This window comes from Lagenorhynchus albirostris, chromosome 20 (assembly GCF_949774975.1).
Source record: "Lagenorhynchus albirostris chromosome 20, mLagAlb1.1, whole genome shotgun sequence".
NCBI lineage: Eukaryota > Metazoa > Chordata > Mammalia > Artiodactyla > Delphinidae > Lagenorhynchus > Lagenorhynchus albirostris.
The window spans coordinates 58098011-58379697 of record NC_083114.1 but is presented as its reverse complement, the minus strand read 5'-3'; the positions used below and the strand labels follow the sequence as shown (position 1 = coordinate 58379697).

Genomic DNA, 281687 nt, shown 5'->3' with positions numbered 1-281687 from the left:
TGTGTGTGTGTGTATATATATATATATATATATATATATATATATACACACACACACACATATATATAACTTGAGCTTACTTATGTAAAAACGTGGGTGTACCTGTGTTTCAAGTTGTTTGCCAAAAAAGAAGCAAACTCACAGGTCTAGAGAACAAACTAGTGGTTTCCAGTGGGCTCTGGGAGGAGGGGCCATATAAGGGTGCGGGAGTGAGAGATGCAGCCTATTGGGTGTAAGACAGGCTCAAGGATGTATGTACAACACGGGGAGTATAACCAATATTTTGTAATAACTGTAAATGGAAAGACCTTTCAAAATTGTATTAAAAAATTTGAAAATTGTCCTAAAAACATGTTGGCCAGAATGTTAATAATGGTTAGTAACCATGGGAAGCAGCCACGGGTTTAAGTCCCAGCTGTACCCCTTGTGAGGGGTTACGAAACCTCTCTATTTCTTTGTCTCTGAAGCTGGATAGAGTTAGTGTGACGATTACGGGGCATGAAGGAGGCACTCCGTCAATGCTGCCCTTGGACCTTGAAGAAACGGATGCTGCCCTCGGCTGTAGCAGAGACCCAGAAAACAGAGGGCACTAGTTGAAGTAAAACACGACTTACTGACATTGGATGTCCCATGGGGGTGACCCGGCGCGTGGAGAATGGGTCAGAGTCAAGTTCACAGAGAGAATGGGGCGGAAAAAAAACCAATGTCATTTAGCTGCCTCCCTCAGAGGTCATAGTTCCCAGGTCAGCACATTCACTCCCCACGAGGCACAAGAAGCCAAATTCTAACAATTCTTCCTGGGAAACCCGGGGAATCGGTTGGACGACCCCAGTGGCCCCTGCCACCCAGAGACATGAGGGATCAGAGCCTCCCCGGACCTCAAAGTTGATTCTCCTGGACAAACTTGGAGACAGTGACCAAAGCTTGTCTCTTTGACCCTCCACTTTCTGACTGGCCCATTCCTAAGCTATGTTACAAGAGAAGGTTTAAAGTGCTTTTGTCAATATGCTTTTCTTGTATTCTCCAATTACATCGTCTTGCTGAAGGACCCAACGCTGACTTCTTAAGGTGACGACTTTGCTCGAATCTGCGCGTGTTAGTTTCATACGTGAACTCTCCAGGTAGGGTTGCCAGATACGAGACAGGGTTCCCAGTTACATTTGAGTTTCAGATCAACAGTGAATAATTTTTCATGTATGAGTATGTCCCAAATATTGGATGGGACGTACTCAGACTAAAAGATTATTTGTTGCTGCTCTGAAATTCTAATGAACTGGGCATCCTGTCTTTTTCTTTGCTGTATATATCTGGCAACTCCCTGTCCATGGGAGATCTTATTTCCTTCCACCCAAGTACTAGCCAGGCCCGACCCTGCTTAGCTTCTGAGATCAGAAGAGCTTGGGCTGGACATATGCAGGGTGGTATGGCTGTAGGCAATCCTACTCCTGGGCATATACCTGGAGAAAACCATAATTCAAAAAGATACATGCACCCCAGTGTTCAATGTAGCCCTATTTACCATAGCCAAGACATGGAAGCAACCTAATGTCCATCGACACATGAAAAATAAAGAAGATATGGTAATATATACAATGGAATACTACTCAGCCATGAAAAAGAATGAAATAATGGCATTTGCGGCAACGTGGATGGACCTAGAGATTGTCATACTAAGTGAAGTAAGTCAGACAGAGAAAGACAAATATCGCATGATATCACTTATATGTGGAATCTAAAAAAAAGATATAAAAGAACTTATTTACAAAACAGAAGCAGACTCACAGACATAGAAAACAAACACATGGTTATGGAAGGGGAAGTGGGGGGATAAATCAGAAGCTTGGGATTAACAGATACGCAGATAATAATAGATTGTTATTATCTATATATAAAATAGATAATCAACAAGGACCTACTGTATAGCACAGAGAACTCTGCTCAATATTATGTAATAACCTGTATGGAAAAAGACTCTGAAAAAGAATGGATACATGTATATTTATAACTGATTCACTTTGCTGTACACCTGAAACTAGCACAACATTGTCAATCAACTATACCCCAATATAAAATAAAAATTAAAAATAAAACAAACAAATAAAAATCTTATTTCCCTGTTTCCAAATTCTTGGAGGGGGTGACCTGGGGGATGCTTCTATAACATATACACAGTCCTGGAAAGGTAAGCATGGTCATTCTTTATGCACAAAGACACATTTCCACACAAACAGCAAGTATCTCCCCATGCGAGGCACGGCTTTGCTGGGTGGCTCCAGGAAAGAAGAGGCTGGTAGATCACAGTCTTTGCCGTCAGGGAGCTCGCAGAGTAGACCATAGTGCAGTTAACCGCAAAAACCAGAGCAGAGCACAAGAGCCCTGCGGAGGTCTCCACGCCTTCCCAGTTCAGGGGAGAGGACATGGCATTGGCTTGATGGGGCCATATGGAGAAAGACTCCTTGTTGGGGTGGCATTTAGATGCTCCTCGATGTCACTGAGTGGAAGGAGTGACTTAAATGCATGCAAAGTCGAGGGAGAACTTCATGCATACTTGGTGGCTTCTTTGGGCAGAATGTAGATGACATCAAGAGACAAAGAAGGGGAAGTAAGTCTGGAAGGAGGAGGTGAGGTTCAAGAACCACAGAAAAGAAGCCAAGGAAAGAACCCAGAGTCACCCCAACTTTTTGCGTATACTTTTCAAATAAGGAAGTATTCCCAAATGTTCTCTTGGGAGAGGAGGAGGTGGGGGCTTACCTAGTCCTTCGAGGAGAAGGTTTCATCCCATTGAGAGTGAGTTCCTTTCACAAAAGGTTGCTTCTGTGGGTGAACTCATTCCTGGGGTCCATCGAAAGGTATGAGAGAGAATCAGGTCTGGCCAAGTGACGTCTAAGCAAAGGTGGCCGTGGAAGACCACATGGATATCGCTTGCTTGACAGATTAGATACAGTCCAGAGAAGCTGTCCAGGAAATGAATTTCTGAAAAGTAAATTTATTTCCCAATTTTTCAATTAAAAAACGAGCATCCTGGGCTCTCAAACCTAATTTGCTCATTTCTTATGTGACCTTTAATTTAGCAAGTGTGTGAGCTAAAAACCCTGGTGAGACTCAGTTTTCTCATCTGTAAAATGGGAGTGTGGCCCAAATCACTATGTTTTCCTCCAATTGACCCAAAAGAAAGCTCTTGGTGAGGGAGGGGTTGGCAGGATAACAGTCCCGCTCAGAGGGCCCCAGGGCACCTGCAGTTCCCTTAGTCCCTTCTTGATAAGACAGTGTGGATGAAGCAAGTCCTAGGAGCAAGCCAGCCCACAGGAAGTGTACTGAGGGGGAGCACAGCCCCCCATCGCAGAAGAATTAGGCTGCACCTGGAAAGATAAGGCACGTAGAGTGCTTGTGACAGTGAACACTACAGGCCTGCAGTGGACCACACCTCCTGGTATTCATGGCCTCTTGATGTGCAAGGTACCCATCCTTGAATCTGGGCTGCTTCAAGCAATAGAACGGGACAGGGGTGACTCTGTACTGGCTCTAGGCCAACATCTTAAGGAAGCTCGGGGGATTCTGCTCTTGCTCTCTCGGGAGACCTGAGCTACCACATAGCCTGCACCCTGTATCCTGTTGGAGAGGCCACGTGGAGAGGGAGAGGCCCTGGGCTCCGTGGAGAACCGAGGACCCAGCCGGACCCAGTTTGTCCCTGTTACAGGCCACCCTGCCACCCCTCCCATGTCCCCACCCACCTCCACTTCTGGGTCACCTGACACGGGAGCGGAGACAACACCTCAGACGTTCCACCCAGACAGAGACCAGCCACCCAGTGCCCTTGTTTAAATTCTCGACCCACAGATTTGTGAGCAAATAGCATCGCCGCTATTTTCAGCTCTGATGTTTTGGGTACAGCACTGGGTCATGAAATCCCACACTCACAGGAAAGGTACACCATCCCCCCCAAAAAATATGTCAGGAATCTGTGCTGTCCAGCTGGTCGGGTTTCTCAGGGTCAAAAGAAAGGATGTGCGCAGTTGAAACCACAGGCAGGAGCACTTCCTATTGGGGACCAAACAGGAGTTCCCTGAGGACCGCAGGTTCCTGGGCTCTGGGCTGGGAATGGGTGACAGCCCCTGGGGGGGTTCTCAGCTCTCGCTCAGCAGCCCTGGGCTGAGGGACCCGCCCCGGCTTTGTTCAGCCCTCGCTGTGCTCCCCCAGAGAGGCAAGGACACGGGGAGCTGTGTTCTGGGGAGGTTTGGTAGGGACCAAGTCGGGGGGCCCTCACCTCCTGGGAAGCAGCAAGAATGGAAAGAGATGGGAGGCGGGGAGGGGGAGGGGGAGCGGGGAACCACCCTATTCAGCAGCAGAGGCAGCTCTGGGGGCTCCTTCAGTCACCCCAGGACAGGAAGCAGGACGGAGAGTGGCAGGAGAGGACCCACCCGGATGGGGCCTACATTCAGGGCCTGGACTGGGGGCCAGGGCTTCCCGGGCAGGGGCAAGCCTGGGGCTCTGAAAGCAGCTTACACTTCCACGGGGTCAGGAAGGGGCAGGGTGCTCTGCACCCAGGGACACCCCCGAAGGTGCAGAAACAGGAGCATGCTGCCTGGGACAGGGAGGACAGGTGACAAACAAGCAGGCCAGGCCAAGGTGGCATAGGGACCAGACTGCGATGGAAGGCTGGGCCTGGGTCTGGCCCATCACTGACTGTCCAGCAGCTAGCACACAAGAGATGCTCAACAGATGTTTGCTGAATAGAGGCACAGAGAAAGGATGGGGGATCGTCCTCGGGAAGAACCTGACCAGGATGAGCAGCTGTGGTAGGAGGGCATCTCCCGGGCCACGGGCTCTGGTCCAGCCTGGGCATCACATCGCCAGGTGACGTGGGCAAGTTGCCGCCTCTCTGCAGGGCTCAGCTCTGTGTCCGTGAATCAAAGGTGTTAGGGGAGAAGTTTCCCCTGTGCTCAGGGACTTGGTGTCTCTGAGATCTGGTGACTAATGTCGAGTGTGGATAGGGTGGTGTCAGGAAGGGAAGGAGATGGGAGGATCAAAGACAGTCCTGAGGAGGGGCATGGAGAAAATAAGGCAGCTGTCAGTAGAAACCGGAAGTCAGAAGGGAGAGCTGGGCTGGGGGGGAAAGATGACATGTTTGCCGTTAGGGAAGTTTAAAGGGGACAAGGGCACATCTTCAAATGGGCAGTGGAGGCAAAAAAATCACAGCCAACTAGAACATTCTCTCCATGGCCCCCCAAAAGACAGCCAAGGGCTTCCCTGGTGGCGCAGTGGTTGAGAGTCCTCCTGCCGATGCAGGGGACACGGGTTCGTGCCCCGGTCCGGGAGGATCCCACATGCCGCGGAGCGGCTGGGCCCGTGAGCCATGGCCGCTGAGCCTGCGCGTCCGGAGCCTGTGCTCCGCAACGGTAGAGGCCACAACAGTGAGAGGCCCGCGTACCGCAAAACAACAACAAAAAAAACAACCAAAAAAAACCAACAAAAAAAAGACAGCCAAGTCCTAATCCCCCCAAACTGTGAAGGTTACCTTACGTGGAAGAAAGGTCTTTGCAGATGTGATTAAGTAAAGGTCTTGAGATGGGAGATATGCTGGATTATCAGGTAGGTCCTGAATGCCCTCATGTGTGTTCTCTCTCTCTCTCTTTTTTTTTTTTGGCTGTGCTGGGTCTTTGCGGCCAGCAGGGGCTACTCTTCGTTGCGGTGTGCGGGCTTCTCATTGCTGTGGCTTCTCTTGTTGTGGAGCACGGGCGCTAGGTGCATGGGCTTCAGTAGTTGTGGCTCGTGGGCTCAGTAGTTGTGGCGCACGGGCTTAGTTGCTCCACGGCATGTAGGACCTCCCCTGACCAGGGCTCGAACCCGTGTACCCTGCATTGGCAGGCGGATTCTTAACCACTGCGCCATCAGGGAAGTCCCATGTGTGTTCTTATAACAGGGAGGCGGAGGGAGATTTGACACCCAGAGGAGAAGGTGATGTGAAGACGGAGCAGAGAGAGATTTGAAGATGCTGGCCTTGAAGATTGAGGGATGCAGGCCACAAGCCGAGGAACGACGGCCACCCCCAGGAGCTGGAAGAGGCAAAGAGCAGCTGCCAGAGGGGGTGTAGCCGAGAGACAGTGTTTTCAGACACCCAGCCTCCAGGGCTCTGAGACGGAAGACTTCTGTTCCTTTAAGCCACCAAGACTTTGCGGTAATTTCTACCAGCAGCCACAGGAAGTGAATACACTGGGCGTCCCCTCAATCACAGACTCTTAACTCACCACCAGGTCCCTCACCTGGGCCCCAGGTTAAGTGCTTTGGGTATGTTATCTCTCACCCCTCTGAAGAGCCTGTGAGGCAGGGACTGTTAGAATCCCCACTTCCCAAAGGAGGAAGATGAGGCACAGAGGTCGGACAACCCTTCAGAGGTCGCAGAGCTGGCGAGTGACAGAGCTATACAGAGGTGGGTGACTCCAGGGGTGACCCTCTTAACCACTGCGCCGGCCTCTGTCCCAGCTGAACACATGCTCCTAAACATGACACCCACACAAGCTTGCAGGTCCTGGTGATGGAAGTGGTACCTTCTTCTTTCAGTGCCCTAAGTTATAAAGCTACTACGTATCACAACTGCACGTAGAGCTTGTTAGTCCCGTAATGGGGCTTTGAGCATCTATGTCCTGAGACATGTCACAGGGCAACAAACTGGGACCCTAAGAGGCGGTGGCTTGTTCACCGCCTTAAAGCTGGTCCCTGAAGTTAGAGCCAGAATCAGAAGCTAATTCAGAATGTTCCCACCCTATATTTTAGGAGCAAATTAAGCAGCTGAAATGTGAAAAGAAATGCTGGCTTGGTTACACGACCCTCGCTATCTAAGGCAGACCCAGGACCATGCTCCAGAACAAAGATCTGAAGTCAAACACACTCTCCTGACACACGTGTTCTGGGCACGTGAGGTGTGATGCTTGCCGCCCCCCAGAAGGTGCAAGGGAAGTGGGACTGGGCACTTCCCGGATGACTCATTGCACGGGGTGGGGGGCACCTGCCAAAAATGGGCCCATCCACTGGCTGACTGATGGCCCATCAGGGTGCCCTCCTACTGGGCGAGCAATTGGATTAACCAGAGCAACTCCCTGGAGTGAATTGGAGAATGTGGAGAGGATTGACGAGAGACAGACAGACAGACGAGACAGAGCAACCAATCTCCAGAGCTACACTGCATCCGGAAACTTTCCCGGAAGAGGCGTGCATACCCTCCCTCCCCACCCCTAAGGCAGCCTCAGCGACTCTCCATTCTTCTGGGTGGATCGAGCCTCCTGGGTAGCTCACAGGGCACAAAACAGAGGCAAACGGACACAATTAGCAGCATTCGCCCCAGTTTTTGTTTTGCGTGTTTGCATTCAGATGTGTACGTCTTTCTTCTTTTTTTGGCCATGCCACGTAGCTTGCGGGAGTTCCCTGACCAGGGATTGAACCCAGGCCCTCAGCGGTGAAAGCTCGGAGTCCTAACCACCAGACTGCCAGACAATTCCTAGATGGCTACATCTTTAATTCCTTTTTGAGGTGATATTCTTTTTTTTTAATTTATTTTATTGAAGTTTAGTTGATTTACAATGTGGTGTTAATTTCTGCTGTACAGCAAAGTGATTCAGTTATACATATATGTTAGATATTTTTTCATATTTTTTTCCATGATGGTTTATCACAGGATATTGAATATAGTTCCCTGGGCTCTACAGTCAGACCTTGTTGTTTATCCATCCTCTAGATAATAGTTTGCATCCAGTAATCCCAAACTCCCAGTCCGTCCCTCCTCCACCCTCCTCCCCCTTGGAGGGGATAGTCTTATAAAATGCCTTCCTGAATTAATTTTGCTGCCCGTCACCCTAGCGAACCCACCTGGGCAAGTCAGATTTGCAAGGGCGACCTCTCTACTGAGACAGGTCCCAGGAGGGCCCTTAACGGAACCAGCTTCAGGCAGAGACCACACTGTGTTCCTCTTTTTTCACGCTCTAGGGGCCAAAATGAGATGGGGCAACCTGGGACCCCGTTTTTTCTATACACTCTTGTCTGAATTAAAAATGTTCGAAAAATGAATGCTAAACCCTTCACCCGTGGAGGAATGTTTAGTATATTCCTGAACACAATGCTAACTTGAAAAAATACCTATTTTGTGCTTGCCCATAGTAAAAATAGAGCTGAACTCTATAGGTCATTGGTCACTGATGTAGTACGGGTTTATACCTGTGTGCTCAGCTGATCGCAAGATCGGGGTGCGCGTGTACTGTGCTCATGGGTCCCATTCATATAAGGCTGAACTTCACGAACGGCACCCTCCTCCCCCCCACCCGCCAGTATCGACAGGACTCCTCTCTCAGGGGACCTTGAGCTCAGGTGTCACCTTTTGGTGACAAAAATGGCATCACAGACCGAGAATTTTTTTTTTTTTTTTTGCGGTACGCGGGCCTCTCACTGCTGTGGCCTCTCCCGTTGCGGAGCACAGGCTTCGGACGCACAGGCTCAGCGGCCGTGGCTCACGGGCCCAGCCGCTCCGCAGCATGTGGGATCTTCCCGCACCGGGGCACGAACCCGTGTCCCCTGCTTCGGCAGGCGGACTCTCAACCACTGCGCCACCAGGGAAGCCCACAATTCTTTTTTTTTAAAGAATCAATTTTATTTAATTTTGGTTGTGTTGGTTCTTCGTTGCTGCGCACGGGCTTTCTCTAGTTGCGGTGAGCAGGGTCTACTCTTCATTGCAATGCGTGGGCTTCTCATTGCGGTGGCTTCTCTTGTTGTGGAGCATGGGCTCTAGGCGTGTGGGCTTCAGTAGTTGTGGCACGTGGGCTCAGTAGTTGTGGCGCACAGGCTGTTGCTCTCCGGCATGTGGGATCTTCCCGGACCAGGGCTCGAACCCGTGTCCCCTGCATTAGAAGGTGGATTCTTAACCACTGCGCCACCAGGGAAGTCCCAAGCTTGCAATTCTTTCAAAATATAGTTGACCCTTGAACAACATGGGCCATTAGAAGCACCGACCCCTTGCAGTCAGAAAATCTGCATATAACTTTTCAGTCACCCCTCTGTATCCTCAGCTTCACATCCATGGATTCAACCAACCGAGGATCTTGTAGCACTGCCGTTATGTATTTAGTGAAAAAAGGCTGTGCAGAGGTGGATCTCTGCAGTTCAAACCCCTGTTGTTCAAGGGTCAACTGTAAACAGTTTTGTCACTTGATCGATAAGAAAAAAGTATTGGAATGGTTTTCATTTTATTTTGAGTAAAGTTGAACCCTTTTATGTTAATGGATCATTCAAAGTACCCGTTCTTTGTTCGTTTTCATGTCATGATGTCCATCTCCTTAAAGTCATTTAAAAATCCTTCATCTGCCATATACTTGGCATTTCTTTACCCCGTTCTGCAGTCTTCTAATCTTGTTACAAATTTTCTTTTTTTTAATTTTCTTTTTTATTATTATTTTTAAAATTTATTTATTTATTTTTGGCTGTGTTGGGTCTTCGTGTCTGTGCGAGGGCTTTCTCTAGTTGCGGCAAGTGGGGGCCACTCTTCATCACGGTGCGCGGGCGTCTCACTATCGCAGCCTCTCTCGTTGCGGAGCATAGGCTCCAGACGCGCCGGCTCAGTAGCTGTGGCTCATGGGCCTAGTTGCTCCGCGGCATGTGGGATCTTCCCAGACCAGGGCTTGAACCCGTGTCCCCTGCATTGGCAGGCAGATTCTCAACCACTGCACCACCAGGGAAGCCCACAAATTTTCTTTTTGGACAACTTGGATGATTCTAAACATGAGAACCTCTTCCAGAGGTTGCTTTGCAGCAGTAGGACAGGGGCTTAGAATGAAAAACAGGACTTAGGAGTATCTTTGAGTTAACGCTGGGAGGGCAGGAGTCATGTCTGGGGCTGGCTCAGGGGGAGCTGGGCATCCCTTTTGGTGAGGTCGTGAATAAGGGTTTGAGGAAACAGGATTACAAAGGGCCAGGTGTTCCCCAGGTTCCTTCCTAGGAAGCCGTCAGGACAGAGGGGCTGGTGAGCGCGGTGCGAACTTGGGGAAGAATGACGGGAGCTGGACAGAAAGGAGCGAGTGGGAGGCGGGGGCTTGTTCAGAGGCCGCCAGTGGGCGCATACCCGCGCCGGGCCGTGAGTCCACCTGCGGCCGCCGCGGACTCGCTTCCGCGCCGGTGGACTCTGTCACGCCGAGGGCTCTGCTCACACCCACGGCCAGCCGAGCACATGCACGAGCAGCTGACCCCGCGGCGCGGGCGCGGCCGGGGAGCGGCGCCCCGGAGAGCGGCGCCCCGGGAGGTCAGGGCGGAAAGGCCGAGCGCGGGGCTGATCTCAGCGCCTCGTGGCCCCTCGTGACCGCGCTTCGCCGAGAACCAGGGGCCACGGCGGCCACTAGGACTCGGGCCCCAAGCCCTCGAGACTGCCTCGCGCAGCCGGGCGGGGCGTGGAGCGCGGAGCGCGGAGCGCAGCGTGGGGCGCGTGGGCGGGGCGTAGTGCGCGGCGTGGGCGGGGCCGTGACAGGGCGTCAAGGGGCGTGGGCGGGGTGCGTGGGCGAGGCGTGGGGCGCGACGGCCAGACGTGGAGCGCGACGGCGGGGCGTGGAGCGCAGCGGGGGCGGGGCATGGTGCGCGGGGCCTTGACAGGGCGTCAGGGGCGGGGCACAACGGTGCGTGCCTGCTACGGTGGGGCGTGGCGTCGCGCGAAGAGGCGGGGCACGGCGTCGGGCACAGGGCACAGGGCACGGCGCAGGGCACGGGGCGGGCGGCGTCGACGCCAGGCGGGATGACGGTGATGGGGTGAGGGTGACGGGGTGAGGGTGGCGGGGCCGGGCTGGAGCCTCCGGGCTGGGGCCTCCTGGCCGGGCGGCCGGCTGGTAGAGGATAAGGACGGTCGCGGTCGGTGGGGAGGGAGGAAGATGTGGGAGGAGCAGCCGTGGCGGAAGCGGGGAGGACGGCGGGGGCGGGAGTATCTCGGGAGAGCCAGGTCAGGCTTCCTTGGGTGGAAAAGACGAAGCGACAGTACCCGGGGATCCCCCAGGCCGCCCCCTACCGGGCCGGCTCGCGCTGGCGCGGGGCAGAGCCCAAGGAGCGAGTTGCTATGGACACCCGGCCAGGGTGGCCGTCCGCTTCCGGTCCCGGCGCGCCGGCAGCTCTCGGGCCCCCATCCCCCGAAGTGACCCCCATCCCCCGAAGTGACCCCCACGTGGGAGGCCTCCTGACCTTTGACACCGCCTTTTTACCGTTAGGGTGAAGGCACCACGCGCTCCCGCCCAGGCCCAGACATGCCGGTCCTTGTGAGGCAGAAACTTGAGAGGGAGCCGTCCTCTCCCTGAAGGTGGGTAGAACGACAGGACGTTGTCCTGGGGGAGAAGTCGCATTTTGGCCCATTGTGGAGCAGTGAGGACGAGCCTCTGCTCATAGGAGAGCTTTGACAAGACAGAGCTTCGTTTGGGGGATTTCTTCCACACTCTGGAACGTCAGAGTTCAGATGTCCAGCCAGGACAGCCATTCGCTTAAACTTGCCCATCAATTGCCTGTCATTAAACTGGAGGAAATGTAGATAATTAGAAAATATGCTAGTTCCAGACAGTGACGTCCAGTTTCTTCCTTTCCTCCCTCACAAAGCCTCGCGGTGGAACAGCTGGCTGACCCGTTCAAAGGGAAGGATGAAATCTCTGCCCAGGCACGCGATGTGAATGGAAGAGGCGTGTCACTGTGAGTCTGGCTTTTAGTCACCTGGTGTCTTCCTCAGGGTGACACGACCCGGAGACGATGAACTTCAGTGGCTGAGATATATTATTAGCCTGCAGTTAAGTTACAGAAATGGCAAGATTTACATTAGTTCTCTTTCCATTCGGTCGTGAACATCTTTGGGTCACACTGGAAAGGATGAATATTTTTCATGTGGCCCTAATGAGTCAGTTCACAATATTATTACCTAAATGGCAGAAGGAAATGGGAAATCAGGTCACGACTTATGGTTACCACTAGTTTTTATAATAGGAGGAGGTTCCCTAAGAGATGGAGGAATGAATATCATGGTTGTCTTTTCACTCTTTCAGAGACCCTCCCCAAGAAATTGATTAGAAATGGGCAAAGCAAACAGTAATTTGGAGTGATCCCTCCAAGGCATTAGCAATCAATCAGTCATTCCGTGCCAGGGAGAAATAAAAGATGTCTGTGGAGGATGTACATAGATTAGAGTCACCAGTATGGGTGTGCATTTTATATTTGACTACTTGTGTCTTTCTGGTAGATGCAAACAGTACGGCACTCTGAGCGCACACTAAAGACAGCTCTCATCTCAAAGAACCCAGCGCTTGTGTCACAGTATGAGAAGTTAGATGCTGGGGAAAAGCGTCTGATGGACGAAGCCTTCCGGCCAGACAGTGATCTCTTTGGACCCATTACTTTGCATTCGCAGTCAGACTGGATAACCTCCCATCCTGAGGCTCCCCAAGACTTTGAAGAGTTTTTCAGTGATCCTTACAGAAAGACACCTTCTCCACAGAAGCACAGAATTTATATACAGTGCATTGGTATATATTGTATTTGTTTGGTTTTGCAATGGTGCTGTGGCCAGGGATAGTTTGGGGTGTCGATCTCATTTAAGCGGGCAGTTTTTATAATCATTTTTGACATTCATTCCCAAGGTGGAAGTTTTGTAGCCAAACTGCCTTAAAAGAGGATGTTTTGTTTCTTTCTAATTCGTATTCACCTCAGTGAACGATAAAGGTGTATTGAAAATTTACAGTTGGTTTGTGTCTAATCCCAAATTTCTAATTGTAGACTGAGGTAAAGGCTATTTTAATCATCTCATAGTCTGTCTTTAAATTTTCTTCCATGCTATAGGATTGCTAGGAAACACCAGAAGTATCAGTGAAGAATATGTGAAATGGCTCAAGGGCTACTGTGAAGCATTTTTCTATGGCTTGACAGTAAAACTCCTAGAACCAGTTCCTGTCTCTGCAACGAGGTGCTCCTTTAGAATCAATGATAACACGCAGAACCTACAGATTCATGCAGGTGAATTAAACAGCTTTACACTTTGAATTGAGCTATATGTGTGTGTGTGTGTGTGTGTGTGTGTATATATATATATCACACGCGTGTTTCTTTTTAAATAGGGCAGATCCTGAAGTTCTTAAAAAAGAAGAAACCTGAAGATGCTTTTTGTGTTGTGGGAATAACGATGATCGATCTTTACCCAAGAGACTCCTGGAATTTTGTCTTTGGACAGGCCTCTTTGACAGATGGTATTCCTTTTTGACATTGTTGCTACCTAAGACTGTATAGTATCTCTGGCGCGGCACCTGCCGTAAAGGGAAGGGTGCTGCTGATAGACCCCTTTGATCTGGGTTTCTCCACAGGTTGGCCATTCAGCGCCTGTGTGACCTGGAAGCTAATAATACCTATTTCACAGTGCCATTTTGAGATAATTTACATAAGAGTGCTGATCTGTAAAAAGTGTGTACATATGCCTGGCACATATATAGGCATTCAGCACAACAGGTGGTGAATGTAGGTAATTCCGTGGCAAGGTGACTTAAATAAGGATATTTGAGTTGTCATTAATGTCAGTGAAAATCTTGCTGATTGTTTTTCAGCTCTTCTAGTAGTCTTCTTGCACAGATGAGGCAGCTGTAGACTGATTTACGAGTGTGCTTCATATCCAGCGTCTCAGGACATTTTGTTATTTTATTTATGGTCAGTTTCAGTCTTTGACTTGAAGTAAAATAAACTTTGACTCATTGCGAGCCCTGCTTGATAACCCTGGGGGTGGGGAAGGACCCAGAAGCAGATCGTACTTTTGCCTATTTTGGTTTTCTTTTTGCCTTCTCCCCACCCTCTGCTTTTGCTTTTATTTTTCTCCCCTTTTCCCCCAGGATCTAAAACAGGTTTCAAGGGGAAAAGTCCAGTAAACTGAGGGGCATGATAGTGCATTAGCATTCTAGGTATGGGGAGCAAGTACCAGGGCCCGTACGAGTACAGAGATTATAGACTGGCTGTCACATCAGCCCCGGGGTTTGTTGGGGTGGGAGCTCTCGCTAACAAACGTTTCTTCCTATTAGAGACACACCTCTTCTCCCAGTTCATTGGGGTGGGGGCCTAGGGTACTGTGGGGCCTCCTCTTCCCACCCACACCTTCATCCTCTCCCACCCCTTCATCCTCACTCTCCATTTACATTCTTACAGCGCCAGCCCCCCCGCCCCCATGACCTCACTAACTAACCCACTCTCTCAGAGACCTGGGTCACTGCTGTCCCCCTGAGCTTTTGTACAAGCTTTCTATCAGAAATAAATTTGTATGAGCTAAATCTTTATTTCCCCTTTTATTATTAACCTGATAGAGATAGAACCATTAAAAAAATTTTAAACAATGTATTTATCTAGATATTGTTAACTAATCTATCTTATGCATTTGAGGAGGTCAGGAAGCACTCCCCCCAAATGTTTCTATTTCTTTTTTTTTTCTCAGTAAGTTTCTTAAATATTGTGTGATGTAAGAGAAGATGTAGTAGGAGAGCAGGGTTGATCTGCTGTGCAGTGAGACAGTATCCTACTACAAGTGACTTCATTCTCTCCAAGTTTATAAAGATTGGTATTTTAAAATTGAGAAATTTTTAATTACTAAAGGAAGTAATCTGTTGGTAGGATTATTAGAAGAAAAAAATGTTCTTGCTGAAGGTATTATAGTGAAATATACCCACACTTGTTTGGTCAGAGGAGGTCACTTGTGATGTGAGTAGGTTTAGTTTTTTCTTAATTTCCAGAATGCTCTCTTCCCCTAAATCTCAAATACCAAGGTGGAGTGAGGTGCAGTCTTCTTGAATCAAATTAGGTTGGACAAACTTACTACGAATTCACTTCCTTAACACAAATGTTCCTACTACTTCCGAAGAGCAGCTGAAAGAGGCATACGTGCAAGCAACACCGTAAACAAGTGGAATCGCAGAGCAGTCAGTCCCCTTTAGAACGAGTGGCGCGTCAGTCTGTTCTCTGTGCAGAGATGGTTGAAACTAGCCTAGATGTCACAGGAAGTCAGTTACAGGGGTTTGCTCTGCTCACCGGCACAGCTGCAGAGAGAGTTGTGCTGGGTTTATAGGGGGGAGGACAGGAGAGGTTCTTCTCTCTGAAGGCAGGGTCCAAACATGGTCACCAAGGCAGTGGGGCAGGGGCCGGATGTCTTCCTGTATAGCAGGGCACGAGGGCAGGACGGGACCCTCAGTGACATGCACGGCACCGAGACCTGTTTACCGGGATCTTCCAGAGTGAGGTCATGAGCCTGCGGTTCATTCACTCTGTCGCTCCTTTTGGAGTACTTTATTTGGGCTATTTAAGAAAATGACTTCTTTTTTTATTCTTATTTTGCCACTTGGCTTGTGGGATCTTAGTTCCCCAACTAGGAATTGAACCCGGGCCCAAGGCAGTGAAAGCGCAGAGTCCTAACCACTGTACCGCCAGGGAATTCCCCCCAAAATGACTTCTTTTGTGGGGAAAAAAACTTTGTGGAACTTAAAATTTCTCAAGAATTTGACGTCAAGATCATTAAGTTTTACAGAGCAGAGCAGGTTGGTTAGCAGAAGATTCTGATCGGGAAATCGGGGCAGAAGTCTCCTTTGTCCGGGCGAACCTTAGCCAAGCTTGCTGGGGCTGCGGGCACTCCCCAGCCAGGTGCCCAGGCGGGCTCTTTTTCAGTCTTTTCTTCAGGAATCTTCCTCTTACTCCGTCGTTGCTTGTCTTCTTTTCCTAGGTGTGGGGATATTCAGCTTTGCCAGGTACGGCAGTGATTTTTACAGCTCCCACTACGAAGGCAAACTGAAGAAGCTGCAGAAGAAGTCTTCAAGTGACTACTCGGTTTTTGATAATTATTACGTTCCTGAAGTGACTAGTGTTTTGCTGCTTCGGTCCTGTAAGGTGAGCTGTTCGGACGATCCACCAGGAGTGTTTTTTTAAGAGATCTTGATCCCCTGCCTTTGTATGTCGACAGTCCTTAAGGTAGTTTTATAAATGACTTTGTGTCATCTGTATACTTTTGGTGGATACTGCTTGACTGAAGTTAGCAATAAAACCAGAATGTAAATGGTACCTTCGTACTGAAATGTACAGTACCTGTGACGGTTTTTTGTCCTGTTAGTGACACGCGGCCTTGGCTGTACCCGTCTCCTGACCATTAGCTTAATTCCAGAATTCTGGGCAGGTAGGGACGCCGTGCTCGTCAAGTCGGGCTAACTCCCGGGGGCCTGCGGGACCCCTGCGCTCTAGCTCCTGGCGGGGAATGGGCCTTCCCCTTGGGCTCCGGGCTGTCTACTGCAGCTGCTGGTTCTGCTGCTGGTTCCTCGTGTCTCCCCCTGCCCTGCTCTGTGGAAAGCCTGTCTCCTCGTTTCCCCCTTTCTTCATAGCCAGACGGGCTTTTCTGCTTTCACCACTGCTGTGTGTCGGGGGTAGAGAATGACACCTGATGGAATGACGGGTTCAGAGTACAGCCGACCGTTAAGCGACATGGCTTTAAACTGCAAGGGTCCCCTTACGTGCGGTGTTCCTCACTGGTGCCATAGGTACTGCCCTACCGCAAGGGCCCGCGGAACTGCGGATGCAGAGGGCTGACTGTAAAGCCAGAGCAGGTTCTTGACTGCAGGGGGGTCGGTGCCCCACCCCCCCTCGTTCAAGGGTCAGCTGTACATTCCCTGCATTAATCTGCTTGTTAACATGCAGTTCAAGCTGCTCCCCTGCTACCTACCAGCTCGGCATCTCTGGGGGAAGGGCCTCAGAATCTACGTGTTAGCAAGCATCCCACTGGTCCAGAGCAGTGGTCTCAACCAGGGGTGGTTTTGCCACCCAGGGAATATTTGGCCGTGTCTGGAGACATTCTGGTTGTCACAGCGGGGGAGGAGATGCTACTGGCGTCTGGTGGGTGGAGGCCCGGGCTGCTCAACACCCTGCAGTGCACAAGACACCCCACCCCGACCCCGTCAAGGAATGATCCTGTCCAACATGTGAGTGGTGTCGAGGTGGAGAAACCCTGGGCAGGGGAGTACTGAAGCCCAGAGAGGAAGGCAGTAAGACATTCAGGGAAATGAGGGACTAAGTCTTGGGGCAGATTGAGGTTTTGGTGGTGATGGTAAGGGAGCTCATTCCTGTGAATTGGTTTCTTGGAAGAGCATGCAAAGAAGGGGGTGTACCTTGTTGCTGATGACCGTGCTGCTGTAAGCCTCCACGTGAATGTCTTGCAGACTTTAACCCATGAGATTGGACATATCTTTGGACTTCGGCACTGCCAGTGGCTCGCATGCCTGATGCAAGGCTCCAACCACTTGGAAGAAGCTGACCAGCGTCCCCTCGACCTTTGCCCCATCTGTTTACGCAAGTTGCAGAGTGCTGTCGGCTTCCACCTTAAAGACAGATACAAAGTAAGTGGGGGAAGCCATAAAGGGGGAAGTGGTTATTTAAGTAGCAAATTACCATTTTCTATTAGGCCCTTCTCTGGAGGTGATTTATCAGAGGAAATTAGTGCAAAGGTAAGCAGGAAGCTGTGGTTTTAAAAAAAGTGCAAAGAAATATCTTCCTTAAAAACTTTGACTTGCCTTACACTTAGAATTCAATGAGAAATGGTGGAAGAGGTTTCTGTGTCTCCCGTTCATTTAGGGCCAGAGAGCTTGACTTTGCAGAGCAGAATAAATATTGATAAGTGAGGGAAAGTTCATGTTTAAAAACTCTATGAAGGGACTTGCCTGGTAGTGCAGTGGTTAAGAATCCGCCTGCCAGTGCAGGGGACACGGGTTCCAGCCCCGGCCCGGGAAGATCCCACATGCCACGGAGCAGCTAAGCCTGTGCGCCACAACTACTGAGCCTGCGCTCTAGAGCCCGCGAGCCACAACTACTGAAGCCCGCGCACCTAGAGCCCATGCTCCACAACAAGGGAAGCCACCGTGATGAGAAGCCCATGCACCACAATGAAGAGTAGCCCCGCTCGCAGCAACTAGAGAAAGCCTGCGCACAGCAATGAAGACCCAACACAGCCAAAAATAAATAAATAATAATAAATTTACATTAAAACCCCCCCAAAACTATGAATATGTGGAAGCGATTTATCTTTCCACACATGGGACAAGGGTATGATATTCATTAGGAGGAAGGCATGATTTTAAGAAGGAGGGAAAGTATCTAATCTCGATGTGCAAGTGAATGTCTGTGTGTCCACAAACATAGCGACTGCAATCCCTGTCTACACGTGTGTCTTCACATATGTATATCTGGCATGCCTATGTGTACACTTAACAGGTGTATACGTATCCCCGTGAAATTGCAACCACGATATAATAATGCCTGTGGAACACCTAGCAAGTTGAGGAAAGAAAGTAATTATCCTCCCACCTTCAAAAAACTGTGAGGACTCTGTAATTCTTCTCTTCTGTGCATCCTCATGACTGTCCTGTGTGCTCACAGCTGGCGTGTTTCTGCTGCATGCCCTTTGACAAGCATGGTCTCACCTTCGTGACCATCTTTATCAAATGGAACAGCTCCGTGGGGTAGCATAAGTCACCGATGTTGATAACTTGATTTGGAAGCTAATGTTTTTCTCTTGCCTAAGTCTGTTTTGCTGGGATTTGTTAAAAGGTGAATCTGTTTTTCAAGGCGCTGGTGAGGTGGGTTGATGCTGAGTCCACTGACACACCTACAGTCACTCCAAAACATAGTCGTGAGGATCCTCTGAGTTTGCCAAAACCTGTGGAAGCCTTTAAAGAATGGAAAGAGTGGATAACAAAATGCCTTGCTGTTCTCCAGAAATAAGAACCTTCAAATAGGAGTAATTAAAATAAACACTTGCACATCATGCTTTCATTTGGGTGGAGTACTGTACTGTGTTGGAATAAACTGTTACACTGATTCTGCGCTGTGTCAAAGTAACAGTGGAATTTTTTTTCAAAGCACTGGAACTTGGAACTTCGAACTGGGGCTCATTTACAATGATAACAATTCGAAACGCTTTCTCTTCTGTCTTAGTAGCCTGGGGTGTGGCAGCAAGCACGACATTTCCATTCTTCAGATACGTTTATGTCTCCTGAGAGAGCCAGGGCCAGCCGTAACTAGTAACTAACAAGTCCTGTAAACATAGCTCTCCCTGTCCTGAGAAAGGGTTTCCAAGGAACATAATTTCCAAAGGATGATTTCTGGTTCAGTTTTTAGAAAGAGGTGCTCCCCGTCTGCTGACCGGGCCAAGTCACTTTCTCCATTCACACCCCTTCTGCTTTTCTGCAAACTTTTCCACCCTTGGGGGCTGCCTTACCTCTTTTTTTCCTTTGCTGATTGTTAGCTCATCCCTGAAAGAAGCAACAGCTCACTTCAGCTTTTAGCAGCTTAAAACATGTCCTCTTCTCAAGAGTATTTTCCAGTGAAAACGCCAGTGGCGCTTGCAGTGCGCCGTATGCTTGTGGGGACTGCAGTTCTCAGCTCTCAGAGAGCCCTTTGTGAAGGGTCTTGCGATGATTTGTTGTAGTTGTTGCGGAGTGCAAGCTTGTCCCGCTGGCCGGCACGGCAGGCCGGTAAGTCAAGAGGCGAGTTTTGGGGGCAAGGAATAGTGACCTTATTCAGAAAGCCAGCAGACCAAGAAGATGGTAGACTAGTGTCCCAAAGGAGTTAGAATTCAGGCTTTTATACTAAAAGGGGCGGGGCCGTGGTCGGTTGTTGCAGACTTCTTGGTGTCAGAATCCTTTGTTCTTGCAGCTGCCCCCTTAGGTCAGGTCACCATGTTCTGTGAACCTCCAACAAGATAAATGTTATTCTCTTCTGCAGCTTTTCCTCTGTATATGAATGGAAAAGTGTTACACCCTTCAAGGTCAGAGCCTTGAGAATGGGCTCTTCTGTATATTTCAGGCTCTAGGCAACATTCTTAAATTGTAGCAAAAGTGGCAGAACAGGAAGGTTAAAGTGAAAGACACAGATCCAGTATGGAGTCTGGTTGGTTCTTCCCTCTTACATACTGGTCCTTACGGTTGTGAGTGTTGCACTTTTTCTGTTGCATTGTTTCTTTGAGTGAGAGCGCCGGGTGGGGTTCCCCGTGGGTGTGCCAGGAATGCCCATGACGGCCTGTCCGGCTGGGAACATGGGCTGGATTCCCACCATGGGGAACAGGGCGAAGACAGACCTGAGAGCCGGAGAGCCTGCCTCAGCTGGATCCAGTCTCCCGGAAATCTGGAAATTAGAGCAAATCACATGACTGCATGCCCAGCAGATTCCCACTTCTCCTTTAATCTTGAGGGTGAAACTAAAGGTAATTTTTTAACTTTGATGCCTAAATCCTTTCAGTTATTATTTATTGCAGTATGATTTAAAGCACATTTTAGAACCGAACCAACGGTTTCTCTTCCATTCACTCTCCTACTCGATTAAACCTCCCTGAGTCATTTAGAAAATGGTGGTTTGCCGTTAAAACTAACTGGAGGGCAGACGCTTGGTCATTCTAATACTGCAGAGAGAACCCAGTGCAGCGTGGACTTTTGTGGATTGTATTACGGGTTGTGTATCTTCCTGGAGTCATGCGCGTTTAACTCTTCTCCATTCCGTCCAGTTTTCTTTCCTTTTCCTACAGGGTAAGCACAGCTTTAGTCGTGTAGGTCAGCGTTAGTTACAAGCCTAAAAGAACTCAGATTTGGCTGTGTGTGTCAGTGGGGGTCACAGTTATTTGGTCAAGATAGAAGCCTGTTTGCACCGCCTTTGCACTGTGAGACCAGGAAAAAGGTCGATTGAAACAAATCATTCACTCTTGTCACAAGCTGGATGAGCAGAAGTTTTAGGTCATGGGCACTTATTCAGAAATCATCACTGAAGTGTGTATAACCAATTATTGCATTGCATTTACTTTTGGAACATTTCTTAGGGTTAAGTTAGATAATTTGTTTCCTGCAACTAAATTTATACACTGTAGGTAAATCTTTGTAGTTTTTAAGAATGATTTTCACTTAGTGACAAACAGAAGCCTATGCAGCTTTTGCTCTGCAAGTGCTGAAGGAACAAGGTATTTGGGAGTAAAGAGAGTAGTTTTCCACGGGTGAACACCATTCTAGAAAACAGTGAATCTGGAGCGTTCACAGTGGCGCCCAGGGACTCAGCAGTGTCTCTTGGGGCAAGGGAAGGGTTACGTTTTCAGTTCAGGCCGCAGAGACTAAAGCGGGAGGCCGAGCGCGGCCCCGGCTCCGCAGCAGAGATGCCCACGCCGCGAACGAGCGCGCTCCCATCCTGGTCCCCCGACCTCCCTCCTCCCCCTCTCCCTTCTCCTCCCTCTCCCCCGCAGGAAGCGCCCGGCAGCTTCCGCCCGGGGCTCCCCCGTCCGGACCGACCGGACCGCGGGGCGCAGCGGGCCTCCCTTCCGCGGGACCGGACGACCGAGCGCAGCGCAGCCACGTGGGCCGCAGGCGGGGCTGGAGGCCGGCGGGCGAGGGGCGCGGGCGCAGAGCCGTGAGTGCATCCGCGCGGACCCAGCGGTGCCGAGGCCTGTGGAGCCTTAACCTCATTCCTTGCTTCGGCTCCGATGGGTGATCAGAGCGGCTCCGGCCGGTGTAACACGAGCCACTGTGGCAGGGCATGTTTCTAGGAGCCCCGTGAGCGCGTGCAGAGAGAAGCAGGTGAAATTAATGTAATCGTGTAGTCTGCGTGCTCCAGTACGTCCAGAATATTACCAACGGGAGATGGGTATAAGACTTACATATTTTACGTTCCTTGCGTGTGTGTATATGTGTGTGTCTGGGAATAACTAAGACCTAGTCTCCCGGCAGGTTGGATGTTTATAATACGGTACTGTTGTCTGTGTCGTCCCAGTACTGTGCACTCATCTCCAGGATTTATTTATCTACTGGTTGAGAATTTGGATCCTTAAACCTTCGCTCCTGTTCGCCCTCCCCCAACCCCTGATAACTACCATTCTCTCCCTGTTTGTATCAGTTCTGCTCTGGTAAAGCCCACGTGTATGTGATGGCATACAGCATCAGTCTTCCTCTGCTTATCTCACTTCACATTATTTTCACCTACTAAGTCTTCAAATTCCGCGTGTATTTTACTGGGGCAGCGCCTCTCAGTTCCCATTGGCCGCATTTCAAGTGGCCAGCAGGTCCCACGGGTCCTGGCTGCTGTATTGGACGGGGCGGAGCTCAGTTCGGACCGATTTCTAGTCCGCATGCAAAGATGTCCCTGTGAAGCTGAAGTAACAAGGGAGTGAGGCTTTGAAAGGGAAAGGTCACGGGGTCTCCGGACAGTGTGTACAGAGAGGGTTCACATTCAGGCTGAAAGTGGGGAGCACTGGAAGGGTCTCTGGGTTCCCTGTAGATTTGCCTTGGGACTTGCGGGTTTTCCCGGTGGCGGATGGAGTTTTACTGTCTCCTCCCATTGCGAAGGGCCTGGTGCGTCCTTTCCACTTTTGGAAAGCAGAGTTGGGAAGTGTTAATGTGCAAACAAGCCCGCAGTAGCGAAGTAAACTCTTGTGTAGTTCGTTACACCAATGGCAAAGGTGGGACCAGATCTCCCCAATTTCAGGTTCTGCTTTGTTGTCACTGTGCTGTATGACCTCATAAGGAGTAAAATACCACAAGCCAGACACCTAACCAGTTTTTTTTCACATTGTTTAGAGAAGAGCTTATAAGATTAAACTTTCTTTCAACCTCTTTTCTATTCAAGTTGGGCCATCTGGGGTTGCTCAAAGTCAGAGAAGTCACAGTGCTTTGCTTGAGCACCAAAAAAAAAAAGAAGCTCAATATATAGAAAAGCACTTGCTACCAGTTGAGCCACTGGGGAGAAAAAAAAAAAGCATTGTGAGGGAATTCCCTGGCGGTCCAGTGGTTAGGACTGTGCTTTTGCCGCCAAGGGCCTGGGGTCAGGGAACTAAGATCCCACAAGCTGTGTGCGGTCCGTTGCGGGTGACGGGGGAGGCATCATGAAAAAAAAGTCTGCTGGAAAATAGGTTAAGTCAAAACAAATTCTGCACCAGCAGTGTGTGTTCAAACTCACAGCATTCCGTTCGCATTCAGGCTCCCTGTATCTGCAGGAGGATTGGTTCCAGGACCTGCCCCCTGCCCCCAGTACCAAAATCTGTGGATGCTCAAGTCGCTGATATAAAATGGTGTAGTATTTGTATATTACCTATGCACATCCTCCAGTATACCTTAAAGCATCCCTAGTTCACTTATAATACCTGATACAATATAAAGAGTTGTAAATACAATGTAAATGCTATTTAAATAGTTGCCAGGCATGTGGGAAATTCAAGTTTTGCTTTTTGGAACTTTCTGGAAGCCTTTTTTCCCAAATGTTTTCAATCCTCAGTTGGGTGGCTCCTCAGATGTGGAACCAGCAGATACTGAAGACTGACGTACCTACCCTAGTGGTGATTTCTTCCCACTGTTTGTTTAGTCTCCAATGGATTTATGTTTTCTTCCTCAGAGCTGACCTGCCCATATAGGACCTTACTGCCCTTTGACACCCATCTCAGATGTTGGACCAGCAGGGTTTTTTTGGAACAAATTTATTTATTTAGTTTAATTTATTTTTGGCTGCGTTGGGTCTTCATTGCTGTGCGGGGCTTTCTCCACTTGTGGTGAGAGGGGGCTACTCTTTGTTGTGGTGCGCCGGCTTCTCATTGCGGTGGCTTCTCTTGTTATGGAGCACGGGCTCTAGGTGCGCGGGCTTCAGTAGCTGTGGCACGTGGGCTCAGTAGTTGTGGCACACAGGCTTAGTTGCTCTGTGGCACGTGGGATCTTCCCGGACCAGGGCTCGAACCTGTGTCCCCTGCATTGGCAGGCGGATCCTTAACCACTGAGCCACCAGGGAAGTCCCTGGACCAGCAGGGCTTTTTTTAAATTTTTTTAACATTTTTATTGGAGTATAATTGCTTTACAGTGGTGTGTGTCTGCTATATAACAAAATGAATCAGCTATACATATACATATATCCCCGTATCTCCTCCCTGTTGTGTCTCCCTCCCACCCTCCCTATCCCACCCTTCTAGGTGGTCACAAAGCACTGAGCTGATCTCCCTGTGCTATGCGGCTGCTTCCCACTAGCTATCTGTTTTACATTTGGTAGTGTATATATGTCTGTGCCACTCTCTCACTTCGTCCCAGCTTACCCTTCCCCCTCCCTGTGTCCTCAGGTCCATTCTCTACATCTGCGTCATTATTCCTGTCCTGCTCCTAGGTTCTTCATAACCTTTTTTTTTTTTTTAGATTCCATATATATGTGTTAGCATGTGGTATTTGTTTTTCTCTTTCTGACTTAATTCACTCTGTATGACAGACTCCATGTCTATCCACCTCGCTACAAATAACTAAATTTCATTTCTTTTTATGGCTGAGTAATATTCCATTGTATATACGTGCCACATCTTCTTTATCCATTCATCTGTCGGTGGACATTTAGGTTGCTTCCATGACCTGGCTATTGTTAATAGTGCTGCAGTGAACACTGGGGTGCATGTGTCTTTTTGAATTATGGTTTTCTCAGGGTATACGCCCAGTAGTGGGATTGCTGGGTCATATGGTAGTTCTATTTTTAGTTTTTAAAGGAACCTCCGTACTGTTCTCCATAGTGGCTGTATCAATTACATTCCTACCAACAGTGCAAGAGGGTTCCCTTTTCTCCACACCCTCTCCAGCATTTGTTGTTTGTAGATTTTCTGATGATGCCCATTCTAACTGGTGTGAGGTGATACCTCATTGTAGTTTTGATTTGCATTTCTCTAATAATTAATGATGTTGAGCAGCTCTTCATGTGTTTGTTGGCAATCTGTATGTCTTCTTTGGAGAAATGTCTATTTAGGTCTTCTGCCCATTTTTGCACTGGGTTGTTTGTTTTTTTAATATTGAGCTGCATGAGCTATTTATATATTTTGGAGATTAATCCTTTGTCCGATGATTCATTTGTAAATATTTTCTCCCATTCTGAGAGTTGTCTTTCCGTCTTGTTTATGGTTTCCTTTGATGTGCAAAAGCTTTTAAGTTTCATTAGGTCCCATTTGTTTATTTTTGGTTTTATTTCCATTACTCTAGGAGGTGGATCAAAAAAGATCTTGCTGTGATTTATGTCAGAGAGTGTTCTTCCTATGTTTTCCTCTAAGAGTTTTATAGTGTCCAGTCTTACATTTAGGTCTCTAATCCATTTTTAGTTTATTTTTGTGTATGGTGTTAGGGAGTGTTCTAATTTCATTCTTTTACATGTAGCTGTCCAGTTTTCCCATCATCACTTATTGAAGAGACTGTCTTTTCTCCATTGTGTATCCTTGCCTCCTTTGTCATAGATTAGTTGAGTATAGGTGTGTAGGTTTATCTCTGGGCTTTCTATCCTGTTCCATTGATCTATATTTCTGGTTTTGTGCCAGTACCATACTGTCTTGATTACTGTAGCTTTGCAGTATAGTCTGAAGTCAGGGAGTCTGATTCCTCCAGCTCCGTTTTTTTCCCTCAAGACTGCTTTGGCTATTCGGGGTCTTTTGTGTCTCCATACAAATTTCAAGATATTTTGTTCTAGTTCTGTAAAAAATGCCATTGGTAATTTGATTGGGATTGGGATAGGTAATTTGATTGGGATAGGGATTGCATTGAATCTGTAGATTGCTTTGTGTAGTAGAGTCATTTTCACAGTATTGATTCTTCCAATCCAAGAACATGATATATCTCTCCATCTGTTTGTATCATCTTTACTTTCCTTCATCAGTGTCTTATAGTTTTCTGCATACAGGTGTTTTGTCTCCCTAGGTAGGTTTATTCCTAGGTATTTTATTCTTTTTGTTGCAATGGTAAGTGGGAGTGTTTCCTTAATTTTTCTTTCAGATTTTTCATCATTAGTGTATAGGAATGCAAGAGATTTCTGTGCATTAATTTTGTATCCTGCAACTTTAGCAAATTCATTGATTAGCTCTAGTAGTTTTCTGGTGGCATCTTCAGGATTCTCTATGTATAGTATCATGTCATCTGCAAACAGTGACAGTTTTACTTCTTCTTTTCCAATTTGGATTCCTTTTATTTCTTTTTTTTCTCTGATTGCCGTGGCTAGGACTTCCAAAACTATGTTGAATAATAGTGGTGAGAGTGGACATCCTTGTCTTGTTTCTGATCTTAGAGGAAATGCTTTCAGTTTTTCACCATTGAGAATGATGTTTGCTCTGGGTTTGTCGTATATGGCCTTTATCATGTTGAAGTAGGTTCCCTCTATGCACACTTTCTGGAGAGTTTTTATCATAAATGGGTGTTGAATTTTGTCAGAAGCTTTTTTTTTTTTTTTTTGCGGTACGCAGGCCTCTCACTGTTGTGGCCTCTCACAGGCTCTGGACATGCAGGCTCAGCGGCCATGACTCACGGGCCCAGCTGCTCCGTGGCATGTGGGATCTTCCTGGACCGGGGCACGAACCCATGTCCCCTGCATCGGCAGGCGGACTCTCAACGACTGCGCCACCAGGGAAGCCCCAGAAGCTTTTTCTGCATCTCTTGAGATGATCATATGGTTTTTATTCTTCAATTTGTTAATATGATGTATCACATTGATTGATTTGCCTATATTGAAGAATCCTTGCATCTCTGGGATAAATCCCACTTGATCATGGTGTATGATCCTTTTAATGTGTTGTTGGATTCTGTTTGGTAGTGTTTTGTTGAGGATTTTTGCATCTATGTTCACCAGTGATATTGGTCTGTAATTTTCTTTTTTTGTAGTATCTTTGTCTGGTTTTGGTATCAGGGTGATGGTGGCCTCATAGAATGAGTTTGGGAGTTTTCCTTCCTCTGCAATTTTTTGGAAGAGTTTGAGGAGGTTGGGTGTTAGCTCTTCTCTAAATGTTTGATAGAATTCACCTGTGAAGCCATCTGGGCCTGGACTTTTGTTTGTTGGAAGATATTTAATCACAGTTTCAATTTCATTACTTGTGATTGGTCTGTTCATATTTTCTGTTTCTTCCTGGTTCAGTCTTGGAAGGTTATACCTTTCTAAGAACTTGTCCATTTCTTCCAGGTTGTCCATTTTATAGGCATAGAGTCGCTTGTAGTATTCTCTTAGGATGCTTTGTATTTCTGCGGTGTCTGTTGTAACTTCTTTTTCATTTCTAATTTTACTGAGTTGAGTCCTCTCTTTCTTTTTCTTGATGAATTTAGCTAATGGTTTATCAATTTTGTTTATCTTCTCAAAGAACCAGCTTTTAGTTTTATTGATCTTTGCTATTGTTTTCTTTGTTTCTATTTCATTTATTTCTGTTCTGATCTTATGATTTCTTTCCTTCTGCTAACTTTGGGTTTTGTTTGTTCTTCTTTCTCTAGTTCCTTTAGGTGTAAGGTTAGATTGTTTATTTGAGATTTTTCTTGTTTCTTGAGGTAGGCTTGTATAGCTATAAACTTCCCTCTTAGAACTGCTTTTGCTGCATCCCACAGGTTTTGGATTGTCGTGTTTTCATTGTCATTTGTCTGTAGGTATTGTTTGATTTCCTCTTTGATTTCTTTAGTGATCTCTTGGTTATTCAGTAACGTATTGTTTAGCCTCCATGTGTTTGTGTTTTTTTATGTTTTTTCCCCTATAATTCATTTCTAATCTCATAGTGTTGTGGTCAGAAAAGATGCTTGATATGATTTCAATTTTCTTACATTTACTGAGGCTTGATTTGTGACCCAAGATGTGATCTATCCTGGAGAATGTTCTGTGCACACTTGAGAAGAAAATGTAGTCTGTTGTTTTTGGATGGAATGTCCTATAAATATCAATTAAATCTATCTGGTCTATTGTACCATTTAAAGCTTGTCTTTCCTTATTAATTTTCTGTTTGGATGATCTGTCCATTGGTGTAAGTGACGTGTTAAAGCCCCCCACTACTATTGTGTAACTGTTGATTTCCTCTTTTAGAGCTGTTAGCAGTTGCCTTATCTATTGAGGTGCTCCTATGTTGGGTGCATATATATTTATAATTGTTATATCTTCTTCTTGAATTGATCCCTTGATCATTATGTAGTGTCCTTCCTTGTCTCTTGTAACATTCTTTATTTTAAAATCTATTTTATCTGATACGAGTATTGCTACTCCAGCTTTCTTTTGATTTCCATTTGCATGGAATATCTTTTTCCATCCCCTCACTTTCAGTCTGTTTGTGTCCCTAGGTCTGAAGTGGGTCTCTTGTAGACAGCATATATATGGGTCTTGTTTTTGTATCCATTCAGCGAGCCTGTGTCTTTTGGTTGGAACATTTAATCCATTCACGTTTAAGGTAATTATTTATATGTATATCAATTTTCTTAATTATTTTGGGTTTGTTTTTGTAGGTACTTTTCTTCTCTTGTATTTCCCACTTAGAGAAGTTCCTTTCGCATTTCTTGTAGAGCTGGTTTGGTGGTGCTGAATTCTCTTAGCTTTTGTCTGTAAAGCTTTTGATTTCTCCATCGAATCTGAATGAGATCCTTGCCCGGTAGAGTAATCTTGGTTGTAGGTTCTTCCCTTTCATCATTTTAAGTATATCATGCCACTCCCTTCTGGCTTGTAGAGTTTCTGCTGAGAAATCAGCTGTTAACCTCATGGGAGTTCCCTTTTATGTTATTTGTTGTTTTTCCCTTGCTGCTTTCAATAATCTTTCTTTGTCTTTAATTTTTGCCAATTTGATTACTATGTGTCTCGGCGTGTTTCTCCTTGGGTTTATCCTGTATGGGACTCCCTGCTCTTCCTGGACTTGGGTGGCTATTTCCTTTCCCATGTTAGGGAAGTTTTCAACTATAATCTCTTCACATATTTTCTTGGGTCCTTTCTCTCTCTCTTCTCCTTCTGGGACCCCTATAATGCGAATGTTGGTGCGTTTAATGTTGTCCCAGAGGTGTCTCAGATTGTCCTCAATTCTTTTTTCTTTATTCTGCTCTGCAGTAGTTATTTCCACTATTTTATCTTCCACGTCACTTATCTGTTCTTCTGCCTCAGTTATTCTGCTATTGATTCCTTGTAGAGAATTTTAATTTCACTTATTGTGTTGTTCATCATTGTTTGTTTGCTCCTTAGTTCTTCTAGGTCCTTGTCAAACATTTCTTGTATTTTCTTCATTCTATTTCCAAGATTTTGGATCATCTTTACTGTCACTACTCTGAATTCTTTTTCAGGTAGACTGCCTATTTCCTCTTCATTTGTTTGGTCTGGTGGGTTTTTACCTTGCTTCTTCATCTGCTATGTGTTTTTCTGTCTTCTCATTTTTCTTAACTTACTGTGTTTGGGGTCTCCTTTTTGCAAGCTGCAGGTTCGTAGTTTCTGTTGTTTTTGGTGTCTGTCCCCAGTGGGTAAGGTTGGTTCAGTGGGTTGTGTAGGCTTCCTGGTGGAGGGGACTGGTGCCTGTGTTCTGGTGGATGAGGCTGGATCTTGTCTTTCTGGTGGGCAGGACCACATCTGGTGGTGTGTTTTGGGGTGTCTGTGACCTTATTATGATTTTAGGCAGCCTCTCTGCTGATGGGTGGGGTTGTGTTCCTATCTTGCTAGTTGTTTGGCATGGGGCGTCCAGCCCTGTAGCTTGCTGGTCGTTGAGTGGAGCTGGGTCTTAGCGTTGAGATGGAGATCTCTGGGAGAGCTTTCGCTGTTTGATATTACATGGCACCAGGACGTCTCTGGTGGACCAATGTCCTGAACTCTGCTTTCCTGCCTCAGAGGCACAGGCTGCCACCGGGCCGGAGCACTAAGACCCTGTCAGCCACATGGCTCAGAAGAAAAGGGAGAAAGAAAGAAAGAAAAAAATAAATAAAATAAAATAAAGTTATTAAATTAAAAAGTAATAAAAGAAAGAAGAGAGCAACCAAACTGAAAAACAAATCCACCAATGATAACAAGCACTAAAAACTATACTAAAAAAAAAACAAACAAAAAATGGACAGACAGAACCCTAGGACAAATGGTAAAAGCAAAGCTATACAGACAAAATCACACAAAGAAGCGTACATATACACACTCACAAAAAGAGAAAAATAAAAAATATATATAAATATTAAAAAAAAGAAAGAGCGTAACCAAATCAATAAATCTACCAATGATAATAAACTCTAAATACTAAACTAAGATAAACATAAATCCAGAAACAAATTATATGCAGAAAGCAAACCCCAAGTCTACTGTTGCTCCCAAAGTCCACCGCCTCAATGTTGGGATGATTTGTTGTCTATTCAGGTATTCCCCAGATGCAGGGCACATCAGGTTGATTGTGGAGATTTAATCCACTGCTCCCGAGGCTGCTGGGAGAGATTTCCCTTTCTCTTCTTTGTTTGCACAGCTCCTAGGGTTCAGCTTTGGATTTGGCCTCTCCTGTGCCTGTAGGTCGCCTGAGGGCATCTGTTCTTCGCTCAGACAGGACGGGGTTAAAGGAGCAGCTGATTAAGGGGCTCTGACTCACTCAAGCAGGGGAGAGGGAGGGGTACGGAATGCAGGACGAGCCTGGGACCAGCAGCTTTTGAGCACCGTGCTTTCAGGCTGTCGAGCTGATTTGTAGAAGCACCAGACTCTTGAGTGTAATCGTAAATAGGTACCATTTTTTTTCCTCTGGAAAATGTCAGTGAAAAATGAGGCACTCACTAACTCATCCATTTGTTTTGGAGCGTCACCTACAATGTGCCAGGCCCTGCTCAAAGCTTTGGGGATATAGCAGTGAACAAAAACTGCTATGCCTTAATGATAATAAGTGAGTAAACAATACTTGTATAACCTCAGAGTAAAGGAGTAGAAACAAGTGCTGTTTTGGATAGGATATTCACGCATGCCTCCTCAGGGGGGTGACTTTTGCGGGGGGGACCAAATTGAAGGCTCATGTCATGTGCACATCTCAGGGAAGCGGGACCAGGCAAAGGGAACCACAGATGCCAAGGCCTGAGGCGTGTGATTCCAAGGAACAATAATAAAGCCGGTGCAGTAAGAGCCGGGCAGAAAGTACTAGACTTGGGCATGTGGTCGTGTACAACTCATGCTTTAAAAGGATTGTTACAAGGCTTCTGTCTGGAAAACGAAGGCCAGGGTGGGCTGGGGTACATGTGTGGCGAGAGCAGAAGTGGGCAAACTTGCTGTAAGACGATTGCAGTGATGGAGCGAAGATGACATTGACTCGGATCAGGGCTGCTGGCGGAGTTGGCAAAGGCAGTCAGGTTCTGGATATATTTAGCAAGCAGAGCCAGTAGGATGTGGGGAGAGGATCAGGCTTCTGCTGAGGACAGGTTAGCGTGGCCCTGCTGCCCTCACACAGTCGGGAGACCCGCAGTGAAGTGGGGACTTAGCAAGAGAGTCCCCAGTGTAGAGAAGGTAGAGTTTGGGTCGAATTCTAGGGGAGTAAGTTGCTAGGATGGTTAGTGTGCTTGTTCTCTTCTTGAGTTGCCGGAAAGGTAGATACATAATATAAATTCATGGCCACAACAGTTTGTATTTTTTTCCCATAACCTTGGGTGAGCTATATTTTAAAAGCCTTTATAGATAAAGTGTTCTGGGGTATCAGTTTTGCTGTCCCATTTCCCCACTAGGAGATCTATAGTCACTGTGGTCATTGTGATTTGGCCGTGAGAGTTTTTCGTACGTGAAAAACGAAATTTTGCAAGTTCCTGACCTTGGCACTTTTCTTGTTCAGCACCCTCAGGCGGTCATGACAGACACTGAACACCAGGGGGAGCTAGTTTCCTTACTTATGCAACAGAGTCTGGCCCACCTGTTGGAGACTGTAGGCCTCCCCTGTATTAACCATAAACCTGAAACCCAGGACAGCTTCTCGTTTTGCAGTGCGATGTATACTTATAGGAGTGATCTTTTAGCGTGTACCATGTCTGGATTGTCTTTAAATTGGTCGTTTTAATGAATGCTTATAACCATTTAAAATTTTAAGGGCAGTGGCTTCTAAATTCTAGGCGTATTAGTGAACCCCATATCTGGGAGCTTTTAAAAATAAGGATTCATGGGACTTCTTTGGTGGCCTAGTGGTTAGGATGCGGTGCTATGACTGCCGTGGGGTGGGCTCAATCCTGGTCGGGGAACTGGATCCCGCAAGCTGTGCAGTGCGTTGCGGCCAAGAAGAGAGAAAAAAAAAAGAAGGGATTCATGATCATTTCTGATTTATAATATTTGAGAAGTAAAGAAATCTAAATGTAATAAATACCTCAAGTGACGTGAATGGATGACTCGGCCACGGAACTCTGAGTTAGAATCTATATTTTATCACCAGGTATTGAGTGAAAGGAAAGGCAAATAAATGTACAAAAGCTACCCTACACGTTATTGGAGTCGAAAATTGATAACCTGGTTCAAAAGCTTGGAAACATTGTATCTGTTAAGGATGCATTTGTCTTAAAAGAACACATGATCTTATCTCATTTTTACAACTGGAATGATTTTATTTTGGGAAGGGAAGTGGTCTACATTTGTAGTGAAATTATTTCGTCAGTAACGTGGAAGCCAAATCTCTTTAATCACAGGCAATGAAACCTGATAATGTGCTAGCAGCTGTTTGATCTTTCCTATCTTTGGCACCTGTGATCTAAGGGTCACTCTGGCCACGATGATCCTTTCCCATCAGTCAGGACAGCTAGTTTACAGTTTTGCTACTGGTGGTACCTGTCTGATCAGTGGGGCCCACAGGCCAAATCCAGTTCACTGCCGACTTTTCTTGACTGCCTGCAAACTAATAATGATTTTTACGTTTTTGTGTGGCTGAAAAAAATCAACAGTATTTCATAGTGTGTGAAAATTTTATGGAATTCAAATTTCAGTATCCAAAAATAAACTTTTATTGAGATGGCCATGCTCATTCATTTACATTTTGTCTATGGCTGTTTGCACCCTACAGAGGCAGAGCTGAATAGTTGTGACCAAGCCTGTGTGGCCTGCAAAGGCTTAAATAGTTACTATCTGGACCTTTACAGAAAAAGATTTTGCAGACCGCTGGCATGGAAAGTCCGTGCTGTTTACTTACAGGTTAGAGCAGTTCTTAGGCCTGTTCTGTAACTACGTATGGTTAGTCTTAACTATTTTCACTTATTACTTTTGATAGGCTGAGCTATCTCTCTGTGGCCACCAGGATATCATTTCATTCATTTATTTATTTTTTAATTTTTTGCCATGCTGTGTGGCATGTGGGATCTTAGTTCCCCAAACAGAGATCGAACCCGTGCCCCACTGCATTGGGAGTGTGGAGTCTTAACCATTGGACCACCAGGGAAGTCCCCATTCATTTATTTTTCATTTATGAAATAATGATGTTCAACTAACACGTCTTGGAAACGTTTATGTGTCTCTAGTGCAGTTAAAAGATTTTGCACAAAAGCTTTTAAAAACGTTATTTGACATGAATCTTCCTTGAGTTTTTATAACTTTAACTGGATCCAACAATGAACGCCAAGGAGTCAATAAAAAACCGAATCACTTTCTTTAAATAAAAAAGCCATACATTTATTGCAAATCTAGAAGTACCAGAATGTCACAGAATACAGAACAAATCAGCAATCCTGTTTTCATTTTCTGCCAAATATTTAAAACCTTGATTACTGACATACTGAAACTGGCATACATTTTATTTTCCATGCAATTAACAGAATGGACGTCTTAAGCAGATCGCTCTGAAACCAGATATAAATATTAAGTTGTATTGAACATTCATAGTAAAAAAGGCTGTAAAGTGCTGAAGTCATGAAGTCTGCAGAAGTGCCACAAGCTCCACGTCCTTCTCTGGTAGTGACAGAGATTTGCTACATCCAGCTTGTTCTAGGTGTGTCTGTTTTTGACAGACACGTTGTCATTTCCTCCCCAGCCCCTCCCCAAAGTTTTACAGATTGTCCTATTTCTATGGCTGATCAAACACTGTACAGAAACGTAGCAGGTGGTGATGAACTATGCCACTTTCATTTCAGTGCAGAGAAATATTCAAGCTTGTGTGTACCTGTAACCAAACTAGGCTTGTTATATTTTTTTTCCCCCTGAGTTGTCATAAATTAACAGTAAATGAATAAAGATGGAGCAGCGGTACTGACCATCACCTGTAGAGTGAGATTCAGGACATTATGAGTACGCAGCCAACCTGTTACCCTCATACTTGCCCTTTTACAGAAAAATGTGCACATGAGAAATACTATACATGTAATGTAACTCCAAAAAAAACCCAGTGACCAGTTAACCCGATAACTCTGGTAACGTAGAGCAATCAGGGTATATGATATAACTCATGATGTTAAAATAAATGTCTCTGCTATCCCACGTGAAATACAGAAATGCCTCAACGGTGAGATTAAAAAAAAAATCAGAAATGCTTCAACAATTCAATGAAATATAATTCTGATCAAAGAAGATCCTCAAGTATTCTTAGGTGATAAAACAAATCATTTAAAAAAGCTAAGGCGATTTGCTACTCATCATCATCCCCCCCCCCTTGAAATGACGCACGTTGTCGTTAATCAAACTGAAGAATCCTTAAACTTGGCCTTTTACGAGAGTCACTTTACAAGTTAAGAAGTATTCTTTGAGGCATGTAAAGGATTGCAGAAAGGGGGTAGAAATTCTGCTTATGTCTCAGATTTTCTTTCTTTTGATTACTTTATTCATTCTAGAATAACTTAATAATAAATAGCGGTTTAAATTAAAGACACTACAATCACATATTTCTGAATAATTAAAAGCAATAGGAAACACATTTTTGAATGCTGTGCTGTGTGTTCTGTATCGAAATGCTTCTGGTAGTGACTGGCCATAAAAAAGTGGTCATCTTCACATTTATGAAGTTCAAGTTACATATATTTTTAAAATTTCCGTTTACTAGCCAAATGTTTGGTCTCAAACTGTACTTCATTTCCATGAACTATGTGGAAAATTCAGAGGCCCTAATTTGTTAATGGAAACCTCAGTATTTTTCAAAGGGTTTTAAACAATTTGTTCATATTTCTGAAAATTAGAAATGTTTTAAATGATGTAAGCTTTTTTTTTTTTTTTTTTTGTAATGGCCAATTTCATTGCAGTGGCCTCGGCCAGATGTCCTTTTCCAAGATAGTAGTTTATCACATGTGAGAGCTCTTAAAACCACTTTGCCAATTCATGTCACTCTTAAAACCGGAATGCGACCCCGAGAGTCCTGTGCATCTTCGTATTGCTACTGAATACAGCCAGGTTGATGTACAGAAAGGGTGTTCGGTGGTTTTTGTTTTGGCTTAAAAAACAAGCGAAAAGGAAAACTTACAAGAAAAAAAAGAAGGATGTTGGTAGTGGTGTTCACGCATACATTCCCTTTAGAGTGTAGTCTGGAAAGCGGGTGGGTGGTCCACATCTCTGCTGCCCTGGGTCCCCTGTCCCCCACCCTCTCCAGCCCCCAGGGAGGCTGGTGTGAATGACAGGCGTATCACACGGGCTCCGTTTTCATAGGAGCTCTGTGCTCAGTCTTCCCCAGGTCCATTTCAAGAAAGTCTTCTGGGATGTCTTGTAAAGCTTTCCCACGGTGACTCTCGGCCTTCCCTTCCCCGGCTCGGGGACGGCGGCACAGCCCCCTTTTACAGGGTCTCACGAGGGCGAGGCACACAGCGGCCACAAGCATCCCAGCCGCGCAGGAGTAGAAGGCTCTGCTGTAGATCTTGCTCTGGTCCACCAGAAGCCCTGCGGGAGCGTCAGCACATTAGCCACAAAGACCCCCCCGCCAGGCTCCCCCAAACTCAGCCACTTCTCAGGCTCTTTGCCTTCCTTGTTTTGTCTGTTTTTTTTTTGTTTTGTTTTTAAGAAAAAAGCATGTGGAAGGTAGGAGTCTTTTCTAGACGGGAGAGAAGATGTAGACAAACGTACAACCTACTTAGCACCTGAGAAAATTCTGTCACTCAGATGTTCTTTGTGGGCTGATCTAAAACTTGGGAACGGTGAGATGCCCACTCCTTTGGAAAGCTGACATCCTCTCCTAAGAGGAAAGAGCTCTTTTATTTTCACTCGAGTTCACTTCAGGTATCTTTTCACATGGGGTAAGATTTCTAATCACAATAACCTCAAGGACTTATTTCAGGGCTAACATGTAAAACAAAGCCATGTCCTTCCTACAGGGAAATATTCTGTAGTGATTAGTGAAGCGCTCTGCAGAGTGCTGTTCTAGGTTCAGTTCCCTAAAACCCCTCCCTAGAAGGGAAGCTGGCTTACAGAAGACCCTTAGTTCTGTTATCCCAAAAGTCAGAGGGTAATGAGGTCAGAAATCCAAGCGTTCCCCGCCCCCGCTGCGAGCATTTTTCAAGGTAGAAAAAGGTAGAAAAAGCCCGGGCAGCTTGGGCTGCAGACCCAGGTTCTAATCCTGACTTGGTCACTGATTTACCATTGGGCGGTACGCTGACATTCTCTGGCTTTCACTTTCCTCATATTTAAGTCAAGAGAGGTGGCTCGGGTAACCTCTATCCCGACACCTCTAAAATTCTCTGCAAGTATAAAAATCAATAGTTTTATTTTCCATTCGCCTTGAATAGGAAGCTGGCACTATTAGTAAAAGGACAGTACACTACAGGTGGAATCTAAACTGTGACACAGATGAACTCATCTACGAAACAGACTCAGACTTGTGGTTGCCAAGGGGGAGGGGGATGAGGGAGGGATGGAGTGGGAGTTTGGGGTTAGCAGGTGCAAACTGTTAGATACAGGGTGAATAACAACAAGCTGCTACTGTAGAGCACAGGGAACTGTATTCAATATCCTGGGATAGACCGTCGTGGAAAAGTAAAATATTGTAAAAGGATAGCAGACAAGGGTTTTACTTTGTGTATTTAACTTACCTGCAAGTGGCGGTCCAGCCAGTCCCGCGATGCTCTGGAAGAAGACATAGACGCCAGCCGCTGAAGACATCTTCTCGATTCCCACGACGTCGTCCTCAGCGAGCAGCGGGATGTGGGTCCCCGCCACCGTCCCAACCATAATCCCGGAAAATACACTACAGGACATGAGACCCCAGAATTCAGTGGCAAAAGTAAAGGCAAACAGGGACACGGTCAGTAAGACGACACAGATGAGCTCGATGTAGATCTTGCGGATGGGCTCTCTGTTCAGGACCAGACCAGCCCCGATCCTCCCGAACACTTCTGCGATCGCCATCGCTGATAATAAGAAAGCAGCGCGGTCCCGGTCCAGGCCCAGACTGAGGCCCAAGGGAATGATGTACAAGGACGGGGCGAAGAACCCCAGGGTGACGAAGAGACCAAAAAACGCGTAGCAGATAAAACTTTTCTCTTTCAAAACGGAGAAGTCCAGCAGCGGGGCCTTCTGGCAGCCGGGCTTGGAGCCGGGCTGGCCCAGGATCTGCTGCAGGTCGGCCTTGGGCTCGAGCTCTACGGTCGTGTGACCAGGCACGTTTTTAGGTGAGGTAGTTAGTTCTACTCCTGAGTCAATGGAATCTATCGAGGTGCGGGTTTTCTCGTTCTCAAGCATGTATTGCACTTCTTTCCGATTTTCGTGGGCGGTGGTTTTGGGGGTCCCGGGTCCTTTGATGATGATAGGTCTGAGCAGCGCCCCGCAGACCACGAGGTTGAGCTGCAGGAGACCCACGAAGAGGAGGCTGTACCTCCAGCCGATGGTCTCCTTCAGGGCCGTGATGGCTTGGGTGGGCAGGAGCAAAGGAGAAAGAAAAGCCAAGGTCAGAAACGGACTCAAGACCGGGGGCGGGGGTGGGGGGAAGCGAGAAGAAACGCAGGCCGGGAAACGGGTAAACAAAAGTTACTTAGCCGTGGGAATGCAGTCGACACGCACTACCCTTTCTTCTAGGCTTTGGGGGCTTTTAGGACTCGAGAAGGAGGAAGGTGCGTAAGGATGAGCAGAGATACACATTTTCAGCCCAGGCCTCTGAGAGAGCTCTGGTGGGTGCCTTCCGCCAGGCAGAGACTCGAGATGAACCAAGTCCGTGACCCACATCAAGGTTCGGCAGACAGCCGTCTGCGGGCCAAATCCAGCCTGTTACTGGATGATAAACCTTGACTAGAACACAGCCGAGATCATTCTTTAATGTCGTCTATGGCTGCTTCTGTGCTGTCACCACAGAGAGGAGTGGATCCCACAAGGACTTGCCGGTGACGCCTGAAATATTTCCCCTCTGGCCTCTTCAAGACAGAATTTCCACCCTCTGAGCTAGATGGTTCTCCATCCACTCCTTCAACCCTCAGTAGTAACAGATGAAGGAGAGGATAAACGAAGAATCTAAAAGCTCAGAGGCTTATCCTGGACACTTACTGTGACACTTACTGTGTCACAAGGACACTTACTGTGTGGATACAGTACGGTCCTGTGCAGTATTGCTGCAGTTCTCCGCTTGCTTTGTGGAACGTTCTACCTTCCTGCCGGCCCAGAGGCAGCCTGGAGGGGGGACTGGGCCCTGGCTGGGGTCCTCTGGGTGTTGGGCGGTGTCAGGCCAAAGGGGGCTTCAGGACCCATAGTGAGAAGAGGATAATGCGGGCCCCACGAGACCTTCAGGAATTTTCATCATCATCCCACAAAGGTGAAATGATGTTCATTAGAATTTCATTTCACTAGGTTCTCATTCTCTGAGAGCTGACAGTCAGGTATAAGAGACATGGTAAGTTGGTTCCTGAGAAAGAAGATCAGCTTAGCAAGACAGCCCCGAATTCCGGGGCACGGGGTCTCCATTTACTGTCGTAGCATGCTTTGCTCACACCTCTTCTCCCCCTGTTAATATGGGAAACTCAGAACTGCAAAATCTTTCAGGCTTGGGTATTTCAAAGTGCTTTACCCTCCTCTGGCAATGATCGGTCTGCTCTTCTTTGCTCCAACTCACATTCCTTGAGTGCCTGCCTACCAGGTGCCAGGGATGTGCTAGGGAACAAAGCCAACCAAGATGCAGTTTCTACCTTCAGGGCGTTCACAGGCCACTGATTCTCCCCTCAGTGTTTTGTTCTGAAAAATTCCAAACGGACAGAAAAGTGCGAAGAATGATACCTATCTGCCTGCCCGCACTTCAGCGAATTTCAACAGTTAACATCCTTCTCTGTCTGCCTATTTATAGGCAAGCATACATTAATTTTTCTGAGCTATCTGAAAAGCTTCAGACATGACACGTCACCCCTAGATACTACTACGTGTATCTCCTTTGGACAAATCCGCCGCGATCCACGGACACATTGACCAAGAAATGGCAGAGGGAGAGGTTAATCCAAGTCTCTAAGGTGATTTGTCTGCCACTGGCTAGTGAAATTCACAGGGTCTCGTTAAGACAGGGAAATAAACCAGGGATAAAAATCTCCCTGTGAGGGCTTCCCTGGTGGCGCAGTGGTTGGGGGTCCACCTGCCGATGCAGGGGACGCGGGTTCGTGCCCCGGTCCAAGAAGATCCCACGTGCCACGGGGCGGCTGGGCCCGTGAGCCATGGCCGCTGAGCCTGTGCTCCGCAACGGGAGAGGCCACAACAGTGAGAGGCCTGCATACCGCAAAAAAAAAAAAAAAACCTCCCTGTGAGATTATCCACACACCATTCACGAAAGGGACTTTACTAGCACAGTTTAAATCCGCATTGAATATGGCTCTTTTGACCAAGGAGAGAAATAGAATAATAGGAACAATCTGAAATCATCAAATCATCTATTTTGGAATGGCTGTTTCAAGCCTTACCACTGAATATGTGCCATTGTATATTCCTATTTATGTAAACTTGGACCAGTATGAAAATGTTTGAATTCCTAAAATCGGGGTTAGGGAAGACAGATCCTGAAACTGTGCTGGAGAAGAGAAGACAATTAACCTTTCCTTCTGCACGCAGTCGAAGCTGTCAGTCTATTAACTGACGGTTGGCAAGAGTCAGTGTAGCAAGAAGAGCTAGTTCACGTGAACACGTAGACTGTAGTCGTCCACTTACCTGGTGCAAAAGCAAACATAGCGAAACATTCTCCTGTAGAAGCAACAGCCGTGACCACAGAGCGTCTTCTGTCAAAGTACTGTGACAGAATGGTGACAGTTGGGAGAAAGCTAAAGCAGTATCCCAGACCTGTGATGGAAAGTCAAAAACGATAGAAAGGAGCACATCCTCATTGATGCCAGAAGAATGCATTCAAAGATCTGGGGTTTTTGTGTTCATATTTAAAATGATAAGTTCTGGGAGCCCAGAAATTCATTCTGGAAAATAGTGCTGTAGCAAAAAAAAAAAACAAAACAGGTTTCGTCACAGGTCTGGAGAAACTGCAAGAGCTGTTTTGGAAAGCTAGGAGTTAAAAAAACAAACCTGTTCTCTGGTTTTTTTCCGTACTTTTCTGCAATGTTTTTCCCCCCAATTTATATAATCCACAGTGGACAGAACTCTTATCGAATATAGTTTTTATTTAAGACTTCTATTTGGAAATAAATGAGTTTTGGTATGTGTAGAAACATATGAAAAGATTTAAAGTGTTTTGAAAGGGAAAAATTTTTCTCAGACCCCGAAGAATGAGTCCGGCACAGACCCTCCCCTACAGCTCAGGGTCCTCACAGCCTGACTTGGGAAATCTCAGCTAAAGAAACGCAAACCTTGCTTTGTGAAAATGATGTCTTTGGGCTGCAAACTATCACAAAAGAGAAGTTCTCTTTCTCATTGGTAAATATTAAAAAAAAAAAAAAATCAGGCAAAAAGTCTTGGGCATTGATTGAGGAGAGGTTCCCAGGGGAACACCCTGGAGCCCATACAGACCAGTTCAAAACCACTGATCTGGGACATTATTAATTTTAAAGAAAAGAGAGAAAGGGAGAAAGAAACACACTTTGGATTTGATTCCCTACCCGCCCCCCCCCCCCCCGGCCCCCGCATTGTTCTAGAAGCTAAGTCTCTGGAGAATGAGCGAGCCCAGGAGAAGCACTTACCAGAGATGATGCCGATGGCAATGTACATGTGGTAGACCTTCTGTGAGAAGGAGGCGATCACCATGCCCACGCTGACCAGCAGACCCCCGACCATCACCACCAGACGGTGTCCAAACCCAATGCTCAGGACGGTGGACACAGGAGCTGCAGCAAGAGCAAAACAGGGTCTCAGCTCCCAGAGGCGAAAAAGCCTTAGCCTCCCTAGGACTCCTTCTTTTAAAAATGTGTTTAGCATCTTTATGGGAGTTTAACTGCTTTACAATGGCGCGTTAGTTTCTGCTGTATAACAGAGTGAATCAGCTCTGCATATACCCTAAGATTCCGTCTTGTTTAATTTTACGTTTTCTAACGTTTAGTGAAGTGTAGTTCGTTTACCACGTTGTGTTAGTTTCAGGTGTACGGCCGAGTGGTTCAGTGATACGTACATGTATATACACTCGTGTTTTAAAACTATTATTTTCCCGGATGGTTTATCCCAGGATGTAGAATGCAGTTCCCTGTGCTACACAGTGGGGCCTTGGTGTTTCTCCATCCCGTATACACTCACTGGCACCTGCTCGCCCCATCCACCCACCCCATCCCTCTCCCTCCCCCTCCCCCTCGGGAACCGCACATCTGTTCTCTGTGTCCGTGAGTCTGTGGTAAGATTCCATCTTTTAAGCCTTTAACATGGAGGTGATGATGTAAGATACAGTATACATTTTGTGCAGTGGTTCCTTAAGTCAGTTCAGGACTTATTTTACTATTTGCACAAGATGGACAATATATTTTGGGGGCTCCTTGAAGAGAAATCAAGAGTCATAGTATAAAACATATCTTTTGTCTCCGATGAAAGATTTTGACTCACCAGGAGCCCCTATAAGATTGGATACGCATTAAATTTGTTATTCTGTCATAAAAATGGGCTTTTCCTGTGATTGGACGAGGCACCTTTTTTTTTTTTTTTTTCCTATACTCACTGCTTTGGATTCTTTTTTAAAAGGCTCCGGTTAGGGTCAAATTCCAGCTCAGTTCCATTTGACTTTTTTGCAAATGATATGAAAGTATGGTGAATTCTGTTATGCATACCAAAAGGAGGCTAGCTATGGGATAGACAGTTCAGAGTGGCTGATGAATTACAGTTGGCGTAGCTTCTGTGCTCTGTATCCTCCGGGACATTTAAATCTGGAAGATGAGCTTCCTAGTCAGATGCTACTTAGGCTCCCACTGATACCGCCTTGAGTACAATGAGATAAGGGAACCCTCCAGAGTTGGGGGGAGGAAGAACAACATCGTACATGCTGGATAGAAAGAGCTAAAAAAGGAGTAAGTTTTGTTGGGGTTGGTGCATACCTATCTCTTATGTGAGTTGAATGTAAACTAATATATTAATATAGCAAATAATGAAATCACTAGGATCATTTTTAGGCAGTGTGTAGACTCAAGGCATTAATGACTGGAATAACAGCATGAAGAACAATTATCTTCTGGTATAATAGTATTAGCTGGAAATTTCTTGTTGACTATATTATCTTTGGTTAGAAAACGGCTAAAAGTTCAGCTTTGGGATTTTCGTTTTATTTTGGTTACCAAATGTAAAATTTTGGTTCTAATTCATGTAAGTTATCTTTCCAAGAAAGTAAACATCCTGCCAATTAAGAAATTAAGTATCTTAATACTCAGACCGGAACTAGAAGTACTTCCGTGAACCGTGTAGGAGAGGGTATCAGGGCTAACGGGAGAGATTCTGACTTTACTCGGTAGCGAAGAACAGTGGAGCTACCTTTGTGAGACAGTATAGGGCTGAAAACTAAGTGCCTTTAACGACAGGCTTAGAAAACTTCAGAGGCAATGGTTCCGTGACAGGATATTAGGGTAAAGTTAGGGAAGCTGAAGTTCAGCCCCGTTAACTGTCCGCGGTAAGTTCAACGGCCTTGCTTTCTCAGACGACCCTGGCGCGGCCCCTGACAGATGGATGAACAGTCATGAGACCTCAGAGATGTGCTGAATTAGGTCTGAATGGGACCAAGTGAAAATCAGTATGTTAAGAATTTTACTACAGTCCCATTCATCTGATGCTGTTGGATCTGGGAGCTGGGCAGACCGATTAGCCAGTGAAGTCCTTTAGGGAAACAGGTGTTTGGAATTCAGAATATCCTCTCTGGGCAATATGGGTAGTTTTCCCATACACCCTTTTACACCTTCCATCTTTCTCCTTCATGTAGTCGCATTTTCATGTTCCCAACCTGTTTCCTCAGCATGTTTTTACGAGACCAGGACCCAGGATGCCAAGAACTTTTAATGCTTCTTTAGGAAATGACCACATTCCCATTGAACCGGGGTTTGCTATTGTCCTCAAAATAATCTGCAGTATCCTAAGAGAGTGCATACAGTAGGCGTTTAATACGTGTGCATTAAATGAAGGCAGTCAAGTCTGGCAAGTAGACTTTTTCCTTCAGTGCCTCTTAAATAATTAGGCAGGCTGAAAGAGGCATATGCTTATATAGCGCTTAAGCTGGAAGATGTACTAACCTGTAAATGTTAAGACAAACACACAAATGGATATTATCCATGAGATCCTGCTATTGGATTCATCAAAACTGTCCATTAAGTCATTGAAGAAGACACCAAATGACTTGATGATGCCATAGGTGAAGACTTCAACGAAGAAAAAAGAAACAGCTACCGCCCAGCCCCATCCTCCATCAGGCACTTGAGTATAAACATTGGCTCTGGAACAAAGCTGTGATTTCTTCTGGGTCATTCTTAATCTAAAAGAAAAAGTTAAAAAAAAAAAATTAGACCAGCAATGGCATGAGGGTGGATGATTCTAACGCTCGACAGATAAGAACTACTCACTACATTTCTTAGGTTGATGAATATTTAAATCATGTGCAGTTAGTGTGAAGTCTTTGAATAATAGTATCTATCTATCTATACATCTCTGTCATCTTTTATCTGTCATCTTATCACATTTATATCTATCGTTATCTGTCTCTGTCATCTATCATCTATCCGTCTTATCTATCTAATGAACCAACTATGTTTGTATTGTATATGGAGCCGCGAAAGATTTTGGGAAGGCAGACTTCCAAGCTATGGCAGTTAAATGAAAAAACTAACCAAAAAAAAACATAAAGAGCCTGGGCAGAATATTTAGAGGCACTTTGGAGGACAAAGAATGGCCACCAGACCAAGGATCAGTGCAGACCTTGAACCTGAAGACAAGTTAGGTAAAGGAAGACTGAATTGACTGTAAGGAATGTGGATCAGAAATGAAGCCTCGGCAAAGAGAGGCTCAGAGGCCACCTTGCAGGGGCAGCTAAGTGCTGGAGAAATCCTGCATCTCTGCTTGGTGCCCCTGGTCATTCAGACCATCCTACCTCCTACTCAGCAACATTCTGATTATGGTCTGGGGTCCCATATGGCTGTACCTATGTGAACGGAATGTGACTGCAAATTAAAATTTGGGGATTCTGTCTTCTTGGTGTTGGTTTAGCATGAATGAGTTCCTCAAAGTCGGTCGCCACGTGGTGTATGAGAAATGGAATTTTTCCACACAGGACCAGTACTCTAGGATACAGTGACCAAATAAGGCACTACCAATTTGTGGGGTCTGGACAGCCAGGGAACTTAAACCAAGTTACTCCTGACCTTGCTATGCTTTTCCATTCAGGTTGCAACCAACATCAGAACATGAGATCCCTGTGCCGTATCACCACTAAGGGGAAACTATATTTAATACTGGAGGCAGGGTCGTTTAAGTCTTCCGCGGCAGGCTCGAGCACATAAAACGCAGACATTTTCAAAACCTCTGCAATTACATACACTTTGAAACAGTCATGTGTGTTTTTAACCCAACTAAAAATTAATACCTATAAATAACAAATGAGTCTGTGGTCTCTGCGCTCTTAATGGCAACGCACCTTGAGTTTAAGAATTCTCTATAACTATGCAGTTGTAGCCAGGTGAATTTTCAGGATGCGTGGATGGCCTAGCCGCGAGTTGTCACGTTCACATACGAAGGCAGGTTTTATTGAAAATGGAGAGCAATTGAGAAATAACAGGACAAAACCTCATCTAGACAGTAGACTTCCCAGTTTCTGCTACGGGAATCCAGTATTCGGAATTTGCTCTGAGCACCTTACAAAGCAGCAAATCTGACCTAATTTCATATTGTTCAGCCTATTGATAGCATGGTAGCCTAGTACTCTGAAAGGACTATATACTCACTTATTACTCTCTTACTGTTGGCTATTTGGTTGCATAAATAGGGCATAAGATGCTTTAAGACGCTGTGCTCCCTGCAGCAAAGGCCTCTGCATTTTGGTGTGTGTCAGTGTGGCATGCCTGAGAGCTGAGGGCAAAGGTGGGAAGAGCACTTAAGTGGCTCTGGGTGTAGGGTAACAATTACAGACCAGTTTGCCATTCATGTTCCCAACACGGAAAGCAGCTGATTTAACATGGGAACCCCGAGCCCTCCAGCAGCTGAGGTTTTCCCAAGTCCCCTCCTCCGTTAAGACTTTCAAAGTCTGCTCCCAAGATGAGGCACCTGGGGCAGAGGAGCTGACAACGGTAGTGGGCTTAAGATTGAGAAGGAAAAAAAAAAAAGTACATGCCAGTGTTGGCTTTGGAACCGTGTTCAGCCCTAGGGAGCGGGGTAGGAGGGAAGGAGGGGCAGTGCGGGGGGGGAGTCCACAGCTCAGGTCCCCCTCCCATCTCGCCCCCCCTACTGGGCCACTCCTTTGAGCTTCGCCTTGGAAGCCCAAGACTCCTTTACTGGTCTCTCAACTGTCTGGTACGATTAATCTTTCTGAAATGCCTCATCGTCATGACATTTTTCTGCTCGGACTTTTTCAGTGGCTTTCCTCTTTCTGAAGGACAAAATCCACGAGATCTGCTTGACTTTCAAAGTCCTTCCTAATTGGAAGCCCCTGCCCCCCACGGATCTCAGCAGCCTTAGTTCTTCCTGTTCTGTTGCTTGACTCGCCAGCCACCTTGCCTGTGGCGCGCCCCTTCCCCAGGCTGGAGGCCCCCCACCGCTGGCGACGCAAGGGCCCGCTTCATCACATCCTCCTGCTGCATAAGGCTTCCTCTGATCCACTCGACCTAAGGAGCTCTCTTCACGGGACAGGCACCCTTTAATAATGGGCTGCTGTCTACTTGTACGCATTTATCTTATTTGCTCAGTTAAACTGTAAGCTCACGGAAAACAAATCTGGGCCTATTTCTCTTTGCATCCCTTCCCCACCCCCACCCCCCCAGGTACCTTGCACACAGCTTTAATTAATTCTTTCCAACAAAGTAACTGCTGGGTGCCAGGGCCTATGCTAGGGGCGACAGTGACAATACAGAGATGGCCTCTGCCTCCCTGGATGAAATTGTTTGTTGATGATAATGATAAGGAACCTTAAGACTGAAATCCCATCACATTTTAAAACCATTCAGCCATGTCCTCCCGGAGCTCAGAACATTTCTGACAAGCAGTGGCGACTAAGTCCAAGGCCAGGTCGGCACGAAGGGTGCCCATAAGACCTTAGCATTTTAAGAGAGGGCTCGGGGCCAACTTGAATAAAAACACATTGGGTAAAATTGATAAAGGCCCCAGAGAGACAGACAGAAGCCCTCTCTAGCCTAAAAGCACTGCAGGACCAAGGCGCAGAACCTTTTGGTTGGGTTGCATTTCAGAGGGTCAAGACTAGACTGCAGTTTTTGTAGGAAGACGAGGTTACCTACTATGGGAAGGCTCTGGGCGAGGCCAGCGCTTCAGTTCTGGTGATGGGTGCCCATCTCTCTCTTTCTTTGCCTGTTGCCGTCGGTGGTTTAAATGTGCAAGATGGGTGGGGCTGGAGGCCCCGGGGTGGGTGGAGTTAGAATTACAGAATGTTACAACCAAAATGGGATTTGGAGCCCATCTGGGTCCATCTCCTCTTTGTAAAATCCCACTCATTTTGCAAAATGGGGAAGCCGACCCCCAGAGAGGGGAAGGGACTGGACCGAAATGGTCCAGCATCTGATCTCCTGTCTCCCCGGGGCCCCGCTGTATCAGGATGCAGAACAGCATTCTGAAGGCCAGGGAGGGGGCGTTTCCTATAGAGGTTGTGAGGACTCTTTCACCGCGTCACTGTGTGACCTGGAGAAAGTCACTGCACCTCTCTGGGCCAGAGTGCCTCACTCGTCAAATGAAGAGGCTGGCTTTGGGAACCCTTAAAGCTCCCCCAGCTTTGGCAGCTGACACTTCTGTTATTCAGCACTGAGTTCTCAACCACCTGATTGCTCAGGTGAAACCTAGTGGCCCAAGGAGACCTGGGAGCTGGGAGGAAAGTGCAGGTGCCAGACGGTTCTTACAGACGCGGGTGTAACGGAGCCGGACGCTGGCTGGAGCTGATCTAGGACAGCCGGCTCGAAGGTGGCAGCTGTCTGACTGCTTTCCTTCTGTTCACTCTCTGAGCTCCTTCTGGGTGTTCAACTCCTTTGTTTCTTTAAACTTAACATCTGGGCTACTCCCCTGAAGCTAGATCCAAATATAACTCTCACCTGCATTCTTAGGTTTGGGGAGGACAGCTTTTTTATTGTTTTCCTGGGATCATCATAAAAGAAAGATGACACCCCAGAACCCACTGATACTCCCAAGTTTACGCCTTCATCATCCTAAAGCATCCTATGCCCTGGTATATTGAGCTTTGAAGATCACAGTACAGAATGATAATAGAATAACCTGGTTTCTGTAACATACGGTTGAGGACGCCTTGCACACAGGGCAGTCGGCAGCTCTTTCCAGACCCAGTGCCTGGCCGTGTGCCTGGCACACAGTATGTGCTCAGTAAAAGTTTACTAAACAAAGCATGCGTCTTGGGGCACTCCTGAAGCAATGCACGGCTCTAGCCTCCTGAAGCCCAGTCATCAAGTGAGGAAGTCCCTGCTTGCATAATCAGTCTTTCCCCTGGACTCTTTCCTTCCTACCATCCCCTCAGCAGGACGACTGGCTTAACAAACGGGTTGGCCTCTACAAACGAAAGAGAGAAAGGCCTGTGGCTTCAAAGGCTCTAAGAATTCCAGAACATGGAAATAATGTTTTCGTTTTACGGGCATGTGAATTTCTCTGACGGGATGGGATGGGATATTCGTTTACTGTGTGGGGGATAGAACCGAGCAAGGAGCGACCCCACGGCCTTGGGAGAATCACCTTGCTGCTTGATTTTCACTGTCAAGAGGTGAGCAAGGGAGTTGAACTAGACGGAGGTGATCTCAGGTCTCTTCCTGCCCTAAAAATCTACGTTTCTCTGATAGCCTTTGACCCCCACTTGCTCCAAGTTACCCTTTCATCTTTCTCAGTTCATTTTTGAGTCCTTTGACGCAAGGTCCACAGGTCTGTCTCTGTGAGGCCCTTGTGCATTATTTGTTGAATTTCTGTTTACCATTAACTGGCCTCACGCTCATGGGGAAATGACTTTGTTCCTAAGTTTCATCCTCTAAAAGCAGGGGTGAGACACAGAGGTCTGGAGGGTAAAATGCTACGATTCTGAACAGGGGCTCCTGGCAGCCATGTCGCCTTCCTCCAAATGTTCTCCCAAAGGAAGCAGAACGGACAAAATGCACTGGGTGGTTTGGAGTAATTTCCTATGAGCATTTGGTTGTCTAATCTTAAATAAACGAGAATTCTGCCAAGGCTTGGAAATCTGCTATAGCTGGGACTCTCAACTGCGATTTGATTTCTTGAGAAAAGCTGTCCCCTGGAGGCATGAAGAATGCAAACTACTGGACTATGACAGACCGTCAGGGTGCCAGTCCAGGGTCAGATCGGAGCAAAGTTCAAAATGCAGCCTCTGGATGGGCAGCGTAGCAGCTGCTGGTGTGGCTGGTGTGAGCAGAGCCTCAGCGAGCCACTGCCAATCTCCATTCTTCTTAAAGGCGCCGCCTGGAGAACAGCTTTTGACAAGTTGTTTCCAGCCCTAGTTGTCAAAACCAGTCTGTATTTAGGTGAAGCTCACTTCAATTCTCTATTTAAAAAAAAAACAACAAAACCCCCAAACCTAACCTGGACGGCAGCCTCAGCTGCTCTGAATCCCTGGAGAGCACCGATTCACCCCCTTTTACAAGATCGTGATGTAGAAACCTATCCCCTAATTTAAGTGTCGTCCTCAGGAGTTCCACCGAGGAAAGTCGTTTTTGGGAAACCACAGAAGGAAAACTCAGGGTTGGTGGTTCTCATAGAGAAGGAGCTTTTCCACTTGGCTGCACTGTTTATTTACATACTGGAACTATCTTGGACACTTAATGATGAGAAGAGGTATTTCTGTATCCACCAGGCAGGCAGGACGTATTATTGATCGCCCCCCCCCCCATGACAGGGACTGGTGCTTGGACATGGGGAGATGCATCACTTAGAGATCTCTGCATAGCACTTGGGGCTGTTTTTGCAAACAAGACCCTCCACCCAATCCACTTAGTATGATTTGCAAAATAGTAAGATTACCGAGAAATCCCATTCCCAGGGTAGAAACCGTCTCCTTTGAGAAAGAGCTGACACGGTGTGTCTATAACTGCAAACAAAACCAGCTTCCAGGATGACAAGGTGTCATTGCTTGCTCTTCCCCGGTTGGCTCCGGGGAGCTTTTCTCTAAGACTGACGCCCCCCGTGTTTGGTGACATGTTACATGCCACCTAACAAACTTCTATCATCTGTCTGTGGGAGAGTGTGGCGGTCTGGTTTAAAAAAGAAAAAAAAAAAAGAAGCAGAAGGAAATAACCCATTTCCTCTGCAAAACCATCCTCCCTGGCTACAGCGCCGCTCAGCTACCCGGGCGCTTTCCCGTGGTTGGCAGCCCTGGGAACCTTGGAAGTTGAGCGGGACCAGCCGTCAGCCGCCGACAGCCCTGACGGTCAAGGTGGACGAGCTGCTCTCGGCGGGGACATGCCTGCCTCCCCGTCGGCCGCCCCGGGTGCGTGTGTCAGGCGGGGGGAGGCCGGGAACCCCGCTTTCCCTGGCGCTGTCTGCGGGGCCGCCCTGCGCGCGCGCGCGAGCCTGGGGACGGTACCTCTGACATTTCGCTCCTGTGACGCGCGGGCAACTTCATGCGGAAAATCCGTGCAGGGAGCTCAGCGCGGCGCCCCCCTCGCCCGACAGCCTGGGGGCCCTCGCCTGGGCCGGGGGGCACCCAAAGGCCAAACCTGCCTTTAGGTGTTTTCCGGACACCGACTGTACCCGGGCCACCGACAGGCAACTCTCGGCTGCCCGCAATGGTGAGAGCGCGCCATCCCGGGGGCCCCGGGCATTCCCAACTGTCAGAGAAGATTTGGGGGAATAACCTCTCCAAAATGTTAAGCAGTTAAGTGGTTTCCTCTTCCTCCCTCCAGCCTCCCCCACCACCAGCCCCCCAAAGCTCCCAACATAGCTTAAGAAAAAACCCACCCACACCCCACCATCAAACTTTTAAACATGTAAAATGATAAAACCAACTCACCAAGTTAGAAGGGAAGAGAATAAACCCCAAAAGGCTCCCAATAAGGCGGAGGCCAGGCCGCCCCCTCCTTATAAGCCGCTCGGGAACACGAGAGAGGATTAACCCCTTAGGGCGTGGGCCCGAGCCTAGGGCAAGTTGGCTCCGGCGGGCGAGCCCCGGGCGCCCGCCCCGCCGCGCCCGGCTCCGGCCCCCCGCCCGCTCCCGCGCCTCGGGCCCCCGCGCCGCGCCCCCCGCCCCCCTCCCCGCCGCCCGCGCCGCGCCGCGCCGAGCCGTGCGTGCCGCCGCCCGCGCCCCGGCCCCGCGTCGCTGCCTATCGCTTATCCTATACCGGCTGCAGCCGGTCTCCGCCGGCCTCGGGGGCGCGCCGCCGACCATGTGCTGCGAGCGCGGAGCGCCGCCAAGGAGGGGGCCGGCCCGGCGTGCGCGCGCCGGCCCACGTGGACGAGGCCGTGCCGGGCCCGCGCCCGCCCAGGGCCGGGGCCGTGGGTCACGGAAGGTAACGGCCTCGCCGTGCCAGACCCCAGACCGGCCGTGGGGTCCCGCGGGGCCGCCCCCCACCCGCCCCGGCCTCGCGCATCCTGGCGCGCCTGGCCCGACCGGACCCCGGCGCTCGGCCGCACTGTAAGCGGGGCGCGCCGGCACCCACTCTGCGGACACGTCCGGCCGGACGTGCGGGGTCCCCGGGCCGCCTCCCTTCCCGCCGGCCCCGCCCGCGCCCGGAGGGCTTGGGCTCCGGGCTGCGGCGGCTCAGCGCCCGCCCCGGGCAGAACAGGTTCCTTCCAGTTCGGGTGTGAGCTGCGCGCGCGGCGCCGCGGACCCCGAGTTCCTCCTCTCATGCCCGCTTCCCCCGATTTCGTCAACTCGCGCACCCCAGCGGTTCCCCTGGGGGGGGGTGTGCGGGCCCCAGGAAGCTCGCGGCCGGCTGTCACGGGCGCTTTGCTTTCCCCCCTTTGCTGCAGAAGCGACAGCATCGCGTTGCGCGCGAGGGATGTGGGCGAGCAGCCGGGCTGAGTCAGCATCCCCGGCCCGGGGCGCGCGCGCATCCTCCCCGCCAAGCGGGAGGCGACGTCCACACAGGTGCCAGGCCGCAGAACTCGCGGGGAGCTCCGGTGGGCGAGGGACCCGGACGTCGAGGGGCTGCGTGCCCCTCATCCCTGAGTCCCGGACCCCAGGGTCACAGGGGGCTCAGCAGATGATGCTCGGGAACCTCAGTAAGGAGCTCGTCACGGGGACAAAGCCGTGTGTTGGGTGCCAGCCGTTTCGGAGCCCGCGGGGGCACAGACTCGGCCGCCCGGTGTCCACCTCACGTCCCCAGGGCCTCTTTGAGAACTGCTCGGAAGCAGAATGCCTTATTTTCCGCGTCCCCCTGCCGACTCGCACCAGCCGCTCCCTGCATTGGGTTCGGAGAATGTGCTTCTGGTGTGAGAAACTCGGGAGAGCCTACTTTGGGGGTGCGTGTACCTAGGGTCGCCACCGGGAGGAGTCGGCGGTCTGAATCGTAATAAAAAGCCCATTGCGGTCGCTGCCTGATTTCTCCCGTGATTTTGGCATCGGGTCTGCTGGGTTAAGTGCCATTTTGTGCTGTTAACAAGCTCTGGCGTGGGTTCGGGGAGCAGGTGTGTTGGCGCAGAGTGCCTGCTTACGACCGGGACGGTACAGCCGGGGGCCACTGATGAGCTTTGCAACCTTGCCCGAGTAACCTAGCTTCCTGGGGACAATCATGATATTCCCAGAATCAAAGGATCTAATTGATGATGCCGGTGAAGGACGGATCACAGCGACTGGCGTTATGTATGGTACGCCCTCACTAGCCAGTAGCTCTTACTGTTACTGCCGTTTGTGGCTTTCCAAGTCCAACAGCTGACTGCAGCACACATCCTGCACGCGGTCCTTTTTCGAGCTGTTCTTCCAGGACTCCACACGTTATGAAATTTAGAATGTGACTTTAACCACCGGCATGAAAGCACTTGATGCTAAAATAGGAATGCCTGTAAATATAGTTTAGGATCTTACAGTGCCTTGGGACCTGTCCCTGCTGAGTGTGGAAATGTCATATTTAACATGACACAGCACATACTGTATTGAGACCTGCTTAGGAACCTAGGGCTGCAGCCCATTAGCTATAGCTGAGTGACAAGCAAGTCACCAAAGATCTTGGTGCTTCAGCTTCTTGGTTTTAAACATTAGGCAAATAATGCAGAAAGCCCTAGGGGTGAATGGACGTTTGGGAAGGTCACATCTGAGCGTATGACCAGGTGAGATGGCTAGCTGTTGGAGGAGCATATGACTGTAATGATGATAACAATAATAATGTAATGCTCTTTTGTTAATATTAATTATACCTATTAGTATTTTTTTTGCACTTTCGCTTTGTTCCCTGTATTAGGTGTGGTTCATGTGATCTAATTTTAAGCCCATCAGCAACCTTCTACAGTTGACACTCATCTCCATTTTACAGATGAGAAAAGTTGAGGCACAGAGCATGGAAGGGATTTTCCCCAAGGTTTAGACACACTGGCTCTTTTTGCAACTGAGAGCGCTTCCAAGTATGACATTTGCCACCTGCGCTTGGATAACAGCAAAGGTGTCTGGAAACCCAACCCCTGTCCAGTCTTGCCAGCCACAAACTGGTGACATTTGCCCACCATGATTAGAGGCTGGCTTCACCTTGTTCCCTGAATCCTAGTGAGACCAAGTGTGAAAACCCCTGTTTTTCTCTCTCTTCCAGGGAAAGCAAAGGAGGGAAAGCACTGCATTACCATGCTAATCAATTACCTCCCCCCCCCAAAAAAAGAAAAACAAAACTAACTCTGTTTAGTTCTAAATACGAACAAAAGGATCTTTAGAACCTGGAGTACAGAACCAGAAAAATCAGGAAATTAAGTTCAGGGTTCAGCGCCCCTCTTAGCCTCTTCTGTTGTGTCTGTCGCAACCCAAGTGGCGGCAGAGCCCCTAGGTCCCTTCGTTTACAGGGGGCAAGGCCATAATGATGCCTTTAGAAAGTCCCACAACATCTCTGGAAATGCATTGGCTGCCGAGAGCTGTCCCCACTGCTGTCTCTTTTCTAGCCCTCCTGTTTTGGCTCATTTGCATGAGAACAGATTCCTTTGTGCAGACTTGGCCTGCCGGGTCTCTGTCGACGTTCCGAGTCCTTCTAGTCTGCATGTTGGGTTGCTAGGCAGATATGACCCTGGCTTGCAAATAAGCTGCCTGCATTTACCAGCCCGTGAGAACTTCAACTTGGGCTAAGTAGACTGAAAGGAATCTTGTCTGGAGCTCAGGGAAGTATAAGCCCGCTTTTAAGGGCTGGGTCTTGAGAGCAGCCAGAGAAGAGGGGGAGCCCTGGAGGGGCTCGTAGGGAGGCCTGGACAGCCTGCCCACCGCCCGCTCTCCTCCTCCCTGTGTCGGCACCACCTACCTGTCTTACCATGGGTATTCGATGAACTCAAACTCTCGCTTTAAAACGTTAATATCTGCTTCTCCGGACAGCACGGAACTTCACAGACTTTTCCCTCTAGGAATCCTGACTCTCGAGGTGGAGGTTCTGGGTTTATCTTGAGGTTTACAGGATTTCCCCAACCCTGACATTTGATGGTTTGAGGGAAACAGAAATGCATGTTTTGGGGAGAATTTGAAGATTTCCCAATGGGAAGATCTGTTCTGAGGCACAGTTTTGGGGGAATCACTTTTCAGAGCATCAGCTCTTTCCTGAAGCTGATTTGTCTGAGAATTCAGCATGGGGCAGGCCCGCTGTTCCTTTATTCCTGCCTGGTGGGCCTTCTCTTGCTTAGTCAGAGCCAAGATCTCACTAGGGTGCCCTGCTCTAGCTGTAAACACCTCTGGGGGGAAGGTCAAAATATTATGTCAGGGAAAGCTCCTTTCTTCAAGTCAATATGTCCCATCTCCCAAGTGCATCTTGTTAAAGATGCATTTCCAAGAAAGTTACCTTGTGCTTAATAATAATTTATCAGAATTGATAATATATGTTGTTTGATTCTAAACAATTACTTACAGTAGTAATGATAGTGGCGCGACCCAGGAGAGATTTTTTATTTTTTTTTAACACTTGGAGCAAAGCATAAGCAATTAAATTTCAATTTCTACACAAAGTCTGTGTTCCAGAAAAGTAGGATAAGGTAATTCACTACTTCTGAACATAAAGGTCTAGTATATTGAGATAGAATGGAAATACAGTTTTGAAAAAAAGAGAGAGAAATGATAGAAAATTTCCAACCTAATGAGAACTCTTCTCAAGTAATTTTTGAATGAATGATGGTGGGAATTCCCTGACGGTCCAGTGGTTAGGACTCGGCGCTTTCGCTGCTGGGGCCTGGATTCAACCCCTGGTCAGGGAACTAAGATCCTGCAATTGCTCTGGTGTTTATATGACATGGGATACATTGAAAAGCGTGGTTTAATAGTTTTGTTATAAAAGTCAACATTTATGGATACAATTGAAGTGATAACTTTTGCAGCTATTTAGAATTGTGATGAAGCAATGAAGGTAACTTAACCCTGTGTGAGGGTTTTAGGGGCTGAATGTTTGTGCCCCTCACCATTCAGATGTTGAAGCCCCTCCCCCTCCCCCCTCCCCCCTGCAATGTGACAGTATCTGGAGATGGGGCCTTTGGGAGGAATTAGGGTTAGATAGGTCATGAGGGTGGGGCCCATATGATGGAATTCGTGCCCTTATAAGAAGAGGAAGCGAGAGAAATCTCTCTGTCTCTCCGTGTCTCTCTCTGTGAGCACACACTGAGGAAAGGCCATGTGAGGGTGCAGTGAGAAGACAGCCATCTACAAGCCAGGAAGGGAGCTCTCACTAGCACCTGACCTTGCCGGCACCCTGATCTCAGACTTCTGGCCACCAGAACCAGGAGAAAATACATTCCTATTTTTTAAGCCACCCAGTCTATGGTACTTTGCTATGGCAGCTTGAGTTAATACGGAAGGGGTGTTTTGTTTTTCCAGATTCTTTTAGTGGAGAACCCAAGCAGAAACATTTGCAGGCCAATGAGGAGGATCCGTATTAGTATGAGGACAAGCAAGATGAGGTTCCCTGTTCTCCCTGGAGAGAGAAAACAAACCCAAGAGTCACCACACTGGACTGTGAGAGGCAGGGGAGGGGGCTGTGTAATTGAGAGGTTTGGTGGAAGATGCTATAAATGTTAAGATGCACGTGAACATGGACTCTAAGGCCCGACTTGGAACCCCAGGTCTGCCCTGGTAGCTGTGTCACCTTGGGCGAATTAACCTCTCTCCACCTCAGGCTGCTCATCCACGAAAGGGGGATGATAATAATAATAATAATACCTCCCTCAGAGGGTAGTTGTGTGGGGAGCTTAGTGCTGTGTTGCTAGGTTAACTGAATTAACCTGTGTAAGAGGCTGGGGGCGTTGAGGAAGATGGAGCTCGGTGGGCCTAGAATGGGTAGGAAAGTTCTTGCAAGCACTGGCAAGGCGGAGGGGTGAAGGATGAAGAGAATGAGAGGAAGGTGGTGGTCGGGGGAGAGTATGCTGGATTTGGGGACAGGGAGATCACCTCCCCACCCAGGGTACCAGGGGCCTCTGGTGATCTGAATTCTCTCACGCCTGGTTACCATTCTGGGCAGTGTTGATGTATCACTGTGTGCATTGCGTTCACTCTGGAGTAACTTTTACTTGGATGTTAACACTGACATTTGTCCTTTTTTGTCTCCATTGTTTACTGCTCCTGTAGTTTTGTCATTTTCTCACTGCTTATAAAGAAAAAAATAGAACAATGGCCTTGAGGAGGCCTCTATAAATGATCTCAAGCCTGTTGCAAGAGTCCTAAAAACAGAACAAAACAAAAATTAAAATTCTCGGAACCAAGTAATTTTAATCACATTGCTTTCAGGAACAAATACATGTCATATTAGACTCATGGCACGGTCGTGAGTCATGAAGTTTTGGAAAGTGCTGGGTGTGGGACCACTGGGTTTTGTCCCCACCAAACCAGACTTCCTTTGGATAATTGTTGACGTCCCACCCATCATGTTCCTCAAAGTCCAAGGAATGAAAACCTGCTCTCCTGCTATGTTTCTTGCCTAAAGGGAGATGCTAGCTTTCCCCATCTTGTCTAAACACGCACAGCCTGTCCGGCTGCTCCCTGGAACAACACACACTGTCAAGCTTCTATTTTAACCCTGTCAGAGCAGTGCATCCATGCATTTCCAGGTGGCTAGCGGGATGAGGCAAGGAAGCTAGAAGGATGCTCCCGGACTGCGTTAGGCGTTTGAGGCAAGGAGGGACCCTGCCCTGCTGTGGTCGGTGGAGGGCTCTGGCCTCTGTGTTGAGCTCAGATGCTTAGTAGGGATCTGGGGCGGGGCTGGGTACAGGCAACATCCATCCATCCTTCCATCCCACGTCCATCGCTCCTCCGTCCGGACAGCCTCTGCTCATACAGCCCGCTCATGCGCACTGGCGAATGCAGTAGTTTCCCAGGCCACAAAACCACACCTCGGAGGATGTGGTCCGTACTCTCAAAGTGTTTACTCTAGTTTTAAGAGAGGACACATATGTGATTGTCACCTAAAGCAGCACGTCAGCAAGGGCGCTTTTGCAAGTGAGAATCTCAGAGGGCGCTTTTGCAAGTGAGAATCTCAGAGGCAGGGGAACTGAGAAAGGTCATCTGAATTTAGGGAAGTGATGAGATGAAGCTGAGTTTTCAGGGTGGAATGGAGGCTCGGCCGTAGTGGTTCAGGTCAGATGCACTCATTTGGCAAATATGGGTTGAACGCTTCCTGGATTGGGTAACCGGATTATGCAGTGTGTGAAGCAGATAGACATCCCTTCCCTCATGGAATTCACATCTTAGAGTTGTGGTGTTTTCTTGTTGGAGCAGTTAGCTCAGTGTCGTGGACAGGTAATCCTTCTGGCTGTTTCTGATATTAAAATGTAATTCCCACTTTCTTTTTAAAAAAAATTTTTATGGGAGTATAGTTGATTTACAATGTTGTGTTAGTTTCAGATGTACAGCAAAGTGAATCTGTTATACATATACATATATCTGTGCTTTTTCGGATTCTTTTCCCATATAGGCCGTTACAGAGTATTGAGTAGAGTTCCCTGTGCTGTATGGTAGGTCCTTGTTAGTTATCTGTTTTATATATAGTAGTGTGTATATGTCAATCCCAATCTCCCAATTTATCCCTTCCCCTGTTACCCTGGTAACCATAAGTTTGTTTTCTACACGTGTGACTCTATTTCTGTGTTATGGGTAAGTTCATTTGTACCCTTTTTTTTTTTTTTAGATTTCACATATAAGCGATATCATGTGGTATTTTGTCTTTCTCTGTCTGGCTTACTTCACACAGGATGACAATCTCTAGGTCCATCCATGTGGCTGCAAATGGTATTACGTAATTCCCACTTTCAATTGGCATCATCAGCAAAGGACGGTTTCCCTCACAGCCCCTCTACATCTTGACCTCGTACTGCTACGTTGTCCAAAACCAGATTTGCTTGTAGGCAGTGTACTCCAAGGACCATGCTAGGTGTCACCAGAGTCTGCCCGGGACAGAAGGACCCAGCTCAGGCTTTCCCAAAACAGCACCGACAACCATGGGATTGTGTGACCAGGAACTATAGTTTGGAGCTTTGAAAATGCAAATCAGGATGACTCTTCACTTTCCCTTTGGCCTTGTTGTAACCATAGTGTTTGTATCTTTTACCTTTTCTGGGTTCAGAATCCAACAGCCAAGAATGCTGACAGTTACGACCAAGAGTCAGCCAATAGCTGGAGGGCGTCTGGTCTCACCATCTAACTCGAACAGTTTTGCTTAATATTAATTGTAGTAACGCTTTGACTTTGCATATGGTACTTTTTCAGAGCATTCGCATGTTTGTTATCTCCTTATCCTCAAGCCAGTTGAGAGAGGGGAGAATAAGAGTCCACATCTCTGAGCACTTACTGGGAGCAGGCACTCGTGTTGGGTTATTTCATCCTCATGTTGGGTTTGGGGTGGAGGAACTTTTCTATGGCTCTGTTTTTCAGGTAAGTGGGGAAACTGAGGCCCAGAGAAATTCCATAACCTATCCAAAGTCACAGAGCTAGGAAATGACTCTTCTGAATCCTGGACACATATTCTTCTGCAGACAGGCCATCACATCCCCAAAGCCAATTCTCCAAAAAGCAGATTTGCCAAGTAACTACTTCACTGAATTGAGCTTTTTTTTTTTTTTTTTTTGGCAAGACCGCATGGCTTGCGGGATCTTAGTTCCCCAACTGGGGATCGAACCCCGGCCCATGGCAGTGAGAGCACAGAGTCCTAACCACTGGACTGCCAGGGAATTCCCTGAATTAAGCTTTTTTTTCCCCCAAGTTTTGGTCTTATCCTTACTTCTGCCCCTGCTTCAGCCACAGAGGTTCTCAGATAAAACTTAGCTCGAGGACTTCCCTGGTGGCGCAGTGGTTAAGAATCCGCCCACCAGTACAAGGGACACAGGTTCGAGCCCTGGTCCCGGAAGATCCCACATGCAGTGGAGCAACTAAGCCCGTGTGCCACAACTGCTGAGCCCGTGTGCCACAACTACTGAAGCCCGCACACCTAGGGCCTGTGCTCCGCAACAAGAGAAGCCACCACAATGAGAAGCCCGCGCACCGCAACGAAGAATAGCCCCCTCTCGCCGCAACTAGAGAAAGCCTGTGCGCAGCAACAAAGACCCAACGCAGCCAAACATAAACAAACAAATAAATTTATTTTAAAAAAACCAAACTTAGCTCGAATCTCTCTTAGCAGGCTTGGGCTGCCATAGCAAAATACCACAGACTGGGGGCTTACACACAGAACTTTGTTTCTCACAGTTCTGGAGGCTGGGAAGTCTAAGATCAAGATGCCAGCTGATTTGGTTCTTGGGGAGGAGAGAGAGAGAGAGAAAAAAAGCTCTCCCCTGTCTCTTCAAATAAGGGCACTAATCCCATCAGGAGGGCTTCCCCCTCGATGACCTCCTCTAACCCTGATTGTCTCCCAAAGGCCCATCTCCAAATACTATCCTATTGAGGGGTAAGGCTCCAACACAGGAATTTGGAAAGGACACCAGCATTCAGTCCATAATGGAATCTAACATATTTCATTGTAGAGGTGCAACAGATCTGGGGAAAGGATAAATCTGCAAAAACAGAAGAGACAGTAGGTAGCGTTTAAGAGAAAGTTTTCCCTCTTCTCATGCAAAAATGACTCAGGAAGAAAATGAAGCTTTGACACATGAACCCCGATCAGTCTTCTTTTTCTTTCTTCACAAATTTATTTATTTATTTATTTTTGGCTGCGTTGGGTCTTCGTTGCTGTGCGCGGGCTTTCTCTAGTCGCGGTGAGCAGGGGCTACTCTTCATTGTGGTGCGCGGGCTTCTCCTTGTGGTGGCTTCTCTTGCTGTGGAGCACGGGCTCTAGGCACGTGGGCTTCAGTAGTTGTGGCTCCCGGGCTCTAGAGTGCAGGCTCAGTAGTTGTGGCGCACGGGCTTAGTTGCTCCGCAGCATGTGGAATCTTCCCAGACCAGGGCTCGAACCTGTGTCCCCTGCATTGACAGGCAGATTCTTAAACCACTGTGCCACCAGAGAAGCCCCAATCGGATTTTTGATGATACTAACAAATGATTGTTTATGTAAAAAAGGGGGCTTTACTAGAATTGCAATTATACTTTATTTTAATTTTTGAATTTTTTTTAAAGCCTTTATTGAATTTGTTACAATATTGCTTCTGCTTTATGTCTTGGTTTTTTGGTCGCGAGGCATATGGGATCTTAGCTCCCTGACCAGGGATCGAACCTGCACCCCCTGCACTGGAAGGCGAAGTCTTACCCACTGGACCGCCAGGGAAGTCCCTGTGATTATATTTTAAAATAATTCTTATAATTTAGAGAGCTACATAGAAATGTTTGTTGATGAAGTTGCATGATATCTGAGATTTGTTTCCAAATAATCCAGTATAAGTGGAGGATGAGGGAAAGACAAGTAGGAGGGGAGACGGGTAAAACCAGGCTGGCCCTGTGTTGATAATTGTTGAACCTAGATGTTGGGTAGGTATGTGTGAGTTTCTCAACTTCTGTATTTTGACAACTTTCATGACAAAAAGTTTAATAAGTAATAATAAACACCGCTTTGTAAAAAGTCCTTAGACATTTGGCAAACAGGCTTTAAGGGAGTGGATTTCAGGTAATTGACTGTAAGCCCTTTTCACTGGATCCCACCCCTCATGATTTTTCTTCTCAAGTGGAGGATGGAGTTTTATAGGAAGGATGTTATTCAGAGACCCATCTGCTCTCTCTTTTTTTCTGACCTGTGTTCAAGGACCCAGATATAATTTCTGCAGGGCTGCTGAGTTTTAGATGCGTGGTGTGATGTGACCTCTGATTTCCCAAGTTGGCTCTTGCCATGTGGCTTCCTTCTGGGACAGTCCCAGCAAGTGGTTCCAGCCTAAAGCCAGGCAGGATGTCATCTGTTCCTGTGGATGAGTTTCCTGGCATCCCTGGGGTCACAGAGGTTGATATTCCCAACAGGGTGTGGCTATAGGTCTTCAAGCTTAACATTTTTTAAAAAATTATCTAAGTGGAATTGCTCTCCCAGTTTGGATGGAGGTATTCAGAGATTTCTTTTGCTCCAGTTAGAAGATAAATGAGTCGGGGGATGTAACGTACAACAGGATGACTAGAATGAACCTGCCGTGTGGAATATTTGCAAGTTGTTAGGAGAGTAGATTCTCAAAGTTCTCACTACAGGAAGAAAGCATTTGTTTTTCTTCTCTGTCTCTCTCTCTGTCTCTCATTTTCTTGCGTCTCTACGAGATGATGGCAGGTCACTAAATTTACTGTGGTCATCGTTTCACAATATATGTGTGTCAAGTCATTACGCTGCGTGCGTTAGACTTACACAGGTGCTGTACGTCAAAGATATCTCAATAAAATGAAAAGAAAAAAAGATGACAGAAAAAAGATTTCCTGTGCATCCTCTGTTGAGCTAAGACTGCGGCCCCGCACATATGCTCTAAGAAATCTTTCCGAGTTGGGCCAGCCCCAAACTGACATGTTGGGGTCTAGAGGCAAAGGGAAGGGGCCTTGAGGATGTTTATTACACACAGATGTTAAACGACCGTCTGATATTGGCCACCACGGTAACCGGATTTTCCTCTGCCCTTGGGCTTGGATGAGGGCGAGGCAGAATTTAAGGAGGTGCTCACCGGCAGGGCTGCGCTGACGGTCAGGGCACCTGAGCTGCAGCGCCGCCTCCTTAAGTTTTGCGCCCTGGGCGCTTGGCTTGCCTCACTCCAGCACTGTCTCTCACCTGGACTCACCTGGGCTCACCTGGACTCACCTGGACTGTGACAATGGACTCTTAATCTCTCAGTAGAGCAGCCAGAGGGATTCTGTCACGTTGAAAGTCAGAGCTCGGTGCTCTTGCCTGAATCCTCTGGCTCAGGAGAGGCTGTCTTCCTCCCGATTCCAGCTAATCCTCGTCCTTCCTCACTCCGAGGCTTCTCCTGCGGCTTCGCGGCTGCCCTCACGTGCCCCAGCCCTGCGCCCTGCTGGGTTCTCTGCCCGCGGCATCCCTTCCCGACTGAACCTCCCAGAGCTGCAGAGCTTCCTCCCCTTCTCTCCTGGATCCACCTAGAAAGATCACCTTGTCAGTGAGGTGGTCCCCGCCCTTCTCCTTTAACTCGCACCTGCTCACTGGCTCGCTCTCCCCAGTCCCCTTCCTGTGGTGATTTTCTCCCTGATGCGTTTCCTGGGTCCACGTCTTCCCCTCCTCCCCCCAGCAGGTAAGTGGCAGGAAGGCAGTGGGCTCTGTGTGTCATTCACTGCTGAACGCACAGCGCCCAGATCGAGACCTGTGCCTCGGTCCCCGTTCGCCGGATGGATGACTGAAGGCACGGGGTTTGCGGCGGGGGGGGGGGGGGGGGTCATTTCCGACAGACGTGGGCAGCTGGTGCCCCGGGACCCCCGCGTGACTCCTGGCTGCAGCCAGCGCCCCCAGTGACCGTGGTCCGACTGGGCGGGTGAAACCACAGAACTCTGCAACCAGAGATCACACTCCCTCTGCGCCTTTGTCTTTCTTGGCCTTCGCTCATCCGAAGCTTTGTCTTTGGAAAACCAACAGAGCCCTCTGCCAGAAAGGTCTGCTCCACTGTCTTGTTGCTTCAGCTGTTTGCAAGGCGCTCTTGCGGGCTGCTTGGCCACGGGGGGCCCGCGGGGAGCCAGGGTCAGGTATTGGGCAGCCGGCCCGGGTGTGCAGCCTGCAGAGCACATCTTCAGGGCAGCTCCTCCTTTCCAAGGCCCACAGCCCGCCTGTGAGTCGTTTCCGTGATGAGTACCCTTCCCCATCAGCAAGCCCGGAACCCAAAGGGAGGCCAGACGTTAGCAGGCCCAGCGGCCTTGCTTTACGGCGGGGTCGTGGAAAAGAGCACAGACCATCGCAGAGCTGATTGGCAGCCGGAGCTCCTGAGGACACGGGCGGGGTTGGTGCTGTGCTCAGCAAAACCTATCCCAGTGAGCTCAGATGGCCCTTCCTTGGGCGTGTTTGTTGAGTAGGTGGTTGGTTACCTTCCAGCCCAGTGGAAGGAGCGGCGAAGGCTTTGTCAAATGCTCCCCCTTCTTCCTAAGCCCCCAGGAGTGCTCCTTGCCTGTGTCCACTCTCCCTTCTTTTATTTATTTGGCTGTGTCGGGTCTTAGTTGCAGCGCGCGGGCTCTCTAGTTGTGGCACATGGGCCTAGTCGCCCCGCGGCTTGTGGGATCTTAGTTCCCCGACCAGGGATCGAACCCGTGTCCCCTGCATTGGAAGGCAGATTCTTAACCACTGGACCCCCAGGGAAGTCCCCACTCTCCCTTCTGAGATGGGGAGTGTGACGTGTAAAGAAAGTTTGGGAAAGTAACCTCAGATAAGACACTGAGCCGGTAGTCTTTGAAAAAAGAGCTTTAAAAAAGATCTTGGATCTTTAAAAAAAAAAAAAAAAAGCACAACGACCCAGCCTTATTGAAGTAGGATCGACAAATAAAAATTATATACAACGTGATGTTTTGATATACATACACATTATAAAATGACCACAACCAAGCTAATTTAACACACCCGTCACCGTACATAGTTACCTTATAAATTTTTTGGTGGTGGAAACATTGAAGATCTACTTTCTTTGCAAAATTTCAACTACGTAATACAGTTTTACGAACTCTGGTCACCATGCTATACATTAGATCCTGTCACTGTGCTATACGTTAGATCCTCAGAAGTAATTGATTCTTTTTTTTAAAAAAATATTTATTTACTTATTTGGCTGTGCCGGGTCTTAGTTGCGGCACGTGGGATCTTTGTTGCCCCGCGTGAGATATTCGTTGCGGCACGCGGGATCTTTAGTTGTGGCATGCGAACTCTTAGCTGTGGCAGGCATGTGGTATCTAGTTCCCTGACCGGGGATCGAACCTGGGCCCCTTGCATTGGAAGTGGCGTCTTAGCCACTGGACCGCCAGGGAAGTCCCAGAAGCGATTGATTCTACGTAACTGGTTGTTTGTACGTTGACAAACTCCCTTCCATCTCCCCCCCCCCAGCCCCTGGCACCCATCGTTCTCCTCTCTGCTCTTGTGAGCTCTACTTTTTTAGATTCCACATGTGAGTGAGATCATGTGGTATTTGTCTTTCTGTGCCTGGCTTGTTTCACCTCACGCAGTATCCGCCAGGTTCATCCAGGTTGTTACGAATGGAGAAGAATTTCCTTCTTTTTAAAGGCCCAATAATTCCATCATGTGTGTACAATGCACACAGCACATTTTCTTTACCTATTCACCCATTACTGGGTACTTGGGCTCTTGTGAATGACGCTACAATAAACATGGGGGTGCCAGTAGCTCGTCCAGATGTTCATTTCATTTCCTTCGGACACATACCCAGAAGTGGGATTGCTGGATCATATGTTTGGTCTAGTTTTAACTTGAGGAACCTCCATACTGTTTTCCATAATGTCAGCTTGGATCTTAATCAAGGTCCGTGGCTTGAAGTCCATTCTTTGAATGTCTGACTTGCTTTTTCCCTTTAGTTAAAAACAATAAGTGGGGAAAGGATTAAATGTCTCCCTGGAGGTGTGGGCGTGAAGGCTAGGGCAATGGTGTACTGGCTAAATTAGCTTATTTCCATGCCATAAAAATTTTAAGTATTAATGATTCTCTTTGAAAACCTCAGAGGAATGTTTTATCCACAGAATTCTTAAGAAAAACAATCTGTTTACTTATGTTCCCACCTTAATTTTAACTTCCTTCTTAAGTGGGTTTTTCTCCCCCCCTGGGGCGTTTTGTGTTGGGTCATTCTGAAGTGGATTATGGGTGAAGAATGAGGCCGCTCTAGTGTTCCAAGCTAAGTAGCTTTAGGAAGAAAAGCTTCCTGCAACTGTTGCTCATGGTCAGAAGCCAGTAGAATAAGGCAGGTCAACAAGTGTTTGTTAGGCACCCTGCTTGTGCAAAGCCTCTTTCTTCTAGAAAGGGAGAAGTCTTTGGGGCCTCAAGATCAACAAATACCAGTTGAATCTAATTGAGTTTGAAATAATAACTTTCCTTTTGGAAAACAGAAGAATTCGCGTTGCTGAACAATTGATTCATTGCCCTCCAGATGACCATGACTGTTGACTCGGAATTCCTTTTATTTTGATTAAGTGCATAGCTGCCTATCCTTCCGAGTTTATCTGGATCTTCCAGAACTTACATACCTCCAACCACTCCCGTCCATCTGGGTTGGCTGGCCGGCTTGGTCGGCTGTGCATTCATTCCTCAAGGGCAGGGATACACAACTGGAAATGGCATCTGTCACAACCCCAGCCCTACTAGCACCTTTATATATTAGTATTACTGTTATTTTTTGAAGAATGCGACTGTTCATTTATTTATTTATTTGGTTGTGCTGTGTCTTAGTTGCGGCAGGCGGGCTCCTTAGTTGCGGCTGGCGGGCTCCTTAGTTGTGGCATGCGAACTCTTAGTTGCAGCATGCATGTGGGATCTAGATCCCTGACTGGGGATTGCACCTGGGCCCCCTGCATTGGGAGTGCGGAGTCTTAACCACTGCACCACCAGGGAAGTCCCGCATCTTTGTATATTATAATAACTTGGTTCTCCTTTAATGGGTTGGGTGTTCCACGGAGGTTTTTAAAATCTGATCCAGAATTTCAAGTCTCTGTCTCCTTACTAGCCTAGTCAGTTTAGGGCTTTTAGGTGAACTAGGGATAAAATACGGTTTTATTTATTCTGTGTTTCCATTTGCAACCTGCAGTTGAAAGCATGACCTTCCATTTCTGTCTTTCAGAACTCAACCTGATTTATTGTTTTGTGTTTTTCCACTGAAGCTGAATCATCTCTAGTTAGGTCTCTAGTTAGGTTAAGTATCAGTTAGGTTAATCACCTCCAGTTACGTTAGTTTTCTTCTCGGACCAGAATCTGGATATTTTTAACTAAGCATCTTGCTACTCAAAATGTAATCTAACGGCTACGTTAGAAATACAGACCCCAGGTCCCAGCCTCACCTACTGAATCTACATTTTAATAAAATCTCCAGCTGATTTGTATGTACATCTAAATGTGAGAAGCACCGGTTGAGCATGTCTTAAGATTTTCTTATTAAAAATTACATTGTCAAGATGTAAAGGGACACATTTCCGTTAAACATTTTGTGGACATTTTTCCCTAACATTTTATTATGAAACATTTCAAACATACAGCAAAATGGAAAGAGTTCTACAGTGAGCTCCCTAGACTGTCCACCTAGATTCTACCATTAACTGATTTTTTTTCCTTTCCTTTTCTTCCCAATTAATTTCTATCAGGAATTTTATATAGAGGGACTTCCCTGGCGGTCCAGTGTTTAAGACTCCGAGCTCCCACTGCGGGGGGCCTGTGTTCAATCCCTGGTACAGGTACTAAGATCCCTCATGCCACACGGTGTGGCAAAAAAGCAAAAACAAAAACAGACTGCTCCTTTATTGACGAATTCCCTGGCGGTCCAGTGGTTAGGACTCAGCACTCTCACTACCGAGGGCCCAGGTTCAATCCCTGGCCAGGGAACTAAGGTGCGGCCAAAAAGAAAGAAAAAGAATTTTATATAGAAATGCTAGTTTACAGCATGACTGTTAGAAAGAATCGTGTCTTGGTAATAAGGTAATAAGGGTCTCACCCTTTCTTCTAGAATCCCTGTGGGTTTTGACAAGGTCGCGCTTAGTTTGGGAATTTCTTGTGAATCAGAGAAGCACAGTGAGGTAGGAGGTGGGGTGCGCTGGGATTTCACAGAGTGCTGCGGTGCTGGTCCCTTTACCCCTCCATCCGGAACACGGGGCCTCGGTATATGCTCCTCTATACGGTGAGCGGGTTATGAGAGATCATCTCTACTGTTGCTTCCAACCCTGTAATTGTAGGTCTATTGCAAATATTAGCATCACTCTTTCTCCGGTGGAGAAAGCGATGAACCCGTTCAGTAGTCGAATAAGAAGGAGAACATCTGTCGGCATGGAAAAGTGATTATTTCCTAAGCTACTGAGTAAAACACAGCTGCACCGGCAGTTTCAACTCTGTTTTCTTGTCAATTTCTGTTCTTTCAGGAAACCTTACAGACACATGAAGCCTTCAACCATCTGGAACTCAGAAACCCGACTGGGACTGACTGTGGCTTCTAGACCGTCCAGGTGTTCTGCAGATGTGGAAACTTATCCCACACTTGCCGGCTGGAGCCCCGAATAGATGCAAGGCTCGAGCTCCGGCTCTCACATCTCTGAGCACAGAGGGGTCATCTCCTAAGTGGCCAGGGAGCAGTTGTTGACACTGAGGTCTGATTGCTGCACACGGCCCCTCACCTTACGGGGCTGCGCTGGAGAAAGTCAAGTTCAGGGTCGTGAGTTTCCCAACTCTCGTGAATCAGGATTCCAGACGCGGGCCTCATTTCTGTAGCGCCCACCATCCCTGTAGGCATCACCACCACCACCATCACCACGAGCATCTTCTTGGAAACTCCACCACTGCATCACTGCACACAGTTGGAAACCTCCCCTGATCGCCATGGCCTGCCCTTTCGTAAAGGTTTTGTTGGTGGGGGTGAGTTTCCTGGGATGTCTTTATCCTCTCGTGGATTTTAGCTTCAGTGGGGAAACAAGAGAACAGAAACCGAATTTCGTGATCATTTTGGCAGATGACATGGGGTGGGGTGACCTGGGAGCAAACTGGGCAGAAACGAAGGACACTGCCAACCTTGATAAGATGGCTGCAGAAGGAATGAGGTGAGTCTGAGATGTCAAGCCGGCATCTCTTTGGATATTTCATCCTGACTCTTTTGGGGGGAGGGGGCCGCATAGAGCCCTTAAAGAGCAATTGATGGGTCCATGTTGATTTAATTAATTGATTGATGAATTTGGTTCGAAGCCAGTACAGCGTCATGCAGGAGTCCATCCATCCGTGCATCCGTCCCTCTGTCCATACGATAACTGTTCTTTTTCTGGCCATGCTGCGCGGCTTGTTGGGATCTTAGTTCCCTGGTCAGGGATCGAACCTGGGGCCCCGGCAATGAGAGCGCTGAGTCCTAACTGCTGGACTGCCGGGGAATTCTGATAACGCTTATTGTGTGAGTGTGTGTGTGTGTGTGTGTGTGTGTGTGTGTGTGTGTGTGTGTGTGTGTGTGTGTGTGTGTATTAGGAGCTGGGAACACAAAGGTGAACAAATAACAATCCTTGCCCTCAAGCTCTCGTAGTGGAGACAGGTTGAAAGGAAAGTACAGATTACAGTCGAGTCCGAGAGGCTGCATCAGGAATTTTTGGAGTCTGTGGGGAGGGTGTGGACCCCAGCCTGGGGGTTGAAGGGAGAAGGTGCCCTTGAAGAGTGACTGAAAGTCAGTGGGGCACATGAAGGCCAAAGGACTTACTTATCTGTGAGCGGACAGGACTTACTGGTCCATTTAAGGCGCACTTAACGCTAAGGGACCACAAAAGGGGAGGAGGTGTATATCTGAACTGGCCGAAGTTTTATGAATATTTTAGATCGGTTTTCTTCTTGGGCTGACGTTGATCTGACTGGCCCGCTCAGATCCCACCTGCCTGGGTTAAACCCCTCCTGTTGGCTCCGTGGGAATCATCCCAACCGGCTGTTAGGACAACACATGGGGTGTCTCTGGAGTTTCAGCCACTTGCATCCTTAAGCCGGGAGCTTTCCCCTGAGATAGGGACCCTTGGTGTCCCTGCGTCCGGTGTCACCCTCTCCAATCCATCCTCCTCACCTCAGCCAAGGTGAACTTTCTAGAAGCACTCCTCTGCTTCCAGTCCTTCAAAGGCATTTGGTGACCCTAAGAACAAAATCCAGACTCCGAAGAGCAGTGTTCAAGCCCGGCCCACCCTCCGCACCGTCCTCTGCACGGCCCCGCCTGTCTGAACGCTTCTTCAGCTCTTGCCTCCCTCTGGGCCTCACCTATGTGATTAGTTCTTCTTCTTCTTTAAATTTAATTTTTATTTTATATTAGACTATAGTTGATTTACAATGTGGTGTTAATTTCAGGTGTGCAGCAAACTGATTCAGTTATATGTATACCCATTCTTTTTCAGATTCTTTTCCTGCACAGGTTCTTACAGAATGTTGAGCAGAGTTCCCTGTGCTGTACAGTAGGTCCTTGGTGGTTATCTATCGCGTTGATACGTATAGTGATTAGTTCTTCTTGATGCACTTTCCGCTACTCCTGTTTTAGTTTCTACTCACCATCTGGTTCCTAATTCCACAGGAGGTCCTCAGGAACCCTTTCCTGGATGCCTCAGGTATACCTTTGCTGCTCTCCATGGTGACTGCTTAACCACCTGTGTTGGGTTCAATAGCGTCACCCCCAAATTCATGTCTACGCAGAGCCTCAGAACATGACCTTATTTAGAAATAGGGTCCTTGCAAATGTCATTAGTTAAAGACCTCTGTGATATCCTACTTGGTTTAGAGTGGTCCTAAATCCAACGACCGGTGTCCTTGTAAAAAGAGGAGGGGACACAGAGGGACATGCAGCAGAGAAGGTGATGTGCCTGCAAGCCAAAGACACCACCAGGAGCTGGAGGGAGGCCTGGAACGGACTCTTCCTCTGAGCCTCCGGAAGGAACCAACCCTGCTGCCATCTTGGTTTCAGACTTCTCGCCTCCTGAATTGTGAGAGAATACATTTCTATCCTTGTAAGCCACCCAGCTTCTGGTAGTTTGTTATGGCAGCCACAGGAAAGTATACACTGCCCTTCTAGCTCTGGGCTTCAGGAAGAAAAATGCCTTGTCTCTTCTTCCACCCTTGTATTCCTAACACGGTGCCCGGCACCTAGTGGGCCATTCAGAAGTATTTGTTCATCAGTAAATGGGCTTCAGGAGTTCAGGGTGCTTTGAAATGTCACCCCAAATTTTGCATGTCAGATTTTTTTTTTTCTCCCTCGGGTTGAGAGTCAATGCAGAGCATTTAACAGATCCTCAAAGGGAACTGGGTTGCCAAGTGCTCAAGAACTTCTGCTTTTCGTGTCGAGGGTTTGTGGGGAAATATCTGGCCCATTATTTAAACCGAGATTTGTGAGCCTTGGGGTTCTTCTTATGAGCTCTCCCCACCGGCACGCTGTCCGCCTGAGCGGAAGGGGCATCTCGGGGACCAGAGGCAAATACAGCTGGGTGGGCTCTGCTCATCCTTCCTTGGATGAAAATATTCTCTCCATCGGAGCCTTGTGACAGTGGCCAGGCAGACAGCCCTCTGGCCCAAGGTTGACGGCTTTTCACTCTGTGCTTTGTTGACAGGAAAGCAAGCTTCCTGTGAGGCCAGGGATTGATTCATCACGGGCTTTTCCCTGCCTACTCACCGCCAGTGGGGAACCATGACTTTCAGAAAGAACGCTTATTGCCAAACAGGGGCTAAGGGTGACTTGAGAAACTATCTTTTCTATTGTCTCCCTTTTATTAGTGTGCTCGGCTGCCGCAGCAAATTACTACAGATTAGGTGGCCTGTGTGAAAAAGAATGAAATATTGGGACTTCCCTAGCGGTCCAGTGGTTAAGATTCCGCGCTCCCACTGCAGGGGGTGCGGGTCCGATCCCTTGTCGGGGAACTAAGATCCCACATGCTGCACATGTGGGATCTTAGTTCCCACGTGTGGGGGAAAAAAAAAAGAATGAAATAGTGCCATTTGCAGCAACATGGGTGGACCTAGAGATGATCGTACTAAGTGAAGTAAGCCAGACAGAGAAAGACAAATACCATATGCTGTCACTTATATGTGGGATCGAAAATATGACACAAATGAACTTATGAACAGATTCACAGACGTAGAGAACAGACTTGTGGTTGCCAAGGGGGAGGGGAGGTGGGGGAGGGATGGATTTGGAGTTGGGATGAGCAGATGCAAACTATTATATATAGGATGGATAAACAGCAAGGTCCTACTGTAGCGCACAGGGAACTGTATTCAATATCCTGGGATAAACCCTGATGGAAAAGAATATGAAAAAGAATATATATATGTATAACTGAATCATTTTGCTGTACACCTGAAACTAGCACAACGTAGTCAATCAACTAGACTTATAAGAAAAATTAGTGGCCTCAAATAGGCCACTAGTCATATTTATCCTCTCAGAGTTGAGAGGCGGGAAGTGCTAAATCGAGGCACGGGCGGGGCTGGTCCTGCTGGAGGCTCCGGAGGGGAGGCGTTCCAGGCGTCTCTCCTGTTTCTGGTGACTCTGCCAGCAGCCCTTGGTTTGCAGCCTCAGCCCTGCACCGTCCATCTCCACAGTTCACATACCTCCCTGCGTGTGTGTCTAAACCTCCCTCTTCTTGTAAGGACACCAGTCATTGGCGTTAAGGCCCATCTTAATCCAGTATGACCTCATCTCAACTTGATTATGTCTGAAAAGACCCTATTTCCAAATAAAGTCACGTTCACAGGTTCTGGAATGACATGAAATCTGGGGGGACACGATTCAACCCAGAGACATTACTGCTACACATATAATTTGTACTACACCCATAGTACTATAATTAGCCATTCTACTACACATATCTGTGCCTCTGCTCCTAACGTAGTCTGAAACGCAGCACCTACCCATGAGACGCTTGTTGCCTTGAAGATTAAGCATCCTGCCTAAGAGGGCAGGCTCTGGTGCCGCATGGCTTGGGTTCAAATCCCAGCTCTACTATTTCCACCTGTATGGCCCGGGACGGGCCACCTCATTCCTCGGAGGTTTGCTTTCATCTTCTGCAGGGGGGCAATGGCAGCACCCACCTCATAGGATGTTGTGAGGGTTAAATGAAGAATTAGCTATGTAAGCATTAGCACAGAGCCTGGCACGCCATAGACGCAGATAAATGTTAGCTATGGTTATTTTTGTTATTGTTATGAGAAAGCAATATCCATCTGAATTGTCAGTGTGAATTCGCTACTCTGCCTACAGAAAGGTCTAAGTGATGTAACTCATGGAAGGAGGAACGGGGTCCAGGGACAAACCCCAGTAAACCTCTACGTGGCCCGTGCACGCGGGGCCAACAGCTGTATTTGAATCAACCCAACAGCTGTGACAGTAACTAAGCCTTACCAGTGCTTGCAAGGCACCAGGCTCTGGGCATCGCCCCGTTCAATTCGTGCTACCACCTGATGCTTCTCTTCTTTCACAGATGAGGAAATCAAGGTAGTGACTCGCCCAGAGTTAGCGAGTGGCTGAATCAACGTGCTCTCACTCTAGGGCCTTATCGTTAAGGGCTGGGAAGTAGAGGTGAATTTGCCAAGAGTGTCCTTCAAGGCCTGGGCTGGCTTTGCCACGAAGAGGGAAGGAGGTGGTCGAAGGAGGTGCAGATTAGAGTCTCGATAGTTCTCGTCCCTCTGGAGCTGACAAAGGACCTCTGTGCCGTGAAGGTGGAAGAGGCAACCGAGAGATGTGGTTGGGGTGTCAGTCATCGATGCAGCTGTTGGACACGAGGCTCCACCGGCCGAGAATGTGTGGTTGCCAAGGCTGCAGACGCCTGCAATCTCCCCCGTGCTGGCTCTGACTGCATCTCCAAGCTCCTCCCCACGTTCCGTCTGCCTCATGGCCTTTGCACTGGCTGTTTCTTCCCTCTTCCTGGCAAGCTCTCCCCTCAGGCTCTGAGTGGCTGGTCAGTCTCGGCTCCAATGTCACATCCTGGAGGAGGCCTCTCTGACCTCCCTAACCCTTCACCAAGCGTGTCTCTCACTTCTTCTCCTGATTTGTTTCCATGACCCGTATCACCGCCGACATGATCTTTGTTTACTTCTTTATTGCCTTCTCTCATCCTGGAATGTCAGCTCCCTAGAGGAGCTGTCTAATCTATCTTGTTCATGGCTCCAGTGCTTAAAACGATGCCTGGAGCATGGTAGCTGCTCAACAAAATCTGTGTGCCTGGGTTCGGGCTTCTGGACAGGCAGAGGCGAGTTAACCGCAGCGGGACTTGGAACCAGGCTGCCCGACTCTGTCACTTACTAGCTCTGGGACACCAGGCTCATGAGTAAACTTTGCCGGGCCTCAGTCTGACCATCTCTAAGATGGGACAGTAGTGGCATCATCGTGGGTCATTTTGAGGAGGAAATGGGTTAAGTCATGTAAGACAGCAGCAGGTCCCTGGTAGGTGTGAGCTCTTGTGTTTCCCCTGAACCTCTGGCTCTGCTGCCCTGCTCTCCTCCCATCCCCCTCCCTTGGCTGGAGGGTCAAGCATGTTGGCTCAGCTTTTGTTCCAGAAGCTCCTCCCTCTGTCTGTGCTGGACCCTCATCCTTCCCCAAGCTGGGCCGTGAGACTCAGCTGTCCTCTCGGAATCTGCTCGATTCTGCTCATTCCTCCACCAAGTCCCCAAGTCACTTTTCTTCCTTTCTCCCTTCTTCCCTTCCTTCCTTCCTGCCACGTGGCATGTGGGATCTTAGTTCCCGGACCAGGGATTGAACCCGGGGTCCCAGCAGTGAGAGCGCCGAGTCCTAACCACTGGACCACCAGGGAAGTCCCCATTCGTGTTTTTTTCCATCTGACTATGGTCGATGCAATTTGCCAATTTTGTGGTCAGAAGAGGCACCATTCACAACATAATTATGATGTCATCGTGGTTGCAAGAAAAAGGAATCCTTGGGGAAAGAAAAGCAAAATTTGGGACTTCCTGGGCGGTCCTGTGGTTAGGACTCTGAGCTCTCACTGCTGGGGCCCCGGGTTCAATCCCTGGTCCGGGAACTAAGATCCCACAAGGTGCATGGTGCGGCCAGGGGAAAAAGAAGCAGCAACATTTTCAGAGCCTTGATTTTGGTGTCCCTTTTCAGACTTCCTAAACTCCAGTTCCATGGAGATAAAATAGGGATTGCGGCCTAAGACCCCATGGCCTTGAACTCATTTCCAGCAGCTCAGATCAAAGAGCGTCCACATCACATATCACGTGGGGGAAACTGGGGCCCAGAGAGAAATGAAGCGTTTTCACTATTACAGTCAGCTCTCTGACATGCAGGTGCGGGTTATCCAGCTTGCAGTTTATGATGATGATAAACAACTGTTTTCTTGACCAGCATTTTTCGGGATCTACTTTAATGAGGTCTAGTTTACATATGATCAAATGCCCCCATTTTATTTTTTTTTTTAGAAAAAATTTTTATTTATTTATTTTATTTTTGGCTGCGTTGGGTCTTAGTTGTGGCACATGGGATCTTTGTTGCGACATGCGGGATCTTTCATTGTGGTGCTCGGGCTCTTCACTGCGGCGTTCGGGCTTCTCTGTAGTCGAGGCGGGCGGGCTCAGTAGTTGTGGCACGGGCTTCATTGCCCCACAGCATGTGGGATCTTAGTTCCCCGACCAGGGATTGAACCCGCGTCCCCTGCATTGCAAGGCAGATTCTTAACCACCGGACCACTGGGGAAGTCCCAAATGGCCCCATTTTAAAAGTACATTTTGGTGATTTTTTTTTTTCTTTTTAATTTATTTTTTATTGAAGTATAGTTGATTTACAATGTTGTGTTAGTTTCTGCTGTACAGCAAAGTGATTCACTTATACATATACATACATTCTTTTTCATATTCTTTTCCATTATGGCTTATCACAGGATACTGAATATAGTTCCCCGTGCTCTACAGAAGGACCTTTTTGTTTATCCGTCCTGTATATAATAGTTTGCACCAGCTAATCCCAAACTCCCAATCCATCCCTCCCCCATCACCCCCCAGCCCCCCGCCTTGGCAACCACCAGCCTGTTCTCTATGTCCCTGATTCTGTTTCTGTTTCATAGATATGTTCATTTGTGTCATATTTTAGGTTCCATGTGTAAGTGATATCATATGGTATTTGTCTTTCTCTTTCTGACTTAACTTCACTTAGTATGATAATCTCTAGTTGCACCCATGTTGCTGCAAATGGCATTATGTCGTTCCTTTTTATGGCTGAGTAGTATTCCATTGTATACATGGACCACATCTTCTTCATCCATTCATCTGTCGATGGACGTTTAGGTTGTTTCCATGTCTTGGCTATTGTAAATAGTGCTGCAGTGAACACTGGGGTACATGTGTCTTTTTGAATTATGGTTTTCTCTGGATATATGCCCAGGCAGGAGTGGGATTGCTGGATCATATGGTAGTTCTATTTTTAGTTTTCTGAGGAACCTCCATACTGTTTTCCATAGTGGCTGCACCAACTTACATTCCCACCAAGAGAACGGTAAACAATTCATTTGTGAAAAGCATGAAAGCTGCCGCGTTTCTTTCTCGGGGGCATCACTGTTTGGGGCTCCCTGTGTCCAGAGATGGCCCACCTGTGCCCTGCGGGGCAGCAAGGCCTCCTGCCCTTGTCAGTAGGTTCAACAGCCAGCGTGTCTTGCCTTTGACATTGTGGGCTCCCGTTTTGCCAGTGTCCTGTGCAGGTCTGAGCTGGGCAGTGCTGTTGAACATTTGCAAGTTTAAAAATGATATGATAGGGCTTCCCTGGTGGCGCAGTGGTTGGGAGTCCGCCTGCCGATGCAGGGGGCACGGGATCGTGCCCGGGTCTGGGAGGATCCCGCGTGCCGCGGAGCGGCTGGGCCCGTGGGCCATGGCCGCTGGGCCTGCGCGTCCGGAGCCTGTGCTCCGCGGCGGGAGGGGCCACGGCAGTGAGAGGCCCGCGTACCGCAAAAAAAAAAAAAAAAGATATGATAACCAGAAGAAAATCGAAATGTTGGAATTTCAGTGAAAATGCCAGGGACTTTGTAATCCACTAAAACCTAAACTTTTCAAGAACTTAGAAAACTTGCATCACAATAGGGGTTAGAGGAGTGAATTGCTCATACTTTAAAATTGAGAAAAGGACAAATACCTTTCACGGGCATCTCAGCCAGCATTTCAAGTGGTCTGAACAATGTTTAAATCTCTACGAGAACCCAGTGGATGAGCTTGATAATGCAGCACTAGTTTGGGTCTTGCCCACAGAGCATCCAGGGAAAGGCTCGTGCTAGTTTTGAAATAGGAGGGAAGTGGGTAGGGCAAAACCTTTGAAAGAATGACATCGTCCGAGGACAGGACATAAACTGATTAGAACCAAATGGGTCCAAGATGGCAGACAAGTCGACTTCCACTAGACCTTGAGCCTCAGTATACACTCACTGTAACACATCAGCACGCTAAATGACACACCCCCAGGCGCCATGACAGTTCCAAGGCCGACCATAAAGGTCAAAAAGTGGGCAGTGGCCCAATTCCTGGAAATCCCCACCCCTTCCCCAAAACAGCTGGAATTCTCCTCCCTCTCCTTAGCCTATGAAATTACCCAACCCTATAAAACCTGACAACCCCATACCCTGGGGCCACTCTTGCCTTCTGAGATGGCCCACACTCTGTCTTTGGAGTGTGTTCTCTCTAAATAAACCCACTTCTTACTTCTTACCTTGTCTCTCACTGAATTCGTTCTGCGATGAGACATCCAGAGCCTGAGCTTCATTAAGTCCAGAGACCAGGTGTGTGATCTCAGTTAAAAGAACGTGGGTCCAAGCCCCAATGTAAGTTGCCTGGTTTCAGTTTCACCTGTGATGAGCAAGCAACGTATTTCTTGAAAATTCTTGGGTTGAGAAGTAACTTGAATAAGTCTCCTGGCTGGGTGACTGGATTCAAGCAATGACTTAGGCTGTCCAGACCGGGGTTTGAGGACCTGAGTGGTTATGAGCCATAGGTGTCTTGGAGGGAAGAGGATGACCAGTGACAGTGAGACAGCAGTGACCCCACCAGCTAAGCCCAGATACTGTCCACTCACATAAACTGTCTGCCAGCCTGGCTCAGGAATGACGTTGGCAGTGTATCGTTTCTTTTTTAATTTTCTTTTTCTTTTTCCTTCCAGTATCATTGAGATACAGCACTGTATACGTCTAAGGCATACAGCATAATGATTTGACTTACACACATCATGAAATGACCACAGTAAGTTTAGTGAACATCCAGCATCTCACAGAGATACAACATTAAAAAAATAGAAAAACATTTGTTTCTTTGTGACGAGAACTCAGGGTTTTACTCTCTCAAAATACATAACATATATGACGCACAGCAGTGTTAATTACATTGGTCACGTTGTACATTGTATTCCTGGCACTTATTTATCTTGTAGCTGGAATTTTGTGCCTTTTGAGCCCCTCATTCAATCTTTGGCACACACGCCCTCCACCCTGTAGCCACAAATCTGATCTCTTTTCTCTGAGTTTGTCTTTGAAGTGCAATCGTTACCGAATGCAAGTTTGTGTGCCCGATGCCCAGTGAGGCCAAACCAACCAAAAAGTTCATCTGCCCGAAACACAGAGAGGACAGACCAACGGAAGAGTCAGAGTTGGGAGCAGAAGAAGGTTTGGTGCAGGGCCAAGCAGGGAGAACGGGTGGCTCGTGCTCAAAAAACCCGAATTCCCTGATGGTTCTGGGGGAGAAGTTTTCATAGGCAAAATTCGGGATGAGGGCTGCAGGGTGTGTGCCTTTCTTCTGATTGGTTGGTGTTGAGGTAACAGGGCAGGGCTCCAGGGATCTGGTGCTCAGCCTGAAGTTGGCTGGGTGGGGGAGTTCCTACAGAAGAGCTCAAAGATATATTGTTATGTGTATCCTTTGAGGGGGAACCAGGACCTGCCCCAAGGCTGCACTACACTTTCTTGACTGCCCCTCCCTTGCTTCTGCATCCCCTCCCTTTCCTGATTAACAACTATTTGAATCTGACCTTTGGAAGGTCAAGGAGGCTGGATGAAGCCTATTTCCTACAAACAAGAAATGGGGGACATGGAAAGGCTTTTGTGCCCGGGAGTGCCCCACAGGTTCCTGCTTGTTTTCGTAATCCACCTACAAGGCTATGTTATTTCCTGGTGCACAGCACAGCGATTTGCTCTTTCTATACATATCAGAATGATCATCATGATAAAGTCTATTTGTCATCTGTCAGCACACAAAGGTGTCACCTAGTTAGTGATTATTCCTCACACTGTATTTTCATACCTGTGACTCATTTATTTTGTAACTGGAAGTTTGTCCCTCTTCATTTTCCTCACCCATTTCACTCATCCCCTCTCCCCTTGGGCAACAACCTGTTTGTTCTCTGTGTCTATGACTCCATTTCCATTTTGTTTGCTTGTTCATTTGTTTTCCTTTTTACATTCCACATGTAAGTAAAACCACACAGTAATTGTCTTTTTCTGTCTGACTTACTTCACTGAGTGTAATATTGTCTCGGTCCATCCGTGTTGCTGCAAATGGCGTTATTTCATTCTTTCTTATGGCTGAGTAATATTCCACGGTGTGTATATACCACATCTTCTTTATCCATTCACCTGTCGATGGACACTCAGATCGCTTCCATATCTTGGCTATTGTAAATAGTGCTGCAATGAACATGGGGTGAAGGTGACAGTATATTGTACATACGTTTCCTTCTGTAAATTGATGTGTAATCTGTTAACTGTGTACCTTGATTTCTCTTCCTCCCCGCTTCACGCCTTCTCTGCCCTCATTTTAATTTTGAGTCAAGTCCCTGCAGCACTGAGAGTTCTAGGCAGTGGCTGAGCTTGGAATCAGAGGTCAGTGTCCACCCTGGTAGGTCAGAGGCTCCAGGCGCTCGAGGCGGTTTCTCTAAAGGACCCCGGTGAGGAAGGAAGCGAGCTGTCAACGCACTCAAAAGCCGGGTGTGACTTCTTTTTTCAGAATTGACTTTTTGCAGAAATTCATGTACTCTGTTACCTCTCAGGACTTTCTCAGCCGTTCTGCCGCCTTTGGGATTTTGCAGGAGCCGGGCTGGCGCTGGAAACTGCAGGGTAGTGAGGTCTGGTAGATGCCCCGAGGGCGAGGGCAGAAAGAACTTTCTGAACGAGACTTATATCAGCAAGAGACCCTCCCCCCCACCATGTCATCCCCTTACAGCTTTCTCCACCCCACCCCCTGACCCCGTACAGTAATTCAGGTTTGGGGTGCAGGGCCCTCACTGGGGAGGAATCCTCTTGTCTGTGATCCTCACCTCTGAGCTGTTTGCTCTGGGACGTCCCATCCTGTCTTCCCCTTGTAAACGCTCAGCATCACGGGACAGGCAGTTTTGCCTCTTGGTTCTTGGGTGAGTAGGTCAAATAGCCATAAAAGTCACGTGATGCCCACCTATCCACTGGGGCAAGGTGGAGACCGTGGGCTTTATCCTCGTGTAGCAGACGGGGACGTGCAGGAATGTGATGATCTAGGTCACAGCCGATCTCAGAGAAGAGGAGCTGAGATATTCGCCAGTGAGACCTTGGCGCCAGCCTGCTTCGCAAGTGTCGGTGCAGAATGGCCTGTCCAGTGGCTACCATTTGTTCTGTCTTTAAGCCTCCTAACTACAGTCATTCAACAACAGATCTCTACTAAGGGCAGGTCATGAGTCACACTGGGAGACCTCAGCCAGCTCTGCCCTTAAGAGGGTTACACCCTGGTGGCAGATAAAAAGACAGGAAAGCCATCCTTTAGAAGGCAGAGCAGGAACTCCTGATGTCTCTCCCACCCCTGGGGCTTTTATAAGCTGAGTTGGACGTAATTGAATTGACATTCGGGGGGACAGAATTAGCACATTACGAACACATTGGTCACAGGTGCAAATGAGAAAGGTCCGTGCTGGGCTTCTCACCTTTTGGGCGATAAAGCTGGCAGCAAGAAGCATGTGAAAGATGGTGCTGTGGGACCATAGGAAAGAAAGGCTACTTCTCCAGAGGGAAGCCAGGAGGGACTTCATAAAGCTTATTGGTTAGGACCTGAACGCTGAGCCCTTAAGGGTGAGTAGGCATTAGCCAGAAGGGGGACGAGAGAGTCTTGTAGGCAGAGGGAAAAGAAAGGGCGAAGACCCAGCATTGAAAGGTGCCCATTCACCCCACAAATATTCCTAGAGGGACTCCACCCCACAGGCACTGTCCTAGGTGCTGCAGATGCGTCCGAACAATAAACAAGCCCCACTCTGCGGGGTCTGGCTGGCGTTCCAGTGGGAGAGGACGGCTGGGACAGGGCATTCTAAGGCTGGGCCCGTGCACTGAGCAGCTGGCGAAGGGCCTCCTGTGTGTCCTCAGACGTTCGGGGGCCCTGAGCGCTGAATTCATCGACTGCATTTGGGATGGACTGCGCCACTCGCTAGGCGAGGCCCATGCTGGTGGCTGGAAGGGCTCAGCTCAGGGTTGTGGCAGTGGGCAGAAGTGTCCCATCAGGAGGCCCTGAGATGCCTGTGCGTCCATCTCGTTGTCACATATCTTGTTGGAGTCCTTCCTTGAGAGTGAATGCACACATGTCCACTGCAAGAGTGTGGAAAGGAAAGGGGAGACTTGCCAAGGATTATACCAAGCTTGGCTGGCAGGAACCCTTTTATTGAAAAGAACAAGAGTGGGAGTGGATGGATGGATGGATGGATAAATGAGTGAATGAGTCAGCAAAACACACCAAGTTGGCTATTTGCTGCCACATTTTCTTTCAGTTCTTTTTGTGTGTGTGTGTGTGTGTGTGTGTGTGTGTGTGTGTGTGTGTGTTTTTGTTTTTTTTTGCGGTACGCAGGTCTCTCACTGTTGTGGCCTCTCCCGTAGCGGAGCACAGGCTCCGGACGCGCAGGCTCAGCGGCCATGGCTCATGGGCCCAGCCGCTCCGCGGCATGTGGGATCTTCCCGGACTGGGGCACGAACCCGTGTCCCCTGCATCGGCAGGCGGACTCTCAACCACTGCGCCACCAGGGAAGCCTGTTTATGGTGTTTTTTTTTTTTTTTTTTTTTGGCCGTGCAGCCTGTGGGATCCTAGTTCCCCAACCAGGAATCGAACCCGGGCCCCCTGCAGTGGAAGCGTGGAGTTCCAACCACTGGACCACCAGGGAGGTCCCTGCTTGCAGTTTCAAAGGGCCTTCCTATTGGTTGTCTCAATGGTCTCACTTAACATCCTTCCCATTTAACATAAGGCAATGTGGAGGCTGAGCTGAGCTGGTCCATCTAAGTCCTACTCCAGCCTTTTCCAGGTCTCACTACCCACCTGTGTCCCTCTGCACGCAAAGGCCTCAGCAGATGATCTTAAAAACCCATTTCCACCTCCAAGCCTTTAAATTATGAATGGAGCACAGACAGCTTTTATTCCAGTCACATAGCAATTTAGAGAGTGACCACAGCAGGCCTCATCCTTTGTTTTAAATTCCTTATAAATGAAGGCTGGACACGCTTCACTCCGCGACGTTGTATCTCTCTGGGGCTTTCGGGGCGGCGTTTCCTGCGCTTACGTTCCCGGATTCTAATATGCGTAATTGATGCAATGGCGAGTTGCTTTGGCTTCTGTCTGGCTGTGTCTTAATTTGCGTTGATTTTCCTGTTCACGGGCTGCTGTAATGTCTGGCTCTGTATTTCTAGCTTCGCTTTACAATGTCGTTTCAGACTTTAATTAGGACCCCTGTTGGTGAACTGGTCTGAACCTACCCAGATAGATTTGGGGGAAAACAAAGGAAGATTTCCAAAGAGCAAGACCATTTTATTGCTTATTAATTGGTCCCTGCCCAATGCAGGGAGGGGCTGGGAAGGGGGGAGGGTGACACGGAGGTCAGTGCATCGAGCTGTGGGGGGTGTCGGTCGGTATTTTGGAGAAGGAGGTATAGCCAGGGCTCTCTAAAGACTTGGAAACAAAGGACATAAGATTGTTCCTGAGAGTTAAGCTATAAAGTTTAACACACAGTGGGGAAGGAACTGAGCCCTAAAAGCATCAGCTTAAGCGATTATGTGGAAAATGGACTAATGTGTTTTTTCCAACCAAATGACGGGGGCCTCTCGCTTCACGTTTTGTTGGTTCATTCACCAGATTTTGCTGGGGCGGCCCTGTCCCACCAAAGCATTCTGTTTGGGGCTGGAGTTGCCCCTCGAAGCCCCATCCTTGTAGAGCCTACAGTCTAGGGAGGAACTCAGAGTTACATCTTGCCATAGAAATATGCTATAGCTGTTCCAAAAGGATGGCATTAACATGTTCAAGGAGAGACCATGCTTAGCACAGGTGGTAAAAACAGGCAAGCATGATGGTACCCAAGAATGGTATTTTTGGCACTGCCCAGGTGTATCAGTCAGCTCGGGCTGCTGTAACAAATACAGCAGTCTGGGTGACTTACACAACAGACATTTATTTCTCACATTTCTGGAAGCTGGGAGGTCCAAGATCAGGACGCCAGCTGGGTCAGGCTCTGCTGAGGGCCCTCTTCCTGGCTGGCAGAGGGCCATCGTCTCCCTCCGTCCTCACGTGGCAAATAGAAAGCTCGGGTCTCTCTTCCTTTTCTTATAAGGACACTAATCTCATCATGGGGGCTCCACGCTCAGGACTTCATATAAAGGGAATCACCTCCCCAAGGCCCCACCTCCAGATACCCTGATACCGGGCAGAAGGGCTCCCACATATGTATTTTTTGGAGGACACAAGCGTTCAGTCAGTAGCACCAGGCAAGAAGAAGTGGTGGTCACAGCCTTTGAGCATCCCAGACCCACTGGCAAAGGTCAGTCCACTGTGAACACAAGTCCCCTAGCTTAGCAAACAAAGACTTTTCCTATGACCCATTTGAACTCCCTTTGTGTTCATTAACTCCACACTCCCCAAGGCAGACTTTGGATTCTGATTTCGTGTGCAGGAAGAAGACACACTGACCTTGCTGATGCTCTGGTTCCTCTGTCTGCCCTTGGACGTCATCTGGGAAGCAGGCATTCCGGTGTCCCTCACGAGCTCACGTGGTTTGCGTGGATGTGAGTCAGGCTGTCAGGGTTAGCACCAGCAAGAATGAGTCTCAGAACTGTCCCAGCCCAAGGCCAGTGACTAGTTTTAAGGTACTTCCTTCTGTGGACCAGCCCGGCTGCAGTCAGCCTTCTCCCAGATGGAAAGGGACCTGGGAAGAACATGGTATGTGGGGCGGGCTGGCCTGGGCTCAAGTTCTAGCGCTGTCATTTCCTACGCGTAGGGGTCCACGGTCTTTGATACTGAACAGGGATCAGACAGAGTAAGATGCGTGTTCATGCCGGCTGCGTGGTCTCGGGAAAGCTACCTCCATTCTCTGCGTTACCTTCCTGATCTGTAAGACGGAATTCTGATGATTTGAAACGATATCTGTAATATGATTAGGGTGGTAGCCACGTGATAAGTGGTAGCTATTTTTAGTATCCTAAGACAAACACACATAAAGTTAAGGGATATTTATACTGTATTTATTTATTTTTTTATTGAAGTATAGATGATTTACAGTCACTTCTATGTGGAATCTAAAATATGGTTCACAAATGAACCTCTCTACAAAACAGAAACAGACTCACAGACGTAGAGAACAGACTGGATCTTTATACTTCGTATATATCTATAGGTCTCAGCTTACACGTGACTTGTTTGAGGAGCACGTGATTCCCAGAGGCCTCTCACATGCTGGGGTCGCCCACCTCTGACTCTGAACCATGTGCAGCTTGAGGGCAGAGACTGACCTTGTCCTGTTACCTGTTGCGCTCCAGGCCCCTATCCTGTTTCAGCTCCAGTGAGGTAGCCAGGAGGCTGGTTGTAAACAAGAGAAGCGCAGCTCTACCAGCCGAAGCGCAAACGGGGCACAGCTTTGGCTCACGGACTAAGCTCTGGAGAGACTCGGTCTTCTGTCTGGCCTTCTGAGCCCGTTGACCCATTCTTTCAGGCTCCTGGTTAGGGTGAGAGGTGAGGCCCTTGCCCTTCTGGGATTATATCATTTTAGCTTGAGATTCGAGGTGGGGGAGAAAAAGCTATTCCTCTCTGCCTGGTTCAGAAAATGCCAGTTTTGGATTCTGAATAGCCCTGCTCAGGTCGTGGGCCCGATCGTTGAGGAGAGGGCTGTGCTGCTCCGATGGGCCCACGTCGGGGTGCGTGGATGTGAGGGCAGGGGCTGCATCAGCAGCCCCACGGAAACCCCTTTAGTCAGCGCCCGGATACTGTCAGATGAGTGTCTACATTCAGGCTGCCAGGAGGGTTCAGGAGCTCCGGAGGTCAGAGTCAAGAGCCATCCTTCTGGGGAATAAGGGAAGACTTTGTGACAATGGGAGGCTTTGAAGGTTAGGTAGGGATTGGGAGGGGCGGGGAGAGAGGCCGGGCCTGCAGGCTGAGATACAGCCAAGTCGGGGCATCGGGCTGGCGAGCTGCACGTGGGGTGCGGGACGGCAGGGAGGGGATGGGAGGCGTTCCAGGAAGAAGAGTCCTGTCGGGCTGAACTTCGGGGATTTGTAGGCTGGTGTGTTCGTTTCCAGGAGCTGCCGTGACCGAGCGCCACAAACGGAGGGGCTTAAAACAACAGAAATGTGTTCTGTCACACGGTTCTGGAGGCTGGCAGTTAAAGGTCAAGGTGCTGGCTGAGTCACGCTCCCTCTGAGACGCTAGAAGAAGCTCCTTCCCTCTCCACCGCCTGGCAGCCCCAGGCGTTCCGTCGCGTGTGCATCCAACGCTAGTCTTCGTCTCCTCAGTCACTTGGCCATCTGCCCTCCGAGAGACCTGCAGGTCTCCTCGCTGTGTCTCTCTCCTCTTTTCTTTTCTTTTTTTTTTTAATTTTATTGAAATATAGTATAGTGATTCAGTTCTACATATATATATAATATTCTTTTTCATATTCTTTTCCATTATGGTTTTCTAAATTATTTTATTTTGTTTATTTATTTTTTAAATTTATTTTTGACCACGTTGGGTCTTCGTTGCTGCGCGCGGGCTTTCTCTAGTTGCGGCGAGCGGGAGCTACTCTTCATTGCTGTGCGTGGGCTTCTCACTGCAGTGGCTTCTCTTGTTGCGGAGCACGGGCTCTAGGCATGCGGGCTCAGTAGCTGTGGCTCGTGGGCTCACTAGTTGTGGCTCGCGGGCTCTAGAGCGCAGGCTCAGTAGTTGTGGCGCATGGACTTAGTTGCTCCGCGGCATGTGGGATCTTCCTGGACCAGGGATCGAACCTGTGTCCCCTGCATTGGCAGGCGGATTCTTAACCACTGCGCCACCAGGGAAGTCCCCTCCATTACGGTTTGTCGCAGGATATTGAATATAGTTCCCTGTGCTCTACAGTAGGACCTTGTTTCTCTCCTCTTGTTTTAAGGACACCAGTTACATTGGGTTAAGGACTCACCCTACTCCAGTGTAACCTTATCTTAGCTAATTACACCAGCAATGACCCTGTTTCTAAATAGGTCGCCTTCTGAGGTATGGGGGTTAGGATTTGAGCTTATCTTTTGGGGAGGACACAGTTCAACCCATAGCAGGCAGGCAGGCAGGCAGGCAGCAGTGGCTCAGGGGCCGGAGAGGGAGGTTGGACCTGTGCGTGGTGAGTTACCGTGGCCAAGCAGAAGGAATCACTGAAGACCGGAAGTCACTGAAGACCGGGGGCCGGGGCCCGGCATGACCCACCCGCGGGCAAACCCGGGCTGGAGAGAGCGTACCTGGCTTCTTGTAAGGTCGCTGAAGTGATTCAGGTGGGGGGACAGCAGAGGGACTCAGAGGTGATGCCAGGTTGACCGGAGCGGGTGGACGCGGGCTCTCGCAGGGAGGATGCACGTTGGGGCCGGGGTGACCTGTGATGTATGGATTTGCGGAGCAAATAGGATGCCCGAGTGGTCCCGACAGGAGCCAAGTGCCACCGCCCCTAGGATCCCGTCCGTTTATGCCTTGCACACTGCTCCCCTCTCACACCTGAAATGCGCTCTTTCTCCCCATTTAGCTATGATAACCGTCACGCAGACTACGATGAATTAAAAAATCTACTCTGACCCCGGAGCGCTGCTAAAGGGCTTGACGCATATCGTGCCATCAGATCCCTCAGATGACCTGGTGAGGCTGCTACGGTTGTGCCCACTTTGCAGATGAGGATACTGAGACCTGGCTGGAGTTACCTGTCTTGTCTCACACTGGAGGGAGCCGGGGCCGGTGATGAACCCACACCTGTTTGCCCGCACTTCTATCCCTCCTGCCGCTCCACCACCCATACCTCACTCACTGTGTCTCTCTGGCCGGGCTCATCTTATTTTGTCTGGTTACCCACATAGGTCTTGACCCTCTGCTGAAGTGTAAGCCTCTGACGGAGAGGGCTGTGGTCCCCTCCCTGCCGTCCTTCCGCCAGGTATGGCTGGTGGAACTAAGACCAGCAGCTCAGAGTGAAGGGTTTGGGCTGAGCGGTGATGCGCGTCTGTACCTGTCGAGAGGCACAGATGGGTGAGGGCAGGAGTGAATGTCCACTGGGAGCGTCTCAAAGTCTGGTTCCCGCAGGGAACCCGGCCGAGGAAGCCCCAGTCCCCCCAGATGGGAAGAGCCATCTCGCTGGTGGAGTGCAGGACTCCAGCTGCCCAAATCAGAGAACCCTCCTTCCTGGGGTCGGGAACCAGCCCCCCGGGGCGGGGGCGGCGGTGGCAGCGGGCAGACACACCCAGGCTCTCGGGGACCCCGTTCTAGAGGGGCAGCCGGGCAGCAAGCAGGGAGACCAGTCCGTGAGCAAGGTGAGGTCCGAGTGGATAAAGGCTCAAGACAGGATAGAACAGTGATGCAGTGGAGAGTGGTCAGGTCAGGAAAGCCCTCCCTGAGTAGGTGAAATGAGAGCTGAGACCCGGATGAAAAGAAGGGGCCCGTCACGCGGAGACCAGAACACAGCCTTCCAGACGGAGGGGACATGAGAAGGGCCTGAGGCAGGGGCAAGCTCGGGGTGATCTCGGTAGAGCCGCTCTGGGTGGTGTGGCTGCTGGGGGGAACCGGGGTGGGAATAGGGATGACGACGCCTGGGTCCAGATCCCCTGGGCGTGGGGTTCCACGCTGTCAGGATCCTTGCACCCCGTTCCAAGGAGCTCCACCCAGGCTGCTGGTGGTTGGAGGTGGCCAGCGTGGGACTCCAACAAGGATGCCTGGCGCCGCACCTGCAGGGCTCCCTCCGTTCTCTGCTCTAACGGGATTACTTCCCTGGGACTGTGCAGGGCATGGATGCCCAGGAACCTCCAGTTGCCCGGGGTCCCGCCTGGCTGCCCCTGGGGCTGGGAGGAGCTGGATCTCAGAAAACCTACTAGCTATCAGTGTTTGGCTGTATCTGTGTGCTCCAGCTCGCCGCTTGAGAAGCTCACGACCGTGACTTTGGGTTTACCTAAATTGCAGTGAGGACTTATTTGTGGGTTTCCAGCCAGGAATAATGTTAGCTGATAAACAGTTTTCAAGATCACTTTGGCCGCCCCATGGAAAACTGGGAGAGGAGGAACTGGGGGCAGCAAATGTAAATGGGGGGCAGGGCTGCCGCGTTCAGCTGGGCGGGTTGAGTGCTGTTCAGCTCCGCACCGTGGTGTGGATGGTGGGTTAATGCTCTGCGGCCGCCATCTTGAAATGCTTGGTAGGTTCTGAGTAAAAGGGCCTTTGCTCCGGGCCCTGCCGATCGTGCAGCTGCTCCCACTGCTGTGGGTAAGGAGGTGACCCATACGGAGCTACACCTGCAGAGCAGAATGAGTCCAGTGACAGTGGGTGCTCGCGGCTTAGAGAAGTGCCCGGATTCTAGAAGCCTGAGCATTAGCTGTGAGAGTAATGAAAGCCGCCGAGTGTGTGGTACCGTAGTAGTAATCTAGTCGTAGTAAGAGTCATTGTCATTATCTTAATTAACTTACTTTTGGCTGCGTTGGGTCTTTGTTGCTGCACGCTGGCCTTCTCTAGTCGCGGCGAGCGGGGACCACTCTTCACTGCAGTGCACAGGCTTCTCATTGAGGTGGCTTCTATTGCTGTGGAGCACGGGCTCTACGGCGCGTGGGCTTCAGTAGTTGTGGCGCACGGGCTTAGTTGCCCGGCGGCGCATAGGATCTTCCCGGACCAGGGCTCGAACCTGTGTCCCCTGCATTAGCAGGCGGATTCTTAACCACTGCGCCACCAGGGAAGTCCCAGTAGTCGTCATTTTAAGGAACATTTAGGAGTGTGATCTAGGAGGATGTTTGTGCTTTAATCTTGGGAGGAAAAGAACAGAAGAGGCTGGGTACAAATGAACGTTTTCTTGGGAGAAAAGTACGCACATTGAAGTGGAGCTCAGTTTGGGATTCCAAGGGCAGCGGTTGCCAGCCGCATGCAACGTCCAGGATCCTGGATTTTGCCCCAGGAATCGAACTCCCTGAGGCCGCAGTATGTGGGCAGCTGGGGTGCTGTGAGAGAAGCCGGTGCCTGGGAAATTACCCAGGGGACCAGCAACCGATGGACAGAAGGGAGGCTGCACGTGCTACTTCCAGCCCCAGGGGACGGAGGGACAGGAAGGAAGTGCTGGCAGGGGTGTGAAGCCAGAGTCGGGGGCCCTGGAGCTCCCCGAGGCTGGAGGGAGGCCTCGCCCAGCACCTGCGGACCCAGCATGAGCGTTGGAGCACCTCGCTCCCCTGCCCTCATTCTGTCAGATGGAGGCATCGCACGTCTGCTTGAAGAGCACGGCTTCAGGGCTGGGCCGGCGCTTTCAGATGGGCATTGCTGGGACCTCTCGGTGCGTGTCACCGCTCTGTGAATTCACCCATCCTCAGGGACTGAGGCCCAGGCCTCTTTAGCAGAGACTCACCGTGTTGTACAAAAGCAAAGAGTATGGTGGCATCACCCTCTCCACATGCGCTGGGTGGTGCCCACCTCGTGCGGGGCTGAGGACTGAATGGTCGGGAGAGGATGGTCCGGTGGGAGACAGATGCTGCTCTGGTGGCGAACTGCTGAGTAACAAACCATCCCCGAAGTCAGCAGCTCAAAACAACAACCATTTCATCACGTCTCATGATGCCGAGGGTCAGGAATTCAGGCATCTCTCGGTTGGGTGATTCTTTACCTTGTTGTGTTGACCAAGGCGGCTCTGGTGAAATTCAGCAGGCAGATGGCTGCGCTGGGAGGTCCAGGGTGGCCTCACGCACACCTGTGACATTTAGACGCAGTGGCCTCCGCTGGGGTCATTGGCCGGAGCACCTACAGATGGCCTGTCCAGCTGGGCCGTGTTGGGGGAGTCGATTTCTCACCCAGCGGCTCACAGAGTGTTTTCAGGGAGGAGGTGGAAGCTACCAGTCTCGTGAGGGCTGAGCCCAGAAACTGGTGCAGTGTCCCCTTCACATCCTCTGGGGCTCAAAGCACTCACAGCGTCAAGGGCGGGGGGACCTCAGGCCCCGCCTGTCACGGGGAGGCCTATCCACGGATTCGTGGCCATCTGGAAGCTGCCCCAAAAGGGAAAACAAAGAATTAGAGTTCAGTGTTGTAAAGGAGATGCCAAAGGCTATATGATCACGTAGAGAAGAGGGGGCCTTGACTCCACGTGGGGTGGGGAGGTGCAGATTGGGGGGTTGGGGGAGAGGCAGGGAGAGGCAGGGAGGGTGACCTGGGGGGGTAACATCTGAGTCTTTGAGCGGGGTCTTGAAGACGACTGGGACTGGTCAGTCAAGATAAGGTGGGACACTAGGGGAAGGGTTTGGGGAGTGGGGGAAGAGCATGGGCAAAGGCACAGCGGACAGGGTAAGTGGGGGCTTGGGAGGATGTGAGGAAGCAGCTCAGGGCAGGAGCGGGGCAGCGGCTGAGCTCCGAGAAGCAGGCAGAGAGAGATTGTGTTTTCCAGTAAGAGACTGGTGTGATCCGACTCCCACTGTGGAAGGACATTTGCATCAGTGTGGAGGATGGTTTCGGAGGTGGGGAAGAATGGGTGAAGGTGGTGACGACTTCTGGGTGTAAGTCATGAGACGTAATGCACAGCATGGGGACGAGCGTCACCAATGCTGTCTTGTGTATTTGAAAGTCGCTGAGAGAGGAGATCTTAAAAGTTCTCATCACAGGAAAAAAGTTTGTGACTGTGGGAGGTGACAGATGTTAACTAAACTTTACTGTGATGATCATTTCATAATATGCACTTATATCAAATTATGATGTTGTACCCCTGAAACTAGTACAAGGTTATGTGTCAATTATATCTCACTAAAACCAGAAGGAAAAGAATAGAAACATTCTCCCACATGGCCGTAATCCTGAAAATGAGCGATAATCCCCTAATATCATTTTATATCCAGTTCATATTAAATCTCCCTCCCTAATTAGCCCTCAGGTGTGTTGCCAGCTCTTCTGAACTGGGATCCAGTAAGATTCATGTATTGCACTTGGTTCTATCTCTTTAGTCTTTCCTTATGCACAGTATCGCCCCGTCCGTCCCGTCGTTCCCTCAGATGTTGACTGTTTGAAGAGATGGGACTGGTTGTCTTATCGAACGTCTAGAGGATGGTTTGGTAAAGTCTCTTCTTGTGGGGTCATTTAATTTGGTCTTGCATTAGCTTTTTTTTTTCCCTGTAATGTGGAAATTAGGTCCAGGGGTCTGACTAGATTCAGGTTAAACGTTTTCAGTAAGAATCCTTGGCGTTATGAATTCATATTGCATCCCCTCAGGAGACACATGAAGTCAGGTTGCCCCTTCGTTAGTGACATTCAATTTACTCACGTTCCTTGAGGGGAAGAAAATGGCTAGACTTCTCGGTTTCTCCATAGTGTCTGAAAAAGGGCTGGGCTTACAGTAAGGAGTAATAGATAGTCAGCTCTTGTGTCAGCAGTGGTGATGTTCTATAACGTCCCTGTGAACACTGAATCTGTGAGAGCCCAAACAAGAAGGTCACCTTGTACAACCTCAGCTGGAAATGTGCAGATTTTCACAGGTCTGCGTATATCCGTGAACTATCCCTTCAGAGCCACGAGTGTTCATTTCTGGGGTTACAGATGCATTAAGTGAGTAGGTGAATATAAAATGTGGAATCTGCAAATAAAGGGGATCCGTTCAATATGTGGGATTAAATCCCTTCGAATGAGCTGTGTGACCCTGGGTTAGTCACATAACGCGTCTCTCGGCTTCATTTTCTTTACCTGTCCCACGGCTGGCGGGTCCTGGAGCGTTTTCCCAGCGCTGGGACCCCAGGGATTGAATCCCTCTTGGCCCGGCTTTCTGTGGCCAGGCCGACCCCCATCGCTCTCCTCTCCGCGCAGGTTTGTGGACTTCCACGCGGCTGCGTCCACCTGCTCGCCCTCCCGGGCCGCCCTGCTCACCGGCCGGCTTGGCCTCCGCAATGGAGTCCCTCACAACTTTGCGGTCACCTCTGTGGGGGGCCTTCCACTCAACGAGACCACCTTGGCCGAAGTGCTGCAGCGGGCTGGCTACGTCACCGGGCTGATTGGTAACGTGGCCTCCACCGCCCAGACCCCCGTCCCCCCTGCATTTTCTGTGCTGACTGCTTTGTGTCTGCAGAGCTGCCGCCGCTCCTGCTCGTGTCCGCTTTTCTGCTCATTTCTTGCTGTAGAAGTTGGGGATGCTTTCAGCTCTAAGTGACTGAAACGACCTGCCAGGGGACTAAACCATGGATGGAACTAGTTTCCCCGGTGCCCCCTACAGAGGCCAAGACAACCCAGCGTCCCGACGGCATCCTCAGGCTGCCTGTGCTTAGGATCCTGGCTCTCCAAGAGCTGGGGCCGGCGGGGTTCCCGCCTCCCTCCACCACGTGAAGGGGCAACGAGGGTCCCTGTGGGGATGTCCTCGGGGCCCCGGGCTCCCCGTTAACCTGCAGGAAGCTGGCATTCCTGGTGTGTCGGCCTGGCTCCTCCCCTGGGTCAAGGAGCCTGACATAACTTTGCAGAAGATCAGACTGCAGTGTGGCCTTCATTGTCCTGGGAGGACGAGACCATTAAGGTCCCAACCGGCTCTCCTTTTCACCCCTTTCTCTCCATACCCGGAGGTACGAACTATTCTGAGGCTCTCACTATGGGCTGAGCGTCCTCACCCGCCCTGTCCCTGCATCCGTGTAAGACTCCCAGCCCGGGGGGCGGAAGGGCTTTGGTCCCCGGGCTCTCTGGCCCTAACACTTCATGCCGCATCAGGGGCACTGGATTCTTCTCGAGCTGGGTTCGATCTCGCTTGCCCCTCCTTCTTCAGGCCTTTAAATCCCAAGAAGGCAACTGATTACAGGTCGACTGTTCACCTCTCATGACACCTTTTGCTTTTCTGGGAGAGGGTACTGAAGCGTAGCTCCTTGTTGAGATCGTGAACTTCCTAGCAGCGCGCTTACAGGGCAAGTGAGAAGCCTGCTGAGGGAACACCGAGTCCACTGACACCACTCACTGTTTGCTTCTCATCTTGCTCTGTGCTAATGTGTTTGTCCCCAGCTGCACATGTTATCACTCGGCCCTACTTTTCTCCCCCTCCTATTATTTTCTATGTCCTGGTGATATAATTTTACACGCTTATTATAATCTTAGAAGCAATTTTAAAATTGTACTATAATTTTATATTTCCACGTCATGCTGAATCTAAGCATTCCACTTAGCTTAACCCACTTGCCTCAACTTTTTATGACATTCGTTTTCAAACCTACAGACCAGTTGCAAGAAGGGACTCCTAGACCTCCATATACCCTTCACCTCGATTCACCGTTGCTCGTTTTGGCCACAGGCGTGTGTCTTGAAAAGATGGTTTGGAAGCACTGTACTGAGGCCACGTGAGATAACTTACTGAGTCAGACTCCTGTGGTTGCCTGTTTCTTTCCGTCCTTGGCGTTGTTTCACGCTGCCGCCGTACTGGTCTTTGCCCCGCGTTTTGGATTCTTCCCCTCGCCTCGTGGGTGACTTCCCTGTGGGATCTTTACCCGGAGAGCAGAGAATGAGCAGGTCAGAGGGTCCCAGCCTCGCCTCATGCCCCCCAGTGAACGCGTTTACAGCGCCAGGAGCAGCCCTGCGGCAGAGCTTCCTCCTTGCTGGCCTGGCTCGGGCGGCGCAGGGAGGCGGCGCCCCGCTCAGCTTCTGCAGAGGATGATGATGAAAGCAGGCGGGAGCGGCATCTCTGGGACTGTCTGGGCCGTGCACTTGCTCCTTGGGTCCTTTGCAGGGCCCCAGGCAGGAGGGCCGAGCGGAAGGTGTGGTGAGCCCTGGCGGGGTGTGGGGGGGGGGCGTTGCCGTGGGCGCTGCACCCTCTTTGGGGGGCAGGAGCTCAGCCTGCTAACTTCTCTGGGCTCCCGGTAATGGCTCGTCTTCCCCCACCCCCCACCCCCCGCACGCTTTCCTGCCTGGGTCATGAGTCATCCTTGCTTGCTTTCTGTCTCCCTGGGGACTCCCTCTCGGTCCCAGAGAACGAGGCTTGGCTGTCACACAGCACGTGAGCCTCTCTTTGCTTGTGCTCAGGAAAGGGCAAAGCTGGTGGAGACCTGAGTGTGTGATCAGCTCCACCAAGGGGCTAGGAGCCCCCATGGGGATTCCTCTCAAAGTGTCTCTCTCTCTCGTTTTCTTCCAGGCAAGTGGCATCTTGGACACCATGGCTCTTATCACCCCAACTTCCGTGGTAAGAATTCTTTGGAGGATTGGTTACCTGGGAAACAGAAAATAAAGGTCTCTGTGTAAAAGGACTCTATAAATGTTTCAGCCATCCTGCCCCTGAGGGGCCTCTCTCCTGAGTCAGGACACCTTCGTTCACAGGCTCACCTGGGTGGGTTTGAGGTGCCTCTGTTTGCACATCCCTCTTGCCCGGCACCTTTCCCGGCCCCCCTCTTTGGTGCCTGTCTACCCTTCGGGCTACCCCGTCGTGAGGCCATCAGTGTTCTCCTCGACCCAGTCCTTCACGTGTCCGGGAACACTTGGCCCCCGTGAGGCCCCGCGTGGTAAGAAGTAAAGATCGTTTGATGGGTTCACTGAAGCAGGGGCTCGGCGGGGAGTAGGGAATTCTGTGGGAAACTTCACACGGAAGCTTGTGCTGGAGAAGAGCTGGGATATGGGAGGGTCTCAGAAAAAAGTCAACACAGGGTTTTCAGGTCTCAGTTTGACCCTCACATCCTCCCTCCAATACCCCTCCACCCTCTCAAGTCCAATCCTGCCAGCCCTCTGCGTCCAGCTGAAATGGCAACTCTTCTGAGAAGCATTTTGAGATTCCTGTCTCAACCACATCCCACCCGCAGCATCCAGGGGTAACTTCACCCTCTGATCCCTCTTGTGGGCTTGCTGACAATCCATCTCTTAGAGCTGAATCTCTGCTTCTTATCCTCCCGCTCTTGAGGGCAGAGTATACTCTTTTACCCCCCAGAGTGTCACGCAGGTAGTAGATTTTCACCAGATATTTCCCAGCGGTGTCCATCATCGCACTGGGAACGGGAGGTGTTCAAGACGTTCTCCCCACTTCCTTCCACGCAGGGTTAATGCTAATCACAAGAAGTTTTGCGAATCTAGTCTTGCAGCCAGAACCCAGCAAAGTGTTTTCTTTGCACACTACGAAGGGCTATTAATCAAATCCTCTTTTAATTACATACGCCATAACACTGCAGAATTAAATCATGGAAAATTAAATTTCTGTCCTGGGTGTAAGAATGCAGGCTCATAGCCTAACCCGTTCCTTCTCTTCCAGGGTTTGATTACTACTTTGGAATCCCGTACAGCCATGACATGGGCTGCACTGATACCCCCGGCTACAACCACCCCCCTTGCCCGGCATGTCCACGGGGCGGTAGACCGTCAAGGTAATCCTAGCCAAGGCATCGGCTCTGGGCTCCAGAGCCAGGTGAAGTCCTGGGGGTGTGGTCCATCAGAAGGAAATGAGAGAGGCCCACGGGGAACAGTTACAATAGCAAAACGGGATCAAGTACCTGGCACTTCTCTGGTGGCGCAGTGGTTAAGAATCCGCCTGCCAATGCAGGGGACACGGGTTCGAGCCCTGGTCCGGAAAGATCCCACATGCCGTGGAGCAACTAAGCCCATGGGCCACAACTACTGAAGCCCCTGTGCTCTAGGGCCCTCGTGTCACATCTACTGAGCCCGCATGCCGCAACTACTGAAGCCTGTGCACCTAGAGCCCGTGCTCCACAACAAGAGAAGCCACCGCAATGAGAAGCCCACGCACCACAGCAAAGACTAGCCCCCGCTCGCCGCAACTAGAGAAAGCCCGTGCGCAGCAACGAAGACCCAAATGCAGCCAAAAAAAAAAAAAAGATCGAGTACCTTTAGTGCAAAACATTTAAGTGCATTATTTGCATGGAGTGCAAGAACACTTTTCATGAAGATGAGGTGAACAACATTTTTTTAATTGGCATTTTCCGGGTTCCTTGGACTGTTTAGCTCAGCTGGGGAGAGGCTGGTGCGACCCAGGGTCTCACGCAGGTGGCCTCCCTCCTCTGCCTGCTGGCTTTGCTCCTGGACCACTCACCTGGCCCTGACACTGGACATAAGGAGGGAGCTAGACTGAGAAAAAGTCCGCCGGGCTCCCTGTAAGCCGTACCCCCGCGCTGAAATAAGCCAGCGTTTCGACATCGGAATGCCGTGCAGGGACTCAACAGGATGTTTGAAAAACGTATTCGGTGAAGTGGGAAAACGCTCACGATAGGATAGTAAGTGAAAAAGCGGGAAACAAATCATCAACACTGTGACCTGAGCTGCCTCTGTATTTATGCCTCTAATAGCCCTAAAGGAAATACGCCAAAATGGTAACCATGGTTCATTCACTCTGGTTGTGGCATTAAGGAGTTTTCAGTTTTTTCCTCTCTCTCGTATTTTCCAAATGTTCTGTAATGAGCACGCAGTACGTTTATTATCAGAAAAAGGTAATAAACCTTATTCAGGTAATAAAGCAGCCCAGACCAGGTGCTCTGCTGTTCGGACGGTGTACTGGGATCGTTTATAACGCTGCAGGTGTCTGGGCCGCCCGGGGAAAGCGTGTCTCAGGGGGCTTAGTAATAATAGTTAGTATCATAATGGCCATTTGTTGAGAAATTGTTACATCCTCAGCACTCTGCATGCTTACACGTGACCCACTGGACCTCTGAGTGAGGCAAGCGTTTCTCCTGACTGTCCTGGGAAGGAAGCTTACCTGGTGGCCCAGGTCACAGTGGAGTCATGAGAGGGAAGGATGGAGAGTCCCGTCTGGGTCTCTGAGTCTAGAGCCCAGGTCTCCTCTCTCCTGACTACTCAGAGGGTGGTCGCTCGGCCAGCAGCGCAGGCATCCTCTGGACGCTTGCTAGAAATGCAGGTGTTCAGACCCCCCCCAGAGGTCTGCCTTTTCACGAGATGCCCAGGAGATGCAAGAGCCTGTTGGCAGTGGGAGGAGTGACGTCACCACGTGAGAACCTGCCACTGCTCTCTCATCACCGCCGGGCGCCTGGGGCTCACACCTGTGGCACCCCTGCCGTCTCGTGCGATGACCACAGCCTGGTCCCTTTTCCGTCTGTGTTAAATCAAATAGAAGAAAAGTGTTGGCTGAAGGAGGAAAAGGGGGAGAAGGTTAGGGACGATAGAGCAGCCACAAGATCATGCAAAGCTGGAAGACTGGACACGAAGATGAGGTTGGCGTTGTGACACCCGGGACCGTGCTCTTTTTCTCTTTTTAAAACATTGTGGTCCTTGGTGATTACTCCAGTCTGACCTTGCCTCTTAAGCTTCCGGCACAAGTCTATGTGCACATAGATGTGTGACGGGGGCTCTCCTTTCTTCCCAGATTCTTCCCTGCAGCAGGAGGACAGTTTCCCTACCCAAGAGGCCCCCCGTGACCACCCTTTTCTCTCCATTGTCCTCAGCTCCTCTTCCAGTTCTCTGTGTCCCCCAGGACAGAGGGCTTGAGTTTTGATTGCATTCCTAGTGTGCCGAGCAGTGTGAATGCTAACCGTTCCTTATCCCTGGAAGGGGCCCGGGCAGCCCCACACTTCCCACAAGGAAAGTCAAGCTCTGAGAGCTTAGGTAACTCACGCGAGATCACAGCCGGGGTCAGGATTCAGCTGCTCTGCTGGGTCATTCGTATGTCAGATTCATCTCCATCTGTAAGACCAAGGGCTGGGTTTGTTTTTTTCCAGGAGATACAATAGGTTTGACCCCCACTTTTTCCAATTGCTGAAGTTTCCCCAAATTCTCCAAACACGGTTTGAAATTCCAAAGTTTTTCCTAGCCATCTGTCCTCTCGTCAGACGTCTTGTCACACAAAGTCCTGATTGTTGACTTGGGAAAATACCAAGCGTTGTACCCCATGGACGCAAGTCATGACTTAAGGGGGCCGGAGGAAAAAACCAGGGCTACTGATTGTCTCTGGGACTCTGCTGTGTAATGTACTTTGTTTAACCTCAGTTTCTCTGCCAGCAAAATGGGTATAATCTTACCCCTAGCTCAAAAAAGTCGTGCGCTTTACAGAGGGGCCAGGCTTGTCCAAGGAGCATACACGTCTATTCAAGGGGAATAGAAGAAGGTGTTACATTGGTTTTGCACTTGGAGGAAATGGCAGACTGGAAGAATCACTTGAGGCCAGGCTGTTAAGTGTTCTGTATTTATGGGCATCACTGCATCAAAGCGTTTTGTTTGACTCGGTGACTACTTAGGTCGTGGGAATGAACGCCCCACCGTCTGTGATTTCCACCCAGGAACCCTGAGAAGGACTGTCACTCGGACCTGGCCCTTCCTCTCTATGAGAACCTCAGCATCGTGGAGCAGCCCGTGAACTTGAGCGGCCTCGCACAGAAGTATGCCGAGAAGGCCACCCAGTTCATCCAGCGGGCGAGGTGAGCCCCCCCGTGTCCCCTGGCCCCAGCACGGCTCAGACCGCGGCAGAGCTCCATTGCCTGATAAAGATGCGCGCGTGCATGTCTCCTGGAAATAAAGCTAGAAAACTGTCTGTCCTGGGGTCTCCAGGCCTCGGTTACAAGTGCCTCGGGTACGTTCCCAGGGTCCCTGCTCAGACCACACTCTCCCGTCATTGTCAGGTGTCCTCTCCTGCTAGCGTATCACCTCCCTGAGGGCAGGGTCCATCCACTGTCTTCTGGGCATTCAAGGTGTTTGTCGAGTTCATTCATTGACAGGCTATGTTCGTTTCCTATTGCTGCTGTTACAAACTGACCAACTTATTGGCTAAAACAATAGCAATTTATTCTCCTACAGATCTGGAGGCTGGACGTCTGAAATGCATCTTGTGGGGCTAAAATCAAGGTTATCAGAAGGGCTGTCTCCTTCTCGAGGCTCCAGGGAGGATCGTTTCTTGCCTCCTGCAGCTTCTGGTGGCTGCCGGCGTTCCTTGGCCGTGGCCGCATCATATTCCTTTTTTTTTTTTTTTGGCGGCACCACTGGGCTTGCGGGATCTTAGTTCCCCGACCAGGGATGGAACCCGGACCCTGGGCAGTGGAAGCATGGAGTCCCCACCACTGGGCCGCCAGGGAACTCCTGGCCACATCGTTTGAGTCTCCACTTCTGTGGTTCGCTTGCCTTGTCCTCTTCTGCAGTCATATCTCCCCCCGCCTCCTTCTTATAAGGACATTTGTGATTACGTTTAGGGTCTACTGGGAACGATCCAAGATAATCCCCCATCTCAAGATCCTCAACTTAATTGCATCTACAACGTCCGCTGTGGGGACACTCAGAGATTCCAGGGATTAGACCCTGAGTATCCTTGGGGGCCAGTATTCAGTATAACACACAGGGGTCCAGCATCTACAGGGCCCAGGTAACCTGAAGCGGGAAGCAGGCTGACGGTGAGGCAGTAGGGAGTGGTGGGGCCTGCGGTGAATTTCGAGCACCTGTCCCATCTAAGGCCGCCTGCTGCTGCTTTGTGGGAACGGGGGCCTGGCTTGTCAGGCCTTTCCATTTCTCAAGAAAGACAGGCCACCTGGCCCTTGGCGGATCTCCTGATCTCTAACTGTTAGCAACCACTAACTGAAAATAACAAAAAGCAGAAACCCCAGAGCCATACCACAGCGGGTCTCTAGCAAGCTGTCTCTGTGGGAGAGCTGCTCGCTTCCAGCCTCTGTCAGATCAGAGATCAGCACAGAGAGTAGATTGTGCGCGACCACAGTCAGCTACTACTACTGACCTTGGGGTGCATGTACATAGGTGGCGGGGTGCAAGCCCAGACACACACATGTGCACACACACGGTCACCCCACCCGCTGCCTCTCTCATGTGCACTGGTGCATCTTTCTCCTAAGACTGCAAACTCTCTCTCTCTCTCTCTCTCTCTTTTTTAGGCCGCGCCATGCGGCACGCGGGGATCTTAGTTCCCCAACCAGGGATTGAACCCGTGTGTTGGGAGCGTGGAGTCTTAACCACTGGACTGCCAGGGAAGTCCCAAGACTGCAAACTCTTCAAGGGCCGGGGAACAATTTCCAACAGGTCCTTTGGTATTTTCCGCAGCCTTTGCCTAAGTGGGCAGGAAAACGTGTGCTGCACACCCGTCTACTTGCCCAGAATTAAGAATAGACTCCACCTTGGGATAACTGATCTCATCATTTCCTTGAATGTGCAAGAATTCCCCCAGCCCCTCGCTCCACCATGCTGGACTTTTCTAGACAGAAGGGCAGCTGGGAGGGTGGAGGTATAGCCATGGTGAGGAAGGTCTACCCCTGCTTTTGCAATGAAAGCACAGTGTTCTCAGGGGACGGTAGCGGGTGGCAGCCGGCTGGGGACTGATTAACTCTGAAGAGGACATGGTGCTGTTCATCTACCACTTGATTAACCAGTTGAAAGACTAACAAATCAGTGAACAAACTCTTTATCATAGGAAAGAGGGGAAGAGTTTGCTAATTTATTAATTAGTTATTAAGTGAAAAGTCACATGAATCCTGTTGGCTTTTTGCTTGACAGAAAATAACCCTCAGGCATGCTGATTTCTTTAGGATTGGACTTGCCAATTCATCCATGATTTTTGACGTGTCAGCAGAAAAGCCCCCAGATCTGTGCTGTTTTCTCCGCCATGACCCCTTACGCCACCTTGACTTGTTTGTCAAAACTACCGGGGGTCCCTGGAGTGTGGTTTCCTGCCCCTGCTCGGCAAGGGGGTCTTCTTTGAACGTTTTTCCTTGGGGCTTCACTTGATTTTAGACCCCTAACCTAGCAGTGATGCTGAAGGCTAATTCTTAAAAAAAAATTTTTTTTTTAATTGAAGTATAGTTGATTTACAATGTTGTGTTAATTTCTGCTGTACAGCACAGGGATTCAGTTATACACATATATACATTCTTTTTCATGTTCTTTTCCATTATGACTTATCCCAGGATATTGAATATAGTTCCCTGTGCTCTACAGTAGGACCTTGCTGTTTCTCCATCCTGTATATACTAGTTTGCATCTGCTAATCCCAAACTCCCACTCCATCCCTCCCCCACCTCCCCTCCCCCTTGGCAACCACAAGTCTGTTCTCTATGTCTGTGAGTCTGTTTCTGTTTCATAGACGGGTTCACTTGTACCATATTTTAGATTCCATATACAAGTGGTATCATGTGTTATTTGTCTTTCTCCTGAAAGCTAATTCCTGATTCGAGTTTTTTAAACAGCAGGCAAAGCTCTGAATTGGCAAAAAAAAAAAGAAAAAGAAAGGAGGTAGCGGATGGCCCGGGCGTCTGGGCTTCTAGGTCATGGAGCTGGCTGGTCCTCTGCTCCCCACAGGGTCTAGGACGGCGCATTGAACCTGAGTTGGGAATACAGGGCTTGATGGGCTGAGCGTATTGGGGTAGGTGTGAGGTGTAGTTGAGGATGTTTGAAATCAGAGTGTATGGTCCATATTCCATGGAATTGCACACTTAGAACTAGGTCCTAGAGAGGCACAGAGGACAAAGAAGCCCCAGCCTTCCTGGGCTGGAGCCTGGGACCCACATCAAGGGCTTGATTCCTTCTTCTCCTTGACTCAACCCCTCCGCCTGCATCGTTCTCCCCCTGCTGGTCTAAGCCTCCTTCCCCTTCTCATCTCCGTCCTCACCCGGCTCCCACCTAAAGCGCACCACCTGCCACCCACATCAGGGCTCCGGGTTCAGCCTGAAGATCATTCTGTCCTCCTGACCCCTCCTCTCTTCTTTCTCCTGTTTGGGTGTTCCGATGAATAACGGGTGAGGACGTGAGTGATTGCACGCACCGCTGGGCAGTGGGACGGCCGTCCTCCTCCTGCAGCCTCTCCCTCTGCTGTTCTGTCCGCCTTGAAGGGCGACCATGCACTGTCCCCCTGGAGCCCCCCCCGTCCTTCGGGCCACACTGTCTCAGAGATGTCTCCCCTCTCCGCCTCCCCCCCGCCCAGCTTGGGTCCCCTGTTATGCTCTTCCACAGCACCCTGTATTTCTCCTCCATCATCCCTACTACTATACATTTGTAATAATGATCTGATTCATTTCTTTTTTCTTTTTTTGCGGTACGTGGGCCTCCCACTGTTGTGGCCTCTCCCGTTGCGGAGCACAGGCTCCGGACGCGCAGGCTCAGCGGCCATGGCTCACGGGCCCAGCCGCTCCGCGGCACGTGGGATCTTCCCGGACCGGGGCACGAACCCGCGTCCCCTGCATCGGCAGGCGGACTCCCAACCACTGCGCCACCAGGGAAGCCCTGATTCATTTCTTAGTTGCATCTTTCCCTCTGCTGTTTCCAATTGGATGTGAAGCTCCAAGAAGGTGGAAGTCCTGCTTCTGTGTTTGTAGCTGTCTCCGCAGTGCCTGGGGCTTGGTTAGCGCTTAATAAGCATTCACTGAATGAGTGAATAAAGAGTGAGTTGCTTGATCTGGCCCCAAGCGTGTACCAGTGTTGTGCTGGGAATACACACGTGGCTTAGGTCTGTTTCGGCGTTCGAGCGCCTCCCAGGCTAGTGGGGAAACAGATAATGTTCAAAAGCCGGCTTTCGCATAGGCTGCGTTGTCAATCCTGATCAGTTCTCTAAGGGAGGGGAAGAAGGGGCCAGGGAGGAGGAAGCCACCTGTGAGCTGGGAGCAGAGAGGGACCTTGATGGCTTTGGAGTGGGATCTCAGTGGATTAATGGATTACGTGTTTGCAGGCAAGAGACCAGGCAGGGTGCTGCCAGGAGAGGAGTGGACAGGCGCAGGAGGACGTGAGGTGGCCCCGGCGTGGGAAGGACGGCAAGGCTGGGAAGGCCGCGGATGCCGGGCTAGGGCTTTGCACTGCCCGCAGGCTCATGGAGCCCTGGTGGGCTTCTGAACTGAGAACTGTCAGGTCCAGTCTGGATTCCAGAAGGTTCTTTGGAACGCTGAGGCCCAGAGGGTGACTGTGAGATTTGGGACGGGGCGGGGGCGAGTGGCTATTGCAGCGATGCCTCCTGGACCGGTCAGCCCCAGGGGCTGCTGCAGGGGCAGCCGAGGGAGCCCGGCTCGAGGGCAGCCCTGCCGCCACCTCCAGGCCTGGCTCTCCTGCCAGGAGCCCACTGGGGACATTTCCTGAGAGATGGGCATCCCTCACTTGCCATTTTCTATTTCAGATCAGGAGATTTTCTCCAGACTTGGCTTCTCCAGGTCTCAATCTTTGTGCATCTCCACACCACGCCCCACCCTCCCTCTGCTGGAATGTCCCCTCCAGCGTCTTAATTCCTCTGATATCTTAACCCCTTTTGTTAAATCTGAACATGTTCTTCTAGCCTCCTTCTGTGCTGGTGAATAAACACACACACACACACACACACACACACACACGCACACGCACACACACACACACACGCATGTATCTATATTTAAATAAAAATGAAATCATACTGCCTTATAACTGGCCTGTTTTTTTTTTTTTTTTTTTTTTTTTTGCGGTACGCGGGCCTCTCACTGTTGTGGCCTCTCCCGTCGTGGAGCACAGGCTCCGGACGCGCAGGCTCAGCGGCCATGGCTCACGGGCCCAGCCGCTCTGCAGCATGTGGGATCTTCCCAGACCGGGGCACGAACCCGCGTCCCCTGCATCGGCAGGCGGACTCCCAACCACTGCGCAACCAGGGAAGCCTTTTTTTTTAAAGCACCAAGTCTCCTCCACTTTTTTTTTTTTTTCTGGCTGGGCCGCATGGCTTGTGGGATCTCAGTTCCCCAACCAGGGATTGAACCCGGGCCACGAAAGTGAAAGCCCAGAACCCTAACCACCAGGCCACCAGAGAACTGCCCATCCTCCACTCTGTATTTGCCATTCAGCGCAGGGGTGGTTCAGGGGATAGATGCCCCCAGGGAGCTAGTTTGTGCGGTTCCTACAACATGCCGTCTTTACGAGTTCTAGCGTGGTGTCAGGATGCAGGGAGAGAGGTGCTCCCCTGGGTACCAGGGATGCTTACTACTGCAGGCTCGTATTATTCATACTTATTAAGAAAAGGGTGCCACTTATGAAAACCTTACTATGGCATTAAATACTCACAGCTGTATCAGGGAGGCATAGCTGTCCCCATTGTGGAGACGACAGACGTTAAGTGAATTGCCCAGGGTCACACGACCATGAAATAAAATTCCAGGGATTCGGATGTGGGTCTCCAATGCCCGTCTTCCCTCCTCTTCACAGGCCAGGGTGCTAACAGGATTTTGATAATGGGTGGGAGTTTGCAGGATAATGATGAGGGTGGGAAGAGGGTGGGTGATGGGACCACGCCCCCAGCCCATAGGTAGCTATTAGCTGATAAATGTTTAACAACCAGCACTCAGAGAAAAAGCTCTGATTTGCCCGTTTCTGTGGTGTAAATAAGAAAAAAAGCTCTGATTTGCCCGTTTCTGTGGCGTAAATACTCTCACTGTGGCTGAATTCAAGATACCAAGGAGATGTCGCTGGCCATAGGGTTGGAGAGATGTGCAGTGTAGCACCTCATCATATGGTGTTCCCACCGCACAGATTCAACGGCCGCAAAATAAACGCCAGGGCACAGATAATGGTAAAGTGTGGTAGAATAATTAGGATGTGATAAATCGTGCAAGTTTATTACCTTTGGTTTTTTTTTTTCAGTTGATTTACAATGTTGTGTTAGTTTCTGTTGTACAGTAAAGTGAATCAGTTATACACATACATACATCCACTCTTTTTTAGATTCTTTTCCCATATAGATTCTTTTACAGAGTATTGGGCAGAGTTCCCTGTGCTGTACAGTAGGTCCTTACTAGTTATCTATTTTATATATAGTAGTGTGTATATGTCAACCCCGGTCTCCCAATTTATGCCCCCCGCCTTTGTTTTTAATATCATTTATTTAATGGTAAGTTGATTTCAGTTAATTTTTAATGGCAGCCATGTTTAACAACTGGCTCGCAGAATTCCCGAGACCTGAGCCAGCGCCACCCAGCGTGCTGCTGCCATGTGGTATCCACCTGCAGATTATGGCAAGGCGTCCCCGCTGAGTGTGTGCCGACCGGTGCCAGAGCTCCCAGCTCGGCCGCTGGATTGTGGGCTGGCATCACACTCCCATCCGCTCTCTCAGCAGGATGTGCGCATGCCGGAATTGTGCGCAACCTACACAACTGTACATGATCATCTTTGTGAGATCAGGCAACAGACGCCCTACATCAGCACCATGCAGTAGCGCTCCCTGCAAGGAAGAACATGTTCTCTCTGTGCTGTCCAGGATGGTAGCCACTGGCCTGAGCATTGGAAATGTGGCTCAGGCAACTGAGACACCAGATGGACGGATAGAGAAAGAGATAGACATAGAGAGATAGATAGATAGACAGATAGATAATAGATAGATGATAGATAGATGATAGATAGATGTAAACTGTACATAGCATAAATTTTTCTTTTTCAATATATATATGTATAACTGAATCATTTTTCTGTACACCTGAAACTAACACAGCTTTGTAAATCAACTCTACTTCAATTAAAAAAAATTTTTTTAACATCTTTATTGGAGTACCATTGCTTTACAATGGTGTGTTAGTTTCTGATGTATAACAAAGTGAATCAGTTATGCATATACCTATGTCCCCATATCTCTTCCCTCTTGCGTCTCCCTCCCTGCCCACCCTCCCTATTTTTTTAATTTACCTTTGCAAGTGTACAGTTCTGTGGTTTTAAGTACATTCATACTGTTCTGCAGCCATCCCCACTATCCATCTCTAGAACTTTTTCATCTTCCCAAATGGAAGCTCTGTACCTGTTAAACACCAGCTCCCCATTTTCCCTTCCCTGCAGCCCCTGGCCTCCACAGCACTACTTTCTGTCTGTATGAAGCAGACACTCCAAGTACGTCCTGTAAGGGGAATCGCACCATATTTGTCCTTTGGTGACTGGCTTATTTCACTGAGCATCGTGTCTTCAAGCCTCATGCATGGTATAGCATGTGAGACGCTGAACTCTTAGCTTTATTTCATGTTCGTGAATTGAAATCAGAATAGCCACTCATGACTTGTGGACATGGACGATACAGCTCGTGAAATGTTGCAGAGAAGTTGTGGACTAGAATGGGGAAGGAGAGGCCCCCGTCTGGGACGTGCATCTTCTGTCCTTCAAAGAGAACCGAGTGCAGTACAGTCCCACCCAATCAGGGGACTTTGGGAGTTGGGATGCAGGGGCGTCTCCAGGGCGAGGTTTGGTGCAGAGCTGAGGCTGGGGGACTCAGAGAGCTTGATGTGGGGTGGTGTGAATCGGGGGCAGCCAAGAGCGCTCAGGCCAGTTTGAAAGTCGGGTGTCCAGGTGGCCTGGTGTGAAAGAGCCGCTTCTGTCGCCAGCCTACGGACTCGCCTGAAGTTCCCCCCTTGCCCTCCCTGTGTCCTCTGAAAGGCCCCCCACAGGGGTGGGCTGTGGGAAGGGGCTCCCCGAGGGTCCCTGCCGCTGCCCTTGACCCTGCCCCTGGCCTGGGAATGCAGGTGGGGGCAGGCAGGGAGCACAGGCCTCCCAGGGGAACCTGCAGGATCAGAGTAGGGGCAGCCGGGAGCCTGGCCTCCACCAGGACCTTGATCGAGATGTTCCCAGCTATGGCCTTGGAATTTCCCGTGGTCCGTTTCAGTCATCCGTTCATCTCCTAGAAAGAGCCAAGGCTGGGAGTGGAAACAATGGCCTGGATGCTGCGAGAGAGCAGCTGGAACTTAAAAATACGTTTGCGCTGGACGTTAGCATGAAGCTGCTAAGAGGCAGGGCTCTGCTCTCAGCCAGACCTTAGCTTAAACCCAGACTTGGTCGCGTCCTAACCCTGGGTAAGTCTCTCAGTTTCCCTGAGCCTCTGGCGCTTCATCCGGAAAAGGGAACTTGGGGGTTTTATGAGGCTGAACTCAGGCAACGTGAGTCATGTTCAATAAGCTCCCGGTAAACGTTACAAGGGCAGAAGCGAGTATTACAGTTACGCTCAGTGTTCAACTAGCTTTATCCCCCCATTGCCTCTGCAGGCTGTAGACGGATGTGTACTTCCTGAGCACACCGGGTGGAGGGGTTCTGGGCTCTTCTCTGAGGCCACGGGAGCCTTCTGGAGAGTCACCTCCGGCTCTCTCGTTTCAGTGCCAGTGGAAGACCCTTCCTGCTCTACGTGGGCCTGGCCCACATGCACGTGCCCCTGTCCAGGACCCTGCTGTCAGCAGAACCCGGGGGTCGAAGGCCGTACAGCGCGGCTCTCCGGGAGATGGACAGCCTCGTGGGCCACATCAAGGACAAAGTTGACCTCACAGCTAAAAACAACACATTCCTTTGGTTTACAGGTGAAGTAGTAAAACCCAGCCAACCTCGCTGGGATCTAATGGATAACCCCGCACACGCCCCACGCAAGAGCAGAGTCTGGGCGAGTGGCCCTCTTCAGCTGGGCAGGGGGCTCGCCTCGAACTGGGGGCCCTGCTCGCGTCCGTCGGCCTGCGTGCCAAGCACCTGTCCATTGGGGCCTCCAGGGCTGTGCCCCTGGAAAGCCTTCGCACAGAGAGAGCGGGTCCCCTGCCGGCCCCTTGGGTGTTGATCAGGGCCATCTGGGTGTTGCTGTTAATTGTTAATGAGTGACTTTGACATTGTGGACCTCTGTAATCCTCGGGCAATTCCAAGAGTGCTTCTTTACCGTCTTCCCCCATCCCAAAGGTTGCCAGCGGTCAGCAGGTCACATCTTCTGGCTGAGTGGTGCTGGACCAGTGAGCTGTTTAAAGGGCCCACACAGGCATCACTGGTCTCGGGTCCCTGTCTGGAGCGAGAGTGGTGGACACTTGGGTTTGAATCTCTACTCTTGGGAAAGTTACTTTATTTTTTATAAATTTATTTATTTATTTTTGGCTGCGTTGGGTCTTCGTTTCTACCCGCAGACTTTCTCTAGTTGCGGCGAGCGGGGGCTACTCTTCGTTGCATGGGCTTCTCATCGCGGTGGCTTCTTTTGTTGCGGAGCACGGGCTCTAGGCACGCGGGCTTCAGTAGTTGTGGCTCATGGGCTCGGTAGTTGTGGCTGGCAGGCTTTAGAGCACAGGCTCAGGAGTTGTGGCGCACGGGCTTAGTTGCTCCGCGGCATGTGGGATCTTCCCAGATCAAGGCTCGAACCCGTGTCCCCTGCATTGGCAGGCGGATTCTTAACCACTGCGCCACCTGGGAAGTGCCGGGAAGGTTACTTTAAGCTCTGTAAGCCTCTCCTTCCTCATTGGCAGAATCAAGCTAACAGTGAAATCTATTCCATAGCACATTGGGGGATCAGGAGATAACGTATGTGTGCATCATAGGGGCTCAAGAAAGAGTTGCTGGGCACTTCCCTGGTGGTGCAGAGGTTAGGTCTCCGTGCTTCCACTGCACGGGGCACGGGTTCTATGCCTGGTTGGGGAACTAAGATTCCACATGCCGTGCGGCCAAAAGAAACCCACAAAAAACAAAAGGAAAGAAAAGAAAAAGTTGCTGGGCTGAAGATAGTGGCGATAGAATTGCTGAGCCCAGATCCAAAGGCAGAAGCCTCAGCGTGGGGCGCGCTCGGGGCAGGACACCCCACCTCTCCGGAAAGCCCATCGGAGGCAGCCCCCTCTAAAACGTCCTTCAAGGGTGGGGTTGCATTTGTTTTCACAGGTCCTTTTTCTCTCCAGTCCCCTGCTGTGCACAGGGATGTGGGACCCGAGAGAGAGAGAGAGAGAGAGAGAGAGAGAGAGAGAGAGAGAGAGAGAGAGAGAAAGAGAGAGAGAGAGAGAGAAAGAGAGAGAGAGAGAGAGAAAGAGAGAGAGAGAGAGAGAGAGAGAACCGGGCAGAAGCATCCTCCAGTAACTGCTGCCTGTTGCTTGTTTTGGTTTCTAGGAGACAATGGCCCGTGGGCTCAGAAGTGTGAGCTGGCAGGGAGCATGGGGCCCTTCACTGGATCATGGCAAACTCGTCAAGGTAGAGGCTCACAGCTGGGGTTGGGGCATCTCCCCGCGGGTGCTGAGTCCGGGCTGGGGCATGAGATCTGGCCTCTGGGAGGACCAGTTTATAGCTGGGTCTTGGGACATCATTGTGAAATAGGGACAGATTACTCACAGCCACTAGCTCCCAGAAGAGAAACAATTTGGAGCAGAGAAAGTGCGTGTTCACCCCGGGGGGTTCCCTTTCCTTCCCTCCCAGGGCGTCGGCCCGCTGACAGGCAGCCCAGCAAGTATGCTTTGCCTCTACCCTCACCCTCATGTCCTCAATCTTCCTCCTTGCTTTCTTTTCTTTCCTTTTTGAAAAGTCATCCCTCCACCCATCCAAACACTAATTCATTTCATTCATTCAAGAAATATTTTGTGCACAACTATGCAAGGTTTCTATAAGCATTAGCTCTAAACCTTAGTGAAAGGCAGGTAGTAATCCCTCCACTTACAGCTGAAGAATGAGAGAGGCTAAGGAACTTGCCTAGAGTCACACAGTTTGGGAGGACGGGGCCAGGCTTGCTACCAAGTTAAAGCTGGTGATCTTCCCACTACACCGTACTGCCTCTCTTTATGTAAACACCCTTCAGCCCTCAGCTCAGCGCCCATCTGCTGGGAAGGTTTCCCCAAAAGGACCTCACTCTCTGAAAGAGCAGTCCTGCTGGGGACAGTTCGGCAGTATGGACCGAAGTCTTGAAAATTGTGCATGCTGGGCGATGCATTAATTCCTCTTTTAAAGAATTTGTCTTCAAGAAATAATAAGCCAAGTGCACAATGTTGTGTGTAAAAGAATGCTCGTTGCAGTGGGTTTTTCTTGAGAAACATAGTTAGACATAACCCAAGTGTACAGCAAGAGAGGAGTGCTCAAAGAAATTATGATACATGCATTTAAAGAAACACTTAGGAACCACTGAAAATGGTGCATATGACTGACCTGGAAACAGTTACATTAAATACTTTTCAGTGAGTAAAGCAGGTCACAAATCCATATGTAAAGTACGATTTTATTGTATAAAGCTAAGTGCATGTATTCTCGGAAAAATCTTGAGAGAGGCAACAAAAGGTATTGATAACAAAAGATTAGCAGTGATTACCTCTGGGTAGGGGAGGAAGGGTTTAAGTGTAGTTATTCCCACTTTTTTTTTTTTTTTTTTACCAATTAAAAAATTTTTTTAATTACTTTTTTAAATGAAAAAATTAAAATAAAAATTTCAGAAGGTGCTTGTATCCGAGGGGTGCAGAGGTGGACTTGGCAAGATTGCGCCCTGGGGCTGGGTTTGCCCTGCTGTCTGGCTGGCTTCTGACCTGCGGCCCCAGCTGTGTCCAAGTCGGAGGACGTGAACTCCCCTTCAGATGGGCCTGGCGGAATAGTCGTAGTTACCTAGAAGCTAGAATTTCCGTGTGTCCCACGGCTAGCTGTGAGAAGGAAGTGCTTTACCCTGGCGTCCCTGGGGTCAGATCCCTTGAGAACTTTACAGGTGAGTGGATGCTGAGCTGTGGCCGCATCTCGTGTGTGGACATACGTGGTGGGGGTCAGGGAAACCGGGTGCTGCCCAGTGGCCAGACCACTCCACCCCTCTGGGTGGTGGCGTTCCTCTGTGCCTGGATCTCTTTGGCCCATCCAGTTCGTTCGAGAGCACTGGTTCCTGGGGAGCTGGACCCGAAGCGGTGGAAATGTGTCCGGTAGCTGCTGCCACGGCCTAGAGAAATATGGTGCCAACTGGGAGTGGTTCTTCCGCATTCGCTGAAGATAATTCCTCCTCTCTGCACCTGGGGTACCCTCGGGCCAGGCTGCCGTCTTCAATGCTCAGTTAGAAGAGCCTGGAATCATTTTTACTCTCAAGAGTAAAGGCCCTAAAGGCACAGAGACCAAGGTTGAGGGGATAAAAATCTGTCCGTAAGTGGCCCCTCTGTGGGGAGCTTTCTGTTTCCTAAGAAGACGACCTCTGATCTCCTATCTGAGGACCTGCCTTATCTTTTCTCTTCTCCCCCTTAGGAGGCAGTTTTAAAATAGTGAACCAGTTTACGGGTGTGGACTGTAGCCCATTCTTTGAGGGAAGAACGTTATGAGAAACACATGTATCAGCAGGGCGTATCCTCCTTTCCTTCTATTTCCTTCTACTTGTTGAGCACCTACTATGTGCCAGGAACTGTGCTCAGTGCCGGGGACACAAAGATCAACAAAGCCCCGGCTTTAAAGAATGACGGTCTAGAGCAGTGTTTCTCAGACTTTAACGTGTAGGTGGTGCCCCGGGGATCCTGCACCCAGTCGGTCTGGGTTGGTGATGGAGATGTTGCATTTCTAACCAGCTCCCAGGTGATGCTGATGCAGCAGGTCCAGGGACCGCTGTGAGAGCCAGCAGTTTGGGATATCCACATCTAGCGCCCTTCGAGTCTAGAACTGTCAGATCTAGACCAGTGGGTAATCAGGTGAGGTCCCAGGACCAGCAGCATCAGTACCACCTGAGAACTTGGTAGCAATGCAGATTCTAGGTCCTCACCCCAGACCTACTGAATCCGAAGCAAAGTTGGGGAAGGTGTGGACAAAAAGGAGTGCAAGTTGATGCAGCCACTGGGGGAAACAGTACGCACGGTCCTCCAAAAATTAAAAGTAGTGCTACCAGGCAATCCAGCAATCCCGCTGTTTATCTGAAGAAAATGAAAATACGAATTCCAGAAGATATACGCACCCCATGTTCATTGCAGCATTATTCACAATTGCCTAAATGTGGAAGTGACCTAAGTGTCCATCTATAGATGAATGGATAAAGAACACGTGGTACGTGTATATATAGACATTTCCATTGAGTCAAAGATGATAAATAAAGGGGAGTGAGTGACAGGAATCTCCCCGCATTCAGACAGTGCCAGGGAGGCCTCAGCGAGCTCTACTCCAACTATCTTGTTGGCCAAAGAGGGATCTGAGGCTGAGCGGGTCAGAGGGCTTCCCTGGGGCCAGCCATCGACTGAGGGGCCACACGCTCTGACCACCACCCGGCTCATTCCTCAACCCACGTTTTCACTATCCTCATGCCCTGTTATACCCGACTGACTGCCCAGCTGTCTGCAACGTCCTGTCTTACTTCTCTGCCCCCTCCATGGTTGTCAGGGAGAACCTCGTTAGCCCCTGTGACAGTCTGAGTCTTTCTAAATCTATGGGAGGCAGAGTGGAGAGATGGAGAGAGGGCTTTGGAGGCGTGATTCTCGACTCAGCTCAGGACCTGGTGCCCGGCGGCCCCTTCCAGCCCTGCGTCCTCCTCAGTAAGGGCAGTGGAGACCCGCCTCGCGGGACGGTGCAGGGCCAACTGGGACGCTGGCCGGGAGGTGCCTGGCCTTTCCTACCCCCGTACAACTCCATCTCTTCAGTCCCAGCCGAAACAAACTCGGGGTGAGGGGAGGGTTCTACCAAGAGAATAATTGGAAGAAATGACCTGAGAAGGATTTTCCTGCTGAAGCACACAGGCACCTTAAGCAACATGAGGGTCACTTCCCAGGAGTTCTGGGCCTGTGGTTTGGAAAACTGCTCTGAGGCTGGACTTCCTTCATGTCGAGGCAACACCCTCTGTGGGGGGCAGGGCCTTGCACAAACGTTGGTCTGGATGTGGTATCTGTGGGACACAGCACCTGAATCCGTGGTGGGACTGGACCTGGTTACCTTGTTCCTTTCCCAGGAGATCCTGGAGACGCACTTTGCGGGGAGTAAACGCTTCCCCTTCCTCAGTCTCCAAACTGGCTTCCCGTCAACCTCTCCTCACTGCCCAGGCCACTGCGGGGGGCTCTGGGAAGGCGGGCAGAGCCCTGGGTGGAAGGGCCATGGCCAGGGGACCCGGGTCACGGGGGGAGGGGCTGGGGGGTCCCTCTGGACCGCCTGCTCTTCTTCGAGCAGGTTCCTTGTCAGCGGGAGGCCTGTGTATCCTGCTGTAAACGAGGCCAGTCTCGGGAGCTGGTGAAAGAGAGAAGACAGTCAGTGTTTTCGCAATGGAGCAGGACAAACAGTGCCCAGAGCCCTGCTGCTTTCTCCCCGCAGCCGGCCCAGCGCATCAGGCCACACGCTGCCTCCCCTGTTCCCAGGGCCCCCGGGCCGCCCCCCACCCCCTCTCCTGGCTGAGCCGCTCTGCTCAGCTGATGTGATGAGGCAGCGTCTCCTGCAGTCATCCCTTCATCCCGTGCTGGAGTGAGGGTGCTCCACCGGGCTTGGCCTGCGTCCTGTAGGGGTGAGGAGAGACCGAACCGGGGGCCAGGGGGCACAGCAGGGCCGCTGCCGACCCGGAGCCCGCGGCCCCCCTGGTTCCCAGCCGCCGGCCTCCCTTCCCTGCTCCAGACCTATTTCCTCTCCGGGACAGAACCAACACCTTGTTTGTGCCCTAACTGACGGCTCCTCTGTCTGGAAAATCTTTCCTTGTTTTATTTGAAGAGCAGAACTGTTCCTTCCTCCCCCCTGGTGATGAGGAAACATGCTGTTGAATTTGGCATCCTTGGCTTCTAGGAGACCTTGGTTGTAACTTGATGCTATCAGGCGGTTACATAACCTTTCCCACTGGGAAGCGTGCTCTACATCCTGGGCCTTCTGTCCATTTGGGGCAGGGGGTGGGACGGAGAGGGGTCGGGGCAGGGGGGGACTGGGGGAGGGAGTGAGGGGCAAGGGAGGGGCTCTTGGCCCCGGCTGGGGTCAGGGACAGCTACTGGGGACCCAGTGGAAGTCAAATGACGTCCCGTGCTGGGCTTGGAAGTCCCCATGCCCACACTCACGGCCGCCCCAGGGCAGCCAGGGTCCTTCGCCCCAACAGAGGCCTGGCTGCCCTGTGTTTCTAGAACACTAGTGTGTGCGCTCTGGGCAGCCTTGGGAGAGGCATGTATATATATTTAGAAATGAAGCCTGCTTCTTTAGAAGGTTATAGGACGTGTGCTCCTCAGAACACGCGTGTCCCATCCGAGTCACAAACATAAATGCCTTGAGGGGCCAGGCAGGTAGTATAAACGAACAACTGTTTGTTTGTGTCCACTGTGGCCAGCATTAGGGACTCGGGAAATCAGATCGAGGGCTCTGACTAACGACATTCAGATTTAGTTTAAAGAGAAATACGATTTGTGCCAAACCAAACTGTCAGGGGCTGAGTTCAGTGTGCGCTTTGCCAGGTTGCAGCCTGCTGTCTTCTATCTGTAGGTGATTCTGTTTTGTCTCTGCTTTGCTAGGGGTTTCTTTGGATGGCTGTTAGTGGGCGCTTCCGTGGCAGGCACTACGCCGGAGGACCTGGCTTGGAACTTTATGTACATTATCTTGCGTAACTTTTCCACCATCCCGTGAGATCAGTACAGTCATTTCCCCCTTCACGGCTGAGGAGATGGACGTGCAGTGACGTTGAGAATTGGGAAGGCGTCCTCCCATTTACCTTACTAACACTTCGCAACTTCTGGTCCTCAGAGCCTGGTGTCAGGATGACTTGGAGTCAGACCCCACCCCAGACTTCCTAAATCAGCATCTCTGGGTGTCCTTCTGGCGGCTCCGTGTACTGAGAAGTTTGCCAACCTCTGTATTAGCCACACTGCCTTTCTGACTCAGGCAGGCATCGCATTTGGGTCCTTTCTGGGAAGGACCCTGTTCCAAGCGTAGGTCGTGGTGAGCCTTCCTCGGCTGCCCTTTTCTCCCTGCATCGTGCAGTGGCATTTTCTTCCGTAGCCAGGGGAGAACGAGCAAAAGCATTTCCATGAATCATCGTTCTGTTTATATTTTGGTTGCTGAGGCTAAATATTTATTGCTTTAAGTAAGAGGTTCTGCCTTAATGAGAGTCATAACTAACCGCAAGTGCGCTGAAATGCGTTTTCATGACCATCAGACTTGCGTTTCTCAACAGAAAGCCAAACGCAATGGACCCTTTTGATGTGCCAGGGCCTCTGATCAAAGTATGAAGGTTGCTCTCAACTAACGAGTAGCTTTTGAAATTAAAAAGTGCCTGTTTGACTTTGTGGACTTAGCTATTGTTCTCACTCACTATAACACGTAGGGTCACATTCACGCTCCGGTGGCGTAAAGTTATAAAGCTGTGGGCCGTATAAAACCTGTCATTAAAAAGCACATAAGCTACAATTAGTTTCAAAACGCACTGTGTCCACCTTCTGACTCTGTTCCTTGCTCTCTTCACCCTCGGCCTGGAACGGCCCGCTCTACATTAACTCACCAGGAGAATTTACAAGATACTGGTATCCAGGCCCCACCCCCGGCCAATTTAAATCACAATTCTCTGGGAAAGGGACCTTGGCCTGGGTACTTCTTAAAAGCTAGTGATTCGAGTATGCATTCGGGGATGGGAACCACTGTCCTAAAAAGTCCTAGAAGGTTTAATGGCTGAGGGTACTGGCTGTGTGGTTAGACTTGGATTCAAATCCTGACTCTAGTGTTTCTTTGCTGTGTGACCTTGGGCAAATTACTTAACGTCTCTGAGCTTCAACCTCCTCATCTGAAGAATGAGGATAACAGGGCTTAGCTCACAGAGTTGTCCTGAGGATTAAGGGAGATGACGCCGGGAAGCACTTAGCATTATAGGTGGGTGCACTTAGCTTGGTGCTTAGAAAGGGCTCAGTCAATAGGAGACATTATTGTTACTGTTACTGTTGTGGTTAACGGAGGATGAGTTTCCATCAGTAGGAGCAGGTATCACTGGAGAACATCAGGGGACCAGGGCCAGCTGCTGTGGGTTTCAGTGTTTGCTGGTGCAGATGAACCACAACAAACACGGTTAGATGTTTCTGATAATCAGATGCCTGGTTATCAGGCATCAACCCTGGGGACCCACAGAGAATGCTGGTCGGATCTTTTAAAGTTGGCCCACCCCTAGCAGTGCCAATGAGATACTGGAATTTGGAGTGGGAAGGTGTCCACGCTCTGGGGGATATATTTTTTATAGTTGTTTACCTACACTCTGGACTCTTTTGAGTACAAGCCTTGTGGGCATGGCTGGAATATATAATTGTGTCTTTCTGGTAAAGCCAGAACCCAAGGTACAGCCAGGGGCCAGCTGGCCAGTGTTGACAGCATAGAGGAGGGGTTGCTCTCCGCACCCCAAGTGTCCACACCGAGCCGCTTCTCTCAGCCAACATTTTCCTCTCTTTGTCCCAGTTCCTGATTCTCTGCAGGGCACTGTCCACTCTGTTGACGTATACATGTTTTATAACTGGCCGAATTCCTTCTAACCTCCCCAGCTTTCAACTCTCTGCTGAAATAAGGCAAACGCATTGACATATTTTTCTCTGAAAACGAATTAGGAAAGTTAATCGTCTGAAAAAGAACGGTACAAAAAGATCATGGCAAATGAGCAGAACCCCTAGTGGTGAAGCCCACTTAGCAGATTTATTAATTAGGGGCTAGTGTACCCTTCTGGAAACACCCTGGAGGCGGAAGCGCAATCCTGGCGCCGACCCCGTACGCCGGCGCCTATAGCCCTAACACAGTGCAAGCCCCCAGCTTGGGCCTTCTGGTCGACCCTCAGAACCATTGGCTTGTTTCTTCGAATTGAACCCTTTGCTTTTCCTTAGCATCTGGCCTCAAAGGCTAAGCAAGTTCGTCTGAATTTTGTGCTCCGTGGACTTGCAAATAAATGGACTCCATGTTTTCACCCACCTATTCCCCGAGCTTCCATAGAAACGCCCCTCGTGGGGGGTGGTGGGGACTATCTGCAGAGCTCCCGCACGTGCAGCGTTAGTGCTCCCTCCCCGCTCCTTGGCCTTCAGCTGAAGCGTAAGTCGTGCATTCCAAGGCCACGGGGGAGTGCGATTTATGCTGGCTGTAGCTCTGGAGTCTCTGTTCCATATGCGTGAATAATTGGGAGTGGGCTCTAGGTGTTTATGGCCGGCGTGGCTCTGGACTGGAAGAAGGTATGTGAGACATCTTGGGCCAAGTCAAAGAGTTTCCCGTTCGGCCCCCCACACAACTCCGCTTGGTTCCGAGAGCCCCACCCCTAAACATAAACGGTCCATAGACACGAGTTGTTTAGTGTATCGTTTCTGACTTCAACCCTTGGGGGGACTCCAAAGCTGGTTATGAGAAAATTCCAAGAATGCCGAGCATTTCTGGTGTCATGTGCTGGGCCAGGGACATCAAAGGTTCCGTTTGCTGCAGGGTGAGTGCAAAGTGACGGCAGCCTCGGTCTTCTCGCCCCCTCCCTCCCCATCGTTGTTTCCGCCAGCCAAACATAAGGATGTTGCATGACCATGGTATGTGTGAGACACATACACAGCGTTTGCCTTGGAAAGGCTCTCTACACGCTAACCGTGCGGAATTCCTGGCTCAGCTGGGATGAGGTCGGGGTGTGTGTGGGAGGGGCGGGCATGGTCATGGTTAATTCAACGCAACACGTACTCAGGATGTTTCCATAAAGCATGACCTCATCCCTTCCAGCCTGCTGGTCATCGTTACACTGGTGGTCACTTTTGACTTGGTGGTTACAAAAATAATTCCTTTAATTACCCAGTGGAAATTCATAGATTGCAGTAGATTGTTCTTACCGCCCCCTGAGAGGCAAGAGGTCGGAGCTACCACAACATCGGAAGAGCTCATTCATTCAAAAAAAAAAAAAAAAAAAACAAAAAAAAAGGAAAACAAAAAAGTAAAGCAGAGTGAACAAAATACAACAACAAAACCTATGCCAGATCGGTTGTTGGGCGGATCAAATAACTGTGGGAATTTCCGCCTTTATCTCATTTCAAATAGTTTTATGTTTCCATCCTAAACATGATCTGTAGGAAGACACATTCATTCATTCAACAGATAGTTGTTGAGCGCCTACTACGTCTCGGGTGCACAGGACTGATGCCAGTCCGTAAACAAGCCAGACAGTCTGAAGTGGCCAAAGCGGCATGAAGAAATTAAGTGACGTGATTCCCTAGAGAGGGACGGACACAGCTAGTTGCGCGCGTTGAATCCGGTAAAATAAAAGAACATATTGAAAGAGATTCACTACATGAATCAGAATAGCTCGTTGCTAAAGGAAGTCATTCCTCTGTTGGAATTATCAGAAGCTCTTAGAGAGTCCCCGTGGAGAAGGACTGTTTTCCCAGAGAACCAACTGTCTCCCCTCTTCTCACAGGGGGAAGTCCAGCCAAGCAGACCACCTGGGAAGGAGGACACCGTGTCCCAGCTCTGGCTTACTGGCCCGGCAGGGTCCCCGTCAACGTCACCAGCACTGCTTTGCTAAGGTACGAGACCCAGATTACCTTCAGATGTAGGAAACAGTCATGGATGCTTGCGTGGCTAGAGACCTCACACGTCACCTGCCCTGGCCAGGTGTCCCCAGATACGTCCCGAACTCAGACTGTAGCAGCGTAGAGCCGCCCGGAGCAACAGTGCGGTGGGACACTTTTCAGGCCGTCCTCTGGGGGGGCTGTCTCTGGGAAGAGGGCACTGGGTGGCCGTCAGTGCTGGGTCGTGCTGCTGTGCACTGAGGAGACAGTGGCTGCAGAAAGGCCAGGGGCATCCTCACCACTTGTGGCCTGGGCCAAGCTGACGGGGGTGCGGGAACGGGTCTATTGGGCCCGAAGGATCCCTCCTCTGGGGGTAGGGCAGGTGTCCTGGGGATGGCTCCGTCAAGCATGTCACTGGTCATCAGATGGCACAAGAAAGGGATCTAGATGTTGACGTGCCCCCGAGGGGAGGGAGAAGGAAGCTGGACCCACCGGGCTGGGAAGGAAGGGATGAATCCTTGGGTGAGGGTCTTCTTCCTACCTCTGGCAAAGAAGCTTCTAGAAGGAAGGACGATCGTACACGTGAGCACATCTCGCTATTACTCTGACCTCCTTGTGCAGGCAGGCCCAGGAGGCCCTCTCCTTGGCACAGAACTTGGCTGTGCTGTGCCACCCGGAAAGCAACACCACGCAGCTCTGCAACCGTGACTTATAACGAGGGCTTCTCGCTCACCCGGAGGGCCCGTCCTCTGCGTGGTTCTGCCCTGAATCCATGGACGAGGGGGCCCCTCCGTAGACACAGCTGCTTGCTCACAGGCTCAGAGGTCTTATTCTGGTTAAAGACTAATTTCCTATTTCCAAAGGTCCTTCACCGTTAACCAAGTGGGTTCTGGCCTAGAGAGCACAGCCCAGTAGAGGAAAGCAGGCTTCACTGGTTTCCTCTAGCATCCCAGAGGGGAGGTGATGGAGAGAAGGCGGGGAGACTGAACCCCGGGGGGAAAGGAAGGGTGAACAGCGGTGACAGCCGAAGTCGGGGGTGAGTAGGCACTGTCCCTGGCAGCCTCTGGGCCCCCGGGAACTCCCGGTCAGCCCCGTACAATCGCGGGTGGGGATGGGGGCGGGGTGCTGCCGGCAGGCGTGACAACAACAGCTCCGGCCGGAGCCTGTGATGTCAGGCTGGCCGGGAAGAGGGCCAGGCGGGCTGCTTTTTATGGGTCCAACTTGCTGCAGTCAGGCCAGGGGTTCACGGGCTGGGCTGGACGTGCCGTCTCTCAAGTGACATCACCGGAAACCAAGCTCGTGCTTCTCAGTTGAGAATGGCGTTCTCACCTTCAGTCAACTACGGCTCCGTGATAAATTGCATCATTTTGTTGATAATTGCGGGCTTCAGAGGTGGCAACTGACTTAGGGGATATTTTGGTGAGTGTGCAAAGGAAGCCAGCCTTGGTACGAGGTAACATTTGCTGGGAGTTTTACCAGGACACTCTACCGAAGCACCAGGCCAGCCCCTCTTAGGGTATTTTTGGTGTTAAATTAGTCCTGATGGCAGCAGGACGGTCTGTCTCCGTACAGTTCATCCTCTTGCTGTTTTCTCACGTGAATCCATGGAGAGCAAACTTGGGTGGAGCGCCCTGACTGCCAGGACCCCCTCCGGGTCGGCTCTCGGGAGAAGGGTGGTACGACGCGTATTCAAGAAACTGAGGGGAAGAGTGGTACGACGCGTATGCAAGAAGCTGAGGCTCTTATGCTTCATGTTCTTGGAAGCCCAGCCAGGCGCTCCCACGTATTAGGTACTTAATCACCTCTTCTATCACTTAGTCTCCTACTTTCTTCCCCAGAGGATATACATCTCCTTCCAGACCAGAGATAACTCCCTTCAGCCACTCTGAGCTGAGGCCAGGATCTCTTAACCCAATACCCCAGTGCCTAAGGAATTACGGACACCAGAGAGTAGACAAGCTGATACACTCACGTGAATACGGGAAAAGTAGAAAAAGGTGTGTTAGGGGCTCGGGGAGAAGGGTCCACGCTAAGCCTATTGGTTACCTTTAGACGTAACTGGTGTGTTAATCGCCAGGTGTGCACCGAGGTGACGTGATAAGATCAAAAGAAAGGTCTTACAGATGCCCTGGCCCCAAAGCCCAGTGACACAACTGCAGCATGGGGGAAATTCATTTATTCAACGGAGGTGAATTGTTGGGTCCAGTTATGGGTCAAGCATGGCTCCAGGGACTGTAAGAACGGGCACATCGGACAGGAGGCTTCTGTTGTTGAGGAGCTGACATCCCTTCGGGAGGGCAGCACGTCTGAAAAGGGCCTGGTGATTTGATCCTAAAACTCTAAAGCGGGGTATCTCAACCTTGGCACTGCTGACATTTTGGGCTGGACCGTTCTTTGGGGTGGAGGGTGTCCTGGGCGTTTAAGGATGTTTACTAGCACCCCTGGCCTCCACCCACTGGATGCCCATGGCTTCCCCAGCCCCAGTTGTGACGACCAGAATGTCCCCGGGCAGCTCCAAGTGTCCCCTGGGGAGGACAGACTCATGTCGGTTGAGAATCACAGCTCTCAAGTGATTTCTCTTGGTCATGTACAAAAAGGGGGGGGGGGTCTGCTCTGCATCTGAGCTGGGAGGCCCCCATCTCTGTTCAGAACGGAGGAACGTTCTCTTGGAGATTCTTGGGGCAAGCCTACGGTGGCTAGAAGGGGAGGGGAGGGCTTGCAATAATCTCATCTGAAAAACAGCTAAAGGTCTGTTTCACCCGGAGAGCGGATGACCCGCTGGGGGACCCCGAGGCTGTCTTCCCATATCCCAAAGGCAGGCAGTTATGTGCAGGGGGATTCGGCTGGTTCTGGGCTGTCTTTAGGCACAGACCTGAGTCCCGGAAGTAGGATCTGCAAAGAGGTGATGCTCATGTCGGTGTCCTGTGGGTTGGGTGTCACCGCCCCCCCCGGGCGAGGCCCAGCCGCGCATCTCCTTTCAAGGCCCGCCGCCCACTGCTTTCCCGTATCTGGCAGTGGGTTATGGGGGGAGATGGGCAGCGGACCCTCCCTCACCCGCACTGCTGCGGCACTCTGCTGTGTAACGGACGTGCGCGCTTCGGTGTTGGGTCTTCCTGGTGCTGTGGGCCCCCCGTGCTCCCTGCAAAGTTGCTGCCGGGCCCTGCTGGTCTCCAAGGGGGACCTGCAGCCTCTCCAGTCTCCACCGAGGGACTTAGGCCAGGAAGGGGTGGGCACCTAGCTTTCCCCAGCGATAACGCGAGCGAGTTTCCCGCAGGAAGGAACTTACAGCCAGGGGCCAGAGAGCTCGCTCGCCACATCCAGGAGCGTTCCCACTCTTCCACGGTCTGGAGGGGTTCTGCTCTGCCCTCGCTCACTCTAGGCCCAGAGTCCGGGCCCACGCACCCCAGCCTACACTCCAGCAGCCCTGGCCCTTCTCACTTCCCGTCTTCAGATCACACTGGCCACTTCCCGGATGTAATGTCCGCGCTTCTAGGAAGCAGCCTCCCTTCCGCCCCCGGCACCCCAGCAAGCGCCCCAGTGCCATTGACACGTGCCCTGAGATCCAGGCCAGCCCCCCGCAGCCCTGCAGCTCCCCGCATCCTCCTCGCGATTGCCCAGTCCCCACACGCAGGTTCTGTTGGCAATTCCTCGGACAAAAACACAGATATGCACGCTTCCTCTGAACAGTCTTCAGCGCCTTGGGCTGGCTGAAGCCGCATGAAGAAAATCTTCTCACGTGGGCAACAGAACCTGCAGTGTGTGCCCCCTGGAGCCGACCCACTCAGGGGGCTCTCTTCTGGGTCGCCGTGCCTGCCCGTCCGCGAGCAGGCTCTCGACGGCCCGTCTCGTAACCAAGGCCTCCAGAACCCAAGGCCGATTTGCCCATCGGGGCTGGAGGCGCGGTGCTAGGGGCACACGACCTTTTCATTTTCTTTGAAACCAGAAGAAAAACCAAAAACTTTTAGGTTGAAGAAAAATGGCTTCATGTCTCCTCTTTATATATTTATATAACCTTTATGTCAACAGAATTGTAAAATATAATTTTGAGTATTTTATATGGAATAAGGAACCACAAAGGCAAACGGACTGAGTGAGGTTCCATGAAAGTCAGAATGCGCCTTCCCAGGTATTAGAATGAACTGTGGAAATTTGAAAATTAGGTTTGGGGTTTTTTGGTCTCTTTCCCCAAGGTTTCCAAGACTCCCGGGACCAATTCCTTAGGGAGGGTTTGGAGTAGCGGGGTCCCTTTGGTAGCCTTTGCAGGACTGATGCTTTCTCCAAGTTCACGCGGGGGCCCAGGGTCTGGGGCTCTGTGTCCCAGGAGGATCTCCCTCCTCCAGGGCTCCCCTCGGGGGCTTGTTTTCCTCCTTTACGTAAGGAAGGACTCTTTGGTAGCCTGAGCTTGGACTGGCAAGTCCTGGAGATGCAGAAGCTTTTGTCGCGGACCCGAGCTTTCCTCTGTGCTCTGGAGGTTCCTGCCCGATTCTGAGACACTGGGACTCCATGAACGTTAGACTCTGCTGTATAATGAGGGTGCTAAGCCTCACGATGACGGAGGGGGGAATGAGACGGGAAAAGAAAATGTGCCGCACACCCGCAAATCTAAGGCAGACCCTGTTCTTCTGCCACTGACCTGACTCCTCTGGGGGGCACGCCTCTCTTAGGGGTGCAACGGAGAGAAAACCCCAAACAGCAGTGCCGGCCACCCCGGCCTCTTCAGCCTGCACTGCAGTCCGCCGGGCTGCCTGATTTCTGGCAGGGGCCTTGGACTCTGGACAGGTTTCTGGACCGTTCTGTACTCCGCAAGGGCTTACTGTGCACTTCCTGCACTTGCACGCGCGTGGGGTGCCAGCCCCTGGAGGGCACATCGCTAGAGACAAGCCTCCGGCTCTGTGAACCGTGGAAGCCAGAGGCAGACCAGAGACGCTCTGTACCGTAGCCGAGGGAGAGATCCTGCTCGGGGCTGTAGACAGAGCCCTGGAGCAGAGGAGGAGGGGAGGCGGGCACGTGGCAGTTCCCTTCCGCGGCCCATCTTGGGGGGCGAGCCTCCGCTCCCGGGACTCTGGGCTGGGGAAGCAGCAGGTGGGGCCTGGAGGCCTCCCCATGAGCCCAGCCTCAGGTGGACCCTCTTTCCCGAGATGTCCAGCCTCGTGCGGGCCTGGCCCTCCGGTTCTGTCGAGTCCCACCGACTCTCCGTTAGCCTGGCCCTCAGATAAACAGCTCTGTTCTTGCCGAAGAGTTTTTGTCTGACCTGAGCACAGCAGGCTGGAGGGAGATGTGCCCTAGAGCAGAGGGAAATGGTACCACGTGACTTCAAAGAAAATCAAATTCACAAAATCCACCAACGTGTTCACAGTGGCTGCCTTCGGGCGGGGGGCTGTGTGTGTGCTGCGGCCTCGTATTTCTGGATGTCATCCTATTCGCCCGCCCTGAACACTGACTATTTTGTAACAGGAATAACAGAGCTAAATGAAAGCGGATGGAATGTGTCACACATGACGGCATTCTAGACAAAGACTAGCTATTTGCGACACGGAGACCCAGGGTGGGAAAAATGAAGTAAATGTTCTCTTGCAGACACCTGTCACACACTGTTCCCTCTCAGCGGGTGGTGGTGGCCTAGGTGGTGACAGGTAGAGCCCCTTGGTTCTTCTTTTTTTTTTTAACTTTTATTTTTAAATTAATTTTATATTGGAGTAGAGTTGATTTACAATGTTGTGTTAGTTTCAGGTGTACAGCAAAGCGAATCAATTATACATATACATATATCCACTCCTTTTTAGATTTTTTTCGCATTTAGGTCACCACAGAGCATGGAGTAGAGTTCCCTGTGCTCTACAGTAGGTTCTCATTAGTTATCTGTTTTATACATAGTGGTGTGTATATGTCAATCCCAATCTCCCATTTCATCCCACCACCCCCCTTTCCCCCCTCGGTAACCATAAGTTTGTTCTCTACATCTGTGACTTTATTTCTGCTTTGCCGATAAGTTCATCTGTACCATTTTTCTAGATTTTCTAGATGTAAGCAATATTATACGATATTTGTTTTTCTCTTTCTGACTTACTTCACTCTGTATGACAGTCTCTAGGTCCATCCATGTCTCTGCAAATGGCACTATTTCATTCCTTTTTATTACAGCCCCCTAGTTCTTAGGTAGGTCTGCAGGGGTGTCCCTGTGAGTGACTATAACACAGACATCCAGTGAGCTCTCTGAGTGCCAGGCCCTCTACGCGTATGACCTGCGTCTTTCATCCACACTGCCGCCCAGCGAGGCAGGTACTGTTGTTATTGCCCTTTTTATTTTTATTTTTTTGGCCACACTGCGAGGCTTGCTGGATCTTAGCTCCCTGGCCAGGGGTTGAACCCGTGCCCCCTGCAGTGGAAGTGCGGAGTCCTAACCACTGGACCGCCAGGGAAGTCCCCTATCATGCCCATTTTAGAGAGCAGAAAACTGAGGGCTAGACAGATAGATGGCCGAGCTGAGATCTGAGCCCAGGCAACACCTGGCTGCAGAGCCTGGGTGCTGCTCCTGCAGGAAATCCAGGTGGGGCTTGAAGGCAGGACAGGAGGCAGAGGGGGCGGGCTGTATGGGAGGTTGCCGGGGCTCGGGCTGGGCCGGGCTGGGCGGCTCTTGACCCCAGCACGGCCGGGGAGAGAGCCTGGGGACAGCTGGGGCCAACACTGTCTTGATCTTCCTGCAGCGTGCTGGACATCTTCCCCACCGTGGTGGCCCTGGCTGGGGCCAGCCTGCCCCAAGGCCGACACTTTGACGGTCTGGATGCCTCGGAGGTGCTGTTCGGCAGGGCGCAGGCGGGGCACAGGGTAAGTGGAGGTGGTGCGTGTCCCACCTGGGCTCCTCCAGAGGTGGGGCCCCTGCCCCCTATCGGGGTCTGGCTGCCTCTGCCCAAACAGAACCACCGTCAGAAGGTGCCTGCAGTGGCCCCTGGAGATCCAGTTTGTCGGCCGCCGAGGGGCGATTCCTCTGAGATGAACCTGTCCTTCCTCCCGCTCTCCTTCCTGAGTCAGCCCAGTTCCTCAGTCCAGATTTCTGTGCAGCAGTTTTGGTGTAGGGTGGGCGTCCATTGGGGCTTATTCCCTATACCGAATGACTTTTTTCCCCTCACCATCATTTAATTTTCTGACATGCCCTAGGCACGTGGCACAGTTTTGTTGGATGGGGTGCATGACCTGTGTCTGTGAGTTGTGTATCGTGGGGTTCCCCGGCCAGAACGGAAGCTTCCCAAGGTCAGGGAGCTCACCATGGAATTCTCAGAACACCTAACACAGGGTCTGGCGTCCGGCCAGCGTGCAATAAACGAGGACTGGATGAATAAACAAATGAAGGAAAGATGCCCTGGGTGGCAGGGCCGGTCCTCGAGGGTTCAGCACACACACGGCTCTCCAGCCCCCAGGGTCCCCTCTTCGGGGTGCTCTGAAGCGCTCGGTGGCAGCGACAGCCAGGAAATGTCGGGCCGGATGGCCTTTCCCCGCCTTTCTGTGTGTTTTACTTTTGCCAAAAGGAAGAGGAAGGGGGAGGAGGAAGGAGGCCGGCGGAACCCGGAGCTCTTTCTGGAAGGCCCCGTGAGCCCAGCTCCTCAGTTAGGGACCCACACATCAAAGGGTTTATTTCTGGCTTTACTGCGGGTCACATGGAAGTGGGTCAAATGTCCTGGGGCAGTTCCTGAAGCTGCCCTTCCCCACGGCCGGCACACTGGTCCTGAGCGGGCACCAGGGCTTCTTGACCATGCTCGGAGTGGCCTCTAGACCAGGACGGCTGCTCCCGGCCTATCCGACCCCCTGGAGCTGCAGACCCTTCCAGGCCGAGCCCTGCTCCCGCAGGACAGCCAAGCAGGAAGGTGGCTTCCGCCTCTGGCTGGGAGTTCGCAGTATGTGACCCTGGGGGGTTATCGACGACGTCAGCGGAGAGATGCTCCCGCGTGTTTATGACCACGGCCGCGCACAGAATGATCGGGGTCACCAGGAAGCGCTTCAAGGACTGGGGGCGCCTTGACGCTGTCCGTCCACAGGGGGAGGCCAGCTCCCGGGCGCGGAACTTCCGTTTCCAGACGGCGGAGGGCTCGCCGCCTTTCTCAAGCTGCCGCTTTCCGCGCACCCACGGAGGCCCCGCTTCAGGGCTTCGCGGTTGCTGGTCTGGGCCCCCAGGGGGCTGGGCCCAGGGACCGGCAGGAGAGGCAGATGCGAGCCGCAACACAGGCTGGGGTTTTCGTGGGGACGTGTGATGTGTGTGGGCTGCCCCGTGTCCCGGGAGGGGCAGCTGCCACTCGCTGCTCGCCCAGAGCTCTGGTGGCGCCTTCCGGGGTAGAGGCACGTGGGCGCTGGCATCTGTGGGCCCGGCCCAGCGCCCCAGAGGACTGGGCTCCTGCAGCGTAAGTCCAGACACCTTAGGGCTCAACGTAGGCCGCCGCTGGCCCCAGCTTCAGCCGCTGCGGAGACCGGAGTACATTGTCTCGAGTCTGCTGATGGAGGGCCGGGAGTGAAAAATATATGAGTGACTGTAGAAATATACATACCTATGCACACATATACACGTGGGTACACACGCACGTGCACGTATCCGCGTGCTTTTTGCTTTGGGGTTTTGGTTTTTGGTGCAGCGTACAGGACCTTAGTCCCCGACCAGGGATCAAACCTGGCGCCCCCAGAGTTGAAGCGTGGAGTCTTAACCACTGGACCGCCAGGGAAGTCCCTTGTTTTGGTTTTGGTCTTCAGTAATCATTTATTGAGTAACTATCACGTGCAAGGCACCGTATCATTCTGGGGCATCCAACTGTGTATAACAGCCTTAAAGGTTAGATCTAAACATTGCCACCTGTTTGGAACATTCCTTAATACTCCAATTAGAATATATTGATTAGTTCCCACAGCATACACATATATATGTTAATAAACACAGCTGTGTTCACCCTTAGGTATATGCTGGGCTTACAAGATTCGAGTATGGGTTGGTTTAGAAAACCATTCCAGTTTCAAGAGGCTCAAAGTAACTCCTAGACCGTCATCTCAAAACAATATGCAAAAAGTCTCAGCGGTTGGGTTCTTCCCTATTTTGCAAACGAGTAACGGAAAGTCGAAGAGCTGAAGCAACCTAGGGCCACGTAAGCCCTGGCACCCTCCCCAGGTCCTGCGTTGAGAGGTTTACAGGCAAATGCTGCGCTATAGGTCTTCCTGCTGTGAGCGGTCTCACCACCCACTTCATGGACAGCTAGGGTCGCTGATGCCATGTCGTGTATTCCTGCACCTGCAGACCCTTCTGCTTCTGATCTAGAGGGGTCTGTGTCCAGGCAACGAGGGCAACCACAAAGGGGGAGAGGGGAGCGGGCAGGAGAGGGTGCACAGCCTGGGGGCAGGCATCCCACTCTAGGCTCGCCTGCTTCCTGGATGGAATTTGGAGGTTGCAGCATCACTGCTGGTCAAGTCCTACCTCAGCCCCAGGTTGCCATGACCAAGTCCAGAAGTTGTCAGCCGAGGGAAGGCTTCTTAATGGCTCTGCATCTGTCCTGTCACGACCAGTCTGGGGCTGTGTAGTCATACAATGCTTGGTCCATCCCTGGAGACCATACATTGTAGAAACGGAAGTCGGGTCGTGGTCTCTGCACCGCTGATCACTTCTCTTAGGGATAAGGGAGGCCCCCTAGTGGCAAAAGATGCTGTCTGGAGCGGCTGGCGCGAGGCTGACGGCTTTTGGAGACCTGGGTCTGTGCACCCAGACCTGAAGGGGTGGGAGACCCCTCCTTCTGGGGAGGCTACCCAGGCACCAGCCTCCAGAGAGGTAAGGAGCCGCTCCCTGGTTGAAAAAGCAAAACAAAAGAAAACAAAGCAAACAGGTAAGAAAGGCAACCAAGAAGATGCAACGTGTTTGCAGAAGATAAAGTTATCTTTGCAATTCGGGACCGGGTGTCCTCTGGAGAGGAAATGTCTTCAGCTGTGATTCATGTGTAAATTTGCCAACCTCCTTCCTATGTTGATATAAACAAGAACGCCACCATCAGTCTGCTCAGAGGGGAAAAGCGGGGCACATACGAGTTCTCCAAGATCCATCCGCCCTCCCGAGAGCAAGCCATTTTGCTTGCTCTTGGATTCTGGAAGTGGCGGCTGGTGACACCAAATGAATGTCCTGCACACGGCAGCCGCCGCCGCTTACGGAATTTCTGTTTCTGTTACTGAGCCATAATGTCAGTGGCTCGAACCCGCGGGCCTGGGCTCCCATCTCCTGGATGTCTGAGTACATCCTAGATCTGTTGACAATAGATTTCCCAAGTCCCCCACTTCCTGCCCTCTCCAGAAGGAAACAAAACAGCCTCCTGTGGTGAGAGGCTTGGCTTCCTTCAGGGTTGGAAGAAGTGAGGGTTTTGAGTTACGACTTCTCTTCCTGTTTGGAAGGAGCCTGCTGTCATCACGCCGGCTGGGGACCTGGCAGGCCCTGTCACGAGAGCACGGAAGCAGCAGGTGTGGGAGGAGCCCCACCCTCGCTGGCATCCTTTCAGAGCCGGGAAACTTGGGGGGACAGCTGTTTACCGCTCCAACAGATGTTTCTCATTTTTTTTTTTTTTTAGCTCCATGGAAACTTTGAATCACGTAAGCGCCTTTCCAGTGATACATATCGGTCATGATTCACACCAAGGCGGTCTCACGTTTCCAGCCCAAAGCCACCAATTGCCAAGGATGCTGGTCTTTTATTTTCTATCAAACCTTGTCCTTGGGAACCCTGAACTAGGTGTTTCCATTCTGAAGGGTGATTCTTTTTATTTTTGGGGGGGGGGGGGCACGCCACTTGGCTTGCAGGACCTTAGTTCCCCGACCAGGGATCGAACCCGTGCCCCCTGCAGTGGAAGCGCGGAGTTGGAGGGTGATTCTGTCATTGATGCCTTGCTCGGTCTGAGTGTGGTAGGACGGAGTCAAAGGTGATCTGTGTTTGGAGGGAAGGCCGTGCACGGTTCTGGAGAAGTCACACGGAGACGCCCTCACGTGAGAGTTGGAGTCGACTGGATGCTGAAGAAGCTGTTTTCCAAAGAGATCCAAGGCTCACCTCCGATCTGTGTCAGGCTCCCTGGGAATATTTCTAAAACATGCAGATCCCAGGCCCCGTCTTGACCCTGAGGGGTGGGGCTCAGGCAGGGGCCAGCCTCCTGGGTGGGTGACCCCTGCTGTCACAGAGGGGCCCGCACTTAGAAGGACCCTGTGCTTGCTTTAAAGCACACGTGCTGTGGCCACCTTGAAATTCTTAATTTTGTGTGTGTGTGTGGGGTGGGTAGTAATTAAAAGAAAACAGCTTTTTAAGAAATTTATTTTGGGACTTCCCTGGTGGCACAGTGGTTAAGAATCCTCCTGCCAGTGCAGGGGACGTGGGTTCGAGCCCTGGTCCGGGAAGATGTCACATGCCGCGGAGTAACCAAGCCCGTGCGCTGCAACTATTGAGCCTGCGCTCTAGAGCCTGCGAGCCGTAACTACTGAGCCCGCGAGCTATAACTACTGAGCCCATGTGCCACAACTACTGAAACCCATGCACCTAGAGCCTGTGCTCCACAACAAGAGAAGCCACCGCAATGAGAAGCCCGCACACCGCAATGATGAGTAGCCCCCGCTCACCGCAACTAGAGAAAGCCTGCGTGCAGCAACGAAGACCCAACGCAGCCAAAAATAAATGAAGAAATGAAGAAAATTTTTTTTAAAAAAGGAAATTTATTTTGCTGAAGTATAGTTGATGTACAATGTTGGGTTAATTTCTGCTGCACAGCAAAGTGATTCGGCTATACACATATATACATTCTTTTTCATATTCTTTTCCATTATGGTTTGTTACAGGATATTTATTATAATTCCTTGTGCTATACAGTTGAAATTCTTAATTTTTGGACAAGGTTTCTCTCATTCTCGTCTTGCACTGGACTCTGCAGATGACATGGCTAGTACTGGGCCTAGGAATCCAAGCAGAGCTGTAACCCACTCCGATTAATTGACTAGCAAAAGAGCTCTTTCACACAGGCTCCCGGGAGTTGGATGGTGTGGACCACAGGCCTGTGTCTGTGTTTGGGGCTGGGCTGGGTGTCAGAGGGTGGGTTTGGCGGGTGATGGGGAACAGGGACCACGACAAAGAAAGTAATGCTGAGACTTCCCTGGCGGTCCAGTGGTTAAGACTCTGCGCTTCCAATGGAACTAAGATCCCGCATGCCGCGCACAGCACAGCCAAAAGAAAAGCAAAAAGAAAGTAATGCTTTCCAGGGAGCCTCTAGCATGGTTTTCTTGTCTGTAAGCCCTGCCCCCCTTTCCCAGGTGCTGTTTCACCCCAACAGTGGGGCGGCCGGAGAGGATGGAGCCCTTCAGACTGTCCGCGTGGAGCGGTACAAGGCCTTCTTCGTCACTGGTGAGTTACTGAGGGGCCCTGTCCCACCCGGACTCTCGCTCAAGCCTCCAGGATGATGTGGGCTGCCCCCTTTCAGGGTGCTCTCAGCATCTCCGATGGTGCCGCCCCAAACCCGGGCCCAGGAGGAGGGCTCAACACGCAAGGGCCCTGCCCAGGCCCTCTGCACCTACAGGTACACTAAGAAGGCCTTTCTGCCGTTCGCCTAGATCTCCAGCGGCTCAGAGCTGGTCCAGCACATCCACACTGTCCACTTTTTCACGTGAAAAACATTTCATCCCACGGTTATGCTTTCAATGCCAGTCTGGCTGAACATTCAGTGGGAGCTTAGAGATGTTTTGAAGCAAGAGACTGTTTCAGAAAATAGATGTTAGAGGTCTATTTAGCAAAGCCAAGCCTCTCTCCTACTTGGCTCACCCTGTGACCATCTTAAACGTATATTTTAGAAGGGTGATAGCATGGTTCTCAAAGTCTTGCCGTGGCTTTTTGCTTCCAAGTGAATTCGGACTCCCTCCACCCTGGGTCCCTGTACTTTCCTAGTCTTAGTTCTCCAAGAGCGACGGTCCTTCTCCTTGGCCTCCAGGTTAAACTCCCTCTCGGCTTTTAAGGCCACCTGGATTGAGAACTGCTTCTCGTCCTCCCAGCTGGGTAGGACATGGAGAACTCCGGTACTTACCACATTCTGCCGTATACGCCAGTTATTTAAGTGCATCTTTTCTTTCTTCTAGTAGCTTTAAGCTCTCTAAACTCAGCCTCTGTAAGCTCTTTAATCGTTGTTGTCTTGACATGCTCGGCACAGAATCTTGCATCTGGTAGGAACCCTAACACTTTTTTTTAATGAATGAAAAACAAGCTCCCCCCCCCCACGCACCCCCCCCCCCAAAAAAAAAAAACCCTAACCCAAATCTGGGATCTGGTGTGGGTTCCAATTTGATTCGCTTATTTTTTTTTTAACTCAATTTCTTTTTTAAAAAATGAGTTTATTTATTTATTTTATTTATTTATTTTTGGCTGCGTTGGGTCTTCATTGCTACGCGCGGGCTTTCTCTAGTTGCAGCAAGCAGGCGTTACTCTTCGTTGCGGTGCGCGGGCTTCTCAAAGGGGTGGCTTCTCTTGTTGCGGAGCACGGGCTCTAAGCGCATGGGCTTCAGTAGTTGTGGCTCTCGGTCTCTAGAGCTCAGGCTCAGTAGTTGCGGCACCCGGGCTTGGTTGCTCCGCAGCATGTGGGATCTTCCCGGACCAGGGCTCGAACCTGTGTCCCCTGCGTTGGCAGGCGGATTCTTAACCACTGCACCACCAGGGAAGTCCTGATTCAGTTATTTAAAGTTAGAGCTTTCCAAAGAATTATATAATAAAGAACAAAAATTTATTTGCCCGGAGGGTGAATAAGTGACCCCAAAGAAAATGTGGCGTAAAAACAAAACAAGTTCTTTGAGTTCATCACTTGAAAGATATTAAAAACGCCACAAGAATCTTCGACTTTCCAAGACCTAAAATGCAAACCAGTGAGATGTTTGTTATTCTTTCAGATGGAAAGTGTCCAGATGCCAGCCCTTACATTACCCTATCTCAGAGGTATGGTTTCTCCAGGCTGAGTTAATTTCAGAAGTCATAACCCAGCCAGAAAGCCCTTGTCATCGTGACGCTGGGATCATAAAAGCTACTATGAAGTGATAGGACTGTTTGAAGGGATCACAGCCAGACAGGAATTATGATACCCAGGGGAGGTCTGTTCTTCTGAGGCATCACCAAACTCCCAGGAAAGTTAGCAAGGGAAGAATGGACATCTCAACAGATGGGATGAAATAGGATGAAACATGATGAAGCCCGGATGTGCTCTGATTCCTCCTTTTCCCCACCCCCGTCGCTGAAGATCTGCGTGCTAATTACATAAAACTGCTTTGGGATAAGTGAGGTGAACTGACATCTACTGCATTAGATTAGAGAACGAGGTGTGTGTCCCTCTATGATGAGGCTGTGATTTCTGAGGTCGTGTCCTAGGAGGAGCTTTAAGGGGCAGCGAGTCTGCTTCGCTGTGTGGCCTAGAATGAAGCGATCTTATTGCTTTTTCCTTTTTCAAAAGAGTAATTGAGGGAAACTTTACACACAGTGAAAGCCACAGACCTAAACGGCACGATTTGATGAGTTCCTATAAATGTATATACTTGCATAAGGACCCTCTTAATGCTGTGAATTACATCGATTGGTTTTCAAATGTTAGGTCAACTTTACATTCCTGGATAAACTCGGTTGTGATGTATTCTTCTTTTTATATATTGATGGATTTGATCTGCCAAGATTTTGTCTATAATTTTCCTTTCCTGCAATGTCTGTGTCGGGGTTGGGTATCAGGGTTTTGCTAACCTTGGGAAATGAGTTGGGAAGTGTTCCTTTCTCTGTTTTCTGGAAGGGGCTATGGGAGATTGGTATTATTTCTTTCGCGTCTGATTGAATTCATCTGTGAAACTCTTTGGACCTGGAGGTTTCTTGAAGGAAAAGTTCTTGGTTATCAATTTAGTTTCTTTAACAGGTACAGGGCTATTCAGATTTTTAATTTCTTCTTGTATCAGCGTTGGTAAGTTGTTAAAATAATTTGTCCGTTTCATCTGAGTTGTCAAATTTACTGGCCTAAATTTGTTCATAATATTTCCTCATTATCCTTTTAATTAATCTTTAATGAAGCAACTTTTAGCTCTGTTAATTTCCTTTAGCGTTTTCTATGTCATGATTCCTGCTTTTATTTCCATCCCTTCTTTACTTACTTTACTCTCCTTATTCTAGTTTACTAAAGAGGACATTTATATAATTAATTTTAAACCTTTCTCATGTCCAAATATAAGCGTTTATAGCTACAGTTTTCCTTTAAGCATTGCTTTATCTGTATCTCCCAGATTCTATGTTTTACTTTCATTATCTAGTTGGAAATATTTTCTAGTACCTTGTATAGGTCACTTAGAAAGCTGTTGCTTAATTTCCAAATTTTGGGGCCTTTTTTAGCTCTTGTCTTGGTCATTTCTAATTTAATTTTATTGTGATCAGAAAACACACTCTGGAAGTTTTCAGTCTTTTGAAACTTATTGAGACTTATTTTATGGCCTTGCAGATGATCTGTCTTGGTGAACACACCATGTGGAAGTGAAGCAAATGTGTATTCTGCAGTTCTTGTGTATAATGTTCCATAAATCTCAATCAGGTAGAGGTGTTGATAGTTGTCTAGATCACCTGTATCCCTCCGGCTTTTTGTCTAGTTGTTCTATCAATTGTTGAGAGAAGCGTTTTAAAAATCTCCGTTTAGGATGTAGATTGCCTGTATTTCCCTTTAGTTTTGTCTTCCTTAAAAACGGACTCTCGATCCTTGTGAAATATCCCTCGTCATCTTGGTACTCCACGGCGTGAAGTATGTTTTGTCTAATGTAACGTAGCCACTCGTTTCCTGTGCTTACTGTTTCTGTGATATATCTATTTTGTTCCTTTCAACTCAACTGCTTTTATATTTAAAATGCGTCTCTGTAGGCAGGAAAGAAAGGAATCTTGCTTTTTCATCCAGTTTGATAAGGCTCTGCTTTTTAACTGGCGAGTTTTGACTATTTGCTTTTCTCTACATAAGATCATTTCATCAACAAATAGAGGTGGTTTAACTTTTTCCTCCCCAGTCTGGATGCCTCCTGTTTCTGGTTCTTGCCTAATTTCTGTGGCTGGAACCTCCAGTACAATGTTGAATAGAAGTGGTGACAGTGGACATTCATGTCTTGTTCTTAATCTTAGGGGGAAAGCTTTCAGTCTTTCCTCACTAAGTGTGATGTTAGCTCTGGGTTTCTCACAGATAATTTTTATCAGGCTGAGGAAGTTCCTTTTTATTCCTAGTTTCCTGAGTGTTTATATCATGACAGAGTGTGGGATTTTGTCAAATGCTTTTTCTGCATCTACTGAGATGATCATTTTTTTGTTTTTTGTTCTGTGAATATACATTGCTTTACACTGACTGATTTTCATATGTTGAACCAACCTTGCGTCCATGGGATAAATTCCACTTGGACATGGGGTATAATCCTTTTTATAGGCTGCTGAAATCAGTTTGCTAGTATGTATCGAGGGTTTTTTGTATCTCTATTGTCTGCAAGCCAAGGAAGAGAACCCTCGCCAGAAACCACATTTTCAAGAACCTTGATCTTGGACTTCCAGCCTCCAGAGCTGTGAGCAGATAAATTTCTATGATTTAAGCCACCTGGTCTATGGTACTTTGCCATGGCAGCCTAGGCTGTGACTAAAATACCACTTTAAGGCTCTTCGCCATGTCTTTTCATGGCTTGAGCTTATTTGTTTTCAAAGCTGAATAATATTCTATTGCCTGGACGTACCACAGTTAATTTATCCATTCACCCACTGAAGAAAATCTTGCTTGCTTCCAAGTCTTCACAATTAGGAGTAAACGTTCTGATGATTATGCTATAAACATCCACATGGAGGTCTTTTTGTGGACATACACTCATTTGAATAAATAACAAGCAGTGTGACTGCTAGATCGTACGGTTAGAGTGTATTTAATTTTGTAAGAAAACACCAAGGTGTCTTCCAGAGTAGCTGCACTGCTTAGCGTCCCCGCCGGCAGTGATGACAGTCCCTGCTGCACACCCTCACCGGCATTCAGTGTCGCCACTGTTTTTCATTTTGGCCACTCTACTAGGTGTGTCGTGGGGTCTTGTTATTTAATTTGCAACTACTGATGACGTACAGCATTGAGCACCCTTTCGTATGCTTGTCTGCTAACTGTGTATCTTCTTTGCTGAGGTGTCTGTTCAGGTTCTCATTCTCATCATCCTGATTGTTGAGATTTAAGAGTTCTTTGTGCATTTCGGATAACAGCCCTTTATCAGATGTGCCTTGTGAGAATATTTTCTTCGAGTCGTGGCTTGACTTCTTGTTCTCTCGACAGGGACTTTCTCGGGGTCTCTGAGCTTCCTTGATCTGCGGTTTGGTGTCTGACATGAATTTGGAGGAAATCTCAGTCATTATAGTTGCATAGATTTCTTCTATTCCTTTCACGCATTCTTCTCTTTCTAGTGTTCCCGTTACACTTTTTGTAGTTTCCTCACAGTTCTTGGATATTCTGCTCTGCGTTTTGCAGATTTTTTTCCCTCTTTGCTTTTCAACTTTGGAAGCTTCTTTTGAGATATCCTCAAGCTCAGAGATTCTGTCCTCAGCCGTGGAATCTGCGAACGAGCCCATCAAAGGCATTCTTATTCTTATTTCTGTCACGGTGCTTTTGATCACTGGCGTTTATTTTTTTCTTTTTTCTTAGGATTTTCATCTAAAAGAGGACTCCCACCCCCATGGGGTTTTTAACTCTTAAGCTCATCTACACTGAGCCTCCCGCCATTTGTTCATCACAGTTCGGGATTTCCTACCAGGGCACTGGTTCCCAGAGGTGTCCGCTTGTGGGCTTCTGCTCTGGTATGTTGTGCTTCTCTGTATTCTCACCTGTCTGTCTCCAGTTCGGGGGGCAGAGGTTTGCCCTGTGACCTCACTTCTCTGATGGATCTCAGAAGTCATTGACTTTGTAGTTTGTTCAGCTTTTTACTTGTTAGGATGGAGGGCTGACTTCCAGAGCTCCAAATGCTGGGCCAGAGACTAGAAGTTTCCTATTGAGTAGTTTTTAAGAACTGGACGTTGTGTGTGATGCACTGTAGAGATTCTGACTTTCAGTCTGAGGAGTGTTGACTCTGGTGCTCACGGGCAGTTAATTGCTGCCTAATCCCCTCAGACTTGAGGAGGCTTGATTTTATGCTTTCTCAGAACTGGGCTCTGTTGGATTTTATCCTTAATCTTAGGTAAACGCCTTCATTCCGGGATACAGCCTTTACTCCTAGCATGAACCTTTTGGGACTTCAGTGGAAAATATGAAGTGTTGATCAAGCCTTTCTAACGTAACAGAATTCACACTCTAAATTCTGCCTTCCCTGCACTGGGTAGCACGGAAATGCGTGCTGAGCTCTTCAGACTTGTAGCTGTTGCTAGAATCTGTGCATGCCCAGTTCAGGGGTCAGCCAAGGCTCTGAAGGGAGTTTATTTGCGGATTTGAAGCCTTCCCCTCTCCAGCTCTCTCCTTCCCAGGACTTTGCCCACCAATCTGCATCTGTGGTGGCAGCTCTGAACTCTGTTCCCTGACACCTCAAGCCAAAGAGACCACAGCCCCCTCCTGGGGCTTTAGCTCCTCCACGCTGCTCTGACTGGGTGGGTAGGGGGGTGTCCCCAGGGGAAAACACTTAAACACAGACCCCACCCCATGCGGCCTCCTGCTTTCAAAAATCAAGTTCCTTTCTGCCTGTGTGGACGATTTTCTGGTGCCTTCAACTGGTTGTTTTTTTTCTGTATGTTGCCTAGAACTTAAAATTGTCATCTATGGGAGGATGAGTTTTATGTGAGCTACTCCATTATTCCCTTAAGCGGAAGCCTTTAATTTTTATAAGAGGAGTCAGTCCCCACCTTCGCCTGACTGATTGCCAAAGCTCGCGTCACCTCTGTTTATTGGCAAAGAAGAGCCAACTTCAACTCCAAACACTAGGCAACGGCCCTTCCTCTTCGTTGGACAAACTGAAATCCATCCCAGGAGGAGCAGCATCAATGGGGGCTTCCTGAAGGCTGCGCGATCTACCCGTCCTTCCCTCTCAGTGGTTCACACTTTACGTTTCTGTTGGGATCAGCCCAGGGTGAAAGCTGCGTCCTCCCGTGGTGTGACTGTGGCTCCTTCGTGGAGATTTGCTTTTACTGAGTTGCACTTGGGGTTCAGGCTCTCAGCTTGTAGCGGAGGGTGGGATAGAAAGTTGTCAGCTGGACCGGCCTCATCACACAGCTGTGCTTTTCATAAGGATGCTGTCGAGTGTTCCATCCTGTAGGAGGAGCCGGTGGAAAAAATTCTCTCACACCTCAGGGCTCTGCTTCCCCGAGTGGCTGGTAAATGTCTACCTTGTTCATGTTTCCCCGCTAAGGACACCAGAGGCAAAGGAAGTGTTCAGGATTGCCTGTGTGTCCCAGGGCTGTCCTCTGCCTGAATTCCTTTTGTTGGTATGATTATATTGTGTTCATTCCTGTCAGAAGCCCTAACTACTTTTTGTACGGAAAAGGGGGCAAAAAGAAAAAGTCATCTGAATCATTAACGCCAAGGAGGCTGCCATCGCTCCAAACGTTTCCGTCACCCGTCCTCGGGCAGATTCTGACTCAGACCAGAAACTGAACTGCAGCCCGAAGTGAAACGACTTCCCTGGCCTCCCTGCCTGATTTGCCAAACTGAGTGTCCTGTGGACTCAAGACATCAATTTTCAAAAGACACATCACATGTACTCCCAGAGGGTAGAGGGGAAAGATACTTGAGTCAGTGTCCTAGTGGCAGGGAGAGCGGTCACTGGAGCATTGGAGTCCTGGTATGTTTGCACTCCCTTGTAATCCGGTGCTGGGCTTGACGGGGTCTCTGTTGTCACCCGCTCCAGGTGGGGCCAGAGCCTGCGACGGCAGCGTCGGCCCCGAGCGGCACCACGAGCCTCCCCTCATCTTTAACCTGGATGACGATGTCGCAGAAGCCGCGCCTCTGGACCGGGGCAGTGCCGAGTACCAGCGGGTGCTGCCCGAGGTCAGAGCGGCTCTCTCGGAGGTCCTTGAAGACATTGCCGGCGACACCACCTCCCGAGCCGATTACAGTCAGGACCCTTCCGTGACCCCCTGCTGTAATCCCCACCAGACCGCCTGCCGCTGCCAGGCCGCGTGACGGAAACACGGGCAGCGAGACGGGCGGGTTCACATCCCGACTGCGGTTTTGCCCACTTCGCAGTGGCGCGCGCTTTAAAACTAAGGCTCAGAAGTCGGTTCTGAAGCCACCACTCCGCGTCCCCCGCTGTCCCTTCCGCGTGCCGGCTTGAGGGCATGCCGGGCCCGAGCTGTAAGAAAAGGCACCTGGGCTGTGGAGTCAGGAGTCAGGCCAGGTCCCAGCCCCAGCTCTGAACCTGGGCAGTTGTTTAACCTGACTCGCAAGCTGATCTTGAGGAGGAGACAGGTGGTGCGTGCGGGTGCCTGCCTGGCGCGCGGCGTGACGCCTGCTCGCTCGATATGTTCTAGCTGCCTTTTCTTATGCACCCGGTTTTGCCGGTCATTTGAACAGAGGCTCCTCCCGGCCGGCATCTAGAGCAGCACCTCCATCTTTCACAGGCGCACAAATCACCTGGGAGCCTGTGACCTTGCGGACTCTGACCAGGTGGGCTGGGGGGCCCGAGGCGCTCCGTGTCCGGGAAGCTCCCCAGGGGGCTGCAGACCTGACAAGGTGAGAGCTGCTTCCGGGCGGCGGAAGCCCGCAGCCCTGCCCACCGACCACCACCCCGTGCGGCAGGTCAAGCGGCTGTATTGTAAAGATTTTAGGGGTGCTTCCTGCTTTCAGAAACCACAAAGAAGTAAAGTTTTAAAGCCTCAAAAGTGCATTGCCATGGTTTTATTATCAGTGTCCTAAATGGGACTGAAAGGTCATAAATGATTTATTCCAATCACCGCACAAACCTCTTGCCTGGCTAAAACAGCCCCTCTCTCTATGTCGCATATACAAGAAACACAGTTCAGAGAGATTCTCCGGTAAGTACATTTTTACGCAGCATACGCTCTCGAAAGGATGCTCTCTGTAATATCAAATTAGAGTTATAGACCAAGATGGTTCGTCCACGTGGACGCTCTGGCTGGGACGCACTTTCAACAACGGCAGGATGTGGGTTCGCAGCAGCTCCCGCACCCACCGGCCACCGGGGCTGAGACGAGCCTGCTGGGCAGCAAACCGCGTCCCGGGTTCCTGACCCCCCATTCTGCTCACACAACCGCATGCCTTGCATCCACCTTCCTGGTCGTCTCCAAAACCGCCTGACAGAGGGGCGGTCCTGCCGTTCACCGTGACTGCTTCGTTTTGCCCTTCTGATCGCCGCGGCACAAGATTATCTACCGAAATCAAAACAGAACGGCCTTACTCTTTCCGGGAAGGGGCTGACGGGCCGGCTGCACGGTCAGCAGACCTGTGCCCACGCGGGGTCGGCGGGGGCAGGCTGGGCCCGGCAGAGCTTTGCCGCCTGTCTGTCCACAGGCCGACCCTCACGTGTGGTCACGGAAGAGTCACCCGTCTTCTTTAGGTGTAGACGAGGTGGCAGTTTCAGAAAATACTTTTCGTAAAAATGTATGCGTGTATTGATGTGTATATGGGTAGCTTTTTTTTTTTTTTTTTTTTTTTAAGGCTCATCTTACTTGTAAACACAGACTGCTAAATCACCATGAAAAGGTCAGTAAACACCCTTGGTCCCAAGAGCAAGACGAATGTCAGAATATATGCAAACCTGTCAAGCTGGCTTGTTACCGAAACCAAAGCTACTCTCTTCCTGAATACAGCATCTTTCTAAGGGACCAGAAAGGATCAATCCTCTTTTCCCTCATTGTGCTTGGAGCAAAGTCAATCATAAGGAGATGAGAGGGCTCATACCCAGGTTACTGTCAGTATATTTAAAAAAGAAGACCAGCAGTGATGACCCAGCGAGCCCCTCAGGAGATTATCTGAGCAAACCTAGGCTCGTGTCCGGGAGAAGCTGAGACCCCAAGATCCGTCAGGATCCCGGAAGGTGTTAAGGCATGTGGGTAGAGAGGAGGATTCTGGACAGATGTTTGCAACAGGCATGACCGTTCAGAACAGAGACAGAGAGAGGAAGCTGTTTAGCATCTCCGGTGGACTATCACTGCCAATGAGGACATGACTAATATGGTCCCTCTTGCAAGAACATCCCAGGGGCACTCAGGCCCCGATCCTTGTGCACTGAGATGCAGAAGCCCACCTGCTACCCCATCGCTCTGCCTGCAGGCATGAGGGCAGGGCTGGGGTCTGATGGTCTCCGAGACCCCTACCACCGGCTCCGCACACGGGGGCTGCTCCGAAATTGCTAGGGCCTAGCGACCGTTCTGGGGAAGCTCGTTCAGTGATCGGCACTCTCACTGGCAGGAAGCCTTCCTTCTACATAAATAAAAATCGACGCAGTTTAAACCAACTTCCACTCGTTTGGTCCTTACGAGGGAGACGGGACGAATGGCTTGTACCAGGCTTCCTGGCACCGAATAAGCAAACAGGCCTTTCATTTTAGTGCTGTAGTTCTTAAGCGTCTCCAATTTTTTTTTTTTAACTCCAAATGATCTGCATGGTGTACGTATTATTTGATACAGGTTTTCTTTAGCAAGGGATCACCTTCTGAATGCCGATATCCAAATTCTGTAAATGTAAGAGGTTTCGAGGTCTACTCTGATTACAGTTAAGTATCTAACAATCTAATCTTTTATAGCAGTCACAGACTTTTACCAAAATTGCTGATTCCATTAGATTCCACATGTATACCCACTGCATCTGACCTGCTCTGGTTCCCGGAAGATACAGCTTCAGATAAATGACCACCAACTTTTGTGGGGGACAGAAAAGCTCCCGCTATAGCGAGTAGGGGCAGGAGAACCCAAGAGCAAAACAACTGGTCCCTTGGGAGGGGTCTACTGGGAGACGTTTTTAAACGTGTAATTAGTATTTTGAAGAATGACTGCTTTCCACCCCTAAGATGTAAACTTGACTGGTTGGCACTGTATTTGACAATCTGTCTATTAAAAGCCAGAAAGGCCGATCTCAAGCTGCAACCCACAGAGCCTTCTGGGAAGTCAGGAACACGGCCCTGCAGTCCTGCACGAAGGGCCCTACGGCAGCTCTTGTTTTTGTTTCACTGGACTTACTAGATTGTCCTATGGACCTCTGCAAGAGAGACGCCAGACCCGCACTCCACCCTTTGGCAAATGGAATCCAACTGACCCAAAATCATGACCAAGAGAAAACAATGCAGCCCAAGATCTATGCCCAATGGCTACTTCTCTCTGCTTCCAGGAGGGACAGTCAGCTGACTCTCCAAGCCTTGGCCTAAACACTGCTTCCATCTTGAAACGACTTCAGGTGGACCGTCTGGGCGGTTTTCTGACTGAAGCTCATAAGAGGGGGTCTCTATGTTGCTCTGAACGGAAGCTCGAAGAACCAGAACCAGGGGGACAAGCTTCTCTTCACCCCAGGATGCTGAGAGGAGCCATGCCCAGCGCCCAGCTAAGCCTGGGCCCTCGCTGCCGGGACGGCTGAAGCAGGATGCTGGGGAGGTGCCCGGCTAGAGGTGCCCGGGGGGCTTCCCACCGCCGCTCCGCTCTCCGAGGGGCTGTTAACGCACAGGGGTCAGTCCTGTCAGAGCCGGAGGAGGGCGAGGGCCCAGCCCTGTCAGAGCACCACCTTCAGCATCACAAGGGCGGCAACATTCTGCTCAGAGCGTGTCGGGAGCCTCAGGAAAAGAAGAGCTTAGACGGACCGGTTTCTCCCTGTGAGCAGCAGAGGGTGCTAAGGAAGCAGTCAAGGCGCCCGGGCCTCCGAACGCGGGGAGGCCGCCACGGCTCCCTGGGCAAGCGCGCGGTTATCCTGACACTGTCAGGTGGGCTAGTCTGTGGGGTCTGAGGCTTCCCGGGTGTTAGGGGAGGATTAGTTGTGACAGACGAGACAACAGGGAAAGGACTCCGCCCCGTGCACAGGTGAGGGTTCTGTCTAAGCACACGGATTGGATGCTCTTAAGGGTGCCCAATGCTCACAGGGGGGAACTCATTCTCATCATCAAGACACACTGGTCCCGTCGCAAACTCGTGTTCGGGGATGACCTCTCCTCGGAGCGCCCCGCCATCCTCAGAATAACCTGGAAACCAACAGTGAGACGTGAGAGAAGCCATGGGGTCTGTTCCTAGGCCGCGACCCCTGGGCCGGGCCTCAGCACAGCGAGCGTCCGGGGACCCACGGGACGGACTGTGCTCCCCACGAGTGCAAACCCTCAGCGTTTACGGCCCAAAGCCCCTGGGCGGCTGGTCTCCTCCACCCGCCCGCCCCCAGCTCCTCCAGCTTTCCACCTGATTACAAGCCGTCCAGGAGGCAAAGCGCTCCCACTACTCGTTAGGGAGGCGGCCGCCGGGGGCTCTGCCGGCCCTGCTCCGGGACCCGCGTTTAAGGCTACGCCCAGGGCCGCGTCCGGCGGAGACGCGTGGTTCGGGGGAGTGCGCTGTCCACAGGCAGCGGTGACGGGAGGAGAGGGCCGCTGTCACACGGGTCCCCCGTGCCCGCCCACCTGGCGCCGTGGAGGCTGCAGAAGGGCTTGGTCTGGCCACAGTTGCTGCGTAAGACTGAGGTAAGGAAGCTCTGAGGTCGTTTTCTTTATTCTCATCGGCAGTTCCTGAGCCAAGCAAGCTGACGTGGGGGGAAGGAAGAGACAAGAAGGTCACCTCCCGCCCAGGGCCCTTGCAAAAGGCAAAGCACCGGAAGCCCGTGCTGGGCCCCTGGGGTTCAAGGCCTGCCAGGTCAGCGTGGGCCAGCGTGACCTTCACCTGCCGATCACGGGAGTTCTCATCTCTGGCGTTCAGTAAACCGAGATCGGTCCTGCGCTCCTCCTGGCACGCGCAGGCAAGGGCACCGGGAGCCCCAGGTGACGGGGCAGTGGCAGCTCGGGGCATCCTGTCCGCAGCAGGAGGTTGCCCTGCCCTTGGCCGCAGAGGTCAGGAGAACGTCTCAATTCAGTTCGGTACACGGCTCGGAGCGCCTGTTATGTCTGAGGGACCCCGGGAAGAGGAGGGCCCAGCAGGGAGACCCCATTTTGCATGTCATTGAGCCCTACGTGAGCCCAGCGCCAAGCAGGGCCCCCTCTGGCTCTGCCCCTGGGCCCTCCCCTGAAGGAGGAAGGGAAGCAAGAGCGCTGAGGCTGGGCGCCGTCGGGGCCGAGGGGCACACGACACAGGCGGCCCTTGAAAGGCCGGCTTTCTGAACACCGGTCTCCTCACCTGTGGGTCTTGATTAGGACGCAGTCTCCTCCGTCCTGAGGGTCCAAGCTGTAGATGTAAAGGTGTCCACTGGACGATGCCACCAGGAGCCTGGGCAGCTTCTGGATCCTAAGGGCCAAGAAGACATGTGCTGGGATGGCAACGTACGTGGGCGGCAGATCCGCTTCCAGGGACAAAACGCCCCCCCCCCACCCCCGGGGACATCACGAGCGTCTTGTCCCGACATCCATGAACCCGCAGCCCACTGACCCCAGAGTCTGGGTTTCTGGTGATTTCCTTGCTTGTGTCCTAGTGATCTACCTTGAGGATGACTTCTTGTCTTTGACCATAATTGTGTGGTGAGACAAAAGGATATGCATACACCCTGCTGCTCTGTGAGGTTCCCCTGCCAACAAAAGCGTCCGCCTACCTGCCTTATGTGTGTCTCTGCCTTTAACAGCGGAAGGAAGGAGGCAGGTGCAAAACTGGCCCCCATCTTTGCTGGCTAGTTTTACAAAATTTTTCAAATGTTCGGCTTTAATAAACACTTTTTAATGTCTTAGATAAAACACCTGTCGACCCCATAGGTATCTGGACCGAGACTTTGGAACTGGAGCCTTTTTACATAATTCCGTAAAAATGGGAACTGTCTTCAAGACAGTGTCACTGGAATGAGAAGGTTAAAATTCCCATGCCAGCTTCCAGCTCAGCTTCTCAGCCCCCGGAGAAAGGGTCCCGCCGGACGGGAAAGCGGCTGGCCGGCCACGGGGTGCCGAGGGTCCTGACCCTACGTGCCCTTCTTGGCTCCCTTCTCTTGCCTTTCTTTTAAACCTGTGCGTGTGTGTCTGGGGCAAGTAAACCTGTGCTTTGGGGAAGCAAATCTGTAATGGTTTGTGCCTGGTGAGGGGGGGCGCTGCACGTACGTAGAGAGGGTGCAGATGTTCCTGTGCCCAGAGAAGCCCAGGCGCCCGGTGGCAAAGGCCCTGTCCTGGTTCATCATGTCGGACACCTGGGTGGGGAGGTAGTTGGTCGCAGCCATGAGCATCTTTCCCATGTAGCCGGTCCAGGTCGAGGGCTCCTCTGGCTGGCTGGGGAGCAAAAGGCACAGGCGAGGGTGAGGCCAAGCCCTTCTGCAGCCTCCACGGTGCCAGGTGAGGGTGAGGATGTTGGAGGCCTGGCAGCCGTCCAACATCCCCGGCCGACGCTGGGAGCCGTGCTCACCGCAGCGGGAAGGGACTGTGCCCGGGCATGACGTTCCACCCACCCGAACGCTCGGGACGTGCCATTCTGGCCGTACCCAGAGGGCGTCAAGGGCTTGTGTGTCCTTCGGAAGAGCCATTGCACGGCCGTTAAGAGGTTCCCAGTGTGACGGCCCTCCTGCATTAAGCAAGCTGAATCTATCAGCCTGATTTCTAGGTTCCTGGAAGGGGGCTGGGCAGAGAGTGAGTTGGAATCAGTCCCTGGGCTCTGTAACCTAAGCCCAGGCCTGTTCTGGGCTCACTGAAGAAAAGAACAGGCCGATCTCAGCGTCAAGGCCTCCCAGCCAGACTGCGTGGGAAGCAAACCTCCGGGCAAGATGCTTGGACAGGTGTTTGGTTACAGCCCTCGAGCCACCCGGGTGGGTGCTGGCAATGCACAAAGGTCGGGGGAATTCAAAAGGACCTGGTGTGCCCCCTGCAGTCCCCACGCCGCATCCTGGGGTCTCTGGCAGACAAGGGGGGACGGCTGTGTGGTGAGACGCGGGTGGGCAGGGTGGACACTCGCCTCTGCGCCGAGCAGCCCGGCGAGGACCAGGGTGGCCGCATGCGCCCCAGGCACCCCGGCCGAGAGGCCGCTTGTCCGGGGGGATGCATCCTGGTGAGGGACACGGCCCGCGGCTCCGAAGCCCTGGGGTTTATTCCCCCCTGTCACCGCCTGGACAAACCTCCCTGGGTCTCGAGGTTCTCGTCTGGAGGCGACGGGCGCTTCCAGGCTCCCGCCGTCCCCCTAACATCCTGAGCATCGTGGGACACACCTGCGCGGCTCGCCCTGGCGCGCTGCACTAAGGGTGGGGCGTCACCGAGGGGTACCAGCCACACCCAGGTCCTGCATCCGAGGCGGGGCGCAGCACAGATGTAAAAGGGAGGACGCGTGGGCACTCCAGACAGGGTGCCCGGGACAGGGCCCAGGTCGGGGCGACTCCAAGACCACAGAGGAGGGAGGGGCGGAGGGCGTTCCTCCACCCCTCATATCCCATTGTCCTCACCGGGGACCACGGGGACAATCACGGTCCCCTGCCCGTGAGAACTAAAGCGGCGGCACAGCGTAGGGGCTGGCGCCTGGCGAGTGCTGTCTCATAAGAGGGCGTCTCCGGGGCTGGCGGGACTGAAGAGGCTTGGTCGCCGGGCTAGGCCCCGAGGCAGGTCTGTCTCCGAGCGGGGCGAGGGGGCAGGAGGGGGGCCCATCAGATGCTCTGGACAAGCATCTGAGAGTCAGGGCCACGCTGGGCCGGCCCAGGGGGCAGAGGCAGGGAGGCCTCATCTCAGGCAAGGTGCGGCGAGAAAAGCCTCGACATCGTACGGCACTTGTTCTCTTTCTGACTTATTTCGCTTAGTCTGACAACCTGTAGGAATCGAAACAGCGACACAGATGAACTCATCTACAACACAGAAACAGACTCACAGACACAGAGAAGAGACTGGAGGTTGCCAAGGGCGGGGGAGGGCGAGGGATGGAGTGGGAGTGGGGGTCAGCAGATGCAAACTCTGTATACGGGATGGAGAAACAGTAAGGCCGACTGTAGAGCACAGGGAACTGCATTCCACATCCTGGGATAAACCAGAAGGGAAAAGAATATGAGAAAGGTGTGTGTGTGTGTGTGTGTGTGTGTGTGTGTGTGTGTGTGTGTGTGTGTGTGTGTGTGTGTGTGTGTGTGTGTGTGTGTGTGTGTGTGTGTGTGTGTGTGTGTGTGTGTGTGTGTTTAACTGAATCACTGTGCTGTACAGCAGACATTAACACAGCATGGTAAATCAACTCTACTTCGGGACTTCCCCGGTAGTCCAGTGGTAAAGAATCTGCCTTCCAGTGCAGCGGACGCGGGTTCGATCCCTGGTCGGGGAACTAAGATCCCACATGTCGCGGGGCAACGAAGCCCACGTGCCACAAATTACAGAGCCCCTGTGTTCTGGAGCCTGCGCACCGCAACGAAAGATCCTGCGTGCCGCAACTAAGACCCGATGCAGCCAAAAATCAAAAAAACAAACAAAAAAACACTATACTTCAACACGTATTTGATATCTCTATAGTGACTGAGAAAACAATAATGCAGATTAAATCTTTAAGTGTGTTGTATCCGTATCCATTACGTTGTGAATGCCAAAGACAAAGGAATATTCCTCTAGTTGTTTGGGAAAAGGGAGGGAGGGAAGGAAGGAAGGAAGGAAGGCCTCGAACGCCAGGCTGGAGGACCTGGGACCTTACTCCTGAGGGCAAAGGGGAATAAAGGTGTCTGAGGACGGAGGGGCATGTTCCAACGATTAGTCCAGCAAGAAGATGTGTGATGGTCAGAAGAGGCTACAAGGAGGGAGACCAAGGAAGGGAGGCCCGGTTCAGGGCGGTGGCCAGAGAGGTGGGACGGAGGCAGAGGCAGAGTCATCTCGTGCTGTACGAGTTACCGCTTCACGGACGGGGTGGGCTGGGGGGACGTGGAGAGTGACGGGAAGGTGTGTTCCTGGTGACCTGAGACGGACAGAAGCAGGTGAGCCTGGAGGCGGAACTGAGCCCAAGTGGCCACTTCCCACCTTAAGCACCAATAAGAGACTCGGATGGAGATGCGACCAAGGCAGCGGCGTGGGGTCCCCGGATCCCGGGACCTGGGGGTGGCAGGGCGCCCGGATGGTTCTGCTGCCCACGGGGGCCCGAACCCAGCGCGACTGACGACGGATTAAAGCTCCGGCAGAGAGCGGGTCCTACGGTGTAGAGGCTGTCCGAGAAGGGATAGAAACGTCCAGAAGACAGATGACATCTATTTAAAAGCTTAGAGGGCAAGCAGCATGCTTTGGGGCACGCACACACGGGGGCGGGTGCTGGAAGGGTTCCAGGCACGTGAGCAGCGCGGAGGGGCAGCATCTAGTGTTTCACAGCCCTGCGGGGCCAAGGTTCAGAGGGCGTGAGAGCAGCCCCTGGCCGGCGGCCGGAGCCAGGGCCCCACAGTCACTGGGTGCCCCGGGAGGGAGGGAGCTCCAGACGGTGTGGGACAGAGGCCGGCACCGTGTCACACACACACAGACACACACACACAGAGACACACACACACAGGCACACACACACACACAGACACACACACACACACACAAGCACACACAGACACACAGACACACACACTGACACACACAACGGAGGCTGGGTTCTGTATCTCCCTGAGCGGGTAGAAGGGGTGGAAGTCCCACTCTAGGGGAGGAGCCTGTCTCTCCTGGTACCAGGCGAGGCCCAGCAGAGGACACCACGCTTGGGACACGGATTTGAGCTGTCGCTGGCGGTGCCGCCTGGCGGGTGTGAGACGCGGCGCTTTCACGTGGACCCTGGCTTTGGAGACGGAGGCCGGCTCCAGGCGAGACGCTGAACTCCTCTGAACCCGTTCCCTTCCTTCTGGAAGCGCGTGGGCAACCAGGGGCCGGAGAGTGTCGGGAGGCTCCACGGACCGAGAAGCACGGGACCCGGACAAGCGGCCGTGCTGCCGAGGCCACCGCCGCTTTCTGGGTGTCCCTGAGCTAATCGCTAACACTTCATGTTTCCATTTCCTATAGCGATCCTAGGGGGAGGTGTCAGGAGACACGCGGTGTCTGAAGGCCCCCTAGGAAGGTGTGAGCCGTGTCCTGGGCTGTGCAGGGCAGGGCCTGGGCCCCAGGGGCAGGCTGGGTGACATGACACTGCCACGGCCGAGGCCTGCGTGGAGGAGACCCTTCACTGCTTTCCCGGGAGAAACAGGGGCTGCACACCTGTGCACCTGCACTGGTGCCCACACGACAGTGGGCGGAGTCCCTAGGAGGGGCCCCAGGGTGCCACGGCCTGGTCCCCGGAGCCTGTGCCAGGGAGGAGACCGCAGCCCCGTGACTGTGTCATGTCGTACGGCCCAGGTGGCTGTCGAGGGGGTATGATCCAGACGGCTTTAGCCAATCGCATGGGCCTTAAGAGCAGGGGGCTTTGCCCAGCCAGAGGCAGGAGGGAGATTCAGAGAAATCAGGAGCTTGAGAAGGAATCGGCGCGACCTTGCTGGTTTGAAGGCCGCGTGAGGAGGGAGGGGGATCTGGGGGCCATCGCGGGGGCAGGGGCTTCGCTGCTGCAGCACGAGGGCCTGCATTCCTGCCAGCGACCAGGACGGGGACGGCTCTGAGCTCAGGCAGACAGCGGGCAACGCCTGCACTGCAGCCTCGCGACCCTGAGTGCAGACCGAGCCCTGCCACCCCCGGGCCGCCCACCCTGACTGGCAGTGCCATGGGGCCGTGAACGTGTGCTGCTTTACGCCATGAAGTTTGTGATGATCTATTGCAGCAGCAACAGGAAACATGCGCACACCCCTGGCTGCAGTCCAGCACACGCTGTCGACCCTGCTCCGCTCCTCTCACGGGCACAGCAGCGGCCCTGGAAGGATCTGCCAGGCCCTCAGTGCTGGGGGTGACGAATACACGCAGACCCCGGAGACGCTGCGGGGTCAGCTCCAGACCACAGCGATGAAGCATGTCGCACACGTGCGTATAAAAGTGATGTCTACACTACCCTGCAGTCTAGTAAGCACGCAGGGGCGTGATGTCTAAAAAACAACATGCGGGACTTCCCTGGTGGGCCGGTGGTTAGGACTCCGTGCTTCCATCGCAGGGGGCATGGGCTCCTGCATGCCTCAGAGCACGGCCAGAAAACAAAGTACAGTACTTGCAGCCAGGTTACGGAGATTCATATCTGAGCCCCGTCTCAAATAAACTCCATTTGATTTTAAAAAAATGTGCATACCGTAATTCTGAACATCACGTGAGCCTTCAGTGAGTCGTAATCTTTTTGCAATGGTAACATCAAAGGTCACTGGTCACAGGTCACCACGACAAATAGAATCATCATGAAAAAGCTTGAAAAATGTTGAGGATGATCAAAACGTGACCCGGGGCGCGAAGCGAGCAAAGGCTCTGGGGAAAACGGCACCCACGGACTTGCTCGAGGCAGGGCTGCCACAAACCTTCAGTTTGTGAAAAACGCAGAATCCGCGAAGCACAACCAAGCTCGAAGCAACAGCACGAGGTCGGCCTGTGCGTCACGGCACTTGTAGCGAGCGAGCAAACGCGCTCGAGGGTTTACTCCGTGCCCGGCACTACGCTGCGTGCTTTCAGTCCGGGCACTCACCACAGGCCGAAGATGCATATACGACCATTAATATTTTAGGTTTGGCGGACGAGGAAACAGAAGTTCAGACAGATTAGATCACCTGCCCGAGGTCTCGCCGCTCACACGGGTCAGAGCCGGGCTGCAAACTCAGGAGGGCGACCCCAGCTCACATCACCTAGTCTTTGCTGACACTCGCTCCCCGCTTGGTGGGGACAGAACAAGTAAAGCCAAGTCCGTGGCGTTGACAGAGAGAAGTCATGTGCGCCGGCCGGACAACCAGGATCTGACTCTTTTAGTGTAACGAGCATTTCGTGTCCTACCTGTTGGCGAGGTGCTCCAGCTTGAAGATGTGCACGGTCTCCGTGTTGCTCGAAGCACAGAGGAGTTGCGAGTCCATACTGAAAGCCAGAGAGCTGATCGTCACGTACCTGCAAACACAGCCACACAGGGACGGGTGAGCCCGGGGAATGAGGGTAACAGCCTGAGAGTACAAAAATCAGCTTCACATATATATGTAAGAAAACCTAAATGTATCGCGAAGAGTTTGAGCACAGGCAGACCTCGTTTTATTGGGCTTCGCTTTATGATGCTTCGCAGATACTGCGATTTTTTTTATAAGCTGAAGGTTTGTGGCAGCCCTGCCTCGAGCAAGTCCGTCGGTGCCGTTTTCCCCAAAGCCTTTGCTCGCTTCGCGCCCCCGGTCACGTTTTGATCATCCTCAACATTTTTCAAGCTTTTTCATGATGATTCTATTTGTCGTGGTGACCTGTGACCAGTGACCTTTGGTGTGATGACTGCAAACAGTTACGACTCGCTGAAGGATTGGGTGATGGCCAGCACTGTTTAGCAATGAAGCATTTTTAAATTAAGGCATAGGCACTTTTGTTTAGACTCATGCCATCATTGCACACTTAACAGCCTGCAGGACAGTGTAAACGTCACTTTCGTAGGTACGAGGAAACCAAGAAATGTGCGTGACGCGCTTTATTGCGATACTGGCTTTACTGCGGTGGTCTGGGATGGAACCCACACTCTCTCCAAGGTCTGCCTGTGTTTTCTAAAATCCCTTCAACACTGTATCATTCATACTTGGAAATTAACATCGGAAAGAGTCACACTGGGTCGCTTCTCAGGTGAGAAGAAACCAGGCATCGCCCCTTCCCGTCACGCTGGAAGTCTTCCGTCTGTGAGCCCTACAGCGGATAGGACCCAGACCATCACACTTTTCTATTCCGCGGGAGGAGGGTCAGCAGTTACTTTCGGGCCACGACTCCCTCGCCTGTCTCATTTCTCCGCGACGGGCCGCCCTTGGGCGCGTCGAGAAAGGGCTCCCCAGGCTGGAGGCCCAGGTCACAAAGCCCTCTCAGCTCTCAGGTGTTCTGAGTGCTCAGCGGGGCCTCTAGTCAGTCACCTGAGAAAGGACCATCATCCCTCCTCCCGGGCAGGGCGAGGGGCGCACACAGCCCCTCTGTCCTCTCCCCGGACGGCTGCCAGCCGTCCACTGCAGGACCCCTGTGTGTACTCTACAGTGTGTTTTTACGATGAGCACAGACCTTTTCATGCCTCTCCGAAACTCATAGAGCTTTTGCCCATCGGGAACCGAGAACACCCGGATGACAGTGCCCTGGAAGAGAAAGCGGGTAGGCGTTTCGTACCGTGCACAGCTTCACGCAGACACGTCCCTTTAGAGACGAGCTTGTTAGATTGGTTTTGAGCATCTGTCTCAGGAGAGGAAGCACGGAGGGCTGTGCACGGAGGCTTTTCTGTATGTGTGCTGTATAAACCATTCTTGGAAGGTGAGTTGAACAGCCTCCGTCTCCCGGCCCCTCCCCCCCCAGCCCAAGGCGCTGGCGCGCTCGTTCAGTCTGCTGTGGCCCCCTCAGATATTCAATCTCTGCCCGTCAAAAATACACCTGTTTCTCGTGGCATCTGAAATTCAACTCGGTCACCTTCCCTGGTTATTCCAGACAGAAGATGTTAGTCTCTCCTGCTGAACAGCCAAGCATTTTGTTTCTACTGTGTTTATGGAACGTGGCATCTCTCCGTATCTGTGATGATGGGCACGCACGTTTCTTAATCAGACCACAAGGTTCTGGGCAAAGCGGCTTGTGTCCTGCACAGCAGAGGCCCTTGGTCGGCCGAGTTAATAAATGCAGCGCCTCACGCAGGGGCCGGAAGGCCTCCCTCCGGAGTGAGGTCTGAGCGCTGGGGTCACCGGGCCCCTTCCGCCAGCTCTTTGGGGCCCAGGGCCCCCGGAACCCGCCACCACCACCCCGGCAGGAGGCGAGGCCCTGAGGAACTCACTTTCTCGGAGGCGCTGGCCAGTCTGGAGCCCGAGGCGTTGAAGGCAATGGCGGCCAGCGCCCCCTCGTGGGCAGCAATGGTGCAGACTGTCTTCTGTTGGCGAAAGGGAAAACGGAGGTTGATGCTGGGGCAGAGGGAGGACGCGTTTCGTCTCCTCTCCCTCCTCTTTCCTTCCGAGACACCCTCCCTCCTCTGCTGGGTTCCCTGTTTCCCTCTTTCCACCAGGCCGTATGCATAGAAGCTGCACGTCGCTTCCCGGTGTATCTAGACGCTGCTGCAAGGGCTGCTGTGTTTCTGTCCCTTTTCCTGCCCTCGGGGAGATGGGCGACCACCCGTGTGGCCCGTGCGGTGATGTGACTGTGTTCTCCGTGATGCGGCTCTAGGGCCCGGCTTCCTGCAGCAATCCTGCCCGCTCTGTGAAGCTCGGAGAGCAGAGGGCAGGACATGGGACATGGCTGCACGCTGTCGCAGGCTGCGCCACGGCCCGGCAGGACGCACTCAACCCCGCGATGGCCCCCAGCTGCCACGGCGTCTGTCCGGGCCCGGCAGGCTGCCTTGTGGCTACGTGGACAGATGGCGATGAGGGCCAAGGGCATGACCTTCCCGTCCACACCCCACAGCTGTGGCCGGGGCTGCTTGCGCCTCTGCACCTCGCCCCCCAGCCACCGAGCCCACCCCTCACCTGAAACTGACCACGCGGCCAGGCAGGGTGCTGGGCCAGGGGGGTCACCGCCAACTTACCAGGGCGTGTCCGTCGTAGAGCACGATCTCGCCTGTCGTCCGGCTCCCAGGATAGGCCACGTAGGAATTGGAATGGTTGATGGACAGGGCACACAGACCTAGGGGAGAGCAAACCGCACGTGAAAAGCCGGCGTCCACGCCCGGGAAGGGCATCTGGACACGGCACGACCACAGCGCCACCTTCTGGCGAGGGGAGGAGCGGCCCTGCAGACCTCGACTCTTGATTCTTCTAATCTAAGGACCCTGATCAAGTAAATTCCCGGGACGACCTCGTGATTGGACACTGACCGTGTCCACGCCACAGCTGAGAGGTCAGAGGTTAGACTATTTTAAACGTTCTTCTTCGCACTGTGCCCCAGGGCCCTGAAGTAACATCTACTTCTCTTCCAATTCCGTTACCCTCTGGGCTACAAGCTCCTAACTGAAATAAAGGGCAGCTTGTGGTGGCCTTTCTGCAGGTGATTAAATGTCATTCCAAATTGGAGGGTGGGGAGGCTGGGTGGCTTGAGGGGAGGACCTATTTAGAAATTGTTTCAGAGCCACATGTCCTGCCTCGATAAGGGAAATGGGCGCCTCCAGAGGGGAAATTCACTTGAGGGCAGTGAAGACGGTGTGTCTGCCGTCGGGACAAACTAAAGAAACAGGACATGTTGGATTTAAGAGGCTTCAACAATATTCTGGAAGAGTAAACACCAAGTCAAACCACTGAACCAAACCTAGAAGCCATTTTTATTTACACGGGGATTGGAGGGGCGGGGGAGGATCCTAATAGCATTTAAGAAAAGGATTTTCACAATGGCTTCCATTCATAGGGGTGTACGTGATAGAAGTGAATTCACAGAATTACCCGAACCAGAAGCATTACCAGAATAAGAACTTGGAGATCAGGCAAGAGAGGCCCTTTTTAAATAGAAAAGGTAGCTTTGTTACAAGTTAGTGTGTTAAATGGGTTTCTTGTAAAAGCATAAGAGAAACTTCAGATCAGGCTAAAATGGACCTGACCCTCATCTGCTGGGGGCAGAGCAGAGGTTAAAACAAAAGCAAACGTCGAGGATGGGAACCAAGGTCCGACCTCCTGCTCGGGCTTTGCTGAGGACCCACCAGGCTGTGCCCTTATCACCTGCCAGGCAGCTGTGGGAGGAGGGTGACAGCCCAGCGCCCTGTCCTGCAGGCTCCCTGCAGCCCTCTCGCCTGTACGGGGTCACCCAGCCTCAGAAGAGACCACTCATGCCTTCTCAGTTTTGCTGAATGTTACACCCCCATGACTTTTTTTTTTTTTTTGCGGTACGCGGGCCTCTCACTGTCGTGGCCTCTCCCATTGCGGAGCACAGGCTCCGGACGCGCAGGCTCAGCGGCCACGGCTCACGGGCCCAGCCGCTCTGCAGCATGTGGGATCTTCCCAGACCGGGGCACGAACCCGCGTCCCCTGCATCTCAACCACTGCACCACCAGGGAAGCTCCCCCCATGACTTATTGTTTAACTGGAAGTTTGTACCTTTTGACCCCATTCAACCATTTCACACCTCTCTTCCCCCTGACCCCCAGCCTCTGGTAACCACCAGTCTATCCTCTGCATCTGTGAGCTTGTTTGTTTTGTTTGAAGATTCCACATATAGGTGAGATCATATGGTACTTGTCTTTCTCTGCCTGACTGAATTCACGTAGTGTGATGCCCTCAAGGTCCATCCACGTCATTACAGTGGCAAGATTTCATCCTTTTTTATGGCTGAGTAGTATTCCATTATATCTATATGCCACACCTTCTTTATCCACTCATCCATCGCTGGACACTTAGGTTGTTCCCATGTCTTGCCTGTTGTAAATATTGCTGCAATGAACATTGGGCTGCAGATATCTTTTTGAGTTAGTGTCTCCATTTTCTTTGGATAAATACCCAGAAGTGGGATTGCTTAATCATAGGTAGCTCAGTTTCTAGTGTTTTGAGGATCCTCCACACTGTTTTCCACAGTGGCGGCACCAATTTCCATTCCCACCAACAGTGCACGCAGGCTCCCTTTTCTCCACACCCTTGCCAACACTTGTCTCTTGTCTTTTTGATAATAGCCATTCTAATAGGTGTGAGGTGACCTTCAGAGTTGTATATTAAAATGTAAATATTTCCAGGAAGGAAGGAAGCTTAAACTTCTTCAGCTAACATGGAACTTCCTGTAACATCCAATGGAGAGTGAGTTGACACGAGAGTCTGACAAGAAGGGACCAAGGATGGTGGCGAGGGCAGGTACACCCTGCCACATAACCACGTACCTGACAGCTCTGCCTCTGGCTCGCACCTCGGCCAGCCCACCTGAATGTAGCCAAGGGGCCGCGCGTACCAACTTTTGCAACTTAATGACGGTCCCCAGAAATGCTGAACGTGACCTCCTTTAGCTTCCTGTGGTCCAATTCTCAGGCAAATCCACCCAGCTCTAAGAATGCACTTTATTTCTTGTGAAGCCCCCAAGGAAAGTAGGAAGACTTTGCTATAGGCTTAGATATTCCCGTTCTACTCGTCTTCTGTTTCTGTCACAAGTGTCCCCTGAAACCCTTTATAGGAAGGAAAATGAGCCTTTTCTTTTTTTAAATAAATAAATAAATTTATTTATTTATTTTTGGCTGCGTTGGGTCTTCGTTGCTGCATGCGGGCTTTCTATAGTTGCAGTGAGTGGGGGCTACTCTTCGTTGCGGTGCACGGGCTTCTCATTGCAGTGGCTTCTCTTGTTGCAGAGCACCGTCTCTAGGTGTGCAGGCTTCAGTAGTTGTGGCATGCCGGCTCTAGAGCACAGGCTCAGTAGCTGTGGCACACGGTCCTAGTTGCTCCGCGGCATGTGGGATCTTCCTGGACCAGGGCTCGAACCCGTGTCCTCTGCATTGGCAGGTGGATTCTTAACCACTGTGCTACCGGGGAAGTCCCAGCCTTTTCTTTGATATTATTTTATAATATAAAAGTGATAGTATAAAAAATTTGTAGAGGCCAGAAAATATAAAGAAACAGAAAAAAAAGCACGCAGAATTCTAAAACCCAGAGGCTTTTCACTGTGCTCAATATTTGAGAATATTTTCTTCTGGCCTTTTTCTTTTTTTAAAATATAAGGAGTTAGGTTTTGATGTGGATTTTGGACTTCAGACTGGACACACATTTTCATAAATCATGGTCAGCTATAATTCCACTGAAATGGTTTGGCTGTAATCCTTCTGCAGCTGGAGAAGAAAAACGCCTGATTTCCATTCAAGAACCAATGGCACCATCGGCTGGAATCAGAAGGAAGTCCTGTGATTCTAAATCATTCTTACCTTGGTATTTATAGTATTATGTGTCAAAATTAAAGCAAGTTAACAGTGATTTATAAAATGCAGTTCCCTCTGGGTTGATTAATGGAATATGCTTTCCAGTTTTTAAAAATAGAAAGGAGAGAAATCGTCTCTGTACTTACACATGCTCTATGCTACCATTTACCCCACCTGCATTACATTTTCAGAAAGCGCGCTCGCTGGGGAGTAAACGGCTACTCTGTCCCATTATACACATTGCTGCGTGGTGTAGACTGCTCCCCCAATGTTCCGTGAGAGCCTGTAAGACCGACAGCATCCCCAAGTTCTGCGGCTGGCGGATTTTTTAATGGAGATTTCCACCTTCAGCTGCTCAGGGTACAGACTGCTGTGCTAGCAGGAAATTAACTTCGAGCCCCGTCTGGCCAAACCCTTTAAAGGAAGCAGCCTGCAGTCTTTGACACAACAGGAATGGGCATGACACAAACAGACAGAAGGAAGGAAATTTACAGCCACGGCCGGTACTGAGCGTGAAGCAATGACAGGACTCTGTGTATATCACATATTCGTAGTTCACAAAGTCAAAAGACATTCAGAATTCGTGTGCCTGAGCCTGTCAGCCAAGAGGCCCCGTCTCCCTGTGACCCAGGAAGATGCATCACATCAAGGGCCAGAGTTTCCATCTTACAGTTTGTTGTTCACAAAATACGTGAGAGGGTGGGAACAAATGAAGGAGACTCCTGGCCTCTGAGGAGCTCATCTACGTGGTTTTGGACGTTCAGAGTCTGCTGGGGGTCCTTGAGCGAGGGGCGGGTCATGTCACTGCAGGGAAACCCTGACCTGTCCCGAGCCTGCCCTCCTGGCTGGAGATGGACATGATGCATGGAACCGGCCGGCAGGCGAGCCTGGCCGAGCCTCGTGTGCCCAGCAGATGGGACTTCGCTCTCACCCCCTCCCCGCCCTCGGGGAGTCCTCCCCATAAGAACTCTGTGGGGTAAAAAGGCTCATCCCCATTTTACTGAAGTAGGAAGAGCTCAGGGGAAGCTGAGAGGGTGATTATAAATGTCAGCATTTGAAGCTGTCTTGGCCTCTCTCTCCAAAGAACGTCAAAGCTGTAATAAGACACACGTTTTGGTCTTTCAACCCATCCCTGGTCTTTCAGAAGGAAAGGCTAAATCTCTCCCCCAGCCCACTGGTAATGCTTACCTGAGGACTCCTCTCATCATTTCTAAGTTGTCTTGAGATAAAATCATTCCCTTTGTGAGGCGCACACATCCTAACAGGAAGCACAGATGGCCCTACACCTGCAAACCTCCTTCCTCCCTGTTTAAAGTGCAAACCTGAGGCCACCCGTGCGTTTTCTGAGCGAAGACAAAGGGCTGCATTTGCTCAAAGAGCAGGAGGAACAGGTTTGGCCCTGAAGGCGGGTAGCACCATCCCCTGGGCTGAACGGCTGAGGTGTGGCCGCAGGAGTGAGGGGGCTGCCGGCTGCCCTGACCCGTGGGACGCCTGCTTGAAAGGCCGCTGACGGTGCCCGGCTCCCCGCCTTTCAAAGAAACGGAGAGTCACAGGCAGCTTGTGAACTTTCTGCCCACCTGGCATGTCCACTGCCCACCTGGGATGTCCCCTGCTCACCTGGCATGTCCCCTGCCCCCCTGAGATGTCCTCTGTCCAAAGCCGCCAGGGTCCAGCCCAGGCCCGCGGCTCCGGTGGGCTCTGCTCAGACCCCACTCACCTCCCTCGACCTGTCAGAAGAGCACATCTTCCTTTCAGCTGTCACCCCCTGGGTCCCAAACCTTCCAAAGACGCCAGGGCCCTTGTGCACCATGTCCCAAGGGTTTGGGGTTCCTGGCGCGTGGTCTGTACCTACTATGGTCCCGGGCACGTAGCATGTCTGCAATAAACACTTTTCCAGGTTAGTTCAACCTCTCATTCCTGAAAAACAGCACAAAACGAAACTAATCCCCCACCGCCGTCCCCGGCCATGGTTCCTTCACTTACCACCCTCCACTTGCAAAACAGGCTTTAAAGTCGTTCTCCCACAGAGCTTTCTAATGGCCTCAATGGCTGTGATCTTTTCAAATACAGTACCGTTTCGTCAGGGCTGAAATTTTGAAGCACTGAAGTCAACATCAAGGGCCATCTGTATAACTCAGATGGAGAGAAGGAAACGAGGCCAGAGGAGGAATTACTGCCCAGCAGGCCGTGAGCAGGTCGCCGCCACAGACGCCACCCCTGTGAGATGGGGGTTACTATTCCATTTTACAGGTGAGGAAACTGAGGCTCAAAGAGTCTAGGTGACTGAGGTCGGGCCACAGGGATATTGAAATTCGGTGAAAGTCAACGAATTAGAAAACCGCAGTGAACTGAAGCAATCATTTAACGACACTAAGCTGGAGTGCGATTTACAAATACTGCCCTGAATCATCAGACCCGCACACTGTTCTGGCTTGGTGGCTCCTGTCCCACCACACAACTTCCTTCTCGTTTACTTCTGCCGCCAGGGATTCACAGAATGGCATCGTCTGCCTTTTCAACCTGACCAATCCCAGCTGCTCCCATTCTTAAATCAGGAAAATGTATTAAACAGTGTTACATCTGAGAATTGAATACAGTCCAGCCTCCTAGCATATCACCCACGTAGAGAGAATTGTCTGCAACAAAAGAAAACACGTTTCTTTTCGGTTTGGATTGTCTGTCTCCCAGTCAGGTAGAACCCACTTCTGATTATGACGTCTGCTCTATACTGAACAACCAGCAAAGATAACTAGGGGTGAGCACCTTGCAACGTCAGATGCAGGACACCTCCTACGTGTCTGCCTAAATGCTTTGACACTGTTGCTGAGAATGGGTCCCAGGGGAAAGGAGTTTCTCCCAGGCTGCAGGGAAGGTCACACGGCCCTCCTGCAGGACACATGGCCTAATATAATCTGAATCTGCGGCCGTTAAGACAAAGCTTCAAGGCAAACACCACGAAGACTTATAAAGCAATGAAGGCCAAACGCTGCTTCGCGTTTTCAGTTTGGGTGGAAACGCAGCTGGTGCAAAAGGGGCACCCAGACACGAGATTCGGGGGCACCTGGCCCGGGCTGCGGCTCACCTGTCGGGTTTGGAGGAATATCCAGGATGGTCTTCAGAAGCTTCATGTCTTTAATGTTGTGAATGTAAATGGACTCCTCCAGGCAGACGAGCAGCCTCTGAAATCACACAGACCCATCAGCCTATCGGGGCTGATCCCTCGGAAAGGGGCCCGCCCACCCCGAGATCTCGCCTCTTTCCTGGGAATCCTAACTCTATTCTAAGCCGAAAGGGGGCGGGATTTTCACGATCAATTTGAAGCTTACGTTATGTGCGCGCAGCCGCGTATACATCACCGTCCACCTGGACAGAAGCACTAAATACAGGATCTTTGGAAATTCCATTTCGAAATTGAGATTTCCTTCTTGTTTTTGTTTTTGTACTTTTCCCCCTCCTCAGTCCAGGGAATCCTGGACACTTCCTGATCAGACTCCCGTTGCCAGTGAAGACACTTCCGGGTAAACTTCTCGGTTCCCCTTCCCATCAGACGCCGCCTCGGCCTCCTTCAGGCTGGTGCTTCGCAGACTCTGATGAGCACCTGGCATCCCGGGGCAAGGCCTGGGCTCTGCCTGGAGACCCTCGTTCAGGGGGGTTTCAACACGGACCCCAGACGTGAGGACCACTGCTCCCAGGCCAGACCCTTTCATCCCAGGGAACGACTCTTGGAAAGGAAGGAACCTAAAAATACCACTAAGAAGCGGTGGGCTCCCCTTCTGGGAAAAGCCTGCGATGCTGTTTTCCCAGCTCAGAATTTTTCGGGAGACTGTCACTTGAACCAAGCGGAAAGGTAACACCGAAACACTTTTCTCAGGTTTATTTAAGGCCCTGTGGCCGCAGCGCTGGGCGCAGAGGGCTGACAAAAAAGATGCTAACACGGCCTCCAAACTGATGGCACGTATCAGTGCTTCTCCGTAAAGTCAAGTCCCTGATTCACCGCACCGCTTTGCCTTTCGCCTGCACTTACTACGGTTTGGACTAGAGTGCTCTGTGCATGTTGATGTTTGTGGGTTCGGGTTCGCTCCTGTGTCCCCACCCCCAGCCCCGCGTGCGACCCCAGAATACGGGGTCTTCACCATGCCCCTTCCTGCAGGGGCAGCCTCCACTCCTAGCTTCTCTGGCCTCATCCGCATCTCTCCCCACCAGCTCTTAGAGCACCACCTGCTCTGCCGTCCATCGGCCGGATTTCAGGCCACCCCAGCCCGAGGGGAACACAGAGAGAACAGCGAGGGGCAAAGAGGAGGCACCTCGTCTGTGTTCCACGTGAGGGCTCGTTCCTGGGACGAGCGCAACCCTGGCAATGGCTCCCTTTACTAATCAGTCTGCGGTCTCAGCGGAACCCTGGGCTGGCCTCCAGCTCAGCTCATTCCCTGTCACCCTGGCTCTCATCTACTTGTCTAGATCCTAGAAGTAAAAACTCCTTTGTCAACTAGAAAATTCTTTACAGCGTCTGCCCTTGGAGGCTTCCATCCAATCAGTCTCCATCTGGGTAACGAGGGCCCCTCGGAACAGAGGGTCAAAGAACTGTGGACATTTACAAATCCAAACACATCTGGTTTACTGTCTTTATTCCACAGAATACCTTTCCTCTATTAGTAGAAGGGGATTAACAGCAACTAAAAATGAAACAGATCCCAATTACTGAATATTCTTCCTTTCTACAGATTCAGAGGATTAGGGGTTTTCTTTCTTCTTAATACCCCACACAAATCTTGGACTTTTTTCCTGTTTTTCAGAAAGGAACTGCACAGCCTGAGGACCTGATGAAATAGACAGAGCAGGCTCTATTCTCACATCCTCGGGGGGCGTGGGGGGGGGGTGGGGGGGGAGCGGCAGGACCCTGGCCTGGCAGGGAGGGCACACGAGCAGCCCCGTAAACCAAAAGTGAAGAGTCCCAGATCTGAATGTTTTTAAGAGAAGCAAACCCCGAAGACTTCCCAGACCTGTTTCAAATCATCTTCTTAGCAGAAGAAATGCTAAAGGAAGAGAGCCCTGGTCGGCCTGGGGTCCAGCTGGCTTGGCCGTGAACAGCGGAGAAGTTCTAGGTGCCGTGATGTTCTTTAGGAAACGCGGCCGGGGAACTTTGAAGTGAATATGGTGTTTTATTGAGGAGAGGGTGGCACCTGAAGGTTAACAGTCCCATTTGCTGATGAAAATATCAGAGAGCAAGCGAGGGACATTATACAAATAAATACCGTGGATACCATTTGAGGGTTCTGACCTTTACGGGACATTTGCCTGAACAGTCTTAATTTTTATACCCTGGCTATCAACGTATGCAAAGATAAAACGTCCTGCAAAGAAATTTAATGTGCAAACAAGACATTTCAGAGACAGCACCGGAGCCAAGAATTGTGCTTAAAAGGCTTCAAGTTGAAAACCCTCAAACTGCCTTTCCCTCTCTTGCCAAGAACCGGGCTTATCTTCTTTATCCCCTGCTACTCCTTGCTTCTAAAATACGCCGTATTCTATTTCTCAGGCCATTTTCTACCACCCTGCTTTATACAGACTTGAATGGATAGGCAGTCAACATAGTGGATCAACCCAAAGAAACAATCTCTTCCTTCTCATAAACTTAAGACAGCACTTTGTCTCATTTGTTTAAAAAAAAAGTAAGCACTTAATAGTTTAGGTACAAAGGAGAAAACGATGTCCTCGGTGAAGGCAAGGACCTCCAGCACCCTGGGAATATTTAATTGAATACACAGATCTGCTCGGTCATAGAAAGAACCAATTTATTTGTTTTTGTATTTAATAGGCAGCCGGGAAAGAGATATTCACTGAGCATTTTTCTACCGGGCACTGTCTTTTCTACCAGGCCTTACGGTAGCGAGTAAAATGGATACAGTCGCTGCCCTCATAGGATTTAAAATCTAGTAATTCAAGGGAAACTCGGCTAGTACCCCCAAATGCTTATTTAACAGGAACTTACAGTTTTCAAAAGAATGTATATTGCACGTTTGAGATAAGACTAACCCTTCCTCCAACAAAGAAAACACCACCAGAAACATCTTCAAGGGTTAGCCGGAAGAAAGAAAAGAAGCGGCCTGGGACTCGGTCCCAGCAAGAGGAGGGGCAGTTTCACCGACTGGCTTCAGCACTAACCCAGGAGTACCACCCTTTCTCTCCAGGAGCTTATTCTGACAGGCGTGACCACCAGCCGGCAAGGAATGCCACCATCTAGGGCCCAAAGCAGAAGGGCGTCCCTCTGGTTTAAGGTGCCCCTGCAGTGGCTCATGGGACAGATTCTGAGCCAGGGTTCCACCCAGCCTGGCTCCAGGGGGACAGCGTTCGCCTAGCCAGTGGCGGATGTTTGAGAAATCACGGCAGGCGGAAGGACCGGGGCCCGGGGGCGGTGCGGGCGGTCTCACCACCGAGACAAGTGTGCGGCGTAGACTCAAACCATGTCCCCATAATCCTCGGCCTGAGTTTTAAAACCCCCGACAGAGCTGGATGCTGGCGAGAGATGACCATCCTGAGGGATGCTCCTCTTTTCCTTGGTCCCCAGCGGCGGGAGCCTCGTGACCCGGAGGGACGCGCCAGCCCCTTACCTGCCGGTTCAGCCTGATGGACAAGACGTTGCTGGAGTAGCTGTAGCTGCAGATCTCCGTGCCCTTCTTGAAGTGGTAGACGTTCATCTGACGAGGCTTCGCGTGGCTCACCACCACCACCAGGCTGCTGGAGAAGAGGCGCTCCACGATGCAGACGTCGGGGATGTCATCTGCGGGCAGGGGGTGGGGAGGCGGCCGAGGGCACGCAGACGTCAGCCCGCCGGCCTCCTCGGGGTCCTCCCTCCCTTGCCGCCCGCTTGCAGAGATTCCCCGCCCCCTCCCTCGACAGTGAACTTTTACCCGTTTCCCAAGTTCCCAAGCCCTTTCCACGATGGACAGTCAGGCAGACCCCGGCGATCAAGCCGGGCTTTCCAGAGCATCCCCTGATGCCCTCTGCGGCTGGAATCACAGCCCCGCCCCCGGGGCCGCCGTCTTCTCTGCAGAACATATCTGGGAGGTTTGGATCAATCCACTCTTCCTCCACGGGAGGTTGCAAAGGGGTAACTACTCTGTCGGGAGGCTCTGCTTTCGGAATTCTTCTGGTCCCTGTTGCTAAAAGGTACAGGTGCCACCATGATGGGGGAGGGGAGGGGGCAGGAACAGTGAATTCTGTGCCCCCTGCCCGTCTCGCTGTGCTCCCTGACTCTCTCCGGAATCCCTTTCCTGTTGATAATACCCCGGACATCTGTGTTATGACCAGGGGAGTCCTTCTGTACCCAGGAAGAAGGTAGATCAGGAGGCCTCTTGAGCGCCTGTAGACAGGAGGCCTCCGTGTCTTTCTGGGAACATTCTTTTCACACGCCTGCCTTTCTTGGGCTCCAGCAAGTCCCATAGGGAACAACGCGGGACAGATACAGAGCAGAATCTTCACAAAAATGTTATAATAAAAATAACATCTTACAAGTGAACTGGGAGCCTAAGATATTATTTGCCAAGCCACTTTCTTCCCAGGAAACCCGAAGAGTGTGTTTTCGTCAATATGATGGTGGCATAAACAACAACCTTCCCTGAGACAATGAGAGAGGCACATTTCTAAGCTGGACTTGTTTTTAACATTCACTAGAAGTACTTCAATGTCTTTGATATGGATTCTGTGAATGGGAGACTACTGCTTTATTAAAACAAGGAAAATACTTCTATGACTGAATGAATGTTACCAATATTCTACAGTGCCAATAAAAGGGAAAAAAAAATCGTAAGTGAACTTTCAGTTTGACAATTATCAAAACTGATGACCGTGCATATGAGTATACGAAAAAGTGTCAACAATACAGTTTCAAAGGATTTCTTAATGTAAAAAGAGAATGTTACTTCAGCTATTGCCAAATCTTACTAGTGTTTCATGGTGGGGTTTTTTTTTTAAAGCAAGTGGAAACAATGATTTATATTTAAATCTGAAAAAACACTGACTCTGTAAGTTTGTGGGTTAATGGAGGGAAATGCAGAGAGTTGAGCAGCGCCCCAGCTTCGAGTCTAGAGGGAGGATTTGCTGCCCTGAGGTTCTCACACGCACACACTTACTGCTTCCGTGGACGGGGTCCAGCTGCTCCACGGAGCTCAAAGAAAACAGCTTATAACCAGATTTGGTTCCAATCGCGAGGGATCTGTGAAGGCAAGGACGGCCTGGGAATGACAACAGGTACTGGGTCCAACCACAGGTGTGTCTGAAGAGAGACACCCTCCGTCCCTCTAGCCTCAGATAAACATACAGCCTCAGGAGCCAAGACATTTGATCACTTTCTAGACGGAGAAGCAAGCATGCCTTGTCAGGTGGGCAGGTCCAGTCGAAAGGAAGTCAAAGACAGCTACATACAAACATGTGAAATGGCGAAGAGACCTGAAACTGAATGGGCTCTATCGTCAAATGAAGTGTCAGACCCACCAGAGACCATGCTTTCCCAGCTGGGCAGAAATGGGAAAAATGGCATGTTTGACAATATTCATCACAGTGCTACCAAGAGGTAACTTATTTTTTTTCTTTCCTTCCTTCCTCCCTCCCTCCCTCTCTCCCTTCCTTCCTTCCTTCTCTCCTTCCTTCACTTTCTTCCTTCCCTCCCTCACTCCTTCCTTCCTCCTTTCTTTCTTTCTTTCTTGCTTAAAAAAGACATACGTGATCTTAGAAGACACAGTGGGTCATTAGCAGGCAAAATTTAATAGATGCTTCCTTCCATCACTTTCCATGAAAGCATCTCAGATACTTTATACCAGTTGTTCTCATCCCTGCTGCACATTAAACTCACCTGGGAAGCTTTAAGAAAAATACTGATGACTGTCTACCCTGCTCCCCCAGCCCTGTGCTTTTTATTTAATTGGATTTCTTTCTTTTTTTGTTTTTTTCAGTTCAAGTACTTTCATGGGCAGCCATTCATGGGCAGCCATGGTTGAGAACTCTGCTTCACAAAGCCAGCACTGCACCCTACCAACAGAGCAAAATCGAAACCTTATCTGGGACAACGGGGGCTGAAAGAATTTTGTCTTCTTCTTCTTTTTTTTTTTTTTAATTTTTTGGCCGCGCAGTGCAGCCTGTGGGATCTTAGTTTCCTGATCAGGGATCAAACCCACGTCCTCTGCATCGGAAGTGCAGAGCTTTAACCACTGGACCGCCAGGGAAGTCCAGAATCTTGTCTTCTTAATTTTTCACTCTTCAACCGATAGATACAGAGTGTGCACCCGTGTTTCCTTGGCCCCAGGATGAAAGCAAACGAGTCAGTTTTGTGCGGCAGCTGAGAATTCCTATCCAGCTCTCTCCTGCTTTGCCCTCAACACCTCAGTGATGACCAAAATCTTACCCAGAGCACCCTCAGAATAAGCCATCAGACCCTGACCCCTGGGAAATGGGATGTCAGGGCCGAAATGGACCTTAAAATGGTCCTAGTAGACCTAACAATTAGTCCAACTCCCTCATTCAAAATAAACATATGAAAAGGTGAGCTTCGGCTCTTCACAGGGAGACATGACTAAAATAAGCAGTTTACTGCTACAAGCCTGGATGGCCAAGGCTCTTGTTTCACTAGCCTAAAAGAGAGAAGGTCATATGATTCTCCCTGGAATTTTGTTTTTTTTCTACCCTAACATTTGTTCTTCCCTGGAATGGCGGTTGACTTTTAATCAGCAAGGTGGCCGCCTCTGCTTCTTTACTCCCCCCCCCCCGCCCCCGCCCCCAACCGACCTGCTGAGCAGCTAACCTGGGGGATTAGACGTTTGCATCAGGCAACAGTGCGCTCAGAACTGGGGCTTGGCTTCTAATGACAACAAACTCGAAAGGCCAGCCAGCCGCATCTTAAAACTTCAAGATATACATACTCCATAGTGATCACTGTTTCTAAACCTTCTTCCCGTAAACTTTTTTCACATAAATATGTGTGCAGTTAGTTGCAAACCAAGGTTTCTAAAGCTTGCAAGTAAGGGAAAAAATGTTGTAATTAGAGTCTTATAATATTAACCAAAAGATCTGGCAACTTGAAATAACTTTCAAACATATGCCCTTCTCCACAAGAATTTTAAATATGGGAAATGGCAGTGTGATCACTGTTGTGTTTTAAATGGTGGATCAATGACCACAAAACACTCTGAATCAAGGAATTCAGACTAAAACCTTATTTCATTCATAAGGCCTTTCTGTAGGAAGAAAAAAAATTCTCATCACCTCTCATGAAAATGGGATTTGGGACAAATACATACCACGAACCAAGTGAAAAAAACACACCCAAACTGTCTGGCACAGGGCCAAGCATGAAGGATGAGTGAAGACTGCTAAAGGTTAGTTGTCTTCTAACTAACCTTCTCCAGAAAAACTGGACCCTAATTTTTTTTTTTTTTTTTACCGGTACGCGGGCTTCTCACTGTTGTGGCCTCTCCCGTTGCGGAGCACAGGCTCCGGACGAGCAGGCTCAGCGGCCATGGCTCACGGGCCCAGCCGCTCCGCGGCACGTGGGATCTTCCCGGACCGGGGCGTGAACCCGCGTCCCCTGTATCGGCAGGCGGACTCTCAACCACTGCGCCACCAGGGAAGCCTGGACCCTAAATTTGGCCTATACTTATAGAAAAAGACACGCTGACACTCCAAAATGTATTCGGCAAGGGGCTTGACTTATTTTAAAATCCAATGCCATACCCTCTAAGGCTCAAAGCAACTGCCTGTGACAAAAAACTTTTATTTATAGGTGCGACAGAGCTGCCCAGCAGAGCCAGGAAGACAGAACTGACAGTAGGGACTAAGGACATTATCTTCCCAAGCACCCTACGGTTTTGAAAATAACATTCTTATCCAACCGCTATAGAAAGCTGGGACTTACCTAGAGTAAAAATTAACATCCCTTTAAAAAAATGTAATAACAATGCTACAAAGCAGAATTGAGAACATTTCCTACTAAGAAGCAAACTAGCCCTAGTTCCCCTCGTTAACCTGCTCTCAACTGGGAAGGCAAACACCCAGGCATTTCAAAAGCCATCCTCTCTTGCAAAATGTTTCTTACAAAACATCAGAAGCGAATCTAGACCATCATTTTTGTAAACTCTGGCTGTCAACCCATGAGAAAATAATTTAGTAAGTCACGAATGGCTTTAAAAAAAAAAGAAACACAAAATACCAGAGGGTATTGCACACATTAAGAGCATGTTGTGAATTGCTTTTCAGTGATATGATACGTGTGTGTGTGTGTGTGTGTGTGTATACACACACATCTATATCTGGATATTGGGTAATGTTGTAACATGTATTTCTTATTGTGGGCTGTGGTCAAGGGAAGCTTGAAAGTCCCGCTTCTAACCCAGTTGTCCAGCTACTGGATTACACGATTACACATACAGCTTTTTCGAACAAAGGTATATCGTTTGGCAGAGGGTGTTTTTAAACAGAAACACAAAGGGAATGGAAGCCAGGGTTGCTTATGGTACACGATGGCCTTAATTACACCACTGAATGTTCAATATTAGCATAGCCCAGGCACAGACGGCCAACACACACCTGAAGCCGACTCCAAACAAGGAGCACGACAGAGACTGGTACAGCAGGAAATGGGGAACTGGGAAGAGGTCATCACTGCCTAATGCTCTGGGTGCACATTCCAAAGAGATTATTCCATATGGTGCCCAGAGCTGGTGTCTAACAATCCCATGAGAAGAGGTAAGGGAGCAGCAGTTTGCTTCTAAGGGACACCCTCCAGCTGTCTGAAACGCAGTTCAGCAGCTCCCGGCTCTCTGGCCAAAGTCCCAATGGGAACATCAAGGTGAAACGTTAAAAATCCAGTCAAAAGGCAACAGAGTGGAGTTCACGCTTCTCCCGGAAGGCAGCCTGGGCGGGGAAAGGGCTCCTGGACTCCCAGGAGGAGGCTCGGCCTCTCCAGTGGGCTACGGGAAGACACAGTGAGAGCAATGGAGAGGCTCCTGACGCCCAGATCCGGCGGGCGAGGTGCCCTGCGCCGGGGCTGGGACCGGGGCTGGCCTGGCCGCAGGGATAGGCTGCCTCTGAGTCATTGGCCCTGCCCAGATGCCACGTTGAGATGCTCAAGGACAAATGGGAAAGTTTTTCCTGTACTCCCATCTTCCTGGGCCTCAACTACCTCGCCTCGGGTCCGCTTGCAACTTCCCCGTCCTCTCCCATCTCCTTTGCTTTGGCCTCTGCCCCTCCTTCCCCAGACCCCCACTTTGGTCACTACCCCGCCCCCCCGTCCCCCCACGTTCCTTGGCCTCCTTCAGCCCCAATCCCCCGGCTAACTCCCTCCTTCTCCCCCCGGCCGGGCCCTCCTGGCTCTCGGCCGGCAGCGGGCGACGGGGGTGCTCAGCCCCCTCCTGGAGGCCGGGGAGGCCGACGGGGCGGCCCGGAGACCCTCACCGGTCCGGGCAGCACCGGCCGTCCGCCGAGGCCTCTGGGGACGTAGGCCCGCGCCTCCTGCACAAGTTGCCAACTGGACGACACCCCCGATCGCGACTTTTCACCCCCACCTCCCGGCAGGGCAGGCGCCTCGGCTTACGTGCAGTCCTGGTTGAAAGAGAAGCAGCTGAGCGCCTCCTCGACCCCGCCCGAGGGGCCATCCGCGGCCCCGGCCTCCATCGGGGGCTCGACCCGCAGCTCCGAGCGAGCGACAGCCACCTCAGCAGCCCGCTGGCGCCGACCCTGCGGGCCGGGTTGCCCGCCCCCTCAGCCCCCGGCCCCGCCCCCGGCCCCGCCCGGGCCCCGCCCGGGCCCCGCGTCGCCCCGCCCCGCCCCCTCCTGCGGGTCCCGCGGACCCAGCCGTCGACAGGGTGGGGTCCCCACTGCCGGCCTCCATTGGTCGTGAGCCCACGCCCCGGCTCACCCTTGGCCAATTGGCGACGGCTGTGGGCGGTACCGCCCCGCTGGCGACCCGCCCCCAACTCCGAGACACGGCTTGCCATTGGGAGAAGGCGCGTGACGGGAAGGCTGCAGGCCACGTGGCGGTGTTTTCACTGCCAGGGCGGCCGGGCAGAGCGGGAGGAGGGAGGGGCCAGGCAGCTGGGCCCGGCCTGCGGGCTCCGGTCCGGCGTCTGCGTCGCGGCCGCGGCAAAGCAGACCGGCGGGCGCGCTCGTTCCGACCCCACCCAGCCCCGTGTCCTGGGTAACACTCCGTCTACTAAACTTACAGTTTAGTAGAGAGCGTTGGACGCCAAAGCCCCACCCTCTCGTAGAGTCTTCAAGCTGCTTAGAAGACTGTTTCTAACAGGAGGATGCTGAGGCCAGATAGGTAGGACGTCGTCTTATCTATTGTCCGTTGAGAACTCTTACCACAGGTCAAGCACCGTGTTAACAATGTGTATTATCTCGTTGAATTCTTACAAAACTTTGGGAGGAAAGCGTAATTATGCCCAATTTAAAGAAGCTGTAACTGAAGCACAGAACTGCTAGACAATTCTGCCTGAAGTAACACAATAAATGGTAAAATGTGGTTTTGTCTGATTTCAAAACCCGTGCACCAACGACTCGGCTAGACAGTTTTTGGCAAAACCTATCTGATCTGTAGCTGAAAAAATGAAATAAAATGGGTATAGGATGTTGTATTTTATGAAAAGGATGAAGTCTTGAAGACAGCACAGTAAAAACCTCATGTAATTCGAGGTGAATCCAAACGGTCTCTCTTCCCAAGATGAATACATGTTGCCATGTAGAATTATCAACACAACTAATGAATCAGTAGCTCTGCTAGTTTTGGATGTATATAATTACTGACAAATTTTTAATTCCTGCTTTTCAAATTTTGAGACGAAATGATATTTTATTGTTGTTGTACCACTGCATTTCAGACTGGTATAATTCAAATTTTCTATTTTGTGACAAAACTGTATATATGTATATAGGAAACTTGGACCTACAGTGGGTGAGTGAAGAGAACTGTTTCTCTTAAGCTTTTCTGGTTGACTTCTGGTTTGGGTTTTCTGAAATGCAAATATAACAGTTTCTTTTTTCAGTGCTATTATTCTTCCTCTCAACTGATGTAAAAATAGTTCAGCTAACACATCTACAGATGTTGATTGCTCTTTAGTTGATTGTGAGGTGTTGTAAAAATCATCGTAAGGGAAGGAGCCGCCGCCTGGATGCTTTAACTGTGTTATCCTTGTAACGTCTCAGCTCAGAGGTGCTTTCCCTCTCCCCTCCCAGCTCAGGCAAATGCTGCAGTCCTTTTTGTTCTATTTAGAAAGCAAAAAGTCTGACATTCTAGGTGTTAGGTTGTTGGGAGAATTACATAATGTGCGCAATAGGTTTTTAAAGTGGAAGCTGTTATTACCAAGAATTTGGACTTTATGGGGTAGAGATGGGAGCTGGTGTTAGTTTTTGAGCAGGAGAGTTTCGTGATAAAAGTAGTGTTTTAGGCAGATAAACTCGGCCAGGGTGTGTAGAGCAGATTAGAAGGGAGAAAAGCCTAGACTAATGTGAAATTTTAGGAGCAAAAAGCATGTGAGAAACTAGGCTATAGGTTGGCAGCAAGGTCGGAAAGGTTAGGACAAACCCAAGAGAGATTCTTTTTTCTTGAAATGTATTTGACATATAACTTGGTGTCAATTTAAGGTGTACAACGTGTTGATTTCATACATTTATGTGTTGTGACATGACTGCCATTGTAGCGATAATTAGCACCTCATCACGTCATGTGAAGAGATGTTTTGAAGGGCGCTGTCCACTAGAAGGATAATGTGAGCCACAAATGTGATTAAAAATTTTCAAGACGTGTCATTTAAGATTTTCTAGGCCCCATGTTAAAAAGGGTAAAGAGAAATGGGCAAGTTAATTTTAATAATATTTAACTATTTAAATACTATTTAACATAACCCAGTATGTCAAAAATATCCTTTTAGTCGGTAATCCACGTAAAATTATTCATCAGCCAGTTTGGATTATCATTATTTTTTAGCATAAATATTTAAAATCCCGTGTGTCTTTTTCACTTATGGTATATCTCAGTTCGAGCTAGCCACATTTTAGGTGCTCACGTGGTTGGTAGCTATCTTATTGCCCAGTGGACTTCTGAGAGCATAAGCCTCAGGGCACGGCGGCTGATGGGGAAGGAGGGGCGGCAGGGAAGAAGACCGGAAGACTTAAAGCCGATTCCGTGGTCAGAAGGTGCATTGTGCTGCTTTCAGAAACCAGATGTCTGGCAGCTATTTAGGAAGCTGCATTTAGTTTCAGACACATTGAGGTGATAGAACTGAATGCTCATTGGAGTTAAGGTTCAGACCTAGAGATGTAGATCTGGAGGAAAACCGGTCACCTTCCCAGCCCCACTTTTTCCTATGAATGATCTCCCTTGTATATTTCCTGCTGGGTCAATGGTTCACATCCCCCAAGGACCCATGTGGAAATGACATCCCAGGGCTGCCTCGTCTGGTTTTATTTTTCCCAAGACAATACAGAAATCTGTATTTTATGTAAATGTGTATTTATAGAAATATTTATTTCATAGAAGCCTATATTTTTACGTACACATGTTAAACGCTGACAACTAATTCTTCTTTTTAAAAAAACACTATGTGAGCCAAACTAAATACATCAGCTGGCTGGATGTGGTTTGTGGAGGGCCAGTTTATGACTTCTGTTAGAGGCAGAAGGAGCCACTTTGAGAGGTTCCACCCTCAAAAAAAAAAAAAATCCCAGAAATCTGTTTGGATAAAAGGCCAAGGAAAAGGTTATAAATAAATTCAGAGGTGCTGAATTCATTTAATGCCAGGCTGGTTTTTCTTTTTTTAAGTCCTAGCTCGTGTCTAGGTTCTATAGGAGTGGAAACTCCTGATTTGAATATCAGGCTTATGGCATCTTAATCCTTCCACATTTTTGGAACAGAGATTTCAAGGCTGAATATCAGAAGCAAAGGAATATTGGGGGAGGGGCAGAGAACACACAGTTTACTGAAATGGGAACAGGATTTTGACTCTTTCTCTTTTTCCCAATTGGAATTCCTCCGTGTCCATCTTTTCCCAGGCAAAATGTCCGTTCTTTCTAGGGAGACAGTAAGTCAGCAAAATCTTGGGAGAATCAAGCCAGGGTCTAGGAATCAAACATCCTTTGTAAGATAAAATTGCAGGCCACAATTCAGCTAATGGGAAGACTTCCTATTTGTGTAACAATCAGGTTGTAATTTAAAGATGCTGACCAGGGCATACACAGGGCATACACAGGGGAAGTTGGAAATGAGAAATCCTGTCTGATGCAAGCTTCCGGTCACTCAATATGCTTGCCTGTGACACCCAACCATCTATAATTAGAGTAACTACTAGGTGAGTGAATACTGCTCCTGGCTGCTGCTGCTTTTTATGAAATCCATTCTATTTTTATAAAATCAAGTCACAGGAAATCATCTCCTTTCTCTTCTTGTTGATGGGTTTCAACACTCTGAGTGTGAGCTGAGGAAGAGTAGAACCACAACGGAGGAGGGTGTATGGTGGTCCTTGCAGGACAGAGGGGAGGGGGAGAGGCAATAGAAAATAGGTAAGCCTTTGGGGCTGCAGAGAGGGAACGGCAACGGGTTATGATGTGAAGGGAGCTCAAGAAGTTAGCCCCACAGTTCTAAGTAGGAGAGGAGGGAACGGGCTGTAGGGTGATTTCTGGGAAAGGAGATGGTCCCATGGGATTGGCAATCAGGAAGTCCCCAGCCAAGGGCCTGGCTGAGCAAAGGCACAACTGGGCTTTCTTGTTACTCACCGTGGGCACCGTCTGTGTGGGAGAGCACGGCTGCAGTGAGTGAACAGCCCCTGGGATGTGCCTTTGTTCCCCAAATGGAACCGTTATTTCTGGGTTTTTTGCTTGAAAAAAGGGAGGGCAGGGAGCAAAAACTAACAACCTTTCTAATATTCCTTGACTTACGTATTTCCTCTCAAGGGTAAGAAACAATGATATTTCACTGAAGAACTGGTGTCTTTGTCTTCACCCCCTCCCCGATCTGTCATATTTTGGCTTCCAGAATAATCTTCCTAAAACACCAAAGCAAATCATAAGTTCTCCATAGATAGTTGCTGGTCAACTGACATTTACAAAGACAGTAGTTTTCTATGCCTGCATTTGCAGACATACCTTGAGCAAATGGTCTATTATTCAACACAATGTGGGGAGGTTCAACCATTGAGTTTCTGTTCCCTGGGACGTCTGAAGACCAGCTGAGATTACAGACATGGGTTCATCAGATCAGCCAATCCCCTGGCTTAAGTGTTAGAGTATCTGGAAATGGAAAACAAAGCTTTATGGAAAACTTGGCTTGAAGCCTCATACAGCTTCATTTAATGCTCACTACCTCTGTTCTGTCCAGGACATTTTATCCCCATCATGCAGCCGCGTAAACCCATCTTGAGAGACGTTGGATAAGTTTCTCAGGGTCCCAGGAGATGCTGTCTTCACTCAGTTCCCTCCACTAGATTCTCGGGTCACCATTTCATGCTGCCTCTTGCATTTCTGTAGCTCAAGGTTGGAAACAGAGCTGGAATCTGAAGCTCTACCTCATTGGCTAGAGAGGCAGGGCAGAGAGGAAAAGGATTGTGCCAAGAAGGCCATTGGTCAAGCTCAAAGGGGAGGCATGGAGTCCTGCAACTTTTCAAAAAGGTCCAAAGCTTTGCTTAACGTTTGCCAGGGTACTCCAAGTAGAGTTGGCCCTCTGTATCAGTGGATTCCGCACGCATGAATTCAACCAAACTTTGATCGAAAATATCCCCCCAAATTTAAATAAATAAGGAAATAAATTCCGGTTCCAAAAGGCAAAATTAGAATTTGCCACGTCAGTAACTATTTACACAGCACTTACATTGTATTAGGTATTGTAAGCAAGGTAGAGATGATTTGAAGTATTTAGGAGCGTGTGCCTAGGTTATGTGCAAATACTATGCCGTTTTACGTAAGGGATTTGATTTTGATATGGGGCAGGGGTCCTGGAACCAATCCCTGTGGGTACCCAGGGTCGACTGCACTAAAAACATCTTTTGCTCTCAAGCAAAATGTTAACCTGTGGGTGGGAGTGGCTAGTTGATAAATGATGCTGTAGGACTCTGGGTTTCTTCCTGGTCTAGAGAGACGGCCTAGGGAGTGGTAACCATTCCCTGGAATACTTGTCTCTAGGAAAAAGGTGATTTGCGAGGTCTTAGGACGGCAGGGCGACGGCTAGAATCCAACGATGCGTGGTGAACAGCGCCATCTAGCGGTCCACAGTATTCGGTTCCAGGCTGGTGGGTGGATTTTGAAGGAAAGACTGACTTCAGGGGAAAGATCTGGGGATTTGATTCTAAAGCTTTGGAAGAAGAGTCCCCGAGGCTCCCCATGTGTTCTTCCAAAGCCTCTTTACTGTCTGTACACCGAAAACACAGAGGCCTCACTCCCCACTTCCTGTGCTGGAGGAGACGTTTGGAAGGCGTTTGCATATTCACTCATTTGAAAAATGTTTATCAGGTGCCTATTATGTGCTTGCCACGGTTCCAGGCCCTGGGGATGCACCACGGGACAAAATCCTTAAAAATCCCGCCCAGGGCTTCCCTGGTGGTGCAGTGGTTGACAGTCCGCCCGCCGATGCAGGGGACGCGGGTTCGTGCCCCTGTCTGGGAAGATCCCACATGCCGCAGAGCGGCTGGGCCCGTGAGCCACTGAGCCTGCGGGTCCGGAGCCTGTGCTCCGCAACGGGAGAGGCCACAACAGTGAGAGGCCCACGTACCGCAAAAAAAAAAAAAAAAAAAAAAATCCTGCCCAAAGATCTAAATAGACATCTCTCCAAAGAAGACATACAGATGGCCAACAAGCACATGCAAATGTGCTCCACATCACTAATTATCAGAGAAATGCAAATCAAAACTACAATGAGGTATCACCTCACACCAGTCAGAATGGCCATCTACAAATAATAAATGCTGGAGCGGGTGTGGAGAAAAGGGAACCCTCCCACACTGCTGGTGGGACTGTAAAGTGGTAGAGACGCTAAGGAGAACAGTATGGAGGGTCCTTAAGAAACTAAAAATAGAACTACCATATGATCCAGCAATCCCACTCGTGGGCATATATCCTGAAAAACTATAATTTGAAAGGTTACATGCACCCCAATGTTCATTGCAACACTATTTACAATAGCCAAGACATGGAAGCAACCTAAATGTCCATCAACAGAGGAATGGATAAAGGTGTGGTACATATGTATTGATACAATGGAATATTACTCAGCCATTAAAAAAGGATGAAATAATGCCATTTGCAGCAACATGGATGGACCTAGAGATGATCACACTAAATGAAGTAAGCCAGACAGAGAAAGACAAATATCATATGACATCACTTATATGTGGAATCTAAAAAAAATGATACAAATGAACTTATTTACAAACCAGAAACAGACTCACAGACTTTGATAACAAACTTATGGTCACCAAAGGGGAAAGGTGGGCGGGAGGAATAAATCAGGAGTTTGGGATTAACATACATACACACTACTAGATATAAAATAGACAACAAGGACCTACTGTACAGCACAGGGAACTCTACTCAATATTCTGTGATAAGTTATATGGGAAGAGAATCTGAAAAAGAATGGATATATGTATATGTGTAACTGAATCACTTTGCTGCACACCTGAAACTAACACAACATTGTAAATCAACTCTACTCCAATATAAAATAAAAATTAAATTTAAAAAAATAATAAAATTTTAAAGATTTTTTTTAAAAATTAAAAAAGTTCAGCCCACATAGGCAGAAAGACCACAAAGAAAAAAATAAAGTGGAGAATACCTGAGATGGCATGAGTGCTGAGAAGAAAAATAAAGCAGTGAAAGGGCGTCTGGAAGAGTTGAGGAGGGGGTTGATTTCACGGAGAGAAAGCAGGGAAGGCCTCCCTGGAAGATTCCCTTTGAACAAAGGCCTGAAGGAGAGGTGGGAACAGTTTCCGCAGGCCCGTGGGGAAAAGCATTCTGGGCAGAGGGAAGGGAAGTGCTCACAAAACACGGTGGAGGCCAGGGTGGTTGGAACAGAGAGAGGAGGGGGCAGAATCCGTAGGCAAAGAGGTCAGAGTGGAAGTGCTCGGGGTGTGGGAGAAGTGCGGAAAAACCACTGGACGTTCAGACGTACATTTGAACAGAATCACGCAGCTGTGTTGAAACAAATGGCCGGTATCTTGGGAGACTTGCAAGTCACCTTAGTGTGTTCAAAGCTCCCGAAAGGCCAGTATTGTGTTTATTTACCATTGTTTCACAGGCTTATTTAGATCTCTCGTTTTCCAGGAACACTCACTAACTTGTGGGGCTTGAGAAAGTAAAATCAGCCCCAACAAGCCGGCCCAGATGTTCCCGGTAGTCATAAACACGTCCAGTGCGAGGCCACAGGCAGCTGCAAAGTGCCTGTGAGTGGCTCCTGTGTTCTTATCACTGCCTTCCCCAGAGGTGCTTTGTTCTTCTCACCCCCGGGACAGAGATTTTGGAGATACCCAATGGTTAGAGCACGCCGCTTCAGGACCACCTCCAGCCCTGACCTGACTCCTGTTTCCCCTGCGCTTCCCACCTTAGAATCACTCAGCGCAAACCCAGGTCCTACAGAAGCCCCTTCCCACACAGCCTCTTACTGAGACACCCCATCTGGTGTACACCTGCCCTTGCTGCAGTAAGTGAATAAAACCAACACTGCCTGGGCGAACCTGGAGGTCTTTACCTCGAACGGTTAGCAGACCCCAGTGTTTTGTAGAGTAAAGTTGGAGAAAAGCTGGACAAAACGATGACTTCCTACAGTGAAGTTCCTCGAATCTGAAGCTGAAGCATCGCATCCCACCTGAAATGTCCTGTGGACTCGTTGGAAAACAGTGCGCGGTCAATGAAAGGGTTGAGGACTGTCAACTAGTTTAAAATTTTGTCAAATACTTCAGAAATAGTGAGTGGGTATTCTTTTCATTAGTTGTCTCTTGTCTGTCCGGTCCCTCCTGCTGCTGACATTTTTGGCTGAATATTTGTGCTACAGAGCCTCTTGGCTTGACTGGGGGCTTCATACCCACCCCTCCTACCCGGGGCTTTTTTCAGACAACACTCGGATGTCCAGAGAAAGAGCAGAGTGGTTCTAGGCAAACACGTCCACGTCCACACCTGAGTCACAGGGAGAGTGTACGCAAAGGTGATTCGCAAAATCGGGCTTGCACCTTGGAAAGCTCATTGCAGAAGTCGAGGATGGAGCAGAGGCAGAGATCAGGCTGGAGGCTGGTCCATCAATCCCAGCTTGAGGTGATGAGACCTGAACTCAGGTGACAGCTCGGGGTGGGCGGGGGGGTAGAAGTTTCAGGACTCAGTGGCCTGTTAGACCAGATGCTGGTGTCCATTGTGACAGCACCAAAGTTTCGTTGTTCTTTTCCCATACTTTTTCTGCTTTTAGTAAAATGGTCATTTATGTTTTCTCTGATCTTAGGTTAATGGGGTGAACTACATTGATTAATTTTTTTTAATTGAGGTGAAAGTCACATTCGGTTAACCCTTTTGTTTGTTTGCAGCACAATTTATTATCTGGTCATAGTATTTGGGTATATTACTAGACATAGATTTAACACCGTTGTGACTTCTCTTGAGACAGAACAACCCCAAAAGAAAAGTTCAAAATGTGCAAGAGCGATAAATACCAAACTTTCTGATCTACAAATGTGTACATGTAAAATGCCAGCCATTTCTGGAATCATCCAGCGACCACATGTTCACGGCTAGGTGTCTGGGGTTGGCAGTGCTGATTGTTGGAACATGTCACATGCGTTGGCCCCAATTATTTTTATGTCATTTACCAAACATGTTTGCAGGGACGGGACAGCCTGGGGTCCCCGGGGGGTGAAAGCCCTTCGTTTTACAAGCAGGAACCCCAAGCCGCTGGCTGCTCTGGTGAGCCTGAAGTCGTCACTGTCTATGCTTTGGTGACAATCAAATGTCAACAGCCTCTGGCCACCAGGGCGGGACAAGACTGCAGTTTGGGTCGAATGTGTCTGGATCCATCCTGTTGACCCTAAACGTGGAATAATTCTTCCGTTTTCTCCATGTCGCAATCCTCTGGTCCCGCAGACTGCTCCGGCATGACCACATGGATAGCAGTAAATTCATCTTGTGTCCGTTTCCACAGGTTTCCATTCCTCTTGCTGCATTAGATCTGCCAGCTGCAGCGTGTGTGGCCAAGATCTCGTGATAAAACTGCACATCACAGCCCTGAGTGTGCAGCACTCAGTTAAGCAGCTGCTCTAAGGCCCTGTTTGGGGGAGGAGACTGAGTAGTGTAATTGATCGCATCACTTCTGTTGGGCTGATCTGCAGATACATTCAGCAAGGGGTGGTTCTGGTGTGGGCGAAAGCAGGACAAAGCAGTCCCATGAATCTGCTCTCAGAGAGCGGGGTCGGGGGAGTGGGGGGCTGGGGGGTGCGGTTCCTGGCTCCCCTTGTAACCTCGGGCTACTTCTTGCTTCTTGAGTTGATCTTCAGAAACCACAAACTGCTCCCATTCGAGCTTCTGCGGGCGCATCTGAGCAGTTTGCTTCCTCTCTGTCTCCGTCAATCTCAGAGGTGTCAGTGTTTTGGAAAATTTCAGCTCTTTCTATTTGTTTTGCTTTGCAAATATTCTTGATGTTCCATGTTATATTTCTTTAAAAGGTCCCTTTTCAATTCATCTGTCCTTGGGAATGCAATCTCCTTCAGTTTCTTCATAATATCCTGCTTCTCAGGTACTCCACAGTTGCTGGTAATCTTAATACCTGGGAAGCCTTCCTACAAACAAGATAATAAATTGATTATAAAGAACAAAGGCATTTGCCAAGTTTCCTTCCTTCAAATACACAAATGCCATCCTCTCCATCTCTATTCCAGATATCAAGTAGTGCCCCCTCCCAACAGACGTGGAAAACAAACTTAACGTTACCAAAGGGGAAGGAAGGGAGGGGATGAATTAGGAGATTGGGATTGACGTGTACACACTACTATATATAAAACAGGTAACTAATAAGGACCTACTGTGGAGCACAGGGAACTATACTCAACATTTTGTAATAACCTATAATGGAAAAGAATCTGAAACAGGATAGATATATATATGTATGTATGTATTACTGAATCACTTTGCTGTACACCTGAAACTAATACAATATTGTAAATCAACTATACTCCAATAAAAAAAAATAATTACCAAAAAAAAGTAGTGGCCTGGAGTGATATTTTCTTTGATGGTAACATTACAACCAAGGTTGCTCAGAACATGGACTCACTCTTCTGGGCTGAGGGAAACATCTTATTGTGAGGCATAGATAGCAGCTACTTCTTCCCCAGAATTCACAGAAAATTTCTGATCCATGTTGTCCTGTCTAAAAAATGAAGGTGTTCACTGTTTCTTCTCAATTATGTCATCATATTACTTCAATCTAATCAGAGATATAGTGGGCCATAAGAGCTAGATAACCCATTTATTAGAAAAGGATGTAACTCAGGAACAGGCAGATGGAAGAGATGCTTCAGGCAAGGGATGTGGGAAGGGGCTCAGAGCTCCCCTACCCCTTTCCACACGCTACGCTCCCAGCACCTCAACGTGTTCACCAACCTGGAAGCTCCAAAATTAACCTTTTTAAAGTGAACATTTCAGTGGCATTTAGTACATTCACATTACTGTGCAACATCCCTTGTATCCAGTTCTGGAACATTCCACTGCTCCAAAAGAGAACTCTGGACCCATTAAGCAGTTACTTCCTATCCTCCCTGCCCCCATCTCCTGGCCATTGCCAGCCTGTTTTCTGTTTCTATGGAATTACCAATTCTGAATATTTCACATAAATGGGGGTCCTACCACATGTGACCTTCTGTGTCTGACCCCTTTCACTGAGCATAATACTTTCAAGGTTCATCCATGTTGGAGCATGTACAGTATTTCATTTATTTTAATGGCTGAATGATATTCCATGGAATGTATGTACCATAATTTGTTCATCCATTCATCAGCTGATGGACACTTGAGTTGTTTCCACCTCTTGGCTCTTGTGAATAGTGCTACTCTGAATATGTGTGTACATGTAATTATTTGAGTACCTGTTTTGAATTCTCTTGGGTATAGACCTAGGAGTGGAGTTGCTGGGTTATGTGATAATTCTATGTTTAAAATTTTGAGGAACTGCCAAACTATTTTCCACAGATGTGGAACCATTTGACAGTCCATAGCAATGTACGAGGGCTCCAATTTCTCCACGTCCTTGCCAACACTTGTTATTCTCCATTTTTTTTTATTACTGTAGCAGGCCCCGTGGATGTGAAAAACACTGAAGTTTTGTGCCATGTCTGCACAATTGCAAACACCTGGGACGTCCAAGTAGTGCTGGATCCCCCAGCTGAGCCAAAGCTGCGCTATGTTCTCAAGTTTCCCACATCTATTCTGGGTCACACTCTGGGCAACAAAGCTTTGGGTCACATAGAAAGTCGTTCAGCCTCAACACATAAATTCAAATGTGAATCCACGGGGCCAAGTCAAGGGACCAATATCTGAAGCAGATCCTGCGCTGCCGCCTCTGGCCTGTTCTTTCCATTCTGATCTTTTATTCTCCAGGTAAATCCTCTTGATGCACCACTGATTCTCCAGATATGCTGGGATGCACTACTCAGATAAGCTGGGGTATGGTTGCACCCCGGCTTTTGTTCAGCCCAGGGATCTCTGCTCTGTAGGTTTCTTGTTAGGGTGGAAAGTAGTGCCAATCACAGCTGATACAGGAGGACAAATTGCTTTGGGAACCAGAGCCTTTGGTTCCCTTGACTGTAAAGATGCTGCGTGACATCAAAGAAGGAACGTCTTAGAGGTAGCTACTACCTGTATCCCAGGCATAGGGTAGAAATATGGGATGGAGAGAGAGAGAGAGAGGGAGAACCAGATCATTGGTGAAGGGGTAGTGGCTGAAGCCATGAGATCAGGTAACGTGTAATGGAACATGTGTCAGTTGGTGAAGAACTGGAATGAAATGTCCTGGTGTGATGTTTGGAGTATTCCTTTAATTTTAGTTACACTATCAGGAGGGAGGCTGGCTTGCGTGCTGAGCTGGTCAGGGCAGCTCTAAGTCACACATTGCTGATGAGTGAGAACCTCTGTTATAAATGGAAATGTGAACTGTCAAGCGCTCCTAGGCTGAAACTACGTGCTGCACAGGATCGCCTATTTTCCTTATTGATTGCAAATAGACGCAGGGAATAAAAAGCTGGTGTGTTTTCCAAAAACACGACTGAGAGTTTTTTTTTAAAACTGAAGTGGGTGTGATTTAGATGTTTCATGATTTCTCTGACACCAGAAACATCCTTTGGTGGGGTTCTAATTTCTTATGGAAGTTTGGTTCCAGAAGCTATTTAAAAGCCTAAAGGAAAGACATCAAGTGGATAAGATGTATCTTAAAATATTGAAAGTGGCAACTTCCTAGGTCCTCAGTTCTTCCCTTTCTGGTCTCTCCCCAGGGATCTGCTCCCACACTTGGCGGTTTAAGTCAGCCTCTATCTACAGTTGACCGTGGTCTGACCTCACTCTCTGGAATGCTCTGCCTGCCTCTGATTTTCACGGCATGTCAACATGCACTCCGATGGCATTCCTGACGATGGCATTCTTGACAGGGGATCTCTTTCTCCCGAGCTCTTGAAAGAATCCTGCTTCAGCGACTCCCAGGGAATGGTGGGAGAGGTGGTTTTTAAAAAGAGATTTGTTACACACCAAGGACAACAGTCATTTACTTTGCACCCTTTTATGCATGGACTATTTGCATGGTAGGCTGTTCATTTCCATTCTCCTATTCTCCCAATCCATGAACATAGTATAGATTCTGAGGTCTTCTTGACCCAGGTCTGAAATTTCTCATGAACACATAGCCCAATGCCTTACACCCCCCCAGGGATTCTTATCACATTAGCCTGTGTATTTCCTTCAGAGCAGTTATCACAACCTGAAATTATCTTGTTTGTTTATTTGTTTACATGTTTACTGTCTATCTGCTCCATCTAGAAGGTAAGCTCCATGAGAGCAGGGTCTTCTCCCAGCATCTAGAGCAATGCTTGACCACATAGTAGGAGCTCATGAAATATTTGTTGAATGACTGACTTACAGAATCAATAATTTTAAAATCATATAAAACTTATTAATTAAATTTATAAATTTATAAATTAAAGTTAAACTTTCCATTAACTCATCATCAGTATCTTTTCTTGTCTCTCTTAAACAATGATATTGTCCAAATTTAATTGGTATTATGACCAAATGTCAATTAACTATATTAGTAGCTCTCAAATTTTTGGATTCCCTTGACACTCAACAATTATTGAGGGCTCCAAAGGGCTATTGCTTGTGTGGGTTTTATCTATCATTATTTGGTGCAATAGAAATGAAAACTGAGAAGAGTTCAAAATATTTATTAATTCATTCATTACGAAATAATAAACCCATCATATACTGACATTAGTACCATATTTTTTTCTGTTTCCAAAACAAACAAAAAATGGGGAAGAGGGGCTTTGTTCTACATCTTTACAAATCTCTTTCATGTCTGGCTTAATAGAAGACAGCTGGATTATCATAGCTGCTTCTGCATTCAGTGTGTGGTGACATCACATATCGTGTAGCCTTCAGCAAACCCCACTGTGCACTTATGAGAGAACAAGAGTGAAAACGGTGAGTCATTCCTTGGTATTATTCTGAAAATAGTTTTGAGTTCACAGGTGCCTCAAGAGATTCTTGAGTGGCCCCAGGGATCCTTGAAGCACATTTTGAGAACAAATGAACAATATTCATGGAGAGGAATACTTTTCTTTGCCTCAAAACCCCTGAGTTTTCCTATTTGCTTAAATAAATAAATAAAACATTTAAAGTGTCTTTTTTAAAAAGTTACAAAATCCAAGTCAGATTTATTTCTATGGATTTCCATTTTCATGGAATATCTTTTTCCTTGCCCTCACTATCAGTCTGTACGTGTCCCTAGATCAGAAGTGGGCCATATACGGGTCTTGTTTTTGTATCCATTCAGCCAGTCTGTGTCTTTTGGTTGGAGCATTTAATCCATTTACATTTAAGGTAATTATCGATGTGTATGTTCTTGGTGCCGTGTGTCGATTGTTTGGGATTTGTTTTTGTAGGTTGGATTTATTTCTATAATGAAAGGATGGTTTCACATTCAAAGATCAGTGAATACACTTAATGCAATTTTAACATATTAACGGACAGAGTAGGGGAACATAATCCTCTCGATAGATCTTCTGGTCGATTGATAATTTCCAATTCATTCAGGATACGAATTCTCAGCTAGCTAGGAATAGAAGGGAATTTCCTTAACCTAATAGAAAGTACCTACCAAAAACTTCCAACAAATAGCATACTTACAGTATAAACATGGCAAGAATTTCCTAGGAGTCAGGCCTGCATGCCCTGGGCATAGCATGAAGCATTTCCTCTAAATTCTGCTTTAGCTTCAGCCCAGCCATTTCGATACGTATTCTTGTCATCCTGCTCGTGTCAAAACATGTTCTAATTTCCATTATGGTCATATATATGCATGCGTGTGTATACATGTACATAAATATTTAAAGGAATGCTAAAAATTTTACTTTTTTAGTATTTATATATGTATATATATATATTTTAGGAATACTGAAAAATTTCTAAGCATGTCAAGTTTTTATTTGTTGTTGCTATCTTTAAAGTGGATTTCAAATTTTACAGAGAATATGATAATGTCATGTTCATTTGGGGGTCGCTTGGTTTTCTTCTAGCTTAATGCATCTGTGTATGTGTGTGCGCGCGTGTGTGTATGTGTGTGTGTGTGTGTGTGTGTGGCCTGGTCAATTCTGGTAAATGTTTTATAGCATTTAAAAATAATCTGAGTGCACTAATTGTTGGGTCCAGAGATCTCTCCATATGTTCATCAGATCAATCTTTGAAATTGCTCAAACCTTGTATTTTCTTGCTAATATTTTGGGTTGCTTGATCCGACAAATACTAGGAGACAGGATGTGAAAAAATCACTTGCTATGGCTGTAAATTGTCATCACATTCCATTTAGCATTACCAGGTATCTGTCGCCCAAAGGACTTGTGGACATCTAGTCTGTCACATTGGGGAAAGTAGAAGTCTCTGTTTTCACCCTTCTTGATTATAAGAGAGATTTTTGGGGGAGAATAGATAATATATGCACATGGTTCCGAATTTAAAAGTACAGAAAGACATGTAGAACCCCAGTCTCTCTCCCTGGGGGCATCTAGTCTTACCCATTTCTTGTGAATCCTTCCAGAGATTGCCTGTCTGTCTGCCTTTCTCCATGTCTAACATAGTAATTACCACTTACAGTATAGATGGTTCTCTCTTCTCTGCCTTGTTTATATTTTTTATTACTTTAAAAAACTTTTATTTTTTTATATTAATTTTATTCTATTTTATTTATTTATTTGGTTGCACCGGGTCTTAGTTGAGGCTCGCAGGCTCCTTAGTTGTGACATGCGAACTCTTAGTTGCAGTATGTGGGACCTAGTTCCCTGACCAGGGATGGAACCCGGGCCCCCTGCATTGAGAGCGTGGAATCTTAACCACTGCACCACCAGGGAAGTCCCTCTACCTTGTTTTTAATCCTTTAGGGATGTTCAGTGAAAAAAATCTCACCGTATTTGCCTCATCTTTTGAATGGCTGCTTTTTCCATTGTGAGAAAAAAATATATTTTTATATATTATATATGTTATTATATGTCTTGTATCTTATATGTATTTTTTTTTTTTTTTTTTTTTTTTTTGCGGTACGCAGGCCTCTCACTGTTGTGGCCTCTCCGGTTGCGGAGCACAGGCTCCGGACGCGCAGGCTCAGCGGCCATGGCTCACGGGCCCAGCTGCTCTGCAGCATGTGGGATCTTCCCGGACCGGGGCACAAACCCCTGTCCCCTGCATCGGCAGGCGGACTCTCAACCACTGCGCCACCAGGGAAGCCCCTTATATGTATTATTTAACTATCTCCCATTAACGGCTCTTTGTAGTGTTTCTAATGAATATTCTTGCACCTATGTCATTCCTGTGTGTATCTGGAGAAAGCATTTCTATGATATGAGCATATCAAAGGCATGAACATCTTAAGGTTTTCTGGACGACTGGCCAATTGTCTCAACATCATTTATTGGGTAGTTCATTTTCCCCTCATCTATTTGAAATGCTGTCTTTATTGTAAGTGAAATTTCTATATGTTTGAGTCTATTTTGATATTTTTCTATTCTGAGCCCCTAATATGTGTGTTTGTGTGTGTTTGTGTGTGTTTGTGTGTGGGTATCGATGGGCCGTGCTTGGTAATAAATTAATATCTGGAGTAGCAGTCCCCCCTCATTATTTGCTAGACTATTGTTAATTTTTCCAAACGAGCCTTAGAATTAGTTTGTTTACTTTTGCAAAACAAAATCAAAACATAAAACTATAAAACTTTGTGGGTTTTATTAGTTAAGTTTAGGAATTTATTTAGGGGTCATCAACACTGCTGTGATGTTGCAGAACAATGAGACGCTTTCCATTTGTTCAAAGCTGCCGTGGGGCCCTTCAGGGGTGTTTCTAGTTTTCTCCATGTGGATCTGTCGTGCTTCTTGTTAAATTGATCTGCAGGTCCTTCATGTCTTTGTCACGCAGCTTCATACATTTTCAGGCCATGTGGTTAAGGATGTACCAGTACAGAATTACTACCTCTTCTCTTTTTTTTTGCTCTTTTATCATTATGTAATATATCTCTATTTCTAATACTATCTTTTTGTCTTAACTACTGTATTTTTCTCCAATATTAATAGAGCTGTATTAGTTTTTTTTTTGACTAGTATTTACCTAATATATCTTTTTCCCATTTTTGGCTTTCAACTTTTTAGTGTTATTTTTAGGTATACCTCTTTTTTATTGAGATGTAATTGAGATATAACATATATTTTTATTTATTTTATTTTTTAATCAACGTATAGTTGATTTACAATGTTGTGTTAATTTCTGCTGTACAGCAAAGTGACTCAGTTACACACACACACACACACACACTATATACTGATATATATATGTACATTCTTTTTCATGTTCTTTTCCATTATGGTTTATCCCAGGATACTGAATATAGTTCCCTGTGCTCTACAGTAGGGCCTTGTTGTTTATCCATCCTCTATATAATAGTTTAGCATCTGTTAATCCCAAACTCCCACTCCATCCCTCCCCCAACCCCCTCCCCCTTGGCAACCACAAGTCTGTTTCTCTCTGTCTGTGAGTCTGTTTCTGTTTTGTAGATACGTTCATTTGTGTCATATTTTAGATTCCACATGTAAGTGATATCATATGATATTTGTCTTTCTCTGACTTACTTCACTTAGTCTGATCATCTCTAGGTCTATATCCACATTATATTAGTTTCAAGTATACAGCATGATTTGATATTTGTATATATTACAAAATGATCACCACAGTAGGTCTAGTTAACATCCATCACCACACAGAGTCACAAAATTTTTTCTGTGTGTGATGAGAACTTTTAAGACCTACTTTCTTAGCAACTTCCAAATGTGCACTAGAGCGCTGTTAATTATAATGGCCATGCTGGACGGTACACTCCGCATTTATCTTATAACTGGAAGTTTGTACCTCTTGATTCCCTCTATCCATTTTGCCTGGTTGGGCAACCACCAGTCTGTGCTCTGTATCGATGAGTGTTTTGTTTTTGTTTTTTTTAGATTCCACATATAGTGACATCATACAGCATTTATCTTTTTCTGTCTGACTTTTTTCACTCAGCATAATGCCCTCAGGGTCCATCCATGTTGTAGCAAATGGAAAGATTTTCTTCCTTTTTATGGTTAAATAATATTCCTTGTTTTCCTCTTTTAAAAAAATTTTAAATTGAAGTATAGTTGATGTGCAGTAATGTTATATAAGTTATAGGTGCACAATATAGTGTTTCACAATTTTTAAAGGTTATACTCCATTTCTAGTTATTATAAAATATTGGCTCTATTCCCTGTGTTGTACAATATATTCTTATAGCTTATTTTATACCTAATAGTTTGTACCTCTTTATCCCCTATCCCTATCTTGCCCCTCCCTCTTTCAATCTCCCCACTGGTAACCACTAGTTTGTTCTCTATATCTGTGAGTCTGTTTCTTTTTTGTTATACTCACTAGTTTGCTGCATTTTTTTAGATTCCACACATAAGTGGTATCATACAGTATTTGTCTTTCTCTGTTAATATTCCTTATTTTCTTTATCCACCTCCATGGATAGATTCTTAGGTTGCTTCCATGTCTTGGCTATTGTAAATAATGCTGCAATGACCATGGGGGTGCAGATATCTCTTCAAGATAGTGTCCTCATTTCCTTTGGATATACACTCAAAAGTGGAATTGCTGGATCATAAGGTAGTTTTATTTTTAATTTCTTGAGGAAGCTCCATATTGTTTTCCATAGTGGCTGCACCACTTCACCCCACAGATAACATGATTCTGGGACTATTTAAAAGGTTAATCGATCAGTTCAAGAGTTCCCAGACAACCCAGCTACTATACATTTGAGGCCCAAATCCACTTGAGGCTGGAGGTTTCAGGGGAAATTTTCTATTTTACCTAGAACTCAGAGGAAGACAAGCATTGTCTTTCTGAGCTAATGGATAGTTTCTCTCCCTTTTACAGTGCGGGTAGACCTTCAAAGACCTCGCTTTTATGCAGGGGTCTTAGTTTCAGTTCCCTGCCTCATGTAGGTCTGAGGCTTCACCTCCCATTTCTGTGTAGGCTATGCAATCTAAGCCCGCTGTTTACCGGGTCTAAAAGCCTGTCTCTCCCTGCCAGTCATAGCATCAGCTCGCCCCCTTCCAGGTCTGCTCTTTCTGTTTGTACTTTTTTTTTTTTTTTTCCTTCGGTATGCGGGCCTCTCACTGCTGTGGCCTCTCCCATTGCAGAGCACAGGCTCAGGACGCGCAGGCTCAGCGGCCATGGCTCACGGGCCCAGCCACTCCGCAGCATGTGGGATATTCCCGGACCGGGGCACGAACCCGTGTCCCCTGCATCGGCAGGCGGACTCTCAACCACTGTGCCACCAGGGAAGCCCTGTTTGTACTTTTTATTTGCCATGTTTGCCTGTGTCATGTTTTGGCTCCTGAGGTTTCCCTGTCCTTATTGAGAACTTAGTCATACATTAAAAACTTTGTTATATGGGATCCAAAATTTCTGGGTGATGATAATCAGAAACTTTCCCTTTTATCGTAAACTTCCATCTCAATAGTTACTCATCCATCCAGCCATTCATTCATTTATTCATGTGCCTAATACGTGCCAGGCACTGGCGGTACAAAGATGACAAGAATACATAAAACCCCAGGGGTTAAGAATCTGCCTGCCAAAGCAGGGGACACGGGTTCGAGCCCTGGTCCGGGAAGATCCCACATGCTGCGGAGCAACTAAGCCCATGCGCCCCAACTACTGAGCCTGCACTCTAGAGCCCGCGAGTCACAACTACTGAAGCCTGCGCACCTAGCACCCGTGCTCTACAACAAGAGAAGCCACCGCAATGAGAAGCCCACGCACCACAACAAAGAGTAGCCCCTGCTCGCCTCAACTAGAGAAAACCCGCGCGCAGTAAAACAAAGACCCAATGCAGCCAAAAAATAAATTTAAAAAACCCCAAAAAACCCAGCGTCACCACACACACACACACACACACACACACACACACACACACACACGGTCACTATATTAGTTGATGGCTGTGTTAATTAGCTTGATTGTTTAATCATTATATAAGGCATACTTACAGCAAAACATCACATTGTACACCTTAAAAATATGCAATTTTTAAATTTGTCAATCATACCTCAATGCAGCTGGGGAAAAAGAGACCATAGAAGCTTGAGTTGACGAAGAAAACTTTTCGGAGGGGGTGGAACTTAAGGTGAATCGTGAAGATTAAGGGAAAAGAGACTGAGGTGTATTGAGCGCTCAGTGTGGCCGGCGCTGTTCTAGGTGCCGAGGTACAAAATGCGAGAGAAGCTCTACCTTTAAGGACTTTCTAAATGCGAAGAGCCAGAGATGGTTGAGGAAATAGGTCCTGGCAGTGTGGCATGGGCCATGTGCTCCAGTGGGGAGGCATAGACTGCCAGGGGAGCAGAGAAGAGGTCTTCAAGGAGATGTTTAAGTTGAATTTTGAAAAATGAGTGGCCATTTGCAGGATGAAGCCATAATGAAAGAGACTAACAGCTTTGACTGCATACAATTGAAAATTTACATATGAAAATAATAATGGTTGATATTTATTGAGCATTTACTATGTGCCAGCTATAGGTTTTTCAGCATTGTGCTTTATCAGGTTGAGGATGCTCTACTTGGGTCAGTTTTAGAAGCTCATCAACTTAGATAGAAAGGGCTGATCATCAGAATAGTGTCCTCCAATAGAGAACAGAATTGTGGTTGCCAAGGGAGAGAGGGGGTGGGGGAGGGACGGATTTGGAGTTGGGATTAGCAGATGCAAACTATTATATATAGGATGGATAAACAACAAGGTTCTACTGTAGAGCACAGGAAACTAGATTCAATATCCTGAGATAAACCATAATGGAAAAGAATATGAAAAAGGACGTATGTATATTATAAGTGAATCACTTTGCTGTCCAGCAGAAATTAGCCCAGCATTGTAAATCAACTCTACTTTAATAAAATAAATTTAAAAAGAAGAGAATAGTGTCCTTCACCAGAATGCAGCAAAGCACTAACAAATTAGTGGTCTAGTGTGTAAGAGACTGCTGAAATGTATTAAGACATCACAGATACATCTGTTTTGCCAAGGACTCAAAGAGCAGCCTGAACTTTTATGATTTGCTGGATTCATGGGCAGATGATGGGCTGCCTTTCTGCTAATTAGATTATTTTACCCACCAAATCGTCGTGGAGAAATGCTGGGAAGAGCAGTAGCGTATGCACACAGTACTATTTGCCTAGAGGCAAAGGTAAGCTCAACAGAGAAGGAGAGTGGGAGACCATGACCAACTTCATTTCCACAAAGAGTTGGATGCCGGGTGACCTCTTAAACCAGCTATTGCTGTCTGCACCAGGATATCATCGTAGACCTTGGAGCGACTGCGTGTTCGTGGATTATGTTGTATTAATACAGCAGTGGGTTCGCTTTGTGAAAGAGGGGGGGCAGAGTAAAAGGGAGAAGACATCTGTTACTTCTAGTGAGTTAAGCCTTCTAAAAATTATTTCCTTTTTAGTGACCACTTGTTCTTCTGACCCTTTGATCTTTTACTCTGAATATAGGGCCTTTTCAACTCCCCCACTTTTTCCTCCCTGTGTTTGTAAAATGGTGATAATGCCTGAACCACAGAAAGAGAGACTTCACTTTGCATCCACATGCTTTTGGAGATGAGAGGTTGTGGGGATAAAGGAAGAAACCTTCTGATTCTTCTTGCAAAGACAGAAGCGCTTCATTCGCAAAAATTGTGTTCATTCCATTGATTCTCAGGAAACACTCTTGAAGCTCCGCGATCAAGTCCGACGTATTTAGTGATTCAGTGAACAGCTGACTGATCAGCATGAGAGAAAAGATCCTCTCAGGAACCAGCCAACTTTGCAATCGATTTCGCCTTCGTCAGGCTGACGTTGGGACTGGGCAGAGAAGACCCCGTGAGGTTTTGAAATGTCTTCGTGAGTATGGAGTCTTGGGACCGTCAGTGGCTTTCCAGGGGACTGTGCTGTGAAGGTCACTGGGCCGACGTCTGCTATGATGTCAGGAGATGCACGCTCTTGATTTTAAGATGATGCTTCTCTGTTTTCCTCTATCTCTTCCTCTTCCTCTCTCCTCCCTTCCTTCCCCCTTTTCTCCTCTTCCTTCTCCTCTTTTTCTTTCTTCTTCTTTTAAATAAGAGTTCCCCCTCCCTCTTCATTTCTAAGGATAAATTATGCTCACCGTGGAAAGCAACAACACGGTATGGCTATTGCTCCAGGATACAGCTTGAGTTAGAAATCTGGTCCCATTGTTGACGAGCTGTCAGCTTGCAGAAGTCACTCATCTGCTCCACCCCAGTAATCCGGGTGTTAATGGGTGTACTCAGGCTAGTTACAGCCCAGAGCTGATGTCATATGGATTTCACCAGATGTTCATGTTCACACGTATGTGCCAGGCACACAGCGAGAGCTCCAAATATTGTGCTATTAATTAAAAATCCAAAAAACACAGACAACTAAAGCTACCTGTAATTCGATGGCTGGGAAATACATTTTACCTGCAGGTACACTTTTACCATCTAAGGTTTTCAGATGAAGGTCAGCCAAATGAGTTAATGAATATTTATTTAGCCAGACACTCTGCTATGTAGTTACAGCTTAGTCAACGTTCTCTGACTTTCTCCTGAGCTAATCATCTTTCTAGTAGTCACTCATTCATCACACTCTTTCAAAGGTATTTTTAGCACTTTTTGTGTACCAGATGCTACTCTAAGTATTGGAGACACAACAGGGATCAAAGCAAAAACTTGGCTCTGGTGAAACTTACATTTCTGTGTGTGTGAGAGAGAAAAAGGGGGGAGAGACTAAACAAACTAGCAAAATGTATATAATAGGTCATACGGTGGTAAATATGGAGTAATTGTGTGTAGGATAGGCTTCGTGTTGGAGGTGGGTGGAAGGTTGCATTTGGAATAAGACAGTCAGCTGGCGTGTGAGCACGGACCAAAGGAGCTGGGGCTCGAGCCCTGAGGCTGGGGGGGTAGCTCAGCGTTTCAGGTGGACGGAACAGCCAGCACCGAGGAGTATCTGCCTCGTTTGAGCAGCAGCAAGGACGACGACGATGTGGCCGGAGGGTGTGCAGGCGGGAGAGCAGAAGGGCTGAGATGAGAGGGCCGTGCAGGCCGCTGTGAGCCTTCTCTGCCCCATTTCCAACCTCACTGGCCTGAGACCTGCTTTGACCAGTGAAACGCGAGAGGAACCGATATGGGTCTTTCCTCTACAGAAGCTTCAGGAGCTAAAACTTCTGTCCCGCTGCCAGGATGTTCTAGAAAGAGGCCACTTTTAAAAACTGAGATCTGGTGTGAAGATAATATGGAACCATATTTCGGGCCACCTGGTAGATTTGTAGTGTGAGTGAGAAATAAACTTTCATATGGCTCTTTTTCCAGGCTGTTTCTGGATTGGGCTTGTCCTGAAGTTGCATTTGCAAAGCACTTTGTATAGCATTTTTAGAAGTTATATTGTCTGTACCCAAAAACGAAGTGGGGAGAAGCTCCTGGAATCAGTGGGCCCTCCCCTTGCCCCTCCCCTGCTTTCTGCAGCCAAGCCTGGGGGGTCATAGCCTCCATTACGTCAAAAGCAGCCCAATTTGTCTCCCTGCCAGACTCTTCCCACACTGAAGCCAAAGTAACATTTCAACATGCAAATTTAATACTGTCTCTTTCCTATTTAAAGTCCTTCAGTGGAAAGGTAAATAAGCGTCAAAAATATTAAAAGGGGATTCTTCACAATGGGTAGTGGGGTTGCGGGTGATTTCTAATGTTCTTTTTTGTATTTTTCCACACCAAAACTGTTTTTAAAAACCCCACATAGTCCAAAAAAGAAAAAAAAGCCCTTTACCAGCTCCCTGTTTCTAGATGTGGCAGATTAAAAGTGGCCTAGGAGCTTTGACACTCCTTCCATTGAGAGATCGGCTTCAGCGCCCTTCCCTTTGGAACCGGGCTGGCTAAAGTCTTGTGTTTGACCAAGAGCATGTGGCAGGAATAAGTTCTGGGACTTCCGGGTTAGGTCATCAAAAGCCACGCAGATTTTGCCTGGCTCTCTCGGGATACTCTCTCCGGAAGCTCTGGGCCCTCGTGGAAGAAGTCTGGCATCTTGAGACGTCCGTCCTGTGAGCAAGGCCATCTGAATCCTTCAGGCCAGCCCATCCTCTGGCTCAACACCACCCAGCGACCTCAGTGGATACCACATGGAACAGAAGGATCACGCAACCGAATTCTGCCAAAATTCCTGATCCGCAAAATCAGGAGGTGCCCTACTGCGACTGTTGCTTTAAGTGCTGGGTTAATTCGTTCGGTGGCGATCAATAACTAGAATTCCAGAAGACAAGAAAAGCTTGGTGGCAGGGCTGAGGTCCTCCCACATCTGGCTCCACCTGCGTTTCCCCTCCTCTCTCCCTTCCCCTCCTACTGAGCGCTCTGCTAATCTCGGACTTCTTATAGGTTCTTGAACCCGCTATGGTCTTTACTCTCCGTGCTTTTGTCCACGCTGGGCCTGTTTTTTTGTTTTTTTTTTAACAACAGCCTTATTGACGACTAATTGATACCAAAAAAAAAAAAAATGACATGTTTAATGTATGTGCGTGTGTGGTAAGAAAGCTTAACATGAGATCTACCTTCTTAACAAATTTTTAGGTGCATAATATTTTAACACTAGACACAAGGCTGTACAGTAGATCTCTAGAATTTACTCATCTTTTAAAAAAGTTTTTATTTTGTATTGGAGTAGAGTTGATTGACAATGTTTTGTTTCATAAGAACTTACTTGTGTTGCATAACTGACCCTTTCTACCCATTGAAGGACATCTCCCCACGTGCCCCTCCCCCAGCCCCTCCCCGTTCTAGTCTCTGCTTCTAGGAGTTTGACAGTTTAGATTCCTCCTAGCAGTGGCATTTTACATGCTCAGTGAAATAATCCAGTTTCAGAAGGACAAACCCAGATGATTCCACTTGCATGCTGGGCCTCTTTTCTCCTTTCTTCCATCTGCCTGGACTGCTCGTGCTAATGTACGTTGTACCCGCTTCGGTGGTGCTCGTGTACGCATCACATCTGTTCCCAGGTCCTCCTCTGCCGTTGGTCTGTGTATCAGTGCCTGTTGCTGCTGTATCAAATTACCACAAACTTAGTGTCTTAAGACGCTGCAAACTTATCAGGAGTCCTGGAAGTCAGAAGTCCTGGATGGGTCTCACCAGGCTAAAATCAAGGTGTTGGTAGGGCTGCCTTCCTTTCTGGAGGCTCCAGGGAAGAATTTGCTTCTTGCATTTCACGTTGTCTAGAAGTTACCCACGTTCCTTGACTCGGAGGCTTCTCCATCTTCAAAGCCGGCAATGGCTGGTCTAGTCTTTCTTACGTGGCATCTCTCTGACACCGGCTCCTCTGCGTTCCTCTTCTGTATTTAAGGACCCTTGTGAGTACATGAGGACCACTCAGATAATCCAGGATAGTCTCCGTATCCTAAGGTCATCTGCAACCTTAACTCCGTGTGGAACCTTGACTCCCCTTTGCCATGTGATATAAAATATCATAGATTCTGGGGAGTAGAAGGTGGACATCTTTGGGGGCCATTATTCTGCTGACTACAGTCTGTGAGCTCTTGCAATACAGAGGCTGTGACCTTCTGCGTGACTCTCCTCCAAAGTAGGACAGGAGCCTGCTGCATCAGAGACACCCACGAATAGGTATTCCAGGATATGGACCTATAATAAAATAAATAAAAGGTGGGAGATTTGTCCGGAGCTTACACGCTAGAGCAAGGGTCAGCAAACTACGGTCTATCCTTTGTGAACAGCTCACAGGCTAAGAGTGATTTCCCCCTTTTTAAGTGGTTGAAAAAATCTGAATAATATTCTGTGAGATGTGAAAACCAGAGATTCCAGTTTAAGCACCCATAAATAACGTTTTCTGAAACGTAGCCATGCCCGTTTGTTCACGCATTATCTGTAGCCGTTTTGATGCTACGTTGGCAGAGTTGAGGAGTTGCAACAGAGACCATATGACTTCAAAGTCTAAAATAATTACCGTCTGACCCTTTACAGAAAAGAAAGAAAGCCAATCCTTGCTCTAGACCCGTGTCATCCAATGTAACTTTCATGACAATGGAAATGTTCTCTATCTGTTGTTGTCCAATATGGTGGCCACCAGCCACCTGTGGCACTTGACATGAGGCTAGTGCCAGCGAAGGACTGACTTTTACACTTTATTTTAATTATAATTGATTTCAGTTTAAAGAGCCACCTGTGGCGACTGCATTGGACGGCTCAGCGCTGAGAGAAGAGGAGACAATAATGGGGATGAAGATGCCGATAGTTCAGGTGCCAGGAACCCTGCTAAGAGAACAAGGACGATGTTCTTCTAATGCCCATTTTACAGATGAGAAGACTGAAGCTAAGGAAAAGGAAGTGATCTGCCTAAGGTTACATGGCTTGTCAGTGTCAAAGGTAGAACCCAGGTAGGTTGACTGTGAAGTTGTCACTCTAACCACAAACCACCTCAGTAAGATGAGACATGTACACATTGAATTATAACGTGGAATGTGCTGAGTGCCGTGAAATAAGGGAAAACAAGGCAGGGAACTACATGAGGGAAGAACATCTGACCAGGGAGGAAAGAGGCAACTTCATGGGTGCCAAACTCCTTAAGCTGAGCTTTGACATTTGGGCAGGATTTTGACTGATAGCTGTGTGCTTGTAGGCAGTGACCTACATCAGCGCGTGGCCTTGGGAAAGCAGAGGGCGCTAAGGGCCTGGAGGGCAGGGCCACTGTAAAACCCATGTCAGAACTTCGCTAGCCAAGGGCCACAGAAGTTTCTCGACAGGTGGGTGCACTTCCTCTTTTCTATCAATAACAGCCATGTAAATGACCTTGTCTCCCTTTCACTTTTTTTTTTTTTAATAAATTTATTTATTTTTGGCTGTGTTGGGTCTTCGTTTCTGCGAGAGGGCTTTCTTTAGTTGCGGCGGCCACTCTTCATCGCGGTGCGGGGTCCTCTCACTGTCGCGGCCTCTCTTGTTGCGGAGCACAGGCTCCGGACGCGCAGGCTCAGTAGTTGTGGCTCACGGGCCCAGTTGCTCCGCGGCATGTGGGATCTTCCCAGACCGGGGCTCGAACCCATATCCCCTGCATTGGCAGGTGGACTCTCAACGACTGCGCCACCAGGGAAGCCCCCGTGTGTATTTTTCTGTCTCTCCCCCTAGGGACCAGGGACCATGTTTGGGACCCTTGTAAGGACGATCACAGTTCCTGGCAGGGTAGGTTCACATTAAACTGTCATTGAATGAGTGGTCAAGGCAAAGCATAGTAGAGACAAATATATATGCATTAGTTTGATGCAAATCTAAATAAAATGACCTAAAGTTCCAGCCGCATAATTTCAAAGCTGGAGTGAATCCTAAGCTCTGTTTATACTATTGCCACTTGGTGGTGCCAGGTTAGTTGGTGCCCAACAACACCCAGCAGCCTTCCTCAGGATCAGTCTTCAGGAATTTGTGCTTTGCCTAAAATGCTAACACCTTGTACTCCCAACTAGGGCCGAAGAGAGATGGGCGGTAGAGAAATAGAGAAGAGCAAGGGAATGCCAGGACAAGAACTCAGACTGTACCAAGGGGGTGGGAGGATAAGATGCGTCTGTAAGAACATGGGCCAGGAGGCCAGCTAGCTGCAAATCCAGAATCCCGAACTCCGTGCAGGGGGCAGGGATATCATGGGGGCAGGAGAGAGAGGAAGGAGATGGTTGAGGATATACGACCAATTCAGCAAGAAGGGATAAGAAAACATTCAGACGTGGGGCACCGATTTCCATCCTGGAATCCAAATCGAAGAGCAGGCAGGGCTGGGGAAGCAAGCCAGGATTCAGTCCAGAAGGGCCAGCCATGAGAGCTGCTTAGTAAAGCTCACCCATAACCACGGTTAAGAGGGTAGAATGTGGGCTTCCCTGGTGGCGCAGTGGTTGAGAGTCCGCCTGCCAATGCAGGGGATGCGGGTTCGTGCCCCGGTCCGGGAGGATCCCCGCGGAGCGGCTGGGCCCGTGAGCCATGCCCGCTGAGCCTGCGCGTCTGGAGCCTGTGCTCCGCAACGGGAGAGGCCACAGCAGTTAGAGGCCCGCGTACCGCAAAAAAAAAAAAAAAAGGTAGAGTGTTTATTTCAAAGTGGAAAAGGCACATGGGGTTTCTCAGCATGGGCATTGAAAATTTTTTCATGCTTTTCTCCATCTTAGAGAGGAGAATTTTTTTGTGTTCGCCCTCTACAGTGGAGATGGCCCCTGCACCGTAGAGTGAGGAGTTGTTCAGTGATGGCCCCTGATCGGAGCTCGCTTCTCTGGCCGCCATCTTCAGGCATGGGTGGATCAAGGGTTGACCAAAGTGTGGCCGGCCAGCCTGGACCCTCCACACAGTTGTGACTTTTGACTGGGTGACCACAGTCACCGTCCAGTGTTTTTTTTTTTTTTTCCTCTTGGTTGACATGAAGACTGCACATTAACGAATAGGTCACTCCCTTATTATCCAACAAGAGCCTGGAGATTTTTATACGGTTATTTTCCAGGACAGGATAAGGGACATATCACTCAGAGCTCTTTCATGTAAGCAAAGAAGCAAACCCTTGATGACGTAAGTAGAAAAGGAATTTATTGACCGTGTATTGGGTGGCCCGCAGCACTTCCGGGCAGGCAGGAGAGCCAGGCGCTGGCAATGTGCCGGTTGGGCCAACACCCGAAATCACAGTGTCCAATTGGTTGGGTGAGAACACCGTCCAGGATTCCACCCACGGCATGTGAGTAGGAAAGCCGTTAATGGAAACAATGCAGCCTTGACATTCTGTGTATTTTCCCTGTGCCTTTCGAGGGATACAAGTTTCAAATGGCTTTAATCAGCGCAATAGCCTCATGATTATTTATTCTCTAATCTCTTGCTGGCTGGTCATGCAAAGGAGTCCATGTGGAAAGACAGCTCTGAGCATCCTTTCCCCCTTGATTGCAGGTCAGAAGTGTTGTCTTGGTTCCCGGTGCTGTGAACTGCCCTGACTCTTCACTTCTTATTCTGTGTCTTTGCGGCATCTGTCTTCTTCTCGAAACACTTGCCCCCCTCAGCTTCTGCGACCCCCATTCTCTCCTGGTTTGCTGCCTGCTTTCTAACATCCCTTCTTCCCTTTATCTTTTTGTTCTTGGTCCTCCTCATGCCATCTTCCTTCTTCTCTTTGCTTCTCTCTCAACACCTGCTACCGGGAAGGATGTCACTCATGCCCACGGCTTTGAAATGAATAAGCTGATGATTTCAAAGCCCTTAACTGTCTCCTGAGCTTCCAACCAGCACACAACTGACAGCCCCTCGTGGATGGCTCGCGGCCCCTCACCCCGCCCACCCCCGCTGCTCCTCCCGGCTTCTCTGACTCAGTAAAGGGCAGCAGCATTGATTCATTGGCTGCGACAGAAACCTAGGGGTCATCCTCGAGTCTCCCTCCTCCTGAAGCTCCACATCAATCCCTAGGTTCTGTCTCTCCTCTTTCTTTAGCGTTTCTGGAATAGGCCCGGCTCTACTCACTTGCATCAAAATTTTATTAGTTTAAGCCATTCCCACCCCTCACCTGATTCTGGCAACAAACTCCAGCAGGTGTCTTTGCTCCAAGCTCCCTCATACACCCTGGGCCTGCCCTCGCTTCACTAGAGGCAGAGTGATAAAGTGTGTACTTGACCACGTCTCTTCCCTGCACGTGACCATTGTATGATTCCCCAGTGGCTCTAAGTAGAAAACCCAAACTTCTAAGGCAGGGGTTGCCAAACTATGGCCTGTGGGTTGACTTGCCCACGATATGTTTTTGTACAGCTCACAAGCTACAAATAATTTTTACATTTTAAAATTGTCGAAAGAAAGCAAAAGAATGTGACTTGAAAATTGTATGAACTTTATTCAAAATACACAAAGAACACTTAAAACTCAACAATGAGAAAACAAACAACCCGATTCGAAAATGGACAAGAGATCTTAACGGGCACCTCATCAAAGAAGATACACAGATGACAAATAAACATAGAAAGTGAAGCTGAACATCATAGGCTATTAGGGAACTGCTAATTAAAACAGCAACGACATACCACTACATACCCGATAGAATGCCTAAAATCCAAAACGCTGACAACATCAAATGCTGGTGAGGCTGTGGAGCAACGGGAACTCTCATCACTGCTGGCGGGAACGCAAAATAGTGCAGCCACTTTGGAAGACAGTTTGGAGGTTTCTTACAAAAGTAAACATACTCGTACCATATGATACAGCAATCGTACTCCTTGCTTTCGAGGGCAGGGCCATAGCTCATCCTTCCCCTTCTCTGCATCCCAGGCATCTAGGGCCTGCCCTGTGTATGCTCAGGAAATACCTTTTAAGTCTTCTGAACCTGACGTCCAGGCATGGATGAGCGTCAGTATCTGTGGACCCACTGAAATCAGACGATAAATGTCATATGTGTGTATGCTTGGCATATTTTCTGGGGAGAAAGAAAGCCCTTGTTTTCATGAGCTTCTCTGAGGAGACCATGACTAAAATTTTTTAAATCGAAGTATATTTGATTTACGATGTTGTGTTAGTTCCAGATGTACCGCAGAGTGATTCAGTTGTTTTTTTAAAATTATATTCCATTATAGGTTATTTTTTTTTTTAATTTTAATTTTGTCTGCGTTGGGTCTTCGTTGCGGCGCGTGGGCTTCGCATTGCAGTGGCTTCTCTTATTGTGGAGCACAGTGCACGGGCTTCATTAGTTGTGGCGCATGGGCTTAATTGCTCCACAGCATGTGGGATCTGCATGTGGGATCTGCCCGGGCCAGGGCTCGAACCCGTGTCCCCGGCATTGGCAGGCGGATACTTAACCACTGCGCCACCAGGGAAGCCCTCCATTATAGGTTATTTTAAGGTATCAAATAGAATTCCCCGTGTTATACAGTAAATTCTGGTTGCTTATCATCACTATTTTTCTTTAAAGCCCCAGATCTGTGAACTACTGATTTTGGATTAGCATGAGTTAAAACTAGCAAAGGCAAAGGAGATCCATATCTGGGAGAAGAATATTCAGAAGACATTCATACAAGTATCTGGGCCGAGTTGACTCACGCTTGCGATGATTAATTTTTACGAGTCAACTTATAGTGAGTCCCTGGTACCCAGTTTTTGGTCAAATACTAGTCTGGATGTTGTTGAGAAGGTATTTTTTAGACGTGATTCACCTTTAGAACAGTAGTCTGTAGGTAAGGCACATTACCCTCTATAAACGCCTTAAGAGAAAAGATTGAGGTTCCCAGAGGAAGAATTTGGGCCTCCAGACCCTCTTCAGAGTCAAGGCTGCAACATCAGCTCCTCCCTGGACATTTGCCAGTGAGAAAAGCAGAAAGACTTTTGGCATTGGAATGCTTGCTGGAATTAGGTTATCTTTGAAACCACAATCTTGGGTTCCACAGGAAGCATATATACTCAGCACAAATAGGTGGTGATAGTCTGAAAACTCCTCCCTGGAAACCTGAAATACGTGCATCTGGCCTCACCCAATGGAAACTTTAAACATAAGCACTAAGAAATGGCATGCCAAAATATTCCTTCCTTTTATACATTGGCTTTCTTGTTTAAAACATTTTTTTTATTGGAGTGTAGTTGTTTTACAACGTTGTGTTAGTCTCTACTGTACAGCGAGGTGGAGTTCCCGTGCTACATGGCCATTTCTCATTAGTTATCTACTTTATACATATTAGTGTATACATGTCAATCCCAATCTCCCAGTTCATCCCACCACCACCCCCTTCCGCCCTTGGTGTCCATATATTTGTTCTCTACATTTGTGTCTCTATTTATGTACACTGGCTTTCTTAGTTCAACTTCTGCTTACTAAATGCATAACTGATGTTTATTTTGCTTTTAAAATTGTTTGCTGCTGTTTGTTTCACAAACATTGTAACAGCAATTAAGGAATTTTGTTTTTTTTTTTTTTTTTTTTTTGCGGTACGCGGGCCTCTCACTGTTGTGGCCTCTCCCGTTGCGGAGCACAGGCTCCGGACGCGCAGGCTCAGCGTCCATGACTCACGGACCCAGCCGCTCCGCGGCATGTGGGATCCTCCCGGACAGGGGCACGAACCCGTGTCCCCTGCATCGGCAGGCGGACTCTCAACCACTGCGCCACCAGGGAAGCCCAAGGAATTTTGTTTTGAAGAGAAAAATTTACTTACAACGCCACTACCGTAGAAACTCATTTTGTGGAGTTTTCCAAGGACACAGATTAAAAAAAAAAAAAGAAGAAGAAAAAAAGGGCTGACAGACCTTGGAATTCAGGGCAGAAGGCCTCTGGAGAAGGGGAAACCACACAAGCTAGGGTGGAACCACCGTCATTTCTGAAATGAATTTGAAGAGTTGAAATTCTCGCAGCGGCACGGCCGGCTGCACTGAAAGAGCCTTCGCAGCGTTTGGAAACCACCGAGGCTGTTTGGCTTTTCGCAGCAGCTGTCTCAGTGAACTCTCCCCAGGCTCAACTATCTGCTGCCCATTTCCCTTTTTGTCTTTCAAAGCCCCAGCCCAGGAGGATTTGGCAGCTAGAACAAGGTTGAGTGCGACGGACACAGGAAACGACGGCCCGTGGCTGGACTGGCGCCTGAATGCAGCTGAATGGGGACACACAGCCAGGCCTCAGCACGGAGTCAGCTGCCACCCAAAACACCAGGTTCAATGTCACCAGCTTGCTGCTTTCCCTGTTCTAAGCGTCTTGACTCTCTTAGGAAGGTAACACTGAGGATGGGACACAGTGCAACTCAAGTCTTAACCTAGTAGAGTGGGTAGCTCCTGAGGAAGGGGAGAGCAACTGGGAAGCAAACTAATATTTATCTGTTGTATCCCGCCCTGTGCTGGGCACTTTCTTTACATACATGCTGCAAAGGAGAGTGATTAGCTCACTGCCTAGGTATGAAACATAGCAGTCACTTAACTGCTCCAGGCCTCATTTTCCTTCCATGACAATAACATAATAATAATACTGATGCTAGAGTTTATTATGAAGATTCAATTAATTATGATGAGTGAAGCACTTAGAACACTGCCAGGAACACAGTAAGTGCTACAGACTTGTGTGCCGTTATTATCTTTATTGCTTTTAGCACAGCCCTGCTCATCCTTTATGATTGAGGAAGCTGAGGCTCACGGGGATTAAGTCAATTACCGGAGATGGCAGAGCCTGAAACCAAACTCAGATTTATCCGACCGCAGTGTTTTCTTCTCAGAATGCGACCGGGCCTGCTCAGTGCTATCGAATTCCCCCTCCTGCTTCCCAGCTTAGGGTTCAGTTTAATTAGCCTTTCTTTGTACTGACAAGGGTGAAATCATATATACGACTGAGGCTGTGCCTTTCATCTCCCATTCCACCCATCCCTGGCGAAAGTCCCATGGGGGCATAGGTGGGAGAAGAAACTTCCCCCCTACATTCCCCTCTTATAGGCTTAATCTGGCCTTTCTGATGTGCCTACGCTTCCTCTGACTTTCAGAAAGTCCGTGGCTGGGGGTGGCGGGGTGGGGGGGGTGGGGGGGTGGGGGGGGGTGGGGGGTGGGGGGTGGGATAAACACAACTAAATAAAAGAAATACTCTGATAAGCAGGGGCCTTATCATACTGGTGGATTTCGGGGAGCAGCTGGCCTGTTAGGACAGTGATGTCCAACAGAAATACTATAAACACGAGTCATAGAGGAAATTAAAAATTTTCTAATAGCTATATTAAAAAGGTAAAAAACAAAAGCGAAATTAATCTTAATAATACTTAACCGAATATATCCAAAATATTACGGTTTCGGCCTGGAATCAGTATAAAAATTATTAGAGGTATTTATATATTTTTTGCATTATGTGTTAAATCCATTGTGTATTTTACACATACAGCCCTAGAGCTATATACCCCAAGGGTACAACAGGTACCAGCCAGACACAAAGATACGTGTGTTCCAAGGACCTTCTTTATTCTTTTAGCGACTTCATAGGTCCGAAAGCGTCCCCTGCCTCTCATCCCCTTTCCTCTTCCAAGGGCGGATACTTGCATGGGAAAAAAAAATGGCTGAAGCAGTATAGAAGTCGCTCCCCCGCCCTCCCCTCCATCATCCCCGATGAGGGCAGTTTTTACAGGCGGCTGAGATTTCTCGTGTGGTCACAGACGGTTTGTGCCTACCGGCACGTTTTGTACTTCTCATTATGAGGAGTCGGGGCGAGGATGGGGGCATTCCAGGAGCTAGAAGGACTCAGGCCTCTCTTGGACCCTGACAAAGTCCTTTCCAGCATTTTGTGCCCATAGGGACTGTGTGGCCTCCACTGGCGACAGCACCCATGGAGGGGAGAGCGGCCTGGTTGGCCAAACAGACACTTGGCAGGGCTCGGATTTCCTGGACCGGATGGCGGCCCGGAGCCCGGAGGCCGCGGCGCGGGCCGAGCACAGGATACGCGGCGGGCGTGCGCATCCCGGGATCCGCCCGCGCTCGGCCCCTGGCGCAGCTGCAGCGGATCCGCCTCCTCCTCCGGGGCTTGGAATTCCCCCCCCCCGGCCCCGCGTCCCCCTCCGGCCCGGGCTACGGGGCGGAGTCGCCCACCTGTCATCCGAGACGCCCCACGTGGGTCGGCCTGGGTTGGGGGCGGGGGTTGAAGGCAGGGAGAAAAGGCGGAGGCGGCGAGGGAGGTGGGAGTGAGGGTGGGGAGAAGAGAGGCGAGGAGGAGAGAGGGGAGCTGCCCAAAGCCGCGCGGAGAGCGAGAGAATAGCAGCAGAGAGAAAAAAGAGGGCCTGTGGCGTCCAGACTGGAACAGGTAAGGGGCGGCAGGTGAACAGAGGAGGGAAGCCTCGGGCTAGAGAGAGTGAGGAGAAGACCAGAGGCAAGCGCGAGGAGAGCTGCGGACGAGGGACAAGGCAGGACGGAAAGAAGGGTAGAAGGGGGATCATTCCAGGCGGAGGAGGGGCGAGGGTCCTTCAACGAGCGGCGGCGGAGGACCCGGGGCCGCTGCCCCTTTAAGGTTGCCAAGGCGACGGCTCTGGCCAGAGCGAGGCGCATTGACGTCAGCAGCCGGGCACTGATTGGCTGCGACGCGGCCGTTTCCGGTGGAGCCGCCGAGCAGCAGCTGTAGCCGAGTGGATTCGGGCTGGGAGGGGAGCGCTGAGGTAGCTCCGCCGGCCGCCGCCTCGACCGCAGTCCGAACCCGCCGCCGCCCGCCCGCAGGTGAGAGGCCTCGGCGGGGTCCCCCGCGCGCCCAGCTTTGCCGCCAGCCGCCCGTTTGGAGGCGCCGGGCCGATCCAAGATGGCGTCGCGGGGAGCGACCTGCGGGGGACGGCCGCACCCCCTGCGCCTCCCGGCCCGGCGCCTCCAGAGGGCTCCCCGCGGGCCTAGCTCCCTAGCCCGGGTCTGCGCCCCCCAGACCCCCGGGGTCCGCTCCGGCCGCCCCGCCCCTGCGGCCTCCCCGCTCGCCCTCCCGCGTCTCCTGAAGGACGGTGGCGAGATGTCCCCGGAATCCGCCATCGACCCTCTGCCTTTCCGGCTGCTCCGGGGACCTGGCAGTCCTCGTTTTCCTTTCTCCGGCCTCTTCCGCGGGCGCTTCCCCTTCCTTCCCGGGATTGTCGCCCCGCCCTCGCGGTGGTCGTCGCCCGGCCGCTCCGTGGCTTTCTGTCCCCTCTCCCCTGCCCCCCTTTCCCGGTCCCCGCCCCCCCAGGTCTCCCCTTGGCCTTCCGACCCGAGCGGGATGCAGGATGGGCCTCCCTTCCTCTCGTGGCCGTGACTGTGGCCTAAGTGGAGTGAAGGGCACTTCCGTGTCCTTGCCCCCGAAACGTGCGCGGTACCTGTGACCCGCCCCCCCTCCCCCGGCAGCTCAGTGTAGGTGCGACGCCGAACGGCGTCACCGCCGGAGGGATGCCCGAGAGATGGGTCTTCTCGGTGCTCCGAGGATGACCCCGAGGAAGGGCTCCTGTCTGGTCTGAGGGTCTGCGGCCTGAATCAGCGAGTTTCTCAAGGTGTCTGGCATAGCGCCTCGCATGTGATCCCTTTGAAACGGAATTGTGTCACAACCGACTTTATGAAAGAAAGAATCTCAGTGTTTTCTGAGGAGGAGAGGCAATGCAGTGTACATTTTGCAGCAGTTAAATAATTGGGGGCGGGGGGGAGCTAAATTGTTAGGCTCTTACAACCAAGTACGAGGACGGACTTAATCTAGGTGTATTCGATTAAAAAAATAAGACCGAAATACGGATATTCCGGGGTTCACACGGTGACCTGACTGCGCCAGTCCTGGGGCATTTATGTTAATATGCTACCTTATTTCCAGTGTCCTCCTTTTGGTGTTTTAAATACATTGTTGCAAACAACAAACCAGTCTCACGCTTAGCCCCAGTTCTCTCATTTCTACCACAGACCAGATCTTCGAATGATTTCTCTGATCCGTTGAATACATGTATTGATATTCCTGAGATGGATCTGAATGTTTTGAAGCATAAAAAGATCTGATTCATCATTGTTCTCGGTGGCTTTCAGTACAGTATTTTTTCAAATGCAGAAAATCCTACTGAAGTGGATTCTCAGTTCATGTGGCTGTCTGAACTGGAAAAGGGGCTGTTGTAAATCTGTCCGAAAGTACCGTGTTTTTTGTGTGTTTGTTTTGTTTTGTTTTGTGTGTTTGTATTAGAGTGTTTATTTCTGAAGTAGCAGCATGAGTCTTTTTCTGTGGCCTCTTAGTTAACGTGCTTGTCAGGGAGCTACAGACTTTCTCATGGTCTGTTAATTAGTTTACTCATTATTGACCCTTACCATGAAAGTTGTCAAAACAAGATGCCTAACAGCACGGTAGCTCTTTACTCTGCTGATTCTTTCTTCTTTGACATTTATAATGTCATCTCAGTGGTTTTGTGTGCATTATATTTGGAAAAGACCAACTAGTATTGAATTCAGTTGCAAAGTGGAGGAGACCTCACTTTTATCTTCTAATCTTAATTACTTAATAATTAGGAGTTGAAAGGAAAACAGTTTATGGCTCTTTTGTTAAATTAGTAAGCTTTTAATTCCAGGGTAAGGTTAGCTGCCCATTGTTATATTTGTTTATTTTACTTCACATCGAGGTAGTTTGAACCTTCTAAAATTCACTAAATGCAGTTTTATCTATTGAGTCTTCATGTGAGTTTAAAACTTAATGTTTTAACATTTTCCTGTCCAGATGAATAACATGTTTTTTTTCCTGTCCAAATCTTTTATCGTTTACTTAGTAAGGTGTTTCTTTGTTTATGTGGGGTTTTTTTTCTGTTAAGAATTTGCTCTCTTACTAGTGGGTAAGTGTGTTATCATCTAGAGCTGGAATCTGGTAAAAAGAGTCTAGGATTAAAAGTTGCTTTTATAACTCATCTGGGGTTTCTTTTGTGTTTTAAAAAATGTTGATTGTGCTAGTAGTTGGCTAACCAGAGCCTTTGCTCCAGTGGTTTGCTGGGTGAGATTAGGACACTCCCCTGGGATCTGGGTTACGAATAGGGAATGTCAGATGTTCTTTCTTGTGCTTTCTTGCTTTCACTTAGAGCTGACTTGTGTGCCCTTATAATTCTCTGTCCCGTTTGCCATGTACACACTTTGCACGGCATCATGATTTCTTTTGTAGGAGGAGAACTGAATGAAATTCCCTTAAGGGCCTGACTCCTCCGCACCCCGCCTCTGCCGGGGATAAGTGGCTCATACTTCCAACGGAGAGCTGAGGTTCTTCTCACTGTGGCTGCCTGCAGAGCCTAGATCCTGTGCAGCAGGACCTCAGTGAAACACTACTTTGAGAGAATGCTGTTTCTGTACATACTTGACTCCCTAGCCCTCACCTCCCTGTTTAAAAAAAAATCTACTTAGAAAGAAATCCTTGTGAATCAATTGCCTAGTGAATTTGTTAGGTCGAAGGCCAAATTGACATTTGCTCTTTGTAAACAGTTTTCAGAGGCATCTGTGTGTTTTCCCCATAGTGAGCCATGGCGTCTGGCAGCACCGCCAGCGAGGAGGAGCGCAGCCTCCGGGAATGCGAGCTCTACGTGCAGAAGCACAACATCCAGGCCCTGCTCAAGGACTCCATCGTGCAGTTGTGCACCGCGCGGCCCGAGAGGCCCATGGCATTCCTCAGGGAATACTTTGAGAGGTTGGAGAAGGTAAAAATAAATGGGGCAGAGCATGAGATGACCCTGACGGTTGTTAAAGGGGATGCTGTAGAGTGTCGCTGATTTGTACCTTTTGGAAGAAAAGGAATTCTGACCAAATCATAATCTATAATCATCATCATCATCTAAAATAGAACTTCAGAAAAGAAATGTAGTTAACGCACTTGAAGTAATTTTTAACTTTGTAATCAGTAGAATTTATCAAAACCAATCTGTATGTTAAGTTTACTTGGCTAACAGGTTTTCGTCTTCCAAACATATAGTTCCTTGTAACTATTTTAATTAGTACATAAAACTGACTAAATGAAATAACTGACTAGGTACAGTTGATCAGAAGTAGTACAGCACTGTACAGCAGAAACTAACACAACATTGTAAATCAGCTATACTCCAGTAAAAATTTTTTAAAGTACAGCAGTGGTACTGCTGTACCACTGAAGTGAGAAATTCTACAGTACTTGAAAGCATTTAATGCTTTTTTCTTCAGCAAAGCAAGTGAACTTATAGGTTTTATCCCACCTTTTGAAATCACTGTAATGAAACAGTTGAGTCTAGCTTGTGACTGATATTTCAGAAACTCTGAATTAGTGAAGTGTGTTTTACTGTAGAATATGTCTCAGGTGAATCGACTCTAGAACAGAGAGATCAAGATTGATGGTTATCAAAATTTTACTTTACAGCTCTGGTCAGGACTTGTTTCCTCTTGAAAGAAAAATTAATGTAGTTTTTAGTCGTTGTTGTTCATCCTCATTCTGTGTATGTCAGTGGGACCTAAGCATGTGGTGTGTGCTTTTCTAAGCAAAATGATCATTTTTCATCAAGGTCGATGCTTCAGTTCACTTCCCTCAAAAAATGATGAATGAGAAAGTTTGGATTGTTAAATGTTTTGAGTAGTTTGTTTGATTTGCTTCTGAAATTCAGCGAGATAAATTTACAGGTTTTCTTAAGCATATTGAAGTTTTGATGTGGTTCATAATTGTGAACCAGTTGGGGGGCATTTTCTTAGATATATGATTGTTAATTATCTAATTGTATTGCAGAAATATTTGTAATCTATCCCACTGGTTTGGACAGTTTCTTAACCAGCATAATTTACTAGTAAAAGAGTCTGTTTTACTAGTGTTTAAAAAATGTTTGGGTGGCTCAGTGATCAGGAATTTTCTACTGTTTTCTTGAAAAGCTGTTTGTTGAAATTGGTGTCTAGTACCGTGATTAGACTAATCAAAAACAACAACAGGGGCTTCCCTGGTGGCGCAGTGGTTGAGAGCCCGCCAGCCGATGCAGGGGGCAGGGGACGCGGGTTCGTGCCCCGCTCCGGGAAGATCCCACATCCCGCGGAGCGGCTGGGCCCGTGAGCCATGGCCGCTGAGCCTGCGCGTCCGGAGCCTGTACTCCGCAGCGGGAGAGGCCACAGCAGGGAGAGGCCCGTGTACCGCAAAAACAACAACAACAAAAAACTAACCAGTCCCGATGAATGTAGCCTTGCTGTCTTGGAATTGTGGTAGAAAGTCTGGTTTTCTCTTATTTAAGCAGTTTCCTGATAGTGAAATACTGTAGCGCCAGGCTGCTGTGGGCCTTCCCTGTTTTGAAGTGAAGTGTGTTTCTGGAGACCTGATTCTGAAATTGGTCACTGTAAGGTGATCCCTCTTCTTCTCTTTGGACATCAATAGAAGCCATCTGATGAGGGGATGAGGTTGGTGAGACGTGAAGGGTGTGTCTTTTTATAGGGAGTGTTGCGTGTGTGGTGCTCTTTTCAGAGCCTGTACTCTCATAGCCCTGTTTAAGCACTGAGCAAGGGGAAAACAAGAAATGATGATTAAAGTAGTTTCTTTGCACGTGGGATTTTTTAATTTAATGATTGTTGGCTTCTTTGCCTTTTAATAAAAGTCACAGCTTAACGCTTTTTCTTATAATTCAAGGATCTTTGTTCACTTGTATACATTCCTTTAGCCAGGGTTGAATGTAAATATCTGGACTTTCAAGTAACTAGGTTTTCAACTTTTCAACAGGTCATTGTTCTGTGCATTAGGTGTTAGGTTATATGTGTGAAAATATGGTCACGCTCTTGTCATCTCTTTCCCTGTGTTAACCAGGGGTCATGTTTCTGGTACCCTCAACTGCTCGATAAGAGATGCACCAAAAAACTCCATTGAAAGCTTCTGCGTTTTATTTCAGACTGTTACCTGTAATTTGAATCCTCTTTTCTGCACATATTTATTAGAACCTCCCTGTCCGATAGATCAGAGGAATTTTAATAGCTCCGACCATGGAGTGTCTTCTGTGTGCCAGGTACCGTGTGAGCCCTTTACATACGTACATACATGCTCATTATTTCAGATGTGTGAGGTTGGTGGTTATCACCATTTTACAGAGGTAGCAGGTAAAACTAAGAGAAATCAGGTAACTTCCTGTGGTCACACAGGGTAGTAGCTTTATGTTGTACCATACGACCCCCAAATTTCATTCGTTTACTACAGAAGTCCTCATTTCTTGGTCATGTGCAGCTCTTGTGGGCTCAGCCCATCTTCTCTTCTTGGCTCCATGTGTCTTGTTCTGGGGTTGAGTGGAAGGAGCTGCTCCCAAGGCCGAGAGGGATCGGATGCTGCAGGGGCCAGAGTCAGATCTTACAAGAGGACATGCTGTGGCAAAACAAGCCACTTACCCAGCCCCAGGTCCGTGGGACGGGGACGTTTACTTCCCCTACAGGGAAGCATGGAATTGCAGGGGCAGGGAGGGGACAAATAGTGATTGTTGAAAGCATATTAAGTAAGCGGTGGGCACAGCACCGGAGCTTAATACTCTAGGATGTGTTGACAGTAAGTGGACCGGGAGGGGTTCTTTTGTCTGTTTTTGTTTTAATAAGTGAGAGAACTGAGGAGGGAGGAGACTGACCGAAGGATGAACAGCAAGAAAACAACAGCAAGAAAAAGGACGTAAAACTGTGTAATAGAAATCGATGATCTCAGTGATGGCTCTGAGTCACCAGGATTAGGTTCTAGCTGATTGCTATTGAAGATGAAAACCCATGGAACAGTGTTAAAATCAAAATGCTTTTGGTACTTCAAAATTGTCTTAAAAATTCAGTTAGATAGAAGACAGTTCCAAATGAGATATTACTTGTGAAACTTTCCGTGAAATTTTTGTGAAATATCAGTGACAGATTTTGGGGTAGAATTTGTGTTTTCATTTATACTCTTGAACTTTAGACTTTGGGGGAGACTTGAGTTTTAAAGTTCTCTGTTAATATGGAATGGGAAAACCTCACCTGTTTACTGGAATTACCAGAATGAAAATGAAGTGGGTTTTCTTTAAAAATGTATTTTTTTAAAAAATGGTTGTATATTTGCACATGGTTCAAAATTCTGCAGGTACAAAAGGATATGACAATAAAAAGTCTTTTCCCCACTTCGTTGTCTTCCTAGAGTGCAGGAAGACACTGTGTTCCAGGGATAATATATGGGCACTTACAAATTCATATCCAGCATGTGCATGGTATTCCATTGTATGGATGTACTAGTTTATTTAATCTCTATGTTGACGACCATTTTGGTGGTTTCCAGTGTTTTACTATTAAAAGCAGTGATATAATAAATAACCTTGTATATCTGTCATTTCACACACACGCATATTTTAGAATAGATTCCTGGCAGTAGACTTACTGGATTATTTGGTCAACAGGTAAGTGCATTTGTAACTAAATATGCAAATATATTAAAGTTGTTTTTGTTATAGGCTTTTCTTACTGTGTTTTTAATTGAAAATTAGAAAATCTAGAGAAATGAGAAAAATAAAGCCAATTCCTCCCTCCAAAAAATAAAAAAATAAAAATCAAACATGAGTCTATAATAGAGATAAACACTATTAATGCCTTGATTGTTATCGTTCTAGACTTTTCTTGCTGCATTTATATGTTCTTTTATTTGTCTTGATGCCAAATGCAGAGCTGAGTACCATGCAGGAGAAAAAGTAGGCAGGTCCTTAGTTTCTTTTTTATCAAAAAATTTTCAGAAATAGTAAATGCTGAGTTCATTTAGAATTTGAAAGACGGCTTAGAAAAATAATGGAGGGTGAGTCAGATGAATGAGAATGTAAATAGCTCACCATTCTTGGCTTTTTTCATTCTGATTTTACGTCAGGGCATAACTCATTCTTTACTGAAGACCTGCGAGGAATTTCTTTTTAAGGCCCTAGATCTGAAAAATAAGAACGTTAAGTAGTTGATATAAGTTTTAAACGGATTGGTTTAATAAGTTTTTAAAAGCGGGTAAACTTTTTTTTGTTTTAACTTTCAAGTGTCAACCCTGACCATAAAGAATGCTTCTAGCTCTGTTAGGAGAAGTATTGTTACATCCGATCTTAGTTAAATTCTAGGTTGCCATCACATTTCATTATTTGTTTATACCTGAGACTCCAGCTACAATATGAGCTCCACAGGCTCAGGACTCTCTCCTATTGGTTTTTTTTTTTTTTTAAATAAATTTATTTATTTATGGCAGCGTTGGGTCTTCGTTGCTGTGTGTGGGCTTCTCATTGCAGTGGCTTCTGTTGTCGCGGAGCACGGGCTCTAGGCACGCGGGCTTCAGTGGCTGTGGCTCGAAGGCTCTAGGGCACAGGCTCAGTAGTTGTGGCACGCAGGCTTAGTTGCTCCGCGGTATGTGGGATCTTCCCGGACCAGGGCTTGAACCTGTGTTTCCTGCATTGGCAGGCGGATTCTTAACCACTGCACCACCAGGGAAGCCCTCCGACTGGTTTTTATGTTCCCCTTGCCTCGTGTAGACTTGGCGTGGCAGATCCAGAGAATACATATTGAATGAATGGAGTAGCACAGTGATCTAGGCATTCTTCTGTCACTTTGCTGTGCCTGAGTGATTATTCCTAGACGGCATTCTTGGGCGGGGCAGGGATCTCACACTAATTTCCCAGCCTTTTGTTTTGCAGTTCATTACTGTTGAGTGCATTACAAATCATTGTCGGTATATTATCATAATGAGTATATAATTTTTTATCTGCATGTTACATGCCCTGTACCAGTGGGTTTTGTTCATTAATAAATACAGCATCTGTTACCCTCTGAGAAACAGTGAAGTCTTTCCAGAGTATTTCTTTTCAAGCTTGACTCTCCATTTTTTCCCCCATTTGTAATTGACCTTTGCCCCTTAACTTGCAGCTTGGTAATAGAGGGAGAGATTTGAAGTGACTGAGAAGGACTGTCATTGGAGTATGAGAATACCAGCTGAAGAATGCCATGCTGAAGGGTCTCATTTTATAAACTTATAATCTTTTTCAGGAGGAGGCAAAACAGATCCAGACTCTGCAGAAAGCGAGCGCTCGTGCAGACTCGAGGGAGGATGAAATCTCTCCTCCTCCACCCAACCCAGCGGTAAAGGGCCGGAGGCGACGAGGCGCCATCAGTGCCGAGGTCTACACGGAGGAAGATGCTGCATCCTACGTGAGGAAGGTAGTGTTCATATCTGAGCACTGGGACCCACGTGGTAGCCATCCAGTCTTCTCTGATGAATGCATGCACTGTTTTGAGTAGTAAAACACAAACAGGATGGATCGTACTCCATCCTGTACAGTTCCTGGGTACTTGGGGAACAGGTTTCTGTAACAGCATACCATCAGAGGAAATAACTAACAGTAATTATGAAACAGTGCATAAGTGAGTTTTGGGGGTTTTCTTTTGCATGTTGTTGTTTTGCAGTAGAAGAGCAGGCAGTACTCCTTTTTCTCGTGAATCAGGGTGTCAGTTTCTTGACATCCTGTAATTCATGTTGTGGCTTTCAGCCTTTTACCCTACCAGCGTCATTTGTCTCAGTTGGCTCTTAGAGCCAGTCTGCCATTTCCAGTTAAGCTGTTAGCCTGAAGGGGGAAGGGAATTGTGCTTGCAAGAGGTTGTGAGACTAACAGTACCTGATCACAGTTTAGAAAATGACCAATTGTCAGAAAATGCTTAGTTTTGCCTCACTAATCACCTTGGGCAGGGTGATTTTGGTTTGTTCCTTTAGTTGTTGACTAGGAACCAAATACTAGCCTTTAAACACAGGCCTAGATGTAGGCAAAGGGGATTATTGAGTCAATATTTGTTGAGAACTTTGTGGATCAAAGACAGCGTGAGAGTGTTATGTTGAAAATATTTAACTCAAAGCAGCCTTGTTTAAATACCGTAATGTAGCTTGACATTTCATTGTAATTTAGGTTGCAAGCATGAAGTGGTCTTGGTTTATGGAATCGTCATTTTGACTTTCTGTTCTTTCTTAGGTTATACCAAAAGATTATAAGACAATGGCTGCTTTAGCCAAAGCCATTGAAAAGAATGTACTGTTTTCACATCTTGATGATAATGAGAGAAGGTAGGTGCAGGTACTTTGTTATACTATTTTTCCAGTGCAGTTGGTGTCCCAAACTAGTCTCATCACTGTTGCAAGTTTTAAGGCTCTTAGTAATTGTTCACCTGATAACAATCCAGGCTGAAAATCTGGGAGCTTTAATTCTAAGGTTAATGTTTGAAATCCACAGAAGCAGCACATGAAATGTAACGCGAGGCCTTCTCTCCCTTGCAGTGATATTTTTGATGCCATGTTTCCGGTGTCCTTTATTGCTGGAGAGACTGTTATTCAGCAGGGTAAGGGTGGCTGCTTTATGGCACGCACTGTTATTATTGAAGTTGTTTTCCTCTTTAAGCCCACGATTTTCCTTCTGTTATACTACTGGGTTTTCTTATTTCTTTTAATTAAAATCTTCTGAGCTAAAAGGCACACTTTGCCTAAGGGACTAATATTTCCCTAACATCTGATATAGTTTTGTTTATGGTAACTGTTAAAGGGAATTCATGCATTTTTACTTTGTATGGAATTCCAGAGCCACACATATTTCACATATCCTTTATATTGCTTATTAACCACTTACAAAGTAAAATAAAGTAGAAAATAAGCACAACACTTCCATTCTTCATCATCTAGCCCGTCTCTTTGTAAGGTTCTGTGCCTTCTACTGGTTCTTACCTTTTTTGACCACATATAGTAACATGGATCTCATCTTTTGGTGTCCTCTCTTTTTTCCTTTCTTATTTACTCTCGATATTTTCATGGGTCTTCATAATCCATATATTTTCTTGTTTAGTGACAATCTGATATTTGTTGCTTACTATTTGAGTTGTTTCTTGTTTTGTTTTTATAGATGATGTAGCATTTAATGTCTTTGTACACACAAGTGGCTTTTTTTTTTTCCAGAGGCATTCTTTGCCACGAGATGACTAAAAACTCAGTTTTACGACTTCTAAAATAAATTGCTGGACTTTTTTCTTGAAAGTTTCTGTTCATTTGTAATATACTCTTCTCTCACAGCACCTCTCTGACATAAGTTCATTATTTTACATTAATTTGGTTTGATTTGTGCTTCTTTAATTAATATACTTCTAACTTTTTTTTACTCTCCTCGCTTTCAGGTGATGAAGGGGATAACTTCTATGTGATTGATCAAGGAGAGATGGATGTAAGATTTAATAATTGCAAAAATATGTTGATAATCTTAAAAGTCAACTTGTTGATATTTATTGCTTCTAAGAGTTTCTGAAGGGCTATTACATCCTTGTATGTTCGATTCCTTTTGCCAAATATTTTACTGACACAGATACTTTCTAAAGGTAATTTCTTCAGCTAGACCTACAGTTCAGAACTTTTGCTAGATTAGTGGTTAAGGCGTGTGTGTGTGCTGTGGAATAAGACAGGTGTCAGGGAGAGTCTAGACTGGTCGTGAGCTGGGAGACTGGGTATACAGCTTTCTTGGTTCTGGAAGTCTTGTTGCTCCCATAAGATTATTAGAAAACTCGGTACCTCCTGCAGGTAAAATGCTTGCCTAGCACCGTGCCTGGCACAGTGCTCTGTAAATACATGTGGTTAATATTAATGCTTAGTTCACTTTTTTTGCCCTGGTCATCCTTACAGAGGACTTTTTCTTATCAGATAATTAAACTAGGTAAATTACAGACACTCTGAACTTACTTAACTCATTGTCAGAAGTCAGCTGTTTTGCTCCGTTGTGTACCGAAAATGTAACACATTTTATTTTTTAAAACAAAGTTCAGGATTCTGACCTCTTAAAAAGGTTTGCAGGTTTTTAATACTTACCTATTTGTCTATGTAGAAAAAAACAATGCTTTTGTATTTTAGGTCTATGTCAACAATGAGTGGGCAACCAGTGTTGGGGAAGGAGGGAGCTTTGGGGAACTTGCTTTGATTTATGGAACACCTAGAGCAGCCACTGTCAAGGCAAAGACAAATGTGAAATTGTGGGGTATCGACCGAGACAGCTATAGAAGAATCCTCATGGTAAGATACATGTGTTTTGGAGTGTGGCTCACAATCCAGGCTGTGTGACTAATGTTTAAATAGTATCACCACATTAAAATGAGAATATTTTTTACTTTTAATGATTGAATGCTTGTATTAAGCCCAACTTAGCATTATTCATTATACCGTTTGAGACAATCATCTTTTAGAACAAAACTTTGGCCAGAAATAACATGGGAAACAAATGTGGTGTATACGCAGTGGTCAGCTTATGTTTGGGAATCTCTCCATTTGTCAGTCAGTGCATCTTCCCTTAGCTGATCTTTACACATTACAGTTGGCCTGAGAGGTGCCGCTTCCGAGTGCATGACGTTATTGAAGGCCACTCAGAAGCCATCAGCTTCTCTAAATGGAAAGGAGGTTAGCAGTGATGCAGGTTTCATGTCCCCTCTCACTGTAAAGGAATAAACGAAGTAATAAAACCATTGGAATGTTCTGCTGATGTAATTAGACTCTATGAGAACTTTCTGACAAATTTATGGAGTAGCTTGGGTGTTTAAGTCCCAGTAAATGGCATTAGTCATCTTAAATAGCTTTCTTAAATTTGTGTATTACATGTCTGGCTGTTTGACAGTACGCGGTTGGATGTACTTAGAAAATTTTCTGTACTGGGGGATGGAGATATGTATATCTATTGTGTATATACTTGTATATGTATATGTAATAGATACATATTATATAATAAATATTTACATACTTAGAAAATTTTCTGTACTGGGGATGGAGATAATGTATATCTATTATATATATACTTATGTAATAGATACATATTATATAATAAATATTAAATAATATAAATACATATTATACATATATATTTATAAGTATATAAATTGCCAAGGCAGTTTACTGTGTCAGGGATGTTTATTATAGAGGAACTGTGTTTCCCCTTTCTGTCCCCCAGATGTATTTAGCAAACCTTGCAGATAAGACATTTTGGTTTAGTTTGGGGTTACGGCACTTTTTTTTGTCAGGGTGGGATGTTGTTTCTATGGTAGCAGTTGTATTTCCTTCCTTCTGTGGAGGATCAGGGTTGTGGAAAAGGACCCTGGGCTGGAAATATATTCAACTGTAGTCACATATATGACTTGGGTTTTTGTTTCTTTGTTTTGTTTTGTTTTGAGAACTGATTGTTTGCTTTTTGACACTTCGCTAATTTGTGAATTCTTTGGGCATATACCTGGTGTTTCTTTTAGGAGCAAGTTACTAAGAGCTTTTGATTGAACTGAATAGAGGGCGTACCATCTTCAACAGGAAGAAACCAGTCATGTATCAAGCAGCAGTAGCAAGCTTTGACTTCTCTGTTGTTGTTCATTTACTTGAAACAGTGTTTCTTACTCCACAGCGTGATGTGAATTACACTTTCTTTTTTCATTTATAGGGAAGCACACTGAGAAAGCGCAAGATGTATGAGGAGTTTCTTAGTAAAGTGTCTATTTTAGGTAAGTTTTGGAAGATTGCACGGAGAATTGTTGTATTGAAGTGTTAGTCATGCTTAAGGAAACTGATTGTATTTCATAAAGATTACTCCAGTTATCAACTCTTTTTCTTTTTTTAATGGTTAACAAAAACCATATGGAATGCAGAGTTGAAGTGTGACTAAATTAGAAGTAATTTTAAAGTGCGTTTAATTTGCTAGTATATGACAGACCTCTAAATTAGAAATAAGTGTTACTTATTCCTCCTGGAGAGACAGAAAGACTGGAAGTGTTCTCCTGAGTGTGGACTTTCACAGTTGTTCCCCCTGGGACTTGTTTCTCTGTTGCTCCGTCAGTGAGTTTATTGGTTCAGGAAAGTGAGTATTTCCAAGAATGCATTTCCTCTGTAGAAAGAATAGGTGTCATTAGCTTGCTTTCTCTGAAAAAATGCTAGAAGTGTGGGGAAATTTAGAGTAAAGTAGGGTAATTGGAGGCATTTCTACATATTTTGTTATGTGGACTTAGAGACATTAATACAAGCTGTTCTTCATTGGGAGGGGAAATGGCGATTTATAAGGTAATACAGTCTTGAGTCATTGCTTTGTTACAGTGAATTGACTTTTTTGCCCTTATTTGTCCTTTCTCTGAAATGGTTACATTTGTTTAGTGTCTTGGGTGTTAGTTTGGCCTGTGGGAACAAAAGTTATTTTCTAGTTACTCTTGTTGGTTTTGTAAATAAATTCTACTGAGGATTTAAATTGATACATTATTTCTCTGAATCTCTGGAACTATTACTTTTGGGTCCTGTAATTGTAGGTTCGATTTGCATTGATGGCATTCTTTAGGAATACTTAACCGTTACATTTTTCTTATCCCTGTACCATCGGACGCAGTTGGTATAGGTTAACCTGGCCACTTGGCTACTGAAAGAAAGCTCTAGGGTCATCTGTAAGTAACAGGAGGATCTTGGTGAGACGAGAGGTAGTTGAAGACAGGTGCCATGTTGGATTAGAGCCACTACTAGAGTATTTTGGTTGACTTCTTTATACCTTTTGTTTTGAGATTTTTTAGCAATACCAAATAATGCAGAGAAATGCTTTTGATTCCTGCCTTTTAGAATCTCTGGACAAGTGGGAGCGTCTCACGGTAGCTGATGCGTTGGAACCAGTGCAGTTTGAAGACGGGCAGAAGATTGTGGTGCAGGGGGAGCCGGGAGATGAGTTCTTCATTATTTTAGAGGTAAAGACGGGGCAGCACTGGGCGGGGAATAGGGGGACACCAGTTCTCATTTACAGCTACCGTTCTTAAGATAAACAGTTTTATTTAAAAATTATCGTTCCCTTTGAAATGTCGTCGTTTGGTTTTCGGCCAGGCCACCACATTTTAAATGAGGGCTTTGCATGAAGTAATAGCCGAATTCTGACCTACTCGAATTAATTCTCCTCACAGAAGCCAAACAGAACTCAGCCATTTAGCACACAGGCTGTGATGTACTGCACCGTTCTTGTTAAAATCATGCATTTGGGCTAATTTGGCAAACAGGATCAAAGGCAGGTATTTAAATTCTAAATGTTACCATGTTTTATATCGTCACAATCCATGGAAATGTCTAGCAGATACTCTTGCCAGCCAAGGAGATCCACAGAGCAGATTCGCTGAATGTGGCTCAGTAGATGCTAATCGCTGTTGTTTAAGCCAGGGGTCGAGGAAGTCTTTCTGTAAAGGGCCAGACAGTAAGTAATTTAGGCATTTATGAGCCATAGTGTTTCTGTTGCAGACTCAACTCTTGTCATAGTGGGAAAGCAGCCATGGACAGTATCTAAATGAGTTGGTGTATTGTTCCAATAAAATTTTATTTATAAAAGCAGTGAGCTTGGATTTGGCCCTCCTTCTGCAGTTTGCTATCCTGAGTCTGAACCCTCGAAGCACCTCAGCGTGATGAGAAGTACCTCCTAGCAGGAACTGCGGGGGTAAATAAGCGTCAAGCCTGTAGTGACTCTTCAGTTACCTTTTATCACATGAACACAGAGGATTTGAAATAACTGCTGAGTCCTTTTTTTTTTTTTTTTTTTTGCAGAGTAGCTAAAATTGCATAGGATATTTAAAATGCCACCCAGGATTTGAAAGTATTAATGTGTTTTGCTTTTTGGTGATTTTGTTATAGGGTTCAGCTGCTGTGCTACAGCGTCGTTCAGAAAATGAAGAATTTGTTGAAGTGGGAAGATTGGGGCCTTCTGATTATTTTGGTATGTGGATTTCCTCACAATAAACACAGTTTCTGTAAGTCACTTCTCAGTGAGCTATCACAGTCTTTCATAATCTTGCCTTTTCTTCTCCTGAATTTTATTTATTTATTTTTGCGGTATGCGGGCGGGCCTCTCACTGTTGTGGCCTCTCCCGCTGCGGAGCACAGGCTCCGGACACGCAGGCTCAGCGGCCATGGCTCACGGGCCCAGCCGCTCCGCGGCATGTGGGATCTTCCCGGACCGGGGCACGAACCCGTGTCCCCTGCATCGGCAGGCGGACTGTCAACCACTGCGCCACCGGGGAAGCCCTGAATTTTATTTTTTATTTTAGTTTTCGGCTCTCAGAGAAGTAGTGTGAGATTTTGACCTTGACTCAGTTAATAATTAAGTTATTGATTGTCTCATATCTGTCAGTTGGTTTTTTCCTGAGGTGCAGATGTGTGGCCTGTACTGAGTTACTAGGAGGAAAAATACGGGTTTTCTTTTCCCCGGAGGGCGCCCCTCAGAAGACGTTTCTGAGGGAGCTAGCCTACTCTCAGCCCTTTCCCCTCCTGCAGGCGAAATCGCGCTGCTGATGAATCGTCCTCGCGCTGCCACCGTGGCTGCCCGTGGCCCGCTGAAGTGCGTCAAGCTGGACCGCCCGAGGTTTGAACGTGTTCTTGGCCCGTGCTCGGACATCCTCAAACGGAACATCCAGCAGTACAACAGTTTTGTGTCCCTGTCCGTCTGAAACCTGCTTCCCGTGCCTCCCTTCCGCCTCTCCCTGTCCAGGCTTCCCCATGCAGACTGCTCTCTGGCCCCTCTTTGCAGCGCCACGTGGCCAGTGGCATCGCAGCTTCTTGTCGGTTTCTGTTAAAAGTTGCTCTTATTGCACCATTTTTATTTTGGAGCATTAACTGAGTGCTCATACACAGTTAAATAAATAGAAAGAGTTCTGTGGAGACTTGGCTGTTCCTGCTTCTCTGTGCAGTGTTAGTGTTCACCCTGGGCCGCGCGTGCCATGCTTTCTGGTGAGGGCAGACCCTGCGCCATATGAGTTACCATAGAGTCATGATGTAACCGTGCAAGATTGCCTTTCAAGTGACAGAAGTTTCCTGTTACCATAAGCAGATTCTAGACTGTGGCCATATATGCTATATTTCTTTATAGAATAAACGATCTCTCATTAAGCTCTGAGGATTAGGAAAAACAGATATAGAAAAATCTTAGTATAGTAGAAAGACATCTGCCTGTATTTAAACTAGTTTAAGGGTGAAAAAATGCCCATTTTTGCTAATTATCAGGTGGAAATGATCTGTTCAGTTCCTTTTTTTTCTTTTTAACAAGAATTTTTATTTGTCAAGCGACTTTGCCTGGTTTTGTTTATATCTTGTTCTTAATGTTTCCTCTCCAGTTCTAAAATATGTTGAGGAGTGGCTGTCTATACCTACCTGCCTTTTAAGGTTCACACCAAATCATAAGCTGCAAACATTGGGTAATGATTTAACTGCATCTGCCTCAGCTCACAGACTCTGATCACACCTTCATTTATCCAGCTGGTGCCAAATGTTGATCATCACATGCTGAATTGAGAATAAGAATTTGAGGTCTGCACTCTAGGTTGCTAACTTAGACTTTTTGGTTAATGTATATCCTTCAGTTGAGTCCAGGATAATAATCTCTTATGCTCTTTAAGCACTGATTCCAGGAGATTGGATTTACTGGGAAAAGACAGACTAAATGTTGTAACCGAAAAATGGAGGTGGGATTGCTAAAGGGAGAAGTGGCAGGTGGACAAAGTTCAGTGTCGGGAGCTCTGCCCCACTCAGTTCACTGGGGCAGGAGATTTGGGAAGAAGTGTTTTACTTTGCTTTAACCTTTCCTCCCCTGTTTACATCAACTAGAATTTATGGTGGGTTGCGGGGTGGGGTAGGATGTGTTTGTGTTTCAAATTGGTCTAAAAGGCCATCCTACTGAAAAGTTCTGCTTTCCTATCTACCACCTTATTTCTCTGGCAAACTTCTTTGTGTAAACGAGTGTTTTGAGTCTTAACTTTATTTCAGTATTTTCCAGCCTTATCAAGGTTATGTGTTGTTACATTATTCCATGTGCACCAATGATACCCAACTGTTTATTTTTATTATTGTTATTTTTTGAAACAAAATTTCACAGTTCCATAATGTAGGCACTTTTATTTGCATTGTGATTTATATAGTATATAGGGTTATATTGGGGGTGACTGCAAGCATTTTTTCCATCTGTGTGCATCTGGCTCTGATTTTTAATCCCCTCTCCTTCCCCTTTCCCAGGTAATTTAAATTGGTCATGGTACTTTTTTTTCATAGATTTGAACAGCTTTTGGGTTGTTACTAAGTTTGGAGTATAAATCTGGGAAAGAGATTTTATTTACATTCTAGTGTGGGATAGAAAGCCACCTTATTTCAAATTTTTTATTTTTCAAAATAATCTTTACTAAATGAGGATTTTCTGGTCTGTATTTTGTGTTTAGCTTTTTATATTTAAAAGATTAAAAATAAAAATTATGTTCTTGTTAGCTTAAAGCTTGATTTGATCTTTGTTTAAATGCCAAAACTGTACTTAACTAAATTATTTAGAACGCCGTAAGTTTGCAGAGTTTCATATATGTATATAGTCATGCTCCTGTGTATGTTCAGATTCATAACAGTGATTTCTAAATGGGTTCTGTTCTTAAATCATTCGGCTTTGCTGTTTACTCCCTTTTGTAATTTTTAACCTAAGAAAATTTAAGTCTGAATTTAAAAATGATCACATTTAAAGCCTTATCTTTGTGCAGTCTATGTGAGAAATCACGATTGGCATCATTTGTCTCAGTGGATATTCAGGGCTTTAGAAGTCATTATTTCTGGGCTTGGTAAGTGGATTTATGAGCTCCACTGCTCTAGAAAGCGTAGATGGCCAAAGGACCATTTTGTATTGTTTCCTGGTCACTAGTCTGATTATACTGTGTGTGCTAATATACCCTCTTCTTTTTGTTGTAGATTGTCTTAATGGTAGGTCAAGTAATAAAAAAGATTAAATAATTTAATTCTCTAACGAATCAGTTTTTCTTCCCTTTCTCCTTTGCTCCTCTTCTTCCTCTCCCCCCCACCCCCCGAAGCTGCTAATCCGGTGGGCATGAATGAAAATCGAAAGTGAATTAGGGGATCGGTGTTTTGAAACAATAATGTGTTTGTTTTCAGTGTTTTCCAATTCAGTTTGTCAAAGAATGAATCTAAAAACCTTTCTTTAAGAGTAATTGAGATGTAGCAGATCTGTACTGAGCAATGGAAGGAAAACAATAAATCAGAGGTCAAAGATTTCCTTTTTATTGAGGGTAGACTGGTTCTCTGGCTTTGGAACTTTCCCACACTTAATGGGGGATGTCATTTCTAGGTCAGCATACTCTTTGGTTTAAATTTAATATGTGCATTCATATATTTAGGTATGCTTCTGTATTTCACATATAAAGTCATTTCTAACATTTCTCATTTCTGAGGTGGGGACGATTAAATTGAATTCATTAGCATATTGGAATTAATTCATTTGCATCCAGTGAAGTTGGAGATAATGTTGTATTGCCCAGAACATTGCTTAAGTTGTGCTACTTTGTAACACATGCACTTTGTCCAGATTCAGTAATCCCCTCCCTCAACCTGCTGGAGTTGGAACCTTTTGAGTCACAACAGAATATAATTGAAGAACATTTTCCTGGGTTGACTGTACTGGTTGTAGTTTAATTTTCCCTCGAAAACACTGGCTTATATGAAATCCCTTTTTGTATTTTAATGGCTTAAATATTGACAGTGTAAAATTGAAGTAGTATGATGTTAGTTTTCTTAATATTGCTTTCTCTCCAACCACAGATGAACAGCTGAACCCTTTTTGTTTTTTTTGTTTTTTTTGTTTTTTTTGCGGTACGCAGGCCTCTCACTGTTGTGGCCTCTCCCGTCCGGACCTTTTTGTATTTTTGTTAGGCCCTGGCAGTGTACTTCTAGATGGGCTAAAACTACTAAAACAACATGGAGAAGCAGTGTGTTGATCACCATCATAATAGCCATCAGGAAAGACTGTGGAGAGAACATAAAAGGGAGAATGGTAAATCTCTCCCTTCTTACCCTAAGGAGTTTCACACAGCAGTCAGTGTTACTATGTGCGTATAAAGTTAAAATTTGTGGACTGACAGAAGTGCAGAGCTGTGACTGCATCCTGATGCTGCCTAAAAACCCAAACCACTAATGAGCAGAAGTTTTTCGTTTTGCGAAAGCTCTCTGCCAGTGTAGCTTAAGTAGCTTTGTGGTTTTCTAAGTCACCACTAGATGGAGGGCTTTTTATCATCTTTGTTAGCCTCAAAGTCAGTTACAGTCGGTCCTCGTTGTTCACGGATGCTGTATTTGCGAACTTTGCAAATTTGCGTACTTGCTGAAATTCATTTGTAACCCCCAAATCAGCACTCCCGGCACTGTCACAGTCATTCCCAGACTTGAGTGGAGAGGGGCCCGCGTCTCCCGACACGCGAGTGCCTGGCACAGGTCAGACCAGGACACTCTGCCTTCTAGTTTCAGCTGAAATCAGATGCCCTGTTTTGGTCTATTTAGTGCCACTTTTTTGCATTTTTGTACTTCCTGTTGGTGATTTCTCTATTTAAAGTGGCCCCCAGAGGAGTGCTCGTGTCCTGGCTGGGGGTCCCGAGGGTGAGAAGGCTGTGGTGGGTCTCTAGAGGGGTACGTGTTAGCCAGCTTCTCTCAGGCGTGAGAGGCAGCGCCATTGGCCGAGCTCAGTGTTCGTGAAGCAACAGTGGATACTAACTGAGGTGTCTTCATCACACCGTAACGCAGGAATCAAGATCGTGTATTGGTAGGCTGACAGGAATGTCACCAGAGGCTCTCACAGGAACTACAGCCCTGTATCGCTTCTAGGGGAAGGCGGCACAGGAACCTACAGCCCCGTATCGCTTCTAGGGGAAGGCGGCACAGGAACCTACAGCCCTGCATCGCTTCTAGGGGAAGGCGGCTGTCTGCGCTGATTCCGTGTCCTTGGTGACTCATCAACCATAAAACTACCACAGATAAGAGAATCAACTACCCTTTTTACCGTCTTCAGACTCAGATTGTCCTCCTGACTTTGGGGGAGGCTAAGTGAGTTCCTCCAGACCCCTTTCTCCACCAGCTCGTGGGCTGTCGGTTCCCTTTCATTTTTTAGTTTGCTGTTAGTAGTACTGACAGGAAAACATGAAAAGTTCTTAACACAGAGACAGGAGAGTTTTTATGTCATGGAAAATTGAACAGTGGTCCAAAGTGAGCGTGTTGGAAGAACTTGATAGATCTAAGACTGGGGTCTTTTGTTTTCTGGTATTTTTGACACATGGTAGTGGCTTAATTTTGGTATTAGTGAAAAAATAATGGATGGGTGAATAATAAAACATCTAGGTACACGACATACTGTGGTCAAACTCAGTTCTCTTACTCTCAGTCTGTAAAGTACGCCAGCATTTTTATTATAGGCCATCTGAAAACTAGTCCGTTGTCACGGAAGAGGCCGGGTCGAGGTGCAGCTGGGCCTGCCTTCCTGAGCCTCTGCAGTTTGCGAGTTCAGACCATTTTGTGCTATAGTCTCTGAACACCTTCGCCTGAATATTCTCCTCTCGCTCCGCTGCGTGTGATTACCTGGCTCCCCCTCCAAGAGGAAACGTAGGCTTGAAGTAGAAGAAACCATCTGTGAAGTGGGAGGCCTTGAGCAGCAGTAGAGACGCCTCAGTAACACGAGGCTCTGGGATTGAGGTTCCTCTACTGAAGACTGGTTTTTGTTTTAAAGCCAACAAATACAACTGCATGAATTGGGTGAGATGCTGTTGAGTTTTGCATTACAGTGGAAAGAACGCTTTGGGATAGTTTTGAATCATTAAGTTGCATGATTTTAGCTAACCTTCCTGAGCCTTAGTTTTCTTGGAGGTACCCTGGGGGTCAGGGATCCTGTCTGTTGGGGAGGATTGGAAGCCTGCGTTTGACTTTCGCACGTGGAGAACGAGCTCCGTGAATGGAAGTGGTATCACTATCACGGGGACGTAGGTTTGGGGCAGCGTACCAGTGATGGGGGCAGCCGGGCTGGGCCGGAAGCGCCCCTGTCTCTGGGCACACGGCAGACGTCTTGGATGACGTCTAGAGGCGTCCTGACCTCATACCCACTTTAGCGACAGCTTCTTCCCACCCTACTCGTACTGGTATTTGTGCCTCTGGCCTGTACCAGAAAAGCTGGGCTGATGAAATCAGCCGTTTTTACTTGCTGAGTGATTAATGTGAATACACGCCTATCCTGTGTGTTTTCATGGATTGTTGAATAAGAAACAGCCTCCTCTTCAGACACAAGCAGGTCAGCAGGGAGGAGGCTGAAGAGACAGGAAACCCCTGAGATGCCCACTTTTGAGGGAGGCTTGGAAGGTAAACTTGACTTAGTGCTTTCTGAGTGAGCAGAGGGGAGTGGCATCCAGAGTGCCAGGCTTCTCCAGACAGCCCGCTGCGCTTGGGGACGGGGCCGTGGGGACAATGCCTGAATCTTAGGGGAGGAGGACTCACCGGTGGGCTCGGGTCGGTCCTGGCTGTGCTGCTTAGTCCAGGCTCATGGACCTGCCGGACCCGTTCTTCCGCTGTCCCCCCTTCAGGGCCACCCTCGCTTTGCCTTCTATTGTTACTGGATGCCAGCTTTGACAGCCTTGATGTTATTTCAATTGACATTTACTCTTCGGATTGAAATATCCCTTTGCTGATACTCTGAGCAAATCCCTATGTTATTTTCACCTCTTGTAATAACACTTCTGAGAAATTACTTTAGGACCAGTCAGTAGGGATTATTGTGTTCAGACTGGGCCACAGTGTTTAGAATATGAATAGAAAGTGTGCAGACTACTTTGAACCAGTTGGAGTTACCATATTTAGGTTTTTTTGGGGGGGTCTGCTTGTGAGATGCCAGATGTTTATTAATCTGGATCGGGAATTATCCTTGTAGATGTAATAAAGATCTGGGGGTGTCCATCTGATGTCCCGTAATTTTATTTGTTACAGTTAATGCTCTCTCCTGGGAGCCAGGCTTCCAGGCTGGTCCCGTGTCCAGATTTCCCAGTGGGCTCAGCAGGTGGTCTGTGGCCTTGAAGCAGAGCTTCTGGGGAGATAGGGAGCCAGGGCAGTGCTCCAAGGAGGAAAGTGCAGTGGGTCCCACTTCTTCTGCTCTTTTGGAATCATCCCAGTGCCCTGCCTGCTTCGTGAGCTCCTGACCCAGGCCCCAGCCTGGCCTGGGGCCCGCGAGGACACTGTGGTCCACACTCCAGAGTCCACCGCGGGCTCCAGGCGTAGTTCCCGAGGTCGGACTCGTCCAGCCCCTAGCTGGGGCCGGAGTCTGGGGCCGACTGTCCCGTGGGGCCGTTGGCCACGACGCTGTGCTCTCCGTGGGCCTCAATGCAGCCCCGCACGGTCCTCAGGACAGTCTGGAGCCTGCGATCCAGGGCGAGGAGGTGCGGCTCTGTGAGCACAGGCGTGAGCTGGTCTTCCAGCAGCGACTCCCTCATTACGTCGCTGAGTCTGTAGTCGGCTTGGGCCAGCAGCTGCAGGTGCGAGAGTGTTTTCCTTTTTATTCTGGAAGGACAAAGTCAGGGGACCAAGTAAGTAAACGTAAAGAAAGAAACTTCTCGAACTTACTTCCTTCCCCGCCGACAGTGGTGGGGGCTGACGTCTGGAGAGCCTTCGCCCCCAGTGTCTTCTCAGGCACGCTTAATGCAAACCCGGTAAGAAGGGAATGGACGAAGGGTGACAGCTATAGGACTTGGCGGTCCTTGGCCCAGTCGTCCCGCCAAGCATCTGCTGCTCCTCGGGGAGTCCGAACAGAAGTGCTGTGTAATAACGACTTCTCAAGGAAATTGAAAGCTAACGAGAGAAGTTTCCAGCAGGTGAAATGATGGAGATGTTTGCCGTCTCAGAGGCTGCGGGTACCGCCGGGCTCCAAGTTGTTTCTGCTCGACTTTGTAATTCTGATTTCTCTGTGTCAGATTCTAAAATCAGGGATGGAAACGGGGTAGGGCCAACCTTGCCTTTAGTATTTTGATTTCTTTTTATGTGGGAATGTGACCTGGACTCAGATGTGTAAGTAGCTTAGGTGTCCACGCATTGTCATACACAACTCCTGCCTTTCCTACTCAGGAGGAGAGGAAGTGGGGTGGGAGGGAGGCACACGTAAGCTACCCCAAGAAGTGGAGAAAGAAAGTTCAGGCTCTGCTCTGAGTTTTCCAGCTGGAAATAGACACCGTTTTGCTATGCGTGGGCCACGTATTTCTAATTAGCTCCGGACACTGCAGCTGAGCAGGTGGACGATCTTGACCAGCTCGGCTGAAACACCAGAGAGGTGTAGAGGCAGGGCAGAGATTCTCTGGAGAAATGCTGGCCAGGCAGAGGCCTGAGGACTTCCTTTAATCTGACATGAGTTTATGGGACTTCAGTCAGGATTTTGCTTAGCTGGTGATCAGGCAGTAATACCTATGAGCTTACGTGAGTGCGGGGCACAGCAGAGGTCTGGTTAGTCCTGTCAGAGGCCATCGGGCTCTTCGAAAAGTGAGTGATGATCTGAGTGTGTTATTAAAGCGGGCGACCGAGAGGTTTTAAAAGATTAGATCCTAAGTCATCTGCTGAGAGATGAAGGTGTGAGAAGTGGGACAGTTCTGTGGTTGTAGCACAAGGAATGAGGTTGTTCCTGTCATTCTACCCACCCACATCCTCGGCCAGTGAAAACTGATGACCTGCACAGCTTGGTGGCAAGCAGGACGAAGTGTCACAGTTGTGACCCGTCCCTGAACGGAAAGCTCACCGGCAGCACTGGGAGAGTGGCGAGAGGATGGAGACTTCGTCGTGGGAGTGCCGTCCAAACCTGCAGGGAGGAGAGACAGGCTTTCACGGGAGCACGGGGGTGTGGGGGGGACAGGCACCACCTCCCGCCTCAGTGCTTCCTCCTGCCTCCCCCTCTGCCGTTTTTGAATCCCAGCTTGGGGTAAAATGCCAGGGATCACGGCCACTGCCTCTCCAGCCCTTCTCCGTCAGGTCACAAGAGCCTCTGTCCACAGCTGGCAAAAGCAAGCATCCGTTCGTTCATTTATGCACCGGCCGCACAGGGCCAAGGCCAAGCACGAGGATGATGCGCTGGGTCTCCGGGAGGGGACCGTGGGGCGAGTTACAGAAAACGTGGATCTGCTTCCTAGCGCTCTTAGGCTGGAGGAGAGTCAGGCGGTACTCAGCAAAGATCAAGAGCAGAGGAAACGGGGCCAGGAGGGCCCGGAGGGGGCGGGACGCGACCGAGGAGGCCCTGGCTCGGGCCCTGCTGCCCTCGGGCCGCTGCACAGCGGTGCCGCCGCTGGAGAAGGGCCGTGGGGACGCTCACCCCCTGGCGTTGTCGAGGTGAATCAGGAACCCGTCGTCCCCAAATTTGGTGAACGTCTCGTAGTGGTGCCGGTCCATGTTTCCTGTGGAGGAGGGGAGGCGTGGGCGCGGGCTCCCGCCCTGTGAGACCCCGCGGGGCTCGGAGGCCTGCGGGCTGCTCAGAGGCCGGAGTCGGAACCCGGGCCGCCAGCTGTTGCGCCCCCAGGTGGCCGGTGGAATCGCGGAGGGGGCAGGAGGGAGCCAGGCGTGCGGGCAGAGCCGGTGTGAGGGGCTGTCCCGTCGGGGGCTTTTCCCACCCGCGCCGGCGCCCCTGCGCTGCGCAGGCGCGGCTCCGGGCCGCCTCCCAGGGCGCACAGCGGCCTTGCTGCCGAGCCTTCCGTTCCCTGGGCCGCGCCGCTGCGCCCGCTGTGCGCCTCCCCGCAGCCCCGTCGCAGGAGCCCCGTCCGCTCACTCCTGTCCCCGGGGCCTCTACCACTTGGAGCCCGTGGATGGCGCGAGGTTATGGAGGCCGGGTGGCCCAGGCCGCAGGGTCCCCGCCCGGCCGGGCCCCGCGGGCAGCACCCACCCGTCAGGAAGTCGAAGATGGCCATGTCGATGATGTTGAGGAGGCGGCCGCTGCTGCTGTGCGGGTAGACCTGCTTCACCGTGTCGCAGTAAAGAGGGTTGACTTCCCACCTGAGGGGAGAACAGGGCCTGGGCTGCAGAAGCCCGGACGGCAAGGTGTCCGACCCGCATCCATGCCCCCCGGTCCTGCCCGGGCCGCCGGCAGCAGGCGCCCCCACCAGGACCTGGGCAAGGACCCGCGGGACCGGCAGACGCCCTGGGCGAGAAGGGGTGGGGCCCTTTCTCCGCGCGTTTCCGAGCATCGCCTGGCTGGGCGCCGTACTGCCCGTGTGCCGCGAGGGCACCCGCTCCCTCTGCGGCCCCTCGCCCAGCCTCTCGGGCGCTTGCCCTCCGGTCTCCCGAGCCGCTCGCAGCCCCCCTGCCAGCCATCCTCTGCCATTTCTCTGCCACATGGGCTCCTCCGCCTAGAACGCCCCCAGGTCCCTTTTCGTCTGAGGGGGGGGTCTTCCTCAGCCTTCACGAGTCCCTAAGGATCTGTCACGTCCCCCAGAAATTCTGGCCCGGTTACTCCTCTTCCCACCACGGTTGGGGTGGCTGGATCGACGAGCCCATTCATTCAGTCACCTCGTATTAACTGAGGACCTGCCCTGTGCCCGGGAGTGTGCCACGCCCTGGGGAACAACCGTGAGGTCCCGGCTTCACGGCGTGGACTCAGCAAACCCGGCCCCTCCCGCGGCCTCCCCGTGGGCATCTCTGCGGGACAGCAGGTGGGCACTGCGTTCTCACAGCCTGGCTACCGTCTGCCGCCCCGCTGGACCGCAGAGCTTCTTGAAGGGACAGCCCAGGTCTGTCCTGTCTCCCCCAGCATCCAGTGCTGGGTACGCAGTGGGCTCTTTATAACCAAACGCATGAACGAAAGGGACAGAACGGACACCAGGATCCACGTGAGACGAGGCAGAGGAGGACTGAGGCAGCGTCAGGGCTCCCCAAGCCGGGCGAGCGAGTTCTTGGTCCAGGGGCCACTCACTCCTCTTTGCCCGCCAGCGAGTAGGAGCGGATCCAGGGGCTGGGGACGGACAGCCGGGGGGCCAAGTTGAGGGACGGCAGGAATGCGGACAGGGAGCCCTCCAGCAGGTGCGGGTTGCCGCATACGGCATACTCCGTCTTGCACAGGTACGGGCACTTGGCGAAGAAACACACGTTGCTGGCTAGAGGCGGAGAAGGAGAGCGGTAAGCGGAGGACGCACGCCGTCCTCCTGCCCCACGAAATCCATGAGGAGGGAAGGGAAACCCTGAACCCGCGGCTCGGGGGGGAGAAGGCCGGGGAAGAAGAAAACAGCGCCTTTTCCCGATGCAGGGGCTTGTGGATGCTCTTAAACTGAGCATCCTGGGGACCAGCTCTCAAACGTCCGAGTAGAGACGGTGTGGGACCAGCCTTGCTGCATCGCGCCCACGCGACCAACCCGGCCTTTGTTCAGATGGGTGGCATCGGATTCGGGGGCGGCCGGCATCAGAGTTCAGGGCCCAGGCTGGTGAGCATCTCACGTCCAGCCGTCTCCCATCCCCAGGTCACCTTGTGTGACGCCCAGGTGGCCCGGGGTGCGAGTGTCTGATGGCAGCATGTAGCCACCTGATAGGGGATGGGGCCACCAGCAGGAGGTCAGACCACACTGGCCAACCACATTCTTAGACCCAGAGTGTTGCTTTGTCCAGAAGCCTACCTGGAGAGATAAAGAAAACACTCTGCAGGATCTCATTCTTGGTGACCTCCAGGATTTCCTTGGTGACATTGACTAGCCTCCCTACGGTCGGTGGTACCCGTCGGAAGTCCAGAATCCTGAAAGAGGGGGAGCCCAGTTCACATCTGGGGGATGATCGCCCATTAGAAACGGACCTGCTGCGAATTCCCGGGCGGTCCAGTGGTTAGGACTCCGCGCTTCCACCGCAGAGGGCACAGGTTCGATCCCTGGTCAGGGAACTAAGATCCTGCCTGCAAGCCACGCGGCAGGATCCAAAAAAGAAAAGCAAAAAAAAGAAACGGACCGGCCTTCTGACCACACCCAGCCGAGGGCGGGGCTCTCCGCAGTGCAGAGCCGACCGTGCCGAGGCTAGCCTGCATCTAAGGGGCTGGGAGAAGGGGTGGGAAAGGAATCCTTATCCCAGGAGGCCTCCCGGGCAAAGCTTCCACCCTCCAAGCTGTGTCCTAGCTCAGTGCTTCTCACGCTCCAGTGTGCACATGAGTCACCCGCGATCTTGTTCAGATGCGGCTCTGAGTCAGTGGGTCCAGGGTGAGGCTGAGAGTCTGCATTTCTGAAGAGCTCCCAGGGGTTGGCCAGGCTGCTGGTCCCCAGACCACACCTCGAGGAGCAACGACAGGCAAACAGAGGGAGCTAGGAAACTGAGGAAGGTGCTCTCACCTTTTAATATCGTAACCTTGAGACCCTTTGGGGAAATGGCCGTGGGCACATTCTCGCCACTTTCAGGACAGGAAACTAGAGCCAGATCACAATGTCAGGTTCAGGTGTAGCTTGGGCAGTCTGGCAGGGTTAGTTTTCTTACTAAGTGACTCTTTTCATTACATTAAAAGGCCTTGTGGGGCTTCCCTGGTGGTGCAGTGGTGAAGAATCCGCCTGCCAATGCAGGGGACACCGGTTCGAACCCTGCTCTGGGAAGGTCCCACATGCTGCGGAGGAACTAAGCCCGTGCACAACTTCTGAGCCTGCATGCCTTAGAGCCCGTGAGCTGCAACTGCTGAGCCTGTGAGCCGCGACTACTGAGCCCGTGTGCCACAACTACTGAGCCTGCGCTCCAGAGCGCATGAGCCACAACTACTGAAGCCCGCGCGCCTAGAGCCCGTGCTCCGCAACAAGAGAAGCCACCGCATTGAGAGGCCCCCGCTCGCTGCAACTAGAGAAAGCCCGTGCACAGCAACAAAGACCCAACACAGCCAAAAATAAAATAAATAAGTAACAAAAAGGCCTTGTGATTTTCGATCCATGGGGTTGGATGGGTCATGTTGGGTTTGAAGGTGTTGGGACCCACGAAGAAGATGAAGTACCAGGAAGAAGTGGGGGCGGGCCGGGTCTCCCTGGGGCGCCCTCTGGGGATTGGCCTCTGCAGTCAGCACCGCCTCCCTGGGGCCAGACTCTACCTGTCCAGATGGAAAGCTGCAATCTCAGCGTTGTGTCTCTGAAAATCAATGAAGTAGAAGAAGTCCTCGGGCGTCTCTTCATCTCGCAGCTGTCTGGAAGGAAGGAATCACGCCCTGGACTCAGACCTCAGCTGGGAGCCTGAGAAAAGAGCTGATACACGTGACCAGATGGAAAGGAAGACACGCTTTTATGCTTTTCAGGGATGCACAGATGATGGGACAGCACATCAGGAACAGCCCGTGGCTCCCTCGGCTGGAGAGACCGGCAGGCGGGAGGAGCGAAGCTTCTTGCAAGATGCGGACCATCCTGGAGGCCCCCGGGTGCCAAGCCTCCTTCTCGAGCAGCTCTGGTGACGGCCGCTGATTCTCTGAAAAGCCCAGTGGTTGGAGGGAAGAAATCCATTCTTCCGCAGATACACAGAAGACAGGGCACTGGCTAACACACCAGAGGTTGTGTACACCCGGGGGCCAAGGACTAAGAGAGGTGGGGTACGAGACAGAACTTTATAAAAGGAAAAGTGCCCTACAGGTGCGATTTAGCATGACTGACCCGGAAGAGCGAAAAGTTCCGGGTCTGTGAATCGACCGTCTACTCGGAGGCATCTCACCTGGGTCGTGAGAGCGGGTCCTGCCAGAGATTGAAGGGAGGCTAATGCAGAGGATACGTACGTATGTACATTAAAGAATCCCTACTAGATTCCTGAAAAGCACCATCCTGCCTGGTCATGAAGGGCCGGCTGGGTAGGTATGTTTAGGTGCCTCCCAGTAGTATGAAGGGCATCCCGGCTGCTGCCCCAGGTTGACTGGCCCCAGTGCTGATGATAATCCTTGGAAGAAGGATGATCTTCAAGTAATTTTATAATCCACCGTGCGGGGCTGCACGAGGGCTGTGAAAGCAATGCAAATGTAAATCAGCGCAATGTTGTGTAACGAGCTGTAAGTACGCGGCGCCCGCAATGGAAACAGTGATGGGCGCTTCGTCCCAAACACCAGCCAGTCCTGGAAGCCACGGCAAGGGGCTGCCCAGAGTGGGCACTCTCCTTTAGAAGGTGCAGCCGCACTTAGAGTACGGCCCAGGCCTGACCCAGGGCTGCTTACAGTATCGCCGAATGTCCAGGTCAGCAAGGACTGTCCATGTGTCCTCAGCTCGTTTTCGTTCCTGAATTCTGTATGTAAGAATACACAGTCTGGGAATTCCCTGGCGGTCCAGGGTTTAGGACCCGGCACTTTCACTGCTGTGACCCATGGGTTTAACCCCTGGCCAGGAAAAAAAAAAAAAAAGGTAAAGAAAAAATAAAAATTAAAAAAAAGAGAGAATACACAATCTCTGGGATGCCCTTTAGAATTTTCTAAACCATCTTTTCTTCATTTTTGTATGGCATGTTTAGGCATGATTTTAAATTTGAAAATCATTTCTCCTTTACGTCGGTACTTCCCAAAGCTTGAGACGCACAGATGTATTTCCCATTGCATCTATTGAATTATATCACATTAAAAATATAAGCTTTGTGGTCAGAATTTGTATTACCCAAAGATAAATTTCTACTTTCCTTTTTTAAAAAGGGACAAATGCTGTTTACTTTACATTACTTGTAGGAAAAAAATGCATGCTTTTCCAAGAAATACATTTTAAAATGATACTTTGGCTTGGGACTAAATTTTAGAAAATGCAGATTAAAGTTTGTGTTATGGCGTGAGCGTAGATCAAATGGCTTTTGTGACCTAATGTTGGAAGCTTTGGCATTATACTCAGGGAAACAGCTGGTTCAGTTGAGCGCTTTTTGCGTTTTGTTCGTAATTGACAAGGCAGAGAAGAGATTTCAGGCTGTTATTTCATGGGCTTTCTTGCAAATAAAACACTACAAGTGTGAGTAGTTTTTTCTCCCCCAAATAGAGCTCATCCACTCTCTATTAGCTTCCAGTTTTTAAAATTACAGACATCTTCACGTGCCACATATGAATTTTGCTCAGAGAACGCAATTCGTGGATCTGGCGATAAATGGTGAATTCGCAGATTTATCCTTATTTTGACGCTTCTCTTGAACATCTCGTGTTTCTACATCAGTGTTCCTTCTGCTTCCTCTAACTGATGCTCAGTTAGGACTCTACATTAAACATGCATGACTAACCATAACGATCATTTAAAGCTCTCCAATGGCCCAAACACGTCGGTGGCTCTGTGTCCAGCTGACTGGCACCCAGGAATCTTGTGCTTGCCTCTGGACCTGGGCTGATGGCCCTGTGTGCGCAAAGCTGTCACTCTCTTTTAAAAGGAACACAGTTCTTTTTAGTACTTTATAGGCTTGAATATAAGATGAGACCCCCCTCCCCAAACTGTCCCTCAGAAAAGGGAGTCTTAACGTATTCAAGGGCTCCCTCTCAATTTCTTTATTTTGTTTGGGACAGATTCATTCAGCTGAGATGCTGCTTTTATTACCTGACTGAACTGGTTAAAACAGGCTGCTGGTGGTGACAGGGTCAGAATTTAACATGGATTTAACATTGTCCCCAAACTCGACTCCAGCGATGCTGAGGACCAATGTCAAAAATTTTGGACAAGTGACATGTGAGACTGGGTGGGGGGGAAGCAATATTTCCAAATCTCTGTATTGTTTTATATGATGAGATTTTTTTTCATCGGTAAATTAAATACAGGCAGACATTCCCTCGTTTCATGTACATCGTTATATATTTATTTATTTATTTTGTAGTACTCCGTTTCTTTTCTTTTCCTTTTTTTTTTTTTTGGCTGTACGCGGGCCTCTCACTGTTGTGGCCTTTCCCGTTGCGGAGCACAGGCTCCAGACGTGCAGGCTCAGCGGCCATGGCTCACGGGCCCAGCCGCTCCGCGGCATGTGGGATCTTCCCGGACCGGGGCATGAACCCGTGTCCCCTGCATCGGCAGGCGGACTCCCAACCCCTGCGCCACCAGGGAAGCCCTGTTTCTTTTCTTTTTTGAATTTTATTTCTTTTTAATGCAGTAGGTTCTTACTAGTTATGTTATACATATTAGTGTATATATGTCAATCCCAATCTCCCAATACATCGTTATTTATTTAAATTGACCAAACAACTAGATTTTTGGATTTTCACATGGAAAAATGGAGGGTCTCCCTGTGTGGCAGTGGTTTTCAAGGCTGTCCTTGCCTTGGGATTAGAGGGGGCCCCCAGACCAATCCTATTGGACCCCCTGAGGGTGGGATGCAGGCATCAGGGTTTTTCAAGGCTTCCCAGGTGATTCGACGCGCAGCTGATGTATTATAAAGCTCTCCTTAGTACTTTATATGCCTACGTATGTAAGTGCTTAGTGCTTTATAAGGGCTTTTGCTAGGGCAGCGCAGGGATCAGAGCTAAGGCTTTTTATTTAGTGCTCATTCGACCATCAGACCCACCTACAGGGCCTTCAGTATGCCTCTCCGTTGACGGAAGTTTTGGAATCTAAGTCAGCCGAATGGGATTCCACCGGAAGACCGCGCCTTCTGGCAGAAAGCAGGACTTGGGTAATGAGACCCCTCCTGGGCCATTTTCTCTTGGGTGTGTCGTGTCCAGGGGACCATTCCTGACTCAGGAATCTCAAACCTCTGCTGCAGACCCTTTGGGGGCCAGGAGCCCATACGCACACCAAGCTCTGTCCGTAGACTGAATACCTATTATTTTGCCCACACAGACACACTACAAAATTTTAAAGGCAAGTATTTGCTGTTGTTACAAATAAAATAGAAATTAATTTAAAAGTGTGATTGGCTGTCGAGAACAAACGTATGGACACCAAGGGGGGAAAGCGGGGAGGGGAGTGATGGTGGTGGGATGAACTGGGAGATTGGGATTGACATGTATACACTAATATGTATAAAATAGATAACTAATAAGAACCTGCTGTATAAAAAATAAATACATAAAATTAAAAAAAAAGTGTGATTGGCTTCAGGGTAGCCTTTCTTCATGGTCTAGTTTTTCAATCAAAACAAGTATTGTTATGTAGAGATCTCTAACTCTTTTGAGGGTCCTAGCCCTGGAAAAAAGCGAGGCTCATTTCTGGAGGTAGAGTGTGAATTTGGCAGTCCAGCTGCCTGGTTTGAATCCTGCTTCCACTGCTTGCAGCTGGGAGGTTGGGGCGAGCTGGCCTCTCCCGGCCTCAGTGTTTTCATCCATAAAGTGGACATTGTAACAGTCCCCGACTAATAAGATGGTGGATGGTCCAAAGGCACGATGCATGTCAAGTGTGTAGCAGAAATACCAGCAAAGACCCAGCTCTCACTATTTTGAATCATTATCACCAAAACAGTCGTCTGCTTGTGCAGATGGCCCCAAAGAGAGTCTATAAATGCTTGGCTTAAAGATTTTAGACCACTTTTATTCATTTTTGGTCAGAACTCCCCCAGGGCTGCCGCAGCTATGCATACGGAGGTGAGGAGAGCAGTCACTTACCTCATAGGTTTGAACATGGCCTTCCCGAAGTCCGAGAACCTCAGAACCAGTTTGAGGTGGACCCCACTGGGTTTCACGACTGTTTGGGGAGAAGGGGGAGTTAACGATGCTTCTGGGCCCAAGGTCCGGGCTGTGATCATTTCCTCATTCAATAAACCCAGCCCATTTCTTCTCTTCGCCCTTCTTACTTGAGACCCTAAAGAGTGGGTTTTGCTCACAAGAGCCTGCAGGGTACAGTCCAGCGGGTCAGGCCATGGAGAGTGTGTCCAGCGACTCAAGATAAAACTTTCTCTGCTGTTACAGGGAAAGGGCAAAACAGTGCAGGTTTCCCCAGAGGGACACTCGCTGAAAACTCCGAAGGATGTTTTCCTAAGAAGAGCTGACCCCTTCCTCTTCGCTTCAGCTGTGCCTTAGAGACTCTGACTATGCCACCTGTTACATGGCATTAGACTTGGTTATTGATATCTCTTCGTATGTAAGACTGGACACCTGGGCTGTGATGGGGCTTGGTGACACCTGAGGTGCACGTGCATGGTCCTGCCAGTGGGTACCGCCTCCTGTTGTGTGTCCTGGGCACCTCACTCGCCTGCCCCTGCCCTGCCGTCAGCCCCGCGAGGGGCGGGATAATGCCTCCCTCACCTTTGCCTTCTAAAAAATGGCAAATGGCAGGGGCGAAACTAAAGAAAACGGAAGCCCCAGGCCCTACAAACTTGTGTCTTTAACAAGTCGTGACCCACGGAAATTTCTGACGTGTGTGCTCAGTTCATCGAGGTCACTGGAGGGGGCTCCTCGTGGCCGGCAGTGACTGGTGGGATCTCAGTGTTCAGGCACACCTGTACCCAAGTCACAGCGCCCTGGCAGGGACAGTGCTGTATCTCACGCCTATCTTTTTGATTCTACTCATCATTTACCCCAGGGCATCTCAACCTTGGCTGCATGAGGATCACCTGGAGTGTTTTTATATAAATGCTGGTGCCTGGGCTTCCCCCTGGCAATCGAATCAAAACCCCTGGGGTGGGGACCAAGATGCAGCAATTTTTAAAGCTCCCTGGGTGACTACTCTGCCGCCGGGTTGAGAACCACCGTCCTGCACCATTGCTTCTTAAATCTGAAAATGTACTCTAGTCCCCTGAGGATTTTGTGAAAATCCAGATTCTGACTCAGAAAATCAGGGCGGGGACTGAGATTCTGCGTTTCTGGCAAGCTCCTGAATGGTACGAAAGATGCTGGGCCAAGGACCACCTGCCGCCCAGCAGGGTCCTACCCAAGAGCTCCTCTGAAATGCCTTTTCTTTTGTGCGGGAAGGTGGGGAGAAATGTAGGTTCTCAGAGATGAGGCAGAGGGACCCATGCTCCTCAGCTGCTGACGGAGCCCCACGAAGTGGGCAGCGGGACCTTCACGTTGCTGCCGGGTACTGGGCTCCACAGGGCAGTGAGGGGATGGAGGGGGATGGAGGGGGGCAGGGCGGGGCCACGGCGGGGGCGGGGCCAGGGTCCGGGTGTGGGGCGGGGCTGGGGATGAGGCGCGGCCAGGGCCCGGGGGCGTGGCCGGGGTGGGGCGGGGCCGGGGATGGGGCGCGGCGGGCCGGGGGCGGGGCCGGGCCACTTACTCTGGGTGCAGTCGCAGGCTCCAAGCAAGGCTTTCTCGTCCTGACTGTAGTCTGCGAAGGAGGGGCAGGGCGCTGAGATCCCTCGACTCTGGTTCAGACACCAGAGGGGGAGCCTGGAAGGCAGCCTGGGGCCCTTGCGCATTCAATAGGGGACCTCCCCGATCCCCATTTGGGGCCGCAGCCTCCCAGCCTGCTCCATCCAGGCCCCATGCTCTCTAGCCCTTCCGTGGACGCTCCAGCAACAGCTGGTGGGGAAACGGGTGCTGGCTGGTGTCTGCAAATCCCTCAGTGTGTCCCTTAGGCTGGCGTAGTGCTCGAGGCCTCAGGCAGCAGGCCGCCACTGGGTCCTCGGCCAGGTCACTTTTAAACTCTCCGAGCCTCAGTTTTCCCATCTGTAAAGCAGCGGTGATAATGTCTACATCATGAGCTCACTGTGTAAGAGAGTCGCCAGATTCGAAAGGAGCAGTGGATCAGTAGCGGCCATCACCTTTCCGTAAGCTACGGACACCTCCTGTGCGTCCCGTATGGGGTTGTGAGATCACGGTTGTAAGGTCTCTTTCAAAGGGAAAAAGGTCACTGTCTGTGTTTTTCTGCTTCTTTCTCTCTTGGGTGTCAGAACCAACCCTTTACTACTTCACCCTGGAGCCTGGCCTGGTTGGGTTACCCAGCCTCTCTGGGAGAGAGAGTCAGTCCATCCCGCCTGGTCCTGTGACCCTCACCAGCGCTGATGGTGGGAAGGTGCCTCATGTCGTGGAGAAGTTTGCTGACGACGGGACTGGACCGGGAGTACAGGCCGTGGCGGCTGATCCCCAGGTGGAACTGGATCCAGCTGGTCTCCAGGTGGAGCTGCAGTGGGGGATCCAGGGAAGTGAGATTCAGCTGCTCTTTGTATATCCTGTGTCGCCTGAAAGAGCCGGAAGAGTTTTTCTTCAACTACGGGAACAAGAGAGCAAAGACCTGCCGAAGCGCCTTGTCTGGACTCTCCGTCCTTCATTCATCTGGTACCTGATACGTATGAGGCTTGGGCTGTGCTTAGGGTCCCACGGGGGACAAAGCAGCCACGGGGCTTCCTGCCCTCAGAGAGTTTACAATCCAGGGAGCGAAACAGGCAAACAGTTACACAGGGCCACACACACATCCACAAATACCTAACCACAGACCATGACAGATACTGTGAAGGAAAAGCGCAGAAGGTTAAGAGTCAAATTAGGGGCCTTGTATAATCTGGGACCTCAGGGCGTGATCCTGGGCCGCTTCCGGCACTTTCCCATGAAAAAGTCTGTATTTTATATTCCCAATATTTCCTGACCTTAGGAGTCAGGAGGTAGGAGAGAGAAGGTAATTGATGAGAATGAAAAGAATGAGGGTCAGGATTGTTAAGGAGATTAATCAATACGTCCTATGAGAAAAGAAGAATTAATTAGCCATGTACTGTTGGTCCTGCTTAGGAAACTTTCCTGCCAGGATAAAAAGAAAAAGCTGGGGCTTCCCTGGTGGCGCAGTGGTTGAGAGTCCGCCTGCCGATGCAGGGGACGCGGGTTCGTGCCCCGGTCCGGGAAGATCCCACGTGCCGCGGAGCGGCTGGGCCCGTGAGCCATGGCCGCTGAGCCCTGCGCGTCCGGAGCCTGTGCTCCGCAACGGCAGAGGCCACAACGGTGAGAGGCCCGCGTACCGCAAAAAAAAAGAAAAAGCTGAAAAACAATGCCACTGCCACGCAGAGGCTCAGAGCCCAGTCTGGGAGACAAGCGGTACGTCTATGAAATCATCAGAGCAGAATATAAGGCAGTTGTAATCAACTGCTGGACATGTGTTCAGACAAAAATGCCGTAACATTTTGGGGAAGGGAAAGACGATTATATGGAGAAGTAGTCAGAGGAAGACTCCGATGGGAGAAAGTGGGCTTCAGCTGGATCCACATGGGTGGTGTTTGGTTGAAGGGGAGATGTGGGGTGTGCTCCTGGATTGGGGACAACGTGGACATGACGAGAGGCAGGCGAGGGACAGGTAGAGCTGAGGATTAGAGAGGAAGGATGGATGAAATAGATGGCTGAGTGAAAAGATGGAGGTCATCTGACTGGAAAGCAAGGCAAGTCGGCACATGTCATCTGACGAGGTGAAGCTGACCGGGACGGGCTAAGTGGGATTATGGGGCAGGGTTTGCAAGTCCCTATACATCCGTATTTATCAAACCGTGATACCTTACCTCTGAGGTCTGTGATGGGGTCCATAACAAAACAAACACGGCCCATATTCTTGGCGTGTCAAATGTTCTCACTGGTAAATAGTTTCAAAAATTACTTTTATATTAAAATAAATATAGACACGTTATGGGGAGGGAAATGAAACAATCAGTTTTAATAAAAAACAGTAAATTTCCAAGAAAATTTCACTTGGTCACCTCAGACTTTACCGCCAAGAGTCCAGACCCTCAGGAGGGAATGGAGTTTTGTTTTGTGTTTTTTGTTCTGCACTCACCTCGCCCTGTGTGAACACAGTCAGATAATAACACCGTCCTGGGTGAGAGTCATTTGTCTTGAGGAAGAGGCTCAGGTTTATAAACTGATGCGGAAGGATGGCTGTCTGGCAGCTCTTGGTCCTAGCCTTCTTGGTACCTGCTCCAGGGTCCTGGTGGCCTCTGGGTGCCCCTACTTTTGGAGACCTTCGCCTTTTATCATGTCACACATATTAAAATCCACCCCTCCTTCAATATTTGTTGCTATCCCTTTTGAAAATTTTCTTTTATCATTCTGAATCTGTTAAGAATAAAGTATCAAAATAAACAACAACAAAGAATATATTATCTAGTAGTATAATCAAGTCAACACTGGCTCGTTGTTCTGTGGACATTTAATTATATATTAATTCATTTTGTTTTGGAGTTTTTTTGTTTTTCCATTTCTGAGCCAATCCATTTTCTTTGTTCAGGCCTCAGAGCATCGTCAAAGCTTTTGTATGTCTCAGGCACCGTGTCCACATTGTAAATGGATGAAGATCCCTGACCTACTGTCTCTGTCAGCTCAGGCTGCACAAACAAAATTCCACAGGCTGGTGGTTCAAACAACAGGAATTTATTCTCTCACAGGTCTGGAGGCTCAAGTCAAGATCAAGGTGTTGCCAGGTTTGGTTTTTCCTGCAGCCTCTCTCCTTAGCTTGCAGACGGCCACCTTCTTTCTTGTTGTCTCCTGCCACGGTCTCCTCTCTTGAGGACACATCTCCGGTGTCTCCTCCTTTTCTTATAAGGACACGGGTCCTATTGGATTAGGGCCCCACCCTGTTGCTCTTTCTTCCAGACTCTTACTGCCACGATCCTTCCTAGAGAAACAGCTCCATTGGCTCGATCAGATGAGTCCTCCTGGGACGACCCTTTCTTCCTCTCTTTCAATCTGTCACTTTGTATTTTCTATCATTCAAGCCATAACTCTGAAAATAGCCAACCGGAAAGAAAGATCTGGTGCAGGTGAGTTCCAGACTGTGACACAACATTATGGTTGAGGACAAGGACGCGCAAGCCAGGCGGAGGAGACTCAAAAGGAAGGCTTGGACCAAAGAAGCCAAGTCTGTCGGATAACGAGCTCGGGCTTGGAAGGGATCGGAAAGACCCTTGAACCCAACGTGTTATTCCATTTACCACATTCCTATCCAGGAGTTGCCTATTTTGTACTGGATCAGCTCCAGTGAAGCAGATGCAGCTACTCTGCATCCAGAGTAGCCCAGTCCATCAGGCCAGCTCTATTAGGAAGCATTTTCCAATTCCGGGCCAAAGTCTTTCTAGAGCTTCCATCAAGGAGTCCTGGCTCTATCCCCTGGATTTATGCAGAACAAATCCCTTCCTTACATTGTAGCCTTGTAAATATTTGAAGATGGATGTCACGTGACCTCAGTTCCCATCTTCAGGTTGAGTTTCTGCATTCCCTTCACCACCTTCCCAGGCCACGGTGTGATCCATTTGTGATTTTGGTTATGTGGGTCTGTTTCCCTCTTCTTTCTTTCTTTTTTTTCTTTTTAAAAATATTTATTTATTTGGCTGCATCGGGTCTTCCTTTCGGCACTCGGGATCTTTCGTTGCGGCACGTGGGCTTCTCTCTAGTTGTGACACGTGGGCTCTGGAGCACACGGGCTCAGCAGTTGCAGCGTGTGGGCTTAGTTGCCCCGCGGCATGTGGGATCTTAGTTCCCTGACCAGGGATCGAACCTGCGTCCCCTGCACTGGAAGGCAGATTCTTAACCCCTGGACCACCAGGGAAGTCCCACTTCCCTCTTATTTCTGGCACCCAGAATGAAATGCAAGAGCCCAACATGGATTGTCCAGTGCAGAGCAGAAGAGGATAATTACCACCCCCATTCAAGATGTTTTCTTCCTATTAAGGGAGTCAAATAATGAATAAATGTGGAGAAACCACATCACAGGTCTCTGAGAAAATAGAGATGTTGTGGTTGGCAGAATTCTAGAACGGGCCTTCAAGGTTCCACGCCCTCATCGCTAGAACCTGTGAACATGATGACCTGTCACTCCCAGGATTATTCTATGTTGTGGCACAGTTGACCGGGGGTGAGGAGATGAACCAGCAGGGCCTAATGTAGTTACATGACTCTTGAAAGCAGAGAGTTTTCTCTGGCTGGTAGCAGAAGGAACCGAAATGTCTGTCGAGGGATGAATGGATAAAGAAAATGTGGTATATACACACAACGGAAGATCACTCAGCTTTACAAAAGAAGGAAATCCTGCCTTTTGCAACAATATCAGTGCACCTGGAGGACATTAAGTCGAGTGAAATAAGCCAGACACAGCAAGACAGACACTGAGTGATCTCACTTCTATGTGGACTCTGAAAAAGTCAAATTTAATAGCAGCAGAGAGAACAGTGGTTTCCAGGGGCTGGAGGGAGGGGGAAGTGGGGGGAGAGTGGTCAAAGGGTGCAAAGTTTCAGCTGTGCAGGATGAATAACCCCTGGGGATCTAATATACAACATGGCGACTCTAGTTAATCACACTGTACTGTATGCTTAAAATTTACTAGAAGCGTAGGAGATCTTTGTTCTCCAAAAGGAGGGGAGAAAAGATGGCTGGGACGTCCCCCCAGGACAGCAAGCTCTGGGCAGGCAGCCTTCCAGCTGTGGGTGGAGGGGGGGCTCGAACCATTGGTGTAATTATCCGAAGTGTCTCCTGTTAAACTGCTTCAGTCCTAGCAGTTTACTAGGTCTGCAGGCCACCGGCCAGCTTTTCCTTACTTTATGCACATTTATTTTTATTTTAAAAGAGAGCCGGGCCAGGCTCTAGTTCCCAAGGCTACTTTGAGGCTTAAACTCTGGGACTGCTCGACTCTCTTGGGAGTCTGGTGGAAAGGCTGCAAAATCCTGAGCGGAGTTAGTCACCCTGAGCTAGAGCAGCAGAAAGAGAAACAATGATTCTGGGATTTGGAGCAGGGCTGGGGAAGAGGTGGGGTTTTCTTAAGCGGAGCTGCAAGCTGATGGGTTCCAGCTACAGCAACAGTCCAACAGCCGGGGCTCCAGGCTCCAAATAGAAAAACAAATGCGGCAAATTGAGTGTAACTTCCTCAGGAGGACAAATCGCTCTTTAAAACGTTCGTATTTACTGTTGGGTGGGGATGCATAGCTCTCTGGTTAGCGATTCTGCCCTTCCCAGGGCCAGTGTCACAGCCTGGGCGGGGGCGGTGGGGGGGAGCACAAAGAAAGGGCATCACGGGATCCTTCACACTGGGTTTTTTTGTTTGCTTTGGGTTTTTTGTCTGTTTGTTTTTTTGCGGTACGCGGCCCTACTCATTGTCTTGGCCTCTCCCGTTGCGGAGCACAGGCTCCCGACGCGCAGGCTCAGCGGCCATGGCTCACGGGCCCAGCCGCTCCGCGGCATGTGGGATCCTCCCGGACAGGGGCACGAACCCGCGTCCCCTGTATCGGCAGGCGGACTCTCAACCACTGCGCCATCGGGGAAGCCCCCGGTTTGGGTTTTTTTTTTTTTTAATGGTTAAGGTAGAGCTGCTGAGAGTTGTCTATTTTTTTTTCTTTCTTTTTTTTTTTTTTTATCAGAAACATTGTCTGTGTGCCCTTTGTTCCTTGGGGACAACCAGCAGGGGTGTGCTGGAGCTGGCTTGGACAGGTAGCTTGACATCTGCCGTTGTGGGAGAATTTACACCATGGAAACTGGCAAATGTGACAGGTCGGGGCTTTTTGGCCCCTAGAGGAGAGCCCGTTCCCACTGGCCTGTGCTCTGATTATGGTTGTGTGCATGCAAACATAAAAATGGTAAAAGAGATAACCAGCAAGGTCCTACTGTACAGCACAGGGAACTCTGCTCAATATTCTGTAATAAGAATCTAAATGGGAAAAGAATTTGACAAAGCATGGTTATATGTATCCGTATAACTGAATCACCTCGCTGTACACCTGAAACTAACACAACATTGTTAATCGGCTATACCCCAATATAAAATAAAAATTAAAAAAATATGGCCAACACAGAAATTACCTGCTTTTTTTTACCTGTTTGTTATACCCAAGGAAAAAAAGAAAGTAGATTTCTAAAAACGCAGCTCAATGTGGCAAAAGTAAATATAAAAAAATATTATATATTAAAAAATATTATATATATGGGGCAAAGATTGTTATGTAGAGTATCAGCCAAGATAATCCTGGTCTTTAAACTAGCCTTACTTTTAAAGGAAGAAATAAAGTCGGTACCAAAAAATAAAGCACAAAGTATTGATGGGATGTTGCTTTCATTCATAAAAATCCTCGGTTACAAGTCCCATGGCCTTGAGGTGAGGGGTAAACTCCACTCTGCCCCTTACCCTCGGAAGTACTGGAGTTTTCCACAAAAATTGTTCTGAATAGGAAATATTTACACGGTTCAAAATTTTAAATTTCAAACATCTCCCTTCCATCCCTGTCTGCCCGTTCACCGACTTCCGTCTCCAGAGGTAACTGATGTGGCCAGTTTTTTCCCTTGTTTCTCTCCCCTTTTACCCTTTTAGGTTTTGTAGCATAAAATCCACACTGTCCTGAAACTTGCTTTGCTCTCGTCACTAGGTTTTGGCAACTGTTCCAATGCAGCACCCAGAACGCTCCTTATCCCTTTGTAAGGCTGCACAGTATTCCAGTGTTTGGGAATCACAGAATTCACCTTATTCCTTATTGGTAAAAATCTAGGTTGTTTGAATTCTTTTGTTACCACAAGCGATGCTGTGAAGTCTAACCTGTACCTGTGACGTTTCCCTTGTGCGGGAGGATGTCTGTACAGTGAAATTCTAGAAGCGGAATTGATGGGTCAAAGGTAGATATGAATACATTTGTCATTGTTACAGAAATTACCAAGCTGCCCTCCTCCAAGGGTGAGCGCTGTCTGAGACTATTTTCACGAAGCTTTGCCAACAGTGTTACTTTTTGATCAACCTAATAGGGGAAAAATGGTATCTCCGTGTATTTTAAATGCGCATCTCTATCTCACGAGGAGTGAAGCTGAGCTGATCACTCAGCTGAGCATCTTTTCATGTGTTCAAGAGTCATTTCCATTTCCTCTGCCCATTTGTGCTGGGCTGTTCATCTTTTTCTTACTGATTGTGCACACGTAGAAAATCAGCTCTTTTTCCCTACTAGGATTTGCAAATATTTCCCCCACCCCAATTTTTGGACTTTATTTGGGGTGACCTTTTTCATGCAAAAATGTTGATTTTTATAAAGGCTGAAATGACCACTCCTTTTATTCAGGCTCTGACTTCTACGTTATACTTAGAAAAGCCAGTCTCCCTTTGAAGTGACAGGAATACAAAACGAAATCAAAGCAAATCATGGTTCCTCCTAGTATTTCCTGGTTTCATTTTTTCCATTTAAATATTTAGTAAAAGCTATGTAGAAAATATTTAGTATGGCATGCACCTTTTTCCCCGCTAGATAGCTAGCCGGTTCTCTAAAAATCATTTATTAAACAGTCCATTTAAAAAAATCTCACTGATTAAAAACATCATCTTTTTTCACACGATACATTTCCATTTATATTTTGGGGTCTATTTCTGGGCTCTCCGTTCTGTTTCATGTTCTGTCTAGCCATGCTCCGGTAGGATAGTCTGAACTTTTTTAAAAACTTCATAAAACACTTTAATAGCTGGTAAGGCTAGTCCCCCTGTATTGCTCTTTTTAAGAGTTTTCCTATGTAGACCAACTTGTGTAGTTACCTACATGAATTTTACAATTATAAGATGCTTTTAAAGTGGAAACCTTAAAAGGGTTTAAACAGGCTTACTGAGTAGCATCGAGTATAATGCTTTCTTGCATTATTGATGAAAATACTTTGGTAGATCTTTTCAGAGGGCAACGTTCCATTTCCAAATTTATAATGAGTTTACCCTTTGACTCAGCAGGTGCCCAATGATGGCTGCCAGTTTTAACTATTATTACTGCTTATAAAGACTAGAGAGCAGGCAGATCATCATATTTGCAGTGGGTCACTAGAAACCACCGGTTTCACAAGCCACAGCACAATCCCCGGAACAGCCTGTAAGCAAGAAGGGAAGGACCTCTGTCTTACTGCTGCGCTACGCACTGCCCTTCGCCTGCCCCGGCACGTCTGCAAGGTCACGGATCATCCCAGGGACCCGGGAATCCCACTGTGGCTTGTCTGCGGTCTCTAGGTGTGCTAAGGAAGCAGTAGCCAAGTTATCTTCGGGGCATTAGAGAAAAATGCTTTCTCCATCCTTTGACTGTTCAGGCAGGTCTGGCCTGGGGCTGGGTGGGAAGCCTGGAGCCGGGCACCTCAGCTGCTGCCGCCCAGCTAAGTGAGGGCCTGGGTCCTCTTCCTGGGATGTGGGGAGCTAAGAGTGTGTGGAGGATGCCATTCCTGGCTCTGGTCCCTCCTGGGATTCTCAGGGCAGAGCCCCTGGGGTGTGGTATTCAGGGGCCAGGTGCTGTGAACACATCTGGCAAGGAGGGGAGACAGCTGTGACTCAGAGGGTTCAGGAAGGACCTGGAAGGTTCTCAGAGGCTTGGGCGCCACTCTCCCCCACGCCATGCTCCCCGTTGCTGAGCGCACGGCTTCAGGCCTGAAAAACTTCCTCGGTTCTTCGATTTCCAGTCCGGAGGAAAGACAAGGGGTAGGATAGACCCCCTCCCTGCACTTGGTTTCAAGGTGTAGATGCCTCCACTGTATTTAGGTTCCTCATGGGGCGGGGTCAGGCTCTTTGGGGATAATTCTGGCACCAGACCGTGCAAAGAAATATGCAAGAATACTGTCTGATGGTCCATAAAGCGGAGAGGCTAGGGCTGGACCAGGACAGGCAGTCGAGGTCCCATCGGTTCTAGGAACAAGCTAGTCACTGCTCAGGCGACCTGGCCGCGAAGCGCAGAAATCTGACTCCTGTCCCCTCCAAATCATTCCTCAAAGCTGCAGTTTCACCTCTGCAACCTCTACAATGTTGCCCTTCCTCCTGTTGCCCTGCCACCTCAGCCCTCACACCTCGCCTGGAGCCTGTAGTGGCCTCTTAACTGATGTTCAGGACTCAAGTCTTCTCCCTCGTCTCTCCAGGCTCCGATCTCAGCCAAATTATCTGGAAATCAGAGCTCCAAGCACGCGTCTCCCTCCTGCAAAATTCTTTGCCATGTCCTCGCTGCCAGCCCTGATTCTGGTATCCCCCAAGAGCCCCTCTGACCCCTTCTAGTCTCCCCCCGCCCCCATTCCCTTCCTACCTAAGCACTATGTTTAGTGCTCCCAGACCTTCCTCCCCACCTCGTGCTGTTTCTCCCATGGGAATGCCTACTTCCACATTTTCATCTCCAGATTCCAGGGTCAAACTCTCAAGGAACGTCCTCTCTGAAGCTTTTCCAGTTCTGCACGTGGATGTGAGCTTTCTCTCTCGCCCCTACAAATCCGTATACACCTCCCATCTCTTCTGCTGTTCTTGCTGTATGCAACAGGTGCTCAATAAAGTTTGGGGAACCAATGAATGTGCTCCATACCTCACCCACAGTGGGTGCACAGCGCTGTAAGAACTACCCTCTGTATTCTTCTGGAAAGACAATTAATGGGAATCACAGGCGTCCTCAAGGGCAGCTGACGTGCATGCTTTCTGGATAGCGTATGTTCGCTCTAATGCTAAAGTTTCCAGAAATCCTGCCTGCCGTCCTTCCTTCTTTCTAACCGTAGCATCTCGTAAATTTCCTGGTTCTCCTGAGTCAGGACAGACTGAACTGATCCTGGGAATTAATTTCTGTCCTTTCCGGCTGAAATAACCAGTCTCTCTTTGGCATTTGGACACACGTTCCCTGCCAAAAGCAACGAGGCCAGGCCCTGGCAAGCAGAGAGCCATTTCAGCTGCATGCCTGAGAATCTATATTTTGCTACATTCTCTCGTTATGAAGCTGTGATGAGAGATGACATACTCTCTGCTTTAAGGGCTCACAGTGAGGTCCCCTGGGGAGGAATCTGGTGAAAATCCATTAATTATTTTCTAATTGATTGACCCCCTGCTTGTTTTTAGAGCCGTTCATTCCCAGCATGGCTGGGAGATGCCGCGCCTGGTGGAGAAGTATGATGGGGCTCCCCGAACCCCATCATCTGGCTTAGGACGGATCATCTGTGGAGGTTCACAGAGCCCAGACCGTCTGCTCCCAGCAGCCTGAGCAGCCGGAGGGAGGCGGGGCTGTCAGGCACTCGGGCAAAATTTCCTCGTTTGGAAACTCAGTTGAGTGGTCGTTGTGCTGGAGCATTGGGCAGGAGATGCGGCGACAGCGAAAGATTTCAGAGCCATGTGGGTTTTCTTCCCAACAAAGCTCTACGTTTCTCGAGGGCAGGAGCCTGCCTAAGATTTTTACATCCTCCTTAGCATTTGACAAAATGCTCTGCGCGCAGGAAATGTTCTATAAATAACTGATTCTTAGATGCCTGAACAATTTTCCTGCTGCAAAAACTCCATCAGACTCCAAAATACTAGTATCAAAACTTGGGGCGGGGGGGCCAAGAATCTCTTGAACACCGGCATTGCACTAGAATTCTATCTCTGTTAGAAGGGAACTCATAAGGTTACTTATTTATTATCTTACTCATCTTATGAATTTCCAAAAGCACTCTGCCATGATGAAAATTATAAAAGCATTCCAGTGAACCTCTAAGGGACTCGGCTTTCGACCTCAATCTGTGCATCTGTTTGATCCACGGGTCTGTTTCAATATTCTTAGCCTTGACATTGGTCTTAGAAAGAACATTTTCCCAGAGTTGCTTCATTTGGGTGGTGACGAGTTTGGAAAAGTCTTCCTTCGTCTTGTCCTATTTCTCCTGTGAATAAGGAGCTGGTTCAGTGGAACTGACGCCCCCGTGCCCAGGAGCTGTCACTGGGTGGGGGGCCGTGGATGCTAATGGGTTGGAGAGAGGCTACTGCTTCTCCATCCCATCCCGAGTTCTGCAACGTGGCTGCCCACTGGGCCCTTTAAATGGACCTGGCTGGCCAGGGAAACAAGCTCCCAGGAGAACACGAGAGCCACGGCAATGGCTGGCCCACTCCTCATGGCTGTCCCCGGCTCTGCTCTCACGTGGAGTCATCACGCCAACACCGATGGGGCTCCGTGCCCACCCCTCAGGACCTCCTCCCCCTCCGGAGGGGGCAGGGGCACCGTCGGCCTCATCTCACAGACAAGGAGGCCGGCACGGGTGAGCTAGCTCAAGGTCATCTGGCCGGAGAGTGCCACCCCAGAGCAGACACAGGTGTGAACCTGGCCAGTTGGCTTCTGAGGTCAGGTTCTGCGTTCCCACTCGACGTGCCTTCCACACTGGGGCCTCCGCCCCGCCCTCCGCTCCTCACGGGGAGGCAGCGCCGAGCCCAGGCTCCCTCTGACCTCCCAGCTCATCCCCAGGGAGAGGGACCCATAGGCATGTGATGCCACCAGAGCTCCATCCAGCGGGGGAGCGTTGCTGCAGACAACTTCCACTCACCTGGGGGCTGGCTACTGTGGAAGACGTTACTAAGTGGAGTTGGGGATATAGGGACAAAGGGACTTGCTGGACTCACACAGAAATCCGAGATAAAGTGAGGAATCTCGGTCCCCATGACCCAAAATGTGATCTTTTTTTTTTTTTTCTTGGTCTTATCAAAGTGGTTAGACTTGCCCGTTTTGCTCAGACCTTGCTGGGTTTTTTTCCGATTTATTTATTTACTTATTTTTAATTCTATACAATTTTTAAAGGTTACTTTCCATTTACAGTTATTACAAAATACTGGCTGTACTTCCTGTGTTGTGCATACATCCTTGAGCCTGTCTTACGCCCGACAGTTTCTATCTCCCACTCCCCCCCAACCATATTGTCCCCCTCACTGGTGTCCACTAGTTTGTATCTGTAAGTCTGCTTCTTTTATGCTCTATTCGCTAGTTTGTCGTGTTTTTTAAGATTCCACATATAAATGACACACAGTTTTTATCTTTCTCTGTCTGACTTATTTCACTAAGCATAATACCCTCCAAGTCCATCCGTGTTGCTGCAAACGGCAAAATTTCGTTCTTTTTAACGGCTGAGTAATATTCCACTGTGTATACGTATACACATATGCATGTGTTGATGGACACTTAGGTTGTTTCCATGTCTTGGCAACTGTCAACAGACCTTGCTGATTTTGGATGAGCTAACAGAGCGAGGACACTCCCGGAGCTGGGACTATGGTCTCAGTGAGAGACTTGCATCTCCACCCTCGCAACAACTTCCAGACCTATCGCCGAAGATGAGGGCAGACTGGACCTCCTGGAGAAGATGGCAGGTCTTCTTAGATCCTGGTCTAAGGGATCCCCAGAGTCGAGGTAGGGACCTAGCAGAGAACTTCTAGCTGGGCCACGTTTCCCAGATTCCGGTCCTGGGCACAAAGCAAAGCACCTGCACAACTAACACACGTCACTTGCTCCGTAAGAGTCGCAAACTGCAGCCTCTCTGGGAGTTACATAAAGACAGTAAAGGCTCTGAGAAGTCCTGCAGTCAGGCTTCCTGTGCAGAGGGCAGTTCCTAAACCTTCCCTTTACAGAGCCCATGACGACACGCACTGGATTCTGTGTGGCGCACAACACATTTTGAGAAACATTAAATATTAACACTGAACACTCAACCTCATCACGACGTGACCATTCACAAAGCCAAGGTCCCACAGCTGTGAACTACATTGTTCCATGGGATACGGCCTCCATGGTGTAGACCAGAGGTTGTCAACTAGGGGCAACCTCACCCCTCACGGATGGCAATATTTGGAGACATTTTTGCGTCGCAGTTGGTGGAGAGGGGTGCTAACGGATGCTGCTAAACATCTTCTAATGCATTCTCCTCTTTTATTTAATTTTCTGTTGAGCCTAGCACGGCAGAAAATCGTCTGCCCCAAATGGCAGTAGTGCTGAGGTTGAGAAACCCCTGGCTGGAGTTACAGAATCATGAGCACAGAAGGCACTTAATCCTCTGATAATGACCTGAAAATTGCTATGATTGATTCTGGTCTCTGCGCAATTTAATATTTTCCACAGACAGCATAAAAGCCTTCCTTGGGGTCTCCTACACTCCTCCGAGATCCTCTGCACAGCAAAAACTTTAAGTATTATTTAATTGTATTAAAAAAAACAAAAACAAATGTGGGTCAGCCGTCATTTAGTTGTCAGGCTTCTACTGACCTAACAAGCATATGGATAAAATACCAACACACGTGTTACTTGCAAAGGAGGCACTACTAAATTCTGGTTCTTTCCTCTTCCAACTGTGCAACCTAAAATAGACGAGTGTATGTTTCACACACACACACACACAGTTAGCAAATGACACTGACGCTGGAATTGGATGGCTGTGTACCCTCCCTCTCCTCCACCATTTTCCCGAGTGTGAAAAGCAGAGCTGAGGTCTAAAGGCAGCGCTCAGCGTGGGCTGAGAACAGGAGGAGACTAAATCCATACTCTGGGTCCTTCAATAAACAAACGCTGACCGGAACATACGTCTTTTCAAAAGTGTCTGACCTTTGCCTTACCGCCTGTCACCAGGCGTGGGCATCCGAAGGAGAGAAGGATCTGACTGCAGGGGCTGGGGGCACGTATTCTCATGGTTTGTAGGCAAACTTCCTGGTGGCTTCCCCACAGGTTAAATTCTTTCAAGTCCTTGGCCCATGCGCTGGCGCTGATTTGCATGGTGTTATCTTTCCATCTGATTTACACGCGGAGAGGATCATTGGCCTCTTTTCCTCCCGAGCTTATGAGAAGTCACCCGTGGGGTAGGATAATTTATTGAGATATTAATGTGGTTTTTGTTCTTGTGGAATTTTACCCACCTCTATTCTAAGAAGGGGCCGGACTTTGTGTTTCTCTGTCTTAGGGGGTGTTTATGATCCAGGACCAGGCAGACATTTAGACAGGCTTCCCCACTCCTTCTCTGGCTTGTAAAATGGTTTTATTTTCGGAAAGCCTAAACTCAGCAAAGGGAGAGGCTAGACAGGGGAGAGAGGAGGGAAGTGCAGGCAGAAGCACACGCCTTGGGGGAACAGGCAGATTCGCTGAGATCAGGAAAGGAAAGTTGGCTTGGGGTGGTGAGTCCTGGAGGTGACCCTAGGTGGCGGGAAGCGGCTGTGCGGTGCACCTTGGAAGGCGCATTTCAGGCACCAGGAAACAGTCCCGTGCCCAAGCTCGCCACAAAAGCAGCACTGCCACCCTCATGTACAAGACCAGGTGACAGAATGAGGACCTCACACCTTCTGCTCCCTAAGACCCTAAGGACATTCCCCCGACACTAGGGGGTCTAGGGAAAGGAACCCCAGTGACGACTGAGATTGAATTTCCAACCAACCTCACGGGAAATGGGCTTAGAGTCCCACTGGATGTGATTTTAGAAATAGGAATCCTCGGTACATGTCTTCGACACTTGCATTTGGAGAGTAAAATCAGGTTCTGGGGAGAAACAACATGGTCCTGACAGCTCAGTGGTTTCACACAGCAAAGGTTTATCTCTTAGTTGTGCTGCTTTTCTAACGAAGGTCAGTCAGTGGGGATTCTGCTCCACAGAGGGACTCAGGGGTCAGCTGGACGGACACACCAAGACCCCCGCTTGTGGTCTCCCAGCCAGCGGGGCTACAAAAGAGAGGAACTGGAGGGGTTGGGTCCCGGCTTTTAAAGGCTCTGGCCAGGAAGCGATGTCGATCATTTCAGCTCACATCGCATGGGCTGGAACTCAGCACAGGGTCCCCCCAGCTGCGAGGGGGCTGGGACACCCCTGGATCCTGACGCCTCTCCCATAGCCTTGTGCTGCTTCTTGAACGCAGGAGGCGTCGTTGTAGTTAATACTATCGATCTCTGCATTTGCGAAGAGCTTCCTGCAAATGTATTTTGGGGGTTCTCTCCCTGTGCTGTCGAAGCCCTGTGACTACATCACTCCTCCAATCCACAGAGGAGGAAAGGAAGGTCTGCACAGTGGAAGCAGCAACACGGTCCATGGAAAAGGAGAAAGTGAACAGCCAGGGTTCTGACCTAAGCCTTTTCTGCCCTTCCACGGAGGCTGCAGAGACGGAGACGCTTTGTCAAGGTGCGTCGAGAACATTGAGGGAAACTCCTGAAACATCAGGGTGGTGGCGGAAACTCGGAACCTGCTTATCTGAGAAAGTAATAACTGTACGGAGGTTTCAGTGAGATTTTGCCAAACGGGCTGATTTCCCGGCACAAACCCCTTGCTTTCTGGCTGAAATACAATCGCTTTCTCCTCTTGGAGCTGTGTCGCAATGGGCCACTTGTTTTCACTCCGGGCTTCGCTGGGTCCCTGGCCCCATGCTGCTGTCCCAGAACCACAGCTCTGGCCTGGCGGTGGCATAAGCCCTGCCCAGAGATCAGGGCTTCCGAGCTGGAGCGGACGGAATGGGGAGGGGCACGTCAGAGAGCATCCCACGTGTGGGAGCCACGGGGACCTCTGTCCCTGTGAACAAACATCAGGCGGAAGAAGAGCCAGTGGCCCAGGGGGGTCCACAGGTCTGAATAATAACAAGGAACACAGCTCACCCTCCCCTGACACTTACACTGCAGCAAGCGCTGTCCGAAGCACTCTGCAGTTTTAACTCTTTGAGGCCTCCCAGGAGCTCCGCAGAAGGTCAGTATTATTGTTACTACCTCGGGGCCCAGATGAAGGTGGTCCAAGTGAACGGTCCAAGGTCACCCTGCTAAGAAGCGGCAGACCTGTGATTAAACCCAAGCCTGGAATCAGGACATGGGTGAGAGATTCTTCCAATAAAGCTTTTTACCCTGACGGTAAAAAACAAAACTTTAGTCTAAAGATGAACAGCAGCTCTACGGTGTATAAGGACGGACAAGTTGGGCTCTTTGTAGAGCTTTTGAGCTTCGTGACAACCTCGTCTCCGGAAGGACCACGGCAGTCCCCACCTGCAGAGTCCAGGACCGGAAGCAGCTCTGCCCTTCCCACCTGTGGGCCTCGCAGGGCTGGGGCTCTGATTGCCGCCCACTACTCTTCCTGCGCTGAAAGTGCACCAGGATCCGACCTAAGACGTGAGGCACAGTCGGCGTGGAGGCGGCACCTCTGCCTTGGAAGTCCGGGTTCCGGTGGGACCCAGCTGGTCTGAGCCTCCCATCTGAGGATGGACTACAGCGCCTCTCTTATGGGGCAGCTCTGAGGCTAAAGGAGACGGTCCGGGGGGTGGGTCGTCTCTGCGCCGCGCATGGAGGGAGGGTCCGCGCCCCCAGCTCAGCAGAGGCGGGGCCAGGGGAAAGGCCTCCAGCCAGCCGGTAGCGCCCTGCTTAGCTGGCTTGGTACAGGCCTTGGGAAAAGGAGACAAGAGGAAGGGAAAGGAGGGTTCCTGTCAGGTCAGTGAGGAACGTTAGCTGGCTGGTTTCCCCTCAGAAGGGCGTGTGTGTGTGGGGGGGGGGGCGTGTGGATGTGTGTGTGTACGTGTGTGTGGATGTGTGTACGTGTGTGTGTATATGTGGACGTGTGTGGACGTGTACGTGTGTGTGGATGTGCGTGTATGGATGTGTGTACGTGTACATGTGTATGTGTGGATGTGTGTGTGCATGTACGTGTGTGTATGTGGATGTGCATGTATGTGTGTATATGTGTGGCTGTGTGTGTACGTGTGTGGAGGCGTGCGTGTGGATGTGTGTGTACACGTGTATGTATGTATGTGGAGGCAAGTGGCTGTGTGTGTGAGGATGTGTGGTGTACATGTGGATGTATGTGGGTACGTGTGTACATGCGTATGTGTGTATGTGGAGGAATGTGTGTGTACATGTGTATGTGGATGTGTGGATGTGTATGTATGTGTGGATGAGTGTGTGTGGATGTATGTACGTGTGTGTGGATGTGTGTGTACGTGTGGATGTATGTGGATACATATGTACACGTGTATGTGGAGGTGTGTGTGTATATACGAGTGTGTGGATGCATGTGGATACGTGTGTACACGTGCATGTGTGTATATGGAGGCGTATGTGTGTACGTGTGTGTGTGGACATGTGGATGTGTGTGTATGGTGTGTGGAGGCGTGTGTGAAGATGTGTGTGTACACGTGTACGTGTGTGTGTGCGCGCACGCACGTACGTGGGGATAGAACTTCTGACGTCAGTAGACTAATTGCAGGCTGCCCCAGGTCTGTGTCTTCCCCCGCCCACAAGCTCTGGGTATCTGATGTCAAAGTGACTGCGGAGAGATGAACACGCGCACATTCTCTCTGGCAGCAGCAGCTGAGGCTGAGGCCAGGCAGGCCAGGGGCTGGGCTGGAAGCACGGGTGCTTTTCCCTGGCGTCTGGGAACCACAAAGGCTGTTTCTTCCTCCTCTCCTCCACCCACTGGGCATCAAACATCGATGAACGCGGCTGGCTGTTGGTGGCTATCAGATAACCCATACGGAGCATACCACAATAACTAACTAGTGTTCCCTTACCTACTGGCGACTCAGGGCCGCAGGAAGCAGGCGCCCTGCCCCGTGTGTTACACACGTGACCTCAGTCTGCCCTCCCGACACCCCCAGGGGTAGGTATGCGGCCCACTTTACAGGGCAGGAAACAGAGGCGGGAGGAAATGAGCCTCAGGCCTCCCAGTGCTTCAGAGGCAGAGTCAGGATTGAAACCCAGAGCTGCCCAACTGCAAAGCCTCCGAGATGCTCCCTTATTCATTCGTTTACCAAACACTCAGTAAGCACCTGCTATACACAGGCAGCGTTTTAGACCCCGGGGTTACACTGCCCAAGAAGCTAACAGCATCCCGCCTTCTGTTCATTTCCTGTGGCAGCCCTAACAAATGACCTCAAACTCGGGAGCTTCACAGAAATTCATTCTCAGAGCTCTGGGGCCCAAGAGTCTGAAATCGTGGCGTGGGCCAGGCCCTGCTCCTTCTGGGGGCTGCAGGGGAGAATCCATTCTCTGCTTCTTCCCGTTCCGGTGGCTACTGGCGTTCCTTGGCTTGCGGCCACATCACTCCAGCCTCTGCCTTCTTGGTCACAAAGTCTCCTCCTTTTCTGTCTGTGTCTAATCTCGCTCTGCTTTTCTCTTACAAAGACATGGGTCATAGGATTTAGGGTCCACCCACACAATCCAGCAAGATCTCCTCACGTCAAGATCCTTAACTGCATCTGCAAAGAATTTTTTTCCAAGAGGTAACGGTGACATGTTCTGGGGATCAGGACATGGCTGTATCCACTCGATTCAATCCCTCCTTGAAAAGCTGATGAGGATATACACGAAGCATATCAATAGACAAGAGGGCATGTGTTAAGAGCCCTGATGAAAATAAAGCAGGAGTTGGTAGAAGAGGGTCCTGGGATCCCTTATGTTGGAGGGGCAGGAAAGATCTCTCGGAGGGGGCAGTTTTGCAAGTTGACCAGAAGGAAAAGAGTCAGCAGATCATCTCCAGTGGGCCCCAATGTTCTGGCCCACGTGGTTGTTTACTTATACCTTAATGAGTAAATAACATTTTGGGGGGCTTCCCTGGTGGCACAGTGGTTAAGAATCCGCCTGCCAACGCAGGGGACACGGGTTCGAGCCCTGGTCCAGGAAGATCCCACATGCCGCGGAGCAACTAAGTCCGTGCGCCACAACTACCGAGCCTGCGCTCTAGAGCCCGCGAGCCACAACTACTGAGCCCGCGAGCCACAACTACTGAAGCCTGCACACCTAGAGCCCGTGCTCCGCAACAAGAGAAGCCACCACAATGAGAAGCCTGCGCACCGCAACGAAAGAGTAGCCCCCGCTCACCACAACTAGAGAAAGCCTGTGTTTAGCAAAGAAGACCCAATGCAGCCATAAATAAATAAACAGATTAATTAATAATAAAAAAACCATTTTGGGTGCGTTAGGCACAGCGTCCCCTGCCCGGAGAGTGAGGAAGAAGCATTTTCATAGATGCAGATAAAGTGGTTGTAACATCACAAATTACAAGTAGCCTAAACAGACCGCTAGCTTGGTTCCTGCCAAAAAGAAGGTCTGCAGATCAACTGCTGTAAATCCAAGATCATCGTTTTGGGCTGACCCCCCAGACCTTTCAATGGATTTACAGCCCATCACAGAACAGAACGCCACCTCATCCAGTTACCTGGGGTGTACAGTTTGCAATGAGTTTAACCCAGAGGGGCCCCTGGGAGGTTACACTGCTCACATTAGGCATCCAATGGTTGCTTTATTGATGGTTTTCTAATACCTAAGGTGGGCATTGGCTTATCATCTATTTTTAATATTTTTCCAGCCAAACATTTTGCAGTCGCATTTCACGGCACATGGCTTTGATGCACTGATCACCTGTTGGCTCACCTGTCACAGCAGGTCCAAAAGAATTGTCCGAGGAGAGTCCAAGCTGCTCCCGACCCTTCGGCCCCTCTCTGGACAGAGGTCCGTGGCTTGAGTTCACTCACTGATCCCGTTTGACTCCGCGACCTTCGTAAAGAACCTTTGTTCCTAAGTCCAAGTTCAGCTAATTACTAGGTCTATGTCTCTGTTCCGAATGACAAGCCTGACGACCTACATTCCAGGCACCGCCGAGCGTTTCATCCTAAATGCACTGCCCTGAATGCCTATCAGAAGCTCTAGCAGAGAAAGCAAGATCTGTAATGTAAACGATAAAATACTCTTTTTATGTAAATCTTTTAGGTAAACGATAAAAGTCTCTTTAAAAAAATAAAAATAAAATGGCACCTGCAGGGCCTTTATGGTCATCATAACACACGACTGTAGCGGGCTGCACGCTGCTCCACCAAAAGATGTCTGTGACCTGATCTCCGGAACCTGTGAAAGTGACCTTATTTGGAAAAAGAGCGTGTGCAGAGGTAAGTAAGGCTCTTGAGATGAGATTGTCTTGGATTACCAGGTGAGTCCTAAATCCACGACGTGTGTCCTTAGAGGAGAGAGACAGAGATACAAGAGGAGGTTATGTGATCAAGGATGCCGGAGCTGGAGTGATGCAGCCACAAGCCGAGGGATGCTGGCAGCCAAAGAGGTTGCAAGAGGCACAGAATGGATTCTCTCATAGACACTCTGGAAGGCCTGCTACCCTGCCCACACCTCGATTTCAGATCGCAGCCTCCAGAATTGTGAAAGAATAAATTTACGTTGCTTCAAGCCACCAGCAGTGACTTAAACAGTGGCAACCTGTCACGGTAGCCCTAGGAAACAAATACAGTGACTGAATTCTCTTTTTAGACCCTGCTCAGGAAATGCCAAGAGATCCGATGGCTTAAAGACTTGACTCCCAGCTTCCTAGAAGTGGGATGTGTCAGGCATCCAGCTGTTGCTGTGCAGCTCATAAAGGGATCCCGGAAAGGGGTCCAGGTTACTGAGGCAGAAAAGTTTGTCGTAGAAAACCCATCCTGGATGGCATATTTAATTTTTTAATAGCAAATTACATGAGAAGATCTCAGGTTCTCACCATTATATTATAATAACATACTGATATAATAAACAGGGAGCACACACTTTTCCATGTGTTGCTTTGAGTTGGCCTCGAGTTGCCTGACGAGGCCTCAGGGCCTCGAGTTGCACTGACGGCGTTTTTGTCCATTTCAGTGGAGAGTTCTCTGAGAGTTCTGGCCTCTTGAGGGTCTCAGGACAAGGCAGCGCTTGTGGTTCTTGCCGAGTTTTTTCATCAGGGGTCCCACACGGAGCTCACGGAAGCCTCGCCAGCCTGGGGCAATGCCAGGGGATACTGCTTTATAATAAAATATGGATTGACTGGACATCTTTCCATGGGGGTACACCGGTCAACCTCTTACTGGCTGTAAAGCCCAATCTTTTTCAGTAATGAACTAATTATAGACTGTTTAAAGAGCTTCAGGAAGTAGAAAGGACTCTGCCTATTCATGGTGTTAACAATATTAACAATTATTTTCACAGATGCCTTATAGATAAATGGACAGATAATGGCCTTTGGAAATTTGTTTATAAAATACAGGCTCTTAATACACCTGATTAGGAAGAACAAACCATCATAATTGTTCTAAATATTATGTTGGTTAATACAAAAGGTGGTTAATATGAAAGTGTTTAAAAATTTATAAATTTATAAAAATTTATAAAACAAACAAAACAAGGATGTCTCACAACATCCTTGTGAGAGGATGCTGTGTACTCATTCCACTCAATCAGAGCATCTGTGGCCTTGGGGAGGATTAGAGTTACTATAGGAGGAATGCAAAGAGAGACAAAGGGCCAGTTTTCAGCTTTTGACCTCAAAGATGGCCTGCAGAAGAAGGTGGACTTAAAGTCTATCCATAAATAGACAGGTTGTAAAGAGAATAATTGAAGAGCTAAACACGTGGCCCCAAGGAAGGGGTTGAGCCCATCTTGTCTGGGAGTCAGGGAGGCCGAGAGGCCTCTAGAGGCTGGAAGGACCGTACCGGGAGGAGGGAGACAGTTTCAGAGATGGCTTTCGGCACCCTGCCCCGGGCACTGAGGTGGATACGAGCCTAAGTCAGCACAATTTGTGGGGACACAATTCGGTCCACAGCAGCTTCACTAGATTTGTGAAGGGTTCTATTATTTTTCCCATTGACGCACAGGAAGGGGTCTTACCCCTGAGAGCTGCCTGTCCGGCACCCAACAACTCACCAGGAGAAAAGACTACCCTCAAGCCTTTGCTCACTAGAAGAGGACTAAGGTGTGCAGACCACCTCCACTTCGATGGCCATGGTGGCTGCATCTCCCCAGGTGGCCTTGGATCTCCTGGGGCCAATCGAATGTCGCAGAAGTGACATTCATCAGGTTTTAGCCAGGACCTCAAGAGGCTACGCACACTTCCGCTCTCCCTCGGTACCCTGCTGCTACCATGTGAACAAGACCGAGTGGCTGGACTGCGGGATGAGAGGCCACGTGGAGCCGTGATCATCATCTCAGCCCAGGTCCTAGACACGGGACTCCACAGGAGGAAGTACATCCCAGAGGTGGACCACGGATGCCTGAGGGAGCCCAGCAGAGACCAGAAGAACTGCTTGGCTAAGCCCAGCCCAAATCGCTCACCTGCAGAATCACGAGTTAAGTAAATGGTTCTTGTTTTAAGTCACTAAGTATTGGAGTGATTTGTTAGGAAACAAAAGCAGAGAGTACACGGGACCTAAAAGTTGCTCTTTTATGCTCGAGTGGCCAGAAGCACTGGCAAAGTCATGGTGGGGGCCTGGTTATCAGAGAGAATGAGTGATAACAGCTGGGGCTGGGAGACGAGGGGGGCACGAGGCTTGGGTTGCAAGCACATCGATTTTAGGAGAAAAGGAAAGGAATCTATACTCTATTTCTGTATCTGCCAAATCAGGGGTTTTCAAATGTTTTCTAGAAGTGGGACTTTCTTTTCCAAAGAAATCTTACACAGAATCCCCAATGGATAAAATAGGTCAAACTTATAACTTTTGGGTATAAATTGAATTTATATGGTCAAATATGTAAAATTATTTTTAAAAGCTAATAAGAACAAGAGGGATAATAGGATTATGGACTCAAGCACTCAAAATCGGGGGGGAATGGAGGACAGAATAGTCTTATTTCAGTACCCACTTAATTTCTGCATATTATTTTGGGAGCAGAGTGTAAAAAAATCCTGATAAACACACAGAAGTCATTGGGACAGGAGACAGTTTTTTAACAGCTCTCCTTGCAATGTCAGGACACTCCTCAATGAAACAAAGATGGGAGGAAAGTCATCTGTCCACATAAATTACCCGTGGCTGGCTCAGTGTGCTACAGTGTGCAGAACACAATCAGGTGTGCATTTTCTCATATTACGTCAAGATTGCCTTAAAGTATATACTTTCAAAATGCAAATTCAATCAATCATTTGCAGAACCTGTGAAGCACCTCCAGGAACCCTGGAAGTTCATGAGACACACTGGGAAAATGCTTGTCCCATATGTTCACTCAGAAGAAATCCTGGTTGAAGATGTGCAGAGCTTGGAAAACAGCTGTCAGAGCCTTTGGGAACCACAGACTCACCCTCTTCATGTCAAAAGGAGGAACATAGGCTTGGAGAAGGTAAGTGTTTCTCCTGGGATTAACACTCAGGCATCTTGGTTCTCAGTTGAGTTTGGGGAGAAAGAGACACTAGCCCATTAATCGGTCCACAGGAATTCCTTCTTTAGGCTCCCATGAAGAGAGCACGGCTGATTTAAGAGAAAGCCCAAATAAAGATTCCTATCTTCTTGCGGTAATTTTAACGGTTGGTGTAAAAGTTCTGCACATTAGGAATCTGTTACGAATGAATTTATTTTTAAAAATGCAGCAAGCACAAGTTGAGAAACTTTCTAGCATCACTCTGGTCACATAAGTTCTTCTGGGTCACTTGAGGTCTGGGCACCCAGCCAGGTTTGGGGGAACTGCACTGAGCCACGTGGCTTGAATGGAAAGCTCAGTGGAGACTTTCCAATGACTCCACCTCCCCGGCATCAGTGATTGGTTGAAGCCTGGGCATGCTCCTCAGAACTGGACCAATCATAACCCTCTAGAGCCTAGTCGTATCCCCAGGCCTGGCCAATCAGTGGCTTTGCCCAGGGTCTTTCTTTCCGGAAATTTTAGAAGCCCTTTTCTCTCTCTGGTCCCAGGGTTTTGGGGGCTTGAAACCGCAAGAGGGGATTACAACAAGAGGAAGAACTAAGCGTAGGGAGAGTAGAGACAGCTGACGTCACGGAATTTTGGTTACTTGATTCTCTACATTTCCTTTAAGTGCTTGCGTCGGTGGGAGTTGGGTTTCTGTCATTTGACATCAAAGTACTCTGATGAGTGTAGGCAACACTTTGCAAATACAATGTATTGTTTCCTAAGAAAATAAACATATGCACAGAATGCAAAGTACGCATAAAACTTAAGGGAAATAGAGACCTCATCACTTGAACTCAGTAGGATCCAATGACCCCAGTTAAAAAAAAAAAACAAACACAAAAAAAAACCCTGCAACGAAAGGGTGGTTAATCAGGGCTTGACTTGACGATGGAGTTGTGGCTGGTCAGTCTGACTTCCCCCAGCATCTCTGAGCGCCCAAGAGGAGCACAGAAGAGGCATAAATAAGCAGCCGCTGGTTGTGCAGAATTCTTTAACTCAGAGTGAAAAATCATGAGCTGGGCTGTGAGTGCAGATAAACACACTTTCCCTACAGGATTTGTCACTCTTCAGCCACTGAAGAAAATGAACCAGAGAAACAGAAAAGCCCACTGAAACTGACGAAACCGGGATGACTGCATTGGCCAGAAGAGACAATCTGTCCCTCCATACAGGCTCCATTTTTTTTTTTTTTTTTTTTTTTTTTGCGGTACGCGGGCCTCTCACTGCTGTGGCCTCTCCCGTTGCGGGGCACAGGCTCCGGACGCGCAGGCTCAGCGGCCATGGCTCACGGGCCCAGCCGCTCCGCGGCATGTGGGATCTTCCCGGAGCGGGGCACGAACCCGTGTCCCCTGCATCGGCAGGCGGACTCTCAACCACTGCGCCACCAGGGAAGCCCCAGCCTCCGTTTTGGTGAGCATCACGAAAAGTACTTACCCACGAACTACAGAGCTTGACCCAGGTACAGACAGCTGAAGGCAAGTTTGTTCTCTGAGAGCTGAACTTGACTTCCCAGGGCTGAACAGCTCTGGTCTTCTTCTGCCAGCAGAGCTCTTTTCTAACCCATCCACCTCTCCCACGCTGTCTAAATTCCCATCTCTCCCCAGGCCATCTTGTCTTTTATGGTCCAGCGCCTCAATTCATCTGCCCCTGTGCCAACGACTCCTCAAGTTTCTCTCTACTCTCCACATTGTGCTGAATTTTATTACAGGTTCCTGGCTTCTTGGGAACTATAGTCCTGCGCTATTTTCTATCCCCTGTGACTTCCCAAATTTACCTGGTTGGTTACTAGAGAATCTGATAAAAATAGGCCCTTTTCTGGTTCTTAGCTGTGCCTCTCGCTCCAGCCCGATGATGCTGGCGGTCTCCAGTTCTTGGCTTCCAAGGTCAGCCTCCAGGGATCGACAGTATTGGATGTTGGCATCTCCAAGGCACTCAAGCTCAGTTCTGTCTTGATTTCACGTTTCAACCACAGGACATCCTGCCAAGTGGCAGGCCATAAAAAGAACTAGGCCTTTTCTTTTTCCGCACTACGGTTTTCCTTAGGCATATGTGTGTGTGCCTGCCTATAACGACAGGTACGCAGACGCCCTTACTCCTAGGGACTCCTGCTCCACTAAGGCTGCAGCTGTGTAGAATCGTCGCTCGGCTTTTAGCCACGCGAAGGCCAACTTCAGCAGGATCCACAGGTTCTCATCGCCCTCCAGTTTAATGAATAATCCCAAGGAAAACACAGGTCAGCACCTCCCAAGGGGCGAGTGGGGACTGCTCCGGCTAAGTCAGGGTCTCTCTGTGGTTCCCACTTTTCTTGAATGAGTGACTTTCTGGCGGCTCCTCCTCAGAAAGTTCAGGGAGCTGAGGCAATTCTCTCTTCTTGGCAAACGGCACCTTTTCAACTTTCCTTCAGGGCTTTTTTTTTTTTTGGAAATTGATTTTATTTACGCTACTGCGGTAGGGAGAGCACCCCAGATCCAAATTCCAGGATGTCTCAGCAGGCTGGCTTTGCCTTTGCCTTTCATAGGGAGGAAGAGCCAGGTTATGGGTGGGATAATTTTACGGTTAAGATTGTTTTTGTTCGAGGCTTCTTCTCTCCCATAGGGGCGCAGGCCATTGACTAAGGGCCCCCAAATCCTGAGGTCGTCTGTCCCCCATTATCTGTCCCACAGATATTTACTCTGGCTCTCCCCTACGGGGAACCATGAAACAGATGTATTCGTGCAACCATGTGCAAGCTGGGGGCTTTTCATGCCTGGAGCAAGTGGTCATTCATGCTTGCATGACAGCTGCCATGATGCTGCATGGTCATAACAATTAACGTGATGGTATAGGGAGAGATGAGTCTAGTCAGGGAGGGACCAGAGTGGGTGGAAGTAGTCGGAAAAGCCTTTCCAGGAGCGGAAAAGCGAGCACCCGTGGACGTCCAGGGATGCAGAGGGCGAGAGCTGCTGGTCAGAGAGCATGGATTCTAGAGCCAGACCCTCGGGGTGCAAAGGCTGCCTGAGGTTTGCTAGCTGCCTGACTTAAGAAGACAAGTTATGACCACCTTCCCATCCCCAGTTTCCTCCATAAAATGAAGTAAACACAGTGCTGAACTAGTTTTCCAACCTTGTGGCTTTAACCAATACCCACTGATTAGCTCCCCGAGCTACAGGTCAGAAATCGAGCTCAGCGCGACGGAGTTCCCTGCACAGGCTGTACAAGGGTGAAGTTAAGTCATCAGCTAGGTAGAGTTCTTGCCTGGAGATTCTGGGGAAGGATCTGCTTCCATGCTCACTCTTGCTGTTGGCAGCATTCATTTCTTGTGGCTGTAGGACTGAGGTCCCTGTTTCCTGGCTGGCTGTCGACCGGGGCCCATCTTAGACCCTGAGGGTCACTCATCTCTCCTGCCACATGGCCCCTCCATCTCCGAGTCAGCAATGGGACATCCAACCCTTGTCATATGCGGAGTCTCTGACCTCCTCTTCTTTGACCAGCCAGAGAAAACTCTGCTTTTAAAGGGCTCCTGTGATTAGGTCCGGCATACCTGGGTCATCTCCCTAACCCAAGGTCAACCGGTCTGGGACTTCAGTTACATCTGTAAATTCCCTTTACTGCAGTACCTAGATGAGCACTGGATTGGATAATGAGGTGTGTGTACACCCAGGGCCTGGCCTCTAGGGAGCGCATCTTGGAATCCTGCACCTACTTCTCAGGAAATTGTGAGGCCTGAGTTAGCAAGTGTACGTCAAGTACCTGGCACCTACCAAGCATGTCTCAGGTAGGAGGATTTGCATGCAAAGAACTACCAAGTGGAGTTCCCAGAGGGATGAGAACTTGGTTGGGGTAAAAGGGGGCTGTCAGCGGTTGGGACCAGTGGAACCGCTGGTGAGCATCTTCCAGTTCTTGGCCGACGGGCTTCCTTCTGATGCAGCTGGAGACTGGAAGTGCCGTCCTCCTTGGATGAATGCTGGTACCCTCCCTGGTTTAGGTCTTTGCCGAGCTGACTGCAATGAGAACTGAGCTTTGAAATGAGGGAGCAGGAACCTGGGAACGGCCTCTGGACGAGCTCTCTCTGAAACCATCTGCTTGGAGCTTTTGGCTCTGAGAAGAGTGGAGAGGTTTCCTCCAGCTACAAATCCAGAGATTCAGAAACCACTAAAATCACAGCTTTTCCCAACCGGCCAAGCAAGGCTCGAATTGGGAGAAAAGAGAAATGGAAGTCCAGCTCCCCACTCCTTCTGCTAGCCACACACAGGTGGTGGCTGAGGGCCCTCTTCAAATCCCAGAAGGCTCATTTCCTTTCTCAGCCTGGCATCACTGGCGGAAGAATCGAACAAGGGGTCCAGGTCGTGCTGACTCTGGGTGAATGACAAATGGCCGGCCCCCCTGAGTGAGACCCCGGGCTTTTATCTGCTCTGTGAGCTGAACTGCCTGTTCTCAATAACTCTGCGCTCCAAACGATCTCGGGCCAGCACGAGATAAGGTGGAAAGAGATAAAAAGGAGGGGATGAGAACAAAGAGATTTTATTTTCTATTCCCCGGATGCCACGGTGGGAAGAAGCTTTTTCTCCAGCAATTCCTAGACCAGACCACGCTCATGCCCAGCTGAATGCTTGCCCGTCTCTTCTGGCATCACCCGCCCCCCCCCCCCCCCCCGCCGGCCCCGCCACCTGCTGCCGCTCTCCTACAACTGCTTCGGCTTCTGGATCTTCTCATAGCTTCTCCGGGAAAAACCGGAGCCAATTTACTTCCCTCAAACAGCTGTCATTCTTGCAAAGCTGTCTCTTTGCTGTGATTTTCAAAGGGAGACTCAGGGCCAGGCTTTCTTCAGCGAAGGCAAGTGGTGGAGGTGTGAAGGTGGAAGACAGGGGCATCCGATGGAGGGAAAGACACAGGTACACACACGTGTTTGAGAAATGCTGACTCGGTAAGTGCAGGAAAATATAACCTTCTTGATCCCTGAGGATGAGGTCGAGAAAGAAAAGCAGAGAGTGGCAAACTTGCATCTGTGCTGTAGCTGCCGGAGTTCTTACACCAGGCAGGCATGACCCTGTCTGACCTTGACTGTCAGACCAGAGGGTTACAGAGGAACCGACCAAAGATATGAGGGCAAACGGCCAAGCCAAGCTGACCGGCTCTGACATGTCAAAGGACAGATGCTGTCTGGCTCGGGCAGCTGCTGGGCGGGGAAGGAACCCAGAGCTCAGCCTCTAAGATGTAAAGGCAGCGACAGCATGAACCTGGGCTCCAGGTGAGCGCTGCCCTCCACCACCGCTTTGAAAGGAAAAGGCTTCATCTGGCTTGTTGGTTTAAGGTCTGCAATAGTGACGACCCCACTTCCCGGGCTCCCTGTGTGCTCTCTTCTCCAGTCAAGAGAGGTGCCGAACGTGCTGGACCGCTCGCTGTGATCAGCGGCCAATGGCGCGACAGAGACATTTTCCCCGACTGCATCTTTAACTTGGATTGCTGCCGCACTTAGTTACATCGCGAGGGGGAAAAGAGAGGAAGGGAGGGAAGAACAGCTCGTTGAGGAGGTCTGCAGAAAGCTTCGCGACAGCACGAGGATAGCACACCCTACCCAGCGTGTCAACCACATGTTGACACCCCGTGAACAAATACCGATCGAGAACCTGAAACGTTCAAAACAGTGTATCAGCTCCATCTGCCACTGAAATCAAAAAGAGACGTGCTGCGGAGGAAAAGGCGGGCCGTGTCCTAACTCCTATCGGTGACGAGCTCAAGTTATAGAAAGATACGTTCTGACTTCATACCAGTACTTATTAGTGTGGTGGTTTAAAATTAAAAAATCATTCACTCAGACTAATGGGCTCCTCTGGGCCACTGGGGAGGAAATGCTGATTTGGCTAGTTTATCACCTGCGCCTCTCCCGGTGAGGCAGATTGGTTTACTGCTACAATTATTCTGGATAGCAGTTAATGATGCTAAGTAATTACTGGTAGGGTGGCATCCACATATGTCTAGAAAGGCCTGGCTTTTCAATACTGGCTGGGTTGTGGCTGCAAACAAGGGGGGCTTGTCTGTGCAAGAGGGAAACAATTGGCAAGGTGACTCCCTGTTGTTTTTTTTTTCCTTTGCTTTTTTTCCTTTTTTTTCCCTTTCCTTTGTTCGTTCTGATTGTCTGCACTGAAATCTGGAGCGTTGGTTGGCCCTGCACATCGCAGCAGGAACTTTTTATGTGTCCTCACATCGTCAGGGCGCTGTCTCACTTAAGGTAATGAGTGACTATCTCTCACAATAGAACTTTGAGTGCAATTCCAATGCACCCTGGCTAATGAGTCTTCCACATTCCATTTTTAGCCCTGGTATATACACGTATTAAAATCCTTGCCTTGACATTTACAATGCAGTTTGGGTGAAGGTTCTCTGCCTCTGGGGTCCGGTTTCAACACTTGTAAGTGTAGCTCCCCTCCTGTTATAGCCCACAAACCTCACTTGAGATCTCAGGTATTAAAAGGTAGTGATGAGTAGGTATCACAACTGTCACGTTCAACCAACCACACGAAACTACTGTTAGCGCCGAAGACAGCAAGGTCACCAGTCCCCATCAAACCTCCGTTAAATGCCCAAGATCATTCCTGGTCAGTAAATGTGTTTTTCTGACATATAATGGCACAGAAATCAAGCTCAAAACTCTGTAGGACAGATGGGTGAGAAAGACTTTCGCTTTTCTTCCAAAATATTCCCTTCGACTCTCCGTAAGGACAAAAGTAACGTAGGGAAGTTTAAGGCCACAGGAATGTGAGTTAAGTGACTATCGATCGACATTGACAAAAGCAAGCAACTTCTCCCACGGTCCCTCCTCAAATCCTCAATGGATGTGGAGATAATTTTCCAAGGGCAAAACTTCTAGCTCACTGATCTGCACGTTATTGATGAAATAAAGGTAATATCGAAAATGACAGTGCCTGAGAAGCAATCTCAAACTGCCTTTTTATTGCGTCCAATCAGCAAGAGAATCGAGAACCACTTTCTTTTTAATACAAAAATCATTAGCCAGTTGCAACTGAAACGCACCACAGTGACTTCAGCCAGTAACTCTCAATTTTTTTTCTTTTTGCTTTCTGAAGGCCCCCTCCACCCCTGGTCAGTCTCAGCACTACAGAGTAACGAGCAGTAAAACTGGGCTAGCGCTCACCTTCCATAGACGTGTATGTCTACCCATCCTCCCGAGGGGCTATAAAGCCAGCAAAGACATCTCATCTGAAAATCTCTTGTATTAAGAAAAGTGATGGGCGCAGTCCGAAAGTGGACTGAGTGATCTGTAGACCAGTGTGTACTTCAAAACAGAGTCCTAACTCCTGTGAAGGCCTTCTGTCATCAGCTGGGGACCTCAGAACTGACCATTCCAGCTTCTCCAAAGGACCCTCCCACCCTATCCTTTGACACACACACAAAATCCTTCTTAATATTAGCCTACATATGTTTGGCATTTTTTTCCCTCTATATTTTGCCTTGGATTTAAACAGAATTCCCAGGTAGATTTTTATCTTCCCCGTGCCCAAATCCCCACGATAATAAAACCGCCTGCAGGTCGTAACACTCACGGGACAAGCCACTTTGTAAATAGCACAGCGTGGCGACCATTTCAGGAAACTGACCACTGACTTTTTGCCCGACTGACCTCTCGTGATCTCTGACCCCGGGCAGAGGAATAAGCAAAGGGGAAGAGCCGGGTGGCGGGTGTAGCCTCGGTTCATGGAAGGCGCCCAGGTCTAGAGGTAGGTGCCGGGTTCGAAGCAGCTCTCTCTCGAGTTGCTCTGCTGGGGAACCTCATTCTGGAAAACCGAAGTCCGGCAGCGGCTTTCCACATGAGGGCCAGGAGAAAGAGGGGGGAGATGGCCCGGGGAAAAGAAGGGGCTCAGGATGGACCCCCAGGGGCTCGCGGGGAGAGGAGCTGGGAGCACCTCCTGCTGGCGCTGCTGCCCAGAAGCTCTTCCTCGCGCGGAGATCGGCTCGGGGGCCGGGCGCCGGGTCGCGGGGTCTCACCTGTTCCAGCGGGCCACCTTCCTCCGGTAATAGCGCAGCGCCTCGGGGCCGGCCAGGAGCGAGTCCTCGGGCCCCAGCAGCGGCGGCTTCTCCGGCTCGTTGTACAGCGGGTGCGCGAAGAGGGCCCGCAGCTTGGAGCCGGGGCCGCCGCCGTCCGGCTCGGCCGGGGGAACGTGGCGCGCGGCCGGCCGAGGGGCCGAGGTGGCGGCGCGGTGGGCGCACGGGCAGCCGGGCGGGCGCTCCCGGGGCCGCAGCCGGCGCCGTACCCGGGGCCCGAGGTGGAAGTAGAGGTCGGCGGCCAGCAGCACGCCCAGCAGCAGCAGCAGGGTCCGCAGGCGGTCCCGGCGCAGCCCCGGCATGGCCCCGCCGCGGGGTGGTGGTGGTGGTGGTGGGGCGAGGCGCCGGAGCCCCGGGACGGGGCGCTGCCCGCGCGGAGAGCCCCCCCTTGAACTCGGGGCCGGGGCGCCGAACGCGCGGGGGCTGGCGGCGTGGAAGGGCGTCCCCTCTCTGCGCGGAGCGGTCCCCGAGAGCCGCTGTCTCCCGGGCCCCTGTTTCTCGCACCTTCTCTGCCCCGCGCCCGGCAGCCCGCGAGTCCGCGGCAGGTGGAGGCTCGGGGCGCGGGGACGGGCGGCGCTCGCCTCTCAGAGGAGGGGGAGGGCGGCTGCGGAGCCCGCGGCGTCTCTCCGGCGGATGCGGCCGCTCGGGCTCCTCCTGCGGGCGGCGGGGACGCCCGTGCCCCCGGCTCCGCGGGCCGAGCTGGTGTGCGCGCCCGGCCCGCGGAGGAGGGTGACGCCGGGTCGCCCCCGCCCACTCCCGCTGGCACCTGCCTCCGGCGCCGCCCGCCAGCCAACTCCGAGCCCTCTTCCGGCCCTGCCGGTCCACCTGGTCACCGCCCCGCCGCGCGCGCGCCTTCCGCCCTCGCCCGGGACCCCCGCTTGCCCTACCCGGGGCTCAGGCCGGGCGCTTGGTGCGGGGAAGGTGGGGCTCCCGCGGTGTGCGCGCGAGACCTTCGATTTTCATGTTGATTTCCTAGAAAACAAGACAGCTCCCGGAAAGCCTTTCTCCTCTAAGATTTGCCAGGTGTGTGTGTGTGTGTGTGTGTGTGTGTGCGCGCGCGCGCGCGCGCGTGTGTGGTCTTTTCTCTCTTTGCATCTTCCCGCAGAGCACCCACTTGATCCATAAGGACTGCGTGTCGTGTTCATGTGCTTGGCACGTACTGGGCGCTCGGGAAACAGCCGCTTAGCCAAGGAAAAAGTTTGACCTTTAAAAAAAAGGCATCGGTTCCACCTAGCATCTTGGCGACTTCCTGTTTGGAGGGAGTTTGGTGCCAACTGCGCCTGCATTGTACCGAGAGGAAATCTGTCTTGCAGCGAAGGAGGGGGGCGTCCACCCCCGCCCGCATGACCCCACTCCGAACTTTTGCGGTGAGCTGGGTGTGAAGGCGGGTCCGCCCACATGATTCAGGCTTTCTCCCGATATCCTGTGAGGTCACTTCTACTTCCCCACTCCATTTTCCCGTTGAGGAAGAGGGAGAGGCAGTTGCCTGGCCCTGAACTCCGGGCTCCTCTGTTTAATGACCTGGTGGGATGGCGAAGTGCTCACCGAAACCCCCCCCCCCGCCTGCTGGGTGTGGAGCGAAAGGCATCTTCGCCTGAGCGAGCTGCCCGCCCAGGCAGCAGCGGTTCCCTCCCGCGTCTGGGGACCCCGGTCTTTAACCCCGTCCTTTCCTGCTGGAGTCAAGAACCCTCAGACACACTTGGACTTGTGGGTTCAGACCAGAGTTCTTGCTCCTGTGGTTCGGCGGGAGATCCTTGTGGCCTTTGCCATCCCCATCATTTGTAAGGGAACATGGTAATAGAACCTACCCCACAGGGTTATTGTGTGGCGAGAGCCACTTGAAGCCTAGAACTTGCTTTGAACAGCACGTGGTACGTGTGAAAGATGTGTTTGCCAGAAATATGATTACTTCTTGGTTCCTGTTGTACACCGGGACAGGTTCGAGATGGTGAGTGGGACGAAAATAGAAAAGTACTGAAAAGGAAGATGCCAAAAAGGGACGACTGTCAGCAACACAACGTAGTGGCCTAAAATGCCTAGTCCAAGTGAGCAGTGCCGAGGTGATACTATTGCCAGCTGCTCCTCTCAGCTGGGTACGCTGGCAGGATTTTTAGGGGTTTTTTTTTTGAACCACCTTCTTCTTTTTCTCTGCAGTTAATTTCGAACTGGTCTCCAGTTTCTAAGAAACTTTGCAGCTCCGGATGTGTCTAATTAGGCATCCATGCTAGAGGGTGAAGAAGTTAGGCGTGGGTCAGTGTTGCATCCGTAATAACTAGGCTGCGTCTCTGGGCTGGCAGAGGACGTGGCCACGAAGCCATCACACGTCTTATGACTTCACTTCTTGCGCACGCATGGGGTCCTGCTCGCTCAGTAGAGTCTTTTGTATGAGCTCGATTCAGGAAACAGTATTCCTGACTCAAGTAGGGACCATCGCAGCGTGTTTTCCCAGCCCTACAAAGGTCAAGGGCAAAAGGGCGTGTGGAAGTCAGATATGAAGTGTGAATAAGGTTGGGGTGGGAGAGTGGAAACCCTACAGGCAGAGTTGACCAGGCAGAGGTCACTGTCCTCAGGGTTTGTCTAAATCTCTCCTTCTCTCTCCCAGAAATGAGCCTTTCCCTTGGGCTCCTGCTCTGACTCTCCACGTTTTGGGCCCTGGCTTCCTCCCCAGCCTCATCTGTGTCCCTCATGTTGAGTTTAGTGGTTTATTTGCTTTATGGTTTGAATTTTGTACCCCCCCCCCATTTATATGTTTAAATCCTAACTCTTAATACCTCAGAAGGTGACCTTACTTGGAAGTAGGGCCGATGCAGATGCCATTAGTTAAGAGGAGGTCACACTGGAGTAGAGTGTATGACTGGTGTCCTTATAAAAAGGGGGCCTTTGGACACAGAGGCGTATGCACATAAGGAGAATTCCACGTGAGGATGAAGTTAGAGATCAGGGTGCTGCTTCCACAAGCCAGGGAAGGCCAAGGATGGCTAGCAAACCACCAGCAGTTAGGGAAGGGGCATGGAGCAGATCTGCCTTCCTAGCCCTCAGGGGAGACCAACCCTGCGAGTTCCTTGATCTGGGACTCTGGCCTCCAGAACTGTGAGACAGTATACTTCTGTTGTCTCAGCCACCCAGCTTGTGGCCCTTAGTTACAGCAGCCCTTGCAGTCGAATCCAGTACACATCTGCCTTCCTCGCTGGAGCATGACCTCCTAAAGTGTAGAAGGAGGCTGGTACCTAAGGACTGGGGGCTCTGAGGACAGGGCTTATCACTTGGGAAATGCTTGAGAAGTTTTTGCAGAAGGAGTGAAGGGAAGTCATTGGAGGCAGGGATCTCAGGCTATACCTCCCCAGCTGTAGCCTCTCGCACAGAGCCTGGTATCCCGGAGGCGCTGAACTATTGGTTACAATAAAATAACAACTTGGGACCCTGTAGGAGATGAAGAAGAAATACAAGACATGGCTCCTCCCTTGAAGCATCACTTATGGTTATTGGAGAAACCAGATCTGTCTGTATCCAGGAGACAATGAAGACAGAGGTCCCTGAGCAGGCTAGGAATCTGAGCCACGGCAGAAATTAGGAGGAGGAAACGCAAAGGGCACTTGTGTTTCCTTTCAGTCCAGCTAAATATCAAGCCCTCTATTTCCAGGAATTAAATCATGAAAACAACAGTCAACATTTAAACACAAGAGCTCTTCAGTCTGTGACGGTGGCACTAATTTCTGTTGTACACATGTTCATATGTTACTTAAAACACGACTAGTTGTTTCTTGTTTGTGTGGTTGGTTTTCTACACTAGGCGCTAACTCGACGAGCACGGGGCCGACGTGTTCCCCCTCCTTTTCCTGCTTTCATGGGAACTCTTACATCGAAGGCATGGAGCTGAAATTAGCAAACACCTGTGGAATAAATGATACCTGTATATGTGGGTCCGTGTGTGCTCAGGTATCCGGGACGTGGTTTGAAAAAGAGTATTTAAAAAATCTGGACTTTTGGGACTTCCCCGGCGGTCCAGTGGGTAAGACTCCACGCTTCCACTGCAGGGGGCACAGGTTGGATCCCTGGTCGGGGAACTAAGATCCCATATGCCATGCAGCGCGTCCAAAATAAAAATAAAATTTAAAAAATCAGGACTTTTAAGATCTGACCCCAGAATATGTTAAATATTATATTTAGTTAGAATATCTAAACCTTAGGAATCCTGATGGACCTATTGAAAGAGCAATAGGTAAGAGACATAGAATGAAATAACTGCAGACACCTGTGTCCCTAAGAGATTTTGTTACTATATAGATGTGTATGAGGAAAACGTTACCTTTACCTGCTGTCTCAGCAACCAGTGAGAGAGGAGAGAAGCAATTAGACTACTGTCAATGACAGATCCAGAACGGAGCGGGATTCAGAAAACTGATACTGATTTGGTGTTGGACTCACTCTTCTCTTATTCTGAGCTAGAAAGTCCAGAGTTTTCTGTTCATGACCAAAGCATAATGCCTCAACACAGGCCAGAGATTTCTCAAAGTGCAGCCTATGGATTTGAATTACCTGGGGGTGTTTGTAAAAAGGTAAATTCCAGGGTCATTCCCTAGATCTAGTGAATCGGGGTCTTTGGAAGTGGGACCAGGAATGTGCAGTTTCAATAAGCTGATTCTTACCAGCTCATACGGTTCTGCACACACTGAGGTCCAATTCTGATACACGCTGAAGTTTGGGAATCATTGGTTGAGAGGATAGTGCTAATGAGAGCAGAGTTATAGATTTGATTCCAAACGGTCCAGCTGGGCTGCATTGCCCAGGGCTGGCGTTCTGACTTGTGTCATAAAGTTGAGAGAGAGAGAGAGAGAGTAGGGGTATAAGTTAGTTTGGTCCAGCGCAATCCATCCCCACTACTAGGGAACAAATAAACAAGCAGCCCCAGTGCCTGCTCTTTACAGGTGTGATCTTGCTCTAAAAAGTCACGGCTTTGCTGCATTACCTTCCCTGGGCCTCGGTTTCCCCATCTGAAACACGAAGCACAGATATGAGTCGTCTCTGAGGTCCTTCTCAGTTCTAAAAAATGATAATTGTACAGTTTTTTCTTGCACTAGCATGCAATAATCCAGCTCTTTTTGCACAACTTTATTTCCAGTGTAAAGTAAATAATTGAGGCAACGTAAGAGCACTGAGCTGGGAGTCAGGAAGCAGGAACCTCGATCCTGGCTCAGGCGATAAGCAGCTCGGTGACACGGGGGCAAGTCATCTAATGCCTCTGGGCTTCATTTTCCTCATATGTAAAATGAGCACTTTAAGTTAGACAATTTCAAAATCCCCTCTTAGAATTATTATCCTTCATGAATGATGAGGAAATACGAATAAAAAACAACTAAGAGAACTCATTGCCAGCAGGCTTGCTCTAATAGAAATGCTAAATCAGTTTTTCAGATGGAAGACAAATTCTACCAAAGGGAAACCTGGAATGTTAGGAGTGAAGGAAGAGCAACAGAAATGCGAAATATCTGGGAAAATATAATAGATTCTTTTTTTCCTCATAATTTAAAAAAAATATGTATGATAGTTGAAAGCATGTCTGATGGCGTTACAACATCTACAGACTTAATGGCCACTAAACGTAAAAGGAGGAGGGTAAAGTAACCTATAAAGCCGGTAGGGGTTCTGTACTCCCCTTGAAGTGGTAATATTAAGGCTAAGAAGACTGAGAAATGTTCCATTCATAGATTGTAATCCCTAAAAAAACCTCAGTTCACCAAGAAGGCATAATAATCCTTACTGTGCATATTTTAACAAGATGTATGTTAACATGTATGTTTTTAACAACATGAAGCAAAACTAATAAAGCCAAAGGAAGAAATGGACAAATCCAACAATTATAGCTCGAAACCAATTTTCTTCTTCTCTGCAAGACAAGGATACAGTAGAACTGAACAGTGCTTCAGCCAACTAGATCTAATTGACATTTACAGTATCCGCCACTCAACAGCAACATAATACATACATACATATATATATATATATATATATATATTTTTTTTTTTTTTGCCTTACGCGGGCCTCTCACTGTTGTGGCCCCTCCCATCGCGGAGCACAGGCTCCGGACGCGCAGGCCCAGCGGCCATGGCTCACGGGCCCAGCCGCTCCGCGGCATGTGGGATCCTCCCGGACCGGGGCACGAACCCGTGTCCCCTGCATCGGCAGGCGGACTCTCAACCACTGCGCCACCAGGGAAGCCCCAATACATATTATTTTTAAGTGTATATGACATACGCCAAGATAGACTATACCCCGGGTTATAAAACAAACCTTAAAAAATTTAAAAGAATCAAAATCATGCAAATTATGTTCTCTGATCATAATAAAATTATACTAGAAATCAATTACAGAAAGATACCTGTAAATTGCCAAGGATTTGGAAAGATAAACACAAACTTACCATTAGACCCAGTAATTCCACAGCCAGGTATTTACCCAGATGAATCAAAGACTTGTGTGTGCACAAAGACCTGTCTGTGAAGGTTTAGAGCAGCTTTATTCATAATTGCCAAAGTTCGGAAGTAATGCAAATGTCCTTCGATGGGCACAATAGATAAAGTGTTGTACATTCATAGAATGGAATACTACTTAGCAATAATAAGGAACAAAAAGTATTGATGTGCGCTACCGCATGGCTGCATCTCAAAGGCATGGTGCTGAAAGGAAGCAGCCATTAGTATGATAGCCCAGAATTGGAAAAACTGTGGTGACAGAGAATGGACCAATGGTTACCAGGCATCGGGGCAGGGACAAAGGTGTGATTACAAAGGAGGAGCCTGTTAAGAGTTGTTTTGGGTGATGGACCTGCTCTGAATCGTCATCGTGGTGGTGGTCACACCAGTGTGTACATGCCTTAAAACTCTCAGAGCTGCACCTTTTTTAAAAAGGTGAATTTTATTGGTCATAGTATTCTCTTATCTATACCTTAAAAACAAAAGAAAATAAAAAACAGAAGACGCATACATCTGTCCAAAAGAACTTTCCCAGCAGCCTGCCTTATAATAGCAAAGAAGTGCAAAAGATCTAAATGTCTGTCCACGGGAGAATAAGCAAATCAACTGCGGTGTGGCCATACGATGGGAAGCAGCAGCTAAAATGAAGGAACTGTATTTTCTGAACATAGATACATCTTCAAGTAGAGAAAGGATGGGAATATTTATATATGATATATAGGTGTGTGAGTGTGTGTGTCATAGTAGGATGCTATTTAATAAACTTCAAAACTGGCAAAGCAATTCTCAATATTATTTATGGATAAATACAGATTTAGTGAAATTAGAAAAACCTTTATGAGAGGGACGATGACCAAATTCAGCAGAGTGGTTATATATGGGACTGAAGTGAGAGCAGTGGGATTGTGGAAGATTATACATGGGTCTTCAATAATGTTGGTTATGATTTATTTCTCAGAAAAAGAGATCTGAAGTGTATATCACAAAACGTTTAAATTTGACAAGGTTGGGTGATGAGTATATGGATGTTAGTCGTATTATTCTCTGTGCTTGTTTGCATACTTACAATAGTTCCTTAAAAACTTGATTTTCCTTGTGGCTCATATCCTGGGGTGTTCAATCTTCTTAAAGAGAGAGTTGAGCTAAAGAGTTGGGCTTTGATATTCAGATTCAGCGGGTTAATAAAAATCCACGGTCAAGAAACTTGAACCATTTCTTTAAAAAGGAGATACATGATAGAGGGCAAAGAATACGTGTGAGGACCATCTTGACTTAAATCAGCTGCATAATATTAAATTCTATTTTGAATTGGAAGAAATCCATAAACTTAAGTGTAGCTGCTTCCAAATCATGTAATTCTTCTAAGCAGCACACTTGTGCATGTTATGTGGGTTTTATAATCCCACCGAACAACAAGAGATGCGTTTTCTCTGGTTCACTTTTTGCTACTTTGATAGCATAGCTATTTTCAGAAGGTGGGAAGTTGGGATTTTGGGGGTCTTTAGAAAGCCAGGTCTTTAAGCATTTTTCACTGCTCCTAACCCATTATGCAAATTCACAGCTAGTGGGTGAGACAAACATTAGACAAATGTAACACAAACAAATATCTTGTTCTGGCTCAAAGTTCAGCCACAGAACATCAACACAGCTGAAATAAATAGAAATGAGTCCAAAAAGCTTTGAAAATTAACCTGCCTTCAGTCAATGTCTTTTGAGGGGGGTGGAGAAGTGAAAATTACCTTGCTGAGGTTTTTGATGGTTAGTGTACCTTTCTAAACATCTGGGTAATTAAAGACTCTTTCCTCCCTGAAAGGAGGATTTCAGATATTTGTAACACAATATTATCCTATTTTAGCCCCATCAGACAGAGAATTATACAATTCTCAGTTGTGATAAGTACAATTCCATTCTCTTAACTCTTCATGGTTTTCGGTTTTTAAACATTAAAAAAAATTAATTAATTAATTTTTTGGCCACGGCCCGCGGCATGTGGGATCTTAGTTCCCGGACCAGGGATCCCACCCACGACCCCTGCAGCGGAAGGGTGGAATCTTAACCCCTGGACCACCAGGGAAGTCCCAGTTTTTTGTTTTTAATTGGGAAGCAAGGATGAAAGGTGTGACAGATGACTAATCATTTTGGAAGGAGGTAGATGACTGTAGCCCATCCCTGTGCAGAACTAATCATGTCCTCTTCTCTCTGGGTTAGACTAAGTCCCACGATTCAAAATCTCCAACTGTGTTCGCCTCACAGTTGGGAAAAGGCACTTGGACCCTATATTGGTCTCTGTATTCTCCTTTTGTTCTCCCCAAGAGGTATGGTGACCGTAACTCATGAACTAAACATCTGAACTTAGGGTCCAGCCCATGGTTTCACATGTGCTCTAACAACGTCCCATCCCCCGAAATACAGGAAGTAGAACTGCTGTGACCAAGCGCACATGCTGCGCCCTCATTTCCTTTCGGTGTTCGAGATGCAGCCTTAGAGAGATGAGGGCTGGAGCCTGGGGTTACAGGTCTAGATAAGGCACTTCCAAAGTCGGTTGCTCAGCTCTGCTAATGAATTTAACCACTCTGACTCGTACCAGCTAGAGAGAGGTTGCGACAGCACGTTGTTGTCATGATGGATATATGCTTAATTATAGAAGTAATCCATGACCATCTTCTCTGTGTATAGTATTTGGACAATATATAAACTTTTAGAGTAATAAATGGACGGCCCCCTTCCCCCTCCCTCTCTTTAACCGCAGCCCCTTCCCAGGGGACAATATTATGGGCTGGATAGAACTCCTTCCGATACAGCATATACTCACATAGTCTTTCCTCCACCTTCCTAGTAATCAAGGAAGTGCAAATGAAAGCAATCGACGAGGGATACTTTCTTATCCTACTGTCATTGCTAAAAATGAATGAAAATATCCAGAATTGGTTAGAGCCTGGGGAAGGCATTGTACATGGGAGCAACCGTTCTGGAGCTTAATTTGGTCACGTCAGTGCATTGAGACTTGATTACCAGCCAGGCTCAGTTAGGAGACTGAAAGCACATTGGTTATTTGAATGAGAAAGATTTCATCAGAAGGACTGTTAGCTAGTAAAAATGATGGGGCGCCTTTCAAGGATCCAGAAGTAGCGTGTGCATCTAGGCTGAGGAGAAGTGGACAGTGAAGGAATTAAGGTTGAGGAAGATTCTCCCACCCCCTACGCAAGGCTGAGACTTAGATCTCCTTGGAGGTCATGTGTCCGCTACTGGAAAACCCAGCCACGGGCAGCGGAGAAACTGTGCACACGGCACGCCGTGTGGGTCTGTAGACGTGTCCATGGAAGGTGAGGCAGATGTCTGAGGCCATGGTCAGAGTGGCAGTGGAAACAGCTACAGTGTGGAGCTGTGCATGTGGCTGAGCCTGGGGTTGGAGCTGGTCTGTGAGGGCGGCCTCTTTGCTGCCTAAAATAAGAGGCGCTGGGACCCAGAAGGAAGTGTCTTCCTGCCTCTGTCGCCTTGCGGTTTTTCTATGGTCGACAAAGCCCCACATTGTACCAGCTGGTAGAGGAGAAATGTTTGCAGGGTCCAGCTCTGGCTTCACAAAGCAGGGGCAAGAAAGGTAGATTTGGAACTGAGACAAGAAATTGATAACTGGTACAGACGTTGGCCTCCAAATTCCATTTTAAAAATTTAAGGGAATCATCAAACGTGTACGTAAGTAGTTAGATAAAGAATGGTTATTGCAGTATAGAAAAAAAAAATGGAAATAAGGTCAATGTTCCAAAGTCGAGAACTGCTTAGGCAAAATCTGTAAGATGAAGCTCTAGGTATTTATTATCATGAACATGTGTCTATATTATTAGGTAAAAGGATGTATTAATAGCAACTTTTACATTATAACCCATTAAAAATATATTTATACATATATTTCTGTGTATGGGTAGAAAAAGACTTTGAAAGGTTTGGTGTCTTATTCTTCAACTCCTGGGTATAATATCTGGTTCACGGCTGTTGGTCACTATTTACTGAGCAGATGTATCGTGTTAGCTTCCTAGGGCTGCTATAACAAATGGCTGCACACCTGGCACCTTTAAACGACAGAAATCTATTCTCTTGCAATTCCGGACACCAGAAGTCTGAAAGCAAGGGCCACGCTCCCTTGTCTTCCAACTTCTGGAGGCCCCAGGTGTTACCAAAAGTGGGGCATGGCTCCTCCCTGCACGAGAGGCTAGGTTGGTGGAAAGGAAAGTCTGCTTCATTCCCGAGGCTGGCAACTGCGGGGAGGGCAGACTCGTGTCCAAAGGCCAACTCCCTGACTGACAACCAGGGCGAGAGGTTTTAAAGGGGAGTTTCAGGGGTATATAGGCAGAAGGAGGGGGCTACATGTAGAGACAGCACAGTCAGCTTGACAGTCGTCTTGAAATGGATCCTGCGGTGTCTGGCCAGCATCATCTTGATTGTTTTAAGTACAGTAAGTCTTCAGTGCCAGGGTAGGTTTGTCCCCATTTCCCTGAGGCCTTGGAACTGTGGCAGCTTATGTCACAGCTACAGTCTGGTCACCATGTAGTTAACTTCTTCCGCCTGGTGGGGTTTCAGTATCTCTAAGGCAGCTCACAGGACGTGGCTCAGAATATCATCTATAGCCCTTGAGAAGGAGCCAAAGGTCCTTGACCCTGTTTAATGACTCAGCTGTTATTATTTTGCCCTGTTTGCTTTCCTTGGCTTCTGCATTTTCTCGCGTCTCTAATTAAACGTATTCTTTGGCTAAAGTTTTTCTACAGAAAAAAGGCAGGTGGAGGACATGGGCGGGAAGGACCACAGGGCCCCGCTCCGGTCACAGGCATTCCTTGGCCCGTGGTAGCACCACTCGAGTCTCTGCTTCTGTCTTCACGTACTTTCTCCTCTCCTTATGAGAACACGAGCCATTGGATTCAGCACCTATCGGATAATCCAGGATGCTCTCGTTTTGAGAGCACCTTAACGTAATTACATTTGCGAAGAACCTTTTTCCAAATCAGGTCACGTTTCCAGGTCTAGTTGACATATCTTTTGGGGGAAGTGGATGAGCACATTTGACCCACGACACGTATGACCAAATACATAGCAACATGTTACAGTGGCTTCCTTGGGTGGTAGGATTTAGGGATCATCTGAATTTTCCTCTGTCTTTTTTTTGCTTACCAGTATTTTTATGATTTTTATGCAAAGATCTTTGTATTACTTTTGAAATAAAAACTAAAAAAATAGTTGGCATATGACAAATGAGGGACTATGTTGAGAAATGCCGATCTCATCCTCTTGAAGATATGGTTGAGCCCACAGTTACAAAACCCCAAACAACTGTATCCACTTAGAGAAGAAAACGGGGAGGAAATAAGGCATCTCAGGTGGAGGGGCAAGTTCATCACGCAGAGACCTGTGTTCGGTTATGCTCTAGGGCAAACCTGAAGAGCTCCCAGCTCAAAGCTGGACACGGAAGTCGGTAACCAGACGTCCACGCTTAGCCTCCTGGGCACCTGAGTTGAGCAGACTTGTGGTCTGGGCAGCCCTCACCGCCTGTAGCAGCAGATCAGGTCTGGAATCTCCCTGCATCTCTTTCTTTCAGCGTAGACCTCCTCCTTTTCCATCTCATTCTCAGGCTATGATTCATTGATTAATTCCTAGGAAGATGTTGCACCATTAAAATAGGAAGGTCTGTGACGTCAAAAGATCCGGGGATAAAAGGCATTTTAAAAGGCTGACATCTTCTTTTATTTAGAGAGGCAATCTTTCCAAAAGGAAAGAAAGGAAAACACGGCAGTTAGGGTATAATTATCTTTTAATTTTTTTTAAAGCTATAGCTTTATTTCCAGTCTCTTGTGGAGGTTAATCTTATTTTGTTTTAAAGCTTGAAGTTTAAAGCTAGCCTAAAACATGGATGAATATAGAGTGCTATACTCAAGATTCTAAATGTCTTCTTGGTGATAGATTTTTAAAAATTAGGTTCATTAAAAAAATAATAATCACATATTAATCAAAAGAAAAGAAAATTAATTCATTATGATCTTCAAAAATCATTGCCGGGGCTTCCCTGGTGGTGCAGGGGTTGAGAGTCCGCCTGCCGATGCAGGGGACACGGGTTCGTGCCCCGGTCCGGGAGGATCCCACATGCCGCGGAGCGGCTGGGCCTGTGAGCCATGGCCGCTGAGCCTGTGCATCCGGAGCCTGTGCTCTGCAACGGGAGAGGCCACAACGGTGAGAGGCCTGCGTACCGCAAAAAAAGAAAAAAAAAATCATTGCTGATTTCAGATTGACACATTAACAATGATGTTAACATGTTAAGGTATCAGTTAAAATGTTTTGAATGGTTAATGATGAACGAATAAATACCTGAAATGTGAGAAAATGCCATGCTTTTTAAATTAGGACAATTTTTGTTGTTGTTAAGAGCCAGATAGTAAATATTTCAGGCATTGTAGGCTAGATGGTCCTTGTCGCTATGATTTAACTCTGTCATTGTAGTAGGAAAGCAGCCAGAGACAATAGTAAACAGACAGCATCTCTGTGTTCCAGTAAAACTTTATTTACAAAAACAAGTGGTGGGCCAGATGACGTCCATGGGTGGTAGTTTGCTGACCCCTGAAAGAAAAAATCAGAAAGTTGCAATAGGATACCAGTAATACAGTACTGGCTGTCTGGAATCTGGGAAAGCAGATTTTTATCTGCTTTGTTGTTTTTCTTTTTCTTTTTTTTCTTTTTATTTATTTTTGGTTGCGTTGAGTCTTCGTTGCTGTGTGCTGGCTTTCTCTAGTTGTGGTGAGCAGGAGCTACTCTCCGTTGCGGTGCGCGGGCTTCTCATTGCAGTGGCTTCTCTTGTTGCAGAACATCGGCTCTAGGCACGCGGGCTTCAGTAGTTGCAACACGCGGGCTCAGTAGTTGTGGC

General features: G+C 49.0%; 6 protein-coding genes, 1 long non-coding RNA gene and 1 pseudogene across 29 annotated transcripts; 4 read left to right on the top strand and 4 right to left on the bottom strand.

The window, feature by feature from the left end:
- Positions 1-10693: 10693 nt before the first annotated feature.
- Positions 10694-18867, top strand: AMZ2 (archaelysin family metallopeptidase 2). 5 transcript variants are annotated; one of them, XM_060133096.1, is made up of 9 exons: positions 10694-10765; positions 11223-11311; positions 11602-11691; positions 12233-12515; positions 12829-13002; positions 13104-13232; positions 15731-15894; positions 17211-17387; positions 18259-18606. In XM_060133096.1, the coding sequence occupies exons 4-9, from the start codon at positions 12233-12235 to the stop codon at positions 18295-18297; spliced, it is 966 nt and encodes a 321-aa protein (XP_059989079.1). In that variant the 5' UTR covers positions 10694-10765; positions 11223-11311; positions 11602-11691; the 3' UTR covers positions 18298-18606. The 5 variants fall into 5 exon arrangements, with proteins under 5 accessions (XP_059989079.1, XP_059989076.1, XP_059989080.1 ...); XM_060133093.1 differs by lacking the exon at positions 18259-18606 and adding an exon at positions 18613-18867 and having other exon boundaries at positions 10696-10765; XM_060133094.1 differs by lacking the exon at positions 18259-18606 and adding an exon at positions 18613-18867 and having other exon boundaries at positions 10739-10787.
- Positions 18868-33346: 14479 nt separating this feature from the next.
- On the bottom strand, positions 33347-50593 carry SLC16A6 (solute carrier family 16 member 6). Of its 8 annotated transcripts, none has more exons than XM_060133847.1 (6): positions 50526-50593; positions 43266-43504; positions 40755-40898; positions 39781-39909; positions 36702-37517; positions 33347-35556 (listed from the first exon to the last, which is right to left on the bottom strand). In XM_060133847.1, the coding sequence occupies exons 1-6, from the start codon at positions 50570-50572 to the stop codon at positions 35306-35308; spliced, it is 1626 nt and encodes a 541-aa protein (XP_059989830.1). In that variant the 5' UTR covers positions 50573-50593; the 3' UTR covers positions 33347-35305. The 8 variants fall into 8 exon arrangements, with proteins under 8 accessions (XP_059989830.1, XP_059989826.1, XP_059989824.1 ...); XM_060133843.1 differs by lacking the exon at positions 50526-50593 and adding an exon at positions 50198-50342; XM_060133841.1 differs by lacking the exon at positions 50526-50593 and adding an exon at positions 49772-50037.
- Positions 50594-66967: 16374 nt separating this feature from the next.
- Positions 66968-139250, top strand: ARSG (arylsulfatase G). Of its 6 annotated transcripts, XM_060133850.1 has the most exons (12): positions 66968-67265; positions 67360-67447; positions 90582-90769; positions 92872-92919; positions 93973-94084; positions 96962-97099; positions 105735-105931; positions 107475-107555; positions 116644-116752; positions 123442-123562; positions 129032-129122; positions 136604-139246. In XM_060133850.1, the coding sequence occupies exons 2-12, from the start codon at positions 67365-67367 to the stop codon at positions 136876-136878; spliced, it is 1443 nt and encodes a 480-aa protein (XP_059989833.1). In that variant the 5' UTR covers positions 66968-67265; positions 67360-67364; the 3' UTR covers positions 136879-139246. The 6 variants fall into 6 exon arrangements, with proteins under 6 accessions (XP_059989833.1, XP_059989831.1, XP_059989834.1 ...); XM_060133848.1 differs by having other exon boundaries at positions 66968-67447; positions 136604-139245; XM_060133854.1 differs by lacking the exons at positions 66968-67265; positions 67360-67447; positions 90582-90769 and adding exons at positions 92097-92252; positions 93054-93235 and having other exon boundaries at positions 136604-139250.
- Positions 137578-167414, bottom strand: WIPI1 (WD repeat domain, phosphoinositide interacting 1). 4 transcript variants are annotated; one of them, XM_060133857.1, is made up of 14 exons: positions 167248-167414; positions 162797-162879; positions 161276-161445; positions 157750-157846; positions 151383-151480; positions 150642-150734; positions 149891-149961; positions 148658-148765; positions 142910-143074; positions 142008-142115; positions 141302-141420; positions 140778-140878; positions 138962-139137; positions 137945-138083 (listed from the first exon to the last, which is right to left on the bottom strand). In XM_060133857.1, the coding sequence occupies exons 1-14, from the start codon at positions 167325-167327 to the stop codon at positions 138080-138082; spliced, it is 1473 nt and encodes a 490-aa protein (XP_059989840.1). In that variant the 5' UTR covers positions 167328-167414; the 3' UTR covers positions 137945-138079. The 4 variants fall into 4 exon arrangements, with proteins under 4 accessions (XP_059989839.1, XP_059989841.1, XP_059989840.1 ...); XM_060133858.1 differs by lacking the exon at positions 138962-139137 and having other exon boundaries at positions 137892-138083; positions 167248-167411; XM_060133855.1 differs by lacking the exon at positions 137945-138083 and having other exon boundaries at positions 138092-139137.
- A 9292-nt stretch (positions 167415-176706) lies between these two features.
- LOC132511950 (AMSH-like protease) lies at positions 176707-177542 on the bottom strand (annotated as a pseudogene).
- Positions 177543-202104: 24562 nt separating this feature from the next.
- On the top strand, positions 202105-220654 carry PRKAR1A (protein kinase cAMP-dependent type I regulatory subunit alpha). Of its 2 annotated transcripts, none has more exons than XM_060134402.1 (11): positions 202105-202241; positions 205405-205584; positions 210881-211051; positions 211855-211946; positions 212157-212218; positions 213041-213087; positions 213765-213923; positions 215326-215386; positions 216480-216601; positions 217527-217608; positions 218166-220654. In XM_060134402.1, the coding sequence occupies exons 2-11, from the start codon at positions 205411-205413 to the stop codon at positions 218336-218338; spliced, it is 1143 nt and encodes a 380-aa protein (XP_059990385.1). In that variant the 5' UTR covers positions 202105-202241; positions 205405-205410; the 3' UTR covers positions 218339-220654. The 2 variants fall into 2 exon arrangements, with proteins under 2 accessions (XP_059990385.1, XP_059990384.1); XM_060134401.1 differs by lacking the exon at positions 202105-202241 and adding an exon at positions 202384-202648.
- Positions 220655-224635: 3981 nt separating this feature from the next.
- On the bottom strand, positions 224636-268750 carry FAM20A (FAM20A golgi associated secretory pathway pseudokinase). 2 transcript variants are annotated; one of them, XM_060134400.1, is made up of 11 exons: positions 268260-268750; positions 237490-237674; positions 236771-236821; positions 235162-235240; positions 230734-230826; positions 229304-229419; positions 228610-228790; positions 227584-227693; positions 227020-227101; positions 226453-226512; positions 224636-225230 (listed from the first exon to the last, which is right to left on the bottom strand). In XM_060134400.1, exons 1-11 carry the CDS (start codon positions 268616-268618, stop codon positions 224978-224980), a joined length of 1569 nt encoding a protein of 522 aa, XP_059990383.1. In that variant the 5' UTR covers positions 268619-268750; the 3' UTR covers positions 224636-224977. The 2 variants fall into 2 exon arrangements, with proteins under 2 accessions (XP_059990383.1, XP_059990382.1); XM_060134399.1 differs by lacking the exons at positions 224636-225230; positions 226453-226512; positions 227020-227101 and having other exon boundaries at positions 227111-227693; positions 229304-229446.
- On the top strand, positions 227334-230556 carry LOC132511303 (uncharacterized). 2 transcript variants are annotated; one of them, XR_009537579.1, is made up of 4 exons: positions 227334-228427; positions 228756-228812; positions 229356-229539; positions 230170-230556. It is a non-coding gene; the product is annotated as an uncharacterized LOC132511303 (long non-coding RNA). The 2 variants fall into 2 exon arrangements; XR_009537578.1 differs by having other exon boundaries at positions 227337-228349.
- Positions 268751-281687: the final 12937 nt, after the last annotated feature.

Excerpts from the sequence above, each read along its gene's own strand:
- AMZ2 (XM_060133093.1), top strand. The coding sequence starts at position 12,233 with ATGCAAACAGTACGGCACTCTGAGCGCACACTAAAGACAGCTCTCATC. Across the intron at positions 13,233-15,730 it reads ACAGGCCTCTTTGACAGATG|GTGTGGGGATATTCAGCTTT; the intron begins GTATTCCTTTTT and ends TTCTTTTCCTAG. Across the intron at positions 15,895-17,210 it reads TGCTGCTTCGGTCCTGTAAG|ACTTTAACCCATGAGATTGG; the intron begins GTGAGCTGTTCG and ends AATGTCTTGCAG.
- SLC16A6 (XM_060133839.1), bottom strand. The coding sequence starts at position 49,385 with ATGTCACCAAACACGGGGGGCGTCAGTCTTAGAGAAAAGCTCCCCGGA. Across the intron at positions 40,899-43,265 it reads GTTTGTCTTAACATTTACAG|CTCCTGTGTCCACCGTCCTG; the intron begins GTTAGTACATCT and ends CTCTTGCTGCAG. Across the intron at positions 35,557-36,701 it reads GGCTGGACCGCCACTTGCAG|GGCTTCTGGTGGACCAGAGC; the intron begins GTAAGTTAAATA and ends ACGCTCCCGCAG.
- ARSG (XM_060133848.1), top strand. The coding sequence starts at position 67,230 with ATGGCCTGCCCTTTCGTAAAGGTTTTGTTGGTGGGGGTGAGTTTCCTG. Across the intron at positions 90,770-92,871 it reads CTACGTCACCGGGCTGATTG|GCAAGTGGCATCTTGGACAC; the intron begins GTAACGTGGCCT and ends GTTTTCTTCCAG. Across the intron at positions 116,753-123,441 it reads ACCAGCACTGCTTTGCTAAG|CGTGCTGGACATCTTCCCCA; the intron begins GTACGAGACCCA and ends ATCTTCCTGCAG.
- WIPI1 (XM_060133855.1), bottom strand. The coding sequence starts at position 167,327 with ATGGAGGCCGGGGCCGCGGATGGCCCCTCGGGCGGGGTCGAGGAGGCG. Across the intron at positions 161,446-162,796 it reads GGACCCCGTCCACGGAAGCA|ATGACATCCCCGACGTCTGC; the intron begins GTAAGTGTGTGC and ends CCCTGCCCGCAG. Across the intron at positions 140,879-141,301 it reads TGCAGCCTCCACGGCGCCAG|GTTATTCTGAGGATGGCGGG; the intron begins GTGGGCGGGCAC and ends GTTGGTTTCCAG.
- PRKAR1A (XM_060134402.1), top strand. The coding sequence starts at position 205,411 with ATGGCGTCTGGCAGCACCGCCAGCGAGGAGGAGCGCAGCCTCCGGGAA. Across the intron at positions 212,219-213,040 it reads AGAGACTGTTATTCAGCAGG|GTGATGAAGGGGATAACTTC; the intron begins GTAAGGGTGGCT and ends CCTCGCTTTCAG. Across the intron at positions 216,602-217,526 it reads AGTTCTTCATTATTTTAGAG|GGTTCAGCTGCTGTGCTACA; the intron begins GTAAAGACGGGG and ends ATTTTGTTATAG.
- FAM20A (XM_060134399.1), bottom strand. The coding sequence starts at position 268,618 with ATGCCGGGGCTGCGCCGGGACCGCCTGCGGACCCTGCTGCTGCTGCTG. Across the intron at positions 229,447-230,733 it reads GCAGCTTTCCATCTGGACAG|ATGTGAACTGGGCTCCCCCT; the intron begins GTAGAGTCTGGC and ends ATCATCCCCCAG. Across the intron at positions 228,791-229,303 it reads TGTTTTCTTTATCTCTCCAG|CCAGCAACGTGTGTTTCTTC; the intron begins GTAGGCTTCTGG and ends CTCCGCCTCTAG.